The sequence below is a fragment of the Berkeleyomyces rouxiae genome (assembly GCF_048999995.1).
Source record: "Berkeleyomyces rouxiae strain 22BRR77 chromosome Unknown BrBRR77_ptg000001l, whole genome shotgun sequence".
Classification (NCBI taxonomy): domain Eukaryota; kingdom Fungi; phylum Ascomycota; class Sordariomycetes; order Microascales; family Ceratocystidaceae; genus Berkeleyomyces; species Berkeleyomyces rouxiae.
This window is the reverse complement of record NW_027396491.1, coordinates 4915194-5185992: the sequence shown is the minus strand read 5'-3', so window position 1 is coordinate 5185992 and position 270799 is coordinate 4915194. Positions and strand designations below refer to the sequence as shown.

At 52.2% G+C, this 270799-nt stretch overlaps 81 protein-coding genes across 81 annotated transcripts in view; 35 read left to right on the top strand and 46 right to left on the bottom strand.

Annotated features, from left to right (window-relative positions):
• BROUX77_001456 (uncharacterized protein) overlaps positions 1 to 572 on the top strand; it is a gene marked incomplete at both ends in the record, with an annotated part of 738 nt that extends 166 nt beyond the window's left edge. The window contains 3 exons of the mRNA XM_073745887.1: positions 1 to 249; positions 323 to 397; positions 472 to 572. The exon at positions 1 to 249 is cut by the window's left edge and continues 166 nt beyond it. Of these exons, the coding sequence (XP_073609691.1) occupies positions 1 to 249; positions 323 to 397; positions 472 to 572 (425 nt within the window). The remainder of the gene's footprint in view (positions 250 to 322; positions 398 to 471) is intronic.
• Positions 573 to 702: 130 nt separating this feature from the next.
• BROUX77_001455 (uncharacterized protein) lies at positions 703 to 2007 on the bottom strand (the record flags this gene model as incomplete). The annotated part of the gene is made up of 2 exons (XM_073745886.1): positions 703 to 1381; positions 1508 to 2007. The coding sequence occupies 2 exons, from the start codon at positions 2005 to 2007 to the stop codon at positions 703 to 705; spliced, it is 1179 nt and encodes a 392-aa protein (XP_073609690.1).
• Positions 2008 to 2453: 446 nt separating this feature from the next.
• On the bottom strand, positions 2454 to 3406 carry BROUX77_001454 (uncharacterized protein; the record flags this gene model as incomplete). The annotated part of the gene is made up of 3 exons (XM_073745885.1): positions 2454 to 2603; positions 2686 to 2915; positions 3028 to 3406. 3 exons carry the CDS (start codon positions 3404 to 3406, stop codon positions 2454 to 2456), a joined length of 759 nt encoding a protein of 252 aa, XP_073609689.1.
• A 501-nt stretch (positions 3407 to 3907) lies between these two features.
• On the top strand, positions 3908 to 5434 carry BROUX77_001453 (uncharacterized protein; the record flags this gene model as incomplete). The annotated part of the gene is made up of 1 exon (XM_073745884.1): positions 3908 to 5434. One exon carries the CDS (start codon positions 3908 to 3910, stop codon positions 5432 to 5434), a length of 1527 nt encoding a protein of 508 aa, XP_073609688.1.
• Positions 5435 to 6824: 1390 nt separating this feature from the next.
• BROUX77_001452 (uncharacterized protein) lies at positions 6825 to 7925 on the bottom strand (the record flags this gene model as incomplete). Its single annotated transcript, XM_073745883.1, has 1 exon — positions 6825 to 7925. One exon carries the CDS (start codon positions 7923 to 7925, stop codon positions 6825 to 6827), a length of 1101 nt encoding a protein of 366 aa, XP_073609687.1.
• A 1660-nt stretch (positions 7926 to 9585) lies between these two features.
• On the top strand, positions 9586 to 11445 carry BROUX77_001451 (uncharacterized protein; the record flags this gene model as incomplete). The annotated part of the gene is made up of 1 exon (XM_073745882.1): positions 9586 to 11445. The coding sequence occupies one exon, from the start codon at positions 9586 to 9588 to the stop codon at positions 11443 to 11445; it is 1860 nt and encodes a 619-aa protein (XP_073609686.1).
• Positions 11446 to 11752: 307 nt separating this feature from the next.
• On the bottom strand, positions 11753 to 13778 carry BROUX77_001450 (uncharacterized protein; the record flags this gene model as incomplete). Its single annotated transcript, XM_073745881.1, has 2 exons — positions 11753 to 13292; positions 13390 to 13778. 2 exons carry the CDS (start codon positions 13776 to 13778, stop codon positions 11753 to 11755), a joined length of 1929 nt encoding a protein of 642 aa, XP_073609685.1.
• Positions 13779 to 14156: 378 nt separating this feature from the next.
• On the top strand, positions 14157 to 15176 carry BROUX77_001449 (uncharacterized protein; the record flags this gene model as incomplete). Its single annotated transcript, XM_073745880.1, has 1 exon — positions 14157 to 15176. The coding sequence occupies one exon, from the start codon at positions 14157 to 14159 to the stop codon at positions 15174 to 15176; it is 1020 nt and encodes a 339-aa protein (XP_073609684.1).
• A 138-nt stretch (positions 15177 to 15314) lies between these two features.
• BROUX77_001448 (uncharacterized protein) lies at positions 15315 to 16303 on the bottom strand (the record flags this gene model as incomplete). Its single annotated transcript, XM_073745878.1, has 2 exons — positions 15315 to 15972; positions 16062 to 16303. 2 exons carry the CDS (start codon positions 16301 to 16303, stop codon positions 15315 to 15317), a joined length of 900 nt encoding a protein of 299 aa, XP_073609683.1.
• A 606-nt stretch (positions 16304 to 16909) lies between these two features.
• BROUX77_001447 (uncharacterized protein) lies at positions 16910 to 19834 on the bottom strand (the record flags this gene model as incomplete). Its single annotated transcript, XM_073745877.1, has 1 exon — positions 16910 to 19834. The coding sequence occupies one exon, from the start codon at positions 19832 to 19834 to the stop codon at positions 16910 to 16912; it is 2925 nt and encodes a 974-aa protein (XP_073609682.1).
• A 3897-nt stretch (positions 19835 to 23731) lies between these two features.
• On the top strand, positions 23732 to 25126 carry BROUX77_001446 (uncharacterized protein; the record flags this gene model as incomplete). The annotated part of the gene is made up of 1 exon (XM_073745876.1): positions 23732 to 25126. The coding sequence occupies one exon, from the start codon at positions 23732 to 23734 to the stop codon at positions 25124 to 25126; it is 1395 nt and encodes a 464-aa protein (XP_073609681.1).
• A 396-nt stretch (positions 25127 to 25522) lies between these two features.
• Positions 25523 to 26116, top strand: BROUX77_001445 (uncharacterized protein; the record flags this gene model as incomplete). The annotated part of the gene is made up of 4 exons (XM_073745875.1): positions 25523 to 25565; positions 25631 to 25644; positions 25735 to 25938; positions 26000 to 26116. 4 exons carry the CDS (start codon positions 25523 to 25525, stop codon positions 26114 to 26116), a joined length of 378 nt encoding a protein of 125 aa, XP_073609680.1.
• A 168-nt stretch (positions 26117 to 26284) lies between these two features.
• On the bottom strand, positions 26285 to 27616 carry BROUX77_001444 (uncharacterized protein; the record flags this gene model as incomplete). Its single annotated transcript, XM_073745874.1, has 1 exon — positions 26285 to 27616. The coding sequence occupies one exon, from the start codon at positions 27614 to 27616 to the stop codon at positions 26285 to 26287; it is 1332 nt and encodes a 443-aa protein (XP_073609679.1).
• Positions 27617 to 28083: 467 nt separating this feature from the next.
• Positions 28084 to 29325, bottom strand: BROUX77_001443 (uncharacterized protein; the record flags this gene model as incomplete). Its single annotated transcript, XM_073745873.1, has 3 exons — positions 28084 to 28124; positions 28209 to 29033; positions 29103 to 29325. 3 exons carry the CDS (start codon positions 29323 to 29325, stop codon positions 28084 to 28086), a joined length of 1089 nt encoding a protein of 362 aa, XP_073609678.1.
• Positions 29326 to 29916: 591 nt separating this feature from the next.
• Positions 29917 to 30713, top strand: BROUX77_001442 (uncharacterized protein; the record flags this gene model as incomplete). The annotated part of the gene is made up of 3 exons (XM_073745872.1): positions 29917 to 29987; positions 30091 to 30307; positions 30381 to 30713. 3 exons carry the CDS (start codon positions 29917 to 29919, stop codon positions 30711 to 30713), a joined length of 621 nt encoding a protein of 206 aa, XP_073609677.1.
• Positions 30714 to 30876: 163 nt separating this feature from the next.
• BROUX77_001441 (uncharacterized protein) lies at positions 30877 to 32092 on the bottom strand (the record flags this gene model as incomplete). The annotated part of the gene is made up of 3 exons (XM_073745871.1): positions 30877 to 31053; positions 31390 to 31629; positions 31724 to 32092. The coding sequence occupies 3 exons, from the start codon at positions 32090 to 32092 to the stop codon at positions 30877 to 30879; spliced, it is 786 nt and encodes a 261-aa protein (XP_073609676.1).
• Positions 32093 to 32807: 715 nt separating this feature from the next.
• On the top strand, positions 32808 to 34584 carry BROUX77_001440 (uncharacterized protein; the record flags this gene model as incomplete). Its single annotated transcript, XM_073745870.1, has 2 exons — positions 32808 to 33008; positions 33076 to 34584. The coding sequence occupies 2 exons, from the start codon at positions 32808 to 32810 to the stop codon at positions 34582 to 34584; spliced, it is 1710 nt and encodes a 569-aa protein (XP_073609675.1).
• A 2208-nt stretch (positions 34585 to 36792) lies between these two features.
• BROUX77_001439 (uncharacterized protein) lies at positions 36793 to 37753 on the top strand (the record flags this gene model as incomplete). Its single annotated transcript, XM_073745869.1, has 4 exons — positions 36793 to 36825; positions 36927 to 37042; positions 37127 to 37153; positions 37243 to 37753. The coding sequence occupies 4 exons, from the start codon at positions 36793 to 36795 to the stop codon at positions 37751 to 37753; spliced, it is 687 nt and encodes a 228-aa protein (XP_073609674.1).
• A 6574-nt stretch (positions 37754 to 44327) lies between these two features.
• BROUX77_001438 (uncharacterized protein) lies at positions 44328 to 46077 on the top strand (the record flags this gene model as incomplete). The annotated part of the gene is made up of 2 exons (XM_073745867.1): positions 44328 to 45537; positions 45614 to 46077. The coding sequence occupies 2 exons, from the start codon at positions 44328 to 44330 to the stop codon at positions 46075 to 46077; spliced, it is 1674 nt and encodes a 557-aa protein (XP_073609673.1).
• A 664-nt stretch (positions 46078 to 46741) lies between these two features.
• On the top strand, positions 46742 to 47993 carry BROUX77_001437 (uncharacterized protein; the record flags this gene model as incomplete). The annotated part of the gene is made up of 3 exons (XM_073745866.1): positions 46742 to 46758; positions 46963 to 47361; positions 47456 to 47993. The coding sequence occupies 3 exons, from the start codon at positions 46742 to 46744 to the stop codon at positions 47991 to 47993; spliced, it is 954 nt and encodes a 317-aa protein (XP_073609672.1).
• An 884-nt stretch (positions 47994 to 48877) lies between these two features.
• On the top strand, positions 48878 to 51005 carry BROUX77_001436 (uncharacterized protein; the record flags this gene model as incomplete). Its single annotated transcript, XM_073745865.1, has 2 exons — positions 48878 to 49048; positions 49203 to 51005. The coding sequence occupies 2 exons, from the start codon at positions 48878 to 48880 to the stop codon at positions 51003 to 51005; spliced, it is 1974 nt and encodes a 657-aa protein (XP_073609671.1).
• A 399-nt stretch (positions 51006 to 51404) lies between these two features.
• Positions 51405 to 53504, bottom strand: BROUX77_001435 (uncharacterized protein; the record flags this gene model as incomplete). The annotated part of the gene is made up of 1 exon (XM_073745864.1): positions 51405 to 53504. The coding sequence occupies one exon, from the start codon at positions 53502 to 53504 to the stop codon at positions 51405 to 51407; it is 2100 nt and encodes a 699-aa protein (XP_073609670.1).
• A 622-nt stretch (positions 53505 to 54126) lies between these two features.
• Positions 54127 to 56308, top strand: BROUX77_001434 (uncharacterized protein; the record flags this gene model as incomplete). The annotated part of the gene is made up of 3 exons (XM_073745863.1): positions 54127 to 54308; positions 54383 to 54469; positions 54526 to 56308. 3 exons carry the CDS (start codon positions 54127 to 54129, stop codon positions 56306 to 56308), a joined length of 2052 nt encoding a protein of 683 aa, XP_073609669.1.
• A 210-nt stretch (positions 56309 to 56518) lies between these two features.
• BROUX77_001433 (uncharacterized protein) lies at positions 56519 to 58292 on the bottom strand (the record flags this gene model as incomplete). The annotated part of the gene is made up of 3 exons (XM_073745862.1): positions 56519 to 57435; positions 57503 to 57692; positions 57762 to 58292. 3 exons carry the CDS (start codon positions 58290 to 58292, stop codon positions 56519 to 56521), a joined length of 1638 nt encoding a protein of 545 aa, XP_073609668.1.
• Positions 58293 to 59063: 771 nt separating this feature from the next.
• BROUX77_001432 (uncharacterized protein) lies at positions 59064 to 59795 on the bottom strand (the record flags this gene model as incomplete). The annotated part of the gene is made up of 1 exon (XM_073745861.1): positions 59064 to 59795. The coding sequence occupies one exon, from the start codon at positions 59793 to 59795 to the stop codon at positions 59064 to 59066; it is 732 nt and encodes a 243-aa protein (XP_073609667.1).
• A 1890-nt stretch (positions 59796 to 61685) lies between these two features.
• On the bottom strand, positions 61686 to 64145 carry BROUX77_001431 (uncharacterized protein; the record flags this gene model as incomplete). Its single annotated transcript, XM_073745860.1, has 6 exons — positions 61686 to 62709; positions 62776 to 63381; positions 63446 to 63658; positions 63747 to 63847; positions 63968 to 63987; positions 64046 to 64145. 6 exons carry the CDS (start codon positions 64143 to 64145, stop codon positions 61686 to 61688), a joined length of 2064 nt encoding a protein of 687 aa, XP_073609666.1.
• A 2671-nt stretch (positions 64146 to 66816) lies between these two features.
• On the top strand, positions 66817 to 70468 carry BROUX77_001430 (uncharacterized protein; the record flags this gene model as incomplete). Its single annotated transcript, XM_073745859.1, has 3 exons — positions 66817 to 67293; positions 67385 to 67895; positions 67977 to 70468. 3 exons carry the CDS (start codon positions 66817 to 66819, stop codon positions 70466 to 70468), a joined length of 3480 nt encoding a protein of 1159 aa, XP_073609665.1.
• A 3399-nt stretch (positions 70469 to 73867) lies between these two features.
• Positions 73868 to 75761, top strand: BROUX77_001429 (uncharacterized protein; the record flags this gene model as incomplete). The annotated part of the gene is made up of 2 exons (XM_073745858.1): positions 73868 to 73946; positions 74017 to 75761. The coding sequence occupies 2 exons, from the start codon at positions 73868 to 73870 to the stop codon at positions 75759 to 75761; spliced, it is 1824 nt and encodes a 607-aa protein (XP_073609664.1).
• Positions 75762 to 76280: 519 nt separating this feature from the next.
• Positions 76281 to 78907, bottom strand: BROUX77_001428 (uncharacterized protein; the record flags this gene model as incomplete). The annotated part of the gene is made up of 3 exons (XM_073745856.1): positions 76281 to 77018; positions 77110 to 77360; positions 77440 to 78907. The coding sequence occupies 3 exons, from the start codon at positions 78905 to 78907 to the stop codon at positions 76281 to 76283; spliced, it is 2457 nt and encodes an 818-aa protein (XP_073609663.1).
• An 883-nt stretch (positions 78908 to 79790) lies between these two features.
• BROUX77_001427 (uncharacterized protein) lies at positions 79791 to 84318 on the bottom strand (the record flags this gene model as incomplete). The annotated part of the gene is made up of 2 exons (XM_073745855.1): positions 79791 to 83182; positions 83256 to 84318. 2 exons carry the CDS (start codon positions 84316 to 84318, stop codon positions 79791 to 79793), a joined length of 4455 nt encoding a protein of 1484 aa, XP_073609662.1.
• A 2098-nt stretch (positions 84319 to 86416) lies between these two features.
• On the bottom strand, positions 86417 to 88107 carry BROUX77_001426 (uncharacterized protein; the record flags this gene model as incomplete). The annotated part of the gene is made up of 2 exons (XM_073745854.1): positions 86417 to 87906; positions 87966 to 88107. 2 exons carry the CDS (start codon positions 88105 to 88107, stop codon positions 86417 to 86419), a joined length of 1632 nt encoding a protein of 543 aa, XP_073609661.1.
• A 2550-nt stretch (positions 88108 to 90657) lies between these two features.
• Positions 90658 to 93064, bottom strand: BROUX77_001425 (uncharacterized protein; the record flags this gene model as incomplete). The annotated part of the gene is made up of 6 exons (XM_073745853.1): positions 90658 to 90742; positions 90830 to 91800; positions 91866 to 92362; positions 92422 to 92808; positions 92868 to 92880; positions 92975 to 93064. 6 exons carry the CDS (start codon positions 93062 to 93064, stop codon positions 90658 to 90660), a joined length of 2043 nt encoding a protein of 680 aa, XP_073609660.1.
• Positions 93065 to 93668: 604 nt separating this feature from the next.
• On the bottom strand, positions 93669 to 94725 carry BROUX77_001424 (uncharacterized protein; the record flags this gene model as incomplete). The annotated part of the gene is made up of 2 exons (XM_073745852.1): positions 93669 to 93776; positions 94219 to 94725. The coding sequence occupies 2 exons, from the start codon at positions 94723 to 94725 to the stop codon at positions 93669 to 93671; spliced, it is 615 nt and encodes a 204-aa protein (XP_073609659.1).
• Positions 94726 to 94911: 186 nt separating this feature from the next.
• On the bottom strand, positions 94912 to 95457 carry BROUX77_001423 (uncharacterized protein; the record flags this gene model as incomplete). The annotated part of the gene is made up of 1 exon (XM_073745851.1): positions 94912 to 95457. One exon carries the CDS (start codon positions 95455 to 95457, stop codon positions 94912 to 94914), a length of 546 nt encoding a protein of 181 aa, XP_073609658.1.
• Positions 95458 to 96088: 631 nt separating this feature from the next.
• Positions 96089 to 98041, bottom strand: BROUX77_001422 (uncharacterized protein; the record flags this gene model as incomplete). Its single annotated transcript, XM_073745850.1, has 1 exon — positions 96089 to 98041. The coding sequence occupies one exon, from the start codon at positions 98039 to 98041 to the stop codon at positions 96089 to 96091; it is 1953 nt and encodes a 650-aa protein (XP_073609657.1).
• Positions 98042 to 98618: 577 nt separating this feature from the next.
• On the bottom strand, positions 98619 to 102119 carry BROUX77_001421 (uncharacterized protein; the record flags this gene model as incomplete). The annotated part of the gene is made up of 1 exon (XM_073745849.1): positions 98619 to 102119. The coding sequence occupies one exon, from the start codon at positions 102117 to 102119 to the stop codon at positions 98619 to 98621; it is 3501 nt and encodes a 1166-aa protein (XP_073609656.1).
• Positions 102120 to 102530: 411 nt separating this feature from the next.
• Positions 102531 to 104399, bottom strand: BROUX77_001420 (uncharacterized protein; the record flags this gene model as incomplete). Its single annotated transcript, XM_073745848.1, has 1 exon — positions 102531 to 104399. The coding sequence occupies one exon, from the start codon at positions 104397 to 104399 to the stop codon at positions 102531 to 102533; it is 1869 nt and encodes a 622-aa protein (XP_073609655.1).
• Positions 104400 to 108492: 4093 nt separating this feature from the next.
• BROUX77_001419 (uncharacterized protein) lies at positions 108493 to 110213 on the top strand (the record flags this gene model as incomplete). Its single annotated transcript, XM_073745847.1, has 2 exons — positions 108493 to 110034; positions 110118 to 110213. The coding sequence occupies 2 exons, from the start codon at positions 108493 to 108495 to the stop codon at positions 110211 to 110213; spliced, it is 1638 nt and encodes a 545-aa protein (XP_073609654.1).
• Positions 110214 to 114664: 4451 nt separating this feature from the next.
• On the top strand, positions 114665 to 116405 carry BROUX77_001418 (uncharacterized protein; the record flags this gene model as incomplete). Its single annotated transcript, XM_073745845.1, has 2 exons — positions 114665 to 115159; positions 115227 to 116405. The coding sequence occupies 2 exons, from the start codon at positions 114665 to 114667 to the stop codon at positions 116403 to 116405; spliced, it is 1674 nt and encodes a 557-aa protein (XP_073609653.1).
• Positions 116406 to 117231: 826 nt separating this feature from the next.
• BROUX77_001417 (uncharacterized protein) lies at positions 117232 to 118815 on the bottom strand (the record flags this gene model as incomplete). The annotated part of the gene is made up of 2 exons (XM_073745844.1): positions 117232 to 117907; positions 117977 to 118815. The coding sequence occupies 2 exons, from the start codon at positions 118813 to 118815 to the stop codon at positions 117232 to 117234; spliced, it is 1515 nt and encodes a 504-aa protein (XP_073609652.1).
• Positions 118816 to 119338: 523 nt separating this feature from the next.
• BROUX77_001416 (uncharacterized protein) lies at positions 119339 to 120187 on the top strand (the record flags this gene model as incomplete). The annotated part of the gene is made up of 1 exon (XM_073745843.1): positions 119339 to 120187. The coding sequence occupies one exon, from the start codon at positions 119339 to 119341 to the stop codon at positions 120185 to 120187; it is 849 nt and encodes a 282-aa protein (XP_073609651.1).
• A 546-nt stretch (positions 120188 to 120733) lies between these two features.
• On the bottom strand, positions 120734 to 121529 carry BROUX77_001415 (uncharacterized protein; the record flags this gene model as incomplete). Its single annotated transcript, XM_073745842.1, has 2 exons — positions 120734 to 121294; positions 121428 to 121529. The coding sequence occupies 2 exons, from the start codon at positions 121527 to 121529 to the stop codon at positions 120734 to 120736; spliced, it is 663 nt and encodes a 220-aa protein (XP_073609650.1).
• Positions 121530 to 122591: 1062 nt separating this feature from the next.
• Positions 122592 to 124160, top strand: BROUX77_001414 (uncharacterized protein; the record flags this gene model as incomplete). Its single annotated transcript, XM_073745841.1, has 4 exons — positions 122592 to 122666; positions 122730 to 122801; positions 122868 to 123353; positions 123609 to 124160. 4 exons carry the CDS (start codon positions 122592 to 122594, stop codon positions 124158 to 124160), a joined length of 1185 nt encoding a protein of 394 aa, XP_073609649.1.
• Positions 124161 to 124505: 345 nt separating this feature from the next.
• On the bottom strand, positions 124506 to 126570 carry BROUX77_001413 (uncharacterized protein; the record flags this gene model as incomplete). The annotated part of the gene is made up of 2 exons (XM_073745840.1): positions 124506 to 126489; positions 126554 to 126570. The coding sequence occupies 2 exons, from the start codon at positions 126568 to 126570 to the stop codon at positions 124506 to 124508; spliced, it is 2001 nt and encodes a 666-aa protein (XP_073609648.1).
• Positions 126571 to 128635: 2065 nt separating this feature from the next.
• Positions 128636 to 133139, bottom strand: BROUX77_001412 (uncharacterized protein; the record flags this gene model as incomplete). Its single annotated transcript, XM_073745839.1, has 3 exons — positions 128636 to 129411; positions 129494 to 132709; positions 132797 to 133139. 3 exons carry the CDS (start codon positions 133137 to 133139, stop codon positions 128636 to 128638), a joined length of 4335 nt encoding a protein of 1444 aa, XP_073609647.1.
• A 1220-nt stretch (positions 133140 to 134359) lies between these two features.
• On the bottom strand, positions 134360 to 134935 carry BROUX77_001411 (uncharacterized protein; the record flags this gene model as incomplete). Its single annotated transcript, XM_073745838.1, has 1 exon — positions 134360 to 134935. The coding sequence occupies one exon, from the start codon at positions 134933 to 134935 to the stop codon at positions 134360 to 134362; it is 576 nt and encodes a 191-aa protein (XP_073609646.1).
• A 1564-nt stretch (positions 134936 to 136499) lies between these two features.
• Positions 136500 to 137840, top strand: BROUX77_001410 (uncharacterized protein; the record flags this gene model as incomplete). The annotated part of the gene is made up of 1 exon (XM_073745837.1): positions 136500 to 137840. The coding sequence occupies one exon, from the start codon at positions 136500 to 136502 to the stop codon at positions 137838 to 137840; it is 1341 nt and encodes a 446-aa protein (XP_073609645.1).
• Positions 137841 to 138095: 255 nt separating this feature from the next.
• On the bottom strand, positions 138096 to 138763 carry BROUX77_001409 (uncharacterized protein; the record flags this gene model as incomplete). Its single annotated transcript, XM_073745836.1, has 2 exons — positions 138096 to 138672; positions 138750 to 138763. 2 exons carry the CDS (start codon positions 138761 to 138763, stop codon positions 138096 to 138098), a joined length of 591 nt encoding a protein of 196 aa, XP_073609644.1.
• A 395-nt stretch (positions 138764 to 139158) lies between these two features.
• BROUX77_001408 (uncharacterized protein) lies at positions 139159 to 139489 on the bottom strand (the record flags this gene model as incomplete). The annotated part of the gene is made up of 2 exons (XM_073745834.1): positions 139159 to 139296; positions 139364 to 139489. The coding sequence occupies 2 exons, from the start codon at positions 139487 to 139489 to the stop codon at positions 139159 to 139161; spliced, it is 264 nt and encodes an 87-aa protein (XP_073609643.1).
• Positions 139490 to 139963: 474 nt separating this feature from the next.
• On the bottom strand, positions 139964 to 141442 carry BROUX77_001407 (uncharacterized protein; the record flags this gene model as incomplete). Its single annotated transcript, XM_073745833.1, has 1 exon — positions 139964 to 141442. The coding sequence occupies one exon, from the start codon at positions 141440 to 141442 to the stop codon at positions 139964 to 139966; it is 1479 nt and encodes a 492-aa protein (XP_073609642.1).
• Positions 141443 to 146453: 5011 nt separating this feature from the next.
• Positions 146454 to 147284, top strand: BROUX77_001406 (uncharacterized protein; the record flags this gene model as incomplete). Its single annotated transcript, XM_073745832.1, has 1 exon — positions 146454 to 147284. One exon carries the CDS (start codon positions 146454 to 146456, stop codon positions 147282 to 147284), a length of 831 nt encoding a protein of 276 aa, XP_073609641.1.
• Positions 147285 to 148864: 1580 nt separating this feature from the next.
• Positions 148865 to 152917, bottom strand: BROUX77_001405 (uncharacterized protein; the record flags this gene model as incomplete). The annotated part of the gene is made up of 3 exons (XM_073745831.1): positions 148865 to 151165; positions 151232 to 151548; positions 151654 to 152917. The coding sequence occupies 3 exons, from the start codon at positions 152915 to 152917 to the stop codon at positions 148865 to 148867; spliced, it is 3882 nt and encodes a 1293-aa protein (XP_073609640.1).
• A 4534-nt stretch (positions 152918 to 157451) lies between these two features.
• Positions 157452 to 158610, top strand: BROUX77_001404 (uncharacterized protein; the record flags this gene model as incomplete). Its single annotated transcript, XM_073745830.1, has 4 exons — positions 157452 to 157483; positions 157653 to 157731; positions 157979 to 158170; positions 158320 to 158610. The coding sequence occupies 4 exons, from the start codon at positions 157452 to 157454 to the stop codon at positions 158608 to 158610; spliced, it is 594 nt and encodes a 197-aa protein (XP_073609639.1).
• A 740-nt stretch (positions 158611 to 159350) lies between these two features.
• BROUX77_001403 (uncharacterized protein) lies at positions 159351 to 159884 on the bottom strand (the record flags this gene model as incomplete). The annotated part of the gene is made up of 1 exon (XM_073745829.1): positions 159351 to 159884. One exon carries the CDS (start codon positions 159882 to 159884, stop codon positions 159351 to 159353), a length of 534 nt encoding a protein of 177 aa, XP_073609638.1.
• Positions 159885 to 161065: 1181 nt separating this feature from the next.
• On the top strand, positions 161066 to 163907 carry BROUX77_001402 (uncharacterized protein; the record flags this gene model as incomplete). The annotated part of the gene is made up of 2 exons (XM_073745828.1): positions 161066 to 163585; positions 163704 to 163907. The coding sequence occupies 2 exons, from the start codon at positions 161066 to 161068 to the stop codon at positions 163905 to 163907; spliced, it is 2724 nt and encodes a 907-aa protein (XP_073609637.1).
• A 474-nt stretch (positions 163908 to 164381) lies between these two features.
• BROUX77_001401 (uncharacterized protein) lies at positions 164382 to 167321 on the bottom strand (the record flags this gene model as incomplete). Its single annotated transcript, XM_073745827.1, has 3 exons — positions 164382 to 164693; positions 164754 to 167109; positions 167185 to 167321. 3 exons carry the CDS (start codon positions 167319 to 167321, stop codon positions 164382 to 164384), a joined length of 2805 nt encoding a protein of 934 aa, XP_073609636.1.
• Positions 167322 to 172137: 4816 nt separating this feature from the next.
• On the top strand, positions 172138 to 175144 carry BROUX77_001400 (uncharacterized protein; the record flags this gene model as incomplete). Its single annotated transcript, XM_073745826.1, has 2 exons — positions 172138 to 173076; positions 173156 to 175144. 2 exons carry the CDS (start codon positions 172138 to 172140, stop codon positions 175142 to 175144), a joined length of 2928 nt encoding a protein of 975 aa, XP_073609635.1.
• A 19-nt stretch (positions 175145 to 175163) lies between these two features.
• Positions 175164 to 175966, top strand: BROUX77_001399 (uncharacterized protein; the record flags this gene model as incomplete). Its single annotated transcript, XM_073745825.1, has 3 exons — positions 175164 to 175211; positions 175394 to 175609; positions 175670 to 175966. 3 exons carry the CDS (start codon positions 175164 to 175166, stop codon positions 175964 to 175966), a joined length of 561 nt encoding a protein of 186 aa, XP_073609634.1.
• Positions 175967 to 176343: 377 nt separating this feature from the next.
• On the bottom strand, positions 176344 to 177588 carry BROUX77_001398 (uncharacterized protein; the record flags this gene model as incomplete). Its single annotated transcript, XM_073745822.1, has 3 exons — positions 176344 to 176416; positions 176487 to 177496; positions 177586 to 177588. The coding sequence occupies 3 exons, from the start codon at positions 177586 to 177588 to the stop codon at positions 176344 to 176346; spliced, it is 1086 nt and encodes a 361-aa protein (XP_073609633.1).
• Positions 177589 to 178357: 769 nt separating this feature from the next.
• Positions 178358 to 180623, bottom strand: BROUX77_001397 (uncharacterized protein; the record flags this gene model as incomplete). The annotated part of the gene is made up of 4 exons (XM_073745821.1): positions 178358 to 180108; positions 180168 to 180235; positions 180312 to 180410; positions 180487 to 180623. The coding sequence occupies 4 exons, from the start codon at positions 180621 to 180623 to the stop codon at positions 178358 to 178360; spliced, it is 2055 nt and encodes a 684-aa protein (XP_073609632.1).
• A 3276-nt stretch (positions 180624 to 183899) lies between these two features.
• BROUX77_001396 (uncharacterized protein) lies at positions 183900 to 185333 on the top strand (the record flags this gene model as incomplete). The annotated part of the gene is made up of 3 exons (XM_073745820.1): positions 183900 to 184091; positions 184147 to 184265; positions 184325 to 185333. 3 exons carry the CDS (start codon positions 183900 to 183902, stop codon positions 185331 to 185333), a joined length of 1320 nt encoding a protein of 439 aa, XP_073609631.1.
• Positions 185334 to 188119: 2786 nt separating this feature from the next.
• Positions 188120 to 189974, top strand: BROUX77_001395 (uncharacterized protein; the record flags this gene model as incomplete). Its single annotated transcript, XM_073745819.1, has 2 exons — positions 188120 to 188390; positions 188506 to 189974. The coding sequence occupies 2 exons, from the start codon at positions 188120 to 188122 to the stop codon at positions 189972 to 189974; spliced, it is 1740 nt and encodes a 579-aa protein (XP_073609630.1).
• Positions 189975 to 200508: 10534 nt separating this feature from the next.
• BROUX77_001394 (uncharacterized protein) lies at positions 200509 to 202701 on the top strand (the record flags this gene model as incomplete). Its single annotated transcript, XM_073745818.1, has 2 exons — positions 200509 to 200701; positions 200816 to 202701. 2 exons carry the CDS (start codon positions 200509 to 200511, stop codon positions 202699 to 202701), a joined length of 2079 nt encoding a protein of 692 aa, XP_073609629.1.
• A 526-nt stretch (positions 202702 to 203227) lies between these two features.
• BROUX77_001393 (uncharacterized protein) lies at positions 203228 to 204880 on the bottom strand (the record flags this gene model as incomplete). The annotated part of the gene is made up of 1 exon (XM_073745817.1): positions 203228 to 204880. The coding sequence occupies one exon, from the start codon at positions 204878 to 204880 to the stop codon at positions 203228 to 203230; it is 1653 nt and encodes a 550-aa protein (XP_073609628.1).
• A 1515-nt stretch (positions 204881 to 206395) lies between these two features.
• On the bottom strand, positions 206396 to 208094 carry BROUX77_001392 (uncharacterized protein; the record flags this gene model as incomplete). The annotated part of the gene is made up of 2 exons (XM_073745816.1): positions 206396 to 207472; positions 207537 to 208094. 2 exons carry the CDS (start codon positions 208092 to 208094, stop codon positions 206396 to 206398), a joined length of 1635 nt encoding a protein of 544 aa, XP_073609627.1.
• A 446-nt stretch (positions 208095 to 208540) lies between these two features.
• Positions 208541 to 209261, bottom strand: BROUX77_001391 (uncharacterized protein; the record flags this gene model as incomplete). The annotated part of the gene is made up of 2 exons (XM_073745815.1): positions 208541 to 209087; positions 209194 to 209261. 2 exons carry the CDS (start codon positions 209259 to 209261, stop codon positions 208541 to 208543), a joined length of 615 nt encoding a protein of 204 aa, XP_073609626.1.
• A 1702-nt stretch (positions 209262 to 210963) lies between these two features.
• Positions 210964 to 211342, bottom strand: BROUX77_001390 (uncharacterized protein; the record flags this gene model as incomplete). Its single annotated transcript, XM_073745814.1, has 2 exons — positions 210964 to 211139; positions 211216 to 211342. 2 exons carry the CDS (start codon positions 211340 to 211342, stop codon positions 210964 to 210966), a joined length of 303 nt encoding a protein of 100 aa, XP_073609625.1.
• Positions 211343 to 214686: 3344 nt separating this feature from the next.
• Positions 214687 to 216630, bottom strand: BROUX77_001389 (uncharacterized protein; the record flags this gene model as incomplete). Its single annotated transcript, XM_073745813.1, has 1 exon — positions 214687 to 216630. One exon carries the CDS (start codon positions 216628 to 216630, stop codon positions 214687 to 214689), a length of 1944 nt encoding a protein of 647 aa, XP_073609624.1.
• Positions 216631 to 222732: 6102 nt separating this feature from the next.
• BROUX77_001388 (uncharacterized protein) lies at positions 222733 to 224094 on the top strand (the record flags this gene model as incomplete). The annotated part of the gene is made up of 2 exons (XM_073745811.1): positions 222733 to 223223; positions 223353 to 224094. The coding sequence occupies 2 exons, from the start codon at positions 222733 to 222735 to the stop codon at positions 224092 to 224094; spliced, it is 1233 nt and encodes a 410-aa protein (XP_073609623.1).
• A 2555-nt stretch (positions 224095 to 226649) lies between these two features.
• On the top strand, positions 226650 to 227558 carry BROUX77_001387 (uncharacterized protein; the record flags this gene model as incomplete). The annotated part of the gene is made up of 1 exon (XM_073745810.1): positions 226650 to 227558. One exon carries the CDS (start codon positions 226650 to 226652, stop codon positions 227556 to 227558), a length of 909 nt encoding a protein of 302 aa, XP_073609622.1.
• Positions 227559 to 230730: 3172 nt separating this feature from the next.
• BROUX77_001386 (uncharacterized protein) lies at positions 230731 to 231867 on the top strand (the record flags this gene model as incomplete). Its single annotated transcript, XM_073745809.1, has 1 exon — positions 230731 to 231867. The coding sequence occupies one exon, from the start codon at positions 230731 to 230733 to the stop codon at positions 231865 to 231867; it is 1137 nt and encodes a 378-aa protein (XP_073609621.1).
• Positions 231868 to 232011: 144 nt separating this feature from the next.
• On the bottom strand, positions 232012 to 233175 carry BROUX77_001385 (uncharacterized protein; the record flags this gene model as incomplete). The annotated part of the gene is made up of 1 exon (XM_073745808.1): positions 232012 to 233175. One exon carries the CDS (start codon positions 233173 to 233175, stop codon positions 232012 to 232014), a length of 1164 nt encoding a protein of 387 aa, XP_073609620.1.
• A 1591-nt stretch (positions 233176 to 234766) lies between these two features.
• Positions 234767 to 237887, top strand: BROUX77_001384 (uncharacterized protein; the record flags this gene model as incomplete). Its single annotated transcript, XM_073745807.1, has 3 exons — positions 234767 to 235067; positions 235268 to 236635; positions 236707 to 237887. 3 exons carry the CDS (start codon positions 234767 to 234769, stop codon positions 237885 to 237887), a joined length of 2850 nt encoding a protein of 949 aa, XP_073609619.1.
• Positions 237888 to 239148: 1261 nt separating this feature from the next.
• On the bottom strand, positions 239149 to 242114 carry BROUX77_001383 (uncharacterized protein; the record flags this gene model as incomplete). The annotated part of the gene is made up of 2 exons (XM_073745806.1): positions 239149 to 239786; positions 239852 to 242114. 2 exons carry the CDS (start codon positions 242112 to 242114, stop codon positions 239149 to 239151), a joined length of 2901 nt encoding a protein of 966 aa, XP_073609618.1.
• A 2446-nt stretch (positions 242115 to 244560) lies between these two features.
• Positions 244561 to 246059, bottom strand: BROUX77_001382 (uncharacterized protein; the record flags this gene model as incomplete). Its single annotated transcript, XM_073745805.1, has 7 exons — positions 244561 to 244601; positions 244695 to 244931; positions 245038 to 245101; positions 245180 to 245264; positions 245358 to 245642; positions 245710 to 245889; positions 245980 to 246059. The coding sequence occupies 7 exons, from the start codon at positions 246057 to 246059 to the stop codon at positions 244561 to 244563; spliced, it is 972 nt and encodes a 323-aa protein (XP_073609617.1).
• Positions 246060 to 247673: 1614 nt separating this feature from the next.
• On the top strand, positions 247674 to 248646 carry BROUX77_001381 (uncharacterized protein; the record flags this gene model as incomplete). Its single annotated transcript, XM_073745804.1, has 3 exons — positions 247674 to 248419; positions 248477 to 248529; positions 248588 to 248646. The coding sequence occupies 3 exons, from the start codon at positions 247674 to 247676 to the stop codon at positions 248644 to 248646; spliced, it is 858 nt and encodes a 285-aa protein (XP_073609616.1).
• A 2883-nt stretch (positions 248647 to 251529) lies between these two features.
• On the bottom strand, positions 251530 to 256515 carry BROUX77_001380 (uncharacterized protein; the record flags this gene model as incomplete). Its single annotated transcript, XM_073745803.1, has 2 exons — positions 251530 to 256371; positions 256444 to 256515. 2 exons carry the CDS (start codon positions 256513 to 256515, stop codon positions 251530 to 251532), a joined length of 4914 nt encoding a protein of 1637 aa, XP_073609615.1.
• Positions 256516 to 259450: 2935 nt separating this feature from the next.
• Positions 259451 to 261668, top strand: BROUX77_001379 (uncharacterized protein; the record flags this gene model as incomplete). Its single annotated transcript, XM_073745801.1, has 4 exons — positions 259451 to 259502; positions 259576 to 259643; positions 259711 to 259878; positions 259941 to 261668. 4 exons carry the CDS (start codon positions 259451 to 259453, stop codon positions 261666 to 261668), a joined length of 2016 nt encoding a protein of 671 aa, XP_073609614.1.
• A 328-nt stretch (positions 261669 to 261996) lies between these two features.
• On the bottom strand, positions 261997 to 263634 carry BROUX77_001378 (uncharacterized protein; the record flags this gene model as incomplete). The annotated part of the gene is made up of 7 exons (XM_073745800.1): positions 261997 to 262181; positions 262285 to 262752; positions 262849 to 262949; positions 263028 to 263035; positions 263100 to 263159; positions 263235 to 263477; positions 263533 to 263634. The coding sequence occupies 7 exons, from the start codon at positions 263632 to 263634 to the stop codon at positions 261997 to 261999; spliced, it is 1167 nt and encodes a 388-aa protein (XP_073609613.1).
• A 641-nt stretch (positions 263635 to 264275) lies between these two features.
• Positions 264276 to 265132, bottom strand: BROUX77_001377 (uncharacterized protein; the record flags this gene model as incomplete). The annotated part of the gene is made up of 2 exons (XM_073745799.1): positions 264276 to 264675; positions 264756 to 265132. 2 exons carry the CDS (start codon positions 265130 to 265132, stop codon positions 264276 to 264278), a joined length of 777 nt encoding a protein of 258 aa, XP_073609612.1.
• A 1236-nt stretch (positions 265133 to 266368) lies between these two features.
• BROUX77_001376 (uncharacterized protein) lies at positions 266369 to 270534 on the top strand (the record flags this gene model as incomplete). The annotated part of the gene is made up of 2 exons (XM_073745798.1): positions 266369 to 268115; positions 268181 to 270534. 2 exons carry the CDS (start codon positions 266369 to 266371, stop codon positions 270532 to 270534), a joined length of 4101 nt encoding a protein of 1366 aa, XP_073609611.1.
• Positions 270535 to 270799: the final 265 nt, after the last annotated feature.

The window sequence follows — 270799 nt, the reverse complement described above, 5'->3', positions numbered from 1 at the left end:
AAAACGCACGACTAGTATCTGCAATGAGCGGCGGTGCAGCCCCAAATACAACACGGTACTCGAATCCTAATGCCTCGAGTTCAGGCAATATCGCGGTTGTTGTTTCTGGAGGCCAGTTTGGAAACGTGCTCGATACTGTGCAGCCAAGCCAGCTAGTAGTTCGCGATAAGAATGGCGAAGTACACATTTCAGACACATCGGTGGATGATGAGGCTGATTTAGCCCTGCAAGAGAGAGCCGATAAAGAGAGTAGGTAAAAGTGGTGTCGGACGTAAAACCGTGATCTCCAAAACTGACTATAATCTGCGCTTGTGTTTTTTAGAAGATAGACTGAGGCTTCGAGAAGCAGTGAAGCATCACCAAATGACAAGGTCGATAGGAACAGCCCAACCAGATGGTGAGTGGCGCCCGCATGTCTTCTTTCCCATTGGTATGATCTCCGTCTGCTGCTAACACAAATCATTGCCCAAGATGAGCTTTTGTCAGAAGTCAAGGCTAGTTTACGGAACCGAGTAGCTGCATTGGAAGATGACGAGTGGATGTTTGCCTCTAGCGACAATATCCATAAATGAGATAGGCGAGAAATACATGTATAGCCATCAAAGAAGAGATCTTGATCAGATACCAAGTTGCCTTCTTCAAACACTTGCTTCAAATTCGTATCGTTATTACTTCTACTATTTATTCCATGTGTTATAGTGCCTAATCTAAGCCCTCGGGGACTGGGGCTTCGATTCTTTTGCTCAATGGGATGCCTGTCTTCTTCTTAGCAGCGGCAGGGGGAGCGCCACCAAACAGGCTGCCCATCATGTCCATGAGCGGGTTATTTTGTCTTGGTTTCTGGATCTTAAAGTACATCTCGGCAATGCCATGCAGAGATTCTTCCCAGATATCAGCCGAATCTCCAATCAAACTTTCGTAGTTTGCCATGAGTCCCTTGTACATTTCTCCGTTTCCAGTCTGGACCACCGCCAAAAGCAGGCCAAGGAAGTTTAGCAGTGGTAGCGATGGGAAAATGGGTACGGAGAAACCGCCCTCCCCACTGCTTCCTTTGGCCTCCGCATGCTCTACTGCCAGTGCCGGGTTATCCGCCGAAAGTGCAGTGGTGAAAACGCGTAGCGCGGTATGGGCACCGCGAATATTGGCCACCAGAAGATATGGGAGCACAGCGCGACTTGCGTAGATGGCAGCATCATGGGGGCTTCCGCATTCCTTGTACCATGTGTATTCTAGACGACCAAATATCTCGGGTGATTCCTTGGTGCCAAGTACAAGATGCCGTTCCGCTTCGTAGGCAACGTGCTCATCGGCATATAGAGAGCCGACAACGTGGTGGAGTTCAGGGTCGCCCGCGGGGAATTCACCAAACTTTGCAGACCATCTAAGAGAGAACAAACCGAATGTGTCAGCATGAGAAAATTATAGTAGCACGGAATAGAATATGAAATCAATGCCTAAGCAGGAGCTGTTTGTTTCGTACAGCAGGAAATAATTCCCCCCAACTTACCCTATCATCTCACCAATAAACTTCTTGCGCGTGGGTTCCTCGCTATCGAATAAGCGCAGGCATGCCAGAAGCTTGGCTCGAGAGTCGGCATCAGGCGCCAGCTTTGCCTGCACGAACACATCTACCATCAGCAGGCATAGATCGCCGCCACTGCCGCCCTGGCCTGCCTTTAGCAGCGCCTGTGATACCCGGAATAATAGGTCTATCGCACCCTCCCAGTTTTGCGCTTTAATGTGGCGCGCGGCGACTACACGTGCTTGCTGCTGGGCTTCATAGAACTGGCCTTCCGCAATGCGTGCTTCGAGGCGGCTGATGATCTTGTCGATGCGGCCACTCATGATTCGTATAGAGGGATGTTCGTGCGCTAGGAGAAAGTATTTACGGCGGGTGTCAGCAAGGTGTGCAGTAAGGTTTGAATCTTTATCGGGAAGAAATTTTGCACAAAGTTTTGGGTCGAGAATAATGCTGTAGTTCGGGTTTTGGGCGCACATGTGTGACATTGTCGTCGTAAGAGCCACAGCTCCGCCAAAGCTTTAGTTACATCGTGGGGCGGATTAACTCGGGCTAATTAAGCTTGTCCAATAATCAACCCTGTTTGCTAACCCTATTCATAACTACTGACAAAATAGGCCCGTCAGTCGCAGCGTTGAGATGTGAGTAGCACAAGATTTTGTTGATATTACAAATGTCAATAGTTATCATATATGTATATATAATGGTACAGGTAATGCTGTTCTTTCCGCAAAGATATCTATCGGCGTAGAGCACAATGCCAAAAAAGAAAATGTAGCTACATAAAAAAAGCCACGGAGTGAAAACTGATATTGGTACATGAGGGATGGGAAGAATGGATGAGGGGGATACAAGGAAATTGGTGCGTAGTGGAAACATGAACAGACCGGACTCATGGGCAAGAGTTCCCAAAGACTGATCATTGCGTGTTTCCCTATGAAGAACTTTTGATACGTGCAATGAGACGCTCACGAATCAGAGTGCTAGCCACCTCAGAGCCGTGCTGCAATAATATGGCGCCGAAGATGGCTTGGATTGCACTGTTTAGGACTACATGCTGACCAGAGGCACTCAGGTCGTCAGGCTGAACAAAGAGAGGGGTGGTTAGCAAACCATACATTCTTTTAATACATTCCCTCATCACACGTGGAAAGATCGACACATACCATACGCGGCTTCCATCTCAGAACTTTGAGCAGACCAACGTCCAAAGCGACACGTTCAATGTTCTCTATCGAGACAATGTCCTTGGGCTGCTGAAGACTGAGGTTGTCCAAGCTGGCCAGAAGAGCATCGTCGAAGGGCTTGCGGCCATACTCATCAGGCTCAGACACAGTCTCCTTCGGTGCCGAAGTCGCAATCATCTTGGCGCACTCATGCATGATTGCCATGCGACCTGTTGATAAAAGAGTTCAAGGTTAGCGGTCATACATTCAGGTGTATCTCGACGATAAGGGTCTCTCTGTTCGAAACTCTTCAAAGCACTCTTTACTTCAGCCTGTACATACCAATATATGCCAGCCGGTCGTTCATGCCTCGTCTTGCCTGATCAAAACTCTTATGCGTCACCGCCAGCCACTTAAGCTCATCTGTGAGTAGCCGGGAGCCGTCACGTCCCAGCAAGCGAGTGTACATGCCATCCAAAAGGTCGGGATCTTCATTAACCACCCAGTGCGAGCGGTTGGGGTTTTTGGTGACATGCGGCGAGAAGGGCGCCTTCATGCCCTCTGGGGTGTACGACCAGCGAGGCCGAGGGCTGGCCTCTTCGTTCCGGCAAGCAGGTGTGGTCGAGAGTGCCCGGCATGCTGAAGTTCCAATTGCATTGCGCTGAGCTCCAGCACACATGCGGCGTCGTGCAGCGAAGCTGGAGATCATTCGCGATGCCATGTCGTCAACGAGGAAGCGAGAGAAAAGTGATGTGAATCGAAGGTGGGGTATGATCGGGTCAGATGGCCGTATTTGGCGGTGCTAACTATTGGCCAGATTAGCTTTGGCGAGTTGAAGATAGTATTTCACTATCTCTCGGGAGGCGGGTCGAGTTCGGGGGCCGAAAACTCGGAACAAGGGCTTGGTCGCTATGGTGCCGTTTTCCAAGGTAGGCCGAAAAGATCGCGATGCAACTTTTCGGTCGTCTATTTTAGTCACGTGAAAGATATCGGTGGGGCATTTTGTACCACTCTAGGGTTATTGCTGAGCTCTGGGTTCATTGCAAATCCACCTTTACGTTGTCTTTTATCCTTTTCAGGGAGAGCTTCAAATTACAAGCTTGGGATCTTCGGACTGGGCAAAGAGCTATTGTTGCTCATCTTCCACCAGCTGTCTCATTTGAAATCGCATTCAAATCTATCCCCATTAGTTCACCAGTCTACAGCTATCGACAATCATACAATGGACGCGTCTTCAAAATCTGCCGAATGCAAAGTTTCACCTCTCCTTGTTGACAAACTCGCCTCCGTGCTACCCAAAGACTTCAAATTTGGAGTATATCATGTCTCGACACCACCTACACAGAGAGATCCCTTGTACTCCCCACCGCCAAACCAGACGCCAGATAAGACATACTGTGAATCTCACTTTCTTGCTATATCAATAGATATCACAGATGCAGAAGGCTCAGTGAAGCCCGTGTTAGTTTTGGCACTCGAGGTCTTCATCTATACGACTAAGTGTACGACTACGCTCTTTGTTTCTAAAGCAGACTCGACCGGCTATCTCCATCTACTGAGCCTCCCAGAGGGAACACCGTCACCTATTCGCACCATAAGTACGGCATTTATCGAGTTTCTGATTGAAGCAAGGCGTCGCAAGAATGTGCAGTTCGTTATCAGCTTGTTTATACGCGCCCAGGCCCAGTATCTGTTCCCTGGCAGTGTAGAAAACAAAAAAAAACACGTTCTCGACGATAAGGGGTTGATTAAATGGTGGTGCCGAGTCATCAATCCCATTATTGAGGCGCCGCTTCTTGTGTCCAAAGGGGAGAATTGGAAAGATATCAAGGCATACCTTGTAGTTCCCGGGCTTGACTCGTACGAAACCCGTGCTTTGGTACCGCGCACATCGACAACTGGCAAAACTTGGTCATTTACCCATCCATTAAACATACTCAGCCAGATAAGAACCAAGCCGGGTCAAGAAGTACCGCCTCGCTGTCTCATTCCAATGTATCCTGATGATCCCAAATCGCGCTTTCGCGACGAGCTAGATGAGGAGGCAGAAAAGAGCGCACAGTACAAAAAGAAAGGCTTGTGGAAGAGTGTCCACACCATTGACCAATTTTGGGAAATGATGGCTTTCAGGCAGGAATGTTCTAGCGGTCGCATGACAGGCTTCCTTTGGGCTGTGTTTGATACCGCGGAGAATCGCGCCAATGAAGCTAGTCTCGAGGAAGCACCCCCGGCATCGGGATCGCTATTAGTTAAAGGCTTGAAGCTCAATGCAGACAAGAAGAAGAAAAAGAGAAGGACAAGGTTGACGGGCATTATCCCGCCACGCGAGCCGCACATAAAAACCCACCGCAAGAAAAATCTCCTCAAGAAACACGCTTTGACGGCATACTATACCTGGCCCCCTAGCAGTCGCGGCGAAGTTATTGTCGACGACGCCGACTACAAGCAAATCTACGAGCTTCTCCTGCGTCTTGACTTTGCCAATCCGGAAATAGCCGTGAGCAGCTCGCAGCGATGGATTCGCGAGGTCGGCGGTGGGAATCCATGGGGTGCTATTGTAGAAGGTACTTCAGAGACGTCGGCGACAATGGCCCGGGCTGGAGAAGAGGACTTGGTCGTTAATAAGCTGACAGTCAATAACCTTTCAGGGCTGGTGAAGCGCAAGAGACAGGTTTCGGGGAGCGAGGGGGCGCCTCCAGTGGTCAATGTGCTGAGTGCAGGATTGGTGCGAAAGAAACAGAAGAACTAGAGCCAAGAGCAGCTTAACACTTCTAGACGTAACATCATACACAGCGAGTTGCATGTATGTACATATGTACATACATACATATCTCATGTCAGATGGTAGAGTGACCAGCCGCACAGGAGTCGGCTAGCCCGAGGACGGATATATTTTCCTTAATGCTGGATGATATTAACTAGCTAGTTATACATAGTTATATGCTTTAAATTTGTCTCTCCACGGTGGACCTTTTCAACAGCTCTACCCAAGGTACAATTCTGTATTCCGCATTCTCTTCCCGAGCCGCAAGCTACACGAGTGAGGTAGCAGTAGCCGCCCCCACGCTATCCAGAGCCACTTAGATGTCCAAGTCATAAGCTCTCGCCGAGCACACGCGGCACGGAAAGTCACAAGACGCATTTGGCGCTGTCATGCAAGAAAATCGCCGGTAGACTATACACCAGAATAAGAAATTGGCTTGACTGTAGGTTCGTGGAAGCATAACATGCCGAGCAAGAATACGAGCTGTGCCCAAGCAATGAAGTGGAATAAAGGCAAGGCAGGATGCCAACCGTCAAATGAGCGCCAGGGAAGCACGGAGCGCAGGCGACCAAGTGCCTCCTACATCTCTTCCCATCTAGCCCCCACGTTTATCTGATCGGATCTAATCAAATCAAGGCTAGTCCCCATTTATCTGATTAAGCTCAAGGCGCTGGCTGTGAATAGCTTTTATTTTAATCCATTGTTTCCTCATTTGTCTTCCCTCTCCATGTATCCTCGACTCCACTTCAATCTCACAAGCTCGGCTCGGCCAGGACGTGACACATGATACAGTGGGGACGGAGGCAAAGAAGATGAAAAAAGCCGGGGCCTTGACTTTGTGAATGGAGAAGCAGGGGTAGCCAGAAGATCTTATCAATCAGTTCTGGGATGGTCTGGATCAGCTGTTTTTTTATGTATGTACAGATACATATGCAGCCCTGAACTAAGTCCCACTTTTACGGGCCTAGGACCCACTATTTGTGCTAAAACATGAGTTAGAGCTAGAATCTGATAAGTCATGCCTAAAAAGGGAAACAAGGGAAGCTTGTAAGTGATATGAACGTGATGTATGTATATGTACGAATAGTAAGCTGCACGGGCTCAAAACGAAGGTGTGAAGAGTTTTCATTCGTTGTCGAGTATGGCACGGCGTGTCGGTTACTACAAGGACGTAGAGTCAGGCAAGTGAGGGTATAGTCGCAGAATCTAGACTTTTTGCGACAATGTCAACTTGAATGTGGAAGCAATAAAAATGATATTTAGGGTCTAAGAGTAGTGGTATAATAGTAAATTAGAGGGGTAAGAGGTATTACAAGGTATTGTGAGAGTGTGGTGAGATGATGTCTTAGTAGATGGCTAAAATGCCGTTGTTTCTTTATGCCGTGGTCTGAAGCGCGCCAGCGTGCTTAGCCGCCTGTGATAGCGCAGCGTCACCACTAATAAGACTTTCGTCTTGCTTTTTGGCCGCCCAGGTACGCAGACCGGGGATCTTTCCAAGGAAGCCCAGAGTCTGCTTCTTGAGAGGCAGAGATCCAGTGCGCTCCTCATACATCAGCATGGCGATGGCAACGATGAGGGCGGCCCAATAGAGATTGTAAGAAATAACACTGCCATAGGTGGCGCTGTTTTGCCAGCCGAGCAGGGCGTTGAAGATGTCCCAACCGTGCTCCATGTTGGGGTTGCAGCAGTTGACGTGCCACACAGAGCTTTTGATGTTGTAGGAACCAGGGCCAGAGCCTGTCTCGGCAACGTCACCACCAACACGGCGAGCGAATTCGTACATCTCGAAACTCCACACGGCACGAGAGAACATACCAGCACCAATGAGGTAGAGAACGCAGGTAGAAGCAATGAGGAAAATCTGGATAGACATGGCGTTGCCTCCTCTGTACATCAAGTAGCCAACCAACATACCGGAGATGCAGCCGGTAATGACAGGCAGGGGGAAGGATTTGGCGGGTAGCGATAGTGACACGCCACCAACAAAGACGACACCCTCCAGACCCTCACGAAGAACGGTGATGAGAGGAAGCAGAAGCATGGAGTTGCGGCGGCCCCATTCACCAAGCCACTTGAACCATCCCTGGCTGGTAGTAGCAGGCGACATGCTCTCAGCGATCTTGAGCTTCCACTTCTCCTGCATCTTGTTGATGCGCAGCAGGGCCAGGCCCATGATGGACACGATGATAGAGGCGATGAGCAGAAACACGCCCTCCCAAAGATCCTCAGACTTGGCCCAAAGATCCTTGCCTACTCCGTAGAAGACACCGATGAAAATGGCACCAATAGCTAGAGCGATACCAAGACCAATGGCAGCTCCTAGCCAAACCTGTTTCACGAGACGCTTGTACAACACAATGTCTTGACCAGGCTGGCCCAGACATTGCTTGAGGAAAGAAAGAAGCACCGACATCACGATGGCAGCCTCAAGGGCTTCTCGGAAGACGATGAAGAAGATTTGCACGGCGAAAATCATGGCCGGCGATTTTGGAGGAGGTATTGGGTAGAAAAATAAGAATTGAAAAGAACAAAGGAGATGGGTGAAGGTCAAGGCAAGATTAGATCAGATCAAATCAGATCAGATGAGATCAAATCAGATCAGAACAATTGATAAAGAGCGACTTGAAGAAGAAAGCGCAGATGGGAGGGAAAAGAAGAAAAAGAAGCTGATGAAAAAAAGGACGGGAGATGCGATCTGATAAGAGAGACCGGTCAAAGGCGGACTGAAGCTACTTTCAGGCGTCAGGATCCCAAGACAGCAGACTTGAGGCAGCAAAAGTGAAAATAGACAGAAAAAAAAGCGAGGGAACACGAACGAAGGGGCGATGAGCATACATGGAATTAGACGAGAAATCCAAGAACAATCCAAGGACGCCGAAAAAAAGCAAAACCACGCGATGAGGTCTGAGATTAGTCCCAGCTTCGCTGCCATGTGCGCGGGCCCAGAACGAGCCCCTACTCCATCGTGGAGTACGAGCCATCACCACCCACGACGGATTCTGGCACCTGCACCTAGCACGGCTCCGCCGACTTGGCTATTCGCCATAAAAATGTTGCTAGCATTTAGACGCGGCGGTATTTTTTTTACGTTATGTATTTTGGTGGTGTCTGAGGAAGCACAGCAGCAAGCGGGAGAACAGGTGCATTTACATTTTTATTTTATTTTTCCACAGCGACAGAGATTCCCGCACAGTAAACTTTGCGATCCTGGAAATTCGATCTGCCAATTTCCGCTGTGTCACACAGTCGTCTGACAGTGGATCTCGCACGTTTAACACATCTGGCAATTACTTGCATTTGCCTTCCTGGAACAACATTTAGAGCTTCCCGTTCTTTCTTGACTTGCTCCTCGGGCTCGATTCTTCTCATGTCATCAGCACTGAGATTTGACCCAAAAAAAGCAACTACCTTGCAGAAACCCATTGTACACAACTATACATAGTTACATGCCTGCCATTATAACTACCCACTCTCTGCATCGGACGAGAAGACAACAGGGAGAAAACAGTGCGCCAAGAAAACGGTGACCAAGAATGAGGCAGACTGAATCAACGACCTTTCAGTTGATTGATAGCGAAACTGATCAGATCCGATCGGATCAATCAGTAATCAATCAATCGATCAATATGTCGCTCCGATCGGACAGGGTGGTGCGGCAAGAACCTGGCTGGGAAAGATAAAATAGCACGAAACATCTAAAACGGTGCTTGCGGGAAGAGGGCTAAGATTGTTGCAAAGCACTGACATATAAGGAAGGTTCGCTGCCTTTTTTTTCCTGCTTGTTGAAAGAGCATGCGTTAGCACCTTCTCTCTCTGTGTCTGCCTTCTCTGTATAGTCCTGAGTCGTTTGTCTTCTTTCTTTTTGGCAGGTAACTACCATTTGTGCATTTTCTACGCTTTTATACTTCGCCGACTCCGCTTCTTCTTCTCATCAATCGATTTCCTTTGCTCCTCTTTTCTTCTTCTTTTGTATTCTTTCTTCCTCCACTTTTATCCTCCATTTCCATTCTTTTCTTCAATAATTCCTTTCTCATCCTGTTACCTGCAGTTTTCTATTCTTCAACATCCAACTGAATTGTTGTAAATCGGAAATCATCCCTCGCCCCTAACCCTGAGGAACATAGCCAAACCCTAGGATGGTCGGCCTCTCTGCTATCAAGAGGTCGCTCTTGCTTCCTTTGCTCTTCAGCACTGAGACAGTCTTAGCGAAGACAGTCGAGTACAACTTCACTGTCAGTTGGGTGGATGCTAATCCCGATGGCATGTTTACTCGCCAGGTCGTTGGTATCAACGGCCAATGGCCACTGCCCATCATTGAGGTGGACATGGGCGACCAGCTAGTTGTGCACTTAAACAACGCCCTTGACCGTGGAACATCCATCCATTTCCACGGCATGTTCCAGAACGGCACCAGTCACATGGATGGGCCTTCCATGATCACTCAGTGTCCTGTCCCTCCAGGCTCCTCATTCACCTACAACTTCACTGTTGATCAGCCTGGTACTTACTGGTACCATTGCCACACTGACTTCTGCTACCCCGATGGATACCGTCAGGCCCTGCTGGTGCATGATCCCAACGCTTTCTACGCCGACGAGGTCGAGGCCGAAATCCCCATCACGCTGACTGATTGGTACCATGAGCTGCAGGATAAGTTGAGCGAAGAATTCATGAGCCTCTACAACCCCACTGGTGCTGAACCGGTACCAAACTCGTTTCTCTTCAACGATACCCAGAACGTTAAGATCCCCGTTCTTCCTGGCAAGACTTATCTTCTGCGCATCATCAACATTGGCGCATTCGTTAGTCAGTACTTTTGGATTGAGGACCACGATCTAGAAATCGTAGAAATCGATGGTGTTTACACGGAGCCCAAAAATGCTAGCATGCTGGTTCTGAGTGCCGCCCAGCGTTATTCAGTTTTGCTGCGTACTAAGAACACCACCGATGCCAACTTTGGTATTGTCACTGTTGCTGACTCGGACCTGCTTGATCTTCTTCCCTCCGACTTGAAACTCAACCAGACCAACTGGCTGCTGTATAACGAGTCTGCCCCCACCCTTGAAGTCCCCATGACTGTAGAGCAGAGCAACGAGCTGGTGCCATTCGATGACATTGAGCTGGTGCCTTATGACAAGGTGGAGCTGTTCCCTGAACCTGATGTCAACGTGGAACTGACCGTTTCCATGAACAACTTGATGACGGGCGAGAACTATGCCTTTTTCAACAACATCAGCTTTACTATGCCCAAGGTGCCTTCACTTTACACTGCTCTTGAGTCCGGTGACCTGACTACCAACCCTCTCATCTACGGCTCATCGACTCAACCCGTAGTTCTCAAGCGCAACCAGGTTGTTCAAATTACATTGAACAATGCCGACAGTGGTTCTCATCCTTTCCATCTTCACGGCCACAACTTCCAGGTCATCGACAGAGCTCCCCCCTACGGCCCCGAGTATAACTCCTTCAGAGATGGCGACCCTGTGCCCTTCGACCCCTCCAACCACACTGAATTCCCCCAGTACCCCCCGCGTCGTGATGTCGTCACTGTGCCGCCCCAGGGCTACGTCGTGCTGCGTTTCGTTGCCGATAACCCGGGTGTTTGGATTTTCCACTGCCACATTGACTGGCATTTGAGCTCAGGTCTGGCCATGATCTTCATTGAGGCCCCTGAGGATCTGCAGCGCAACTTGGTTATTCCCCAGGATCACATTGATGCTTGCAAGGCTGCCAACGTCCCCTACGCTGGTAATGCTGCTGCCAATACCGAAGACTACTTGGATCTGACGGGCGAGAACACCCAGCCTGGCTGGCTTCCTGCCGGCTTCACCACGCGTGGAATTATCGCACTCGTGTTCTCTTGTGTCTCTGCCTTCCTGGGTCTTGCTAGTCTGGCCATTTATGGCATGTCGGGAGTGCAAAGTCAGAACACTCCCAAGCCTGTGCAGGTTGTCGTCCGTCAGGAGGACAAGACCATGGAAGAGCATTCAAACTAAGACGGCACCAATGAAAAGGGTCATGTAATTTCTTGATATATACCACATGAATTCAGAGGAAGACTATATACCTCTAAAAACTTAATATAATACGGAGAGAATGTGGGATCTTTACAAATACCAATAGGTACAATCAAGTACACACATGTCTATGGATTTAGTCACCAAATACTATTTGAATCGAGATGTCGATTGGAAAACCTTCGTTTAATTTTTATGTTCCATTTACGTCCGACCTTTTACCGCATGAATGGTGATGCAACTAACAATAACGCAATATTTCTTCTCCCAAGATTACCCTGTCGCTTTATTTGGTTGCCTTACCCGTGGGGATCGAGAACATGACTACGCGCTTACCCTTCTCGCCCTCCTCGCCATCCTTCCAATCACTCAGGCCCTTGTCAACGCGGAAGTAGCCACGGCGTTCCAGCTGGATGATGTCATCAGCCTTTAGCAGACCAACGCCCTCATCACACAGCACATCTTCGGACCACGCGGTCTTGGGGTTCAGACAATCCTCGAGCACATCGTCCTCCTCGAGCTTGTCCTTGGTGATTAGATAGTCAAACTCCCACAGCTCGGCGGGTACAAGTGTGGTACCAGCGCTAGACAGCCAGGTAATCTTCTTTTCGGTGGATTTGAAGTCACCCTTCAGGTTGAGCTCGAACTCCATGTTGCTGACGGCGTCGCTGCCGGCAGCAGCCTTGTCGGCCTTGCGTACAATGGCGTTACCCCATGCCATCAGTGTAATCTCCTCGTTGTCTTTGAACGAGATAGCATCAGTCTGGTCAATCACCAGCTCAGAAGAAAAGGCCATCTTCTTGGTGCCCACAGAGGGGTTCTTGGGGTGCTTAGGCTTGTCCTCAACAAAAGCGGCAGCAGGAGCCTCGGCACCAGTCAGCTTGACCTTGACCACGTCCTTGACTGAGACAGCAGTGTGGCGGGCAACGATGGGGTCAATGACCTTCTTGTTACCGGCCCAGATGGTGGTCCAATCCATCAGCGAAATGTTACGCGAGGGGCCCTGCTTGAGAATGAAGTCGCGCAGAGCCTCAATGGTCATTCCACGGCGGCGGATACCACGGACCGTGGGCATGCGGGGATCATCCCAGCCCCAGACCTTGCCGGCATCAACCAGCTTGGCAAGCTTGCGCTTGGACAGGAAAGTCCGGGTGAAGTTGAGGCGCGAGAAGTCCCACATGTAGACCTTGCGCAGGTTGAGGGTCTTTTGGAACCACTGGTACTGGGGGTTGCGGTCGGTGTACTCGGTTGAGCGCAGAGCGTGAGTGATTCCCTCGTAGGAGTCAACAACGGGGCAGGCAAAGTCGTACATGGGGTACATCTTCCACTTAGTTCCGGTACGGTGGTGGGCGTCGGTGACATTGCAGCGGTAGATGACGGGGTCGCGAAGCGCTTTGTTGGGGTTGTCAAAAGACAGCTTGGCACGAATGCAGTTTTTGACACCCTCCTCGGTACCATTCTTCATTTCCTCCTCGAAGATGCGCAGAGACTCTTCGACAGGGCGATCACGGCACTTGGAGGCAATGCCGTTGAAACGCTCGTCCTGCATGGTCTTGCCATCTGTGTCGTCGGCATAGGCAAATCCCTCAGTAATCATGCGCTTGCACATGTCGTACAGGTAGTCAAAGTAATCCGAAGTGTAGGACAGGCTGTCGGCCTTAATTCCCATCAGAGCCAAATCCTCAACAATGGCATCCTGGAACTCCTGCTTCTCCTTGGAGGGGTTGGTGTCATCAAGACGCAGCTTCAGCTTGCCATCATACTGCTGATGGGCGAAGTAGTCGCAGAGAAGAGCGGCCTTGGCGTGACCAATGTGCAAGTAGCCACTGAAGAGAGTTAGTGGGACAAGAGCAAGAAGATTGAGGTGTAACAGGGTAAGTCTTGTCTGCTGCAGGGGGAGGACAAGGACGAGGGTAGACATACGAAGGCTCAGGCAGGAAACGCGTGACAACGCCCTTTTCGGTTTCTTGAAGAGCAATGTTGTAGTTACCACCAGCCTTGCTCTGGGCCAGCTTCTTCTCGCGAGCTGCATTCTCGGACGCCTTGATGGCATCCTGCAGCTCGGGGTGCAGAGCCTCGACAAAGTTGAACCAACGCGCAAGGTTGGCAAGAGGGCCTTTGCGGATGAAGGCAATGGCGGCGCGGTTAGTCCGTAGCGTGGTCCAGATCTGAGTGTCAATGGGGCTCAGCGCATAGCCAGAGAGGTACGAGCGCACCGTGAGGTGCTTATCGAGATCGCGAAGGTGGGCATCGATGCTTCTGAAGTCGCCGGCCAGCTTGGGCGCGACAGCAGTAAGCTCGTCGGGAGTCATTTTGAGGGAAGAGAATTGCGTATGGTTTGTTCCTTGAAAATACAGAGCGTCAAAGAACCCAGAAGACACACTCTCGAAAATACACAGACGCCGGTTCGTGGTCTGCAATGGCGTTGACTCAGAAGTAAGCGGGGTGTTTTTTTTTGGTGGTGCCGGGCAAGCTTGGAGGGGTTATGCATTTATCAGATCAATCCTTCCGATAGGGGTTTAGGCCCCTGGACCGTAATCTTTATCCAGCATAAGTGCTGTATCGAGGTTATCGGCTAAACACAGCTATCTGGTTGGTTGGTTTACAGGTGTCAGGAGCTCTAGCTTGAACGGCCAGTAACACCAACAAAACCACCTCTCACATCCGAACTCATCACACATTCGCATCCAATGTCCAATTCAGACTTCACATTAAGTGGCTGCCCAGCCCCGCCATCTGCGTCTCTCTCCGCCCAAGATTCTTTAAAGGGCAGCATTGTCATCCCATCCCTGTATTCCTCAGAAGCCAACAATAGCAATGATCATGACGACGATGACGACGGCGCCGCTCTACCCTTTCCCGAGGCACTGCCTCGTTCAGACTTTCTAGTGGACGACTTTGACCCAGCCACATTTCTCTCCGCTCTGCGTGAGCGCCACCAAACCCTAGAGGACCTACGCGCCGATCTGCGCGAGCGCAGCACCGCCATCAACACAGAGCTGTTGGAGCTGGTGAATTCAAATTACACGGCCTTTTTGTCGCTGGGGAATGACTTGCGTGGTGGCGATGATAAGGTTTCCGATGTGCAAATGTCCCTGCTGGGTTTCCGCAGAGCCCTGGAAGACATGAAGGGAAATGTGCGTGGCAGGGCTGCCAAGGTTGAGAAGCTCAACAACGAGCTCAAGACAGTTCGCGATGATATGGAAATCGGACGCAAGATGGTTGAGGTGGACGACCTTTTGAGTGATCTCGAAGCGCGTCTCTGTGTAGACAGCCTACCACAATCGAGCCTCAAAACTCCAACTCTGGCCAAGGCAGTACAACCATCAACTCCAGTGCCTGCCATTGACGCCGGCTGGTTTTCGGACTCGGAATCAGATGACGCAGAAGATTTCACGAATATTGGGGGAAATAACGGGATACTAGGCGTTGGTATCGGGACAAGCCCGGCCAAGCTTGCCGCTCTCGTTACTAGCCTGCAACAGGTCGAAAAGCTGTTTACAGAGCTTGGGCGAGACACCCCGTTTGTGGTCAAAGTGGATGAGAGACGACTGCGATGCCGAAACACCATCATGCTTGACCTCAGCAATGCTATGAAGGAGGCAAAACAAGCGGGACCCCGAGCCCAGGGCCGGTTACTAAGTTACATGGGCCTATACCGAACTCTTGGGGCATCGGCAGAAGCTGTGAAAATCTTGAAAGCGAAATAGAATGAGAATGTACACAATGTAATGATAATGAGCCGTGGCTTGACTCTAAAGTCGAGCCCAGTCTGCATAAAAAAGAACCAAAAAAAAACTCCTAATAGTACAATTTTCTTTTCCGTCACGTACTGTTTGTTAATAATCTTACATGATACCAACCAACTGTTGTTCCACCACGGCAGGATCAGTGCACTTGAACTTGCCATTCAAGCTCAGCCCCGGGCCATGTGATGAGCTCAAAACTACCTCACGCACCTCCTTGTACGTCAGGTCCTCGAGCGCCGCACACTCCTTCTTAATCTGATCAACCAGCGCCTTGACGTTGTCAGCCACCATCTTGGGCGTAAAGCCAAGCTGGCCGACCGCCACTCTAATCACACCCATGCGCTCACGGTACTCATCCGAGCCAGCCTGCATCGAGCGCTTAATGTTCTTTGTAACAGTTCCCAGCTTTCGCGAGGGCATCAGACCCTTGGGACCCAGGATGCGGCCCAGGCCAGCTGCATTGAGCGCCTTCTCTGAGTCCTCGTGGCAAATAAGCCGGTCAAACGGCATATCGCCAGCGCGGATGCGCTCAAACAGCGACTCCTGACCGACAACCACGGCACCAGCCAAGAGCGCCTCCTGGCCGATGGTGCTGTTCTCGGGGCAGACTACACCAAAGCGCGCGCTGGTACGCACTGGGTGCGGGAGTTTGATGGTGTTGCGCACGACAGGACCGTTACGAGCTGTGCGCAAACGTACGGCGATTTCGTATTTGGTGCTGCTACCGTGGTAGCCAACCTCAGCAGCGCGAATGTATCTATCAGGAAGATATGGTTAGAGACATGCGCTTTATACCAGGGTTCTTTTTTTTTTCTTCTTTTTTGCAAACGGGATCACCAAACTTACCTGATGGCGTCACATAGAGAAAACTGCGGAAACTTTGTCGGGTCGTACACCTTAAAGTCCTTGGGGAGCTTCTTCTTTTTCTTCTCGGCCGCTTCCTTGGATCCCTTGGACTTCATACTGGCGTTACGAGCCTGCATCACAGTAGCCGGGACAGCTGACGCTGCCGTGGGTCTCGCTGCCGACCGCAGGGCCAGCAACCCAAATCTGGCCATAGGCGACAATGACTGCAAGCTGGAGGCCATTGTATGTGTGTGTATGTGGCAGGGCCGGAACAGATCGGTGTGTCGATTAAGAGAGACCGGATGGTTTTAGCTGGGACCGCAAGCCCGGGAACAATCTAAGCCGGAGTGATAGTGTAGAAACAATTGTCGCCGATTCGTGCAAGGGCTGTATAAAGCAAACAAAGCGGAGGCAGTGGCTCGAGAATGTGGCAACGCTCAAAGCAAGCAAGGTGTTTTCCCAGTCCACACGACCTTGGTTAGTGGTGATAAATTTGTGTCTGCCTGAGCCTCAAGGAGTCCACTTTTTTCCTTTGCTTCGAACGCTTAACCATGGGTTCCCTTATCTTATCAAAACCCTAGGGAGCTACTTTCACTGAAACCCTGAGATCTGGGGTTTCACAAAACTTAGTCAACGATGACTTCATATCATGTCCAGACACATTTCGAGCTGGGTAGATACCACCTCAATTAACGGCAACTTGTCTCTAATGATTAATTCAAAGCACCAGGATCTAACTATGAAAAACAAGTAAAAATCAAAGCTCGTAGGAAAAAAACCCTTGATAAAACCCTTGATCAAAAAAGCATCGACATTCGCTCTATCTTGCAGTTGGTGTCCGATCCCGTCTAAGCATGCCGGTAAGCCCATATTTCCTTATATAAAGGCTCCAAATCCTGCGTTTGCAGTGCCGTGATCAGTGAGGACTTCATCTGTGATGAATATAGTTCACAGCTTGCGACTGCTCTACACCGTTTATCCGCCCTCAGCATCTTACCAACTTCGCTGTGCCTGAATGGCTTAATATGCATGTGATAGCACTCGGCACAGACTATCAAATCATCGAGTCTCTCAAGAGCATACCAGTACTCATTGTACTGTGGCATGGCTGGGCTTGTACATTCGGCAAAACTAGTGTAATTGGCCAACTGGCCAAGTTCCTCAACGAGTCTATGGCCATCGGGGGCGCAGTTGTAAATGATACCGCGATCACTACAAGTCTCTAGGCAGTCGAATATCTTTGTGAACCGAGGACCAGTGGCGTCAGGGCCATGTCGAAGAGCACATTTTTGGCCTTCTACTGGCTTGACCTGAAGACACAACTTGGTCTGGAAAATGCTTGGCAGAAGAGCGAACACGCACTCCATACAACTGGGGCAAATGGCGAAGTCGGGTAAGATATTAGTCTCGTTGATCCACTGGTTGCGCAATGTGTACATGTATAGAAGGTCGCCTCTAGTGGAACAGCTAGGAATATCTCCTTCTTCCAAACGACACTTCACAATTTTGCTGTAGATGTCGCTGATTCTTGGTTCTCGGCGCTTGAGAGCCATGATCCATCCCAGCTGAAACCATGGAACTGCCCCAAAATCACAGCATACTCTATGGCCTGCATGTACAGGTTTCACACACTCGACAAACTGATGTCTATAAGGCCCCGAGGCAAATACTGCTTTGTAGCACGGCAGGCAGATATCAAAGTCGTCCAAGTCGTGAAGTCTCATGAATGTGACACTTTGTGTATCACGTGAGCCTGGACCATAGTGGCAGACGGGCAGGGGAGGGAGTCCATATCTCGTGGGATCCTCAAGATAGCGACGCCAAGAACCTGCAGAGTGGTTTAGAGGAATGGCCTCAGTCATGCGTGAATGACTACTTCTGACAGAGCTCACAGTGTCATGTGAGGTCCCGGCATCTGCTCGTCGCAAAGATGAATTTGAGCTTGGTGATGGCCGTAGAACACGGGGACCAGCTGGTCCAGTAGTTCCAGAAGCAGAGTATAAAGATGGGTTTGGTGATGAATATCTGGTACGAGTAGTACGATACTGGGGGTGTGCGCCGTCGGTAAGATTCATGTTGCCCACACGAGCCATAACATCAGGTAGTTCTTGATCTTCAGGATACGGTGCATTGGAACCATGATTACGAAAGAAACTGGTGGCTGGCGGCATGGGAGACTGGTTCTCTCGAGGAAAGGAAGCCGGCATCGGCGAAGAGGCCAAGCCAGGACCATTACGAGATCCACCACGCATGTGAGGCTCGTTGCTGCGCGGACCGGAAACACGCGGCATCTCATCATGGATAACAACTGAAGACCGGCGTCTGTCTGAGGATGACTTCGGTCTCGCAGGGATAGACATGGGTATTGTTGGAGGTATAAATTCGCTATGGCTGTCTCCGTAACCGCCTCTAACTGGAGAGTCCTTGGAACTGCCATGATTGTACCGATATGCATTTGTATTGGCACTAGCCAAATTTGGATGGAGCTCAGAAAAATGGTCCGACTTATTTCTAGGAGTTTCGTGGTTTCTTTCGTTTGGTTTCACAGGCTCGGGTTTGGGCCCAAATAGTCTGGATGTTGGTGTCGTAGTGAATTCGTTGCTGGGGTTTGCTGACGATGGTCTGTATTCTTCACGGTTGTCTTGACGGGTACTTCTACATGTGCTTATAGAAGGTAATCTCTGCTCTTCAAACTTGTGATAGGTATGATGAGTATTCTTGGGCGATATCATAGTGGGGGCACCAGAGAAGTTTGAAGTTACGAAAGGAGTATATGATGAGTTAGAGTTAGAGCCAGTGGCAGCAGAAGACGAGGTACCTTTTGAGGTCTCATTTTGAGAGTTTTTCACGTGGGCTCTAAGATCAAGTCTGCTGTGCTTGCTATTAAGATACGACGACGGCGAGTAATGACGACGGTCGCGCTCCGTCTCATCGTTGCGGATCTCGTAGTCATTGTCAATGGTCCCGCCATTATAGTCTCCTCGTCGATCGTCATGCTCAATGATGACAGGGTATTCCTGTGGCAGTTGGTGAGGTAGTTGTTGATCCTTGTTGGATGTCTTGGAATGATTTTGTCGATGGGCCGCCTTGATCTTTTCGTGTTGTTCCGATTGTGGTGGTGATGTTCCATTGGCAACTGATACAAGCACAAAGGCTTTGGTTGACCCAGAAAGCTTAGGGTTATATTGGTGACCCGCTCCTTCATTTAACGAGGTTGACTCGTGATGTGGTACAATGACGTCAGGGACAAAGTCCTCGTTCTCAACCATCAGGGCCTCTTGCTGAAGCTCGCCCCGGCAAACGCCATAAATTTCGGTATCGACATCCTCTGAGAGCTTTGAGCCGTGTTCTCGAGCTAGCGATACAGCTTCGGATTCACATGATGGCGGTGGCGGAGGAGGAACAGCAGATTTTCGGGTGGTGTTGTACGAGACGGGGAACGTCTTTGGTTGGGAAGTTCGAGGGGGCGGTGGCGGTGGAGTTGGTGACGAGCTTCGCGCTTGATAACGGGAGTCAATGACTTCTCTGTGGTCTTTGGCGTATGTGTATGAATACGTGGAATCGCGTTGGTTCAACGTTTGGTCGCGCTCCCAGTCTTGGCCCCGGTTGTGTGGGGTTCGGGAGGGAGAGTGTGCCGAGAGTTTGGGGGATTTAGGGTATGAATACGAGTATGACGAGTTGTAGGAAGAGCTGTAGTAGCTACTGGGGGCGTCGAGATGGGGAGACGGCGATGCCGGGTCGTGACGATGTTTTGACGGAGATGGGGAATGCATTAGCGTAGGGGTTGAGTTTGAAGCATGTGACGGTGTGAGTTGTGTGATATATGAGAAGCTGCGGCTAGCGGTGTCAGCGGGTAAGATGATAACTAGAAGGCAAAGAAAAGCAGAACAGGGAGAAGATAGAACAACAAGAGGGGAGGGGGGTAACATATAATAGGGACACTAACTATAATAGATGCTAGGCTCTATTATCATGCGTGGACTAGGCGCATTTAGATAAGAGAAAAGTAGTTGCTCGGATATCAAGAAGCAAGTATGGAAAGGCAAAAGCTCATGCACGAGTCAGGATCAAGCAAAGAAACGAGTAACCAAAAGAGGTCGCGCAGCCAGCCAAAAGAGTAAATAGTCCCCTGTCGAATAAAAATGGAAGATCGGCGTCACTATTGACAGATCAGCAGCCGAATGGACGACACAATGCAAGGCTGACGATGGGCGAGACAAGGCTGAATGGAGGATGCAGCAGGTGGCAGATGGAGGAGAGGGTGATTGCAGAATGACAGGCGGAGAAGGGGAAAGTGTAGAATATGTATGGATGTGTTTTTGTATACCATGGGAGTGCACGCATGAGGCAGTTGCCCAACAGCAGAAAAGCCAATGGCGGAAGTGGCAACCAATGCAGGCTGAGCTGAAACCCCAGGCAACTACCGAAAGTATTCAAGTAAACAAATCTAACTAGTTTACTACTACAATAGTTATAAACAGAGGAAACGTCGCTTAGATAACTAGAAGCTTCAATGAAGATGAAAGTTAATGATGGAACTAGTTCGTTGCAGTCACTAATAACGAGGTGTTCTGTCTGTTTCACTTTTGTTTGCAAGAATGAGGAGTAGCAAGAAGAAGGCTGAGTTGGGGTGGACAAAACAAAAACAGGGCACGGGCATGGGCTCGATATAAAAACATCGAACTTCTCTTTTGCCAGCCGACCTTTTCAGCTGGTCAGTTGGTTATACTCACACCTGTCAAGAAAAGCACTTTTTATATGTCTTCACGACACATAACTAGCTCCTCTATTGCTGCTCTTTTCTCTCTGGCACAAGCTCTTCTCGTGGACCTTCATTTTCACAGTACACAAAATCAGCCCACTCACACTCAGCTTTACTGGAGGGCGGGGTTGGGGCTGCGTGTTGCTATGTTGCTGCTATGCTAAATCAATCATAGCAAATAACCAACTAGCTACCACATATTGCGCGGACTAAAAGTCTGTTCTTCCAACCCTCCGAGACAGGGCGGACAGGTGACATGGGTGCGGGCAGGGATCAGCGCGCGGGCAAGGGACAAACAGGCAGGGCTCAGCATGCATGGAAAGCCAGAGAGGGAGGGCATGGAAGTGGACAGAAGCTTTCGGAAGAGAGAGGAATGCCGAGGCAGAAGCGATCCAGGCCGGTGCAGCAAGAAAATCTAGGATCATGGAGTCTTTTCTTTCCAGTAACCCGTTAGTTGACTACTCGTACAGCGCGAATGACCATATGCTTGTGCCTGGAGTGATACATATAGGCGGAACACGCTGATGATAATGATAGGGCCAGGACCCATCCATGATACATTCACTCTGGGCATTATCCCTTCGGCGAGTAACCAGTCACATTTCATATTCACACATGCACGATACATGCATAGTTAGTTAACTATAAACGAATGCCCATGCATGTCCCCTTTGACACCTTGCTTGTCTGGACCTCATCTTCCTGTCTGTGTGAAGATGATAAATGAAAGAATATATTAACTTAATTAAGTGGAAAATCAAAACTCGCTGAATCTCCAAAACTCCTCCTCCATCCAAGAAGATCATAGGTAGCATCACTTTTATACCTCTGATGGAGTTCGGAGAATCTAATATCATTGTGGGAGAGAATCAGGGCAGGGATCATGCCCTGATGATTGTTGAGAAATGGAATTGTGAATGATGACTCATCCTGACAGCCTCAGCGGTTGAGTAACCCTAAGCGCCTCGCAACAGTCTGTGACGCTCTCAGTCAACGGCCATCCCGTTTCTTTTGGAGACTGAGACAGGCCATACGTAGAGAAGTTTCCATGAAGACACTCAGGGCGACTGAAAAACCGATCTTGGAAAGACCCTATCGCCTACATCTGAAACATGGACATGGTCATTTAAGCTAGCTATACATTAGGGTTATACACAGGGTCTACATCCACAACCTCAGTATCACAGCATGTGTGTCCAAGCACAAGGACATATCAGGGATGTTTTCATCACATCTCCATGTGTGATTACTGCATGTATTGAAAACTTTTCATGATAGTATGCAGCGAAGAGCTCAGCTTTATCTAGAATACTTGCTTACAAATACGTGCACATTTATAACGAGATGTCAAGTAATTATAACTAGCTATAACTAGACCTTAGCGACGAAGAAATGCTGAGCTGCAGCTGTGTCCATCTTGATATTAAGTAGAGCTTAGACAGATTACAGACAAAGCAGCCCGTCATTGCTAAGCTTCGGAGCTCAATCTTGGTGTAGACTATCATCTCCTTCTTCTACTCAAACTTAAAGTGTATCCCCTAGTTACCAAAACTTAAACTCCTGCCCTCTCTGTTTCCCTTCCTTTTCCATTGTCTCATTTCAAGGCACTCCTTGAAGCTAGTTATGTATAAGTTCAGGGTTTTTTTTAGCTAACTAGAGCTTCGACAGGGCAGCCACACAATTCTAGTGCTCGCACCCATGCAACATTGGTTCTGAGAACAAAGAAAAGTGACAGAAGAATGCAAAACCTATCGGTCAGACATTGGAATGTCAAAGAGCTTTTCTAATCGGACGACGTTCTCACATTTATGGTGCTTCTTTACAAGACATATTCTTCCATTGTCATTGCTTCTTTCTGTATATAACCGGATAGTCTGCGTCTTCGGCCTTAAGTCTTTCCTATCCGCCGTCGCCAGCTTCATTACTCACTTATATTTTTTGGCCTTTCTTTCACTATTCATTTAGTTACCCAAAATATTCAATCGTTCTCGCATATAAGCCTGGGCCACTTTCTACTTTAATTCAAAGAGCTTCAACTTCCAACGCCATACATGGCGAGGTCAACCCCCTCTAGTTTGGGAGACTCTCAAGTCGACTCTATCGAGCTTCCCTTTTTCACTCCAGACAAAGCAGTGGGTCATAATCAGTCTCACTCCGTTCATCATGGCGATAATGGCACCGCCGTACGCAGCGGGTCCATCTCTCCTGTAGAAGCTACAAAGTACCTTTTTCCTTCAAGCCGTGTCCCTGAAATCGTCAAGCGTGAAAGTGCTACCAACGCACCTAGAGCCGTGCCTAATATCACGACAAACGTTTATTCTGCCGCCCCCCTAGGCGGTCGCATGCAGTCTGGGTCAAACAAGAAGTTTTGGTGGCGCTGGACGCCACGAAAGAAGGCTGCCCCAGAATCTCATAGGCAGCTAGGTCTTGGTTCTCAAAGATACCCAACCACTAGGCTCAGACGCCGTTCTGTTTTCATATTAGTCTTGGTCGTTTTGCTTCTTTTAACTGCCATGTTCACCGGAGTTATAGTTAGTTTGAACGAATCCCGGAACACAAACTCAAACAACCATGCGAAGTTGAGCAATGTGACGGTAGGCCTTCCAGTATAGAATAGTAGTACATAGTCCCTAGTTATACTCTTGAGAGGTAGGGAGTCGAGGTTCTTCAAGGTTCACATACTGTCTCTTTCATAGATGAGAGCATGTTGTTGGATGAGGTGGGTTAGGTGGGGTTGTCTTGTTAACCCTAATGCTCCAACATCACGCCCACCTTTGTCTATAAAGACCCACACTTTACTACACTTCATCTCTCAATGACAAATATTTTTATCCTTTGCGCTTTTCGTTGCACACACTGAATACATACTTTCATACATCTTCTAACTCTTTGTTCTAACCGAAATACAATGGTTTCTATACCAACAGCCTCGCCAGTGCCTGGTTCGGCTACCAGTCTTTCCCAACTTGACCATTTGCTGGACAACCCCGTGTTTGCGGGCGGTGCTGGACTCGCAGGTATTGGTGCATTGGCAGCTTTTGGCCGGCGCGGAGTAGTCACTTGTGCACATGCCATGCGCAAAAGACTTCTTGTCAACGTTGAGATTTCACGTCAGGACCCAGCATATCCATGGGTGCTGGCATGGCTTGGCCAGCCGCGTGCCGAGGCCTCGGGATTCATAGCTTCACGCATCACTCGCATACACAATCTTTCAGTATCTACTTTAATGGAGCGCACGCCAACAGGAGGCGCTGGTACGGCTCACTTTTATCTACAACCTGGATATGGGCGACACATCATCCGCACCCATGGAGCATACATTGCAGTGAGCCGTGAGAGGCACAGCACTGCGAACATGAACACAGGCGAGCCCCATGAGACAGTTCTGATGACAACACTGTGGTCGTCACGCGGAGTCTTTGAATCAGTGTTTGCAGAGGCTCATGCACTAGCTATTCAGGCATCCGAGGGCAGAACGAGAGTTTTTGCGGCGCGGGGCGTCGATTGGGTGCCTTTGGGTGAGCCCCGCAGAAAACGCCCACTCAAGTCAGTTATTCTGGACAAGGATGTCGCAGAAAGAATTTCTGGCGATGTCAAGGACTTTCTTGCTCGGCAGCAGTGGTACACTGATCGTGGAATTCCCTATCGCCGTGGATACTTACTCTACGGGCCTCCAGGAAGCGGGAAGAGCAGCTTTATTCAGGCACTAGCTGGAGAGCTAGATTATGACATTGCCATGATTAATCTTAGTGAAATCGGCATGACCAACGACAAACTAGCGTACCTAATGACGAAGATGCCGCCACGGACGCTTTTGCTCCTGGAAGACGCAGATGTGGCATTCGCAAATCGGATGGTCACAGATAACGAGGGATACTCTGGCGCCACAGTTACATTTTCCGGACTGCTCAACGCACTGGACGGTCTAGCTGCTAAAGACGAGCGAATTGCGTTTTTGACTACAAACTTTATTGAAAACTTGGATGACGCGTTGATACGTCCCGGCCGAGTCGACCAGATGGTGTACGTCGGGAATGCAACCAGATACCAGGCCATGACGATCTGGGAGCGGTTTTACGGAGATGTAGACGTCGATAGTGCAGGAAAGGAGAGCTTTCTAGCAAAGCTGGAAGGCCTGGGGTTGTTCTCAGACGACACGGCAAAGCAGACCAGCATGGCGGCGATCCAGGGTCTATTCTTGTTGCACAAGGACAATTTTGAGGGTGCTATTGAGGCTGCGGAAGGCCTGGTGCCAAAGAAATTTGGTTCGGCCACAACACGGTCATCTGTGGGCTCCATATGAGAAGATGAGGACCAGATGTGACGTGTTACTGGTCTGCATTCAATACCATGTATAGTTATAGTTAACTATAACTAACTAGTTAGTCACTTGTAGTTTGTCATTATGTAGGGTGGTTAACTAGTTATTGATGGACGTAGCTTGTACTACTGCCACCAGCTGCTGTCAGCTGACAGCTCTCCGAGGCCCCACCAAAGCTTCTGCCCCGCGCGCTCTGGAGCGGAGCTTCGAATGTGAAGGTCTGACTCTTTGTTTCTGGCTCTTCTTTCTGCCCAATTCGCACTGTTATAAATGTCCCTGTTTTCCCGCCGTACAGCTTCTATTTCTTGCCGTCTTTCTCGCTCGTCTCGCCGGTTCCCCTCGATTTCTACCAGTTTAGCTGCTCGCTACTCGTCCAAGATGTCTGACTTCTCCATCGTTCTCACCAAGGATGCTCCTGCTCGTACGTCTTGATCTTAGGTCGATTGCTCTCTGTTCAATTGCTAACTATTCACTTCTTTTGTACAGCTGTCGGCCCCTACGTATGTTGAGAGCGCTCTGAAAACGACTCCGGTCGTGGCTCCGTCCCGCAATGCCCGGCCTCTGCTAACCTTATGACATCACCCATATAGTCCCAGGCCATCAAGACTCCCTCTGCCATTTACTGCTCTGGCCAGATTCCTCTGACTCCTGAGGGCACTCTCCTTGAGGGCACCATTGGCGAGCTGACTGAGCAGTGCTGCAAGAACCTGTCCGCTGTGCTGAAGGAGGCCGGCTCTTCTATCCAGAAGGTCGTCAAGGTCAACATCTTCCTGGCCGACATGGGTGACTTCGCTGTGAGTATACTTGACATCAAATGGTTAGAGCTTTTGTCGCTGACTAACATCTTGTTATAAGGCTATGAACGTCGAGTACGAGAAGTGGTTCACCCACAAGCCCGCTCGCAGCTGCGTTGCCGTCAAGACTCTGCCTAAGAACGTTACCGTTGAGATTGAGGCCATTGCCCTGCCTTAAAAAGCTAAGCATTTAGTGGCCTGTGTATTAATAAACGAGTAAAATTGGCACATTATGTATCTATGTGTATGTGTATGTAATGCCAGTGTATGTAAGGTAAACACGTAGAAATGAAACTCTATCCATATTACTAGAGATAACCAAATTTGCAGCCAGGGCTCTCTCTTCTCAGGCCAAAAGTGCCTCGATGGCTCCTCGGGCATGGCGATCATCAATGTAAACACAAATATTGGCTGCCGCAGCGGCCACTCCCAGGACAACACCCCATTCCATCTTTCGCAATGCGGCTTCGTAGCTACGAATATCACCACCACCTAGGCGCGTTGCTGCCTGGGCTTCTAACTCTAATCTTCCGCGCCAAATGTCTTGCTCAGCCAACACTATGCGATTGCTCCATTCAAGTAGGGCTGCCATGTTATCGACAGCCATCCGCTCGGCCTGGGGCTCATCAAGGCGTCCGCGCGCCGCTTGGTTCCATGTCATCGTGCACATAGCTGATACATTAGTAGCAAGGTTGTATGACACAAGACCTGGCTGAGTCTCAGAACTAGTCCGCCGATGGGAAGATGGCGTCTCACCAAATGCACGCGAACGAGCACCCGCGTTGAGCCCCGCATTGGCCGGTTCTGCCGAATCACGCTGACGGTAGCGGTTATGGATAGTTTCCCGGAGATGGGAAGACTCGGGAAACGAACCGGGCGAAAGTGAGCGGCGGTGCTGGTTGTGAGAGTACGGCGTTCGAGTCCCCGGGTGGCGTATATAAGCTGATACCACTCGGCCAACCAGATAACGCCGTGTAGCATGTACGCAGATGTCATGAATCTGAGTAACGAGGTCCATGGCACTGGCTGCTGACGAACCAGGAGAGACAGCAAGCTGGCGAGGGATACGCAAAGGCAGGTGGGTGTAGACGCGAGAATGGACGCGCATGTTTACTCGCCCTCGACTGCTCTGGTCCCGCCCCCGTTCAAAAATGGGGTCATTTCGGGTCCGACCGCGGGTTGAACTATCCACACGAGGCTGACTGAGTGGCACTTTCGAGGCCAAATTCACGGCTTGCTGATCCCCAGGGAGCTCAGATGAGTGTGCAGCGATAGAAGATGGTCCAGATTCATGATCCTCATTCTGGTAGTGAAGCACTGGGACACCGCCATGATCCTGTGTTACGTATGCAGCAGACATGCGACGTACAGCTTCCGGGCTTGAGAGCAGCCATCGGATTGAGTTGATCCGTACTACATGTGGTCTGCTTACCGACTGTGGGTTTGGAGCTGTGGTGTTCCTGTCGTCCTGGGAAATAGCAACATCGATATTGGTGCCGGTGGATCTCAAGACGTTGGCCTGGGTGTTGTGATTCAATGTGGTCAGCGGGGAAAGAGGTTCGCTTTGGTAGAGAGGTTCATGAGTTGAGGCGACAGGCGCAGCTGGAGTATTAGATTGCTCCCAAGCCGGGGCTTGAAAAAAGGGCTGTGCATCGTCGTTTCTGTTGTTTATGGGCATTATGACAAGGAGGTTGCAAGATGCCCATACGGGTGATTCCAGGGGAGTAAAAGAGAAGAAAGGGTCTAAGGGAACATGAGCTACGAGAAAGGCACAGTTACGAGAACGGACATGAACTATGCTGGTTTATATACACAATATTCAGCCTGATGCCTACTTGATCATCATGCGCAGGCTTCCAGAACAACCATGGGCCTTAGAAGACTGCATAATGGGCGAGAGACAACACGCTTCACACAAGAAACAGGACACAAAACAAAGCAGACAACAAAGGGGTACAGGACAAAAGCAGCTTGTATTTCAGGGCCTCATGGAACAACAAGGAATCACAAAAAGGACAGCCGGATGTGACGTGTAGCTTTCCAGCCTTATTCGTCTCTAGCTGAGATACTCTTGTTGTCACATTTTCGGATATGCCATGTGAGAGCAGACGATGAATAGGTTCCGTTGACAATGACAAGGTTGTCTTAGACGTTCCAGATAACCAACCGCCCATCCACACCACTCGCTGTACAGGGGGTGAGTTTTGTTAGTCAGGGCCATTTACTATGACACGGGAAAGGGGGAAGTGAAGATGCAATGAAAAACTTACAAGAAATCTTGCTCACGCGGCCACCAGCAGTTTCGTAGACGCGTAGCGTAGAAACTGTGTTCTGATGAACTGTCTTCAGCTGCGTGTCATCCTTGACCTTGCCCTTCAGATCCATCTGTCTGAACATGTTCAGCGCGCTCTCCTCCTTGTCATCCTGCACTCCGCGGCCCTTGGCCTCCAGCGAGCCCACCAGCTGCCAGCCGGACTCGGCACCTTGGAAACGGAAGATTTCGCAGTCGTAACCAGCCGCAACAATCTCATCTTCGCCACTCCACAGCAGGCTCTGGAAGGGCAGCAACTGCGTAGGGATGGTAACTACAGCGCGAGGAGGCTGGTCAGGTGCCGACGGATACACGACGGTGATGGAGCTGTCGTGGGCTGCAAAGGCCAGGGCATCGCCGCTAGGCGAGAAAGACACAGCATGAACCCAGCCAGCGCTGTTGTTGAGGAACTCGCCGCAGACCGTGTTAAACGGAATACGCTCACCCCACACGGACGGCGCGGGGCGCTGGTCAATGCCCTTGATAAACGATGAAAAGACACGAGCATGGGCATCGGTGGAGCCGGCAGCCAGCAGGACACTGTTGGGGTGCCAGGCCACAGTGGTGATGGTGCTACGGATGGGCTTCTTCAGATGCTTCGACACCCACCAGTCGTTCTCCTCCTCAAAGTAGCAGACAGCAATAACGCGGTCGCCCGAACCAACAGCGAACTTGGTCTCGGACGGCGACCAACGCACAAAGGTAGCGGCGCGGGCAATGCGAAGCAGAACGAGGGTAGGTTTGTATCCGTTAGGCGAGGGTTCCCAAACGAGGGCGTTACGGTCTATATGACAAGTAGAGAGTCAGAAGGTGAAACTACAGAAGTGACCGGTAACATATACAGGTGACGTACCCTGAGAGCATGTTACAATGCGGCCGGAGCCAGGCGCAATGTCCACGCTGGTGACCGTCTTGTCGTGGCCCTTGAGCTCATCCACCTGGCGGAATGAATTGGCAGCCTTGCCGTACAGCGCAATAGATGAGTCGCGTGCAACAGCGACAAGGCGCCGGTCAACCGAGAACGAGTGGTCGGCAATAGGATTGTGGAAGAGGTGGTGGACTTCGGGCGCGGACATCTCGGCAACGGATTCAGATGACAAGAGGTAAAGAGGAGGTGTTGAAACAGAGCAACGGAGAAGCAAAAAAGGATCGGCAAGCAATAGGAGGAGCTCTCTACTATCGCTGTATCGTGTGTTCAGATCGTAGAGGAGGAAGAGGAGGAATAGGCTCCAGAGCAAAGTGGCTGAAGCTCAAGCTTCTAGTCTCCCAATTGAATGAATGACGTTGCCTCCCTTGGAGGTCCGGTTTGGACAGCTGTCAGAAAGGCTCCATCCCTGTGTGCTGACTCATCTGCCAGCTGCCAGACCAAAAATCCTCCTTCTCATCATCATCGAGGATCACAGCTTACTTGAATCAAGATGCATATAAATGTCCACGAGAATAATCTGTAGACGGCCTAGACTCCTCCTTACTAGTCAATTGACAGGCTTTGGCTATTCTTTTATCTTTTCTCTACCAGCGCTTCCCCGTCTTGGTCTCCTTGCTTGCTAGAATCCTCCCATCCGGCCGTTGACGATCTTCTTCAGCCTTCACCTCACGAGGCTACATTACATACATACGTACGGAAATCGACCGCGCAACAAGGAGAAAAGGACAATCTTGTAAAGATGGTGTCTGCTACACCTGCTAAGCCTGCGGGAACTATAAACATCCCCATAAAGGTGGTGCCCAACCAAACGTAAGACTGCTTGATTCTATTTGTGTCTTGTCTACGCCTCTTCTACTTGGCTCCCTTCTCCTAGTCTTGAGAAACCACCTACTAACCCGTTCTCTCAATCCAGGCTTTACGTAACCAACATCCCTTCTGCGAAAATCGCCAAGCCCGACTTGCGTACGGCACTGTACCTATTGTTCTCAACCTATGGCGCCGTCCTCGATGTCGTTGCCCTCAAAACCCAGAAGATGCGCGGCCAAGCGCACATTGTCTACCGCGATATTCAAACTGCAACACAAGCCATGCGCGCTCTGCAAGGCTTTGACTTCCTCGGGCTAGAGCTGGTAGGGATTCTCATGCGTATTTTTACTTTACTTGGTCTGCCAAATGCTAACCTTATCGTCTTTGTTCTGCCAGAAAATACAGTACGCCAAGTCAAAATCTAACTTGATCTCCAAGCTCGACGGCACCTTCAAAATGCCCGGGTCGACCCAGGGCGCTGCTGAGGTTGTAGTAACTGAACTCCAAGCCAGCATTTTCAATGCGCCTGCACCTGGCTCCAAACAGGCGATTACTGAATCCAAGCCCGCCCCTAGCAGTACGCTCACTGCTACTGTGCCCAGCCAAGATACGGACATGCGCGAGGATACACCGACAGATGCCCGGGGCCAGAAGAGAGCGCGTGACGAAGCATCTGAAGCCAGTGATGACAGCGATGTGGCGATGGAGGAAGACAGCGACGATGACTAAGTTTCAATGGCCCTAGGAGACCGCCATGGCAGTAATCCGTGTCTCGCTTAGTCTCTTCTGCTTCGCTGTTCTTTAAAGGGATTTTTCTTCTGTGGTAATATTCTAGGCGCAGCATTGTCTTTATTTCCTTCGTCCCGGTCAGGTCGAATACCATATCTGTCATCTACAACTCTGCCTGAGCCATTTCTTTAGGCACCCATAGGCCGACACAACCACCTACCAGTCCCATCCAGAGCATTATGTAATTTGCTTTGGTACACTGATCTGAGAATGCGCTCATGGCATCACCCAGTAAACATGGGTGAACAAAAAAACACGGGACGCCGGTCAGAGGATGGTGCTACAGCAAGAGATAGATTAGCATTTGCACAAAGGGCCAAGCGACGCAGTTGGGTGAGGAAGGTATATTTGGAAAGAAGGGGAGTCGTCTGTGTCTTGATTCTGTTAATTGGCCTACAAGCTTATGCTGGAGGCAATTGTCTATGGGAGTTGGAGTTATTTGTGTGGCATTGCTTCAGTTATTTTTCTTCTTCCGTCATCTCATACGTCTTTGATCTTCTTGTGGGATTCGGTTCTGTTTTTTTTTGGTGTACATGGTCGAAAAATAGAAAAAGCCAGCGGCCTGGCTCTCTTTTCACGAAACCAACAAACTTCACAATGTCATAGATGTACTTACATCCATCGAAATACCGCCCATGTGTCCCAAGGCTCTTAGGCCGCTCTTGAACTGATCCGGTACGAGTCGTCGGAAGACAGTCTCGATATCAAACGCCGGCTCGTCAACCGGTAGGTCTTCTAGCGAAAACCACAGGCACGGTACGCGGTAAGTTGGGTGTAAGTGAATCTCGTATGTAACCCGCCCAACATCGCGTAACGAATCGCCATCGCCGACGACGTTGGGGATTCTCAATGCAGCCTAACACAAGACCAGTCAGAACACGCACAGAATCGCACAAAGTTGCAGCCTCGTATTCCATGGACCTCACTATGCCTGGCAGGATTCTCCGCACCTCGTCTTGAAGCTCATCTGTCTCCATGCGGCTGCCCAACAGCCCCTCCTCAGCACAGGTTTTATCAGTACTACTATGGCTACTACGCCCCCATGATTCCAAGCCCATACCCAGCCTATCAATCTCAGCGGCCAGGCCGTCCGAGTCGAGGGCAATCTCAAGCGGCCGGACAATCTGCAGATACGTGACGTAGCCGCCAGATGACCCAGCGCCGATGCCAGCGCCGCACAGATCAAGCGCCGAGACGGCAGAGAGCTTCCAGCGCGGGCGCAGCGGCCCAAGGGTTGCGCGGCAATAGCGCGCCTCGAGGTGGTGGCAGCACTCGGTGAACTCGTCGGCAGAGAGCCACGGGTACGCTTTGAAGTCCATCGGGAGGGGGTCGGCGTTGCAGATCGGGATGCTGGTTGGCTAGTGACCGACGGCACAGCAACGAGATGATGTTCTGGTCTTCACGGCTGGTAGTCACACTTGGTGGGGCCGTCAAGCGTGGGATGACTTGGGATGGCTCTTATCGATAAGAAGAAAAATATTGGATGTACCTTTGCACAATTGCCTGCAGCAACATGTAAACCACAACCGGCGCATCCAACGGCGTCGGCGTGTGCGATTTTCTAGTGCTGTAACTGCGGAAACAAGACTTCCTCTATGCAGAAATACACGCTGGGAAAAAGTGCCGGTATCTAATGCCGAGTTCAATCATGGGTCCTTTTTGCCTTGCTTTTTTTTCTTGCGGTGGACGAAGCAACAAGGCCTGTCTGATCTGATAATGATGAGCTCTATAAGCGACGAGCACAAATTAAAAGAAGATTTAAGCAAAACAAACGGCTATTAATCAGTACGTAACTGAATGCAATCAAATTTTGATATCTTTGAAACTTTCTTCTTCTCCGTATTACTGTTGTTGTGGCTCGTCGTCTCTCTTGCTTGGATGCCCCGTCGTCTATTTGCCGCTGTCAAGCTGTCAAATGCCCCTTCCTGCAACATCTTCCTACTACCTCTTCCTCGCCTTGAAACGGTCGCTCAACGCTCTCCTGTTTTCTCCTCTTCCCTCGTTGCTGCCCTTGTCCCTGATACTCGTCCCATAATGTCGTCTCCGCCAACAGCAAAATCACCACCCTCGCATGAGGTGACTCCAGTCCCAGCACCATCCTCGACCGCCCCTGTGCCGCCCAAGCTGGATGACTGCAAAAGCCTTTCCGATGAGTTCCCCGAGCCTGAGCTGCCATTCAACAGGAGCCGCTGTATTGCGCTTGTTGTCACGCTAGCTGGCGCAAGTTTTATGAATGTGAGCGCCGTCATCGGTCAAACCCTAACCCTTATTCAACACATGCTAACCACTGCCACCACCACAGACTTTCAGCGCCCAAGCATGCGTCATAATCTTGCCGGCAATCGGCAATGCTGTCGGTATCCCACATAGTCGCCAACAATGGATTGTCTCCGCGTACACTCTTACCTTTGGTTGCTTCTTGATTCTCATGGGTCGCATCGCTGACATCTACGGCAAGCGCCTCATATTTGTCTTGGGCACTGGGTGGATTGCCATCATGCTTGCTATCAACCCTTTCATATCCAATGAAGTCGCCTTTGATTTGGTCCGGGGTCTCCAGGGCCTTGGTGCGGCTGCCAATGTCCCGACTGCCATCGGAATCTTGGGTACTGTGTTCAAGCCAGGCAAGGCCAAAAACTATGCCTTCAGCACGTATGCTGCTGGAGCTCCCATTGGCAGTGTCTTTGGTAACCTGATTGCTGGTCTGATCTCCCAGTACGCCAGCTGGAAATGGGTATTTGCAGCCATGGCTATCGTATGCGCTAGTCTGACCTGCGCCGCCTTCTTTGTCATCCCACCAACACCGACTCAAAAGCACCCTGAGCATCACCGCGGAGGCCTGGCCCTGGTTGATTGGCTTGGCGGTGCATTAATCACCGCTTCGCTTGTCTGTCTGCTTTTTGCCCTCACTGAAGGCAATGTCGTGGGCTGGCAGACAGCATGGATATGGGTGCTGATTGTTTCGTCGTTACTCCTGGTGAGTGTGTTTACCTGGTGGCAGACACACCTAGAAAAGAAGTTAGTCGAGTCCAAGGGCACTTCACGCCCACCGTTGATGAAGATGTCGGTTTTCAAAAACACAAAGTTCTCTGCCGGCATCGTAATCATGGGTCTGTTCTTCTCCAGCTTCAACAACTTCTTAATCGTTGCCACCATGTACTTCCAAGATTTGCAGTCTCTATCTCCCATGCAAACGACGCTGCGTTTTCTGCCCACTGGTGTCATGGGCTTGCTCGTTGCCCTTGCGGTCTCTCAGTTGCTATCCCGCATACCTACCTTTTACATGCTACTCTTTGGCAACATTTGTAACTGCATAGCCTCCCTCCTCTTCGCCGTGCCCATTTCGCCACACACCTCATACTTCGCCTACGGCTTTTTAGCCATGATTCTATCTGTCTTTGGCGCTGATACTACATGGCCATCACTAACTCTGTTCACTTCCAAGTCTCTTCCGCCTCAGGACCAAGCCCTCGGCGGTGCACTCGTCAACTCGTCGGGCCAAATTGGCCGTTCCATCGGCCTGGCTCTTGCCACAGCAGCGCAAACAGCAGTAATGGCGCGCGAGCGCGGGGTGTCTGTCACCAACGCTGGCCCAACGGCGGCGTGGGACGACGCGACACTCAAAGGCCTACATGCTGCAGCGTGGCTCAACTTTGCCCTGGGAATGCTTTCTTTGGCAGCCGTAGTGACCTTCTTCCGCGGAAATGAAATTGTTGGTAAGGCAGATCGACCTACCACACCCGCCGCGGCGGCCAGTGATGATAAACGGGTTGAGACCATGACAATAGCCGCAGTCTGCGAAAAGGTTTGAAGCAAAGCAAAGTGTCCACCACACTGCAAGGCATGGCCCTGTAGCCATACGTTTACTTGTAATGCGCCTTCTGTAAAAAAAAAGTGTAGAGGAAGATTACAGCTTAAATTCTTGTAAATGGCGTTTGTAACAGTTGCAACTTAAAGTATTAGATACCCAGATAAGCATGACTTGGTGTTGGAAAATAGAATGGAAATTTAGCCGCTTTGAAAAGAAGTCTGAGATAATCGTGATGCGTGCTTCTCTTACCAAGGTTTATTTGAGCTGACCCATCTGTGTATCCATCTATATACATGTATTTTAGTAAGTTGGTAGAGGGAGTCACTTCAGATACTGGAGGTTAGACTAGTCTTGTTGTGGGGAATTTCCTGTCTGGGATTGATCCCGATGGTCCTAAGAAACACAAACCAAAGTCAAACCAAAGTGAAATTCGAAGATTGACTCGAACTTCTTGTCGGTCCATGTCCGATTGGTGACTTGTCGCCCGCTTAGGCCTCTCTACTCCGTTTTGTCAACTTTATTGGCCAACGTCATTTCCCTTTGTGCTGTTTTCAAGAAACGTACTGCGCAAAATAAAGGGTTGTTTGCTTATTTATGTTATTCGGCGTCTACTTACTGTATTCTCGCAATAACACAACGGCATTTCCCGAACTCAAGCAGTCGGGTGATGCAATTTTCCAAAAGAACTTCGGGCGGTCAGCCGTTGCGGGTGCGTGTCAACCTAAAATATCTCCTCTGACTTTTGAGGGTCCGAAATAGGAGTCAAGAGAACTCTTCGTCCAAGGCAGCCCTAAGGAGTGCCTACAGAATCCCAAAGTGAGTCAGTTATCTAGTCTTTCTGGTTTGTGACGAGTCAGGTGAAAGCTAATATAAAAGGCCACCGGGTCTGGACACGCGGTGTTGCTCTTGTAGACATGGGCTGTTGTAAAGGTTACACAAGGCAAAATTCTTGACTTGACTTGACTTGACGATACGCAACGTCTACACAAACCATCAAGATAAAACAACGCCCGATTGGTTGTCGGACATATATACAATTTCCCCCACTCGAAATTCCGCATAGTTTCTGTATGTTCAGGATGACGCACCATCTTCTGACATGTGGTAATATGCGCATAGTATATATTGAGGGTCAAGTTCTACATAGCGTTGCTCTGATCTCCAATTTCCCTATCGCATGTGGAGCCTTGCGCCACATGGGAGTATAGTTGTTCCGTCATCGCCCCACATAGTGGGGCGGCTACCCTTTCGGGCAGAATATACTATGACATCTTCAAGCCCCGATGAGCCAGTGATCCACACTCTGCGGGTCTGTCCTTCCGCGGCATGACTTTGTCTTACAAAGTCATGAATAAGCGGGTTTCTTCCAACAACAAGAAGCACATCCTCTGTGGCGCAATTGGCTAGCGCGTCTGACTGTTACGCAAGTAGTTTACCGCCTCGCAGCAATCAGGAGGTTGACAGTTCAAGCCTGTCCGGAGGAGAATCTTTTCTTTTTGCATTTTTCTCTAGCTTTCTGGTGAAATCGGTGCTCCCCTGCCATATTTTCGTAGTGCAAGACTTTTTTTAGCAAAAAGTACTGCTAGTGTAGCTTGTATTTTTGAGAAACAAGCGAGAGAAAGCGACCGAAACGAGCTTTCTTTTCGCATGTTTTTGTACCCCAGATTTTCACATGTTATTAGGGTCGGCTATGAAGCCATGAATCGCCGTCACATGTTTCATCACGTGACGGTATTTTTGGGCAGAATGGCCAGACCCCTCTGAAACCTGCAGACTACTTCTATATTTTACCACAGCCGAGGCAACCTCAAAGCCTATACACACGAATAAAGCATCCTACATTCCTCCCATCTACTCGTCATTATCGGCCAATCCAAACCTTCAGACACCTGCGGAAGCTATTTAACACTCTCTTCAACATCGCGCCGGCTTACTTGCATCATACGCGCTGAGAGCGAGCCGTAATCTCCATTATCTATTTCTTGTATTCTTTTTGTGCACCATCGCGAAGCGAAGCCTGCCATCCACTGATTGGCGCCAATAAAGTCGGCTTAATTTGGCTAATCTTGATCGCAACTTACATTGTCATACTCGCGCCTCTTTCCCGCCTCTTGGCCACGTTCTGGTTTTTACTCTCATAGGTGTATATTCTTTCTCTCATCGTTTTATTGCGCACTCACTTCTTTACGCATTTGCCGTCTCCTCAAAATGGCTGTCGTAGCGCAAATTGACATGCTCAAGGTATGGAACGCGTGACATCATTGCACTTTTCTTGTCCCACCTCACGACACTACTGCAAGTGTTCAACCCCCAGACTCGCTTTTGGACTGACACTCTTCTAGGCTATGCTAGAGAAGCTGGTACTAGATCCCAAATTCCACGATGTGTTGAGCGTGGTGAAGGCTGCCAGAAATGGAGCAGTGTATGGATCCAAGGTGCGGTTTCCGCATGCGCTGGTGTAAGTCGGCTTCTGTCTCCTGTTCGCCATGACTCAATATCATCACACAAACACCTGCTCACCAAGCTGACTATATGACCTCAGAATGATATTCCTTTTCCGCAGCGGCACGTAAGTAACAATCTTGCCTTTGCCGATACTGGGCGCCTATCCTCGCGATCCCCTCATCTCTAACATTGTCGTCTTTCTGAGGGACTTAGCTTCCGAGAAAAGGCTAAACTTGTCTTTCGAGCGACAAAGACACACGCCCGTAATCTCGCAACATTTGCCTCCATCTACCAGACATGCATGGTCTTTCTACGACACTTCGGGCCTACCCCCGGAAAGGAGGGCCCTTACGACGCCTTCCTTGCCGGCCTTGTCGGCGGCTATGTCGTCTTTGGTCGTCGGTCCCCACGCACCGGCCGGATCTCGTCTGTATCACAACAGATTGTCATATATGTGTGTGCACGCGTCGTCCTCGCTCTAGCCAAGATGAGTGTTAAGCCCAACGTTGGCCTACCGGTCTTGAACTCAATCCCCGAACGCGCGCGCACTATCGAGTACTATGCCTGGCCAGTCTTTGCATCAACATCATGGGCTATGGTCATGTACCTCTTCCGCTGGCATCCAGAGGAGCTCCAGGGGAGCTTGAGGAGCAGCATGGTGTACATCTATCGCCAGGCGAATAACTGGGACTCACTACGAAATTTCTTGTGGCATAACGCCTGAGAGTGGCTTTCGGTATGTAGAGATGTTTCTTTTTCTAGTTGGGTTACTTTTTTTAATTCTTGGGTTGGTTTAACTTGGTGGTGGCGTCCGAGTATTCAGTCTTCGGTTGGGATGTTCTTCACATACGGCAACTTTTACTCCCAGGTGTTGAGGTGTTAAGGATTTTCTCATTTACCTTGTCATGTGCAGAGTTGCTTATAGATTTTGCCTACATCACATGATTCTCTTTTTGTCTCTTCTCTGGTCTACACGGAGCACATTTTCGATGACCAATTCATAACATTTGTGATGGGACTCGTGTTTGGCAAGGACAGCCATGTCTTGGGGTCATGTCTCAGCTAAGCACAATCTCTGGCACATGTAGTGCCTGCAACATCCGGCTTTCACGCATCTTTTCTTTTCTTTTGGCTCTCAGCCCTCGTGGAATATCAGGTGTCTGAAGGAGCATGTGTAACAGTAGCACGAAGTAGAAAGGGCACACCGAAGTGCAACGACGATAGTGATACATGCACAGAATCTGACGCATTTTAGTCACTCACCATTGCCGCACGTTTCAATTCCCGCACAAGAGCATTCAAAACATGCGTATACTACTACTCAAGACGCAGATTCCATCACCATTATGACAATTCAGATGTCTCTGCTGTGACATGGATCTATATCTAAGCGCAGTCTAGTCACAGAGCGGCAAGCCAAACATGAACCTGAGGCAGATAGCCTACCGGCACAGCGCACAAATCCCTCGTGGGGTGCTTAAATATACGGGCGCGGGCTATGTAGATGGATACGCGCAGATGTTTGCCAGCGAACATGTATGAGAGTTCTTTCGGAGGTTGACATGCCGTAGGCGTCGTATCTGTGAACTCGGGTCACCATTGGCTGGGCCTACTAGCAGTACTCTAGCCAGGTTCTACAAGAGCCATGCGATGTAGACGTGGCACAGAATATAAACAAGACTCAAGCTCATGTGCCTGTGAGTACACGCACATGCGTGTGCTTGAATAGGACAACTCAAAGGCTTAAATGGATACACGAACACACTTGCCGACGTTACACAGATACCGCCAAACGGCAGTTTCTCAGAGCGCGCTGTGAGTGGTTGCCTTTACGAGTAGCCCGCGCGCATTCATTTCTGGTGTTGCGGCATATGAGGACATAAAACCCTAAATATACATCATGCACTCCTCTGTGACCGTGATATCAAATTCACTTATCACATAGCCAAGGCCTAGATTGGAGACACGAGAAAAGGACAGACGTGGTCCAACATGAGCAGTGAAATTAATTAGGGTGTGGGTCGTTATGACGTGCGAATCATCAGTTTTATTCCGGGTTCCAAGCACGAGGACATTGGACAAGCATGGCTTTGCTACTCTGTGGTGGGTGTGGTTGCGGCATAAGGCGCAATATCAGGGCAAATAACACACGCACATTGCGCCCTACACACAAAGCCTAGCACAAGCAGCGATACAGACGCGCCGTTTGATTGGGTTGCCCAGGGCTTCTGGAGCTGAGATCCGGCTGTGGTCTGTGACAGGTGTTGTTCCTGTATCCCCGCGGTGGTTCCCACATACCAACGTGAGAGTGGATGCTTTTTCTGTACCGCTAGCGTTACTGTTACCGTTGCTAGACATGTGCTCTCGGGGGCCCTTGCTCAATGAGGCATGCTGGGCCTCGTTGGCAAGCGAAGGAGAAGTCAAAGTTTCCGTTGCTGGTACGAGCATTTCTCGTGTCGGCCAACGTGTCCGTCGCCGCACTCTTTCTTTTTTCTTTTTTTTTTATTGTTCAAGGGGACAAAAGATACAGCATTCCAGTGCATATCCGTATGTCTCAGTCATGGCGAGTGAACTATGACGCCCCTCTATAGTAGCCCCCCTCCTCTTCCCTCCCTGCCGTGGGATCGCTCCTGTCTCCACCCGTCTCAGCGAAACGTTGCGTTCGTCAGAAGTCTTGAAGCGTTAGGCAGGTTTTCTTCTTTACTTTTTTTTTCGCCCTTCCGTAATAGCGATAAGTCTAGAACACCCCAAGTCCAAGTCTGACAACAGGAAGAAGAGAAATGTAAGAGTTTTGCTCATGTTCCGGGAACATTCTCGTCCTATCATGCACATATAACCCTTATATCGTAGTTTTAGGGTGCGCGTCTTTGATACAGGTACTTTTGTGCCTTGCGCTTCTTCATGGTCCGTTTCTCCCACGTGGGAGCCACATGATTTAGGTGATCTTGGAGAAGTGGCATGGCACCCAGAGCTTGAGGCGAAGTTATAGTCATATTGGACTATTTTTCTTAGCGGCATTCGACACGTAGTTACGACTTATACTGTACGTACACATGTATGTACTTGGGACATTCATTATACACAGCAGAATCTTCACGGCTCGGGAGACAAATATTGTTCTGCAGATTTCTTGTTTCTTCACCTTGGCCTTTGGGCTGGGTGGAGCTGCAGCAACAGTCTCAGGGCATGTCTCTATCTCTGGCGTGGGTTTGGAAACCCAGCAGTTTGGTGTGGTATTAATTGATCCTTTTTTCTGTGCCTTTTCCTCCACGTGCAAGTTAGAGAAGCCTAAGCTGTCAAAGCCAAAGTTCACCTCGTGGTTCGCCGCAGACAAAGGCTCGGCGCGTGGCAAAGGCAGAGAAAGGCATGTATGGGTTTCTGGCTTTATTTTTTTTTCATTTGGAATTTTGGAATTTTGCCGTTGTTAGCGACCCGTCTCAGTAATGCGCAGATGCTCTGTTAGCACCCTGAAGCTGCACCTCGGCTCGATATCTAGGCGGTCTTATCGACCCGCAAAGAAATGATGATCTGCACAGCATGACCATGTGTGCATGTACATACATTTATTCTATTCTGTTGTCGGCTGACTGGGTTAGCGCTCATATGGGACTAGGGTTCTAGCTGGAAACTTGTTATTTGAGTTTTCTCCCTTGCCCGGGAGAATTTCCACTTTGGTGAGCCCTGCTCGAGAACTAACAATGATGGTCAAGACGGATGTGTTCCTTTGGGGCACGATGATTCCGGGAGTCGTTTAGGGTTTTGCGTCTGTATAACCCCGATGCAACGAAGCTAGCCCAACCTTTTTCTTTTCGCTTCTGTCTTCCCCTTTGGTCGCGCTAAGGCCACGCACTCAGCCCAGGCGCTATATTCAATTAACCATAAAATCCAAGACACACACCGCTAAGCCGGCCGACCGGGCCCTAGTCTCGGAGGGGACACATGTGAAGCACGCTATTGCCCGTGGCTCCCGCCGGCGCTAAGCAAGTACAGGTACCGGTTACGTCCAAGTACATGAGTGGGAATTTTTGTCCCTGGACCTGACTTGTCAAGCCAAGTGTGGTTATCTGTTTGGGATCTTGGGATCTGGGTTTCTTTTCTTGGTGGTTCGTCCCGCAGCTCCGCATTCCGGGTCGCCTGGCTTGATTCATATGTATTTGCATAACTAACTAGTCAACTATACTAACTAACTAGTTTAGGGATGCCGCTGGGGATAAGGTGACAAGTGTGAAGGGGAGAGAGGGTCTCGGCTTGCTCGTTTAGGTGCTCCTCTTTGCTCCTCCTGTTTGGTGTTTCGCCCAATTTTGCGGCTGGATGGCCCCCAATGAGTTCAGAACAGCCGAACAGACATGAGGGCAAGAGAGCGAACCGGTAAATGGTAGATGAGTGATCAAGTGCACAGAATTATACACAGGAGCACATCCATCCATCCAATCATCCATGACAGGTTTTATCATGTGCAATATGTGCATGGGAAAGTGAATCATCATCGTATTGCACACCCAGAATGTACGTATGGATGTATGTATGTAACGTGCAGAATACTAGCACTAACTAGTAATATGTGTGGTTGTATAGTTATACGCCCACATGTGCATGCATGTATGGATGTATGCATGCACATATGCACTTGGGTGTGGCTACCCATCCCCGGTCCAGGTCGACAGCCCTTCCAGGTGGAGGTAGGGTAAGGCAAGGTCCAGGTATCTTGTCTTGTCTTGGCTTGTCTTGTCTTGTTCTTGTGCTTGTAACCAGTTCTCGACATGTAGCCTTTCCTACCACATGCCTGCAGTCAAGAGTCAAGTCTGGCTTATCATTTTGATACAAGACAACATCTCACCCACCCGTGGCATGACACTGAGTAGGTTTGGAATGGGCAAGCCGGCATCAGAGACGAGACAAGAGCCGCTTTGCAGCCAGAAAACGAAGCGATCGTCCTTTTTTCCATCCCAGTCCAGCCCCACGAACGTGCCAGTCAGCTTGACGGGCTCCCTTTGGCAGTGCGTGCGTGCGTGCGTGTGTTTGCTTTTTCTTTCTTTTCCCTTGTTCCCCTGTCTTCCTTGGTGATTCCTCCACAGACTCTGAGGAGACAGGGCTAGAGAGGGCTGAAGAGACAGGATAATAACACTGTGGCTTCAACCGTTGTGGTTTCTCTTCAGAGGGGGCTTTGCGTGCGTGTGTTGTGTTGTTTCAGTCGGCTTGGAGGGCAGATCATGGGCGCGATTAGTCGTTTTGTTGGCGATGAGTAAAGGCGAGAGAGAAAAGTGTCAAGTTCGGCCTCTCGATCTCTTGCTGTGACCTGGCTGTGCTAGCTAGCGTAGCCGGTTACTGACTAGCGGCAGACCATAGGGCGTCGTGCATTAGTAGCACAGGGTATTAACCACTAAAGAGGTAAAGCCACAGGGGTCAGCCTGCCGCCAGCACCATGTTGGGTTGGCTAGGCATACAAGAAGTGCGCTATAAAGTCAGGCAACGAACAGCATGAAGGCCGGGTTCCGGGTGCTGGGTGCTAGTTCCTCTTGCGCGCCCACCCACTAACCAACTATGAGCACAAAGTCAAGCGCTGCGTCAATCTTGCTTGGCCTTGTCCATCCCTTTTGTTCAGCGGGCATAGGCGTGTATTTAATCCCATTTCTTGGCTGATAATGAGCCGACGTTGTATTGTAAGCCACCAGCAACCACACTCTGGCGGAACTGGACCGGGGCCTCATGCAGTGAGTGTGTTGTGCAAATATCTTCACACAATTCTTTTTTCTCACGAGTAGTACCTAGGGCCTGGACTGAGACGTCACACACAGATTTATTCTTTGACGAAGGCACGCGGGAGCACGTGTAGATGTGTAAATTGATACAATATGCATTTACATATGTCTTCCTGTACGTGTATCTGTGGGCGTTGATTACAGGCGTCGCTCCACAGCAGCTGTAAAGGTTTTGCTGCAGGGCCTGCCTGCCTGACACCACTCCCCCGTCCGTATCAGGGCCCCTGTAAGCCCATCAGCAATTAGCAGCGTGCTAGATGTAGCGCAGCGTAGCGTAGCGTAGCGATAATGCTGGGGTCGCTACAGAAAAACGAAACTGCAGAAAATAGGCAAAAGAGACAGCCAGCTCAATTAGGACTTTTTGCTGCTGAAGTGGCAAACCACAGGCCTGCTGAACGGGTGTTTAGTTGGGTGAGTCAACTAGTTAGTTGATGCATTCGTTGAACACGTCCACGTCCACGTCCACGTCCGGCTAGGCTTAGGCTTGTCAGACAAAACGGCGAGACAGCGACAAGATGGCGGGCTATCTATCATTCATTCATGGAACCTGAGATGCACTTGGTGCTTGTGCTTGTATGTATGTATGTATGTATGTACATACATACATACATACATACATACACACATACATGCGTGTACTAATAAAATAAATAATCAGCGGCATGGCAACCACCACTGTTGCACGCCATGTGGAAAGATTGATTGATCTTTTATCTACATTTTTTCCTCTTCTTTTTTTTTTTTTTTTTTTTTTTCTCTGGCCTCTTCTTTTCCTACTCCTCCTCTTCATTTCTTCAGCCATCTCGTGCGTTTCTTCCTCTTTTCTCTTCCTTTCTGTCTTCGTCTTCGTCTTCACTTTGTGCGGCTGCCACCAGCGTTCGCATACCAGCTAAGTGAGCCAACCCAGACCCTACGTTCTCTTTTTTTTTTTTTTTTTTTTCTTTGTTATCCTTCGCTGCTCTCTTTGACGAGCCTTGTCTTTTCTTAATTCCTCCTTCTTTGACATCGAGAGCTCGACTTTGAAACAAAAAAAAAAAACTTCGCCTGTCTGTGTCCTTGGCCTCGACCCGATTGTACACGGCCGCCCGAGTTTGTCACATATCAATCACATCAACTACGCTACGTCCCCAGCCCGTCTCAGCACTACTCGGGTTCATACGGGGGCCGTTGAATTTTCTGCATTGCCAGCTTGCCTGCTCTCAAAGGACTTCTGTGCTTTCTACTATCGCGCCTCTAGTCTTCCTTCTACCTGCCCTCCTCCCGCCTGTTCTTGGGGGCACATCTTTGCTTGTGCACTGTATCTAGCACCAGTTCCAGCAGCAACAGCCACAAACCCGCCCAGAAATCCATGTTCATGACGGCTGTTGTCACGCCCACATCCTGCAATTGACAGACAGACACACTGTGCTGTTCTGTTCTGCTCTGCTCCGAGCTGCCCATTTTCATACTCAGCCTGATATCAACAGCTCGGCGCCCAAGTCCTCTCGCCCGCAAGCCTACCTCGCCTCATCCCGATCCTCCTAGACACCGCCCATCGTCATGCCCTCGTCTCAGACTGCCGCCGAATCCCAACCATGTGGCAACGCTCCGCTCGGTCTTCGTGATATGCTAAACAGCAATGTCCCCGAGCGCCATGACTCGGCCTACTATGGCACTCCCAGTGAAGCCTCCAGCAAACGTATGGATATTGAATCTCCCCAGTCTTCCCCGAGTCCAAACGCAACGGGTGGGCTGACAGTCATGGCCTCTCCAGATAACTCGGCTACCTCGTTCGCCGTACCGTCTTCTCATTCCTACGCCCCTCGCCCAGCTCACGAAAACACCACACCGTCGCCAACCTCTGCACACCGAGCTTCTCGCACGTCGGCCCCGATAGCCACCACTACCAACATGAGCGTTGCATCTATAGTCTCGCCCGCCGCCAACCCTGCCCTAGTGCCCACTTCCGCCTCGTCTGACATCCACCAGCGTTTCTACAGCCGGCCAGCTGAACCCCACAGTGCTTCCTCTGCCATGGACACCGACCCCGATCGCCGCGAAAGTGTCGATAGCAGAATGAACCAAAACTTTACCGACATGCGCCTAAACAACGGATCCTACATGCAAACCTCTTCTTCGCCCTATGCACCGCACATTCAGAACAGTGCTGCAGCACAGCGCATTCCGAAACCAAAGTTCGAGTCCTTTGTCTCCAATCGAATGTCCAACGGCTACCAGCCCAGTGCCGAAAGAACACCCCTAGACGTCCGGCTCGACCACCGAACATCGCGGACAGCGCCAACCATCACCGGCCCCACGCAGGGAATCATTGCTCGTGCTGCAGAGCCCACCAAAGGTCAAGCCTGGGCCTTTCCCGAGGACGAGCGGTCTGGCAGCTACACAGAATCCCGGCGTAGCAGCTTGGCAGAATCTATCAACAGCAGCCAGTTCACCTCGGAGTCGCGCCTCCCAGCAGGTCAGATGCGCCTAGATGTCCAGAGCATGGACGGACACCGTTTGTCAAGCACATCAAACGAATACCTTCCCATGCACCACCATTCCATCCAACACAAGAAGATTAGTGATTTGCAAGAGGAGAATCGCATGTCCGGTGGCCAGCCGTATAGCAGGACACCCGAGCTGCGCCAGAGTCACAAGCTGGCAGAACGCAAGCGCCGCACAGAAATGAAGGAACTATTTGAACAGCTGCGTGAAATGATGCCTCAAGAACGCGGCGCGAAAGCCTCAAAATGGGAGATTTTAACAAAGGGTACGTACACTTGCTTGTCTTCACAGATCTATTTCTTTATGAATCATCACCTGCTAACTGCCGAACCCCACACTAGCCATCAATGAAATAAGGCGCCTGAATGAGACTATACGTAACATGTCAGTACACTACAATGGCGCTGTCAACGAGATCGAGAACCACCGTCGCGAAATCCACGGCCTCCGCATGGAAAATGCCGAGTTGCGTGCCAAGATCAACTCTCACGGAATAGGCCATTCCTCGTCTCATTCCGGCTCTCACCCGCCTGCTCCACCACCTCTTCACACACCTTCACACCCTGCCTCTCAACCTCCCCCGGCTCCCCACAACACATCGATCCCTCCGCCTCCACCGCAGTCGCAATCCTGCGCCCCTCAAATTCCGGCCCAGCACTACGGCGCCGGATTCGACTACCACACATCCTCTCGGCCAGAGTTGCCGTCTCTGCGATCCATCAGTGGCCAGCTGCCGCCGCCACCACCACCCGGTCCAGACTCCATGACTGGGATACAGTACGACTCCCATCGGCCGGCTTACTAGGAACGGGGCTGATCTTATTCGTGCCAACACCGTCGCTTATTTTTCTCACTTGCTCTATTTCCTTTATTACTGCTCGATTCCCTATGTTTCTCGCTGCTGCTCATCTTTTCAGTCTATGGTGTTTCGTGTCTTTAAAAGTTCACTCATAGTCGGCTTACCAATGACATATATATCCATTCCGTTTTCCTTTGTGGCTCGCTTCCGTTCTCTTCTCCAGTCCTTTCCGTCAACAGGCTTTGTTTCTATGTATCACACTCCCGGCTGTACCTTGTTATTGACTTTTTTTTATTCCTCTACTCTTCTGCTCTCGGTCTCTCAAGATATCCATTTTTTCAGTGCGATTTCTGTGCCTCACCTTGTCTCTTTTCTATGTATGTATGTCGCTGGTTATTCATGGATGACTCTATAATACAAAGGCGTAAATATCAGGTGCATTGAAAAAAAGGTACCTTTTCCTAGTTATAATCATTGTAATTTCTATTGTTCTGTTGTTCCTATCCTATGTCTTTTTTTATTGTTCGGTAGGTATTGAAGACAGTGCAAATAGTTCTCTGTAGTAACAATTCAGATGTATTCGCACAAAGCAAAAAAAATAGTCACGCACGAGGCAGATGCTTCACACGCCTGGGTACCCGATTAGGGTTATTGCTGACCAATTTTTCGTATGCTGGGTAATCTTGGGTTAATTCGCAAGTTTACTTGAACTATGCTCAAGTGAGAAAACCAAATTTTCACAGAACTATATTTCCCAACGCAACAAGCTGCACGCTACGAAAACCAAAATCGCCTTTTCAATTAGAAAAGCAACTATGTGAGTATTAAGCCTCCCTGCTGGCGCTCGTCTTGCGCTCTAATCAAGGTATCCTGTTAACACTTTCCCTTTAGGTTCTCTCTCCGCAGCATTGCCCAGCGGGCTCGCCCCGCCGTCTCATCGTGGGCTGCGCCCAAGGCTCTCCCTGTCCTGGCTGCGCAGCGAATGTTCTCCGTATCGGCCCGCCTTGCTGACGAGGAGTTCGGCCAGCAGAACCGCAGATACAACGGCGGCGGCCGTGATAAGTACAGCAGAAATGAGAACAACGGCGATCTTGGCGAGCGCAGACAGCACCGCCCCGCCGATGCCATGAACAACTTTGTTTCCAAGACTGCCACCACCATTGAAGAATCTCGCCGCGAGAAGAGAGTTGTCCAGATCAGCAATGTGCCTTTCCAGGCCCGCTGGGAAGATATCTTCCGTGTGTTTGGTTACTACGGTGAGGTTGAGCGCATCAAGTTCCCCAAGCAGGGGTGAGTTTTTTTCTTTTTTCTTTCTCTTTTTCTATCATTGCCTAGCTGTATCTGTTGTGCTAACATGATTGCTCCCTTTTTCTCATATTTGTAGTTTCTGCTATGTTCACTACGTCGATGTCTCGTCTGTGAGCAAGGCTGTTCAGGCCCTGAACAACACTTACTTCCACTCGCGCCGTATTTTCGTCTCAGAGCCTGAGCACGAGTACGTCGCCAAGACCACCTTCTTCCGCCAGCATGAGCCTTGCGAGACTGTTTACCTGGGCAACCTGCCTTACGACCTCAAGAGAGACGAGCTCGATGCGCTCATTGAGCCTCTTGGCACCGCCGAGGATGTCCGCGTGCCCTCCCACCCCAACACTGGTCTGCTGCGTGGTTTTGCCCACATCCAGTTCAGCACCGCTGAGCAGGCCAAGGAGGCTCTGGAGAAGCTCCAAGGCACTGAGCTGCGCGGCAGAAAACTGATTCTCAACTACGCCAGTGGCAAGAGAACCAGCCCCGGCGAGTCTAAATCTCTGGGCGGCTTCCTGGCCCAGGAGTCTGCTCAGGACGCCGCAACTGAGCAGCAGGCTCCCGAGGAGCCCGTCAACGCTGAGGAGCAGACCGAGTCCAACGTCAACCAGCCTCTGTAAACACATCCAGGATATTCTTTTTCTAAGCGTGAACAACGCTACTGCCATGTATGATTGGATACAACCAAGGCTGTCTATTTGGACATGCTCATGTTTCTTTTGTCTACTTCACTTGCGTGCCTCAGCAGGCCAATGAAGATTGACAAATATCTTAGGGAAAAGAGAGGAGAAGGAAAAGACCACAAAAGAAAGAAATGTTTCATGAATGTTGGATTTGGTCATCACTTGCCTTGATACAGACGGCGATACTGCGACGATGGCGTTTTCGTTGAGGCTGAATAAGAGTTGTGAGCAGCCTGTGTACATTATATTTTTTTTCATATTCTTAAGTCAGCAGCTTGTGGTGAACCCCGCGATTGTGTTTTTTTGTGAGACAGTGTTGTGTGAATGTGATGGAGTGTTCTGAAGACCCATTTGCTTTGCTGTGGATAGACCTGGTCATTTTTTGTATAACCGTGAAGTTCTCGGTTGGAGATCCTGGGTACCTCGGCATCCGGCAGGGTTGACATATGCCAGCTGCAGCCAGCTGCCAGATCAGCAGCCACCCAAATGGCACATGTTTCTTCTCTTGGGCCTTGGAGCTGCGATTCGACTTTTGATCTCACAACCTTGTGTTGATTCTTCTCTATTTATAATACAGATTTGCACCCGTGTTATTTCTTCTACTTGATTGTCATCACCCGATCTATTGGGGGACTCTTTCTTCTTCAACGGTTCTTGTTCCGATATTGGCGTCCCTTTCCATTCCTTGAAGCCACCTGTTTCACCATCCCGCCAGTTATACATAATTTTAGTCAGGGCGAACCCTCCACGAACGAGCCGAACCGATCCCTTTGTAGCGATAATTGTATCTTCCGTATTGATACCGCTTTGCGACTCCAACCATGTCCTTTGGTGGCGCTGAGTGTTCTTCTTCGGCGAACCCGCTGAGCCAACTGCAGAAGCACGTCCAGGGCGACACTTCGCTTCAGAATGACAGACTTGCTGGTCGTGGACCTAATGCTGCTGCCCAAGGGTTCCGTAATGCGGGTGCTGCTGGTCCTCAGCAGGACGAGGTAGGTGTTGGGTCTACGGACAGCCAAGCGGCGTAGCCAGGCTAGATCAAGAAGAACCAGCCGCTACTCTTGCCCAAACAACCACATCACATGCCAGAAACCAGCCTTTCTAACCTTGACGATGCTTACTGACAACTGATGTATAATTTGGTAGATGGTCAACGGCTTCCTGACCCAACAGCCTGGTATGGGCCCCCAACTTGCCATGCCCAACGGAATGGTGCAACTTAACCCTATGCAAATGCGCCCGATGGGTGTTCCCGCGCCCACCGCCATGGCCATGAACCCACAGATGACGCAGAACCCGGCCCAGTTTCAACAACTAACGGCTGCTCCTGGTTTTAGCGTTTCCGAGTTTACTGCTTTTAACCAGTCCCAGTCCGCGTCACAGGCGCCACAAATGCCAGCCATGGCTGTATCCAACCCCGTGATGCAGTCGCAACCATTTATGATGACGTCGCCTATGTCCATGGGTGGAATGGGAATGGGCATGTCATCCATGATGATGAACCCAGGGTTTTCACAGATGCAGCAGCCAGCACAACAAGCCGCCGACGTCAAAGGCAAAGGCAAAGCCATGGACGATGCGCAATGGGAGGACATGTTCAAGCAGATTGACCTGCAGGAGCAGAGCAGCAAGGATGCAACTGCGACTGAGCAAGATGAGGCTTTGGCCGCAGAGAGAGAGCTAGAGGAGCTAGACAGAGGTATGACCCAAGACTCCGAAACAAACTATGGCGACTTTGAAGCCATTTGGCGTGGCATTCAAGCTGAGAAAGAGGCAGCTGCCGAGCAACTCAAGGCAAACACCGCGAACACGACAACCGCCGAAGACTGGAACGACTTGGACGGCAACTTTGCCAACTTTGGCGGTGACTGGAGCCACTACGCTGTTGGCGATCCTATGGTAGAGCAATACATGTTTGAGGAGGACAACATGTTTTCTGGCCAGAGCAATGCCTTTGAAGAAGGCGTCAAGATTATGAAAGAAGGAGGCAACTTATCGTTGGCTGCCCTTGCATTTGAAGCTGCTGTTCAGCAGAACCCTCAACATGTCGAGGCTTGGGTGTTTCTCGGCAGTGCCCAGGCGCAAAACGAAAAGGAATCTCCTGCCATTCGCGCACACGAACAAGCTCTCAAGCTCGATCCCAACAACCTGACAGCCCTCATGGGATTGTCTGTATCCTACATTAATGAGGGCTACGAGTCGACGGCGTACCGAACTCTAGAGCGCTGGTTATCGGTCAAGTACCCTAATATTGTGTCTCCCGACAACTTACATGAGCCCGCCCAGCTAGGTTTTACCGAGCGCGACTTGATGCACAAGAACATCACCAGCCTATTCATGAAGGCGGCCCGACTGTCTCCCAATGGAGAGCACATGGACCCTGATGTACAAGTTGGTCTTGGCGTGTTGTTCTACGGCTCAGACGACTTTGAAAAGGCAATAGACTGCTTCAACGCAGCTTTGCAGAGTGTCGAGATAGGATCTTCGTCTCTGAAGGAGGAGCAGGTCCATCTGCTGTGGAACAGACTGGGTGCTACGTTGGCCAACAGCGGTCGTTCAGAGGACGCTATTGCTGCCTACCAAACGGCACTGTCACTCCAGCCAAACTTTGTGCGTGCGCGCTATAACCTTGGTGTCAGTTGCATCAACATGGGCTGTCTGGAGGAGGCTGCACAGCATTTCCTGTTGGCGCTCGACATGCACAAGACAATTGAAAAGGACGGTCGCAACAAGGCCTACGAGATCCTCGGGGACAACGGCAATAACAAGGGCTCATCGATTGATGAGCAGCTTAACCGCATCTCGGCCCAGAACCAAAGCACCACGCTGTATGACACACTGCGCCGCGTGTTCACGCAAATGGGACGTCGCGACCTGGCAGAGCGAGTGGTTAATGGCATTGACCCAGAGCGATTCTTGCCGGATATCAACTACAAGGCACAGAATTAGACGCAAGGAAAAGGATGATATACAACGAGAGATGATTGACGCCGAACCTAGGTCAGACTGTATCTAAGATTATTTAATCCGCGGTCTTGATTGCCATGTGACTCCAACCTGCTATTTAATGTTGCAAGATCAGGTAACCCTTTCGGTGGCTAGTTATTATGGTTCTCCAGGAAACATAGAATAGTTGCTTCTCTTCTTTCGTGGTGCTTTCTGTTGATAGCTTTACAATTGGTTGTCTTAAAAACATCTTGAATACATGCTATTCTGTGTACATCAGTACGATATTCTTTGTCTGGGAAAACTCCCCGAGCCTGAATTATTTGTTTTTTCTTGAAGGGTTATGTACTTGCACGGGAAAAGAATACCTAGTTATCTGTCTTCTAGTCTCTTGTTCTCGTTCTATTTGATCGTGACAAATCCCATACCTGCTCTTGCGATCTTGACCTCTCTGCGCATAGCTTGTTCCTCGGTGTCTGTCCATTTTACACTTAGTTGATCCCACTTAGAGCCTGGGGTGTTGTATTCCTTCTTCCACTGCGTATGCATCGCCTGCAGCTTCGCCAGGGCACGCGGGTCGCCGCTGCCGCTGTACACCATGAGTGCCGTACACGGCGGCAGAGCCGCATGGATACGCTGTAGCCGTGATACCAGCGCCGCCAGCTGCGCCTGAAGCGGGGAGTCGAACGGCGAGGACTCGGGCAACGGGCCAAACTCAGGGATCAGTCCGGCTGCCGCATCGCGCGTGTTGTTCCACCACCCGCGGAACGCCTCGAGCTCGCGCATGCGTGCCCAGACAAAATCGACGCCGCCACCGGGGATCGTCGCGCCATCTGCATCGCCGGCCACGGCGCGCAGGATCCCTGCTACAACCTCGTCGTCTGACTGGCACCCAATGCGGTGTGTCGCGCGGCTGCCGGCGCCCTTGGCCGGGTTGCCCCAGTCAATCATGGCGCTGGTCTTGCCAGTGGCGATACCGCCGAGCGCGGCAGCGCCGCCTTGGGCCTTGTAAGTGGTACCAGCGCTCGAGAGGCGGGTGAAGAGACTTTCGCCGCCGCCTTCAGGCATGCCCCAGGTCTTGCCCTTTTCGCACTTTTGTCGTGCGAGGTCTAGACAGGCGCGTGCGTCTTCAATAGAGTTATGACCGGCAGCACCGCCCTTTTGGATTTCACGGTTGAGATATTTTTGAGTGACGTAGCGTAGGGACTGTTTGAGCGGCGGGCCACGTGGGTGTGGGAATATGAGTGCAGTATCGACAATGAAGGGGTGGCAGAACTGTAGAACTTTCATGTCACTGTCGAGAGAATGGCCAACGAGAATGGTGCGCGGTGTTAGGAGAGATAGGAGCTTGGTCTGTATGTCTGCGAGGGTAGTGGTGACGGGGTCAAGTTTGGCAGCCGTCATGCCCGAGTACTGGGTGACATAGTCGGTGATGGGTTTTGTCGGCTTGACGAGCTCGTCTAGCACGACTTCACCACTCCAGTCGACAATGCTGATACGCGCTAGGGCCATTTCTGTCGGACCGGTCATGACCATTTCGCAATCAATGGCGAGAACGTTGCGGCCAGCTGTTATGCTGCCACTCTCGATTTCTCCCTCTGGGACGTTGGCCTCGTCGAGGGAGCTGATAGATGTCATGGCCCAGCCTTCTTCCAGCTTGAAGGCAGAGGCTTCTGCGGGGTCGGAGAGAAGCACAGGGTGCACGAGATAGCCGTTTTCAGTCAGCTCCTCCTCAGTAGCTAGAAACTCGGCAATGCGTACGCGCTCGTTCTTCCAGGGTTCCTTTTTGCCGGTGCCGTTCTTGTCGTCTTTGGCCTTGGGCTTGGGCGCCGAGAGGAAGGTTCCCATGGGCGAGTGCAGCTTGCTATATCTGTCGTCACCCGGCGCGCGGACTGGCCACAACAGATCAAACATCTCGGCTAGTGGCGCCACAACTGACGGCAAAGTTTCCTTGTTCATGGGCTTCGGCGTGTAGTCGTCGGGGCTGGCGATCTTGGCGCCGGAAGCCAGAGCCTCACGCTCGCCAGCAATTGCTTCATCAAATACGCGATAGTCCACGTTGGAGCGGAACATGGCTTCTTCCAGGCCCGGGACCATGACAGTAACAAACTTGCGGATCTGGCTGCGGTTTGCGACAGAAATCCACTGGGGCGAGACGCCGTCGGCAAAGACGTACAGGACTAGGTCGCGCCAGGCGTCGAGATTAACTTTGCTCTGGAGACGCGAGTTTTTCAGCAGCTGGAGAGTCGGATAGTTGGAGGACTTGGTCGAGGGGACCTTGAGCTTCTTGCGCTTGTTGGAAACAATGGCCCATTCGCCGTTGCTGGAGCTGGCGGGCAGATCTTTGGTCTCGGCATCATCGTCGTGATCGTCGTGGGGGGCAGAGCGCTTAAGACTGCTGCGATCGCTTCCGGCGGGGGAGACAGATGGGGCGGGCAAAGACGAGTCGGAAGCTATGGCGTCCCCTTCACCGATGGTGGCTTGCTGAAGTGCTAAAGACATGCTGGCATTGGCCTGCTTTTTATGCTTTTTACCCATGGCAACGAGGTGGTAGCAAGCTGGAGGACTGTGTGTCTGTGGGAAGAAGAAGATTCTTTTGCTGGTGTTTTGCAAGTTGGTCGCCAGTGCCATTGGTGTGGGTCTCATAAACAGAAAAAAGCCCAGCCCAGCAACAGGTTCGTTGAAAAGCCCCGCGGATGTGATGCTGTTGCTGTGAGCGGCGCCAATGATGCGCGCGGTTCTGGATCTCTGAATTTCCGAATTCTCTGCGACTGAAGGTTAAACTTTAAAGTGGGGCTAGTTGAAAGATAGCCATATTCGGGTGGCAGTTCAGCCATGATTAGTCATTTTCAATTTACACGTTAGGGTGCTCTAACACAAGGTTCGAAGCGCGTTGTCGCCAAATCCATCGCCACAGGTGTTTTTTTTTTTCAGACTAGTAAACGTCATGGATCGACGTGCATCACCAGTGCCGATGCCCCGACTTTGACTACATCTTTGGCTCTTTACTTTACCATTGGTCGCCCGCCACGCCCAACATCTTGGTTCTCGTGCGAATCCGAACTGACGGGACCAAATCACCCCGAGCGAGTGCGCCGCGTGACTAACTGCCGCTTCATGACTGATGGCAACCAAGACGCTCACAGCCTCCTGCAAAGGCTGCAAGTTTGTGATTGGCGTGTTTTCCAACTCGTGGACGCAGGTTGGCAAAAGCTACTACACGCCATGTGAGGCGCCGCAGAACATTCAGGTCCAGGACAAGGGCATGGCGCGCAGAGGCGAGCCGGAGACGCTGGTAGAGGGATGGTAAGTAAAATATGGAGTTTGAGGCTGAAAGAGAGCTATGTGGCTATACTAACAGAGCGCAATTTGCAATATAGCGAGCTGCAGGATGTCTGCTGTCCCGCATGCCGCATCATTTTTGGCCTGCGATGCGTTTCTACGCCACCAGGGCATGTTTTAGTCAAGTCAGTTTTTTTTCTATGAAAGTCCATTGCTGTAGTCTATGCTAATACTACAAAAGAGAACAACTCCTTTTGCATGAGCCGAGCCTCGGTTTCAAGTCTGGCCGTCGGGGTGTGTCTTCCAAACTGGTTGTCCAAGAAGTCTGGAGCCTGCGTAATCGCAGACCCTTGGTAGGCGAAAAGGACACCCAGATTTCTTCGCAGGCCAAGCCGCAAAGTCCTCCTACCTCACGCGGTAGCCCCAAGAAGAAGACCCCAGCGCCACAGTCTAGGTCCGCTCCAACTCAGCCAAGCAAGGCATCAAGAACGGCCAGTGCTGATAATGGAAGTGCTCCTGCTACGCCAGCCCGAAACAAGAAAAACAAGTCTCCTTTCAAGCAAGCTTATGGAGATGTCGAGGCTGAGTATTCCAAACCAAACTCAAAACCGGCCTCCTTTTTTACTGAGCCATTCACAGTGAGCGCAGCAGATTTGGCACAAATGAAGACTGATATCAACCGTATTGACACGGCTGGATATCAAGTTATCTCTGCGTTTGATCATGCTGTGAGCCGCATGGATGGAGACATCAAGAAAGCTCATGATTCTGCAGCGCAGGCTGGAATTGATCTCGGCAACGTTCGAAACGATGTGACGATTCTCAAAACTGACATCGCCGAGGTTAAAACTAGCTTGTCGAGTGCTGTGTCAATGCCGATTTTGGAAGAGAAACTCGATGGCGTGGTATCCAAATTTGAAACAAGTGTTGCACCTGTCAAGAAAGACGTGACAGATATCAAGGCCTTGATCAAGAAGAAAGCCGTGGAAACCGACGTAGTCAAGAAGGATGTCGCGGCGCTTAAAGCAGACGCCAAAGACAGCAAAGCTGGCCTTCAAAACTTACTCGCCCAGATGGATCCTCTGGAACGAGAACTTGGAGTACTGAAAAAGGCACACAAGGAGAGCCTCCAGATGATTAGGGACCAGAGCAAGGAGATTATGGCATTGCAAAACGAGGTCAAGGAGCTGCGCTACGAAATTGAGGCCGACAACCAGGCCAGACAACTCGCTGATGCATCTCAAGCCCAATCCCAACCCCAGCAAGCAACTGGAATCGCTTCTCAAGACCTCGACATCCTCACGATGAATCTATCCAACATTGGCGCCAAAGCTGCCATGGTTGAAACCTTGCAAATGGAGTTTCAACTATTCAGATCCCGGTTCCAGCGACTGGAACAGTTGGTGTCTGGGCCTCAACAACAACAGCAGCAGACGCCAATGCCTCCTAGTCGAGTTTTAGGTGACAGACACCAAGGCCTAGCTACAGCCGAACAAATTCGCGTCGAGACTCCCAGCGACCAGTTGAATCATGCACACCAGTTTGGCTTGGCCTACAGCGGTGTGACCCAGCCGCCGCAGTTTTCCGTACGCATGCCAAGCCTTCCAGAGACACACGCGCAATCACCAACTAAGCCACTGGTGCAACCCCAGCCCAAGACTCTGCATCAGCCGCGAATGAATCCTTCAACTCAACACAGGAAACGCCCGCTTCCTGTGTCCCCCAAAGAACTTGGGGATGAAAACGACGACGACGATGACGACGACTGCCTTTTACGAAGATCTCCGCCGAGCAAAAGACTTCACTTGGCGTCAGCTTCAAGAAAACATGTCTCGGGGTCCGCTGGTCAGTTGCATGTGGCAGATGCCGATGAAACTGATGATCTCTACAGATGGTCACCCTCGCCACCTGGGCTACGCAAGACCAGTGCTTCACAGCAAATATCACCACCGTTACCAAAAGTCGCGATGCGAACCCGTTCAACAAGATCGCCCAAGAAGTCGTATGCCGCCCGGAAGGGGTGAGATCAATGCAGGCATGTATGCGGTAATGATGGATAAAATACTCGAGACTGATCAATACCGAACGTCCAAAATAGGTATGTCGTTCGGATGATCTCAATATCCTTGACGCCTCTGGTATGGATTTTCACGCCTGTTCTACACCTATTTCCCCGTCTGTCGCTACGTACTCTCGTCATTAGTCATTCATAGAATCAGTCTACACTCTACTCTCTATCCAATATATTCGTCAAACTCTTGCACAACCAAGCGTGCTCCTAGTTCCGCTAGTGCTTCGACTATATCAACCACAGAAGTCTTCCAAGACTTAAACCACGAAATGTCACGCTCTGTGCTCTGTTCCCAGGCTTTGGCCTTGGTGATGGGATCAGAGGGGCCGAACTCAGTCGTCGCACGAATAGGCGCTATCATTTCTTGAGCTGATGCTATAACAGTATTAGCAGCATGCGACTGGTCCTTGTAGCTTTGAATCATGGATAAGATCATGAAGAACATGGCTAAAGCATTGGCACCTTGAATCGTATGCTTCAATGACTCGTCTAGCTTGACATGTGCGCATATATCATCCAGCTGTGTTGCAAAGGTCTGCTCGTCGCCGAGAGTCTTGGGAATCATGTTGGCGACAACGAGAGAGCTCTTGAGGCGATATGTCGACCACGGCAGCGGATGCGAAATGGGCGCTACACGCGCCGCGCTCAGGCAAGTGACTGCCAGTGCGGCCATAGGGTCTTGTGAGTGCTCTTCGCTCGGGTAGCACCAGTACCCTAGGCAGTCGTTGAGGAACCATGGAATCGGTGCTGCGGCCCACATGCCCGCCTGTATAAGTGGCTTGACTAGGGCGAACTCGCGCTTGAGTTGCTCCTTTGTCATACCGACGGTGGGGAAGCCAAGGCTGCTGTACTGTGCTTGTATGGGCGCCTGGATGCTCTTGAGAGCTCGTTGCATGACGGGATCAATGGTGGGCGATTTCATGGCCGATACAGATGCCAAGCTAAAGGCGTTGGTATCGAGACATGGGTATTTCATGCATACAGTATACTGGTCGATGTCTTCGGTGCAACGGGTGCAAGTGCAGGTGAAATGGTACTGGCGAAGGTCTTCACGGCGACGCAAGAGGCAGCTGGCGGGATCTATGAAGAGGGCAAATGTTTGTTAGCCGTAGTATAATAGAGAAGAGTGGTTAACCATTATACTAACCAATATACGAAATGAAAATCTCATCGCCAGCGGTGATCGGCCGCTCGGCTATCAGCACGGCTTCGCGGCCTTCGATTTGCACAACGGCATTTGGCACGCAGGAATGGTTGGCCATGGCCAAGGTCGGCTCCAGAAAAACGGACGAGTCGCCCATATCGGGGTCGTAAGCGTTGAAGGTGTTGGTAAGAATCTGGCGATGCAGAACACGTCAAGCGTTAGTAACAGTCGCAAGGGTAAAGGAAGCTGTTGCAGAACTCACCTTGCACATCACGTCGGCGTAAAGCTCGGTCTTCTCCGGACCAGCGACCTTGCTATACGCCAGTGCAGCATAGGCCTGGAGCCGAATGTCCTCCCATGCCTTGGGGTTCTTCTTGAATCCGTCTACATTTCCCACCAGCTTCTTGACCCTATCCTCACTCGCCTTGCCACCCAGCATAACAGTCAATAAAGCCCGCGTAGGTGTCGGCAGCGGCTGTCCGCCACTCCGCGCCAACGCCAACTTCAGCACCGGACACTCCTTCTTGTGGCCGGCGCCGCCAGCCGACGCCGGCTTCCAGGCGGCGCGTTGGCAATCGACGCTGCAGTATGACAGCGCGCGGCAGCCGGTGCACAGGCGAATCGGCCGGTCGGCGCGCAGGCAGTAGGAGCACTGTGTGCCAAGAACAGGTGAGCTGGGAATCGCGAGCAGCGGGTCGCGGAAGACAGCGATGTGGGCACCGGGCTCAAAGGATGCGGTCGCCCTAAGGCAGCGGCCGCGGCCATCGGCGGAGGAGACAGTGTAGCCGGCCATGGCAGTGGGGCTTAGAGGCTTGGTGATTTTGGTGGGATGGGGCTGAAGGCGCAAGCTGACAGCAAGACAGAAGAGTGAAACCCTGATACGAGGCAGATTTGTCTCTATCATACATCTACGAGGCTATAATTTTTTGGACTGGTGATCGGCCGGGAACTGTGGAGCTCGGTGGGGCTTATGGTGTAATCTTTTTAGCCTTGTGCCACCCGGAGCCGAGTGCCGGGGCTCATAGTGTATGTAACTGCGTTCTTTTACAAATACAAGAAAGCTCGGGGTTATTACATTTTTACATTTTATCATGCGTTGAAATCACATGGCTGAACAAAGGGTAGGGTCCGAACCAAGCAACTGCAGATCAAGCAGGCACAGCGAAGCACAGATACCTACCCTACATCAATCAGGAAAATGCAATTACCGCTGCTGATGCATGGATTTGATGGATGCCCTGAGGCCAAAGACCCCTTGCGCAGAGACCCATTTCCGCCAGTCTTACAGGGGGAAAAGTGGGGATTTAAGCTTACACAGCAGGCCCTGTAGAGCGGTCAAGGCGCCCCTGCAAAAACAAAGCACACACAATTAGTCAGAGGGGCCTCTCATGCGGGAAAAGTATGAAGATGAAACAACAGATTGTGAGCTATGTATGAACGTGAAACTATGTACCGGTACGTGGACACAGGAGGTCTAACAAAAAAGGCTAGTGAACAGAAAAAGAAAAAGGCAATCCCAAAACGACAGAACTTTGTCTCCGGCACTACAACTCCCCTGGTAAACCTAGAACAGAGCAACAACACCGACCAGGGCAGCGAGCGCGCCCACAGCCATGCCGCCGTTGCGAGGCGCAGCGCCAGTGACAGTCGACGACGAGGTGCTGGTGGAGGAAGAGGAAGAAGCGCCGCTGCCAGATCTGGACGCCGCGCCGCTGGAAGTGGCTGTGCTGCTTCCAGAAGCAGTGGGCATGCCGAGGGCGGTGGAGCAGGGAACGAGGCGGTTGACGTTGAGGTCGCCGATGGTAGGGCAGGTGTCGGCGTAGGAAGCAACCAGGGACGAGGCAGAGCTGTACCAGCTGACGGCGCTGCTCTCGTAGGCGCTGTAGGATGAGGTCAGACTAGCGGGGACGTTGGTCAGGCAGTTGTTGCCCGCCCTGTCCTGGGCATCTTCCAGCAGGTCCTCGAGGTCGCCCGAAGGACGAGGGGGGTTAGAGTCAACGAGAGCAGAGGCCAGGGACACGCAGGTGCTGGACTGCTCAACGTTGTTCCAGATGGAGCTGCCCCAGCTGGACAGGTCGTCGCCAATGTCGTCAACACCGTCGGCGACATCGTTGGCAGCATCCTCGGCGCTGTCAGCGACGTCGTTGGCAGCATCCTCAATGGTGTTACCAAGGTCGTCAAAGATGTCGCGACGCAGGGCTCTAGGCGCAGGAGTGATCATGGGGTGGGGGGCGGCCATGGCCGAGACGGTGGCCACGGAGGCGGCCAGAGCAGCGAGAGACTTGAGGTAATGCATTGTGAAAGAAAGTAAAGATTGAAAAGAGATAAAAGACAAGAAAGCGATGAAGCAGAAAAGACGAGGCCTGGTGTATGTGTGTGAAAAGGAGATCTCGAAGCTGAGTGGTTCTTCAAACTCCCATATCTCAGATCAACAAGCAGTCCCTCCCCTTCTTATACATTTTCCATCTATCAATCCCCAGAGCCATAGCTCCCCTCCCCTTCCCCTTCCCCCAGCATCGCTCCCTCTGCCGACCCGGCAGGAATCAGCCCACGCCCAATGCTCTAATGCCCCAAAGTCCCAATGCTACTCTCCCTTGTCGTGCGTGTGCCCATAGCTTGGTCATACGCACGCTTAGCAGGTGTTAGTCCCCGAGTCAAGATCTGCTGCACTGCCCCTGTCTCCACGTTAGTTTGCCCCTCCAGGGCAACAGGACAGAGTATGACTAACCAACTAGCTAGCAGTTAACTATAGTTAGCATAGTTAGCTACCCTGCCCTGGCCTGCCCTGGTTTGCAGTCGGGTTTACTGTGGGTTGGTTGACTGGACAAGTGTGATATGATGCTAAGATTGTCCTTGGTGGGCGGGCGTGCCATGCCAAGAGTCAAAAATAAAGGTGAAGCTCAAGCCTTCTATTTTGATCAACTCATTTCGCAGCAAGAAAAGCAGCGAGACGACTTGGCTCCCCGACTAGTGATTATGGCGGGATGCCCTAGCTCTCGAGTTGAGAACACCCAGTGCTTCCCTCGCTGCTCTCTCGCCCACCACGCATCGCCATCGTCACCGACCTCTTCAGTCTCGTGCTTCCAGAGTGTGCCTTGTGAGCCCACCCATCTACGCATCTCTACTGCTCCTCGCATCCTCCAGCATGCCAGCACTGCCAAGACTGATGCCTAAGCCCACTCTTTGCTGCAGGCAGACGCATTTTCCCGCCTGGTGTGTTGTCTCTGTTTTAGCTAACTACACCACTAAATCACTCCCTAATCTGGCATGTGTTTGTTAATTCCATCCGTCCATCCATCGGGCATAACGGATTTTGGCCGCTGACTCCAAGTGACAAGCCGTAAACAAGATATGCTTACTTGCCAATTCTTGGATCTTCGGGCTTAAAGTGCACCAGGCAGCCAGCCAGCCCTCAAGGGATGGTGATTATGAATTCCACCATGTGGCACATTTGAATGTACTCTCGAGCACCGAGTCTTCCGCGCTGGGTTCTCTTTCTGATAAATTGGTCGCCTCAAGTCAGGAGATGGCAATGCTCTCAGTATTATAGGGTTGGTGATCGATATGCATGAATTAGGGTTTGCGTGGCTCGGTCACTTCTGCTTCCGACCCGAGTTTTATTTTTAGGCTCGTTTAGTTCGCTGTCTTCCTGATTAGGCTTTTAAGCTTGAAGAGCCTGGAGAGCCCAAAATATCGAGAGTTCTGTACCTGTTCGCCAGCTTTTTAATCTCAGGAAAAAGCCGCTTGCGCCGCAAATTGCAAGCCAAGCTCTCCTGACACTATGTGCCATCAACGTTATTTTCGAGGTTGGGTTGTGCTGGAGCTCAAACACGCGATTAGCGCGTCTATTTTGGCGGGCTCTGGCGATCTCCGAGCGGCCCTGGTTTCAACTTGAGGATTGCCAAGCACACATACATCCATACATGACTAACTAACTACAAATAAAATAGTGCACTAGTTTGATCTTCTTCGCATGGCCCTGTGGTCCGCTGTAAGGGAGGGTGAAGTCCGTCAAGACTGATCCCACGCATCAAGGGGATTATGAAAACAACTCTTCTTGGGCTTGTACAACCATGCCAGGACAATAACCAAGTATAATGGGTCTGACTTGTAGATATCAACTACAAAGTATGCATTTGCTTCTGGAACTATGTACCCTTTCCAATATTCACCATGTCCATGTCTACTACTCCCTCTTGATATACACCGCCGACTGTGGTCCACCGTGCATCATTTGTGCTACATTAACCCCAACCCATCGGGGTGGTGATCCTTGTCCTTGCCCTTGACCTTGTCCGGGCGGCCCGTTGTTCGGCCCCGGGTTCATAACCTGGCCTTGTTGCTGCTGCTGCTGCTGTTGCTGCTGCATCCTTTCTGAATCCCGCATACGTTGCTTCATCTGTAACCGCTCAACCACCTCGCTTGAGATCATCTGGAAGTTATTCTTCAGGGAAAGCGTGTCTGACCAGCGCCTGCCGAATAGCTCCAGCGTCTCAACCACTAATTGCAGCACGCGCAAGCTACGGTCCAGATTCTCCTCGTCTCGTCCACGGAGATAGACGCGCGACGGAAGCGGCAATGGCGGCGGACAGCCCGGGTTGACCACGGGGATTTGCACCGGTGCGCCCATGAGGAGCATGTCCTCGGCATCGCGCAACACTGCGAGGAATTGGCTGGCCATAAAGTACACTTTGAGCGCATCGTGGTATGTGTAGAATGCTGCACTCTCGGGTGCCTTGGCTACGCGGTGAATTGTCTCAAGATAGGCTGTTGTGTGTTCAAAGATGAGCACACGGCTATAATCAGTGATTTGCGGTGCCCGCGCTGACGGTGCAATGCAGTACACATAGCTGTACCGCAGCTCTAAATCAAAATATTCGCCGATAAAGGCCGGGTTGGTCGACGGGAGATTGCTGTTCCAACCCTTCATGTCGGCGCACATTTTCCAGATAAATGACGGCGTATCTGTCACATCTTGCGCGTCAGACTGGAAAAGTGTCTGGTACCATAGCGACTGCGTCCGTCGGAGTTGGAACAAGTGCTGTGCCGGGAGAACCGATGGTGTCGGAGCAGGCCTTGCCGTTGGCGGCGCGCCGTTGTTGATGACTGGTGCTTGGTCGGCTGGCTTGGGAATAGTGGCCTTGGGAATTCCGACATTGATCGCATCATCAGTAAATGAAAAGGCCCGAGCGTGGACCATGCTGATCGCTCTGTGCGGATAGATTTTGTGTTAGTTGTGCTTGGGTTAACAACAGCATCTTTCTCGGCTATCTCACCTATCCAAAGCATATACGCAGTAGAAGATGCGTCTCCGTTGATTTAGCTGTTCTCTTTCACCGGGAATCTCACGATCTGGGTCCTGGTGGTAGCCGAGATCAATTGAAGCTCTGCTGGCAAAGCCAATCAGGTGCCAGGCATCAAAGTGGGCTGGGTCCAGCATGGCATATTGCGTGAGGAGCACTAGGGACTGAATCTGGCCCACATAGCCTGACATCATGGCCTTGTCGGCATAGGGTAAAGCACGAGCAACATAGTCTACGCCCATGCTGTAAAATTGGTCGCCGTTGTCGCGGCTCTGTGCTGTAGCACCAATGGCGAGAGCCACCCAGAACAGGAAACAATCGCTATCCTTGATGATGCGCCCGTCGTTCTCAAGGAGGTCCTCCATTGTATTCCATAGCATCTTCTCGGCAAAACAGGGGAACAGGCAAAAGATGTTGGCTAGGTAGAACTCCAGGCACGTCACCATGGCCTGCTTGGGCGGCATATCAGTGTCTGTGGGTGGATTGATGAACTCATTTGTAGCCGCAGCAAGGACCAATCTTGCAAATGTCATGTTGGTGGCATTGAACTCAAAGTCATGGGCTGTAGCATTGACAGAACTGTCCGAGGGTGAGATTAGATGGGGTCGCAGGACTGCCAGATGATAAAGATAGCTATACTCACAGGTAACCAAAATCAGATACGAGAGAGTTTACATCCGAGTTTTCTCGTCTGCGCTCTGCCTTGCGATGCATTGCTTGCTGGATAACGGCGAGGGATCCTTTGCGATCACTGTCGTTATCAGCCGCAGCCGAGTTGGAGGAGGCCTTTTGTGAGCGAGCAAAGGCCAGACGGCGCTCGAGCTTCTCAATACGGAGCTCTAGAGCGGCAACGTAGCTAATAGTGAAGAAGGGCGAGGAGGAGACGAGTTAGACTGGGCGACCAGGCAACAGGAAAGCAAAGATACGGGTCATATCCGGCTCACCTCCGTTCTTTGCCGCGGGCAAATTGGTCGTTTGCACTGGAGCACTCGGCTTCACGGCCGGCTTTTTCGCAGGCCGTACAGGCAGGCAGTTTACCATCACACTGTTTCATGGCATGTTAGCAAAGCTATAGAGAGTTATAACACAAGCTGAGGCATCTCAAAACGAGAACCAACCAGGCGCAAGAATGACAGCTTCCTCTGCTGGCATAACTCTTACTGACCTTGACCTTTGCAGCGCGGCCTGGTGGCGGAATTAGCAGTTGTTTATAGCAGAACATCAAAGGAGAACAGGATCATACATCGTGAGCAGGCGCTCACGGGCCGTGAGACACGCAGAAGTGGATTGTGCGAGAAGCTCGACCGCGGCATTTTTCGCACCGGGTATTGTTGCTGTAACATTTTGTTCCTTGTTGAAACGCCAGGCCGGCGTAGGACGGGATAGAGAGATGATGAGATCCGTGTATGTGGGTGAGAGAGAGATAGAGAGAGAGAGAAGAGAGAACAATACAGGACCTGGAATGGCCTATTATTCCCAAGAATCAAAAATGACAGATGAAGGTCGGTCACAAGGCTGACAGAGGGCTGAAAACCAATGTACAAATGTGGCAATTACCAAGTCGAAAGGAGAAGCTGTCTACGTTCTCAGAGGACCGTTTCTATTTCTGGGGAAATCGGACTCGAGGTTTGAAGCAGGAAGCAAGAAGTAAAGGGAACCCGGCAGCAGGTAGCTCATAAGGCTGTTGCTGTTGTGTAGCTGGACGAAAAAAATCGGTAGTTGCTCCGGTTAAACTTGGCTGGCTGGTTCTCCAAGTCGCAGAAAATACATAGAACATGGAAGGAGGGGCGGTCCTACCTTCCAACCACATGTGCGGCCCCGCATAATATTCCGCTTCTGTTCCACCTGATCCAGCTGCTACAGCGATCCTGGGCTGTGCGTCCAGCTCCCTGCCACTTTTGCTAATTAACCCTAGCCAGACTCCAGACCCTAGCTTAGCAATATGGAAATCCAACAAAGAGAGGAGTTAGATGCCTGACCACACAAAAGTATTGTATTTCTGGCAATTTGCAAATTGTAGGGGAGATAAGAGTGGGCGGGTGGATTTCTCGTGTCATTTTTATTGGACTGAGCTTCAGTTTCAGCGTTAAGCTAGTCGGTTGATTTGGTGGCACAAGTGAGTGCATGGACGCATAAATATCAGTGTGATGCTTTGGTAAATGCATGGGGCATGAACGCATGTTTTGGCTTTGGTGCGAAATGTATGTAGCTCTATAGTTGGTTGTTTGCTTTAGATGCATATGTTGGTGACCTCATTCTTTACATAACTGTGGATATTACAGAGTCTTTGACACTGCAACGCTCTTGTAGTTGCATAAGTCATGACGGCATCCGATCACCAAAATGTAACAGAAACAAGACGCTGGACTGGGTGGGTAGGGATATTGGAGGCTAGAACGATTGGGACAAGAAGCAAGAAGTGCCGGTGAAAGCTGGGAAAAGTAGCGGGGGATGTGACAGGGCATTAGAACTGGTAACTGGTGGACGGGACGGGAGGACAGGATGGGGTGAGTAGTTGAGTGGTGACTGTTTTTTTTTAAATTTTTTTTTTTAAATTAGCAAACATTGTGACTGGCTCAGGTTCCATCCAGGTCTATGTGAGCAAATCTTTCGGCGCTTTGGCAATAACTAGTTTTACAAAGTCTAGTCGAGCGTCCCTCAGCGTCAATGTTGGGTCATGGGACTGCAGACAGAGGCGCGTGGATTGATTGCTCTGATAAGGGAGAGGGCGGGCCTCCATGCACATACGGTATACATAACTACACAACTATATCAGCACTACATATCATAGCCTCTTGATGGGGATATAAGGTTGGAAAGAAATAGGGCTGTATGCATGTTTGCAGAGACATAGCGATAGGGGAGAAGATGCAGGGTTTTTTTTCCCGCGAGGTTCCTGACGGGGTTCCATGCTCACGAGGAGGACAACCAGAGAGGTATAACGTGGTTCTTCGCTTGAAAATGCATGTGTGTGTACATACATACATAGCTGTAGTTAGTTATCTGCATCACGGACTAAAAATAGGACGTACCGTGGGCATTGGAAACGCAGTCTCGTGTGGCCCTGCGAGCCGTAAGGGCGTTCAAGGCGTCCAAGAGGTTGAATTTCATGGATTGGCTGTTGCCCCTCTGGTTGCATGTGCCTGCCCCTTCGTGTTAAAGCACCTGCCTCCTGCTCAATAGTTGTGGACCGCGCGCCGCTTTCCATTGCTTCCTTTTCCTTCTGGAATCCTAACCGGACGAATCCTCCGAGGCTTTGGGGCAGTTGCACGAGGGACTGACTAGTAGTTACTCACTAGTTAGTTACATAGTTAGTTACTGGGTTGGCTAACTAACTAATAGTGAGTAGTTGCCCATCTGGGTTTTCATGTGCCAGCCTTACCGACTCACAATTTTGCCGCCTTACTTTCTTGCCCTATTTCCTTTTCCCCATCTGCCTCTTTTCCCCATCGTCACATTTTTGCTGCCCTATCTTGACTCACGCCGGAAAGCTGCAGCCCCGCGCCTTGCTCTGCTAATTAATTCCTGCTGCTCTCTATTTTTTCTCGCCCCTGCCGCCCCCTCCCTTCTTCTGCCTACAAGGCTGCCCCGTCCTGCTTGCTGCTGCTACTGCTACTGCTACGCTAGGACGTCTTGCTGCTAGTCTGGCTCTGGTCTAGTCGAGATCCGCCCCATGATACAGTAGGTAGCTTTTGCTGCTGATGCTTTCTTCCCCGCAAGAAGTCCGCAGCTACATCAAACGTCGACCCGAACACAACAGCGCCTGCGCCTGCGTCTTGAACCTCGGCCATTGCCTATTGCCTCGACTCCGACCGCCTCTTTCTGATATCACTGCCGCCGGGCTTTTTTCTCCCGCGAACCCCCCCGCTCTCGACGCTTTCGCCTACTGCCAACTCGCCCGCCCTCGCGATTGTCCTTTCGCCACATCGGCAGCGCGCCGCCCAAGTCGCCTCTTGTTCTGTTCTGCCGCCCTCCGCCAAAGTCTCCAGAGAAGCAACCCCGCTCCCCTCTTAAATGGACGCCGCCGACGTCTTCCGGCAGGGCCTGGGCGCCATGCCGCCTCGCCAGCAGCAGCCGTTCCAGTACCAGCAATACCCATTCCAGGTGCCGTATTCACTACCGCCGCAGCCGGGCATCCCGGTCCCCGTCTCGGCCCCTCCGCATTTCCATCTGGCTCCGCAGCCCCATCCCATGGCCCACCACCCCGGACTGGGACCCCCGGGACCCCCGGGAATGGGCCCAGGCGGTCCGCCGCCCCCGTCCGGCATGCACATGCAACCACACCCTATGATACACGGGATGCCCATGCAGCATGCCATGCCCCCGGTGCCTATGCCAATGCCTATGCCGCCACACATGAGGCTCCAGCAGCCGCAGCAGCCCCAACGCATGCCGCCGAGATTACAGCCGGCAAACCCCAATGAGCCAGTCGACGAGACTGCTGCTGGACGGATAGCGCACACTCTGACCGCCTGCTGCCGGTGTCGCCAGGTAAGAGACAGTCTCAATGGATGAAAAGAGCCTGCTGCCATGGCTCCCCTCCCTACGCATTCGCGTCCTTTCTAACCGCCTCTTTCTCTAGCGCAAAACCCGCTGTGACCCTACGCTACCCAGATGTCTTCCCTGCGAACGCTCAAACTCAGTATGCGAGTACTTTGATGCCAGCAAGGGCCGCAAAATCAACCGATACTACGTCATCCGTCTCCAGGACAAGGTGCGCGCCCTTGAGGCCGAGCTCAACCAATTTACCGACGAGGACGCCGAATATCCACGTGACAGCGAGGACGTCATCCGCCGTGGCGGCCTGGTGCGGCTCAACGAGGGCGACGACACGCCGCGATACCTCGGACCCAGCAGCGGGATTGCCATGAGCCGGCTGGTCATGGAGCGGGCCAAAGCATATGCCGACAAGCAGCGGATTTCTGATCTTATTCCCGAAGTGCGCGCGCGGCGTCAGGCCCGCATGCAGTCTGTCGTAATGACCAATGTGCCCATTCGCAAGAAGAGCTATCCCATGATCAGCGCCCATCCCGCACAGGCGCTGCCAAACCGGCCAGTGGCCGACAAACTGGTCGACATGTTCCGACAAAAAGGTGGGTGCTCAGCCAGAGCCCAACAAAGAAAGATCCGGACGACAAAGAGCTCCTAACTAACTTTATTCCCCTCCAATACAGGTCAACTTTTCTGGCCCACGCTCCACGAGTCCATATTCCAAGAGGATCTCGAGGCCGTCTATGCTGGCGACAACATGGACGCCCACCGCAACTTCATGGTACGTATGGTTTTTGCCATTAGTCTACAGATGATGGACATGCAGTTTGCGGGCTTGGCCGACAGTTACTACCTTGCAGCCATGCAAGAATTCGAGGAGGTGGTCCGCGCCAAAGATCTGCGCACGCTCCAGTGCTTGTTGCTGCTGGCCCAGTACTCTTTGTTAACGCCGACACGTACGGCCGTATACTTCACCATTGGTCTGGCTGTACGCATCTGCCAACAGGAAGGGCTCCTTGATGAAAAGACCCTGACCTCCGGATTCTCTGGCAGCAATGAAATGGACGCTCGCACGCTTGACCTGCGGCGCAGACTTGGCTGGGCTGTAGCAGCCATGGAGTTTGGACTGGCTCACACCATGGGCCGGCCACACGGAATCGCCAAAGCTGGTGATCTAATCAATGCCAAGTTCTTTGACGTGGCCCGCGACGAAAACATTACCGCCGACAGAGTTGAAGTAGGCCTACCCGACGAAAAAAAGTTGCTGGCCATTCATTTCTACAAGATGCGGGTGCTGCAGGCTGAGATTAGTCGCATGTTGTACGAAAAGCGCCGTGACGACATCCTCGACCATAACCACCCGTGGGTTGAGGACATGAACTCCCGCATGCACGAGTGGCTTGAAAATTCGCCTTCTGAGCCGGCTTGGAGCAAGCCGTGGTTCTCGGGATCTATGCATCAGATGCGCATCTTTCTCTATCGCCCCTCACCGCAGATCCCGTCACCATCCATCAAGGCCGTTGAACTGTGTCACGAATCAGCAAACTATGTCATCACACTATCACGTCAGCAAATGGAAAAGGCCGCCGTCGATGTCACGTGGGTTTTTATGCTATCGTTATACACAGCCATCAACACGCTTCTATGGACCGTGACTTATGCCGAGATCCGCCAGAGCCGCCAACGCGAGGATGTCGACGAAACGGTCAATGTAGCGCTAGATATCCTGGACCGGTGTGCTGAGCGCTGGCCTGGCACGCAGTCAGCTTCACAGATGTGCTCTGTGCTGAGCAAAGCCATCCTTTCTAGCTATGATTCCAAGGATAATATCAACGCTAGCGTGTTCACCCCACCGTCTCTCACTGACGTGGGGTCTCCTCCGTCCACGGTAGCTGAAGGTCCGCAACAAGAACAGCAACAGCAGCAACAACAACAACAACAACAACAACACCAACAGCCCCCTCAACTTCCGCCTCACTCACAGCAGCAACAGCCACCTCCTCAGCCACCACAAAACCTACCGCCTAGTGGTGGCCCCAACTCTTCTCAGTCTACTCCGTTCAACGCCATGAATTCAGGACCACAGTTCTCGTATGTGTTTGGTGGCGTACCCGAGCCGATGTCTACTGGGTTTGCCTTTGATGAAAACTTCCCGCCACATCCTACCTTCCGCTCTAATTCCATTTTCCACAATCCGTCATCTGAAAATGGCCGACGAAACTCATTCTGCCCCCCCGATGCTGCCGAGGAAATGCCGCCTTGCACCGTGCCGGGTCAGATGTCCTCAGGGCCCATGGCGCTGGACATGAGTATGCCGCAACTCAATAACAACAATGGTGGCAGTGACCCCAACAATAACAACGTGTCCATGCTTATGGCCAGTTCCGTCGGATCTACTCCCGTCATCAAAAATGAGCCACTCCCCAATGGCCACCTAACACCCGCAATCAAGAACGAACCGCTACCCAATGCCCGCCTAACACCTATTCAAACGCCGGCGCAGCTGACTGTTACAATGCCTACGCCTCCTCAGGCCATGTCGCAGGCACGCAACCAAGCCCCCCAGTTGGGCCAAGCACCGGGTAGAGGGGGACCCCACCTTCAGCAGCAACAGCAGCGGTATCCGGGAGATATGATTATGAGCCCCCAGGACCCGTCTCCTTCCAGCGTCGCTCAACACCCTCTGCCCCAAGCACCTGGGCATAATGGCCCTCTCAATGGTGCCGGTAATCAAAACTGGTTTAATCCTCCACCCATGTTCTCATCTGAATTCGGCAACAACACTCTCTCTAACAATGCCGCCAACAACGATAATCAACACCCTGGTCCTAGTGGTGGCTTCTTCCCACCGCACTCGGGCATCACATCGGCGCCCATGCTGCTCAACGGGTTCCCACCTTCGGCGCCATTTGCTGGCGGACCCAATGGGATTGATCTCAACTTCCCCATGAACCTGAATCACATGGGAGTTGACCTCACAGGCGGCCCATCACAGGTTGCCTTCTCAGTCGAACGCCAGGGCAGCTTAAACCAGGAGGAGCAGATGGAGCTGATGGATGTGCTGGAAAACGAGGGTGTCGACCAGATTAACGCCTTTTTGAACATGAGCCACACGGGCGTTGGGCCAGGTGGTGCCGGCATCCACGGCGGCATGCGTTGGGAAACGTCAATGTAGAACATTGGTTAGTTATACTGCGAGTGGCTGTATTGGATGCTTTGTTCTGTAGATACATAGTTTGACAGGGTCGATAACTAATGAAAAAGATGTCATGATAACGGGTGTGACTGTTCATACTGTGACCCTAGATGGCAAACATTTGAAGTTGGTAACTTGACAAATCGTGCAGGGCCGTATGTGGTAGTTATCATACAACCCCATCGAAAGATAGTATGCATTCCTACTACATAGACCGAGTCCAAAAACTGGCTAGAGAATGCAGAAAGATGCAAATTTTTATCACTACTACCACCACCACTACTACAGATCTTGGTCTTCCACTTACGGCGACCACGTGCATAATCTCTCGGGAGAAGGCCTCTTGCCCGCAGCGACCCCAGTTATAATCCGGGGAGGGTTTTGTTGGTCTTGGTCCAGACTCCTTTTTTTACGTACAAGCATAAGTTCTACGTGTGGTTAGTTATGTATGTATGTACATACTTAGCGAGCCCACGTTTTCTAGATCAGTGCCAAGATGCACATCCAAGACAAAAGCTTAGCTCGTTTCGATCTGAGATAAGACAAGCAGGCCAAGACAAAAAGAGAAAAGAAAACAGAGTTAACTAGTTATAGGCTGTGCCCCAAGCTTCCACGTCAAGACGTGTAATGGAGACACGCTGCCCATAGGAGCCCTGTGATTGGCTGGTGTCCGCGAGGAGGAAGAGCCTAGCGCGCTTCTTGGCCGGAATGTTTTACCCAAATTGGGGGGAGGGCATGGTTTCTTGATTTTTCCATTGTTGCGTGTTGGCGGCAAGGGTTGGGTTGGTGTATCGTGAGGTTCTGTGTGAGCCGCATGCATGTATACAAGTAGTTGTGTATGTACATAACTACAGACCGGAAAGCTGTAACTATGGGTGCATGTCCCTAAAAGCATACAAGCTCACTGCCACTTGCAGCCAAGTCAACAAGCTTTGTGTGCCAAGTCAGAACAAGCATTATGGAAGAAAAAGTCTCGTCAAGTTAGCATAAGCAAGGTGTTGGAGACGTAGATCAGACTTGCTTGCTGTGCGCATACATACATACATGCCAAACAGAAGTAAAAAACGTCTTGCTACATGCCAAGGCAGTGGTGTCAAACATGCCTGCCGTTTCCTTCTCTCTTATTCGTTGTTTCTCGCCCCTAGCTAAAAGCCGTCGCCTCTTATGCGGTGTGGTGTGGCACAAGAAAAAGCACCAGTCGCCGCCGGAGACCGAGTTATGTATGTACAAGAAGAAGAAGACGGCCCTGAGACGGCGGGGCTTCAAGCAAGGAGGGGGCCTGGGTAGTATTGCGCCTGCTGGAGCTGCTTGCTCCTTGAGATCCCGCCGCATCCAAGGCAAAGACTTTTGACCAAAACGGCACAGCAGCAGCGTCATCCTAGGGCTCTTAGAGCGTTAGCTGTCGTCGAAGTCGTGGTGGAAGGACTTGTTTGTCTCTCTAGCATTTCGATCCTCTTTGCTCGCAATGGTGCTTGCCAAGAGGCTTGGCATCTCTGGGCCGACACCTTCGACCAGCCATCCAGGCAGACAGTGAGAGACACAAAAAAACCTAGTTTAGTGAGAGGGGGGGGGCGAATCTGCCCCATAGCCCATCATTGCGAGAGAGAGAGAGACGTGCGCCAGCTTGTTCGTCCGATCCGATGATTGACAATAAGAGGGAAAAAAAGCATTGACTCTTGGAGACTTGGTGCCCTGGGCCCGTGAAGCGTGCTATTGATGAGGATGTGCACAAGCACGTACATTTGCTGTAAGCTTGTGCTTGTATATCCAGGGTGCAGCCAGCAGCAGCACGGCGTTAAGACGCAACTCGGATCTTGCTGTGCAAAAAAGAGTGACATAACGCCAGCCAGCTCAAGACGGCGCAGCGCAGAGCATCACATATGTTTGCCATGGCTCAGCCAAGCCCATAATATTGCACACATGGATGTATGATAGCGTTGCATGCAAAGCATTTTGTGTGCAGGTTTTGTTGCAGTCTATGCAACATTTGTGTATATGCGCAGATGGAGGTGGGAGGTGGGAGTCGAGGTTGGGGTTGAGGAGAGCTGAAGGAAGGAGGGGCGATGGTGTGCGAAGGCAGTTGCCAAATAGTGCAGCTGCGGCTGCAGAAAAAAAAGGAGGATTTTGAGAAACTAGTTGATTGTTAGAAGCAAAAAGAGAAGGTTCCAATCGCAGTTAATAGCAACACTCCCAGTAACTGCGAGCCTTGTATTACCAGACTCGAGGACTCGAGGACTGACTCGAAGACTCGACATCTCGAGGCAAAGTAAACAAAGCGTAATTACTGACATCAACTAACACGCCCAAAATAGCCCTGTCTCCCTCACTTCAAAGTTGCTGTCTTCACAATCACACACGTGCTGTCCAAACCAACCTTTTTTTATTCTACCTTGGTTTCACTAACACGTTCTAATAGTCTTGACACTTCTATTCTCCGGCGAACAAGCTTTGGCAGTCATCCGGCTTTCACCACAAAAGAGCCAGCTACAGTCTCGACGAGGTAGCACGTGCTCCCTGGTCGGTCGTGGACGTGGAGGCGTGTCTTCTGCTGCACAGACTGGGAGGGAGGAGGGGCGTGTTGCTAGTGCGTACCACAGGTTGATATCCTAATCCTTTCGCCCATTAAGCATTGTCGTTAGAGGACGCTTCTTTCTGCAACGTGCAGTGTGCGAAGTGAACAATGAAGATGCAGGTCAGTGTATGTCGGGTCTATAGCAGCAAGCAAGAAATAGAGGATTGGCAGAGTGGCCCATGAGCGCTGGAAGGGGCAAACATAATCGTGACCAAGAGAATGGCGATGTGTCTGTCTGCATGTAGTTGTCTACATACACCCCATACTTAAAACCTGCGTCTGAGCTAATTGTACGCCTAGATTGCCGTTCTTCAGGGCCTTTTTAGCTTGTTCGGAAAGCCAAGACTTTGGGAATCCCGTCTTAGGTCGTGCTCCGGGATAGGTAAACACCTTTCTGACCGACTGGGTAAGAAGAGACAGGGAAGTGTAACAAGCCAGGCCAAAGATTGAACGTGTGTGAACGGACCAGTAAGAAGATAGATCCTAGCCTCGTGGGGTGTCTGTGGACTGTCCTCGTCTTGCGAGGAGTGGTGATGGGACCTTCAACTATGGTTGTTATACACGGGTACTGATAATCACTTGCTGCTTCGAGTAAGAGAAAGGAAGGCGAATGCTGTATATAAAAGCTTGTCCCCGATGGCTTGCAGGAAAGAGAAGAACCCAAGAGACAAGAAGATCATCTGGAACACACCAGACCAACAGCAGCTTTGGTTACCCTATCAAGAAGAGCTCTTGTCCACTACTGCCCTTTCTTTGTTCTTCACTCTTGCATTTTCTCCTTCATTACCTTCATCTTTACATCCACAATGGTTCTTCACGAATACACTTACGTATTCGCCATTGGCACATGCTTTGCCCTGCTTGAGGCTTACAACAATGGTGCTAGTAAGTTATAACCGCCAAGTCGCTTACTCGGATATCTTGATCACATAACCCTAACCTGCTTGTCACTTAGACGATGTTGCCAATGCCTGGGCTACCTCGGTATCGTCCCGCTCCGTCACCTACCGCCAAGCCATGATTCTCTGCATCATCTTCGAGATGACTGGCGCCCTGGCCGTGGGAGCCCGTACTGCCTCCACCATCAAGAACGGTATCATCCCCATCACCGCTTTCAACGATAACGCCGGCGTTCAGTTGCTGGCCTTTGCCTGTGCTTCTGCCGGTGCCTCGACCTGGGTCATGTGGTGCACACGTCACAATGCCCATGTATCTTCAACTTACTCTCTGATCTCTTCCCTGGCTGGTGTCGGTATTGCCACTGTTGGCGCCGGCGGTGTTCAGTGGGGCTGGAACGGCGGTCAAGGTCTCGGTGCCATCTTCGCTGGTCTGGGTATGGCGCCTGCCATCTCCGCCTGCTTCGCTGCCGCTATCTTCATGCTCGTCAAGGTCTTTGTGCACATGCGCCAGAACAGCTTGCAATGGGCTGTCTGGACCTCGCCTTTCTTCTTCCTTATTGCCGGCACTGTGTGCACCCTGTCCATTGTCTACAAGGGTTCTCCTCGCCTGGGCCTGAGTGACAAGCCTCCCGGCTGGATTGCTGGTGTCACTCTGGGTACTGGCTTTGGTCTGGCCCTTCTAGCTGCTCTGTTCTTCCTGCCCTTTGTCCACTCCCGCGTCATCAAGAAGGATTACACCCTCAAGTGGCACCACGTGTTCTACGGTCCCCTTCTGTTCAAGCGCCCTGCTCCCGCTGATGCCATCCACGCCAAGGTCCCCGACTACGCCGTTGTCCAGCACGAGTCTGGTGACCTGCAGATTGCCTCCTCTAGCGCATCGACGGACCGCAACTCGGACAAGATGCTGGAGTCGCCCGCCATTGACCCCATGAACGGCGCCCCCGCCACCACCGAAAAGGCCCTGGTCCGCACCGAGGCCACCCAGGAGTCATACCAGAAGATGCTGCGCGATGCCGAGGAGAAGCACCACGCTAACCTGCGCAAGGGCAAGGGCCCGCTGGGTTGGGCTATGCGCACGCTGCACGAGAACCCGATGGGGGCTGGCTCCCTGCACGAGACTCACAACCTGGTTGCCCTGGTCAAGCGGATTCCTGCCATGATCGTGGTTGCTTGCTTGTACGGTACCGCCTATGATATCCACACTGCCCAGGTCGGCATTGAGGGCACGCCCGAGGGTCGCCGCATGGAGCGCGTCTACGCCCACGCCACCAAGTACCCCAACGAAGTTGAGTACCTTTACAGCTTTGTCCAGGTCATCACTGCTTGCACTGCTTCATTCGCCCATGGTGCCAACGATGTCGGTAACGCTGTCAGTGTTTGGGCTGTCATGTACTCTGCCTGGAACACTGGCACGGCCGTCGGAGCCAAGGCCCCTGTGCCCCTGTGGCAGATTGCTGTTATCGGTCTGACCATCTGCATTGGTTTCATCACCTACGGCTACAACATCATGAAGGTCATGGGCAACAAGATCACCTACCACTCGCCTAGCCGTGGCTCGTCCATGGAAATGGGTGCTTCCATTACTGTCCTGGTCTTCTCGCAGTACAAGCTGCCTGTGTCCACTTCCATGTGCATTACCGGCGCCACCGTTGGTGTTGGTCTGTGCAACGGCTCCTTCAAGGCTGTCAACTGGAAGCGAGTCTCCCTACTGGTCTTCTCGTGGTTCATGACTATCCCCATTGCCGGTCTCATTGGTGGTTGCCTGATGGGCCTGGCCCTGAACACGCCCCACTTCAACTAAGTATGATGGATGGAAAAGAAATGATAAGATTTGGATGAACTCTGAGTTAGAGTCAGAGTTGGTTAAGATTCACAGCACAAATTCGCCGCGTACATATTCTGCTTGCTTGTTTTTTTGGTTCCTTTTTTGAAAGCTTTGCATAGTCCCTTATGGACCTGAGGCCCATCAGTATTTGCATTCTCTTTGGTTTGATCAGCATCAATACTCTACATCAAAATATATACCCTTTCTATGCAATAATCGACTTGACTGGTTGTGACGTTTGGAAGTTGTGTACTACCAGAAGAGACCCACATTAGCTTGTGTAACCGGAACTTTCCAAATGCCCACTTCTTCTTACAACAGCTTTCTCTCTCACTACTACTAACTAATGCCAGGTTACTAAAAGTCTGGATTTCTAGGAATTTCCCTTCAAGATGTCAAGGCCAAGCATGCATCCACCGCCAGCCCAACCCTAGAAAACAGCATCGCGTTAGCTCGCATGAAGCGAATTGTCAAAACAGCTGGAGATAGGAGCACTTACCGGCCTTGCTTCTGGTACACCACGTCACTGATAATGTCGCGGTCTAAGTCAGGGAACATTCCCACCAACGTTTCTACCACATCTGCATGCTCCGCACGATGCAATCTCTGCGCCTGCTCTGCTTCAGCGCTGGCCTGTCGCGCTGCAGCCTCCTCGGCCGAGTACAAGTGTGTACGAGGGGACTCAACGAAGGGTGACTTAAGGGATGGGGCATCACCTGCCCGGTCTGTAGCTAACGACCCTAGTGTGCTGGTGCGCGGGGGCCGTGGCGGCGGTGGTAATGAGCTGCTGTCATCACCAAATATGCGCCCAATGGTAGAACTGAGGGGCTTCTGAATAGTTTGGAATAACGTTGCCAGAGGTGCTGGCTGGTCGGGCGAAGCGGGGCTTGGATAGTCTGCAGGCGCTTGTGTTAGAGGGGAAATTGGCGATATGAAGCCGGGTCCTTGTGGGTGAGGTGGTGCTGCGGACGAGCTATCTCCAGCCCCTCTAGTTGCAGATGACGAAGATGTCCCACTATTGAGCGACAGTGCCGATGTACCCGCCACAGCGAGCGTCACTTTTTCAGAAAGTGAAGCTGTAGCTCGCGGGGGGAGAGGAGGTAATGGGGGCGACTCAAGGCGATGTTTTTCAGCAATCGCAGATACAGCCTCTTCAACACTTTTTTCAAACTCTTGGTCTGTGATAGTAAGTGTTGTCCGATCCATGCTTTCAATAAACTGAATGACGCCCATCTAGAAGCAACAAATCCCGTGTTAACAAGAGGCGTTTTCATTGGGCTCGGGAGATTGGGGCTTGATATTGGAATTTTGTAGTTCAACTCACCAAAGATGACAGGTAGTACCCCGCTTCACCACTTAGCTTATCTTGATTGCGGAAGCGTAGAATGTACTGCACATTAGACACCAGATGGTCTGGGTTGCTATGCAGCACAACGTAGATTAGCAAAGGCATAAAGGAGTCCGCTGACGAATCTGATCTGGTGTGCTTCAGAAGACCAAAAATGACCTTGCAGCAGTTCAGTACACAAATTATTTTATCGCGCGGTGCTCGGTAAGTTCGTATCTTGAGAAGTTCTAGTGAGGAATAGAGTTAGATAGAGCATACGAAATGGTGAAAATGTATAGGGTACTAAATAGAAGGTCAGAGACATACCATCTTGGGCGAGCTTTAAAAACCGCTGCCCGCTCTCTGCAACAGGTGGGATGTCCAGATGCTCTAGTTTTACCCAACCGTAAATATTGATTTTTTGAGTGACAATCTCGTCCCTCTCCACGTCTTCTTGGTGTTGGCCCCGCCTTCCAGCCCCGGCCGGCCTGTCTCCTCGCTTTCCACGGCCCTTGGCGTTGGCTGACAGAGGTGGCGGAATGGCAGGACTAAAGGTTTGCGAGTAGAGACGGTTCATGACCAGTTTCTCCATGCCTTCGCGTGCATTATCAAACTCGGCATCTGAAACGTCGCACCAAACCTCGCACATGGCCATCTTGTTGCCAATAAATGCGAGAAAGTCGCTAATGATTTTAACCTGCTCGTGCACCATCCACTGTTTTTTGCTAAACTCGCTGAGGAATGACTTGAGATAGCGCGCAATGGGGTCTGCTTTGCGGTGGCGGAGCTGCTCAAGGAAGCGCTGGAAATCAAACGGCAAGTCTGGCTCTGGATCGGCTTCGGGCGGCGGAGGTCTGTGGTGTGTGGGCGTTGATACAATAGCGGCTGTTGAGGTAGAAGCAGCCGTGGAGATGGGTGGTGGCTGGTTAGGGGTTTGTTTTGGCTGATCACCCGAAGGAGATTGCTGTTCAAGTGAAGCAGAGGATGGCCCAGCTTCGTCGCCGTCTTTCGGGGGAACAGGTGGTCCTACATCATCAGAGGCTGAAGAGACTTCCCGTGATCGATTCGATGCCTTGGAGGCGGATTCCTCCCCAGTGTAGTTGGGCGTCGAGAAAGTTGTCGGGGTTGCTTCCGAGGATGCAGACGCGGACGAAATTGGTTGCTGCAGCCCGAGGCCGTGGACTTGGCCCGATGAGTGTGGCTCCGGGCTAGACTTGCGCGTCAGGTGCATGGGGCTAGTGCCTACACCAGCATCAATACCGACAGATAGAGTAGTGGCCACTGCAGCCATATTGCTACCGGTTGCCCCAGCGCCAGTCCCAGCGCCAAATCCAGCGCCGGTCGGCGATACACCCAGCAGCGGCGACGCAATCTCCAGACGTGGACTCATGACCTCTTCGGCGGTGGGCTTGGGACCATCGTCACTAAACTGGAGCATGATGCTCTGGATCTCTCCGCCGTCGTCGGCGTCGGCACTGGCATCTCCGTCTCCTGGGCCATCGCTGATGGCGCCGTAGTCGGAGCGGCTGGGCGAAGAGCTGCCATCGTAGTCCCGGCGGGCCTTGGACGCAGCGCGGGAAGAGGCGGGTGTTGAGGCGATTGGGGTCGGCGGGGTGGGATCGACATAGGGGACAGGCTCGAGGAGTGTCATGGGCGGGGAGACTGGGGCGGCTGACGGCGTGCTCGGCCGCAGAGTAGCGATGGACGCAGCGAGGCTGGAGTCAGTGTCGGCGTTGTTATCGTCATGGTGATTGTCGGGTTCGTGGTGTATCGTGGGGGGCGTTGATGTGGACATGCTGGACAAGCAGCTTATTGCATGGCCTGGTGGAGGGCGCCGGTAGGTGGAGATAAGAATATGAGTATAAATAAACAAGAAAAGGCAGAAGAGCGATGGCGCGAGGCAGTGATCCAGGCCCGATTCTAGCGATAATGTAGAGACAGGCTCTAGACGAGGAATGACGGAGGGCAGGGCAGAGAGCCTGAAGTTATGGAGACTCTTGGTTGTAACTAGTTATCTTGTACCAGTACTTGTTTTGTGGTAGTTACCTGGGAACACATAGGGGAAGAGAGGGCCTGGCTGGGGTAATTTGGAGGTGGCTCAGGGGCGTAAAAAGAGCAGCAAAAATGCAGCAAAAAATATCGCGATACCTCTCACCAGAACATGTGTGAGGAAGCAAGACAACAGACTCAATCCCAAACACAAACGTAAACTATAGTAAGGCCTCACCGCGGAATAAGGCACATACATCATCGTCGCCCGTTCCTCGACTACACCTCTTTCTGCCAGATACCCCGCCTTGGTAAAGCGTGGTTTACACTCGCATAGTGCGCGGCACACTGTCTCATGCACTAAAGGCCCCCTAAGCACCGTTCATCGCCCTCCAACTGCAGCCTAAGGACACAGTGCGCAGACGCACAGGCGCCACAATGAGCATAGCACCAGAGTATCATGAGACAGAACAATACAAATATAGCAGAGTCTGGGGAACATCAAGCCGCTAATTAAACTTGGCTGCGGGCGCTGAAACAAGGCGCATTGCGAATGGGTGTATTGAGCAGAAAGATTTATGGCATCAAAAGCAGCAAACATCAACGCTGATAACAAGACAGGAAAACACAAGAAAAACAACAGCCGCCTCCCAACTTCACAGACCCAGAGTCAAATAACCCTGTCGCATCTATGCCAGTCGCGCTGCTGCCTGGGACGCTTCGTCCTCTTCCTCTTCTAAGATATCCTCTAGTTCTCTGTCCTCCTCCCCCTCCTCCTCCTCTGCCCACGGATCTCGCGCCATCTTCTTGAGCATCTTGCGGATCACTGTGTCCTGCTCCATCTCCTGCCACACCTCGAGCCGCCACTCAGCCTCCGGCGTGCCCCGTCCATGCTCATCCTCTTCCTCCTCGCGCCGCCGCCTTGCGCGCTCCTTTTCGCTAAAGCTTTTCCACGGTGGCGTCGCCGTCCATGCTGCTACGCGCGGAATACCGAGCAGCTTGCGCTTAGCAATCTTGAGCGAGAATTCAAAGATGCCGAGCATGCCGAGCGTCGCAAACAGCGTTGCCCACCACGATACGTCGGAACCATAGCGATCCCACAGTCCGTCGCGCACGTTGTAGATTGCCGCGCTGCGTGAGTACGCCATCGACAAAATGGCCAACCAGCCCCACCACCCAATCGTGGTAATGAGAAAGGCCGCCATGACAAACCACGGCTTATAGTGCGTCTCAAAGATGAATAGCTTCCAGTTGACCCACAGCACACCAACACTAAAGGACATGCTGCCCATCGCATACAAGTTGTTGTCGCCTTCGACAATCCACCGGCCGTAGCCAGCCCACACGCCATAGAACGCAATAGCGCCCTCGCAGGCTCCCAGAAGCATCCACCGCAGGAATTTGACTTGGTTCAGACCCTTGTTCCGTTGTCCGTACGAGTACAGCTCCGGCATCGCCAAAAGCGTGTCTTCGCTCAAGTCCTGGTCCCAGATACCCATGCAGATGCAGCACAGCGAGGTGAACAGGGTGTTGAAGACAGTCAAAGATGCATACTCGTAAAGCGATGTGCCGGTATATCCGTTGTAGCGCTGGTAAAGCGCTGTTGGCAGATAAAAGAACATCTCCTTCCAGAAGGTGCTGACTGTGAATTTGGACGCGCGTGAGTAGTTCCATCGGCCATGTAACAAAAGCAGACGCTGCAAGAACCGGAATTGCGCAATGGCAAAATCAGCCACACGCGCAGCCTGTAGGCCTTCCTTTCCAGAGATACCGACACCCACATGACTGGCAGAAATCATGGCCAGGTCGTTGGCACCGTCACCAATCGCCAGGGTTAGGCCGTGGTGCTTGAGGTTACCCTTGAGCTGCTTCAGCTGAGAACGCACCGTCGTCACCAACAAAGCCTTCTGCGCCGGCGAGGCACGGCAGCAAATCACAGAGTCTACCAGGGGCATGACAGCATAGAACTGGGCTGAGAGCTCCGGAGACTGCTCCACAACCGACAATGTTTGTCCGTCAATGACAACGACACTATGGGCAGACTCGGTCTGAACGTCTTCAGCAATGTTGTGTAGCTGATCACCTAGAGAGCCCTTCGAAACATCCAAGATAAACAGGTCCGAGCCAGGTTTAATCACACGAGCCGAATGTGCGATATTGATTGCTGTCTCTCTCTTATCGCCAGTCAACATCCAAATCTTGATGTGAGCTCTACGAAGCTTCTCAATTGTCTCAGGCACACCCTTCTGCAACTTATCTTCAATGGCAGACGCTCCGACAAGATCCAGATTCTGTTCAATCAACTCGCCGGCAGCCTCGATCATGGCCTGGCGGTTAGTGAGACTCGTCGTAGCGTCATGGTATACCTTCTTCCAGGTCTTGTAGTCGGCTTCGGTGATGAAGCGTTGAGCATACAGCAGAGTACGAAGACCTTCAGTGGCAAAATCATCTAGATGTTTAAAGCAGCGTGTAAACGTAGCCATCTCATCGTAAACCGAAGCATCTTCAAGGAAAGCAAACTTCTCTGGAAGTTGCACCGGTCCAAACAGTGGTGAGCGTGGGTGGTCAGGTACATCCATAGAACTGGCTCTGACAGCCAGTGAGAGTCTCGGCTTGGGTTCTCCTCGGTTATGTAGTCCGATTCTATTCGCCTCAAATGAACGGCTTCTAGCCCCAGTGGCATCTTGGCGACTCGACTCGGCAATCTCGGCTACGCGGGTGCGCTTCAATGTCAGACTCTTACGAAGGTTTGCAGATGGCTCGTGAAGACTGCGGCGAAACATCTCATGTTCAAGATCAGCGCTCTTGCGGACTTCATTTGCAGCATGCATGGCAACATTTGCCATTTTCAGGCGGGGGAGAATGGTAGAGTCGGCTCCCTTGCAAATCACCGCAATGCGTCCGTCAGGGAACCGCACCACGATAGACATGCGCTTGCGAACACTACTAAACTCAATAACATCGAGAATTTCATACGTTTGCAGCTCCTCCTGGTCGTCATTCGTGACACGAAGAGTGACGGATTGCGACGTGCGACTGACAACAGTGTACCCCATTTCGCTAGCAGCAGTGACCAAAGCAAGCTCATCGGGGGAAGCGGCCTGGTACGACAGTTCGCCTTGACGTATCTCCGGAAGACACGTGTGACACAAGGCCATGGCCAAGATGTACTGCTTAGCCTTACGGGCAAACAGGGAGTGCGGCTTCAAACGAATATATTCAAGAAGGTCGTCAGATGTGACTTCGGGTTGAACATGATCAGGGCGGCCAGTTGATGTCCAGTGCGACGAAGAGCGCCGGCCGGAAATTGATGGACGGTTACCCGACATTGACGGTCGGTTACCTGACACTGATGGACGATTGGCAGAGAATGAAACACGATTCGCAGTCATGGAAGGACGGTTAACTGACAGCGAAGTCCGAGACATCGCTGTGGCAGTAGCCTTGGGAGCACTTATAACTGATGGCACCACGTCCGTAGGGTCTTCAAGAGAAACCTCCAGTGTCGGCATGTTGAGATTGGTCGTGTTGGGGTTCTCGCCCATAGATGTGCGTGCCATCTGGAACGATTGCCGGGCATTGAGCTTGTTTTCTTCGTCAATCGGCAGATCTGTTTCATGTAGCCACGAGGTGCCGGCGATGCTGAGCTTCCGGAACTTCATTACATTTTCGGTGAGCGTTCCAGTCTTGTCGGTGAAAATGTAGCCCACCTGGCCCAAGTTCTCCAGGATTGTGTTTGTGTTGCACTTGGCGGGAGTGTTACTTTCAGAGTCGTACATGCCGACATCAGAGTTCATCAGCAACATCTGGCCGACTTTAACAATTTCCAAACTGACGTAGAGAGACAGCGGGATGACATTGTTGAACTGGATGATGTAGGCGATAATGATCTCGTAGAACTTGACACGAGCATCTTTCAAGTACCAAGAGTTGCGTTCGGTATCTCGCTGCCACATAACATAACCCATGGAGACACCGACAGAAAGAATGATGACGTAAAACGCCAGCATGACGACGATCTTGTTGGCAACGCTTTCCATTGCGGGTTTCTTCGCCTTGGGGTGCTGGTTGGCGTTACGACCTGAACTCGGTGAGTAATACGTCAGTATCAATCGACAGAGGCGATGAGTGATGACTAGGTGTTTTAGACTTACGGATCTTGCACTCCTCGCCAGTGTTTATCACTAGGCCAATAGCATAGGATGTGTTACGAAGCACACTCCCACGATACACAACATTTGAAATGGTCAACGGCATGGTCTCGCCATTCGACATTACCTTGGCCTCGAAGTTGTACAAGTCTGGGTTCGGATCCTCTGAGATGACCTCGATTTCAGAAGCCAAAATACCCTTGATACTGTCACAGTGCTTTATGACAGCAGACACTTCTTTACTCTTAAGGTTGGTCTCTCCATCAAGGGCCATGGTCTCGATATAAGCCAGGTTTTCCTCATTTTCAGAATGCAGCAGAATCATATCAGCGGGTACAGGCTCGTCTCTTTCTAACCGGATAATGTCACCCACTGCGATATCAGCCCATTGCGTTGGAGTCCAGCCGTGGCCATCGTACTCTTCATCAATAACCCTTCGATGGCGGGTGTCTTGTTCCTTTTTCTTCTTGAAGGGGAGCTGGAACTGGGGCTTTTTCCGACTGGTTGGGTTTCCGTCAGATTTCTTCAAAACCATGGCAATATCAGTATTTTCAATTTGGTCCAGGCGGTGCCTTCGATAGTCGTCATAGCCTTCTTTACCCATCGTCACAAACACAAAAAAAAGAAGCGGCAGAATAGTGGTGTAGTTTCCGGTGGTACTGAGGCCCGGGATCATTTGTGGAATACCCACGCATAGGAAGTAAAAGTTTCCTACTCTGCTAAACTGGAAGAAGAGCTGCTTGGGTACAAAGTTGAGAGCAGTGTATCGCGAGGTCCGAATCGAGTTGTTGATAAAGGGCAGGCTGGTGCGATCGTCGATCAAAGGACTTTCCGCTGTGATATTGGGCACTACATGGCGGCCGTCTTTCGAGGGCGAGAGGACTCGTTCTCGCAAAATCTTTTCGTGCAAGAACTTGCGACTCGCAGAGGATATGCGAGCCATTAATGACGGCGGCTTTTGAAGTGTTGAAGGTTCCAGGATGTCCATTTCGTTCTTTCGTTTCGTGATGGAGGCTTCATCCTCCTGCGAAGACGAGAGCTTCTGTGGATTCGGTGGTGACAACATGGCGTTTCGTGTGTTGGTTCGCATGCAACAGCAGCCACAGTCATGAAAAGCCGCCCCCAGGCGAGACACCAGTCAATGGGACTGGAATGCAATGCAACACCGGAGCAACCGGGTGAGGTCCGAGAAGCAGGTAGGGCTCACGATGACGGAGAGGATGTTTACGTTCGAAGCTGTGGTGGATTGGGAGTTCACTGAAGGGCTCGGGGCGAAGGGGGAGTGCGGCTTCGCGATGCGCTGTTCATGGAGCGGTGATACAATATACAAGAGACCGAGTTTGTTGTCGGCGTCGCAAAAGACGGTTTGCTATAAAGCAAAGCGGGCGCTATAAAACGACAGAAGGTAAAGGGGGCTGCTGTTAAACGAACGAGTGAGGGCTTCGGCGCTCAGAGTTGTCGGAAAGGGTCGCGAGAGTTTGTCCAAGAAATAGAGGCGAGTGGAAACGAAGGATATCGAGATGTGGTGATGTTCTATACAAAGCACAAAAAAGAAATTAAAATGGAAATTAATGCAGAGGGAAAGCTGCAGGCAGCTGTCAAGAAAAGGCAGTCAGAGAGAAAGCACAACCGGGACAAGACATATAAACGAATTTAAAAAAGAGAGACGGTGGACAAAAGTCGCAGCGCGCCGTCGTGATGGGCTCCTCGGACGTTGGAGTTGGAATGGAAAACGAGAGAACGGAAGAACAAGCAAGAGTCGCGATCACGAAAAGTCGTACGCAAACGAGACCCTTTTCGAAAAGGGAAAAACCCGACCATCAGTCCCCATTTTTTTGGCCGACTTTCAGGTGCTCCAGGGAGCTGGGCCCTGTAATCCTGCAATTTAGCTGCCAAGAATCGTGCAGGTGCCGCTCGTCGCAGGCTCTCCTCTGCTGACGAGGCGCTGTATTTTCCAAGTAGTCTCCCTGTATTCGGGACTCCTCCCCTGTAAACCAGCCCTATATTCCTGTCTTTCCGAATGCGGTGTCACCCCCCCCCCGCGTCTCCCGTGCAAAAATAGGGAAACCCTAAATGGGTGATCGACGTCGTATATGCAGGGCTTCACAGGCAGCCCACCAAGACACTGCAAACAGGTTGGCTGTGTTTCCCGTTGAACAGCCACCGCGGGCAAATCCGAAGAGCACTAGCTTCGAACACACCGTACTCGCTAACAAACTACCCACATAGTTGCGTAGAAGTGTCATACAGTAGTTCTGGGCTTGCTGACTAGCTCCTCTGAATCCGCCTCTGTTGCTCCACGGGCCCACCCTCCGAACGTCCGAGCTCAAGCCCAAATGCAAAGCTAATGTTTAATTTGTCGACCTCTTCATTTCTTTGCCTCTCACATGTTCCCTGTCAGCAACAGCCGGCACGGCGCGTCTTGGTTTCCCAATGCATTGCCATTTGTCGCCTTCATCTGCGCCGCGTCTTGAGAACACGCTTCGGCCTCGCAGCTGTTCAGCCTGGAGAATACAGTCAAGACTCTAGGTTCTCTTTGTGTCTAAACTTGGCAGCACTTGCATGATACATATAATGCGCGTAGCGTATGCTGGCCTCTGCGTGGCAACTTTCTGTTCCCCATCAACGCGCATTTATTTGACCAGTAGGGTTATATTAGGGTCCACAACCAGTCAACTCTTTGCCATCGCGCCTCCTCCGGGTGGATCTTGAATATTCCTTCCTCAATGACGTCGGTTGTTCCTTGGTTTCGAATGAGATAGCCCGACTCTGCGCTGGAAAATTGTCTCACAAATCTGGTAGTTCACCATATTCATTCGATTTAACTGTGAGTACCGCCGTTTATTAATGCTTTTGATGTTCTGATGTACCTCCGAGAACTAGCCAATGAATGATAAACCCCCAATAGATGATGAGCATTACTAAAATGAAGACAAAAAAGAGAAAATACTAGACTCCTAAAACTCCTTTACCTGTTCTGTTTTTTCGACCAGAGAGTGCTCGCCTTTCCTGCTTCTAGAAGAGCGGGACAATGTTCTGTTTGACCGGGTTTAGTCCCTGACTAAATAAGCATCATGCAAGTTGCTTCAGTCTGCTTCAGTCTTGGACGAACCAGAGTATCCAACATTGAGATGTCTATGAGGTGCTTGCTCGCTGAGCGTAGATTAGGCTATCCAAAACCAAGCCTTCTCCATCCAGTTCTTGGGCACAGGTGGCTGGTCCATCTCGGCCAGCTCATCCATCTCTTTCTTGCCAGTGAGACAGTCAATCTCCTCAATGGGGATGGCCCACCGCTTAGAGCGAACATAAATCTTGTGACCCAGGAAGAGCAAGAGGAAGAAGGGCAGCGTGATGTAGGCTGCCAGGAAATCTTGCACGCTCCAGTTGCGCGGAATGAAAATGTGGAAGCCGTTGGTTAGCGTCAACAGCGAGATCATGACTAGAACAAAGTATGAGCCGTATGGCTGGAGGCAGGTAGTGTAGGGCAGCGCGCTCAACATGTTGTTGAACTCCATGGCCTTACGGAAGCGCAGATAAGTGACCAGAACAACAATCCAAGCCACAAAACCCGAGATGGTAGAGATGTTTGTGAACCACCTGAAGACCTGGGCTCCACCGTTCGACACGTTTAGGAAAGCCAGGAGACTAGGGGCCCAGGTGGCAAGAATAGCCATGTACGGGACACCCTTGGTAGTAGTGGCGGAGAAAATGGTGGGCGCATGGCCTGTCTTGCTCATGGAGTAGAGCACACGAGAACCACTGTAAAGGAACGAGTTTCCGGCAGACCAGGCCGAAGTGAGGACAGCAGCGTTAATGACGTGGTCGAAGCCCTTGATACCGACGTTCTGAATTCCAATGACAAAGGGAGAAGCACTGGCGTCATGGCCACCAAGCAGACGACCGTCGTTGTACGGAACCATGATACCAATGACTAGCGAGGCGCAGCCGTAGAAGATGGCCAGGCGGAAGATGAAGCGTCTGGCAGCCTTGGGGATGTTGCGACGGGGAGCCACGCACTCACCGGCGGCAATACCAATCAGCTCGGGCGAGGTGACAAAGGAGAAACCAGCGCCAATAAAGGCGTGCCAAAAAGCAAGGAAATGACCGGTGCTACCACTGGCTTCATACTCGGTGAAGGCACCGGGCTTCTTCCAGTAACGAAAACCACGAATACCATCTTGGTTAGGACCGCCACCAAAAAATATAACGACGCCGAGAATGACGAGGCAGATGATGGTAATAAGCTTGATGCTAGCGAACCAGAACTCGGCCTCACCAAACACCGACACGGCAATGATGTTGAGCAAAAGAATGATGCCAAGCACAATAGCAATCCATACACCAATGTTGACGGGTGGGCTCCAGTAGTCGATGATGATTCCGGCCGCAGTAGCTTCGGCGGCTGTCAGCATGGAGTAGGCATACCAGTAGTTCCAACCGGCAGCAAAGGCCAGAGAGTCGTCGACAAAGCGCTTGGTGAAATATGGCATGGTGATGCCCTTCATGGGCAGGTACACGACCATCTCGGCGATGGCATTCATGATGAAGAAGACCAGCGACATCATGCACATGTAGGATAGAAACAACGGGGCGGGGCCGGAGTCGTGGAGGATGGAGCCGGAGCCAATGAAAAGACCAGTTCCAATAGCACCGCCTGCGAAAGTGTTAGCGAAGGATGATGCACAGGAGGCCAGCATCAGTATTAGCACATACCTAGAGCGAGGAACTGAATGTGTCGACTCTTGAGACCACGCTGTAGCTGTGTATCGACAGTCATGTCTCCTTCGGGGTCGAAAACCAGGGCTTCGCCAACGTCAGAGGAGGCGGCGCCGCCCAACTCCTTGGATTCGGACATGGTAGCTAGCAGAGAGTGTGCGTGAATATGGGGGAAGGAATGTGAAGAAAAGAAAAAGAAGGAGAGTGTAGCCAGGCGTGTTCGTGTATCCCCGTTCCTCTTTGTACCACGATTCAGGTGCGTGTGTACCAGTATGCCAGGAAATGTATGCAACCAGCAGGGCGTGGGTGTTATATAAGAGCGTTTGTTCCTCAAGACCACACTAACCGAAAAACTAGATCTCACGCGCGAGGTACTAAGAGACTGTTGAAGCTACTGAATAGAGGCTAGCGGTAACTTCGTTTCGGGTGTGGGATGGGTGTTTTTATACTCGTCCGAGGACCGGAATTCAGATGAAGCAGCCGGCTAGCATGCTCGCATATCAAGAATCCTTTGTTGTTTTGTTTGGCTACGACCTTCATTTCCTTTGGGAGGAAGATGAGTATGTCACCAAGGCTTGGTTTGTGTGTCAACGCATAGACCCGCGGGGTGTTGGTGTTTTCTGTTGTTTTATTCTCTTGATTATTTATCTTTTTTTACTACTTGCTTGGTAGAAGCATCGCTCTTTTCCCTTCTCTCTTTTCCCTTCATGCGATCCCTCTGGTTTAGTTTCAGTTTTTTCGGCCTGGTTCTCAATTCTACTAGCCGTACTTCTCTGTCTGGTGTGGGCATGCTTGTGGAATAGACATGGCGAGTTATGGTTATTCACAAGCCGCTGTGGTGGTTCACAAGAGCCGGTGTTAGTGTCTCACTAACGCCCCATGGCAACGTTTCGTTTCCTTATCGGCTAGTCTGTCTATCTTCGGCCCATCCCACCAACAAATTCACTTGAAAGGCCCTAGTCATTTGCATCGGTTTTTGTGCGTGCTGCCTGGCCCATTGCTCCCTGTCATGCCAAGGGCGTTACATGTGTAGTTGTGCGATTACAACCAGCTACTACGAGTTACTACTACACAAGTTGTATGCGTTATCAGCGCTGATAACCGGACCGCCTAGTCCAGTATGCTTTCACATAATGGCTGAGGCTTCTTTATTACCTGACGCAAGCACATCCTGCACGGCTTCGGCAGCCCATGACGGCGGAGGTAATGCCCTTTGTTATGATAGGTCCCCGCACATCTCATCCACGCTAGGCGCCCTCCCTGCTTCGACCCACTGTGCCCTCGTCGCAGCGAAGCTTTGTTTACTCGCGTTGCCCGCGTTGCCATAACTATAGATTGCAGATGTTTGGTTCCATCCGCCGTAGCCAAGCTCTCCGTTTTCTCCTCCTCTCCGCTTACACTCTCGTTGTCCTTTTAAATTGTCAGTGTCGTGCTCCAAGAATCGCAGACTCAAATATACATGCATGCGTAGGGGTACAGTGCAGGTCTATACGCATGTATAAAAAGTTTGCACGTATATTCTCGCACGCAATCTTTGATCCGACGACGCACGGTACTTGTGGTAACGAAAGGAGAGATCGCGTAGGGCAGCAGACAAGAGAGACTGTCCGGTGGACTGCCAAGTTGGAAGCAAGATCGGACACATTGATCACTCTTTCGTCCTTGGCGATTTCTAGAGTGCACGAGCCAGGGACTCTTGCTTTTTTCTCTCATTTGCCCTGGTTGGTTGGAGAAGCAGATTAACAGAACTACGGGTAGCGAAGGGTGTGAGTCCCGATTTGATTTGTGTTGGTATGGCATCAGTGATGATGTGTATATCATGGGCAGCCAGGTCCGGTCGCCCTCATTATCGAATTCCTTGGCCTTTGGCAGCGCCAGACTTGCGAGTTGATGCCATCGTCTGGCAGCCCAAGTGCCAAACCTGTGTCTGGATGCGTTAACTACTCGCGGTGTATGCGTGAACAAGTAAGCACGTACATACAGGCTTACTTGTGCTGGTACCTCTATGTAACTATGTAGTTATGGCCTTTGTAACACTCATCCTGCAGAGTAGTTGTGAGCATGTCTTCGGTCCGATTCTGGCCTTTGCACAAGCTCTCTCCAATTCCTGGCATGTTTTTGGTTGCTTATGTTGTTCTGTCACATTTCTTATAGCCTCCTGTTTTATGGTCATTTTACTTCTGCGAACTGCTGTCCGCCAAGTCTGTTTCTATTATGTTCGCATCTCCCCGGATTTTAGAGGAGGTTCTTACCCTAGTTCGTATCCGGAGACCTCCCCCGAAGCCTTCTAGAAATGTGTCAAGCCGAAAATTTCAACTCGCTAGGAACCCGTGCCAATACTAAATGACAACCAGAGCCCCTAAAATACATACGGCCTCAGCCCTCAACTCTCAACTCCAGAACCCTTTTGTTAGACAAACGCCTATTTCTCCAAAACGCCGGAGCCCAGAAGCAACGTGCTTCTTCTTCCCCAAATCGCCACGAACCCACGTTGGATGAACAGTCTCGCAAATCTTTAAGCCTCCAATTGCCGCCTGGCTAACTGAATCCACGCATCGCTTCTTCGCTGGCCGAATTCCACTGCAACCGTAGCAGCAGCGCGCCGCACGATTTTAGTGCCGACCCTAGCCGGTGACTTTTTGCATTGCACAGCTGTGCTACACTGTCTTCATAATGACCTCGTTTTTCTTTAGTGGAGTTCTTCAAAGATAAGCTTGTGAAGGTCCGATAGATTAGGCAGACCTGGCGTCATTGTCGCGGAGCTGTTCAAGTACCTAATCAAGAAACAAATCGTTAGTTACATTAGCAAAACAATGCTTATCAGCAGGGAGAGACCCTGGATTAGTTAGGGTTGGACGTACAACGCTGGTGGCGACTCCATGCTTAGAAATAACTGTTCGAGAGGCGACTCCTTGCGCACGAGTCCATTACTGGCATCTATTATGCCGTATTGCCTGAGCTGCACACGCGCCTTGCCCAGTGCTGATTTGACGCCCTGGGCCTGCTCCATGCTCTGAAGGATCTCAAGGCATGTGTACGCCTTCTGGCTTACATCCAGTCCGCTGTCGTTTCTTTCGTTGGCGCTCACTACTAGCGTGAAGACGTGCATGTTCTCTACAAGACACGCCGTGTCGAGTGACACTAGACTGGATAAAAGATCATTGCGTTGCATGTGCTGCATGATTTCGAGCGACTGGGTTGCTGCATCGATGCAAAGCATGGCCAAGTCATGATACGCCTTGCGCTTAACTTCGAGGCCAGCTTCACCGGACTTCAGCGCCGCATGTTGCAAAAACGGTCGCGTGGCTAGGACCATGGTACTATAGTACCGCAGGTGCAGTATAGCAATACTTCGGCCGTGACTATGGGCACCGTCTTTGCAATTGCGTAGTGGCAACGGCAGGTCGTCCATCCAGATGTGTAGCGCCGTGACACAACCCATGACGTCAGTCAGCGAATGGGTGCGTCGTGTTGTGTCGGGTGTGGCGTAGAGCAGTGTACTTATGCGCCGTGCGAGCCGTGAGAGCTGGCTGGCCATGACTTGGTAGCCGGGCGCGATGTTGCTACTGGGACAAAGTATCTGCTCGGTTGTCAAGTGCAGGTCACTGACAGCATCCGTCTCACTGAGTGCAGGGGGGTAGCCATGTGTTAAGGAGATGTCCATGTCAAGGAGGTAGATGGTACAGAAAATACGGAGCTCCACCTGCCGCTGGAACATGGACCACGCATGGGTTTCCTTTTTGATATGTAGACCGAGAGAGTAAGCTATCCGTGCTGCCGAACCAACATAGAGATATGCTTGGTCAGGAAACGTGCTTTGATGTACTATGGCCTAATGGGAAAACTGTTAGCTGTCAGGACTAAAAAAGATGGATGGCCCAGTCGAGAGTGACATACCAAAAGACAAAGTGCTCTTATACTGTTGATGTCTGCCTTGTCGTAAAGTTCCGGAACAAGCTCCTTGGCCAAGGCTAAATATCGCGACGAAGGACTAGTCGAGACATTGCTGCTGCCGTACATCTTGCCCTCACTTTCACAAGTCAAGGCCAGAATCGAGTACAATGAGCACAGCATTGATGGTGTGGCTGACATTACGTCCCCAGAGTAAAGGCTATCCAGTGATGAATAAAAGCATTCCGTTGTGAATAACCAGTAAACTGCGTGAATATCTTTGAAGAACCGAGCTACGCTCTTATTGCATAAATCTCGTCGTGGAAGATATATGCGATGTGACGTGGGGGTACTGGTAGCCAAAGCGGCATCCATGAGCTGCTGGTTGTCGGCCTCAGCAGCTGAAAAGAGGAGATCAGGGTCAGTAGATGTTGAGGACTGGCGTGATCTAGTAGACTGTATGACTGAATCGAAAGCATATGAGCTTTGCCCTCCAACATATCCTTATTCAGAGTTAGCCAACAAGTGTAATAACGACGATTTGCGATATTACACAACTTACGATGGTTTCCCGCGTTATCAACTCGTAGCCAACTAGAACGTCCTTGCATATTGTCAATCTCATCCAAACAGTGTGCCATTGTGGACATTAGACTTGGCTCTGACATTGAAAGAAGCGTACGTCCTGAGCTAACACTCGTAGCAGGAGATTCAATCTTCGAGTTTGCTAGCTCTTGCCTGTCCAGTTGGCTTTGATCATTAATATTTGATACAAACTCGCGCAGGTTGGGTAGATCTAATGCCATATCAGGGAGGAAATGTTTGAGAGCCTTGGCCATGTAGCGGAACTGCTCTTCCGAGACTTGATAGTACGGCCGTTGGCGCCGGCGAGACATGTCGACATGGCATGACGCGCCGGTACTTGCGCAAAGCTGACAAGGCCCAGGAACTGCGTGGTCACTGTAAGTTAGATAAGGAAGCAAACGTATGGAAGTTCAGGCAACATACGAGGATTGACACACTATGGGGCAGTTTGGTTAGCATACTGTAAATATTGGCGATAACAATGAACCGAATAGAACAGAAACAGATGTCATAGTGGAAAATCGTCATACCTTTGTCTTGCGACTTTTGCACCGGTCACAACTCATCGGGGCGCGTTTTGGAATTGACTTCTCCTTTGTTTTATCACTAGAAGTCGACATGATGTGCTAGAGAATAGCTACCAAGAGAAAGCAACAAGGGCAACAAAAGTAACGCGCAAAATGACTGAAGGCAAACTCAGGATATCGTGGTTCCAAACTGGGAGGAGAAAATGCGTGAACACGAGCTTGATCCAACAAGTGTAGCCGGTTACCTATGTCTTATCTCTACCTCTTTCACTCTTTGGCTTTAACCTCGGGCCGCCTGTACGTCACGTCACGTTAAGCCTCAGTCTATAACTATTGGTAACTAGTAGCGACTTGCAACTATCTGCGGGCTAGGTTTGGGTCTGTCACTCGCGTCTGCCACGTTGTGTCTCGGAGCCACGGCCTTGTATTGTTCAAGTGTAGTTAGCATGCCTAGATACATGTATACGCACATGTATAACTAGTTAGTTAGTTACTTGCAACTAACTTATTGGTATCTTGCCTCTTCTCTCCCCCAGACATCCCAAAACACAGAATCCGGGGAATGCGGGGGTTAGCGTGAATTAGAGCCCTTGTCGACAGGCATGAAGAACCAGAGAGACCTATCTTAGCGCGTTGACTTTGTGTCTTTGTGTAAGCCTTCAAGCCAATGGAGACGGGTGCAATAAGTCAGGTTTGGTCAGTGGCTAACAATGAGTCCTGCAGCCATGATTTCTCGGAGCATTCGGGCGTGGCTGAGCGTTCGGCCCATGTGCCTGTTTGGGAATCTTCCGGGCTGAGGACGAATCTAAGTGAGTATGAGTGCATATGCCATGCGCATCGATGCATGAAGAGGCGGGGATAATATGATGGAGGGAGATTTTCTAGCCCCAAAAGAGAAGAAGAGAAGGGAGGGAGAAAGTACAATTGTAATGGAGAAGGCCACGACCTGTGATAACGAGGTGATAGATGGCCTTGATTGCTTGCGAGGGATGCTGAACATCCGACAGGGGTACGCCTCTGTGTCATTTTATATACAAGCACCAACAAGTATCCCGCATCCCGAAATTCATATAATGGCGGAGGGTCTCCCACCCGCTCAGCGCCGAGGCTGTCCTTCTTCTAGAAGCCATCAAACAAGGCCTAGGGTTCTGATTCGCCGCCTTTTAGCCCCAAAAAAAAAAAACATATAGATAATGATGATGAAAGTCTTTATTTACCTGTCTACTCGCGAGGGATTCTCGACATACGACAGGGGTCGGACCAGACGGTAGAGGGTCGGGCGGAGGGCGAACTGGGGAGTCCCCTTCCTGCGGGTCCGTTCCCGTTACCGCACGGCGGTGTGCCAGAAGCACCGGAGGACTCTTGGCCGCTTTAGATGCCAGCCAGATGGCTCCACTCTTGGTGGCTATGAGCTTCTGGAAGAAGCCCTTAGCCATCCGTTGAGGGTTGCGGGGGCAGGTCCAGATGTGCTCCGGGGTGGTCTCAGCGTCGCAGAGGGGGCAGGTTAGCACCGCGTTCAAGTGATTGAAACGGCGGTGGTAGTCTGCGTAGTCTTCGTGACCAGAAAGTGCTGTCAGGACAGCGCGGGCGAGCTTGCGCTCAGTGTCGTCAAGAAGGCTTTTCCAGGCCTTCTTAGGAGCCTCGAGAGGTCGGCTCAGGTGCGGTCTGTTGGCACAACCTTCATTCGACCACCAGGTGCGAAACTCGGTGGTGACGCGGGCGCGGAAATGGCTGCGGGCCCAGGAAAGGGACATTCCTACGGGCGTGTAGGCCCTCTCGGCGCCCATCTTGGCTTGTCGGTCCGCGAGCTCGTTGCCCCAGACGTCGGAGTGCCCCGGGACCCAAATCACTTCCACAGCGGGGGCACCATCTGGCCACGGTCTAGGACCTGGGTGGTCAGGGCTTTGGCCAATCCAGTCGGCGCAAGTCGTTTGGGCCCTCTAGAGAAGCTCTTCGGAGGTTCCGGGCTTCGCGCCCCATGTCGTGAGGCGGTACACCGCGGCGAGGTTGTCGGAGCAGACCCAGACCTTGCGGCACTGTGGTTTCACCCACGAGTCTACTTTTTCTAGGGCTCTGGCAATGGCCATCACCTCGGCATCATGAACCTCGGCGTGGAAAGGAATCGGGCAGTTGCCCGTGTCCAGGACTGTCCCGTCCCGAATGATCGCCCACCCAGCGCCGACCCGGCCCTCTCCCAGCTTGGATCCGTCTGTGTATATCCAGAGGTCCGAGGGGGAAGAGGAGCGTACCAAGGCTAGGTGCGCCGCAGCTGCAGCCTTCTTGTCACCCTGTAAATGGGGGCGAGATGATGCAGGCGCGCCCGTGAAGGGGGCCGGGTAGTTTGTGGCCAGGCTGTGCGGGAGCAGCATCTTGAGCCTCCCTATTCTACCCCAGTTTGTGGCTGTCGTTCCGAGCGGGTGGTTTGGCTGCGCGAGAGTGGCCCTAAGTCCGGCCGAACCAAGGCGGCTGTCCAGGACAAAACTCATTGGCGGGAAACCGGACGCTAGGTTGTATATAGCACATGGGGTTGTGCAATATAGCGGGAGTGCCGCACGAAGACCTCGGCGGACTGTGCGATCCAGGAGTGCCACGGCCTGCTTCAGCCCACGGAGTTAGCTAGTTGTCCCGGCTCCGTGGTTCCACCAGACGGCGGCGGCGTAGTCGAGCTTGTTCACCACACAAGAGCGGACTGCCGTGAGGGCGCCTTTCACCGGGGCCCCCTTCCAGCAACCAGACAGAATCTGAATGCCGCGTATGGTGATGATGATGAAAGTTGATTGATTGATTGATTCTTTATTTACCTGTCTACTCGCGAGGTATTCTCGGCATACGACAGGGGACTACAAGTAGTACCAGAAATTACATACAGAAACAGAAACCTAAAATCCAAACCATGCATACAGAAACCCCCCGCACAAAGTGTAATGACTAAAGTGTGTCCACCCGCCCAGCCCAGAGGCTGTCCTTTGCTTGTGTGGCCCCAAACCTGGCCCAGAATCCTGGCCTCGCCGCTGATGCAGACCAAACATAAAAACAAAAACAAAGGAAACAACAAAGGGAAGTACAAACAAAGAGAGAAACAAGTAGGAAAAAGGAGGTGATGGCAGCGCAAACGCGCTAAGGGGGAGACCCCAAGGGTACGCCGTCTCTAGGTGGCAGAGGGGGCGCGGGAGGGGCCGCGTCTTGCGCCTGCGTGTCCGGCCTCATGCGGCGGTGAGCCAGCAGGGCCGTGGGGGCTTTGGCTGCTTTGGCGGCCAGCCAGCAGGCTCCGCGCTTGGTACCGATCAACTTCTGAAAGAAGCTGCTGGACACCCGCTGTGGGTTGTGGTGGCAAACCCAGATGTGCTCCGGGCTCGTGTCGGCTCCGCAGAGGGGACAGGAGAGCACGGCGTCCTCGTGCTCGAAACGGCGGTGATAGGCCGCAAAGTCGCCGTGTCCTGACAAAGCTGTCAGCACCGCGCGGGCGAGGTTGCGATCGGTCTCGTCAAGGAGACTTGTCCAAGCCTTCTTCGGGGCCTGCACCGGGCGGCGCAGGTGAGGTCTGGAGTTGCGACCCTCTGCCTCCCACCAGGCGCGAAATGCGGTAGTGACCCGGGCGCGGAATTCACTGCGTGCCCAGGAGAGTGACATGCCAGTCCTTGTGGTGATTATGTCTGCACCCCACCTGGCTTGTCTGTCGGCGAGCTCGTTGCCCACGACATCGGAGTGGCCTGGAACCCAGATCGCTTCCACCTTAATGGCTCCATCTGGCCACGGTCTTGGCCGCGGATGGTTGGCGTCGGGACGTAACCAGTCCGCGCAAATTGTTTGGGCTCTCCGAAGGTGTTCCTCGGAGGTTCCGGGCTTGACGTCCCGGGACGTGAGTCTACTCACCGCTGCCATGTTGTCTGAACAGATCCAGACTTTGCGGCACCGCGGTTTGTCCCGCAGGTCGACGGCGGTTATGGCCTCGGCAATGGCCAGCACTTCGGCGTCGTGCACCTCGGCGCGGAAAGGGACCGGGCGGTTTCCCGAGAGCAGGACCTGTCCCCCCTGGATAATTACCCAGCCGGCGCCAACCCTGTTCGGACTCAGCTTCGAGCCGTCTGTGTATAGCCACAGGTCTGAGGGGGGGGAGGAGCGGACCAGAGCGAGGTGTGCTGCAGCGGCAGCCTCTTTGTCACCCCGGATCGGGGCCCGGGTCGAAGGTAGCTTGCCCTTGCATGGCGGCGGGAAGCTCGTGGACAGCTCGTATGGGAGCATACTCCTGAGCTCGCCCAGTATGCCCCACATTGGCCTTATGGAGCCGAGGGGGTGGTTTGGCGGGGCCAGCGCGACTCTGAGAGCAGCCGACCCAAGGAGGTTGTCCAGCGCATAGCGCATGGGAGGGAAGCCCGATGCGAGGTTGTATATTGCACAGGGTGTGGTGCAATATAGCGGCAGGGCGGCGCGGAGGCCTCTGCGGACGGTGCGGTCGAGGAGGCTTGAGGCCCCCAGTAACCCGCGGCTCAGCGGGGCGTCGGGCGGGGTTGGGCGCCACCATGTGGCCGCAGCGTAAGACAGCTTGGCAACCACGCATGCGCGGACCGCCGTGAGGGCACCCTTGATCGGGGCGCCTTTCCAGCACCCGGACAGAATCTGGATGCCGCGAATGGCCGGTGCCGTCCTCTGTGCCACGTCTCGGATGTGTGGCACGAAGGAGAGGTTACGTGACCAGCGCACGCCGAGCCAGCGCAGGGTCTCGCGAGGGCTGACCGCCTCCAGCGTAGAGCCGTCGGGGAGTCGCAGGCTTGGGTTTTGTCCATGACGCTTGCGCGTCACGTGCAGAAGTTCGGACTTCGTCAGGTCGAGCGCCATGCCGTTGTCCGTGCACCAGCTGTCAACGAGCTCCAGAGAGCGGGAGAGAACCGAGCAGTTGCCTTCGAGGGACGAGTCTGAGTTGACTAGGCAACCATCGTCAGCGTACCCACGGAGAGTGCAGGGGAGTGGCATCTTGAACAGCGGCGACATGAACAGCATGAACAAGATTGGGGAGATGGGCGAGCCCTGTGGGAGGCTGCCACCTGTTGGCTGGAGAGCGTCAAAAAGCATCGCGGATGTGCGGCACGAACATATAGATACACACACATATACAGATGTTTGGTGTTGAGCAGCAAACACCAAAAAAAAAAAAAATCTCTCAGATGAAAAAGAAAATTACCGCTTGAGGTCCGAAGTTCCAGATGATCTGGAGCACTGGGAATTGAGCCCAATGCGGGGGTCGAACCCGCAACCTTGAGATTAAGAGTCTCACGCTCTACCGATTGATTGATTGATTGATTCTTTATTTACCTGTCTACTCGCGAGGTATTCTCGACATACGACAGGGGACTAAAACTAGTACCAAGAAATACATACAGAAGCTAAAGAACCAAAAACCCAGAATCATGCATACAGAAAATCCCCACAGCACGAAGTATAATGACGGAGGGTCCCCCGACCGCCCAGCGCAATGGCTGTCCTTCGCTTGTAAGGCCCCAAACAAGACCCCAAGCCTCGGCCTTTACCCTGTAGAAGACCAAACCCAAAAGAAAGATAGAACATGACAAAAGAAAAGTAACAAAGGAAAGACAAGAAGTAGAGAGAGAAAGGGAGAACGAGCAAACAGACGAGAGTGGCAGCGCGCGCGCTAAGCCGAGAGGCCCGGGGGAGCCCCCGCACTGGGAGGTGGAGGGGCGGGCGGTGGTAGGCTCGACGGGGAGCGAGCGGGAGGGTCGGCGGCCTGTGGGTGCACCTCAGTCCTCGCACGGCGGTGGGCGAGCAGCACAGTGGGTGCTTTAGCTGCCTTGGCGGCCAGCCAGGTGGCCCCGCGCTTGGTGCCTATCAACTTCTGGAAGAAGCTGCGGGACACCCGCTGTGGGTTCCGGGGGCAGACCCAAACATGCTCTGGGGCGGTCTCCGATCCGCAAAGGGGGCAGGAGAGCACGGCGTCCACATGTTCGAAGCGGCGATGGTAGGCCGCAAAGTCGCCATGGCCGGACAGAGCAGTCAGCACTGCGCAGGCGAGCTTGCGATCTGTCTCGTCAAGGAGACTTGACCAAGCCTTCTTGGGGGGTTCAACTGGGCGGTGCAGATGGGGTCTGATGGCGCGTCCCTCCTCTGCCCACCAGGCGCGGAAAGCAGAGTCGAGACAGGAGCGGAAATAGTGGCGGGCCCAGGAGAGCGACATGCCGTCCAGCCAGATGTTTGTCCTGGCCCCTAGCTTTGCTTGCCCATCTGCGAGCTCATTGCCCGCGATGTCGGAGTGGCCCGGGACCCAAATAGCCTCTACCTCGGGTGGGCCGTCGGGCCAGGGCCTTGGTCGTGGCCGCTCTGGGTGCGGTCTGATCCAGCTTGCGCAGATCATCTGGGCGCGCCTCAGATACTGCTCGGAGGTGCCCGGCTTGGCGTAGCGAGACGTGAGCCGGTTCACTGCGGCGAGATTGTCGGAGCAGATCCAGACCTTGCGGCACTGTGGCTTCTCCCATGAGTCGACCTCTGCCAGGGCCTTGGCGATGGCCAGCACCTCGGCGTCATGGACTTCGGCGCGGAACGGGGCAGGGCAGTTGCCCGTGGACAGGGTCCTGCCGTCCTGAATGACCACCCAGCCGGCGCCGACCTTGTCATCCCTCAGCTTGGATCCATCCGTATAGATCCAGAGATCTGAGGGGTCCGAGGAGCGGACTAGTAGCTGGTGGGCCGCGGCTGCGGCCTCCTTGTCGCCTTGCAGCGGGGGGCGGGTTGTCGGGAGCACTCCCTTGCACCTAGCAGGGAGGCTCGTGGCGATCCTGTGCGGGAGTAGCCTCTTGAGCGTACCCAGCTTGCCACCATCGGTGTCTCCGAACCCTAAGGGGTGGTTTGCCGGGGCTAGAGATGCCCTGATGCCGGCCGAGGCCAGGAGGTGGTCGAGGACGCAGCTCATGGGGGGGAACCCCGATGCCAGGTTGAAGATCGCACATGGCGTCGTGCAATATAAGGGCAGCGCAGCACGTAGTCCCCTCCTGACCGTGCGGTCCAGGATGTGGGCAGCCCCGAGAAGGCCCCGGGAAGGCTTGGTTGGCGAGGGGCCAGGGCGCCACCACGTGGCCGCCGCGTATGTCAGTTTCGTGACCACGCAGGCGCGGACGGCCGTGAGAGCCCCCCTAATCGGCGCGCCCTTCCAACAACCGGACAAGATCTGGATGCCTCGGATCACGGGCGCCGTCCTCTGGGCTACGTCGCGGATGTGCGGCAGGAACGACAGGTTGCGGGACCACAACACGCCCAGCCAGCGCAGAGTCCCGCGAGGGTCCACCGGTTGGAGTGTGGAACCGTCCGGGAGACGCGCGCTCGGGTTTAGGCCGTGGCGCTTGCGCGTCACGTGCAGGAGGTCAGACTTGGCGAGGTCTAGCGCCATGCCGTTCTCTGTGCACCAACTGTTCACCAGTTCCAACGAGCGAGAAAGGGCGGTGCAATTCTCCTCCAAGGACAAGCTAGAGTGGACCAAGCAGCCATCGTCGGCGTATCCGCGGAGAGAGCTGGGGAGATTCATCCTGAACAGCGGAGCCATATACAGCATGAACAGGATGGGGGATATGGGCGAGCCCTGGGGCAGGCTGCCGCCTGTAGGCTGGAGAGGGTCGGCCACGCCGTCGAGAGATAGCGACGCCGTGCGCCCGGACAAGAAGGATGCCACCCAGCGGCAAGTCTCGGCGGGACAACCAAGCTCCACCAATCTCTTCACCATCCGGTTGGGCTGAACCGCATCGAACGCCCCCTTTATGTCAAAGGTGAGCACTGAGGATTCTGACTTGCCGTCGGCGTAGAACTCTAGAGAGTGTGCCAGACGCAGGCACATGTCTTCCGCGCTGCGTCCGGGGACCGCGCCAGCGTAGTTCTCCCCGATGTGACCAGCTTCCAGCGCCCAGTGAGAGAGCCGGCGGGCGATGATCCTCTCTAGGCACTTGGCCAGAGTCGGGAGGAGGGAGATCAGTCGGTAGGCCCGCGGCGAAGAACGGTCCTTCTTATTCGGTTTGGCGAGGGCGATCACCTTGGCTTCTTTGAAAGAGGCGGCGTGGTGGCCCCAGGAAAGGCTCGCGTTGAACAGATGCATGATCTGCCTCTGTAAAACAGGCCACGCGAGTTTCAAGACGTTGTTGGTCAAGCCGTCTGGGCCCGGTGCGGTGTTGCGCGGGCTTCGGAGCGCAGCCTCCAACTCCCCGTTGGTGATGCGGGTCCGTCTTTGCTCATCTAGAGCGATGTGTGGCGGGTCGACGTCGCCTGGGCGGTCGGAAGGCATGTGCACCCTGCGAAGGAGGGCGATCTTCTCCGTGGTGTCCTGCACTGTGGCTTCCGCGCCATCGGACGGGGCCAGGGCAGGGGAGTGCCGGTTCGGCGCTTTCGTCCTCCATTTGACCATCCGGAAGATGTCTCGGGACCGCGCGACGTTGGCGAGGAGGTCGTCGTAGAAGGCCCGGGCTGCACTCCTGAGAGCAGACCTCAGGCGTTTTTTGGCTTCGCGGCGGACGGCCCTAGCCTCCTGTTCCTCCGTGGGCGAGCCGGCGTGCTTCACGCGGGCCCGAGCTGCCCTCTGGTCGGCGCTGGCTTCCCGACATTCGTCGTTCCACCAGGGAAAGCTTTTGGCTTTTCCTTCGGACCTTGGGGTCGAGGCAATTAGCGCGTCCAGAATGACGTTTTGCAGGAGTCGCGCAAACTCGTCTATGTGCCTGTCCTGAGGGACTTGGCTTCCTGCCCTGCGGTACTCCGCGACAAGGGAGTCTAGGCGGGTCGCGCCGGCCTTGCACGCGGCATCGAACCTCTCCTTGTCTAGCTTGTCTATAAGGAACCTGCCGGGTGGAGCCGGGGCCGGCGCGTGGCCGTGCAGAGGAAGGGTCACCAGGAGCGGGAAATGGTCGCTGCCGCAGGTGAGTTCCTCTCGGAGGTCGACGCTCGCGCCCGTGACAAAAAGTGCCGAAGACAGCAATGCGAGGTCGATGACGCTTCCGGACTCGTGGGTTTGCTCACCCTCCGCGTTGCCAAGGAGGAGGGCTCGCTCTTCCATCCAGGCTAGCAGAAGCTCTGCGTCGTTGTCGTCGGTGTCGCTCCGGGGGTCCCAGGCGCTGTGGTGGAGGTTGAAGTCGCCCACTACCACCGACCGCGGCCCTGGCTGCATGCTGGTCAGGAGACGTAGCGCCTCCCCTGTCCTAGCCGAACCTGTCCCGGCATTGTAAAGGTTTACGATGCTGAATGTGCGCCCCCCGATTAGGACCTCCACAATGATGACATCCTGGTGTTCCTCTCTCATGTAGGCCTTTTGGAAGCGAAGCCCGTGTCTTTTTGTCGAAATGTATGTGGCTACTCGGGGTTTCGAGCGCCAGTTACCCTCCGGGACTATTACCTGATAGGAGGGGTGCCTAGGGAACGTTCTGTTCCCCGGGTCTGCGCTTGACGGGGCCTCTTGGAGGCAGACCACATCCACCTGGTCTTCATGCGCCTTATGTAGCAACGACTGTGCACAGGTCCAGGACCTTTGCACATTCGCAGAAATCATTTGCAATACTGTGTCGTTAGGGTGTCCTAACATTTACAGAAGTTCCTCGTCATTGTCGTCTACCTGCATTGAATCCCGTGTTTCAGGGGACTCGCTGGAGGTGGGCAGGGGGTAGGGTTGCAGCTGGGCGGCCTGTGATGGGGCGGTCGGTGGCTGGCTGGGCGCCGAGGAGGCAGGGGAGGGGGAAGCCTGGGAGCTTGAAGGGCTCTTCGTCTGTGACGACGGCCGGGCCGGGGGGGCCGAGGTGACGGCCGTGGAAGGCGCCTGGGAGGGCACTGGGGACGGGGCCTTGTCTCCCTGGGCGGCGGCTGCCGGGGTAGACGACTGCGTCTCGGTATCGGCCGGGCATTTGCGGTCAAAGTGGCGGACCCGGCAGCGTGTGCAGAACGGGAAACGCTCCAGGGTGTTGTCAGGGGAGACCATGTGCAGCTCTCCGAGTGTCGCTACGCGACGGGGAACCGCAGACGGGGCCACAAGGCCTTCGTGGAAGGCGATGTGGGCGCGGAAGGTGGGCACGCCCGCCTTGCCAACGTACTTCGACAGCGTGGCGCTGGCGGAGACGACTCCAAAGGCCTGTTCGATATCCTGACGGACATCGTCTAGGGTGACCCGGTGGAGCATCACGGCGCCAGGGGTCTTGGGGTCCTCGACCGTGATCGAGGTTGGCAGTCCGTGTACGATGTACTTGGACCAAGCGTCCCTCTTGTGGACCTTCTCCGCAGTCAGGTTGGCGCGGATGCGCTCAGCGTGGCTGAGGAATTTGCCGACGTCACGGACGGCTGTCAGGGCAAAGCCCGTCTTGGTGGCGGTGGCGGTGCCTGCGCCCTCGCCGCGGGGGATGCCCGCGTTGGCCTTCGTTACGATGTAAGCCGGCGAGAGCTTCCGGAGGGGGGAATCGGTGGGCACAACCACGAAGAGGCGGTTGTCGGCGGGGGTGGCCTTTTCAGGGACCACGCTGGCTTTGCCCTGTCTGGGCTTGGGGGCTCCGGCCGAGGGAGCCGCGGGCTGGGCAGCCTTGGACGCTTTTTTGCCCTTGCGGGCGACGGTGCTCCAGGATTCCTTATCCAAGGACTCGGTGGGCGCTGCGGGAGCGGCAGCAGGGGGGTCGCGGGCTGATGGTGCCTCTGACGGGGTCGATGGGCGGGCGGGGCGCTCGCGTTGCGGCGCCGGGGAGGGGGTCGTGTCGCGAGGGGCACGGTTGGGGGGAGGCTGGGGCGCGCCTGTCATGGCGTGCTGGAGGGTGTCTAGAAGACCCTGTTGCAGGAAGTCTAGAAGTTTGCGCGTCGACTCGTGCGCGCTGGCCTGCGGGGCCATTGCGGCCAGGCAGTTGTCGGCCATGGCCGAGAAAGTGTTCAGCATCCTATCACGGGTTGCTGCTTCCGCGTCTTTCTGGTTGCGGAGGGCGTCGGCTAGAGCCTTTACGGGGCCGACGGGGAGCGAGATGGGAGCGTAGTGAGCCTCTTGGGGGAGGGGCGCGTCTTCGCTCCTGACGCGTTTTGCGCCTGTCGCGACGCGCGCGACGGAAGAGGGGAGCCTCTGAGGGGCCTGGCCGGCGAGGTTCGGCGAGAACGACGCGGAGGAGGGGACAGTGGTGGGCACGGGGGAGGGGTCGCTGGCGGGCGAGGTGGCCTGCGCATACGTCAATGACGGAGGCGCGGACGCGGGCGCGGCGGGCGCGGGCGCGTGGACGGACGCGATCATCTTAGGGATGACAGGACCTGCCGGGGGCGAAAATAAAGTAAAGTAGTTTGCAATAATGGTAGCTGTTAGCTTGGTCGAAATGTCGAAGGTGCCCTCTGAAAATGGAGGAAAATGTTGGTGGCGGAGGAGGTTGATTTGATTTGATTTGGCTCTACCGATTGAGCTAACCGGGCGCCGTGCGGGATTGTTGAAGGTGCGCATTGAAAAATCGGAATTTCTGCGGTTTTTTTTTTTTTTTGGCAGTGAATACAACCTTCCCTCCGACGGATCCCAAGTCATACCCACGCCGAATGGGGACGCCCTACGATGGCTGGGGGTACACTTCGACAAGAAACTCACGTTCAAAGGGCACACGGAAGTGATGATGAGGAAAGCTCGCAAGGCCGCTGATGCGATGCGGATTTTGGCAGGGTGCTACAAGGGAGCAGAAGTCCAGGCGATGGTGAACGCGACAAGAGCATGCGTGATCTCAAACCTGACTTACGCGGCAGCCACTTGGTGGCCAGCCCCTCGAGGAAACATGTCAGATGACAAGCGCATGAAGACCATCACCGGGAAAATGGGCGTGGTAGCCAGGGCCGCATACCGAGCAGCCGCGCCCGCCTACAGGACAACGCCAGTGGACCTGGTACACCACGCCGTCGGGGCCCCGCCGATCACGGTGATCTTTGACGACATTATCAGAGCTGAGGCTATCAGGAGAGCCAAGTACAAGCACGAAGTGCATATCCCTGACGCCTTCGACGGATGGACGGATTGGATACTGGGCACACTACCGAATAGATACACGAAGCTCAACTGCTGGGCCAGATATGGCGGTGCTCCCGCCCCTGAGGAAAGAAGGACGGCCTACGGCTCGAAGCTGGAGGAAGCAGAAAGACACACCCAGGAGATCACAGACGAAAGCTCACCAATTCTGTGGGCGTACTCAGATGGGTCCAAGGACTCCAAAGGTTACGCCGGCTCAGGATGGGCTTTGATCAAGCAAGGGCAAGAACTGGCCACAGGCAAACTGCATCTGGGGATCGGGGCAGAGGTTGCGGATGCGGAGGCGATCGCGGCGAGACACGCTGCAGCCGAAGCAGTCAATGCCACTGCAAACACAGCGAACATCAAAATCGTCATCTGCCTAGATAACCGCAGCGTGGTGGATAGGCTGAACGCCAGGCTCCCAGTTTGGGGCACCTCGCAGGAAGCTATAGACGAAACAAGAGACCTTATGCGCAAGTGGAAAGACGGACACCCAGGCCGAAGCTGGGAAGTTAGGTGGGTTCCGGGCCACAGAAGCATCCCGGGAAACGAGCGAGCGGACCAGCTGGCGAAAGAGGCCACTACAGAGGAAACAGCCCAGCCCAACCCATTGTGGACTTTGGCTGCACTGAAACGATGGCGCAAGCGGGAGTTCCAAGCAGCGACAGATCGATGGTGGAAAAGCACCGGGCGAAATCTGGAAGCACCGGTGGCATGGAAGGCTACGGCCGGAAAACACAACCGAGTCAGCGTCGGCAGAGTCCTCGCGGCTAGGTCGGGGCACGGAGACTTAGACAAGTACCACGTCCGCTTCGAGCACGACACGCCGTTGGGGTGCGAGAGATGCGGGGCCGAGAAAGACGGCCCACACGTTTGGACATGCAAAGGCCTACAGAAAAGATACAGCAGGTCATGGGTAGAGCGTCTATTGAAGACGGCACGAGGGGCAAAGACGTTGGCCGAGAGAGTCGACAAACTGGCACAGAGGGGCCCCGGGCGGCAACGCCTCATCAACCAAGCATAGGCCGGCAGAAAGACCGAGCAATTTTCTACTTTTTTTCCTTTGTCTAGTTCTTTGTATTTCGTTATTTGTTTTACTGGGACCTTTGGGGTGACGTTAGGGTCACTCTGGAGGCTGCGAGCCTCCGTGTTCCAGCTGTTTGTTCTCTTCGTTCAGGTGCAGACCTGCTCTTTTCATAGTTATACTCTTTTCACAGGTGGACTAGCCGCCTGTGACGCCCATTCGACAAGTGAACCCTGACACACGGCGTAAAAATAAACAACAACAACAACAACAACAAAAAAAAGTTTTTGGCAGTGAAGATGCACCCCCGAGTCGGCGTCTACAGTTTCTTCGGAGCTGGGAGACTACGGTCACCAAGGCAGTCCGAATCGGAGGATCCCGGCAGCCGATTATGCCGCTGCCAGGTTGCCAGGACCTGCCTGGTCATCTTATGAGTGTTTGACGAACACTCCGAATGATGTAAAATAGATGAAATGAAATGAAATGAAAAGCAGTGAAGATGCAGAACGATACCGAGGCCATGAACCCAAAGATTTGCGGACGAGCTTCTGGAAAACACAAAAGCAACAAGCCACGCTGCTAGCGTATTACGCTGCAATTTCAAGTTCCTCTAGAACAGACAATAGCCCGAGCGCCCTGAGGCTATCCAGCCACCACCCACTCTCAGCAATGACACGTGAGAGTGGTATCTTTGAGGAGGGGGAAGAGGGAATACGTGGAGAGGAGACAAAGCAATCAGATCGAAAGGTGGTGTCATTCCATGAGGAGGTTTTGGGGGACCTTTTCCCGTCCACAAACTACCGAGGAGGGGAAAGAAAGAACGAAAAAGGAATACGGCAACGGACATGCCTACAAACGGACAAACGGACAAAATCACTGTATTATTCCGGACCAACCCCTCTTGCCGAGAGCCGGTGTCCTTTTAGACTAGCCTTCGCGCGGTTTCCGCAACCCAAAAAGACCAGGTGAGCAACCCTGGAACCTCACTTGCAATCACCGGCCGTTTGCGAGTTGTTCGAAAAATAACATCGTCCGAATGCTTCCATCCGGAGCATGCCGTCGTATGGCTACGATATAACAGTAGGTAGAAGTTGAATGATACAGCCATTTTCATTTTACTCTTGGCGAAGTATGAACCACTGAGTTTCACGGCTTAGAAATGGTGCTCCATCTCGAACACACAGAAACTATGTAGCGTGCTTAGAAGTCATAAAATATCTCGCCGGTAATCTATCCGGCGTCATTTGATGTTGGGAATTTGTGTTTAAACGTCATCAAATCGAATCAAGTCAAGTTTTTTTACTTTTTTATTTATGTCATGCCACTATGAGCATGCGGCATTAAAATAGACAACAACACTTACTTCCATCCTATCTATCCGATGGCCATGAACCGGCACGTTAACTTTCAGACTATCACCACTACGGTGCCTTTATCCCACAGTTCTACGGCAACGATAATTCCATCAGGATTTTTCGCTCAGCCTAACTGCCTCACTGAATGAACGAATTTCCCTACTCACCAATCATACCTACCTTCTTGTTGCTTCCTCGATAAACTAAAAAAAACTAGCAAATAAAGACGTTCAGGTTGTGATAGATCGTTCCATTGAGCCTGATAAAAACGCCAGCTCCGATGAACAGTTATAGTAATTTCGTCAACCTCCCGCTTTATTCTTCCGCTGAATGATGTTCCTAGGTCAAAGGCGCCTCAAGATAGAACGAAGTGATGGATTCTAGTTTTCAACTTCTGATGCGAAGTTACATAGGTTACACAGCCCAGCTACACGGTGTTATACTGTTACACCAGGTCCCTTGACCTGTATGGTTGAATCGAGCCGTCTAGTCCTCGTGGGAGTGAATAGACTTCTTGTTGGTTACTTGGAGCTAGCAAAACTATCAAGAAACCAGTCGAAGACCTTGCCCCGTCAATCCCATGGATATTCTCGTAACGTCCCCTCACGTCATTGGACCAATCTTCATGTATTAGGGTTAGACATAACCCTCTATTTTCAGCCACATTCATTCACGATGTGGCGGCGCAAAGTGGAGCGCGAATCCAACCAGAGCTTTGCCAACGCGAACCCAATGAAGAAAAAACATCAGCATTAACGCGCAAACACCACAGACTTAAGCTTTATCGTTGGTAATTTAGCCAGACTACGACGCCATCAAATTGACGGGGACTTTCTAAATCGCCCAGAAGGAAACTAACAAACGCTACGCACTCTCCAGACGTGGCTGAAACGGGCATCAGGCTTGTTGTTTGACACGAATTTTCCTGATTATTCTATCAGCCCCCCGCGGATTTTTTTCTGCGTGTTTGCTACTCTTGCGACAACGTCAGCGGGTGATTCCATTTGCCGGCCTTCACACCCCCAAATAGCCCGCCAATATTGCGCACTAGGACACGGCGGTCTTCCGTTTCTTTCTTTGCCTGTGCCTCCGCTTCCATAGACCTCCGATCCCGACTGGCTCTAGACGACCTTGAACCCTTGACCAAGAATAGTCGCGCCTCACGATGAGCGAACAGCTCCAACCACAGGCCTTCGTGTCTTCGTACGCGCCGCGTCTGCGAACCTACAACAATTCGCTGCTCACTCCTCACTTGCCCTCAGCTACAACCACTACTGGATCCTCACGCACAACCAAGCGCGGCACGACGATAATCAACTACGCCGAGGATGGCTACGACGATCTCGATGACGAGTCCGATAATCCGCGCCGGCGAGGTAACGGCCTGCGCTCCACGCGCGCACAGCAGCAGATGATGGACGACGGGACGGGTGGAAAGCCAGACTGGTCTGATGTCGTCGGCAAAGAAACCGAGACTCCCGTCGAAGTACAGCCCATCTGGCGCGACTGGACGCGCCACCGCTCGGTCAGGACAGACCAGCAGAATTCGTCGCAGGCTGCTCTGCCTCTCACACTCATCCCCATCCGCATTGATATCGACATTCCCTCGTACACCCCCGACCGGCCGTATCCTGTCATGCCTAACATGCATGCCAGCCTTGACATGACCCTGCCACAGTTCCGGCCACAGGAACCTACGCCGCCATACAAACTGCGCGACTTCTTCCTCTGGAACTTGCACGAAACCCTCATCACTACAGACCAGTTCGCTCAAACCTTGGCTATGGATCTCGATTTGCCCAACAGGCAACACATGATTGCCGAAATCAGTCGCCAAATCCGGACACAGCTGGAAGAGTATGCTGGGGTTGCTTTGCATCCGCTATACCGCTCACAGCAAATCGCCCCTGCTCCCGCACAACCCTCTGCAACGGAGCGGGGATCACGGGGCCAGAGCCAAGCCACAAACACGACACCACAGGTTACAGTCGATGCTACCATGATTACGCCCGATCATGACGAGTTCAATCCTGACGACACCTATCGCTGCATTATCTCCATCTCGCTGATATTATCAACAGTTCTGTACACAGATCGCTTCGAATGGTCACTCTCGCACCCACCTGGTACCGCTGAGGCTTTTGCCAAACAGACGTGCGCTGACCTTGGCCTCACGGGTGAATGGGTTCCTGCTTTGACACATGCTATCTACGAGGCTGTACTCAAACTCAAAAAGGAAGCCTGTGAGTCAAATGGATGGGGCGCCCAGCAACATAACAATGACGCAGCCCCTGACACAGTAGCCGGCTGGCGCTATGACCCAGAGCACCTCGCTGATACCTGGGAGCCCAAGATTGAGTATTTGACCAAAGAAGAGATTGAAAAGCGCGAAGGCGATCGCGAACGCCAACTACGTCGTCTACGCCGCGAGACAGCTCGATTTAGTAACAACACCGGCTCTGCCGTGGCAGTTCCCTTTTCAGGCTTCGGCGCCGTGGTTGAGGCAGAGGAAGAACGCATGGGTCGCGGTGAGCGCACCAAGAAGAAGCGCCGCTTCCGCAGCTTGTCGCCAAGCGGGCGCGGCACGCCAGACGGCGGATATGCACTGGCGATGACGGATACAGAACGCGCTACGTGGCGGTGTTCGCACTGTCGTGTGTGGGGGTCGAGTGTGTGGGCGGTCCGGGATGGGCCAGCCGGAGCAAAGGTGCGTAGTAATATTTTCGGAGTCTTTTTTTTATTTTTTCCGCATGTTGAGTTGGGAGTGGCTGCTAACAAGTTTATCTCTAGACACTGTGCAATAACTGCGGACTTTGCTACGAGCGTGATCACGACTTGCCACGCCAAATGAAGAATTTGCACCTAACAGATTCGCGCATGGTGTAAGCTTGGGACACAATAAAAGCTTTGGGGGGAGAGGAGGGGGGAGCGCGGGTTTCTGATGTGGCGACACGCGACATCGCGTTCTGATTCTGCTCATAATTGCGCAATAGCCCTGATGAACTGTCTGATCTGTCTATAGCTAGATTTGCGTCGCGTCTCATGCACTCGTCTTCGTTTGGTGGTATCTTTGAGCGTATTCCAGGCGTTGGTTGTTTTTTGTTTCCTTCTTTGCTTACTCGTGCTGGTGACAGGCCCGGTTTGTTGTCAATGCCATGTGCTTTCGTGTGAAAAAGTATCTATGGAATGTTTATCGGAGCCGTGAAAGTATGAGGTTGATGTCCCCAAACAGGCTTGAGGTTGAGTGGTAGGGCTACCCAAGTGATGTTTACCCCGGAGTTCCACAAACCATTGAACCCTGAATGTTGCCACCGTACATCATCTTCGGGATGGAACACAGTCTAGCCATTGGTGCATGTTGAATGTACTAATGACAGGCTATGCAGGCTCATGAGTGAAAGTTCAAGCACACGGGCTTATTTCTGCTGCTGAGCTACGGTGTGTTGCTGTCTGGCTAATAATTCAGTGTGATGACACTCCAGGTACAAGCAAGCTTCTATGGGACTGAAAAGTTCATGACTGATCATGGCTCAGGTGTGCTAATCATTTCCTGGTTCTTTTTTCCGGCCGCAGACTAACACATGCATATTCCATTACTGTTTTCTCCTTCATCTGAAGTATCACATATATGCAGCCATGGTCAGGGTTCTATCATGGAGTTTTGATAATAGGATCCAATTACGGATTGATATCTTTCCCCACGACTCCGAGAACCCCCTCCTGAAGCCTCCCTGAGTGTTGGCATCCTACGGGAGCCTACGGGTACCTATTTGGTCTCCATGTGCATATAGTTGGCACAGTCGGTTTACATCGGGAGGTTAGTTATGTACAAGGGGATAAGCAAACCGGCAACTTGCTTAGCAATACAGTTTTGTTATAGAGATGTACTGCTTCTACATAGATGAGCATGGAGCTCCCTAACCTGATGACTTCCCTGTGTAAGACGTGTGATGCGTTATAGTTTTTTTAGAGGAGCTGGTTGTCACGCAGATCCAGAACCAGCAACATTTGTCGGCGGTCACAGTTCTCATGTCCTTCGCTAGAGTATAGTTGCAAGTCTGAGCAGTCTACAAGCTAGGCCTCACTCATAGACGTAAAAGAGCGGAGAAATGCTTCCGTGAAGTACACAACTCGTTCGATTCCTTGAAACGCTGAATGGAAATAGGACACGCTTCGCGGGTCTTTGGATTCCGGAAGTAATAGACTTGTTGCGTCCGCGACGCCGCAAAATGAGCGCATTTTCATAAGCGGAAAATACTTGCTGGGGCGAGTAACAACAGCGCATAATATAGATTTTTTTTTTTGGGATTTGACGATAATGAAACGCGATGCAATGTGGCGTGTAGCTCTCTGTCGGGGCAGTATTACACTGTTTCACCACCAGGACTCATGGGATTTTCATGCTTGGGCTCTCAGTTTAGATAATCAACTATAGTCAAGGCTTCGGGGTTGTAATCTCCACGGCGGCGGAGATTCTGCGCAAGTCAGACGCCGACTACGCCTCGTCCAGTCGTGCCTTAGTGCACTTTTGTGTACTATATCCATACATACACACAGAATTACAGGTAGCTGACTACCAGATAGCAGCAGAAAGCGAGACCACTAAGGGATGCTGGAGTAAACATGCTCACCATCAAAGTGAAAGTACTGCAGGGACAGGTTCTCAAAGAGCGCATGTTTTACGCTTTGATCTTGCATGGGAATACATACGTGTATAGAGAATACCACGATATATTAGTATGCATGGGTTCAGTCTCATATCATGTACAAAAAAGAGGGTGATTTGGGAGAGAAAGAAGCCGATGGGAGAATTAGAGTTGGGAAGGACTAATGTAGCTCTGCGACTATATGAATATTTTCAAGGGGTCGGTGTTGTAGTAGTAGCCAACCACGTCTCCTGGGGCCGTAAAAGCCGGCCTTGTTCGAATACATGAGATGGCATTGCCATGGCGGCTTGGTAATGATGATGGTGATGCTATACAAGAGGTTGTAGTTCCTTGGCTTGGGTTTTTCGCCCCCCCCCCCCCCCCCCCCCCCCAATGTTCTACACTTGCCTGTAGTAGTATACAGCTGTGATTGATCAAGCTGGTCATCTCGGCCCTCTGCCGAACGGTATTTCTTGGCAAACATAAGCAGAAGTAGCGAGCGAGCACACACATTCTTAGCATGCGGAAAGGAGGCGAGGCCCCATGGAACGAGTTGAGAGAAGGGGTCGGTTGAAACAATAGGTATGCATCTAAGCATGATATGTGTTCCCGAATATGCATATATGCCAACCACAGGGGCCACATTGCCGGCTTACATGGATAACTAGCCATAGTGAAAGATCCGGGGGTAGAGAGAGTGGTCTGTGCGTTAGCAGCCGACCCGGGTAAACAACAAGTCTAAGCCGAGACCCCGTCTTTGCGTTGCTTCAACTCCGCAAGGGAGGGCAGCCAAGAGATCTAGACATTGCTGAATGTCATGCCAAGAGCTTCCAACGAACATGTGCAGCTATGTACCGGTAACTATACATGCGCTAACTACGCGATAGGAACGAAACAAACTGGAGCTGGGGTGGGTGGGGGGGGGGGGGGGGGGGGGGGAACAACAGAAAGCTTGATTACCAGCACAACGCTCCATGAAGCTGTCTGCTTGTGATGGACGAACAAGTACAGATCAGTTCAGGGCATGATAGGGAGGATGTTGAGCAGGAGGAGGCTAAACGACGGACCCCAGATGGGCGGGCGGACTGTTCAAAGTCTGCTGAGAGGAACAGCGACAAAGGCGGCGGGCCAGCGCCCCAGTATGCAAATCAGCTGATTTGCTTCCATTTTCATTTCCTTACACTGCGGGTTTCAGTTGGGTCCCTGTTTCATCTGTTCGTCTGGTATAGTTCCTGACTCAAATAAGCAAGCCAAGGATAAATAAAGGAACAAGCTCATGATGTCTTCATGATGGTCCCCTGGCAGGCCAATAGCAGGCTGCTCTGCACCATTGGAGATCCAGGATGAGCGAGTAAGAGAAAAAAAAGATCTCCTCGCGAGTCTGGAGGATCGAATCCGCCGACCAGCACGTAGCAGGCGTGTTTTGCTGCCGAGCTCAGAGTGGCGGTTGTCGCTGCGACCATGAGCAGACCAACGTGTGAGCACAAGTGCAGTCCACGCATGGTAACGATGGCCAACTAAATACAAGGACACCATGCCCAAGTACACGGAGCCACACGAGATTTTGGCTCCGTGAAGTCCGGACGGACGTCGGCGAGAGCCAAGCCGCCAGACTTTGCGTTGCCTTGGGCTCAAGGGCCAAGACTGTCAAAAGCGGGGTGGAAAGCTTGTCGCCTTGGCTTTCGGGCAGCCAGAAACAAAATGGCAACTGCAAAATGGGAAACTGGAGAGAGAGCCTGAGCAAAGGCGGCGACCAGGGCGGCGAATGAGAGCGCTCGGTTGGAGGGGCTCCTTCCCAATCGGGTAGTTGGAGAGAACAGCGATCACGACTCGAGTTTGGCTTTGACTTCTTGAGACGAACCCTAACACCATAGCACCACCAAAATCACCAACGACAAAGAACTGCTGGACAAACACGGCCAAGCTTGCATCCAGACGGCAGTTCTTCCGTGTTACCAAGAGGAAAGAATCAGGTGAAGCATCGGACGAAAAAACCAGCCAGTCCGCTGCTTCGCCAGCACACACCCCCTCCGCCATCGCCTCTCCGGGAAAGGTCTGGATGAGAAGACGCACCCTTGGGCTGTCCCAAAGGACTCCAAGATGCTAGCTGGGCAGAGTGGAAGACTGGCTTTCCATGCTCTGCCTTCTCTGCCTGGGTACAGTTATGACATGCTTTTCCAAGGCGTCACAGTTGCACTCCCACGCCAATCGCCGCTCCATGCGTTTCGAGTTGTCTCGTCTCATCTCCGAATAGCTGGTGAGGGCGTGGGAACCTGACTGGCCGATGAGCTGTCCATTACTGCCACCCCTGGTGCTGGCTTGCTTCTCCACCCCCGCCGAGCCTCATGGCCAGGAACTTCACCTTGCCCTCTCACACGTACTGTGCGTCCGCCTGTTGTTCGTCTCATGGGTATCTATAAAATCTGCTGTCTGCCACCCTCATGTCCCTTCCTCTTCTTTCCTCTTCATCCTCACCATCACACCTTCATTGCTCATCACTCCTTTCACAAGTTGCAAGCAACTTTCCCTTCTTTCGGACCTGATTGATTCAGACGACCACACTCTCTTTTCACTGATTGACTCAGTTTCTGTTCCAACCTTATTCGTTCTTTCTACTTTCCTTTTACCGTCTTAATCTTTTCTTATCCTACCAATTTTTCTCAATCGTCCTATACCTTTTCTCTAGCAAAAATGTACGGCCAAAAGATCTCTGTCCTTGCTACCTTGGTGGCTGCCGCCCGCGCTCAGCAGGTTTGCTCTCTCACTACCGAGACTCACCCTGCCATGAACTGGCAGCAGTGCACTGGTGGTAGCTGCGAGACCGTCAAGGGCTCCATCACCGTCGATGCCAACTGGCGCTGGACTCATGAGGTTTCGGGCAGCACTAACTGCTACACTGGCAACACCTGGTCCGACACCTGCACCAACGGCACCACCTGCGCTGAGAAGTGCTGCGTTGACGGTGCTGACTACAGTGGCACTTACGGTGCTGTTACCACTGACGACTCTTTGTCGCTCAACTTCGTCACCAAGGGCGCTTACAGCACCAACGTTGGTTCCCGCATGTACATGATGGCCGACGACAACAAGTACCAAATGTTCAACCTGCTAGGCAAGGAGTTTACCTTCGATGTCGATGTCTCCAATCTAGGCTGTGGTCTGAACGGTGCTCTGTACTTTGTTTCCGTAAGTAATTGCCATGCTGATGCTCTTTGACAAGCCAGTAAATATACTAACAAGTTTGCAACAACAGATGGACGAGGATGGTGGCATGTCCAAGTACCCCGGAAACAAAGCCGGCGCCAAGTACGGTACCGGCTACTGCGACTCCCAGTGCCCCCGTGACATCAAGTTCATTGGCGGCGTTGCCAACTCCGAGGACTGGGTTCCCTCTTCCACCGACTCCAACGCTGGTATTGGTGGCCTTGGTTCATGCTGCTCCGAGATGGACATCTGGGAGGCCAACAAGATGGCTACTGCCTACACTCCCCATCCCTGCAAGACCATTGGTCAGGAGACCTGCAAGGGCGACGCCTGCGGTGGAACCTACTCTAAGGAGCGCTACGGCGACAACTGCGACCCCGATGGCTGCGACTTCAACTCCTACCGTATGGGTGACACCGAGTTCTTTGGTGCCGGCAAGAAGATTGACAGCACCAAGAAGGTCACTGTTGTGACCCAGTTCATCAAGGGCGCTGACGGCAAGCTGGCCGACATCAAGCGTTTCTACGTCCAGGATGGCCAGACCTTTGAGAACTCCGAGTCCAAGCTCACTGGCGTTTCCGGCAACTCGATCACCGAGGAGTTCTGCTCGGCCCAGAAGACTACCTTTGGTGACAAGGACTCCTTCGGCGACAAGGGCGGTCTGGCTCAGATGGGCGCTGCTCTTGAACAGGGCATGGTCCTGGTTATGTCTCTGTGGGACGACAACTACGCCAGCATGCTCTGGCTGGATTCTACCTACCCCGTTGACTCCACTGCCGCTGGCTCTGCCCGCGGTGAGTGTTCCACCACCTCCGGCAAGCCCTCTGATGTTCGCGCCTCTGCTCCCAACAGCAAGGTGATCTTCTCCAACATCAAGTTCGGTGATATTGGCTCCACCTTCACTGCTCCCTCTGGCTCTAACTCCCCTAACACCGGCTCCGACTCTTCCTCCGCCGCTTCTTCCGCTACCCCTGCCGCCGCTACTAGCTCTTCTTCCTCTTCCAAGGTTGTTGCTGCCGCTGTCACCCCCGAGGCCGTCGATACCCCCAAGGCTTCTGGTTCTTCTACCACCCCCGCTGGCAGCACCTCGACCCCCAACACTGCCTCAACCTCGGACTCAATCCCCCGCTACGGCCAGTGCGGTGGTTCCAACTACAAGGCCAGCGGCGGCTGTGTTGAGGGTACGACTTGCAAGGTCATGAACGACTACTACTCGCAGTGCGTCTAAGGGAATTTCCAACTCCAAGAATGCATTGAAAACAAGCAACCAAGGAGGACATGTTGCTTCTCTCTGAGGATGAGCAATCAAGTGTTGCAGAAAGGCTAGTCCTTTTCTCTTATGCTTTTTCTATACTTGATGGGTGTGATGCAGTGTTGATCGATTCATTTTTTCCTTTTTTCTTCTTACCTTTTATCCGCTTATCCCTCTGGCTGTGTGTGAAAATGTGAATATTTACATAGTGGTTGGGTGTTTCTTTTCTCTTCACGTACATACATAAACTTTTCTTCTTGGCCAAGTTATGCCTCTCTCTCACACCTCATCTTGTGCTTCTATAATCTACATGTGACTTTCCAAATTTTCATTTACAATATGACGACACAAAAGGTCGAGCCCCCATCCCATTGCATGACATCCCCCAAAAAAGGGAGAAATAACAAGTCTCACGCCCTTAGGTGAGACCCGGGGGATGCGCAAAAGCTAAAAGTACAAGGTTTCTCTTTCTTTCGCCATGGCCGATGCTGATGCGTGAGATGACTGCTAACAGCTCGCAGGCGTACAAGAAATGATCAACATCAAAAGGGCGGAAAGGGAAATATGGTGAACAAAGCAGCAGTCAGTGCAACAAAACAAGCAAAAATGACAGGAAAAAAAAAAGAAACAAAAAGCAAATGTTGTACAAAGAGTATACACGAGTGTCGACGCCAGTAGTCAGCCACTCCGCAAATCATCCCACCTCCTCTATCCCAGTCCACTCTTGGTAGCCCAAGCCCTTTTGTGACGTGCGCCTTCACGCCCTCTTCCATCTCTCGCTCCAGAGCAGCGCCGCTTGGTCTTAGTACCAGTCACGGCCGCTCTTCTGCATCTCAATGATTCTCCAGCCTCGAGTCTCGGGGTTATTCACGTCCTCGGGTGTGCGCGTAATACCAATGGCATATGTGACCAGCTGCACCTTGTCTTCCATACCAGCAGCAAGCTCGTTCGTCTTCGCATTGCGGTACACGTGGACTTCCTGGGTGCGGCAAGTGATGATGAAGACAGGCACTTCACCGGGGTCAAGCATGCGGGCCTTGAGCACATCGACATTTCGGATGTCGAGGATGCGGCCGTCCGATTTCATGCCCATGGTCAGGTACTGCTTAGTTAGGGCCTCGTAGACAGAGAACTGGGCGGCCGAAAGCCACTCCTTGAGCGTGACGACGTCACCCTTAACATAGGCGTCTAGTACCTCGGGCAGGATGTAGTCCCGTAGCTCATTGAGGAACGGCTCAATGCGGAAATTGGGGTCCATCTGCTTGAACTTCTTGACAACAAGTGCCTGCTCGTTTTCAGCAAAGAAACCACCAATGGTATCAGTGATGCTGCGCGCAGTGCTGATCAGCGGGTTTTCGGACTCCTGGTAGACCTTGTTCATGTTGAACCAGCTCTGCATAACGGAGCTAGAGTCACGGAACTCGCGCCACGATTCTTTCCAAGCCGAGTCTTTGTGGAGGGTGACATTGGTGCCAGCACTAAAGAAGGAAAGTCAGTATGACTGGTACGGCTGTTGGGGTTGTTTCACCCAGAACTCAAAAACTCACTCAGGGTTCTCTTGCAGCACCTCGCCAGCTGCTGGGTCCTTGGCCAGCTGCGCAGCTCTCCGCTTACGACGTTCTTCCTTTTCCACCCAGCCACCATATCTCGCACTGCTGCCGTCATCAATAGCCTCCTTGACGTTCTTGTAGGCCTCGGTGTCACGGATGGGCTTGGTAGCCTTGTCCAGGGCCTCACCGGTGACATTGGCAGCAACACGAGCGCCCTTCATGACAGGGGTTTCCCAAGTCCATTGAGCACCCTTGCCAATCGCAGTAGCAGTGGTACGAACGGCTGAAGAAGCAGCAGAACTGACGGCGCCGGTAGACTTTTCATAGGCCTCGCGGGCTTTGCGCACCGACTCGCTTTCGGTAAACTCATGAGCAGAGGAGGCCAAGGCCTTGGTGGACTCATTCCACTCTTGCGACTTCTGGAATTCAGACTGCATAGTCTCGCGGAAGACCTCCCAGGGTGTCTTGTCGCCGTGAGGTGGCGGTGGGGGCATCTCTTCCTTTTTCTCGTCCTTTTTGTCGTCCTTCTGCTTGTCTTTGTCTTCGGTCTTGGCGTCGTCTCTGTTCTCGTTCTTGTTCTCATCCTTATTGCTCTCGTCCTTCTTATCCTCCTGCATGCGGCGGCTCGTCACGTGCATTTGTCTTGACTGGCGACCGAGAAACTGAGGCATAAAGGGCGATGTGATGGATGACGAGAAGGACTGGGTGGCAGTCGAAGTGGGAGAGAGTTGCGATAATCTGGCCGAGGTCGAGATCCTGGGAGAGACCGAGGCGGAGACGGTCGAGGCAGCGGCTCTGCAAAGAGACGTCTGCCGGGAGCTTGCTATTCTATGCATGATGGCTGGCGAAGTAGCGAATATGGAGAGAGGAGAGTCAGACGTGGAGGGGTGGTGGCTTGTGCTGGAATGAAGGAGCTCTAGGCCACAAGATCAAGGCCCAGAAAACAGGGGACCAAGAAGACAAATCGGGACAAAAGAGAGAGTCGGGAGCCAGGTCCAATGATGCGATAATAAGAAGTGAGCGAATCGCCGGGTCGAGGGGCCGTGGAGTGTTGCTTGCTTGGCACGAGCCTCAAAAAAAAGGTCGGAAGAAAAAAAAGTCCAGCTGCAGCCGGAGCGGAACGTTCTAGTATGTGTGTTTAGCCGGTGTTTACCCGTACGCCGAAAATTCAGCCTACCTTGGTGGTTCGGCCAACATCGCTCAGACAATTTTCACGATCCGCCGTAGCGCAAGCTCTAAAGTGCCGGTCGCAGCTCAAGCAACCAATCTCTCGGTTTTCGACTGCCCATTGACCGACTTGCAGCTCCGGGTTTCTTCTCTGCGACGCCCCCGCCCCACCCAATTACACCGTCGCACCTCATGAGCGCTCTCTTCTGCAGCCGGATCCTGGCCCGGCCAGCGGCCCTGCAGCGGATGGTCCAGACCCCGCTGGCCTTCAATCCGGCCATGGCCTCGCCTGTGGTGCTTGCGCTCCGTCCATTCTCAGGCTCTTCTCTCCGCCGCGCTGACGAATCCCAACAGCCCCCGAAATCGCCGCTCACCGCCCCCGCTGAACTCTCCACAACCTCTTCTGAACCCTCCGCCCCCGTCGACACATCAGCTAGCACATCTGCCGAGACGCCCAAGCCCTCTTCAACCTCGGCTTCGTCAGCTCTATCTTCCCCGCTGGCTCACCTATACCCCTCCGCGCAAGACAAGGAGGCTAGCAAGCCCAAGACACCAGAACTGCGACAGTTGAGCAACTCGCTGTTCGCCGCCACTGGGAAGGCCAACAGCACCAATGTTCAGGAAGCAGACGCCCCGCTAACTGACGCCAAGGCTAATGAAGACGACTCCGTGGAGCCGTACCACTTCCATGTCTACTCACACAAACACAATACGCACATCACCGTCACGCGGCCCAATCGCAACCCCATTATCTCCATGAGCTGTGGCAACATTGGTATCCGCAAATCACGCCGCAAGAACTACGATGCTGCCTACCAGCTGACCGCCTACGTGCTTGAGCGTCTGTATCACGAGGGCTGGCAGGAGAAGATCAACAACCTCGAGGTTGTGCTCAAGGGCTTTGGTGCGGGTAGAGAAGCCGCGACCAAGGTCCTGCTTGGCCAGGAAGGAAAGCTGCTGTCGGACAAGATCATACGAGTGGCCGATGCTACCACTATCAAGTTTGGTGGTACGCGCAGCAAGAACCCTCGTCGTATCTAAGGAGGAGGAACCCGATCAGATTAGTTATACTCTTTACGGATGCCGTCTGTAGAACTAAGATTTCTGCGGCCTCGTGTGTTCAAATGGCCTCAATAGCATCCATGGCCAGCTGCCAGGACTATAGTAGGCTTTGATATGTACCACTATTGTACTTTTTATAGGCAGTCTGTTCTAGCGAGAGACTCCAATCGAAAAACCAGGAAATTTTGATTCACAACTTACTCAATGCCCGGCTGACTTCTGCCGTGTTTGAAATACCATAACTAACGTGATTCAGAAGTTGTTTTTTGAACTAACTATAGCCTCAACTCTGCAAACAAACTGTAAGAGGCAAAAAGACGAGCCAGGCCGAGATGGAACCAGTATGCTATGTACATGTCTCAAGGCCGGCCGGCGAGTGCCTGTCAAGCCGGAAAATGAATGACGAAAAAGACGCTAATACCCAATATCCCGCCCGAACTCCCGCAAAACCCCACAAAACATACTAATCAGATCAACACCAGCTACCCACAACAACATTTTGATCTTCAAGCCTACTGCCGTACGTCAATTTCGGGATGACTGCAAAAGCATGCGAGAACTCTCATCTGCATAATCATCGTCTCCCATAACTGACTCAGCTGTAGCAATATCATGGGCACCATCATCCTCTTCTTCTTCCTCTTCGTGATCTAGACAGACAGCTTCTTCTGAGTCTAAGTCTGGATTATCCAGCCAATCTCGGGGAACCAGACATGGTAATGCCAGGCCCACGCTTGCGGCGCGGTTCAGCCAGGCAGGCCCCGGGCTACCTGTCAGTTTCTCTACGAGATATGAGGTGAAGTGGTTACAGTTTTTGGTCAAGATGTTGTAGCTCGGGCCCAGAAACCTATGCGAGGCGTCTTTCAGCACAGCGTCAATCTCTGCGGATGTAGCCAGGGTAAATCCATGCAGAATTTCGCAGCGGAAGGTTCCGCCGGGCGGGAGAGTCTTTGGATGGGTCCAGTAGACGCCGGTCATACCGCGCTTCTGGTGGCCTCCGTAGGCGTATTCCCGACCGTTGATAACGACCCCAGAATGGAGCATAGAGGTTCCAAAGGTCCACATAATCGAGGACAGGCGTCCGGGCTGAAATGGACGACAGAGGTTAGCAAGTGTGGGCGACGTCATGGGTTCTCATTCGAGTTTAATGGCGTTTCTTGGCTAGCGACGCAATCTTGGCGCCAGAGCGGCACTTAGACGGGGAGATAGCGCAACTCACAGGCATCAAATCGTAGACGTGAATAGTGATTTCGGTCTTCTGCAGCGAAATCGTCGAGCGGTGCGACATCATTGAGCGCCGCGGGCCCTGTTGTGAAGCCATGATGATGGGTGTGTGGACAAGGGGGAAAGAGAGAAAGGGAGAGAAACGGTGTGGATGAGGGTTTAAGAAGAGCAGAGAGGCAAGCGTTTCAGCAACAAAAGGGCAAGTTCAAGATGGCAATGAGCACAGAGAAGAGTGAGAAGTTGATGAGAAGATGCGCTAGAAAATAAACAGGATAAATATTCATGTGTGTACCTATGTATGTGAATAAGGAAAAAAAAAAAAGAAAACCCGCAGCGAGTGTCGAGCGCAGGCTCTTGTCTTTCTAATCAGCGACGTCACACGGAAGATGGCTGGCGAGTAAAGACAGAGGCCGCGTATTAGGGTTTGGTTGCTTATACCTTAGGGTTGGACGCCATGTTTTTAGGGGATTTGTTTGTTTAGCTTGGCGGTGCTTCTTCTCTGATTCCGTCTACTTCACTTGCTTCTTTTTGAAATCTCTGTTTTGCATGATCGCCACATCGCCCGTCCGCGGCTCAAACCTCAAACGTCATCGGAAGCGCACCAAAAGGCCCCATGTCTTGCTTCACGTGCTCACGCACGTGACGGCCCGGCGGGGGCTTTCAGAGCACAGAGCCCCACTTTGCAGCGCCAAGCAAATGGAGCTTCAAAAATTCTTCTCGCCTCTTCTCTTTATTCCCCCGCCTCAATCGTTTGCCTATTTCATCTCCAAACTCTTTTTGTCTTTCTTCTTTTTCTTCTTCTTCTTCTTTTTCTCGCCCCTTCGGCAGGACTTTGTTGTTTTTTGTCGAACGCGCAAGTGGTTGATCTCGCAGTCACCGCTTTCCTCACTGGTTCTATTGAAATATAAACTAGTTGTCTGATCTTGGACTCTTTTCCATCTCTATCTTCCTCTCTTTTGCTTCTTTGGAGTCTGGCTCGGTCTGAAAACTCGACCTAGCTTCGCCCCAAACAGCCTCCAAAATCACGCCCTCGGCTGTCTCCGCCGCGTGCTTCGCATCCCCTTTTGTTTGGAGATCTGCAGTTCGTTCTGCTTCCTTTTCCGCCTGCTCCTTTATCGTCTGCTCAGTTCGCTCCTACGCCAAGCGCGGTAGTAAGAAGATGGCCCCCAAGAAGCCCATCGTCGAGGAGAAGATCCTGCTGGGTCGTCCCGGAAACAACCTGAAGTCCGGTATTGTGCGTCTAACTACATCTTTTTGTGCTGCCAAGACTGTTTGCTAACTTTTCTCCGCACTTCAGGTTGGTCTTGCCAACGTCGGAAAGTCTACTCTTTTCCAGGCTATCACCAAGTCTACTCTTGGTAACCCCGCTGTACGGTTCCCTACTTGCCCCTTCACCATTCAACAGGGAGCGACGGGCTAACATACCGCTGCGCAGAACTTCCCCTATGCCACCATTGAGCCTGAAGAGGCCCGTGTCATCGTTCCCGATGATCGCTACGAATGGTTGTGCGAAAAGTACAAGCCCAAGTCGCGGGTGCCCGCTAACCTGACCCTCTACGATATCGCCGGTCTAACCCGCGGCGCCTCTACTGGTGCTGGTCTGGGTAACTCTTTCCTGTCTCACATCCGTGCTGTTGATGCCATCTTCCAGGTGGTTAGATGTTTCGATGATGCCGAGATTATTCACGTTGAGGGTGATGTCAACCCCACCCGTGATCTTGAGATTATCTCCGATGAACTCCGTTTGAAAGATATCGAGTTCGTCGAGAAGGCCCTTGAGAACCAGAAGAAGAAGACTCGTGTCGGTGGCCAGTCTCTTGAGCAGAAGAAGGCCAAGCAGGAGCAGGAGACCATTGAGAAGATTCTCAAGCACCTGGTCGATGGTAACGAGATCCGCAAGGGCACCTGGGGCCCCAAGGAGGTAAGAATTTTCTTCGTTGATTTTCCTAAGCATACACTTTCAACATTCACACCCCCCTCCCTTCCGAACACTTTCCCTTTGGCGTTGATGAGGAAAGGCCAAAAGGCCCTATATAAACCCAGCTCTTCGAATGCAATTGCAATCATGAGACGAATCTATGCTCTGAGCCCCTTCAAATCTCCATAATTTTGAGATCCCTTTGCTCTTGAACAATTTCTTTGACTTTCAAAAAGCTGTTCACTAACAAAAAAACAGATTGAGGTCATCAACCCCCTCATGCTTCTGACTGCTAAGCCGGTCGTCTACCTGGTCAACCTTTCTGAGCGTGACTACATCCGCAAGAAGAACAAGCACTTGCCCAAGATTGCTGAGTGGCTCAAGGTCAACGCTCCCGGTGACCCCATCATTCCCATTTCCGTTTCGTACGAGGAGCGCCTCACTCGCTACGAGACCGAGGAGGAGTCTTTGGCCGAGCAGAAGGCTGTTGGTGCCGAGTCTGCTCTTCCTAAGCTAATTGTGCTGATGCGCAAGGCCCTGAACCTGGGCTCCTTCTTCACCGTCGGTCCTGACGAGGTCCGCCAGTGGACTGTCCGCAACGGCATCAAGGCCCCCCAGGCTGCCGGTGTCATTCACACTGATTTCGAGAAGACCTTCATTCAGGCCATCGTCTACAACTTCACCATCCTGAAGGAGCTGGGTGACGAAGCCGAGGTCCGCGCCAAGGGCAAGGTTATGACAAAGGGTAAGGATTACGTCGTCGAGGACGGTGACATTGTCCTGTTCAAGGCTGGTGCTGCCAAGGGTTAAATAACCATACCCTGACTAAATAAAAGAAATGATACCAATAACTTTTGCGCCTGTCCTTGGTGATTGAAGGCCTTGTATCTATAGCTGTGTTGATTTAAAAAAGTTCTATGAAATGAAAGTGTTATGAGAGAAACGAGTGAAAATTAAATTACAAATATGAAAGTCTAACTAGTATGTTACAATGCTGCTGCCACGAAATTTCTGATAAGAAAAGTCGTTTTGGACAAGCGTCTCGAGGCTAACTCCGGAAGCCTGGAAAAAGTGGGACCTAGCAAATAGGCTCCACAACACAGTTTTCACAACCTGTCCTACCCTCCCAAAATCCAACTTCACAGGTATCCACTTTCAACAGCCTCCGTACTTGACGCCACGCTTACCGAGCTCCTTGCGACCAACAGGATCCTCGGGCAAAACCCACCCGCGTGCACGCTTTGCCTCACGCTTCTCAGCTAGCTGCGGCGGCGGCATCCAAGCATCGCGCGCCAGCGCTTTGCGCCGTGTGCCCTCGGCCGGAGCACCAATCTCGCTCTTCCAGTGGGCATGGCCGGGCATCGGCTCGTCGCCAGCCATCATGCACAAGACCCAGAGCGCAAGGCAGGCTGAGAGATTATCGGGCTTCGGGCTGGCGCCGGCCGCTGCGGCAGTGGCGCTTGCGGCTTCGACGCTGACACCGGCGCTGGCGCCGTCTGACTGAGCCTGCTGTTGCATGCTGCTGTTGGTTGATGATGCGTTGAGTGGAACGCTGGCGATTTCGAGGAAGCCAAAGTTGGGGGTGGCCTCGGGTCCATTGCGCACGACCACAAGCTCGATCTCGGTGATGATGAAGCCGTAGCGCGTGCCGTGCTCGCGCATAGCGTGTTGCAGGGCGGCCAGACTACGCAGATACTCGACGCGCTTGATGTTGCCGTCGATGCGCTGGGCAGTGTTGAAGCGGTCGTAGGCGCGCACGAGCCCGACGACGCGAGCGGTCGGCTTGCCGCCGAACAAAAGGGCGGCCGAGGCCGAGGCGCTGGCATCGTTGGCAGTGTAGAGCAGTTCGTTGGGCGAGATGTTGGCGATGGGGCGTGCGGGCACGCTGAACTTGAGCGGGCGCGGCGAGGAGAGTGCCAGCGCCGCATTGAGCTTGGGAAGATATGTGCTGGCGTAGATGGCGTGCAGTGACGACTCGGATTCGGGGTGGCGCGTGGTGGGGGAGGGCGTGGGCAGAAGGGACTGCGCAACGGGGTAGTCGAGGAGAGTTTCTGCGCCAGGGAAGCTGCGGATGGCTGCGGCAGAGAAGTCGGTCCACGGGCGGATCTGGCGGGCGTCCCACCAAAAGTGCTTGGTGTGCGGGTCGCGTAGGGGAAAGGCAAGGGTGCGCACAAGCGAGGCAGCGGGGTTGGGGGCAGTAAGATAGGACAGAAGGGTTGTGGTGGGTGTTGGGGCAGCAGAGACAGAGTAAGACGCGGAGCGACTATGGGACGAAGGCTTCGGACTAATGTTTGCGCTTGTGCCCGTGCCTAGAGAATAAGCTTGTGCTGAAGGGAACTGGTAGTCGGGTAGTGCTGAGTAGGCCAGAGACCGGCTCTGGATGTTCAGCGGGTCGATGCCAAGGTCAAAGTTGAGATGATCCTCTGTAGTCAGCACAGACATACCAGCAGACACTTGGGCGGGGGCATTAGCAGAAGAAGTGGTAGGGGCAGCGGTGGCCAGCACCGAGATCTCGGCAGGGTCGAGGGTGAGATCAATAGTAGTTGGGCCCGCCACACTATCCAATACGTTGTTGATGCAGCTCAGCTGACTGGATGACAGGGCTCGCGGCGGCGCCGAAGACTTGCGCACATACTTGCGCTTCTGCACACCGCTATATGGCAGCGAGCTAGCGCGTTTGGCCGAACGGCCTGACATGCCTCTAACAGCGCCCATGTCGAAGCCCAGGTCAATATCCAGGCCCAAGCCCAGGTTTAGGTTGGCGCCCAAATCGAGCGGCTGATCCTGGTCCTGGCTGCGAATCTTGGGCAGCAGTAGCGGGCCGTGCTGCTGGTGCACAGCAGGTGACTCGTAGCGCACAGGCTGCCGGTGCTTGGTTTCGGGGCTGTGGTTGTCGAAGGGTGTGACAGCGCGGGAGCCCTCGACTGAGGCAGCGATGGCGTAGCTGGAGCCGGCAGATTCGGTGGAGTACAACGAGCAGTGGGAGCTAGAGCGGGCGTGGCGGCTGGGGAAGTCGAAGAGAGGCGCCTCGAGACATGGCTTGGGGTCCATGGGAAGAGCCAGCGTGACAGGAGGAGAGGCAGAGACATCATACGCGGCATCTTGGGAAACCAGATCGTAGAACGACAGGTCGAAGAAACTGAGATGGGAGTTAGTGCGTGTGCTGTAACAAGCAGATCGTCATATGGAACGGGGAGGCTCACGGAGATAAAGTCGACATTGCGGAAAGATTAAGACGGGAGACCAGCTCCGAGTATATGCAAGACAAGGACAGAGCAGAAGCTTGTGAAAGCAGCAGGAATATAGTAGGACAAGAGCAATGAAGGCACCAGTAACAAGAAAGGATATTAAGAGTATGCAGACATGGAAGAAGAAGATGTGGCGAACGCAAAGAACAAGAAAGAAAGAAAGCACAACAAGGAACGAGGAGCAAAAGCGAGACACAGAGCAGAGAATCCCCAAAAACAGAGGAGCAGAGGATGGCCATACGTCGTCTTCTTATTCTTTTTTTTTTTTCTTCTCGTCTTGCTGCACTCATGCGGTCTACTCTCGTGGCCGCCCCATTCAAGACTTTGCCAAGGGGGAAAATCCGCCTAGAATAAAAAAAAAAGAAAAAGAGATGTAAACTCGAGTGACGTTGGTCACCCACTTACACTCCTTTAGGGGCGTGTGTTTAGAGCAATGGCTGAAAGCACAGGGCCTGGGGCGCTGTAGTTTCAATTCACAGCGCTGTAAGCTAGCTAAGACAGAGCCTGTGGCGACTATGAGCCGCCTGCACAGCGCTATAAATACAGCGTGTCACCTGCTATGCCCAGCCCAACCTAACCTATCACGCAAGCCGCGCTCCTGAGCCCCCCAAGTTTCTCTCTTCCTGACTGGCTGCTTCACCGCTACCAGCTAACTATTATTGAACCTGAAATCCAAGTCCAGCAGCGCCCCCTTTCGCCCACGACAAGCGGCCATCTCGCATCTCGCACAGGCGGCTATCACATCGCCAGCGCGGCTGTTGTCTGGGCTCTGATTGGCCTGCGGCCACCACTGCCAATTTGTTAGCCCGAGGCAAACCTTGTGTACGTTGATCTCGGTAGAGGCCAAGCGATGGCCGTTCTGGGCGGGCTGGAGTGCCTATTTTGAGAACACGCGGAGAGACAGCGAGAAGGCAGAGGAAATAGTGGCAGGTGGCATGCCCTACAGACATGGGCGCCTCTGGTGTCCAAAAATAGAACTACACCAGAGAAAAGCCGGAGAGAATACCACCACTAACTGATCACCGTCATGGACTTGAGCCCATCATACCACCAGCCCGCCAAACCAAACATGCTCTCTGGCACTTAAGCGCCTGGAATGCAACTCCGCCTCCTCCCTCGCCGCTAAAACAGCACCAGCCGCTGAACCAAGCCAGAAGCAAAACAAAAAAAACCCTATAGACCATGTAGACCCTATGGCGCTTAATCCTTTCAAGTACCAATACCAAACCCTTATGTGTCATTAACCCTAGCATGCATCCTCGCCGGCCTCAAACACCATCGAGGATCGAGGTAATCCCCCCACCCCAGTGCATGCATGAAGTCGACATGAAACAAAGACAGCAAAAAACAAAATGGCAGGTCAACATGAAACAACGCCAGCCAGAGAAACAAACAACTACGGTGAGAAACAAAAAAAAAAAGAGGCGGTCGGGAGATTCTGCAGGCTATCAGCAACGGGGGCATGTACCCTCTCCGTTAGTCTATTATGATGGGGTACATGGATGTATGTCCTGTCCTCCGAGTCCTAGCTTCCTGCAGCCAGCACACGACGATCCCGTCCCATGTCAATGGAATAGGCCTGAAGGAAAAAAAGCATTGTGTGCAGAAGCTGAAACAACAAAAGCCATGGACCGCCCATCGGCGTCCAGACACGTGGAAAGGATTTTGTTTCAAGTCTGGGATCTCGGCCAGGAAGCCTAGAAGTCCATCTTCCCCCGCCCTGGTGCCGGTGCGCGCCGGGGGTTCTTCACATATGCACACGCCCTTTTTCCGTGACTCACGACTGCATGTGGATGTGAATGTGCATTTGCATAGTGAAGCTTAGTATCGCTGGCTTTAGAAACGTCGTCGTTTTCCGGCTGTGAACGTCCTTCTTTTGCTGCCTGACGATCGGAGCGTCGACGTGCATCAAGGCTTGCGGTTTCAGGAGAATCCACTGGGCGAACAGCAAAGCTGACTTGTCTCTGGCACTTCTGTTCGTGCCCATCCACCTGCCAGTTCAACTGTCATAATGAGACGTTGAGACTTGCTTACCTTTTAGCCTAACCAGAGCGATGAAGGGCCTGGCCCAGTCCCGGGTTCCGGCCCAAATAGGCCGTCTTCGTCATCGCTGCTGCCTTGGGACACTGCCTCTCCTTCACGCTTATCACCACCCGCATGCCCCCCCCATCTGGCCTTTTTGCCTCCCATGATATCACTTCGCATATGCTGCTCATCGCCGCCGGCCGCATCCGCTGCGCCGACTGCTATATCCACTATAGCTTCCCGCGGCGCCATCCGGATCTTTCTGATGGACCGCACCAGCGCGTTCATGCGCTCGCGTTCTTGAAGTACGATTGCACCGGCATAGTCCCGAATTGCCTTCTTGACTATGCGCGCATGTAGCTCCTGCCACCCCGCCAGTTCGCCCGCTACAACCTGCTGGCAATCGCGCAGCTCACGCCCTAGATTCAATAGCTCATCGCGCGACTTGTGCGCCTTGGCCTCGCGCTCGTCGTTTTCTCGATGCCACGCCTCGTCTAGAATGCCAAGAGGCCAACGTGTCGCTTTGCCAATGGAGTTGTAGTTGCGCTCCATTGCCCGCTGTGCCGACCGTATACGACTGACCAGTGCTGGTGGCCGGTCAAGCGCGCGTAAAAGCGCATCAATTGTGTTTTGGAGCGCTATGAATGTCGAGTGCAGAGTGAGGTTTGCGTTTCCTTCTAGCGGGGACATGGCTTTGACGTAGAGCTCGAAAGCCGCCTGATGTGAATCGGGAAGCCAGGGCACAGTTTTGAGTGTGCGCTGGAATAGAATAGTAGAGTCAGACAGATCTATATCCATAATGATTAGTTCGAGTATTCAACGACAAGACAAGAGGTTGCCCTTTTTTTTTCATAGCGAGTAAGCACTAACCTGCCGCTGCTACCACTACACCGTTAATCCTCCGTGTGGTGCTCCGTGTGCGGTGACTTATACCTCGAATGGATTCCCGCGCAAAGTCTACAAACGACTCTACTTCACGAACATCTTCAATTGGCTCCATTTCTTCCTTGATGCGTTCCGCCATCGTTGCTGCTTTGAGCTCCGACCTCACGGTCATCTGGTCAAGCTTGAGCTCTGGTACTAAGAAGAATTCCCACAGCATTTCATGCGTGGAAAAAGTGGGATGATGAAGCATCACCTGCAGAAACCAGTTTGCGCGTGTTTGGATGTCATGGAGAACTGCCCGAGACGGCTTAGAGTGCATCTGAAATGGAGACCGCAGTGCATTTACTGATGGAATCCACGACGAAGGATTCTCAAGAGCCAGGAGCTTTTCCAGAGTCTCAAACTCAGACAGCGACCGCCTGCATGTCGTAACTGTGTATGTCTTGCCTTCTGGCCCCGTAGCTGCTACATCTTGCGCTGGCGCTGCCGACTTGACCACGAGTCTGATGGTACCATCTTCAACAAAGAACCCTCGCACCACACCCGTTAGTCGCATATCCGGCCCAGGCTGCATTGAAAAGAGCGCGAGATCGTCTAATCGATTGCGCACCTCATCGTCTTTGGCCAACTCTACTGCCGTCATACCACGGAGCTCACGTGCAGCTACATCAACACGAGGCTCGGCGTACAGAACACGGATAGTTTCATACCGCCCGTATTTGCTTGCAACCATGAGCGGAGTGAATGCGCGGTCGTTTATAGCGTTCACATCAACATCGCACTGTGCCAGTATCCGACTAGTCATTTGTGCATCGTTGACAATGTGCAGCAGGGTGTTCCCACGGTTGTCCACATGATCCTCGATGTGCAGTGGCATACAATCACCTTGGTACTCCTGAGCCGCATTAAGCGCAGCAGCTACCATGGCACGATAGCTAGACTGGTCATATGATCTACAGATAGCGAACAACGGCGTTTGTCCGTTTGAATCCTTCTGATGCCATGAAAGCAGTGATGCCATGCGGGTAATGTGCAGCGGTGCGTGTATCAAGTAATGGCCAAAGCTGCGACCGCGGATATCCTGGAGAGCACAATACTGGAGTAATGTGGCATTATCAAAGCTTACCAGAATGTAATCCAACAGGACATCAATAGTCTCCGTATGACCGAGTTGTATTGTCGCGCTGAGTAAAGTCGTGTTTTCTATGTTCATATCCTGCAGGACAATATGAGGTGGGAAGTACTCGGACAATGAGAGAAGGTACCGGAGAATCTCGGGATGGGAGTTTTGAACCGCCATCATCAATATCGATTGGCCTAGGGAATCATGAGTCTGTGATATCCGCTCCACGGAAATATCTCCTTCCAAGGCACTAAGGATCGAAGTGTTCCCATCAATGGTCGCCATAGAATGATACGAAAACTCAGACTCGCTTGATAGGCTGCAAATGTCCATGACAACCTTCTTGGGCCGTTTTCGTATCTCTGGCTGGTCTTGATGAAGGGTTGGCCCAATATCATCGTCTTCCTCGCTTTCCACTTCCTCGTCCTCATCTTTGTTACTGGAGTTGTAATCATTATCCTCCAAGGATATAGACTCAGTAGAAAAAGGAAACACGTGGCCAAGATTAGAGCCACCGGAAAGGTTGTCATGGGACAACTGGCTTGTTACTGAAAAGTCGCCGACAGAAGATCCATGTCCGGACATTCCAGGAGCCATTGAGCCGGAAGCTAATGACTGTCTTCGACTGGCAACAAGATCATGATAGATGCTGTTGGTGCCGCTTGTCGAGGAATGTGGATGGGACGATGGTTCCATGAAAGCCCGGACAGCATCGCCATCCCCAGAGGAGACGGCGTCCCATAGCGCTTTGTTCCGTTGACTGGCCCTTCTTAATCCCGATGAGTCGATGGATAAATAGGCTAAAACTGCTTCGAAAGTACTAAGGGCGTATCCCATCTCACCTGTATCAATATCTTCCAGGTATATAAAGTTTCGTATGTACACGAGGCGGGCTTGTAGATTCTTGACCTGTGCACGAATAACTACGAACAGGAGCAAAGAAACTAAAGTGTCGGCATTGATAGTGATGATTGGTTTCTCTCCTTGGCTCTGGCTGCCGCCAACCTTGCTTGACTGAGTTAACGCAGTAGTCAGCTTCATGGTAGAGAGCAATAATCCAAGCATCTCTTGAGGTGACATTGCCGATGATATTTTGCGAAATTCTTCAACTGCGCGACCGAGTTGCTTAACAAGCTCATGCTTGGCCATTGCATCACCGCAAATGGAAATGCCCAACTGTGATACGTCAATGTGAGCCATTTGTCGGATCTTGGCTTCCAAAACTTTGTCATATGGGCGCTTCATTTTGCAAAGCCGTGGGAATATAACGTGGTGTAAATTCTCAGTAATATAGCGCTCAATGAGCTTGTCTACGTCGTTGAGCACAAGGGTTGTCGTGTTTTGAACCATTACTAGGCTCTGCTTGTCGACTGTTTGAAATATCTCAATGGCCGTTGAAATAGCAGTCTCGAGTGAAGCTCGCATCAAGTCTTCATCATCCTCGGCATAGTAGTCCTCCGTGACTGGTAGCATAACATCTGTCGAGGTACGAACATGGCCGTTGGCCTTCGGTGGCAAAGTTGCATTTTGTTTATCCGGTTTTGAGGTACGTCCGTTACTTTTTGTAGACGCATTGCTACTTGAGCGAGCGTGATTGACGGCCTGGACGAATTGGCTTTCTAGCTGAGGGTCGGGGATAGAATCAGAAGATGGTGGTGGAGGAAGCGGCTTCTCAAATACATTTCGGAATTCATTGGACAGTTGCTCCAAGCCGGGCTGCATGTGCTTAGCAATAGCTGGGAAATGGTTCAACAGCTCATGAAATAGCTTGATCTCCTTTTTGCGGGCAAAGTTGACGGCAGACGGGGTCAAAGAGGATACAGACTTGGCATCGGGATCGACCTCGTTCTCAGACGCCGCCATGGATGCCGTGAGCGCGCGAGCCGCTGCGCTCCGTTGCCGCGGGTTCAACTTGCGACCCATGCCCTCACGGAAAACGGCAGGGATTATGGGGATCTCCTGCCAGATTCCAAGTAGCGGCTGTGAGATGTAGTAAATGAGCCATTGTCGAGACTCGAAGGTGTCAGCGTACCAAAGGGTGTCATGGAGGATCTGAGCTTGGCTGGCTGTCTTGAAACCTAGAGTGTGTAGAGAAGGGGGTTAAGACAGAGGTCAGCTATGTTGGCGATCGCAAGCAATGAGGGGACCCTATGAAGCAGTCGCACCTTTATTTGTGTAGACAAAGCCTTCTCGGATGATGACGCTGCGATTGTTTAGAGTGGGGTATGATCGTGGCTTCCCTCGGGCCTCTCGTATGTTCTGTTGTAGTGAATCTTTGGGGTCTTTATCGCCGAGATTCACGCCTCCGGTCTGGATGCGCAGTACATGGCTAGCAAGAAAGTCCTCGGATGTGATGAAGTCTGCGATTGACGAGTTGGTGGTGACTTCGCGATACGTAAGGAGGTAGTCGGTCGTCGGGACCAATAGTATGTATGTGTTCGGATCGGAGCACTGCGAGGGGAGACTACTCTTGAAGAAAGCAGCAACAAACGGATTCAGCGGCTGCATGATGCCAGCGGGAAGTTGGCGACCTGGCAGTGCTACTAGCGACCTGGCCTTGGGAGTGCTGAGGGTTGTTTTGATGTTGAACGTGGATTTGGCTTTGCAGGAAGAAGCTGAAGAGACTCGGTGTGCTGAGAAATAAGCTTGGCGCAAAACTGGGGCTGTAGCCGCGGCGGGTTCGGGTCGATATTGAGGCACTTGTAATGCGGGATTCGAATCAGGACTAGGGCGTTGGTGATCGCAGAGACGAGACAGGGTAGTGATCGCAGACGGAGGATCATTAGACAGGCACAGGAGACTTGAGGCTCATCGGGGAGAGAGGGGGTTGACAAGACGCGACGAAGGCGGTTCTGGAGTAGAGTTAGAGTCGCAAGCGGCAGTTGAGGTGGTTCAGGGTGGGCTGTGTGTGTGATATGGGAGGGAGCCGTGGCGTGTTGTGCAGGCGTAAAGATGGTGCGTCAAAGAACGGAGACTGAAACGCACATGCATGAGAACAAAAACCAAAGTGAGCTAGGCAGAGCAACTTACTCACCTCGCGACGTTGAGCGGCAAAGCAAGCTGGAAATAGCAGAGGCTTCGGCGCAGAGCTTGGCGGTCTCGGGGACAGAGGAAACGCTCAATTTGGCGAACAGAACAGATAGCAAGCTACTGTTGTTATGGGTTGCGCATTCACCAGGCGGACGTCATAGAAGCATCGTCTAATGTTGACAGCCGGCAGGCAGTTTTCGATCCAAGCGGCGCAGAGCCGTAGCAACGCTTGATATAGGCGATGAGATCGTTTACGAGGGAGGGCTACGTGGTTTACAAGAAAAGAAAGGTTGACGTTGTCCGGATTTTCAGGTAGATTAGATTAGATATGATTGAGGCAAGACCCGATTTGAAAGAGAGGCAGTTACTATGTGATGATAGCTCCTGATTCCAAGTTGCTTGCTGGCGGAATTTGCCTGGCTTGTTGACTACCTTGGGTTTCTTATCGCCTTATCGCGGCTGTTTCATTGGTGGGGGCTTCACAGCATCCCACTTGTTCTAGGGCATATTAGGGTTTCAACGCTACCAATTGCAATGTATTTCGATGTATTGACAACCTCACAACTTCATTCTGATGGCACATGTGTACTCTATAAACAGGCTCCTCGGTTCTATCTGCGCTTGTATGACCATCACAGAGGACGCGCACGGTTCTCTCTTGCAGTTCTAGTATGCATAGCCCAATATCTACTGTGATTTCAAGCGATCTTTGCTGGGACGGGCGGGGGTGAGGCATCGCTTGCAGACACAACACTTCTGGGGCCCAACTCGACTTCGCCTGCGTGGCTGCTGGCGACAGTGCTGGGATCATGTTCGCTATATTCGGGAGGCGGCGAATTGGTATCGGCTTGGGAATCTTTGCGGCTGCAGGTGTTGCCAAGCCCCAAGCTTGCAGCGGCACCTGTAATTAGGGTGCCGATACGATGACAGAATTGTCGAACTGCGATGGGAAGAGGCCCGGCAGAAGAAGAAGAAGAAGCCGTGGGCTCTTTGGACTGGCCAATGTCTTTGGCAGCATGGGATGAATTTGCGCGGCGTTTCCGGCGGCGGATGAAGAGACACAATCCGATGGCAAATAGGGCCAGGACTAGAACCACAATGACGATGCCGGCAACTGCGGCGGGGCTGATCCCGGAGTCGGAGTCGTGGGCATTATCCCAAGGAAAATCGTCAAAGTCGTCACCAAAGTCGCTGTCATTATCGTCGAAATCATCGTCATCGTCATCGTCATCACGGCGGCGTAGGATGTGGTAGAAAAGGCCAAGTGACGGCATGGTCCTGGATGGGCGGGGTGGATGTGATTGTTGTTGTAGCAAAAGGCAAACAGCAATCTTGGAGATGCAAGGACAATGCGACCACGAGAAGAAACTGGGCATCTCCCGCAATAAAAGAAGGGCCGTACAGGCGCACAGCAGTCGGCCTGAGGGCGCAAGAGGGAGAAGTCGTGTCTCACATGGCTCAGCTACAGTGGCTTGCTTCTCTGAGCCTATGCAAGCACGCCGTGAAGCACCGGATCCCTAGACAGTACCACCATGTATGAAAACCGTGTGGATGTGCAGAAGAGCCAGGCCAGCTCCCAATATAGGCCGCATGTATAGGCTTGTACTATGTGCATATTGCTTAGAGAATTGCATTGCTCCCTTCAGCGCAGTGTATCTGTATGCAGTACAACGCTGCCACGCCATGGGACAGCCAGGCAGACAGAGAAAGCCAAGAGGTAGCTCGCTGGTCTGCAAGTCTACGAATGTATGTAGTTACATATAGACACACATATGTGAGACCTCTCTTGCGGCTTGGATGTCGCAGTCTGCACACAAGCCCGCTTCAACGTTGACATGATCTGTGGTGGGATGGCTAACCCTAATCCAGACGCCGCTCGGCCACGATGCCAGCAGCCAGGAGAGATCGACCCGGACCAGAACGACGACAAGTGTCTAGATGTAACTAACTAACCATGTAGAGTAGGTAGAAGTACCACATTTGCATGTATGTATGTGCATCTGTGTGTATTAATAGCTTCAACATATGTATGTATATATGCTTGAGTTGGTAATAGGGCCCTGGCGTTCCAGAAGGTCCAGAAGGTCCAGAAGACCCAGAAGACCCAGAAAACCCAGAAGTCACAGACTGCTCTGACTCATCAGCGCCAATGCAGGTCTAAGCCTTTGTACTCGCTTTTAAAGGCTTGAAGGAACATAGACCAGCCTGAGCCTGCATTGACACCAAGCGTGCAGAAAGCAAGGGCCAATGACGTCGGCTCCGGAGTGCAGCGAGCGAGGGCCACAGCAAAGCGCTACAGAGAGCGTTGTCGGCTGGTTTGCTGACTGATGGTGCCCCGGCTTTAAGTGCTGCTCAGTTGTTCAGCGATAGCCAGCAGACTGGCTACAGAGACCTGTCACAATTCCGGGTCCATAAGCCCAGCCCAGCCCAGCCAGCCAATACAGCTCCTTGATACCCAGACGCCCGCGTCACCTAACTCTTAGGCTCCTACTGACTGCAACATAACGCTCAGTCACTGAGCTGGGCGCTCTCTCTCTCCCCACCTACGCCGCCAACCCGGCCCAGAGCTCAGAGCCCAGAGCACGAGGTGCCCTTTCGTTTGGGACGACCAGCGCTTCCAACGCCCGGGAGTTACTACCTGTACATAGCTACCTGTATCAAAAGACTCGCCCAAGCGCGAGAGCGTGGTGCAGCCACCCGTGCGTTGCTTGCTTCTATTTCTCCGCCTTCCGCTCTTTGCTTCCGTTTATATTCTTTCGGGTGCCGCTCTGCACCTCCGTCTGAGCCTCTACAAGCCACTCATCCATCCGTCAATCCAAAAACCCACCGGTGCAAATCATGGGCGGAAGAGCCTTTCCTGATCTGTGGACTCCCCGCATGCCCGCGGCCGTGTATCACCACGTCCGCGCCCAACTCCACTCGCAGCTCGGAGCCGTTTTTGCAGATCTGGGCACGCCCGTTGAAGGGCCAGGCAAAACCGACTTTGGCGATGTCGACATTCTGGTGGCTAGTCCGCGAGACCCTACGCCCTCCATGATAGCGCTATTCAAGGTAATCGAGAAGACGCTTCAACCCATTGCGACCAATGTGGCTCTTGCCGACTCCTCCATCAACCTCGCTATTCCGTGGCCAACCGAGTTTCCGGCTCCTGAACAGCCTCCAGCTGCTGCCCCCATTGCTGAGACCTTGCGAGAGTCGGCCCTGGCCTCTGTGTCCTCTCCGGAACGCGAGCAGTGCTCAGTCTTTATTCAGGTTGACATTCACATCTACAACTCCACTGAAAGCTGGAAGTGGGCTCTCTTTCGCCACTCACATGGCGACTTTTGGGCCATGCTTGGAACCATTGTACGCCCGTTTGGCTTGTCTGCCGGCGATACAGCCCTCTATCTACGCATCACCGAGATTGAAAAGTTTGACCGCAAGCGCGGTAGAATCTTTATCACCGACGAGCCAGACGCTGTGCTCAAGTTTCTTGGACTGGAAAGCAAAGGCTCGTTCTGGGAGGGTCCGGCAGACTCGGATGAAGCCCTGTTCGAGTATGTAGCCACCAGCCCGCTGTTCTATGTCAGCCCAAACAACGATTCAGCCAAGGACCAGGAAGCCCTTTCTAGCAAGCATCAAAAGCGCGCAAAAAGCCGGCCCTGTTATAACAAGTGGCTCACCGAGTTCTTTCCTCGTTGCCGCGAGCAGGGGCGGTTCACGACGCCGCGTGTGACCAAGGAGCAGATCCAAAAGACTCTCTATGACACATTAGGAGACGACCTCCGGAGAGAATATGAGACTACCCGAGACAACTTCCTGGACGAACAAGCCGCCAACAAGTGGGCCAGAACGATACGTTCCTTTTTCAAATCACAGAACCTGCCAAGCGCATTCATCTACGGGTCACTAGTCAAGGCCTTCAAGCAGATTCTTCTGCATCGTGATCCGACCTACGAGTCCGTCGGCGCTGTGTTTCCAGATACACTCAAAGGCCCCAAGTGGGAGTGGGACGAGTCAGTGGTTGTCAACTTTATCCAAGCCACGCAAGATGGAGTGTTGCAAGAAATCCAGCGAGTCGCTGCCCTGAAACGTGCGGTGGCTTTGGCCAAGGCCGAGGCTCGGAAAAAGGCGGAAGCGGAAACGACAGAGAGGCTTGACGGAGAAGAGGAAGAGGCTGAAGCCAGCAGTCCGGACTAGAAAACAAGGAGCGCATATAAAGTAGACGTTGTAATAAAATGAGCTGGGGGTTTGATGCCAACAGTTGCAGCATGCATCGGTGTGGCCTGGTTAATTAAGTTGGTTCTTCAGCATGGCTTAATCTTGTGACACCCAGATCCTCTTCAGATGTTGTGACTCCCCAACAAATCTGTGCCTGTATTAGCCCATGCATCGGCCAGCTACCCTTTGCTAAGCCCCAAACTCCAAGTATTTCTCCCAATCAGGTAGAGGTTTCTAGTTGATCGCCATGTTCCACAGTCCGTCACCCAAGAAGTGCGACTCTTCGACCACCGGTCCTTTGCCCTTCTCCTTGACCTCCTCCGTACCAGCCACCAGGATTCCGACCGCGCACGCCGTCTCCTTGCCTTCGGCCATGATTACCACAGGCTCGCCCTTTTCCAACTCACGCGTCCAGCTACCATCCTCGGCTCTCTCAGGTCCGTCGAGGGGACTCGGCAGTCTACCGCCAACACTAGTCAAGCCGGGTGCCATCAGCGTCGCACCCGACAGCACAAACCGGATCGCGCCGCGGTCTATGCGAAGAGACGGGAAGGCGTTAGGAAAGCGGTGCACCAAGCGCAGATGCGGCAGCAGAATTGCTGGGCCGGGCAAGTCGGGCTGGAAGAAGAGCGGCTCGCCGTCCAACACGTACAGCATGGCGCGGTCGGGCAGCTTGATGCTCTCCAGCGCGCCCTTCTTGGGCATGATGGCGTCGCCGTAGGGCGCCAACAGGGGATATGTGGACAGAAGCGACTGGCGGAGGCCGCGTTGCACAGAAGACTTGAGCTTCTGCCTTGGCGCCGGGGAGATGCTAAAGGGAAGAACAGGTGGTCTATTAGCAAGTATTCCCGAGAACAGGCAGCGAGGGCTCAGGGGCGGTTGCTATACTCTTTCTTGAACATTATGACGGCAAATTGGGTGAGACTTTGGAGCTGATCCAGGGGGAATATATTCAAAGACTGGGAAAAGTTCGACCGAGGACGCTGTGAAAAGAGGCGCGTGCTGCTACGGCGTGAACAAGGCTGAGGAGAGGAAGGAAGTGACGTCGGCAGAAAAATTAGCCCCGCGTTCTCGATTGGGAAGGCGGGGTTTTTTTTCTAGAACCAAGCTCCTTCCTTTACCAAAGCTTCAGACAAAGCTACACCACCAACTACATAGAAATAAATACATACAGGAGCATAGTGAAGAAGGTCAACGAGTGAATAAGTAGCGATTTAGTTGCTTGTATTAATTCATTATAGACACCACGGATACTGCGAAGCGCACATTGTCCTTTCCAACCAGCTCGCTGCTTGGCTTAGCCGTAGTACACATTGCGCACGGTGCCGTCGCCGTCCAGCATGACATTCAGGCGGCCCGGGTTCAGATCGCGCGTCATGTTCTGCCCCTGCTGGATGATGCGGTGCTGCTCGGGCAGGTCTGCAACGGCAAAAGTCTAGGAGGAGGCGTTAGTGCAAAGGCTTCGATGCAAATAAATGACAGTGTAGCGACGGCAAACTCACGAGTTCATCTGACTTCCCGTCCGTGTTGAGGGTCTTGCCCATCAGGCGTGACTGCCACGCATCCTGAGAGTTTTCGCCGCTCTGAGCAGTGGCATTATTCTCAAGTCCGGGAACGAGGAGAGGCATTTTGGGCGCTGGATTTGATGTGGGTGGTGGGTGTATCCGTGAAAGTGAAAAAGTGTTGATGTCAAGGCCTGGAGGGTGAGATGCGATGAAATAGGCAACGCTCTTTGGAAATGTGAGGGCTTTTTAGAACAAGTAGTTGAAGAAGAAAAAAAGAAAAGGTCCAGCTTCGTCTCATGACTGGCCTTTTGTCTCTCGCATCAACGGCTGTTTTTGGAAATGTCATAAGCACCGTTTACATCGAGACATCATTGGGGTTAGGGTTAATAGGCAAAAACAGTCCAATCACGTACAATCTAAGAATCCTGCACTCCGAGAAACGCCAAAAACTATCCTGCAAACAGCCAAAAAAAAAAAAAAAAAAGCCCAGCACAAATTCAAATGTAGAACCCATAAACACCCAAAAGCAGAAAAGCCCCGAAAAGAATGAAAGAAGAACACCGGATCCAAGCCTGTATCAAATGCAACCCACCCAAATCAGCCAACAATGCGCCGAGTCCACTGCGTATATCGCCCATCTGCTAACAAGACCGCCATGGATGGTGCCGGAATCGTGATGACAATCTCATACAGATTCGACTCCTTTCGCGCCGGCAATATGAGCGATCCCACCAAGTTCCAGTCCGGCTGCGGCCGCCGGAGCGCATCGGCCTTGGTAACGTGGCCGTTGCCTAGCAGATCCCATTCGCAATCGGCGCCAAAGTCGCGCCACGTGTTGAAGGCGAGATCCTCGCGGACACGCGCGTCAAACGACAGCATGATGTTGCGCGGATCGTCGACGTGGTCAGCCAGCTGCAGCCGCGCCCGCACAAAGGCCTCGTCCAGACTGATGGCCGCGTTGATGCCGGCTGCCACATTGGCCAGAACGGCCATGTCGTCGGTCGCTTCGACCAGCTGAGGCACGGGAATTGTGGTGCGTGCCAGCATTACGGCATTGCCGGTATACCCGTGGTTCGCATCCCGAAAAGTGCGGTAGGCCCAGTTGACAGGGTTTATGAGTGCTCCAGAGCGCATTTCGTCGCTGCCACTGCCAGAAACCGGCGGCTCAATGTGTGCTTCGCCTGCACGCCGCGCGTTGGCAGTGTGTACCCAGGTCAGCGCAGCAAGGGCAACGTATGCTGAGGGGAAGGCATCGCCAGCGGCGGCGGCAGCGGCTGATTCAGGGCTGTCGCTGGGGTCAAGGTGGCAGCGGATGGCGGTGCGCAGCTGGTCAACGCTGGCCTTGTCAAAAACAAATGTGCGACCGGTCTTGGGGTAGTTGTCGGGTGATATCCCGCCCGAGCCAACAATGGAGTTGTTTGGGCCAAGGAGTTTAGGCTCATAAATGTACTCAGGACATGTCTGGAAGAGCTGGTCGGAGGATTGCGGAGAGTTGCAAGCATCGCGGAAACCGGTGAACGAGAGATCGCGGTCCTGGATAGTGGTGGAGATTGGCGAAGCGCAACATGATTGCTTCGCAAAATCTACTACAAATCTCCCCATGGCATCACCGTCGCCAAAGGTGTGATGGAAGAAGAGGGAGAGGATGAGTCCGCCGTTGACGAAAAACGCACGGACTACTATGACCGGGACACCGTCTCCTTCGCCGAAATAGTCGCGGATAGTGCCGTCGATGCAGTAGCGCGGATGTACAGTGGCATGGGCCGGGAAGCCTTGCTGGCAGAACTGCCTATAAGTCATGCCGAAACTCTTGCTTTCGTCGTGCACTTCAAGCGGAATGTCGTACTCGGCGGCCTCGTGCATATAGGCCCAGCCCTGCTTCGGCCCCAGAAACAAGCGGCTGGCATAAAAGGACTTTGCGCAGGACAACAGAGCAAGCGTCGACCTTAGCTGGGACACAATGGCGTCACGGGAGGTTTCGGGACTAAGAGCGAAGCAAATGGCGAGCCGCACATGGACACGGCTTGCGGCCTGGTCCCATGCTGATAGGCAGTAGGGTTTATTTGAAGACGGCATGGCCAACGGGAGGAAGGAAAGGAGAGGGAGGAGGCGGAAGGGGTCAGGGGAGAAGGAGGGGAAGAGAGGGCTTGATAATAGCGTATTGCACTACTTGTAGACAAGCCAGGAAGTGAATCGAAAGAGTGTGTTAGTTGGCTAGTTGGTAGAAACAGGACAAGAGATGGGACGGGGTGACAGGGAGAAAAGACCAGCTCAGGAAGTTTATATCCAAGTCGGAGAAACAAAGACAGAGAGAGGCCCCGTATAAAAGACAAAAGTAGGAAATCGAGGACATGGAAACAAAGCCACAGAGACACCGCGGATGCTACCAAATGTTGCTCAATGCCGGCCGATATATGATTTCCTTTTTTTTTGGCCGTCTTTATAGGAGCCTCAGCTTGATCTCCCTTGGAGGTGAAAGGAGGAGTCTGCTCTGCATGTCTCCCCCCCGGGGGGGGGAATTAAATATTTTTTTTTGCAGGGCCTGTCACTGTAAGCGACTAGGTTCAGATCCAGGCTCTCAAGCTCGGGCTTGGGCTCAGGTGTCCTGTCCTGTCCGGATGTCCAGGCCCTGTTCCACGTCGGTGTGAGCTGTCATATGGTAGCCAGGCCAAGGCTATCAGGGACTGGGACCGAGAGAAGCCGTGAGCAAAGAAGATGAACAGACCAACCCAACAGTACGAGTACCAGGAAGCAAGTGATGGTGGAGGACTCGGTGCTTGTGCACATATAACTAGACAGCCATGTGTGTACACTTGTTTTATATTGCTTGTCATTCATTCCAGGGTGCCCTCTCTCTGCATGTCTTAGCCTACATCTCTTAGACGTCAACCTTGCCCACCAAAACCACACCACATCTACATGTTAGTATAGTCTTCTTGGCTGTTCTCCTGCTTCTTCTGACTTGGTAGTTAGTCCCTTGCATAAATGAATGCATGAAATATATCCTCTCCTGTTTATCCAGTCCTTCCAACACCACTCCACTCTGCACTCGCTACTAACAAGGGCAGGCTGATGAATGAGCGGCCGGGACGGGGGGAGGAGGAGGGGCCACTATGGATGGAGAAAAGAACAACTGGAAAATATAAAAAGAATATACAGAAAAAAATATAGGAAAAAAAATCTGTGACCCTGTCCGTGTAGTCAAGGTGAGGTGGCATTGAGATCCAAGTCGGAAATAAACAACGAGAAAAAAACTGATGAGTCCTACCTGACCCCCTCTCTCTCTTGGAGCGGAAGCTGGGTTCCGGGGCCTACGAGTAGATCCTGTTGGCTGTTCATCTTGGCGCCTCTTCCACGACAATCAGCTCGAAAGGAGAACACAGAAGGAGTCGAGCGAGAGGAGGAGAAAGAGAAAAGAACAAGAGATGCGATGCTGGAGATCACTCTCATGGTCGGTGTCGTGAACTATATGCATGTACAAAAGGTATAGAGGCCTGTGGTTCTTCTAGCCTCCCCCCCCCCGCCTCTCCCCTCCTTAGTCTGTTCCATGCAGTAGAACCGGCTTGAGGCATGATATTCACTCATTCCGCCTCTTCCCTTGTCTTCTATGTGTCGCTTGTCATCCTGCTCTCTTGGCTGGCTCGCCCCGTGGCGAGACTTGTTTCCAGACACGGAGTGTGTCGAGGGGAGGGGCAGAATGGGTATAGGTACAGCAGCATCTTGTATCTTGTATCTTGTATCTTGTAGGCATGTATATATGTACATATATGAGCAGTTGATTGCTGGTCTGGACCAAGTGCTTCTCTTGGCCTCTCCGACTTTTCATAGGCGGCATTATCCAGCAGTCAGTCTCTCTTGTTCTTCCTGGATCTCGTATGGTGGCTGGTGTGACTGGTCTACTTGGATATCAGGCAGTCGGCGCTTCTATGCTGGGCTCTGGACCTGGTCTAATACGGGCGGGTATATTTGTAGGTTTGCACAGACTTGCATTGTCTTCATTGTTCTCGGTCAACAAACGTTTGCACAACAAATATGCCGATCATGAATCCCATTTATTCAGCTCAGTCACCTCGGTCAAACGTGTTGAGCGAGAAGAGGCTACAAGGATAGGGGCAAGGGCCAGGGCCGAGAGACTAGAACATGGTTGACTTTAAGAAGCCTGATTTTGCGACCCATGAAGCCTGTGAGACGGAAGACTTGAGCCATCTTTCCGTCGAATTAGCAGTTAGCGAGCAGAGACATTCTAGTGATTTGTTTGAAAGGAAAAGGACAGGGTACACCCGGTCGTCGCCAGGGTTAACGCTTATTTAAAATCTTGCAGGTCAAGGCCAGGCAAGGCAAGGCAAGGCTAAGGCCAAGAACACCGAGCTCCTTGTACCAGCACTCATGGGGCAAAGGTCTGGAGATGAAGCAGCACTAGCCGGCTTGAGATATCAGATCTCGACGACTGGCCGAGAGATGTCGATTCGCACCAGCAAGTACGTGCTAACTACCCGCAACTACGAGTAACTATGGCCAAGTTGTCTCAGGCCGTGCTCAAAGTTCAGCCAAAGCACGCCCAGACCTGGACCAGAAAACACTCACAGGCGGCTGGGCGGAAGGAAGGAAAAGAAAGACTTGCATATGAGAGAGCACTCACGTGTACAGAGCCCAACTCTGGAAAAGAGACACATGCAGGCCATCACAAAGCCGTGGCGGGCGATCGGCAGGCAGCACAGGGCAGTCAAAGGACAGTAAGGAGGCAGTAGGAGGTAGTAATTAGCTGAGCAGTCGGTGGACTACAGCTTGAATACATGTGTAGTTTCAGTTAACTAGTTGTATGTAGTTATGTATGTACATATGATAGTTGTACAGACAATATATGCACTTGCGTGACTATGCAGATATCAACACGCCCGAGGCCAAGTTAGGAAGAGTCTGTCCATGCTGGTGCTGCTGGTGGCCTCAATATCAATGTTGGATTGCTTTTTCTGGGCTTCTAGACCCAGAGTCCCAGAGTCAACCTTGAGACAGACTGGAGAATAGCGGGAACCGCCGTACCTTATTGACGGCCGGTGTGGCAACAGTCCTAGGGCGGCGAGATGAAGGTCGGGTATGTATGTACACTTGTACCCATTTGGCCGAGTGAGGGTAGAGCCTGTATTTGTATTCTCTGTATTGCATGCAATGTAACACTTGAATCTCCACTCGCAGGTTTCATGAGATGTCGTGTGGTGGCTGAACCAGGTTAACAAATGTGACGATCAGCAGTGTACAAGTACATATATAGAGACATACAGACAGACATTGTACATGTGTGCAGGCATGTAGTACTCAGGCTTGGGCTGCGAAGATCAGATTACATCACGGTACATATCTGGCTGGTCGGACGGACGAGTCGAGTGTGGTCAATCAAGAACACGGGCAGGGCAGACAAGCCCCCCCATGCGTCAAGATCCAAAGACGCCAGCTGGTGAGGCACGTAGGGTCAAGTCCTGATAACGCAGCCAAACCGGATGGAGGAGTCCGGAGACAGAGGGAGAGCGTGATGTTGCAGCGGGACAGCTACAAGTACATACATACAGACAGACATACATATGTGTGTGTATGTATGTACATGCTAGTATTTATGCACTGGTGCTGGTGTGTCCCGAGTATGGATAGAGAGTGTGTTGCCGGCTGGAGTGTAGCAGTAGTATTCTGCAAGTGCAAGTAAACAAGCATAGACACACTACATAACCATCTGGCTTGTCTCCAAGATACACAAATGCCGTTCTCTCTCACTCCCGCCACAGTTACGTCACACGTTGCCCGGCTGGCTTGACATTGGCCAAACCACGCACGCGGCCTTGACGGCGCAGCATGGAATGTGGTGGTACAGGTTGGATTGGCTATTGGCAGCAGCGGCTTTATACTGTGCAGAGTCCCAGCCGCAGCCGCAGCCACAGACGCAGACGCAGACGCAGACGCAGGCCCTGCTATCGGCGTACAAGGGCTCTCCTTGTTGCGCCACCACTCGCTCTTGCTGGCCAAGCAAGTCAGCCTCGGGGCGCTGTGGCCCTGTTGCTGTCTGTCTGCCTGTCTCTAGGGTTATGCATCGTCAGTCGCCCGCATAAATGCCCGCATAGCCGCACCTCGAAACGTCACGCAGCCGGCGTGTTTTCTGTGCCGCTGCGGAGGCGCTCGGTGCCCGGGAGACAGCGCAGTATATGCCTTGCACACCATTCCCCTCAGCCAGAGACACAAGGAGAACCTGATCAGTGTCTGGGAAGCCAGTCGCGCAGAATCCAATACCAAGCATTGGTCTCGGCGTGCATCATGCCATAAACGTCTACATACTTGGGCCAGTATGGGCGTGCGTGCGGGCAGCATGGATTCCCGCCAAAGCTCCTCGAGCTCGATGGCTGCTGGCCTGTGCTTTACGCTTGGTAGAACTACACACGTTCACACACTCACACACACGCGGTAGAAGAGGTAGAGCGCAGTGTGGAGGACTGACGGGGCTACAGGTGTCCATGTAACTATGTAACTAACTAGTCAACTGTGCATGTACAGATTGTACACGCGTACCTGTGGCTCCCCCTCCTCCTCCTCCCCCCATCCTCTCCACCAGCTGAGCCACAGCCATCAATTACTGGCAGTGAGGCGGTGCTTTGTGCATTGCGGCCTGCTCCTAGTCCAAGTTATAGTGGCAGCCCCCTAGACCCTACCGCTAACAGTGCACCCGCCGCTATCGTTCCAGGCCGTCAGGGGCTAGCTGGCTGCCTGTGCCATGAGCTTGCTTCTAGAAGACATACACCACCAGAACCCAGAACCGCCTGCCCCAATTCCCGCACTCCTGTAAAATCTACTACATGCCTAACAGCTCTCCCTTTTGGTACACACACGTACGCCACGCACACACAAACACTTGGCCAAACCCTCGTTTTTTTTCCTCTCTTCGTCTTCTTTATCATCTCCATCTTTCTCCTCGACTTTGCTGCATCTAGCCAGCTCACCTCGTCCGGCCCCCAAAATTCAAGCTTTTCCGCTATCTATCGCCCCCAAAAAAAGGCACGCCTTGACTTTGCCCTCGACCATTCCGCTCCTGTCTCTGCCCCCTTCCGCCATGGCTCGCCCATCTCTCCTCCTGCTGGCGGCTCTCCTCTCGCCCATTCCCGCCGCTGCCGCCGCCAGCGTGGCCCGCATAGACTGCTCCGATGCCGCGGCCGCCGTAGACGCGCGCTCATCCATCATCACATGTGCCGACAGCTCCGTCGACGCCTGTCTGGGCCGTCTCGATACTATTGGCTCAGATGAGGTCATACAAGAGTGTTTCAGCAGCTCTGACTGCACGTCGGTGGTCGACGAGTCAGCAATCGACGCCTCGCTGACGTGCTATCTGTACAAAATGACCGAGGACGCTGCCGATGCCGCTACCCCTGAGCTGCGGATGCGTCGCCGTCGCCCCGCCCCCGTGGCCAAGACCACCGAGAGCAGCGCCTCGTCCACCGCAGCCCCTGAGTCGACCGCCATGGCCGACATGGGCTACCTGCTGCTGGCCCGCGACACGCTCACGTACGACGCCAACTGCAGCTCGGCCACGTCGTTCCGGAGCAAAGTGTGCGAGACGACGTCGGGCACGTCGTCGTGCTCGACCGCCACCATCACCACGGCCAAGTGCATGGACGGCTACCTGTGCAAGACGGGCGGCTGCATGGAGCTCGACGACTCCATGGACACGGCCGGCATCATTGTCGCCATCTGCTTCGCCTCGTTCATCGCCATCTCCGCCGGCCTCATCTGCTTCTACTGCTGCCGCGAGCGCTCGCACGAAAAGAAGATTGCCGCCCGCGCCGAGGCCGAGGCCATTGCCAAGGCCGCTGCCATGGACCGCAAAAAGGCCGACCGCCAGCCGCTGATGAGCGACCAGTCGAACCCGTTCCAAGACCAGCAATAAGCCCGTGCTGCCCCTGAGAGGAGGCCGGCTCAAGGCTGATCTCCCTCTTTCTCCTCCTCACGGCCACCCGCTGCGAGGACAGGCAGGCAAGCGATATGTGTGTGGCTGACGCATGGGTAGCAGCAGTGCTGCGGGGCTTCGCTTTTACTCCTCACCGACAACTGTGTTGGCACGTGTTGCTTGGTGTTGACGTAAACGAAGCAATGGTTTCTTTTTTTTCACTTCTACAGGTTGCTTCGGGTCCTTAAGATTTAGCAAGCTTTTTCACATTCTTTCTTACTTCTTTTCATCTTACTTGATCTATCGTGGATTTCTTGGGTAAATATCCTGCGTTTCTTTTTTTTACTTGGTGCCATCACCAATGTTACTTGTCCTGGAGTTGGGTTTGTCTTTTTTTTTTACTTTTACCTCTTCGTTCAACCCCCTCGATACATACACACACAATATTCATTCTCCTCCCTCTCCCCCTCTCCCGTACTCCATTCAATACAGCCCACCCCGCCCGTGCCCTCTGCCGGCCGGCCGGGCCTGGGTTTTCGTGCCCAATGCTTCTCTCCCCCTCTCTTCTTTTTCCGCGTGCCATGTCAAATTCCCCTGCCTATATCGGCAAGCCTATAGTGACTTTTACCTGCGTAGCATGTACCTTGAAATCCCCCCCCTCTCTCCCCCCTTCTTGGTCTACTTGACTCCCCCTCATTTTAAGGGCTCGCTGCATATGTGCGTGCATGTATGTATGTACGTCAAGGTAGACACATCATCATCCTCAGACGTAGACTTGTACGCCACGCCACCGCCGTCTCCTTGGGTGTGGCGCATGTGGCTGGATGGCTAGCTGATGCATGCTGTTATAGTATATCCTGCCCAAAAGGGTATGAGCCCCATTATGTGGGGCTATTTCGGAATAACTATATCCCATATGGGTCACCAGACCCACAGCGGATATACAAGCAGCGTGTAGAATAGTATCAACTAGATAGAACTTAACCCTGAATACACACTATGCGCATATTACTACATGACACATGCATGCATTGCATTACATTCATGCAACGGCGGCGGCCACCCGGATCGGATCGACCACGCTCTGAATCATAATTCCTCTTGCCCTGTAACTGTAGCTGCGACATTTCACTCCCTAAACACCAAGCAGTAGTTAATAGTCGTAGTGGGAAGGGCGTCTTTCCTTGTTCCTCATTCACAACCTGCAAGACAGGCGAAAAGAAAGACATGGCTGGTCAAGCACACACTCAGTCTCGGATAGCCCTACTCCCGCCCTGTACATACTTGAGCATCCCTCTCAAGAGCATCCATCATCCAGTGTTTCACTGCTCCGAAAACTCGCACATCAAGTCACGGAATAGTTACCGTGAGCCCTGCAAGTTGACGCCCGGTAGTTAGAGATAATGAAAATGTGTCCTGTTAAAAGAGACATTCAACCCAGAATGTCTGACCAGCTGCATGCAACGCAGCAAAGAAAAAAAGAAGCGGAGAGTATAATAATATAATAACCACGAAGAACTCTCATGTTCAAAGGTCCGTCCTCAACCTCCACCGCCCATGCACATCAAATCACCTAACCCTCACACCCGTCCAATCCCATGCCCAATGACATGATCCATCGAGTCGCGCGCCACAGCCGGCTTCTGGAACTGGTTTAAAAACATGTCCACTGACGGATCCCACCGGATAACACGCATGCCACCGCCCAGCTCGCGGCACTCAAAAATGCCGCCGCCGTTGTGCGAGTTGCCCAGCGTTTCGGTCACGTCCATCAGGTCGCGGTCGTCGATTTCCGTATTCAGCTGCATCTCAATGTGTCGCTTGATCTTGGCATAGTCGGCATAGCCCTCGGGGTGCACCGTCTGCCCGGCCTCGCGAAACCTCTGGCATGTTTGTGCTAGATAGCGCCGAAGCGTTGGTGGCGCCACGGCCTTGTGCCGTGGGAGAGCCGACGAGGGTCCTGCGAACGGCATGGCAGAGTTGGGCGTCACTGGGCTGTTCCAGATGCCTGCTGGTGGGGCAAAGCCATTTCCAGGGGCTGCTGTTGGGCCCCATTGTGAGTATCCGCCAAGCGAAAAGGCATTGCTAGAATCCATAAACGGCGATGCTGAGAAAGCAGGGTGCATCGGACCAGGAGCACCAGAGATGACGCGCTGGCGGGGGCCTGGCGAGGGAGTAATTATGTCGTCCTGGGCGTCGTCGAGGAGAGCACGGCTGCCCAAGTGCTCGTTCACGTCTTCATGGGGCATACTATTACTTCGGTTGCCATGGACCACAGATCCTGGACGGCCAATAGGTGCTGGCCTGGGCATGTTTCCGTTATTGTGGCTGTTGGAAATACCTAAAGCAGCGAGATCAAATGAGCCAGATGCCTGTCGGCCATGGCTATTGAACGGGGATTGAGTCGGGTCGTTGGAAAGACCAAAGTTGCTGTTTCCAATAGGTAGGCCGCCAAAAGTGTCAAAGGGCATGCTGTTGATCCCTGCGGGAGGGTTGGAGAAAGTTTTGATCGGAGGCATGGCCAAGCCCGGAGGTGCTGAAATCCCGTCAACCGAGCCAAACCGGCCGTACAGGCCATCGGGCATGGTCCGACCGCTATACAGACCAGGTGGCAAAGATGGCGCTAACAGGCCTGGCGGCGGCGCGCTGACGGTCGACGGACGCGACATGAACTGCTCGGCAGACACAGGCAACATACCCTTGAGGCCGCCAGGGTTTGTGGGGGAAAGGGGCTGGCTGTTGTAAAACTGGCCGTTCGTAGGCGGAGGCAGACCGGCATGTGGAGCCATCGAGGACAAAGGGCTTGGGCTCGTGTGAATAGAAGATCCGAGAACAGGAGAGGCATTCTGACTAGGAGCGCCACTGGCCTGCGAGCCCGATGGTGCACTCGAGGACGAATTATCCGCCATGTGCTGAGATGGCGCACGAGACCGAATCAGCGTCGGGGCCTTGGCGGCCATGATTGGCATAGCAGCAGGGATTTTAGGTGAAACGTATGCCACGGCGGGATTTGCGTTATGCATTGGCAACATGTTGTGAAGCCCAGAAGTGACGGAGGGCTTTCTAGTGCAGGTGAAGCCTGGTGTGGTCGTGGCAAAGGGCGTTTTGGATGTTCCAGACATGGGCGTCTTGATGGGCGTAACGCTAGATAGAGTTGCCTTGGACTTCAAGGGTGTCGCTGGAAGATCTGTAGCAGATATGGCAGCAGGTGTAGTAGAAGGGGCTGTCGCGGGGGCCGCAGCTTGAGTGGGAGGCGTGGGTGTCTGCTTGCGTTGATCAGCAGCAGCTTTTCTTTCGCAAGCAAGAACCTCTTGTTTCTCCTTCTCCTCGCGCGCTTTCTGATCCTTTTGTTCCCGTTCTTTGGCTTCGCGAATATCCTTGTCCTTTTGCTTCTGTTCTTCCCGGAGCTTATTTTGCCGTTCTTTGGCCTCCTTGTTCTTGCGTTCCTGCTCGTGCAGGCGATGCAATCTCTCAGCCTCTTTGCGTTGGCGCTCCTCTTCTTCGGCACGGCGCTGGGCTTCCTTTGCCTTTTTCTTTTCCTCTGCCTTGACTCGCGCCTTTGCTGCTTGGGCTTCCTTTTCAATCCTTTTAGCAGCCTCTTCTGCTGCTCGCTCAGCTTCTCTCTGGGCTCTAGCTTCAGCAGCAGCCTGTTTCTTTGCGCGCTCCTTTTCACGTTTGCGTTGTTGTTTAGCGGACTTAGCGGCTTCTCTCTCTTGGCGTTCGCGTTCTTCCGCATCCAGTTCTTCCATGAGTCGGGCGGAACGCTCCGCAGAGAGCTTCTTCTTGTAGGCAGTCAGGACGCGTTGTTCGAACATTCGCGCTGCGAATATTTGGAACATTTTGCGACCCTCGGCCATTCGTTGTTCTTCATTTTGGGGGTCCTAAATTTATGGTATTAGTTGTTGTCGTTGTAACAGTCATATGAGAGTTGTTTGCCGGTGACTCACGTCTAGCTCTTCCTCATCCTCTTCATCGGCTTCGGGATCATCGTCATCATAGTTTTCGCCGTCGTCGCCTTCGTCGCCTTCGTCATCGTAGGGCTCGGTGCCATCTTCATAGACATGGTCATGTTCGCTTAGTGGCAAGGCGGCATTTGGATTTCCGCCGGGAAGACTAGGGGCATGGCGGGGGTCTCCTGAAACATGACCTATTGAATAATTGCCGTCCTCGCGGGCCATTCGCCGCTCAGCAAGTTTTTCCATCATCTCAATGAACCGTTTCCCGTCATTACGCAGCAGGTCATCCGCTACTGTTAGAATTCCCTCTGTCAATTACAGAATCAGCGGGAGCACAAGTTGATGTTAGCATTATTAGATCAAGCATTTCCAGTCGCTGGTGAGGAACATCTGCTGGATTGGGGTGTGTTTACCCTTGACTTGTAGACTATTTCCAAATGCCATCAGGTCGTCCTGCTGTCGCGGCGGCGGAACTCGCGGGTCAAGAGAAACGTCGTCGTCGTCATACTCTTCCTCGTAGTCTTCGTCGCTGTAGGCTTCATCGTCTTCGGCTTCATCGTCAAGATCGTCGTCGTCATCGAATTCTTCTGGACTGACAGAAACGTGCTCAATTATTCGACTTTGAGAACCGGGGGTTCGCGGGAATGCGCCGGGCATTGGGGGTCGTCGTATGGGGAAGTCGTGGGAGGTTGCGGTAGTTAGGAATGGAGTGGCGTTGCCTTCCTGGGCGTATTGCTCGAGTTCGCGGTAGTAGGAGTCATACAGACCCTCGAGTTCTCGTTCAATGGCAGACCGCTTGCGACCACACACATTGCAGGTGCATGTATTCTTTTGCTGGTCCTTCATCTTCTTGAGAACAGTCTCTTTTTCAAGACGAACAAGGCTTTTTCGCTCCTCCTCCTCCAAGCTCAGCCAGAACTCCTTTATACGCTCGCGGTCTTCATGCGGTTTAGTATCCCACACACGGTCAGTGCGTGCCAGCGAGTGGTGATGGTGGTGGTGGTGGGCGCCGTGTTGATGTGAATGCGGGTTGGTCATGGAGTTATCTCGGGTCGGGTAGAGGTAGGAGTCGACTGAATTGTTGACGGCAGACGAGTCCTTTTTAGCCTTCTTTTTGCGTTTCTTGTTCTTTTTGGATTGTGTTGTGGCTGCTGCTGCGCGATCGGAGGCAGTTGTCGATGGAGAGGCGGCTGAGTGGTCTTGATGGTGATGATTGAGTTGGCCAGAAGCCAGTGTGATTCCCTCGGGTAAAGAGCCTCCCGGGCCAGTGGTGATTGAAAAGCCAGCCTCAACAGTAGACACCATGGCACTGGTGCTGACCGAAACCTCCATGGCAGGCGAGACGTTGTCGGCGGCAGCGGCGGCCTTGGCTGCTGCTTGCCGCTGGCGCTTCTTGGCTTTCTTAGCACTGGCGTTGGACATGGCGGGATCGGCTGAAGGCGACGATACTAGAGGTGTGGTATGGGGAGCCGATGATGCAGAGGCGGACACAGATGTGGCGGAGCTCTGGTTCGGAAGTGTAGCGGCGGCGGCAGCAGGAGATTGGCCGGCAGGAACAAAGGCGGATGGAGATCTGGGGACGGTAATAACTTTAGTGCCGTCCTTGTTGGAGTATCGAGCAGCGTTGCGCAGTGATGAGGGATTCTGTGCTGGCGGACAAGTATTCGGAGCGGGCATAGTATGTTGGGGGAGAGAGATGTGGAGAGAGCCGAGAAGGCGTGGTTATGGTCGCTGTTTAAAGCTGCAGTCGAGAGGGGCGGAAAAATAATGGAAAAAAAAAGAAAGGGTCGAGTTGTTAAACCGGATTTATCGAACGTGGAGCGAGTGGAGGGGAGCGTCGGCCTTCTCACAGCAGAACAAGCACAGGCATCACAGAGGCGACAAAAAGCCAGAAACAAAGGTTAGCGGGCAGCGGATGCCGAAAGCGATGGTGATATGATCAATAGTGGTGGCGAGCACGAGATCCAGGCCCAGACAAGGCTCGTCAAGCAGTTTTGGTTTGGGAGACGGTTTTTTTCTTCGCTTCGCAGATTGCTCGCTCGCTGCAGGCAACCTAAAACGGATGGCGATTGAACAACACAAGACTGCGCAGGCAAAGGATGCCGATACCGATACTCTGATTCTGAGGGCTCAAGAACAGGAGCCACGGCCGGTTTGCAGCGAAGACGATGCTTGGGCTTGAAGAGTAGGAAATAATCGGGGCACGGCCAGCGAAAGCGCTGAGGTCATAGGGAATAGCACTGGCAGAATGGGCAACAGATTGTAGGCGGTTCGGACGATGGGTCGCTAGCTAAGGGAAATGCAACCAGCAAGCTGAGAGATTAGATGGATGATGAACCGGCGGATTTGTTTTTTCTGTGGTGAGGAGAATATATGATACAGAGCGCATTAGCGGATTTGTGGGGGGCAGAAGGCCTGTCAGGCGCTAAAAGGAAAGCAAAGGAGCCCTGTCACAGGGCCCTGAAAACCGTTCTGTAACAGCGCTGGAGGGAAGGCGCAGAAAAGAGCAAGAGCCAGCCCGCGTGGGTGCACAAAACACAAGGCTGAGGACGGGCTGGAAACAGAGAGAAAAAGGCAGAAGGCACGCCAGGCTGGGGAAAGAACAAACAGATACATCTACAAGTGGTAGTTAGCTACCAATACAAGTACAGGTATATAGATACACAAGTAGCTGAATATTCATTCACGCAGGCCACACACAATATCTGCCTCGCTTTGATGAATGAGGGCCAGTCTTTTCGCTGTAGGCAATTTTGTGACATGTGTTGCATGTAAGTGATGCCTTCAGAACCTCAATCTCTGCTACCTGCACCTAGTTCTTGGCCTAGCCTGAGCCCAGTCCTGAATCTGAGCAGGTGCATATACATACTCTCTGGTATCCCCGTACAACTCCAGGCCAACCCCAAAACCTGTCTTTCATACTCTCTGTTTGCGCACAATTCCAGTCTACAGAACCGCCTCCCACTTAGCCTAGGACATCATCCGGCCACTGAGCTAACCATAGTTGAGCGCCTTGGGGCGCGCGGTTTTGCCATGGCCCAGTCGCCGAATTGTAATTTTGGCTGTGTTCTTTTACTGACTGTGGTGGGGGGGGATAGGGGCTAAGAAGTGGGACAGCCAACCGCACAATCAATTTATATACAAATATGTACAGCACAGCACGCAGATACTAGGATGTGCGTCCATGCCTGTAGACCCACGGTAAATATGAGCCAGAATGACTTCTCACATAGCCTTGTTGCCCTTGTCTTGTTTCCAAACAAAAACATCTCGGACGACCAATATTCCGACTGACATGAGTGTAAGTGTATACAGACTTTGTAGTTGCCCAACAGGGTAATGGAAACCCATCCACGTGACCCCACATGTCTTGCCGTGCGTGTATCCGAAATTTTGGCGGCGCTTGTGGCCCACTTTTATATTGTCATGCTCCAGCATGGCCAGAAACCGGTGCTTTACTCTGTTGGGCGTTGGTTGGTCGTCAAGTGTCGCTTTTCGTGTTCAGCATGAGTATCGGACGGTGGAATATGGTCTTGGTCTATTGAGTGGCGAGTCAAGGTCAACTTCAACCAAGTACGTCTCGCCTGTAGCTAAAACTCGAATGTAGTCTAGCTGCGCAACCCTAATGATTGACACCACACCTCAACGTCACACACCACATAAACTAGGGTTTTCCTGAACTAACTAGTTAGCTGTCACAAGACTAAACAAGGATCACCCAGCTTTTGCTTCCGGGATGGATTTGACGAAGGGCTGCAATGCAGTCTTGTTTCTGCAGGGTCTGTGGTGTGGGTTAGGCACACAAGGACAAATCGCAAGGCATACTTACTTGGGTAGGTATATAAAGTAGCCATGAAAAAGACGAGGGCTACCAACATGAAACACAAAAACGAACATTGCCCTGGACACTGGACAGAGGCTTAAATGAAAGAAGAGAACTTTTGGTTCAGAGGGAGACCAAGTATTCGCTTCAAAAGAAGAGGCATCAAGGAAAACGAGAAGAAGCAGTACAAGCTAACAGTTGTTAGTCACGGACTACTACTGACCAGACGTTACAGGAAGCAAAAAGAGAAAAGAACCGGGGGCAATACGACCGACTGCCTACCCAGTCCTCGAATCACAAGTCGTAGACACCGATTTATCAAGGTATGTACTACGTACACATGCACATACATATGTACGTGTTATACATCTAGCTAGCCAGGGACTTACGCTATGGTCCGCTGCCGGGGTCGGGCGGCTGTGATGTCACCACAACTGTCATTGAGCCGGGCGGCTGGCATTAAACTGACCCTAGACGACCGACCTGAGGGAGGGAGTAGGCAAAGTAGGGACCAAGAGGTTGAGATTTGCCAAATATAGAACAGCGGAGTAAGCAACGGGAAGATTGGAAAGGGAGCCGCACCGGTAAACATGAGACGAAGATGACAATATTGCATTAGCTGACTACCTGCAACTAGTTGGTTGTACCTATGTGTGTACTTGCATGCACGTGTATGTACTTGGGTTGTTCAGCGGCTCTACTTGTAGCTAGTAACTACATAAGCGGGTGAGCTTGGATGGTCATGGAATGGACCGTAGACTAGGCTTCCTATCTTTGTTCCGGCCCCAAGTCTTTTCTCCGGCTATATGCCCAAGGTGGGAAATCGAAAACCAAGTCAGAACATGAAAGCAATATCAGGTTGATCAGGCACAGCTGCAAACAAGGCCAGACCAACGAGATTTACCGTTTGATCCAACACAGAGAGAGGAGGGAAAGGGGGAAGGCGAGGAAGAACAGAAAGAACAGAAGGAGAATGGTGTTGAAGTCAGAGAGCGGAGCGGGCGGGAGAAATGAGTGCCGATCATAGACAGACAGCGGTGATCACGAAGGCTGGGGAACACCAACATTCACATATTTCATGCACCAGAGCATGAGCGTGAGCGTTATACGGGAGGACAGCACAAACAGACCCTCGTTTATGATGCTATGTTTTGTTTTGAGTTTTCATGCTTGCACAAGTAAATCCGTCCATCTGCCAAACAAAAAAATAAGCATGAGAAAGCAGGCAGATGGGCGGCGGGTTCCTGGAAGGCCTCTTGAAGCTGGGATGACAAGTCAACGAGACAGCAACATCGTGCATTGGTTGTGGGCTCTCTCTGTTGAATACGAGAAAAAAAATGGTGGTGTTGACTTTGAAGTCAGCCAGGGGCGGGCGGGGTGAAGTGACGTGAGGACAGTGTTTTGGGAATAGTTGGTCGAGCTGTTAGTAGATAGTAGTTGGACTCTAGCGATATCTTCCCTGCACTGAGAGAACAGAGTGGTAGTTTAACAAATACAGAGTGCAAAGTACCAAATATCTGCTACAACGCATAAACTCCCACCCGCAAAATAGCACCTCCATCGCCTGCCAACTAGTGGGTGGCTTAGAGCTCCAAGCTTGCTCCTTCCTCCACCCCCAGCCAGCCCCAGCCAGCCCAGCCAGTTCGTGTTGGCGGTCTTTTTTTAGCACTCAGAGGCCTGCTACACCCTGAAAAGGATCCGTTTTACAGGGCACTCAGGCCCCTGGAGATCTCCTGTTTGCATTGCATTCTTTCCTGGAGCCGCACAGCTGTAAAGGCCCATCCTTGTACTTTATCTGCGCCTGGATAATGAATGCAACGAATGGCCTGCCGCGCAATTGATTGATTTGATGGGGGGATGGCGGCGCTACTTGAGCCTTCTGCGCCCATTAAAACCGCCCTTTTTTTTTCTGTCGATAAAAGCTTCGATTCTTCACTCGTTTTTCCAGTCAGCTTTTGCTTGGGTGCTCATCTTGCTGCTCTCTGCCTTATTTCTACTGCGGCGCCGTGCAACTGTGATTGGCTGACTTCCCCTCCAAGGCTGAGTCGTGCTTGTTCTACAGAGGACGCTCTCTCTTTCCTGTGCGCTCTGGTCTCTGTCCGACTATATTAATCACTTGGCTCCCCGTCCTCATCGCCCATCTTCTGCTCCTGCTTCTGCATCTGCATCTTTTCATTGAGCGCAGAGCATCTGCCTCCTTTTACCGAACTGCTCTCGAGAGCCGCCTGCCACAAAACCGCCGCACAAATCCGCCCCGGAAGCCGTGCCTCACCCAGCTCCGTTCCTCATCTTTACCATCACGGCCCCATCACAAGCCGCGGCGCCCAAACGAACTATCCTTAGATCTGCATCTCTCCAAGGATCCGCCCAGCTTTAATAACGGACATCATGTCGGGCTCGGCGACAAACGCGATTCGGAGGTGTGTTTCCAGAAACTGCCTGTACAGTACAGTACATACAGACATAGATATATATACATATACGCGTGCTGTCATACACAGGGCCGCCCACCATGGCTTTGTATTGGCCTACTAGGGCACAGCGAAAAATGGCCTGCAAGCAAGAATCCCCTACTAACAGAACCTCCAGAAAACTAGTCATCATTGGCGATGGTGCCTGTGGTAAGACGTCACTATTGAGCGTCTTCACGTTGGGTTATTTTCCTACCGTAAGTGTGGCCAAGGCCAGTTCGATTCCGAGACAGCGCGCTCTTACTAAACGTCATCTCTAGCGATATGTGAGTTGAGATCCTACCAACAATAGCCAGAGACAGCACGCCAGTCACGCGAGGCTCCTCCCACATTTACACACCGACGGCATCTCCATTCTCGCCAACCCCAAAGTCCCGCTGCCTCTGTGCCCCCCGTGTTTCGCTTCTAGTCTAACCCGCCCGCTTCCTTTCGCCATGTTTGCAGATCCCGACCGTCTTTGAAAACTACGTGACCGACTGCCGTGTCGACGGCAAATCAGTACAGCTTGCGCTCTGGGATACTGCCGGCCAAGAAGATTACGAGCGTCTGCGGCCTCTGGCCTATGCCAAGGCGCATGTGATCCTGGTCGGCTTTGCAGTCGACACACCCGACTCGCTAGACAATGTGAAGCATAAGGTGCGAAAACCCGGTTCCCCATAACTCGCATCCAGATTCAGTCCCAAGCCGGACCTTGGACCGATCTACACCCTGGTTCCGTGATCTTGGCCCCTCATTCATACCTAGCCACTGTCTGCTAACACAAGAGTCTTGTTTTACGGGTTTAGTGGGTAGAAGAGGCTACTCGCTTGTGTCCTGGCGTGCCCATCATCCTAGTCGGCCTGAAGAAAGACCTGCGAGAAGATCCCGTGGCTATAGAAGAGCAGCGCAAAAAGTCACTGCTCTTTGTGACGGCCAACGATGGCGAGGCTGTGGCTAAGGATATCGGCGCGCGGCGTTATCTGGAATGTTCCAGCTTGACGGGCGAGGGCGTCGATGACGTCTTTGAGGCCGCCACCCGCGCGGCCCTCCTGACTTTCGAAAAGGGCGAGGGCGGAAACTGCTGTGTTGTGCTGTAGACCTTTCACGTCATGGTCTTATCTCGAAGCCAAGCAGCATGTGCATGCCCATGGCTTTGGACCCGGCACTGGAGCCTTGCCCCCAACTTCCTTACCTTGTATCTCTCTCTCTCTCTCTCCTTTATCTTCTCTCTACAACAGCCCTGCCCTAATTCTGTCTTTGTCACCCCCTTCCACTCATCTAGCAGGCTGCAAAAGTTGATCTTGTGTTCTTGCAGCTCCTCCGGTTCGTTTTTATTGTCTGTTTCTTTCTTGATCTCCAGCGCTTCACCATTGAACATTGTCTTGATTTACCTTCTGTTTCTGCTGTTTTCTGTAACGCCGTTCATGTGGGCGGCCTGAAGACTGGTATTTTCCGTCGCCTGCTTCATTCTCCATAGGGCCTATCTTCATTTTTACTCTTAATGGGTGTTATGTTATGACTTGCTCACGTCTTCTTATCCATGGCATGTGCTTCTTCAATGAATTCACCTCACCAACTAATAGGAGGTTTGGCATAGTGGCACGTAATAAAATATTCATTTATCAGTCAAGCGGAACCACAACATGTCCTACCTCTAGAATACACAATGTAGTCGTACAAGGCATAGGTAAAGATCTTCTGTTTCCATACCCATCCCATCGCTTGTCCGGGGACTTGTGACTGCTCGCCAGATTCAAGTTCCAGATCCAAGCCCAGGCCCAGCTGATATCTCTAGCTCGGTCTCCTTCTCCCTTGGGTTTCCCTTGCGTCCGCTTGTTCACCGCTTCCAATTGTGGTCCCAGGCGACCTTGGCAGGAGTCTCAGTCTGAAAGCGAGCATACTCAATCGGCACGGAGCCATTGTTGTATACATTGGCCTTCTCCATGGCCACGCGGTACAGGTATCCCTCACCCTTGCCGGCCGGGCCAACCGTCTTGCGGAGCTCCTCGCAGGCATTGCTCATGCCCTGCTGCATGCGCATCAGCTCGCGGCTGTTTGCCTTTTCGCGGGCACGTGTGTGCAGCATCCACGCGCGGTGGATGGTCCAATGGCGCAGCCAACGGTTACGCGCCATGCGAAGCGTTGGCGGAGCGCGCGCAAACAGCCCCGTCTTCAATTGCCGGACCTTGGCCAGGTTCTCGGCCGTGGCTTTGTCCATGCTTCCCTTCTTTTTCTTCTTGAGCAGCGCCGTCGTGTTGCTGAAGGACTGCGCAGCGTTGGCTGGGTTGTTGAGCGTAGGCGTGGTGACTGAGGGGAGGAAGGGCGAGAGGAGGCGGCGGGTGAAACCCCGCATGGATGGTAGTAGCGACATGGCGGTGGTTTGGGTGGTCGTGTCGTGTGATTGTAAAAGGAAGAAGCTTGTTGGCTGAGGGGTCGCTTTCGGCGAGGCTCGTTCGGATAGCTGGTGCAATTGGTTAACCGGGAGGCCAGGAATGGGTTGAGGCAGCAGGAGAAGAGCACCTGGCTAGGAGTTGGTAGAGATCAAAAAGCTGCCAGCGAACAACCCGCGATGTGAGGAACGAAAATGAAGTTAACGTTCAGAGACATCGACACAGCCCACCCACCATTGCAAGAATCGTGAGAGCAGGGAAAATCCGATTTGGCGGTCACGTGTGAAAGGGCCGTAGCAACCCTACACTAACCCTGTATATCGTCCCCGTCGTCAAGGGGCTGGTACCTGGAACATGAATGGAGCGTGCGCTTGAAACCAAGCGGTTGCGAGCTGTTGACGTGACTAGGAGCTATTGTTGTAATGAGCCGTGGTTGCGAGAGCAAAAGTGCAAGGCAAGACAAAGAGTTCAGAGTGAAAATGGAAGACGAATAGAAAAAGTATGCGGGTACAAAGCTGTCTGTATTCAGAAGTACATGTGTACATAGATATATGTAACTAGCTATACTCGTCCCACGTATTACTTGTAACTATGTACTCACATACGTATGTACATATGTATGACATGTAGCTCACTTCAAGCCAAGCCCGCCCTGGCCCATCCATCCATCCACTTCTAACCCAGCAGTTGCCTGTCGTGTCTTGCAGACGAGACGGCCTTGGTAACTACTTAATACTGTTGCGAGGCAGTTACTGTTTTGGCAGAGGGGCCACCATGAAGATAACGTCGTGCCTTCCGTGACAATTCTATTCCTTTATTTAATTTTCGCTTACTATTTGTTATCCTTTTCTGCGTCTTCGAGCTTCCCAGCCTTTGACGTCTGTTTTATTCGTTCTTGTCGACGTGGTTTTGTTGGCTGTCGAGCCACGCCGCCCGCCCGCGCGCTCTCCCTTCCTGGCCTCGCTTTGGCGGTCTTGTTGCAGCTTTCATCGACGCCCCGAACGAGCCCCTCCGACTTACGCCGCTATCGCCGGCTAGAAAGCAGCTTTACCTCCCGAGATTCCCGACCTTTGAGAACGACATCCTTCCGGCCCCCATTTTGACCACGCAGCTCCGGCTCCTGCGCCCGGCTCTCCATTGAACGCAGACTCTCGCCCTCACCATGGCCGATCGAGGCCGGTACGATGCCGTACCCCCCATTCCCTCGTATGACGAGGCCGTTGCTTCGGGCACCCTCTGGAGCAGCGATGACCATCCCACCCACTCCGAGGCTCATGGGCTCCTTAGCCCTAGCCCAATACCAACTCCCGCGAATGCCGGCCGCCAACACCGCGGCGGCTACCGACCGCCGACAGTGGAAACCGACGACGAGGGCAGCGAATGGACTAGCGGCGAGGAGGACGAAACGGCCGAAGTGCGGCGCGAGATTGAGCAAATGGAGGTCGACGAGTCAGACACGGCTGCCGCACGCAGGCGTTCGCTGATGCGTCTGTGGCGTCGCCGCCTAGATAACCTGCCCCTCACATTCAAGCTACCACAGTGGGCGACACCGTGGCGCAATTGGAACGTGTCCATGCCGACCGTCACACTACCACGCATCCCCGGCTTTTCGCACGATCAACCGGGCTTCTACGGCGACACCATGCCATCGTCTCGGCCAGAGCGCCCGCGATGGCTGCAGTGGCTTCCGCGCATGGAGAGCTCGACAGTTCTGCTGGTCATGGTGCGCTCGTTTGTGGCTGCCATTATCGTCGGCATCATCTATCTTATTTTCTCGACTGACTTGTTGACATCGATTGCGCGCAAAATGGGCAGCGGTGTGCACGTGAGCCCGGAGCATTTGCGCATGTACCTGCAATCGCATCTCAGCCAGTCTGAGATGCGCGACACCGTACAGCACTTCACTAGCTACGCCCATATTGCCGGCACCGAGGGCGACTATGAGCTCTCTCGCGATTTACACCGCAAGATGCTGGAGGCTGGCTTAGATGACGTGTCGCTGGAAGAGTTTTATGTCTATCTCAATTACCCCCGCGAGGGCGGCCGGTCTGTCGAGATTCTTGGCACCGACGCCAAGGTCGAATGGTCGGCCAAGCTGGAGGAGGACGTGCATGGCTCTGTTGCCGCAGGCCACCAGACCTTTGTTTTCCACGGACATTCGAAATCGGGCATTGCTACAGGTCCGTTGGTATACGCAAACTACGGCAGACGCGAAGACTTTAACTACTTGACCGAGAAAAACATTGCCAAGGACGCCATTGCATTAGTTCGCAGCGGCGGTCCGTCGGTCTCACCTGCGCTGCAGGTCCGCGCAGCTGAGCTGGCGGGGTGCAAGGGTGTCTTGATCTACAGCGATCCAGGCGACAACGGCTTTGTGCCTGGCAACTCGCAGAATGGCCCACACATGCCAGCAGACGCCGTGAAGCGCGCTTCTGTCAGCAATGGCAACCTGATTATCGGCGACGTGCTGACGCCTGGGTGGGCAAGCGAAAAGGGAGCTATGCGCGTTGACCCCAAGGAGACCGAGGCCTTGCCTACGATTCCCAGCTTGCCGCTGGCGTGGCGGGACGCCAAAGTGCTTCTGCAGCATCTCAGAGGCCATGGTCTTGAGACGGCCAAGGAGTGGCAGGGTGCTGTGCCTGGCGTCGAGGCCTGGTGGACGGGCAACAGCTCGAGCCCGACTGTACGGTTACGCAACGAGCAGGATGAGGAGCGCAAACAACCCATCTGGAATGTCTACGGAAAGATCGAGGGCTCCGAGCAGAGCGATAAGTCAGTTATCATCGGCAACCACCGCGATGCGTGGGCCTATGGCGCTAGTGGCCCTCATAGCGGGACGGCCGTTATGCTGGAGCTCGTGCGCATTTTCGGGGCTCTGCGCCTCGAGGGCTGGTCGCCGCTGCGCACCATCGAGTTCATGTCATGGGATGCCTCGGAGTACAACATGATTGGCTCGACCGAGTTTGTCGAGCGTCACGAGACCTATGTGCGCCAGAATGCCATGGCCTACATCAACCTCGACTCGGCCGTCGAGGGCACCGAGCTACACGCCGCCGGCTCCCCGATTTTCACCAAGGCTCTAATGCGCGTGCTCGAACACGTGCAGGACCCGGCCAACAACGTCTCGTTGCACGAGCTGTGGCAGACGCGCTCCGGCTCCATCGAGCCGTTGGGCATGGACGGCGACTGGGTGCCATTCCGTGATATTGGCGGCACCTCGGTAATCGACCTCAAGTTCTCGGGCCACAAGTACCCTGCCGACTCGGCCTACAACACCTTTGACTGGGTCGACAAGGTTGGCGACCCGGGCTTCACCTACCACCACCTCATGTGCCAGGTCGTCGGGCTTCTCGCCCTCGAGCTATCCGACCGCTGGGTCCTCCCGCTCGACGCCGCAATCTTTGGCGCCTCGCTCCTCCGCTGGACACAGGACCTGGCTGCGTGGATCGCGCAGCAAGGCGCCGCCGTGGCCGCCGGGCTGGACGCCAAGCCGCTTGTCCGCGCCGCCGAGCAGTACCGCGACAGCGCAAAGACGCTCGGCGACTGGGAGCAGACATGGGAGGCGATTGTGCTGGCCAGCGGCAACTGGGAGTCGAATGCTGTTGGTGGCCAGCGGCTGGACTACAACGGTCGCGTGAGCCGCATGGAGACACTGCTTCTGGACATGCAGAAGGGCACGGGGGTAAGTCTTTTTTTTTGTTTTCTTTTTCTTCTTCCAAAAGTCCATCCGGTGTGAACCGTATAATACATGTGACTAGACCACCTGCTAACCGCCACATCTCCCTCTCCCCTTTCTACAGCTCGCCGCACGCACACAGTTCAAGCACGCCGTATACGGACCGCGCCTATGGCCGGACTCAACGTCCGACCCGACAGCTCAAAACACCGATCTGTTCCCAGGGATCCGCGACGCCGTCGTGGACGGCAACATGGACGAGGCGCGCCGGCTCCTCGAACGCACGACGGTTGTAGTCAAAGATGCTACGCTGGATTTGCAGCCATGATACGGCAGAAGACTCACGGCGTGATTTGGTTGTAGCTGCTATTCGTTTGCTTTTCTAGTTTTGTTGGGGGTTCTCGGGAGGGGGTTGCTATATTTGCGTATTTCATTTTCATTTCATTTCCTTCTCTTTTGTGACCGGCTGTTCCTTTTTTTTTCTTTTTATCTACATCTGTTGCTTCTGGTCATCTTCTTCATCTTCACCCTTCATTTCGGCAGTGTCAGCCCGCTTCCTCGCGGCGTTCATGTGCGCCTTGGCCCAAAAGATGGGCTCTTTTTCTTCGACTTTTTCTTTTTTCCATGGCGGTAAACATCATGCAATCACGAGTATATATCTATACCAGCATACAATCCAATACAACACATACATGCACATGTTCAGTTGTATAGACAAGAGAAAAGAAAAACCGCCCTGTTTGGATATATACCCCCATCGCTAACCTCACTTTCCTCACTGCTCAACACCCAGAAAAGAAAACTACTGCGGGTTCAGCACAATGCCGTCGTACTGGCGACCACGGATGTTCTCCAGTGCTAGGTTAAAGTGCTTGCGCGAGCTCTCAATCTGCGCGCTATCGTGTGCGTTCTGGGCTAGGTTGGAGTGGATCAGCTCAATCAGGCCGTTGAGGTACTTTGTCGTGACCGACTCATTCTGCTGGTCATAATAGTACACGTAGCGGTCCAGAATCTCGACAAACAGCTCGATCGATGTGGCGCTCTCCATGCACGAGTCGGCAACACGCAGCGCGCGCTGGAGACACTCGAGCACACGCTTGCCGTCACGGTAAAGCTGAACGTGGGTTAGCATTGTGTTGGCGGGGCTTGGCTGAGGATCGAGCATGGGACTTACTTGGTCAACAGAGTCTTCGCTCTCGCCCTTCACGGCATTTGGAGTAGCCCACCACAGGTGACTGGCCAGATACACAGCCCGGCACTGGTCGGGCTTGCGCAGTAGCTTGGACCCGTGCTGCGCGCACTTGGTAATCAACGTGTCGTAGTTCTCCCGGCCAAAGTTGCGTGTCGTGTGCAGCGCTGATGCAATTACGGCCACGGCCTGGAACTGCGCCTTGCTGTCTGTGATAGCTTCCTCGTAAACGGTAAAGGCCTGCGCAAAGAACTCGTACGCTACCTCTTGGAACTTATTGCCATCTGCCGTCTGCCCAGCCACGCAGAAGAGGCGCAGTGCCAGCTCGGCAGCGCCAACGCCGTTGACGCGCGTATAAAGTGTGCTGATGGCGCTGTGCATGAACTTGTACAAAGCGTTGCTCTGTGTCTCCCAGTTGTCGGCCAGGTGCTCCTTGGCCTTGAAGCGACGGGACAACTTCATGCAGGCCGTGATTAGTGGAGGTGTGGTTGTGCGTATACGCTCATTGCCCTCACTGTATGCGCGGCGCGTCATCTGCAAGAGGCGGAACTGCGTATCGTTGTCATCGTTGTGTAGCAGGTGCACCATGCGCGCAAGGCAGCCCTGCTCTTCAATAGTCTCGTCGGTTTCCGTGGCTCGTCGTGGCGCAACACCGGCGTAGCCAGCAGTGGCGGCCGAGCCTTCCTTGATTATGACCTTGAGAATCTCCAAGACATTTTCTAGGTCCGACGGTTGGCTAATCCGAGTTTGATTGCGCAGCAGGCTGCGCACAATCTCGCCCGCCAGGGCACGGCGCGTAGCATATCCTTGTGCCTGGCAAAGAGGCACAAATGTGGGCAGTGATAGAGCAGTGAAAACTGAGACATAGCGGTTCAGGGGAGCCTGTAGAAGAGCCAGGAGGCTATGCTGGGCGGCTGCAGAGTGCAGGTCGGCGTGGCTGGCATATTCTTTAACTTTTTGTAGAGCATACTCGAGTATCTGGTCAATGTAGTCCAGACGATCCGAGTAAATGTTGAGGGCCAGGTTGCTCAACGAGACTAATAGCGCAATTGTGTCTTGCACCACGAGATGGTGGACATCAACAAGATTCTTGACCTGTGTGAAGAAGATTTCATACAGATTGACATGGGGTGGAATGCCGCGCTGAAGTTCCTCTTCAGCCGGCGGGGTCTTTGATCTTGTTTCGTCCTTATCCTTGGCCTCAGTTCCCTCTGAAGTGGTGACTGTCTCTCCTTCAGCCGGAGATTCAGTCTCTGCTTGATCATTAGAAGGCGTAGATTCCTCGCCGTTTTCTCCAGACGTCTTTGTAGAAGCCTGTGCAGCTTCCGCTTCATCCTCGGGCTCCTCTTTATATGTGGCCTCATCTTGCGCCGCTTTAGGTGAGGCGGGCTCTTCTGTCGCAAAGAGAGAAGCAACATTGGGCGACGCGGTAATGTTGGTAGGGATGGGAGATACAGGGGCGCTACCTGGCTTTTGAAGGCTAACTGATTCCAGGAGCTTAGCCAACGCTTCTGACTCTTGCTGGGCTCTGTCCACGACTTCTTTGCCAGTCTGCCCCTCTCTCTCTGCATAGTCAGACAACCGGTCCATGATGCCAATGACAATGGCCTTGACATTTACGTGGGGGTTGAGCCGCGATACAGCAGCTAGGAACTGATCAAGAGTGTGCAGGTGGTATTCGTCAGGGAAGACCTGAGTGATGACCTCGAGTAGATACTCCTGGGCAAGGACATCGCGGCACTGCACAACCTGCTCCAGAAGCGGGCTAAGAATGGTGTTTGTGTATGTAGGAAGATCAACCAACTGGCTTAGGCGCACAATGTTGCTGCCTACTAGCAGCTGTAGCTCTTTGCGCTCACGAGAACGCTGTTCGCGTTCCCGCGAGTGACCCTGATGCTGCAAGCGCACCCACAGTTTGTTCATTTCGACAAAGTTTGTGAGCACAAAGTTGATGCTGTCCTGTAAATTGCCCTCGGGGCCGTCGCCATTGCCCGAAGGCAGGCAATCGCGGGCTTGGCCGGACAGATAGTAGCGCAAAAAGAGGCCGCGGATAGGGTGTTGGACGCCCCGCGTCATGTCCATCATGTCCTTCATTAGCTCCTTTACAGGCGCATCCGGCACAGACATGTACGCAGTTCCAACCGTGATCATGAGATACATGCGGGGTACGATATTTCCGGCATACTGCACCAGTTCGTAGAGGTCGGCGAGGTGGTTGACGGGATGGTTTTCGCGGAGGTGTACGGAGAGATATCTGAGAGCATCAAAGACGGCCATGTAAAGTTCGTAATATTGCTTAGGGCCTAGGCTAGACGTCCGCAACTCTGATACAAGGGTGGAGCTGAAGACAGCACACAAGCTAGTTAGCACTATCGCGGCAGAACCAGAGCCAAGGGCCGTAGAGGCATTATCTCACCAGCACTTGAGGGCATCCATCAGCTTGCCGGTCTGGTCAAGACACTTGCGCATGAGATTGGTCTGCTGGCGCACTGCCGTCAGGGCATCGTCCAGAAGCCGAGCCTGGTCCTCTGGCACGGGGGGCGCTGTCGTCATTGCGATTGCGTGGGGCCGATTGAAGCGGGCCGCGTGTTCCTGGGTTCAGAGTCGTCGCTTCCTACGGGTGGCCGATAGGTTGGTGTTGTGATGTGGTGGCTGTGCCGGATTCGAAGCAAAGGCCAAGATGTAGAGTAGAGATGTAGGCGATGGCTAAGTTGTTGAAGGCGGGGAGGGGAGGGGAGGGGAAGCGAGGGCGGTCAATTGATTCAGAGCCTCTAAGAAAAGAAACAGCAGCGAGCGCTGGCTGACTGATTACAAGGAACAAAACAACGCAGCAAGATTGGCCTGGACGCCCAAAGCTAGAGTAGCAGAAACAAAAAATAAGCCTCACGGATTTGGAGGCGGTGATGTCAATGCAAGAAAGCAAATGATGTAAGCAAGGCTGGGCGGCGATGGCCTGATGCAGAGCGAAGGTGGCAGAAAGGCTGGGAAGAAAGCTGGCAAGAGGCATAGCAGCTTGGGAAGCTACCGAGTTGGGGGAGCTTCAGCGAGAGAAAGGGCAGACTCCATGTTGGTGGGATACAGGCAGGAGGGCTGCGCATAACCCTTGAGGTTAGGGTTGATATATGGCACAAAGGGTTTTTGGCCATGGCAGGATTCGAAGCGGCAATTGAACCTGAGATCTGGTACATACATATATAACTACATATGTACATACATGCATCCTCAATGGCACCATTAGTTAGTCACCATGAAGTATTCCCCAGAGTCCCTACTTTCTTAGACTGGAGCACAAAACAGGTTAGCACGACGAAGTTAACCTTTGGTGTAGATTTTAAATATAGCCAGGTCTAGTCAAAGCGCCCCTTGGGCTTCCCACAAGGACCCAACAGGTTGGTCCATTGAAGAGTGTCTTACTTAGGGACCCCCAAGGGGAAACCACAAGGAGGGGGCAGACGCCGTCTATAACCAAGTCGTTTTACTATGAAAAAAATGGAGAACGGTGTCTATGATATCTGTAACCGAGCCTTGTTAAGCCATAGTAGCCAGCGTGCTATAGCCACATAGGCTTCGTGTCTAACGCAAAGAAGACGGCTAGACTCCGTTGGATCTTGAAGATTGTGACTAGGGACCAATTCAAAGCACGCTTGGCTCGTTGTATCACTTATACTTGCACTTGGCTCCATGGTACACATCGACCATTGGAGGATCCTCTCGGCCGTGATTCTCCGAGTAATACAAATGAAAATCTACGTTATTTGGCAGATGGATGTCATCGCTACCCACCCAGATGGGATTATCTAGGGGAACCGAAGTTTATAACTGCTTTGAGTGACACGCCGATCAGCTTAAACCTAGTAGGGATGGACCTCGCAACAGTTGTGAGGAATGGTGCGGCGCCCACGCCGAGAAGCGATTAAAAGCACGGGTCCCTTTTGGGGGATATGATGCTCCGGTCTATCACGCACGAGTTAGTGGGCTAGTCCACGCACACTTGGACAATCATGTTATTTTTGGTACTCAAAGTTGTACCATATAAGTATTAGTTAAAGGCAATTCGTGATCGTATATTAACTGTACTTGGAAGTATGTACATGCATGTGTAGAGCAGCAGGAGTAAGTGGCTAGTTATGGTTAAAATGGCCAGCTATGATAAAATGGGCGCGGTCCGATCCAGAGTTCCGGTAACTAACAAGTAAAACGCTAATCTTCAGGGTGTTGTTAGCCCCCAATCCAGCCAGACTTTTGTCTTCCGCATGTCACACTTTCTAGAAAGGCAAGAAAATCCCTGGTAAGATTGTGACCAGGAGGGTGCCGCTCCATGCAACTATCAATAACTATAGGCTTGACAAGTAACTGTGTAGTTACATACAGAATGTTTCATGTCGTGAGACACGATTTGACGGCTAAGCCATGGCCCTGATATCGGGCTGGACAAATTATCTAGTAAATAACCGGCCAGAATATGATTGGCTGGTACGCTCATGGGATGGCTGGACCCGTCGGACTCGTTGTTTGGTTGATACATTGCTAGTATGGGTAGTTGCCGTGTTGGTGTTAGCAGAGTGCCCAGTTTTTGTGCTACCTCAAGGCCACCATCCATGGCAACTGTTGTATTTGGAAAGGAGTTACTCAAGCGAATGTGGTAACTGCCGCGGTTCAAAAGTTTTGGATTGGAGATGGGCTTGATAATGAGGACGTCGCTTTGATAGTTTTTCTGACGGGGAACACTCTGGGTGTATCCTTGAAGCATAAACCATGTGTGTAACTATGGAGTTCGGTAACTAACTAACTAGTTCATGCTTGCAAACATTGAAAAAGTGGCAGGAAAAGGGGAGCTGCACATACATATGTTCATACACACATATAGCATCAGCATTGTGGAAACTTGCCGTCCACCAAAGATGGAGCTTGGTTCTCCATCACTGGCTCGCTGGTGATGTCGCATGGGTTGGTCGCTATGTATGTACATACGTGATGTCTATAGCTCGAGGTTGGTTGAAGAAGAGTCTCTAAAATGCGGATAACTATGGCAAGTTGGTTAGTTACCGGATGCTTTATGCCCTCCTAGGTGAAGGATTCTCTTCATCTGCGAATACGTGGGCGTCAGTGCGCCGAGGGCTGAGGAGCGCCAAAGCTGAGCCCTCATTCCTGTAAAAAAAAATGAGAGACGACAGTTGACTAGACGGCATTTCCGATCTGCAGCGTTGTGTTTCATGGCAACGGCAGGGTAGGTGAAATAGAGACAACAGCCTTGTTATTTGCCAGTTAGTGCTGTCTTCATTTAAATACGACCGGCAAGTTACGCGTGCCCTGGAGTAGGCATGTCCTGTGTGTGTAGTGTAATATAGTGTACGTATACTTTATATAGGATGCAAATTAAACCCAGAAACAATACTTGAGGATCCAATTCGATCGAGTCAGTTGCATCTGATGACAACGGAGAACAGGGAACAGGCCCGGTGTGGTCCCGCTTTCTTTGTCCCTAGACCAACAAACAAAGACCAGCACAGGGAACCATCCAGTATACACCCAGTTTCTTGCCTGAAGCAAGACTCCAGCAGAAAAGGCCGAGGGCATCCCAGTTGTGCTGAGGCAAGGTCGGCACTGGGCAAGACGGGAGATCACAAATCACAAAGTAGGCTCCTGAAATGAGCCAGAGGGATAGAGTGTGATCAATCGGGAACTGATAATTAAGCGAATTAAACAAAGAAAAGGCGGGTGTCATGCAGGGGTAAGTAAGCCTTTGGCTTAGTTTTCCCAGCTGGCTGGATCTTGTTAGTAGCCCCGTTTTTCAGTAACCATCCTATTTTGCGGGTTGAGGTTGGTGGCAAGCGATCTAGCGACGCAACGATCCAGCATTCTGCTTCAATATTTTCCTGGTCCTCTACATCTGTAAAGTAGAGTCTGGGGGGACCCAGCCGGATGTTGGGAATTCCGGCGCCCAACCCTGGCCATGGGGGGCCATTGGTGTGGTTGTGTGTGGGGGGGTAAGCATGAGTTGGTGTGCCCTTGTGGTTACTTACATAGTAATGTACGTATGTTGTTAGTTATGATTGACTATGTCTGGAAATATTTGTGCTTGTACCTAGAACTAACCACTCTTGTTATCAAAATCCTTTCTATATCAAGAACGGGTAGCTGCAGTAAGTCAGGGGAGACCGAGCCGAGACAATTGCATTTCAATTGCCACTCAAACAAAGGGATGGAGTCGAGCGGGTGGGTTGGCTACCTTGTTTCTTTTTGGCTTCCTTGAGTCGTCGTCTAGAGTAAGGGAGACATCCATCGTAGTGTAATGGAAGTGTTGATTATATGAACACTGACCTTGCACATACCAAGTTGAGACAGTTCTAGCGTGGCCTAGGGCGTACAAGTTTGCACGAGTCTGTAACTAGTGCTTTGCTATAACCACATAGTTACCCGCTTGAGTAATTACACATCGCGCACGTATCCTTCCGTTTCTGTCTCGGCTTCAATGTTCACGAGTGGAGCCATTTCCGCGGCTCTTCTGGCGTTTGCTGCCCGGACTTGGTTTTTAGACGTGGTGATTGCTCGCAGAGGCCGGCCAGGACCCTTCATATCACAGCCAGGACCCTTCCTATCATAGCCAGGTTTTCCAGTTCCTGCTCCTGCTCCTGCTCCTGCTCCTGTTCCTGTTCCTTCCTCCTGCCCGCTGTCTCTTAACTTACAATTCCCTTCCCGGGAATATACTTCCTGCCCGTTCTGCCCTCTGTCCTCCTTCCTGTCCTGGGCTGTTCCTTCCTCTGGGCCTACCCTCTTCTTTTTTATCCCCTGCCGCCCTCCACACCTTCTTCGGCCTGGTGTGGCTTCTTACGTGATCTTTGTGTATCTTTCCCCCTTCAGCCAACTTCTTTCCTTGGCCTCTTAGTGTTGGAGACAGCCAGTCATTTTGCTGCCCCTCACCCAAGCCTTGCCTTCGTTTCTCGTTGCCCTTCTCTTCATTTGCATGGAGCTTCTTCTCGACTACATACCACTCTTGTCCCTCCATAACTGCCGTGTCTTGCCCCAGTTTTCATATGATTTCTTTGACGGCCGTGCTGCCTTTGCCGCTCTGGTCCCATTGTCACATTTTTCCTTGGACTGTCCTCACCCGAGCAGTCCTCAGGTAAAGTCTTCTTGTTGGTCTTGTCTGGACTTCTCTGGTCCCTCGTTTATAAAGCTGCTCCTCTCGGCTCTCCTGGCCGTCTTCACACTCTCTTGTGGCTCTCCTCTTTCATCGTCGTGTCTAGCAATCTGCACTGCTGATCACACAATCTACGCTGCCATCCAGCTGGCCGACCCTTGACGCCAGTTTCAGCCCGGCTCGAGATCTGACATCCGCCACCGCTTGCTATCTTCTCGCCTCCATCCAATGGAGTTCTCCGGTCCGCTTCGCCGGGTCGAGAGCTCCCGGAATGATGCTTCCGGCCAGCTGCCCGTGTTTTCATTCTCGGCCGATGAGACGTTCGTCACTCTTCGATACGTCTATCCATGCCTGGTTTACGCCTACTTTATGCTAAGCATGATTGTCTCCATCTTATTTCTACATAACCTCAGGGCGTCCGTGCTCAAGAAACCTGATTCATTCCGTACACCATGGCTGCTCCGATTCATGCACCTTTCCTCTTGTAGCTATCTTGTCCAACTGCTAGCTATCTTCACTCGTTCGTTTTATGAACGCGAGTGGCTTGGCAGAGAGGATGAGGTTGTCAATGCTGCAGCCTGCATGTTGCTCTATTCTATTCAAAGCATGTGCATCTCGGACAACAGCTTTCCTGTCTGGTATCCCTACTATGGCAGTTGGATCATTGGCGTAGTCTGTGAGCCATGCCTAGTTTTATTGTGGGCTTTCACTACTCGTCCCTTTGACCTAAATTCGTTTTACGATATCCTTGCTCTGGCTCTCTACGGACTGCGTTCACTGTTCTACTTAGCTGCCCTCATTGCCTATGCTGTCAACAAACGTCGCAGTTCCCCAAAAGCTATGCTGGATGAAGAACAACGGCCTCTGCTAGCTAATAGTGAGGCCTGCATCGGTATCGAACAACAACAACCTCTTTTACCCAGGTCCAACCCCAGCAATGTTAGACCAGATGCTGTCTCCTCCCAAGCTTCATCATCTTATGGTTCAACTGCCCAGTCCAATAGTTCCACCGGCTCTCCTGCCGAGTCTCAAAGGAATGGCGACAACGACTCGGACGACGAGTCCGGCTCTGATGACTATGATACCCTGATGAAAAAGAAAGAGCATGAGCTTCAAAAAAAACTGATTGATGAGGGCAATTGGTTTGTTTACTTGAAGCGTTATAGAGTGAGTTCCCCCTTGATGCACGTCTAATCCTTGTGTAAATCGCATCGAGCTAATCCAACCTCTTCTTTTGTCTCACTAGGTTCTTTTACCCTACGTCTGGCCTGCGCGAAACTATAAACTCCAACTTTTTATTGCCCTGATAGGTCTCTGTGTTCTGGCAGACAACGCACTGAATCTTCTTCTTCCCCGCCAGCTCGGACTCATCATGGATTCTTTGACCGGCGTTGTGGACGCTACTGTCTGGTCCCAGTTGGCTGTATTTGCACTCCTACGGGCTCTAGGGTCCGAGTGCGGCATCAGTTTTGTACAGGAATGGCTGCTTTTCCCTATTACCAATTACTCAAAGGAAAACCTGAACCGCGCTGCATTTGATCATGTGTTGGGACTTTCTGCAGACTTCCATGACTCCAAGAGTACTTCAGATACATTCATGGCCATTCGTGGTGGTGAAAAGTTCTCGTCCCTTGTCGAAACAGTCTTGTTTAGCGGTGTTAGCAAGATATTCGACCTATTCATTGCCATAATCTATCTTACTTCAACATTTGGTCCCTATGAAGGTTTGATTACCATCACCACTGGCACCTTGTATTTGTTTCTTTCGGCCAGTCTACTTGTTAAAACTCGCCAGGCTAAACGTCTGTATGTTGATGCTCTCTGCGATGAAACAAAGAACATTTGTGATAGCGTGGAAGGCTGGCCAACTGTTGTTTCATTCAACCAAACCCGCTATGAAAGCAAGCGATACTCGGCTTCTCTTCTGAATCTATTTGAACAGATGAAGGGATACAATTTCCACTGGTTTGGCACTCGAGCCCTCCAGTCTCTCTCTCTTTTAACAGGTCTCTTGGCTGGCTGTTGTTTGGCTGTTGTTCGTATTCAAAACGGTCAGGCCACTCCTGGCCAATTTGCCATGCTGCTAATGTACTGGAATCAGCTTTCTACTCCCTTGATGAATCTGACATACATTGGCAAGCAGATCAGTGGTGTTATGATTGATGCTGAACGTGTCCTAGACCTCCTCAACACCAAGCCTACTGTGGTAAGTCAGCCTGGCGCATGTCCCTTGCGTCTCACACGAGGAGATGTTGAGTTCAACGGCATTCAATTTGGCTACACGGAAAAGAAGGACGCGATTGATGGGCTTTCATTCTTTGTCCACGGCGGCCAAACAGTTGCGTTTGTAGGCGCTTCAGGCGCTGGAAAGTCCACCATTCTGAAGCTGATGTCCCGCCTTTATGATCCCAGGACTGGATCCATATTAATTGACAACCAGAATATCAGAGATGTGGACATCTACAGCCTTCGTGACCGCATTGGCCATGTTCCACAGACCCCTGTCCTCTTCAACGACACCATCTTGAACAACATCAGGTATGCCCGCATGTCGGCTTCGGACGATGAAGTTCATGAAGCCTGCAAGGCTGCCTGTATTCATGAACAAATTCTCGGGTTTGCCCATGGATATGAAACTAAAGTTGGCGAGCGAGGTGTTAAGCTTTCCGGTGGTGAACTTCAGCGCATAGCCATTGCCAGAGCCATTCTAAAGCGCCCTGATATTGTTCTGCTTGACGAGGCCACAAGCGCTGTTGACACAGACACTGAACAGAAGATCCAAATGTCGTTGAAGAATCTTACTGAGAATCGGACAACGTTCATTGTAGCGCATCGTCTATCTACCATTATGAACGCTGATCGGATCATTGTCATTGGTGATGGCAAAATTCTGGAGATGGGCGACCATGAAAGTCTTCTCAAGGTTCGTGGCAAATATCACAACCTCTGGTCCAAACAAGTCTTTTTTAAAACGAAGAAAAAAGAAAACACTGAAGAAAGTGAAGACAGCCATATCTTGGTCGATGATGCTTCCGTGCAACGCACCAACTTGGAGCATTCCCAACCTGCCAGCTCAATGGCCACGCCGGCAATCAACCCCGAGGACGACACTCTCCACAGTACAGATGAAGGAAAGGGTGTTATTTCGACAGCCACAAGCATTTCCACCAGCACCGGTATTATGAATATAAAAGCCAGCATGGCTACCCCAGTGCAGCGGTTGTCCTCGCCTTAGGAGTCGAATCTCAATCCGCATGCACCATCTTTTCTCCCTCGAAGTCTACCACCAAGCCCCGTCGCTGGTAATAAAACCCCCGGACTATCACCATTGCCCACACATTTCCCCGTCGCTCTGATTTCTGTACAATCTCTCTATGATGGCCAATTTGTAGGCATCAATTCCAGTCCAAAATTTCGGTTTCCAAGTCCGAATAGTCAGTCGTTGACACCAAGGCTTTCAAAACAAGAAAACCAAGGGGCCTAGGGTGCCCGGTATCAAGGCCGCGAGTTTTCTACGCAAAACAGCCAGGAGGAAGGCATAAGAAGTGGCAGCAGCAGCGAGCTGCTGATATCGAACAAGCCCACGTTTTACCGGCCTCGTTATGTTCCGTTTGTCAACTCCAAGAGCGACCCAATCCGAAGAGCCAGTACTCTGAGCTCAATTCCGGAGTCGCAAGAGGAAACTGACGATTATGACGAGGTAAGCTTTCATTCATGAGTCCCATCTAGAAGAAATGCTTGAGCTAACTATGGTGTATAGGCAACGAGCGAGAATGAGAGCCAAGATCCAGAAATTGTCGGCAACATGCCGAAAAACAGATACATCAACCAGGAACAGGACGATGGCAGTAATGACAAAGGCGAGAGTTCCAGAAACACTCGCCACCCTCTTTTCGATACCCAGCTCAGGACAACCAAATGGCAGGAGGATTATTTCAAGGCTAACAGCCAAAAAATACACCTCCCCGAGCATGAACGGGGGCTGTCGTACTGGGGTCGTCTCTTCCGCCAAAATGCCGACCAAGCAAGGCGGAGAAATGAAACCCGGCTGCAGTAAGGGCATTCTCTTTTCTTTACATTCATACCTGTGTTGAAAGGCAAGCTGGTCCTCCTTGTTGTTCTCTGGGTGTAGACAATCCCATCATTTAATGAGATGGAAACATACTCATGTTTCCGGTCGAGAAAGGCAGGTCAGGTTGGGGCTAGTCGTGAAGTTGATAATGGGGTCCAATGGTTTTTCTCTTGGGAGGATTCTCTTGTTTCTTTAGGTCATGTGTTGTTTCATTCTTTTTAGTATTTCACTGAAAAACAACAGAATTATTTACACTCGTACAAAAAAAAATGCCGCTGAAGGTGCGGGAGAGATAAAAAAGCGTGACATAAACGAAATGTTGAGATCATTAGAAACATGAGAGAGTATTTATTTTCTTTTTTTTAAGCCGAGCCGCCAGGACGGTTACCAGCGCCAGCGCCAGCGCCGCCGCCACCACCCATCAGATTCTTAGCCCTATTCACTAGTGTTAGCTCTCACAACAGACAAAAGATAGATGATGGAAAAACAAAAAAGAATCACTTACATCTCAGCGAGGCTAGGATCTGACATCAGTGCACTCACGTCAGGCATGCCGCCTCCGTTGCTCATGTTGTCGGCCATGGCGCGCAAGCGCGGGTTGCTCATCAGATTTCCCATCAGCTCGGGGTTGCCCATCAGGTTCTGGGCCATGCTCTGGAACATGGGGTTGCTCATGATGCTGCCAAAGTCGGGCATGCCACCAGCACCACCGCCAAACATGCTAGCCATATCGGGCATGCCACCAGCAGCAGCAGCGGGCGACGCGTCAGCGCCGGGGGCCGCACGCGTGGCGACGTCAGCGCCGCTGGCAGCGCCCTCGCCCTCCTGTTCTTCAACGCGGCGCTTGGCCGTCTCGAAGCCCTTCTTCATGGCGTCGCTACCGCCGGAGCCCTCGTGCTCAATGCCCTTAGCGTAGGCGTCCATGGCGCCGCGTGCGTCGCCGAGCGCAAAGCGCGCAAGGCCCAGGCGCGACCAGCCCTTGGTGTACTTGGGGTCCAGGGCCACGGCGGCCTCGGCGTCGGTCTTGGCGGCATTGTGGTCCTTGGCGGCGCTGTGGGCGGCCGCACGGTTCGACAGGTAGATGGCGTTGGACGGGTGCAGGTCCAGGGCTTGCGAGTACAGGTTGATGGCAGAGGCGTAGTCCTTGGCAGCCATGGCGGCGTTGCCCTTGCTCTTCAGGCTCTCGGCGGCAGCCTTGTCTTCGGCGCTCAGCGGGGTGGAGGAGGCGGCGGAAGCAGCGGCGGCGGCAGCAGCAATGTTACCGGTGGGCGAGCCGGTCTTCTCCTTGGCTTGGCGCAGGGATTCGTAGACCGTGAAGATCTGCAGGAGGGTCTGCGGACCGGTGGCAGCGCGCACGCCGGCGGCGTCGGTGGGGTCGACCTTGAAGGACTCGGCGATGCAGTTGACGGCGACCTCGATGTTGTCAGCCTCGTCGGCGGCCAGGGTGCCGTCAGTGGTGGCGGTGGTCAGGTAGTCGCAGATGGCCAGGGCCAGGCGTTGCTTGGAAGTGAGAGACTTTGAAGCCGGCGATGCACATGGACTCGGCAGTTAGCGAGGGGTAAACCAAGGGTGGGAGCCAGAGGCGAGGGGCCGGTGTGTCTTACCATGGCAAGCAAATCAGTGATGTACCAGAAAGATTGTGTGTAGTTTGGCGACAGAGGGCGACGATGGGAAACAAGAAGAGAGACAGGAAATTAATTAGGCAGTGCTGTCCTAGATTTAATGTGCTGTTCAGATCAAGGTTGAAGTCATAGAAGCTTCCAGTGCCTGAAGTCAAGGGCAGGCCCCGCTTAACGGGCTTGGGTCTAGGGATTGGGTAGATGCATGAGACGCTTAAGTGCATAGGACCAACTAACAAACTATGAGGAAGACGGCTTACTCAGCAGCAGATCTCCCGACTTCTAGAGTCGACGATATTCCTTTGACAGCAACAATACAAGCAATTATCACACCAAGATTCTTAAAAAAAAAATTGTATAGACTCGCAAAAAGATTCGCATTCCCTTTTTTTCTCTCGTATTTTTGGGTTTTACCCCTTTCCTGAAATTCCCAATGTTTTTGTTAATCCCAAGTATGACACAAATAACCACGTAAAACCAAAATCAATTACAACCAAGCAACCCCAGCAAGCAGCTGTCAAGTACTAACAAGGAAAAAAAGAAACGCAGACGCAGGCAGTGAACAGGAAAACAAAACACTCAAAAGGCCCAAGACGAAAGGTGAATGCAAAGAAAAAGAAAACAAGAGGGCAGAATATAAGCCCGTGTGTGTTTCTTTTTCCTCGTCTCTCATTCCATCCCTTGTCTTCTTCTTTTCTTTCTTTTTTTTTTGTTCTTCTATTTTCTTTCATTTTTCATTCTTCTTATCTCTTCTCCTCTAGCTGTGCTTACCCTTGGTCCGCTCATGCATAAGAGCTCTGCGGATGCGGTCCTTCTCGCCGTCCCAGGTGAGGAACTCGTGCAGGGCGCAGCCGGCCGGCACCATGGGCAGCACGGGCACCTTCTTGTCCGTCATGACCTCCAGTAGAGCCGGGCCGTCGGTGTTGATGAGCCACTGAAGGGCGTCCTTGACCTCGGCGGGGTTGGACAGGCGGCGGTGCTGGATGCCCATGGCTTCAGCCAGCTTCATAAAGTCGGGGTTCATCTGGTGGGTGTGGGCGTAGCGGTCCTCGTAGAAGAGGTTCTGCCACTGGGTCACCATGCCCTGCTCCTCGTTGTTGATCACAATGACCTTGACGCCAATCTTGAACTGGGCCGCAGTTGTCAGCTCAGTCAGAGTCATGTTGAACGAGGCGTCACCGTCAATGTCAATGACGAGGGCGTCAGGTTGGGCAACCTTGGCACCAATGGCCGCAGGCAGACCGAAGCCCATGGTACCCAGGCCACCTGAGGTGATCATGGAGCGGGGGTGGCGCCAGCGGAAGTGCTGGGCAGTCCACATCTGGTGCTGGCCGACTCCGGTGGAAATGTATGTGTTATCCTTGCGGTCAGCAACCATGTTGCTCAGCTCCTCAATCAGAGCCTGGGGCTTGATGGTGTTGGGACGCTCGGTGCGCTCAAAGTCGGACAGGGGCCACTTGGCCTTCCAGGCATCAATCTCGCCGAACCACTCCTTGCGGTCCTCGACAGTCTTGGCATCAAGCAGAGGCAGAAGCTGCTTCAGGTTCTCGGCAACATCACCCTCGACAGCTTCGGTGGCCTGCACAACCTTATTAATGTTCTTAGGTAGAACCTCAAAGTGGACAATACCACCGCGGCCCTCGGCGGCAGCCTGGCGAGCAGCAGGGGCGAACTTGGACACATTCAGGGTGACACGGTCGTCGAAGCGAGCACCCAGAGCAATGATCAGATCGGCGTTCTGAATGGCCATGTTGGCGTAGGCTGAGCCGTGCATGCCCAGCATATGCAGCGACTTGTGGTCCAGCTCGTCAAAGGCACCCAGGCCGTGAAGGGTGGTAGTGACGGGCAGGTAGGACTTCTCAGCAATAGCCTTGAGGATCTCAGGACCACCGGGCGACAGCACAACACCCTGGCCGGCGTAGATGACGGGCTTCTTGGCCTTGTTTATCAGCTTAGCAACGCGGGACACGGACGCAGCCAGCTGCTTCTTGGTCAGGTCCATGGCAGCACGGGAGGCGGCGCTGGGCAGGCTGGGCAGAGCAGGTCCGGAGGGAATAGCACGGCGCAGGACTCCGGCAGTCACGTCCTTGGGCAAATCAACCAGGACAGGGCCGGGGCGGCCGCTAGTCGCAATCTCAAAGGCCTCGTTGATGCGGCGGGGCAGCTCGGCCACGGAGCGGACCATGACGTTCCACTTGGTGCAAGAGCGCGAGATACCGACAACATCGGCCTCCTGGAAACCATCAGAGCCAATAGCAGAGGTGGGCACCTGTCCACAGAAGACAACCAGCGGGGTACCGTCAGACATGGCGTCCTGCAGGGGGGTGATGACGTTGGTGGCGCCGGGGCCGGAGGTCACAAGGACGACACCGGGCTTGCCCGAGGCACGGGCGTAGCCCTCGGCCATGTGGCCGGCACCCTGTTCGTGGCGGGGAAGAATGAAGTCGAAGTGCTTGGAGTTGTAGATGGCGTCGAAGACGGGCAGAATAGCGCCACCAGGGTAGCCGACTTTTGGAGGCACATTGTTAGCGCGGCAAGAGAGAATGCGGGCGGGTGGCAGAACTTACAGACGTGCTTGACGCCGTGTCTCAGCATCATCTCGTGGAAGATTTCACCACCGGTCTTGCCAATGAAGCTGTGCGAAAGTGGTGTGTGAGTTTTCTTGGTCGGGCCAAAAGGGTTATTTCGCTACGTGAATCATGGGTACGTACGACTCGTCCATCACCTCTCCCTTGGCCTTGAGGGGCTGCACATGGCTGTTGTCGTTGATGACATTGAAATTTGAGCTGGGCACCTCGCGGGTCTCGGGACTATTCCACAGAAAGAGAGACATGTCAGCAAGTGATGGATGTTTCCAGGTGCGACGACCAATTGATCACGACTCACGCGGCAGCAGGCGTCGATTGCTTGCGGGTGCTGGACGTCAAGTTCCGGGCGGCAAAGGAGGCCGTCGCGAGGGCGGGCGATTGGCGCGAGAGGGCGGTTGGCCGGGCCAGCGAGCGAATGGCGCGAGATCTGTACATTTTGGGGGGGTTTTATGACTGTTTGGCGGGCGAGGAGAGGGGACCAGTAAAAAGGAAGAAAAAAAAAAGAAGAAAATCTCCCACAATCTCACGATAATGGAGATGGAAAAGCGAGATCGAGAATCGTCCCTCAAGAGTCCAGAAAACAAAGACAGACAGATTCACGGCCAACAATAGAAAACTTGAAAGTTTGTCTTGTGGTCTGCGGAGCGTGAAGAAAAAGCCGTGGTCGTTAGTTTGGGCCTGAAAAAAAGAAAAGAATATTGTTGAAGGAGCCGACAAAGCGGGACTATTAGGATGGAATTAGGACGGGTTATAACAGGTCCAAGAAACCCAGGACACGGAGCCCAGAACCACCACCAACTCACCCAAATGCGCTGCACGCAAAGATTATTTGCTCTGACGCTCCAATCGTGCGATACGCAGTGAGAATGAAGCTGCGTTGAAGCTCAGAATCGCATGATGCCGAACCAGACAAAAGACCAAACGAGGCCGGCAATCTGGCGATGCTGGACACCAAGCCCACAACAGGCCGGCCGACTTGGAGAACTGGTCGCAGTGGGTGCCAGGCTGCTGACACACAACTGAAGCCCACGCTTGTACTCTTCCTCGCGATACAGCAGCCCTGGCACAAGCTCCGGCCTGGCGTAAGCTGGAGGGGCAGCATAGAGGCCTGCGAAACGCCCTGGGCCGCCTGTCTCTCGGTGCCCTCAGCGCCCCTAAGCTTCTGTAATCTCTGCATGCTGACAGCTGTGCAGGGCGGGGGGCACGGCGCACTGTCTGTTTTGCTGCTGCTGCTACTGACTCGCGCCGTGTCAATAACTCTGCTGCGCACTGTCCTTACCCCAGCCTTAAGCTAGTGGCGATATCGGCTATGCGCGAGAACGCTAATAACACCGGCTCCCATTGGCCGACATGTTCATGATTCATTTTTTTTTTCTCTTCTCACCATCTAGCAAACACGACTCAGCTCTAATGACTGTGCCCAGAGTGCCAGAAAATCAGCCGTCTATCAGCCATGCGGTGGCCTGTTGTACAGATACAGGCACAAGTCAACTCAGGACCATGTTAGTCATAACTAACCCTACTAAAACACTAACTTTGACTCAACCTGACTTTTTCATCTGACGTGCCCAAGCTCCATAAAAAATATGGTAACCCTACCCCAAAAAAAGGAGTCAACCAAATTTGGTAGGACGCACAACCCTGCAAAAATCTGCCAATGTCCACTACGCCCTTTACAGAACAGCTTTTATAAGTCCTCCGGTCTTCACCGAAGAACTCAAAGTCATGACAGAAAAGATGCAAAAATGACGACTTCGCAGAACTGCTGAGTTGTAATGGATGTTGACCACGATGGGATTCGAACCCACAATCTTTTGATTCGTAGTCAAACGCCTTGCCATTGGGCCACGCGGCCATTTCCTGTGTTGTTGATGGAAAATAAGAAGTTTGTGCCTATATCTCGCGATTTTTGAAAATTTTCTTATGTAGCTCATTACATCATAGATCTGTCAAGGGAAGGGTGATCGTTGATTGATAGTGGGTACTGTTTTTTTTTAACCCACGGACCCTACAAGGTTGGCTGCAGGGATAGGGTTGGCTCACTATTTGATTTATACACATACCCTAACCCTATACATCAGGTAGTACTAACGATTGCAACACAAATAAACACACAACTCGTCATAACCACCTCATTGCTAACGCTTATTCATACTGCCTTCCACTCTCTCAATGCTGCTTCAGTTCAACCAGCTGAAAGTCAGAATATGGCTGGAAGCGAGTTATCAAGAAGCATATCCCAAGTCTCATCACATATCACCACTGTTTCCAGCATCGTAGCTAATATTGATAGGCATCATCTGCAAGAAGCCAAACGAAACGGTACAGAAGGACATAGAAAGACATGTACTGGAATGGACATACTGCCCGCACATGGCTAGACAATTTTTTGAGAGACAAAAAAAGAGCTGAGGCTCACTGGATGGAGTCTATTCTGCTGTTTATGCGGTGCTTTCCCTAGCGAAGGAGGCTCTTGGAATGTTTGGACGCTGATAATCTGGCACCTTGTTGCAGCTGGAAACAGACAAACAAGAGAGAGAGAGCAAAGATGAAGGGCATTCCAGTCTTTGTCGGGCTTAGCTTAACTAAAGTTCCTTTTTCTTCCAATGTAACAGACAAGATGAGTGTTGCACAGGTGAAGACAAGGCACTTTGTGCATCATTCTGTATGGTTCATCTATCAGAAAGAAAACGTCATAAAAATCAAAGGTCGCACGACAAAACGAACGGCCAACTGAGACCCCATCTGCCCAAGGACAGCTGCCCGAGACAGAACAAGGGCAAATGGAAACAGTCAAAAGGGAGGACACACTGTATATAAACAATTTAGGACTGAACCGCATTCCACTGACTGTGTGCTCTGATCCAAAGGTCTAGGTCCCAAGACTTGGCAAAGTTGGTGTGTCTTTGCCTTAAAGCAGAGTATCTTTGCTTGCCGGGGTCTCTTGTCTCTAACCTTGGCGTTCCTGAAACCAAAAATAGCTTCTGTAAGCTTTACGGCCTGTTGAGTGCACATGACATAGGCCTTCTTTCCTTCCAAGTTGCTCCCTTTTCTCACTCTACTGTCCGTTTCTGGTGCTCAGCCAGTCTGTCACTTGCCATTTCGGTATTTCTCATTCAGCCAGGTAGGATCAAGACAAGTCTTGACAGGATCCTTTCTTCGGTTCATTGTGCACAAAACCGGTCTACCGAAATACCGTCTTGGACCTGAATGTCCCCCCCCCCCCGCCCCGTATGTACGCAAGTAGACTAGACCACTACTCACTATGTCGCTGTTAGTCGGTCACCATGATTATTTTCTCTGCGCTCATCAAGGCTGGGCCAAGAATGCTACCAAAACCTTGGCTGGCCTTATGTCAAAGTCGTCTATGGCGGCATCTCGTCTAACCGGACCCTCTCGCACGCATTGGGTCTTGGTTACTCACACGGCTAAAGGAAATAGAGGGCTAGCATCATAGATAGTGGCCCTTTGTGCTTCGAGAGAGTAACCGCAACCGGAGGCTAGAACACACTTATAAGAGATGCAGAGCGCCGACTACTACTCACTGGTTCATGATGCCCTTTTTCATCTCACTCTCATCCGCCTCACCTAGTCTTCCCTTGTCTTCTATCTTGGCTTTGTTTGTTTGCTGCTTTGTATTGCCATCTCTTCTATATTCCTTTCTTCACTGACCATAGTTACACCATATACTTCCATTTCCTCTCATTAATCATGCATTTTTATTCGAGCTCCAGCCTGGCCGCTGCTGCGCTGACGGCTCTTTCCGTCCTTCCGACCAGCGTTAGTGCTGGCTACCAGTCTTCCACCATAGACAACATCGCCGTGTACTGGGGACAGAACTCTGCTGGAGGCTCAGGATCACAGGGCCGTCTTTCTGAGTATTGTGCCGACTCTCCAGTGAACGTGAGTTATCCAAACAAATCAGTACAGAGTACATGCGCTAACAGCCTGTGTTTAGATTATCCCCCTGGCCTTCCTCAATGGCATCAAGAATCCTATTTCTGTCAACTTTGGTAGTGCTAGTGATATTTGCACCAAGATGTCTGGCACCAATCTGCTGAGGTGCCCCGAGATTGAGTAAGTCCCCAGTTGTCTTGTTCTTGTATAAGCTTATCCCACACTAACACATGATACAGAGAAGATATTCAGGAGTGCCAGGCTATGGGCAAGACAATTCTGCTTTCCGTTGGTGGTGCCACATACAACGAGGGTGGCTTTTCCAGCGAGTCGGAAGCTCAGAAGTATGCGGACAAAATTTGGGCCATGTTCGGCCCCCCTACCGATGACAACGATGTGCAGCGTCCCTTTGGCAAGGCCGTGATCGATGGGTTTGACTTTGACTTTGAGGCCAAGTCTTCTAACTTGGTACCCTTTGGCAAGCGTCTGCGCCAGAACATGAACGCCTCGCCCGGCACGTACTACTTGGCTGTGGCCCCGCAGTGCCCCTTCCCGGATGTGGCCAACAATGAAATGCTGGCGGGGAAGCTCGAGTTTGACTTTGTCATGGTGCAGTTCTACAACAACTACTGCGGCGTCCAGTCCTTCAAATCTGGCTCGACCAAGCAAAACACCTTCAACTTTGAGACATGGGACAACTGGGCCAAGTCTGAGAGTGCCAACAAGAATGTCAAGGTTATGCTCGGAATCCCGGCTACTACCACCGCTGGCAACGGCTACGTTGATGCCGACACTTTGTCAGAGATCATTGACTACTGTGGCAAGTTTAGCAGCTTCGCCGGAGTCATGATGTGGGATATGTCTCAGCTCTATACCAATGACGGCTATCTCAACAAGGTCGCTGATGCTCTGAGCGGCGCATACAAACCCAAGCAATCTGCCTCTACTGTCACCAAGACCGCTGCTATTTCTGCTACTGCTTCGTCTACGTATGACCAGACGTCCTTTATCACCAGCACGACCTACGCTACCACCACCATCAGCATGACACGCACCTCCGGGACTGCCGTTGCTACCGCGTCTACTACTGAAAGCCATACCGAGGCAGGACTTTATGTCGCAGACCAATCGGGCGAGGGCGTTTCCCAGTGGAACCAGTGTGGTGGTTCCGGCTTCACGGGATCGACCACATGCAAGGCCCCCTTTAGTTGTGTGTGCAGTGATGAATGGTACTGCCAGTGTCAGTAAAAGCACGCCAGCGGGGGGGCGGGGGGGGGGGGGGGGGGTATTCAAAACGGAGGAGAAAAGATAACTTGTTTGTATAATGTTTAAAGGGATTCTGATATCTGTCATCATGCAGAAAGGGGTTGGAACTGGTTGTTTTATGCTTTGTTTCTCTGCAACGACTTGCTGGAAAAGCGTTGACGGAGTGTTTGTTTCAATAATTAATCTATGCAGAGTGTGTTACACGATACTCGAAGTTGGCTTGTCAGTTAGAATATAGCCGACTGTCTAATTCTTATTTCCGTTTTACACAAATGTACACGATGATGTCATTCCTAGAAAACGAGTGTGCTATCTTCCACAGCTGCAAAATCTGATGTTGGGCTGCCGGGGCCTAGGACTCGGGCCGGGAGATAATTATCCCGATGGGGGTAGGGCTACGCTCTTACCTTGTGTGGTCTCGGGATCTTGTCCGTGGAATTGCAAGAGGGTTTCATTTTCATCGCATTAGTTATGTGTGTACATGTTGCCAAAACAGAGCAGTAACCCGTTTGAGACTTTGAGACCCGAGATTGGCAGCTGCCAGTCTTGGCATAGCCGATGTAGGCTGCTTTCCGAGGTCACTGCAATTTCGCCGACACGTGAGATAAGGTAAAGCAAGACAATGCAAAGAAAGCAATTGCAACTACCCTGGGCAAATACCTTTTACGCAACAACATGAACTGCTGTCGCAGTTGCATTCGCTGTCCGGAATCTTGCCTGCACAACTGCTACATAATCATAACATCACACCAATCAAGATAGCCGGTTGGTGAGTAGCTTCGGGAGTGGATGCGTTGTTTTCAAACTGTATAATTGTATATATGTACTAGTATTTGTAGAGTTGTATAGAACTGCACATTATATGTACCTACTTGGCTTGTGATATCCATGGTAGAGTAGTAACAGGGCAAATTACTGGCCCAGACCTTCTATCCAAACCAATAAACAACCCAACTTTGCCATAGCTACATAGTTGGCTATAAATGTATGGTTGAGGGAAATGTATGTATCACGCTTGGGCGATGTTCTGAACCGGACAGCAGGGGTTCGATGTGCAAATGATGCGACGGGAAGGGACATTGTTGTGCATGCAAGTTTTAGATGGACAGAAGGAAAGAGGTGACTAGTTACCAGTTGACAGAAGGAAAACTAGGGAAAAAAAAGGCCGCGAGCCGTGGTTAGTTACTTCCTTTTTGAACAAATTGGCTCCGCCCCATTGGCTAGCCATATGGGCAGACTCGATGACTCGACTGGCGTTTGCCTTTACCCTTGCCTTTCTTTGTCTACCACTCTTTCCGCAAGCGGGCCATCAGCCGTAGAGAGAAAGAGAGAGTGTGTGCCTGCCTCCAGCCTGGCTCATTGTCGGGCTTTCTCCCAGCCCTAACCTGCACGATAAGATCATCTCCACCAGTGCAATTTTCTCACGGTCTTTCTGGTTCGCCTCATCTCCCTCCTCGCTGCTTCTGGACTCCATATTCCATCAATCCATGGACAAATATCACGCCTCTTGATATCCAATCCATCGCCATCTCAGATATCCCCATCCTCCCCGGCTTACTCACGAAATTGAGCCCCATTATTGTACATGCATTCCTGCACTATTCCACTTTGACTCTTTGGCTCTTCAAGCCCTGTCGCTGTTGTTCCACTTCCCCTTTCGCCCTTGTTCTGTTTCAGGATTCTATATTGTACATAGTTACATAACCAGTCAATTGCTGGCTGGTGGTTGTCCGCTTTGATTCTTCATGAGCGAGAGCCTTGGCTATTCAACCCCGATTTCGATTTCCCACAAGACTATGGTGTGTTGACTAACCATAGCCTCACATTGAAACACTGCTAACTACGCCCAGCCCGACCCAGCCCAGTTCGTCTTCAATCTGCCGTTTTCTATTACACATCTAGCGCATTAGCCCAGTTTGCCTTCGGTGTCCGTCTGTGGCTTGGCTTTTCTGCGGCTCTTTGTTGGCAGCCAGTCCGATCATTGACAACGCCCCAAGCCAAGCAGCCAGCCACTCTTGATCACTTGTTTTCTCTCTCCATCTGTCTTTGTTTCGGCTCTTCTTCTCTTTTCTGTTCGTCGCAATCTATGTCGCCTGTATTCCTACCTACATTCAGCCACAAAACGAGAGTATTTTCTTCACATCGAAACTTTTCTATTGTGCCCTCTCGCTGATGAGGACTTGGTTTCTTTTAACTTGCTTTCATTCTGCCAATACATAGTTGATATCTTGCCTGGGGGTTCTTATCAGGGCTAACTTAGCCTTCACTAACTTTGCTTGTTCGCCACATTATTTTCACTCATTCACAGCTCGTTGGCTCTTCCTGAAATTCACGTCCTTCGTTTTCTCCTTGGAATCCGCCTGTCTTCTCTTTCTTTGTCTTTCCTCCTGCATTTTCTCGTCGTCGGAAGTTTGCCCATCGAATTTTTTTTCTACTTCTCTTGTTGATCTCTCCTTCCAACGTCCTGCTCTTGAGCTGGATTGTTTGGCATTTGATCACTTCACCTTTATCGCAGGTTTCTGTCGGAGGAGGCCATCCGCTCTGCTAACGTCTTTTCAATCCCCTCATATTATCCGCAAATAGCGAACGACTCCCACCATCATCAAACCCCTTTGAAAGGCTTATCTATTCGATTTATACTTGCTGGCATCACAAAATCACTACTATATACAAAATTACTCGATACAAAATCATTGTCTTGTGGTTCCAGCTCCCTCTCGTCTAATTTATTCACCAACAAGTGGCCGTAGCTGCCCATAATATCGATCATGGATCCAATCACCTCAGATCACCAAATGCCCCAGGCTCAGAACTACAGCATACCACCCTATCAAACTCAAACCCAGCTTCAATCGCCCTTTCAGCCTCAATCCCAAACCCGCCATCAGTCTGTCTCCAGTGTTGCTAGCGAGCCTGTGACCTCGGCGCCATTGGAACATCAATTAGAGCTCGACCGCCAAATGGTCCGCCATTTGCTAAGCAAATATTCTAAAGAAGAGTTAGCCCGCATCTTTCAGGAAGAAACTCGCAAGCCCATCAGTACGTTACCTGCTTTCCCTATCAGCCTTTTTGCCTGTCTTTGTATACATGTCTGCTGCATGTTTCGTTAGTTTCAAAGCGTCCTATCCCTAACATATTGTTCGCTTTCAAATAGAACCCGATCAATCCGACCGTTCTTCTCTCTTATCTAGTCGTACTGCCTCGACAACAATTTCTGATCAATCTAGCGTTTTTGATAGCTCGTCCAGCATCCGGTCATTCTCTGATGCTAGCTCTATTTCCGGCGCCAGTATCTTCTCAAGTGTATCATCGAGAATTCTCGGTCGCAAGTCATCTCATGCCTTGTCTTCCAAATCTCAATCTCAAATCTCTCTGGCTGATGCTACCACCAGTTCCTCGTCTAAACAAAAGACCACTTTTGTGTGTGGCTTCTGTAGCGAAGAGGATATTGTCAAGACATGTACACGCAAAAATGACTTGAAACGCCACATGGAGGACTTCCACAACATGAATGCCCAGTGGCATTGCAGACATCGTGGCTGTCAAATGGTTTTTGACTGGCAAACGGCTTACAAGGCCCATCTTAAACAATGCCACGGTGGATCCCGCATGTCCCTTGACGAGGCAAAAGTCAATCTGTGCCCTCAGGTTGTCTTCGCCTGCGGCTTCAGTAGATGCACACAGGTTTTTGAAGCCTCGGGTGATATGGACGCTTCCAATCTGTTTAAAGAGTATGTATCCCACGTCGTCAAGCACTTTGATGATGGGATTCAAAGCAGCGGTCAATGGTCCTATGACACACGTATGCGGAATCTACTTCGCCAGCACCAAGTTGCTCAATATTGGGAGAATTATGTCTCGTCTGATCAGAACCATGAGGACGCGCAGCTTCATTGGTCACCGACCACATCTTTGGTTCTTCGCAAGCGTCTAGAATGCCGCCATATTGGTGATGTTGCGATGACGGTTCATTATGCACTTCAACTAGGCACTAATCACGAGACGCCTCTCAAAACACATCAAGATTTCATCATGCCTCTCAAGGACAGCTGTACCATGGCTATCCCTGGACACATCAACAACGCAACCTCCGCGGCAAGTTTGCAGGATATTCCACCGTCATTCAATTTTCGCATCCCACGTGGCCCGAATCCGACTTTAGCATCTTATATCGCTTCTCAGCGGCGTGCTACCCCAATGCAGTCGTCTCGAAGATCCCAACGAGCTCAACATTATAGCTCACGGTCTGCCGGTGTTAATCCCAGCCTAGCATCGTCATCACCATCGGCAGGATTTTCCAATAGCCAGTATTATTCTACACACGACATCTCGGTATCCAGGGAGCCGTCGTTATACGATAATCGGGCGGAATCTGTGTATGCCTGTGGACGTGATCATTTAATGCCTCAGGTGGGCGGTATCATCTCTGATGATATCCAGAATCTATGCACACTCACTAACAGCTCCCCCGATTCGGGAGATATTTCAATGACTGATGCCGAGATGCTTGCACAAGAATTTCACCACAACTACGGTGGGATTCCGCCAAACGATATGGGGCCTTCAGCTGCCCTTAGCCACCATGGCCAGTTCTTCAACGATCCGACACAAACCCAATACTAAGGGGCAAATACGATTTACATATGCCGACGGTCTTTTCTATAGTTATATGGCTTTTTTTTCCTTTTTTTCTTTGTTGGTTTCTATATACCCTCGGCGTGCTGTCATGCTGCCGATACGCGATTTCTTTGTTTTTTTTATATTGCATGCTGCAGTGCGCACAAGGTCTGCGTTGACAACACAGCGGCCGGTTCATTTGGGGTTTCGAAAATATCATCCATACTATTGGTGTCTTTAGGAGCTTGAGAGGTATTCTTTGGTTTTGTCATTCTGGGAGAATGTGTCTATTTTTGTTTCTGCGGTCTAGACACGATGCATATAGGGAGGCTCGAATGTATATACGTGCTTGTGTGTATAGTGTATAGTACGCATGAATCACTTGCAGTGACACTCTCACGAGTGTTGATATTACATGTGTATACTTGTAGGCAGGGTAAGTCATGCATGAAGGCAGGGAGAATATAAGATCTACCTGTGTACAGCATCTGTTTTATAAACCATGGCATGGCATGGCACCATATAGGGATCTATCTGGGTTCGACTAACTAATGAGAGGTGTTGGATGAGTGGCAGGTAAGCAGACAAAGATCTGACCGAGTAAAGTGTTGGACAAAACGTGGCCGGGGGATGATAATAGCGGGCTGAAGTTGTACTCGGGTCGATAGATGCAAAGACGGATGGAGAAGACAGAGGTGTATCTGCATGTGCATAAGCTGTACGACATGCGACTTCACCTGAACGGTACAACTACAGCCATGGACAGGTGCCACTTGCTGCGTGCTACGTCCAAATAAGCATAGTTGATTACAAGTACTTGTGCCTTGATTCAGCAACCGTGTACTTGCGCTTGCGTACGTGTAGGGCTGTTGGACCAGACGACTGGTTAGGTGCGGTGTGGCGCTGCCGGTGTTTATAGCGCAGGACAGTACAAGTACATAACTACGACAGAAACGCGCGGATGTAACGACACGCTCTCCCACGCGGATGAAGTGACGTAGCATGGTATATAGGCTGTCCCCTCCCCTGTTCCCCCTCCCAAGGGCAGGGCAGCCAGCTGCTGCATGTCCTGTCTCTCTGGCCTTGGGCTACGCTCTTCGGATGCCGCATGCCGCATGCCGCATGCCGGGCCTTGACGAGCTGTGCTCGCTCGCTCATTCGCTCGCCATACAGCTAAACAGGCAGAGATCTTGTGTCAGGCGAAGCGAAGCGCCCGCGTGCTGGAGGGGAAAAGGACAAGCCCATGTCGTCTTGTGTGGTTTTTTTTCGGGCTGATGTAGCCATGCATGGTTGGTATGCAAGTAGTTTTGTATAGTTAGTTAACTAGTGTGTATGTATGTATATGTGTGTGTGTGTGTGTGTCGATGGGAACAGACAATAGCACATTGTGGTTATCTTTCCGCAGCCACTAGCGTCCTCGGCTTCAGCTCTATCACACCTTCACACACCGGGCCTTGGCGGGAGGGGAGGAGGGACACGGCGGACGTCGTCGTAGCCAGATCACATGTTTTGGTCACATCCTAGGGTGTATTTTTTGCAATTATGGGCTTTTCCTGTCACAGGCTCTTTTGGCCCCTGTCCAGCCGGTAAGGCTCGAGAAGTATTGGCGAACCCAGCGAGATGCGTATGTGTGTGAATGTACACACAAAACTACACAAGCGGTTGACTATGTAACTAGTTATATAAAAAGGTTCCCTTTGTTGGCTAGAGGCAGAGGGTAGAGGCCTGAGGGTGAAGACAAGGGCTTGAGAATAATGTGAAAATAAAAGAACAATGGGCTGGGCACTTTACCCGTGGTGTGATGACGAGGGTTATTCCGCTGTCCAAACAAGATCTATGCCCTAGTATGGTTGTACATATGTATGTAGTTATGTAGTTATGGTGAGGACACATGGATGTATCTCTGTCTTGGCTACTCACTGTTGACTGGGCTGCAGCCTACAAATATACAAACACCATGACCATACCATGTATGAATGTAGAACCTGCATGCATGGATCCTTTGCATGAAGCCGGTCGGGTTCGGCATGGCGAGGACAGGCGGCACTACGGGACTAAGGCAGAGTCAAGGCCAAGTGTGGGTTACTTTGATCGTAGCTACGAGCCTCCACTCCTGACAGGTCACCATCGCCGTAGTTGAAGTGAGTATCGCCATGTCTAGATACAACCTGCATACAACAGCCTGTACCTGTACGTTGTGGTGATCTCTTCTGCTCTGCTCGTCTGCTGGCCCTTCCCCACGCCACTGCTCCTTGCAGCCTCTATAGAGGCCTGCTTGGAACAATACTTTCTTTTTGCGGCCCCAGTAAATCTGGCGCTTGTCAGACAAGGTTGTTGGCCATGCATTCCCGTTTCCCCGTTTAACAGCCAGTGGCTACTTGTAGTATTTGTTACTGGTGAGTATCCCGATGTCACTGGTGCATCTCTAGCCTTTGCTCTTAGTCATAACTATCTTCACTGTCTCTCGTTTCTCAATTCAACCAACGTTCGCTTCCTAGATATCAAACAACATGTGTGTATATATATACATATGCACATATTAATCGCGTAATTATTGCATCTTGTATATGGATGAACATATGTAACTATACAGACCTGAAGCCTTTGGAGCCCTTGAATTGCCTCGCTGCAGGATGGGCTACGCCGGCTTTGGCTTAGCTTTAGGCCCCTGTAAGAAACAGACGTGACAGCACGAATAATACACAGTTATAATGTGCTCACCTCACTATTTAGTAACGCCATCAGCCAGCCACAGGCTGTTGATGAGGTGGCATGGGGCATGGGACATGGGGCTTTTCCCCTTTGGTTGGTTGGGCAGTCAGTTCCCACCAGCACAGCAATATATGCCCATGTATAACGAAGGCCTCTGTCTCATATGAAATAGCACACTTGACTAACTGCTTGCTTGCTCAGAGTCCAGGCACAATATGTCAGTCACCTTTACACGTAACGCTTGCAACTATCTCGTACGTGTAAGTCAAGCCCAAGTCGGTCTTTTTGGGAACCTCGGGTCTCTTTCTCTCCCTGTCCGCTTGTGCCTAAGTCTAAAAGCCCTGCAACCCCTGTCCCTGTAGCTTAAATCAATTCCACAGCTTCAAGTGGCAGAGACAACAGAGACAACACCTCAAGACGAGACAGTATACAGGCCCGGTGGCGTCTATGATATATCCTGTAAAAGCACCACTACAGCTTTCTTTTTTTTGTTCGTTTGCCCCTTCTGGACGGGCTGTCACAGACTTGTGATGTGATGGATCCTGTATCTACGGCGGCCTTTATCTATTCCCAAATTATGGTCTCCGTCTGTAATTCATCCTGTTGAATGCATCAGACTAAGCCTTCCGCGGCCGTATATCATGACTTAACAGTGGCTCCCCCCTCCCCCTGCTCCCAAAGCCAGTGCTCTTCCTTGCACCACGAGGATTCCGCAGTCCGGCATTCTTATCGACCTCACCAAACATGTCGACAGGCAGTAGAAAATTTGTCCTATCCAGGAAAATATCTCCGACCTCACAAGGGAGTCCAAGCACACCTGCCCAAACCCCGTACCCTATATGCATATCGGATTAACCCTACTAAACCGTCGCAGTTGGCCTGTGTTTCTTGGACTCGGACTTGATGGTGGTCGTAGCTCCCCGAGGTTCCGTAACAAGTCATTGCCGCATGATTTCATGCCACTCTCCAAGCCCCTGCCGGAAGTGGGTGTTGTTGCAAACACTCCGGATAACTCTGGCATGGCCAAAGTGGCACCTTGGACCAAACTTTTGTACGAACGGTTGCCGTTGGAGATGTTGTGTGGCGCAGAAGTAGCGGCTGACACAGTACCTGCCTTTGTCATTGTTGCAGGTATGTACATATGTACATGTTATTCACAAGTAGTTAGTTACCTATGTACACATGTATCCATTTGTACATATACACGACACGCACCAGTGCTTCGTACAATTCAACACCTGAAGCATAAGAGGCAACATCTCCAGTGAATACTTGAGCGCCAGCGGACCAAGCCCATTTGTATAACCAAGCCATACCAACAATTATATCTGCTCGGTAACAGAACTCCAATATCGTGCCATGCGTAGTAACCAAGCCACCAGCAACATTGCAAAGAACGCAGCTTTTAAAGCCCCCAAACCATGTACGACTCCGCCGGTAAGTGCCGTTGACAGTCCTGCCCTTTTAAAACGAGCAGTTGCCCATCCACATACATACATACATAGTTGTAGAAGTATGGCAACTGTACCGTACCCTAGGGCTTGCCATCTTGCTTGCTAGGGCATCACAAGACGCACAAAAAAAGAGAGAGAGAAAATTGCGAGGATTGTGATAACTATCCCGCAGCCCTATTATACCTATACCGCCTGTTATTGAGCTTCAGCGATTTGCCACATCGCGCATGAAATAACCCCACTGCTCTATGCATCCAGCATGTGCCCCCACAGCTTCAGATCGTGATCCCACTGCCATCTGTCAACGGCCACCATACTGCTCTTCCTTTCCCCGAGAGGCTCCTTTGCGTGTTTCATCGCGGAACCCTGACAATCACGACAAATCACTTTCCTTCACACACATGCACACGCACATGCGCATTCTTGCATATGTACGCACACACGTAGTATGGTAGACTGGTACGCACGGGTTCAAGCGATGGCGATACGGATTACGATGACATGGTGGGTCAATTTATTGACTGGCCTGGTCCATAGCGGCGTTTAGCTCCTGGATAAAAGCTACATTCATGTGCAACAGAAACAAGAACACCGCCTCGTCAAACATCAGACGCTGTGCCTTTCTATCGATTTCCCCTTGATTTGCCTCTCTTCGGCAACTTGTTGTTTGTCGCTGTCAGTTTTTTTATGCTTCTGCCCGACAGCATCGATACGATACACCTGCCTGCAGCTGGAATCTCCGTAGTGCATGGTGCCTGTAAGGCAATCCGATACCACCCAAGACTGCTGTCTCCCAATTCTAACCATTACCAGGATCAAGGGTTCAACAAGTATTGAAAGGCCATGACTATCCTTGTCAGTGTTTTGTGGCTTTGCAGGGCTTCATCGATTGGCATCAGCATTACAGCATCTGTCTTGTCTTTGGAGCCAAGCAGGCAAAAGTGGAAATCACCAACAGTCATGTATCGCTAGCTACAGATGTTTCCCCAGGGTTGAGAGTCTTGAACGCCAAGCGCACATACGACCTGTCAACTTGCTGTTGGACACTATGCGACCATGGTCGCATAGTGTCCCATTGTTGTCAAGCCCCTTCATAAAGCTCGGAGCTGTTTAGGATTTGCAAAGGCTGCAAGACCAGACAGACAGATAGACAATAATGGTCTCCAGTCTATCTTGGACACAACCATTGTACTGTTGCAGCCAAAATGCGCCTGTAATACTAACAGTACATCATGCACCACCTAATACGACATCGGCTCCTCAATTGCAAGATCACCGCTGTGTCCTTTCCGCTGTTGTAACAGTGTCAGTTCCGGGAGCTACTTGTAACATCAGTTTTGCCTCTCTTCTTCGGGAAGAGGCCGCTACAACAAACGGCTCGGCGTTTAACCATTCATCGCCCGGACGTACCGTATGTCGCTGTATGGTGGGGTGGGTACTTGTACAGGTTACTGGATGGCGACACAGAAGTACTTGGCATCGCACAACATTGTACATGGGGTTTTTCCAATCAAAGGCAAGTCACTGTTGCTTCGTTGACTCTGTACCCTGTCTTGCTTGTCACTCATCTCACGTTTTTCTTTGCTGAAGAAGATAGCCGAAATTATGTGTGGATCTGGTCCGCTTTTACATCACACTGAAATTTCCAGCTCCTTGCACATTATGCGTCCCTTTCATTTGAATTGAATGACTTGACTATTGTGTTGATCGTCGCCTTGATTGCTTGCTTGCGCCTCATTTGTGACTGGAATGGTCTTTTCTATCCAGCCTTCGAAATGAAGGAAAACATGGTCCTCTGTTGGTTCTTGGGATGACGACAAGTAATACAAGGACTCATGCTCAGATTCAGGCTCAGACACGGACTCAGTCGACTTAGTCACAAAACCTACACGAGAAACTAGATAAGGCGTTCAAAATGTGCTTTTACTTGTACAAGCTCGATTTTACCCAGGTTGTGTTGACTCTGATTGGCAAGTTGCACTGACCTTGCTTTTCTTGGGTATGCCAAGCCAGACAAACAGGCTTACTAGCTAGACCTGTCACTCAACACGGGTGTTGGATTTTGTCCGATACAATCAAGAGCACGGTTTTCTGAGTCGACTTTGCTTGCAAGGGCCATGGCTTCAAGTGAGGGGCAAAATGAGAGAACAAAATGAGCTCCAAGAGTAAAGCTTGAACACGCCAGTGATACTTACAACAAGATACAAGAGCAAGTATACTTGAATACTTGACCACTTGGGCGTTATACAAGTAAGATTGCCAAAAGAGAACGCGGATCAATGCTAACGGGAGATTTAATTTGCAGGTCCAGCTGCGGCAGCCATTGTCAAGGAGGGGGCAATTTGACGGTCTATTTCACATCAAGTTCAAGAGTTGAGAGTGAAGCAAGGCTAACCCTGACCGTGAATATAATAATTTTCGTGCCACCTTCTGGAACATTTTCACCTGACTAGGAGATTGAGGAATACTAGGGTGTCCCTTGGAAGTCAAGCTCTATTGATACGGACACGCGCTTCGCGAGACCTGCGAGAAAGATAAGAGTGAAAACAGCAGACTGAGAAAGAAGAATAAAGGTTATCCTACTAACTCGTTACTTGTACCCGTAGATTGGTCCAAAGTAAGTTGAACAACAGTCCTATTGCGGTGAATAACTGACGTTGAATTTGAGTGCATTGATTCCAAAGGACACGCCATAATTGAGCCAAAGATTTCAAGGTGGCTTTCTTGAAGCTCGTACCATTTTCTCCACAGCATTGACTGACAAGTATGCAAGTACATATGTACTTTTACTTGGATATATATCCCATGACCAGGCCTCTCCACCCGAGAGGTTGAGTGACGCGGCAAATCAGGAAATATAATCCACAAGCAATCGATTATCTCTGTACACCTGTGCGATATCACACATACGCAATGAACCACGGGTCACCAGCTACAAGCCAGCAAACAAAGTCAAGCTAGGACCAACAGCGGACCCAGTAGAAACATCACTTGAGGTCGGCACGAACCACACATACTTCAAGAGTATTCTGGAGTTGGAGCAGAATACCAACCACAGAAATTTGAGTCGGGATATGCACGACCCAAGTCTAGAACCGGTTCGGGACAGAAGTGGGTGTATAGTGCCAGATTATGGGTTGAGAATCTGTAACCGAACTAAGAAGCACAAGGCTTTAGAAGCAAGAGAAAAAAAAATAAGCCGAAGAAGCGGCCACTAGCGAAACAAGTGCTTATAGGAGGGGAGCGAACGAAGTCGTGAGTTGAGCTTTCCTTAACACGGCATGAAGGAATCTTGCAGGTTGACGCACCCAAAGTCCAAGCCAAGGTGAGGCAAAGATGTGTTGGCTGACAGAGTGCAGGGGACTTTCTCTGCAAGAGCAAGACGTGAGTTACCGCCTCATTACTGAAGAGGTTGAAGAATGCAATTTCGAGCAAATCCCAAGGAGATGGCCGACGACCATCAGCAGCAGATAACAAGTTTGACGAGCAAGGATTCTTTCTACACGGGGTTGGTTTCAAAGACGCAAAGGTTGGCTTTTTGATTCAGGTTTTGTGGGAAGGGGAATGTTTCTTTTCCGACAATTGTTCTATTTCTCTTCTATGGCTTCTCGAAGGCTGTCTTGTCCCTTGTTTCCCGGGGTGAAAGCGAGGGCAGCCCAGCCAGACAGGACGGGCCGGAGAGGAGGACAAACAAGGATGGGGAAGAGAGGGGACCGAGCGAAGGAGAAAGGCGAGGGCGAGGGTAGGAAGAGTATGACTAAGAGCGGGAATGAGAGCGTGGTGGGAGGAGATATGTGAGGAAGAGACAGGACCTTGAGAATGCTATGTGCTAACAAGGAATGCAGGTTAATATTCACCCGCTAGTTACATGTATGCTAGCTACTAACTAGCTCGTTCGGAGGTAATGGGTAACAAGCCTTTTTTTTTTCTCTTTTTTTTTTTTTTTTTTTTTTTATCTGGATTGTTAAGGCCGTTCAGAAGGGTTATAAAACATTACGTGGGTTGAAGACAGCTGCGGGATCCTCCACCCAGTCAAATTTCGTTTTAGAGACAGCTGATTCGAACAGGTCCAGAGTACCAGGCACAGTCACGGATCGAAACCAACAAAGCGAAGCATGCTCGCGAGAGCAAAAAAAAAAAAAAAAAAAGCGAGAGAGAAAGAGAACGATGGGGAAACCAAGTCCAGTCTTCGTTCGGCGGGCGCGGCCGCAGTCTTGCGTCGGCGCTAGGACAAACTAGGGAAGATAGAACGGCCCCCTGTTTTTTCTTTCTTTTTTGTTTCATGGTGTGAGAATCCCTTGATTTCTCTTTTCTCTCTTCGACGTCTTTGTAAGCTTGTTTCTTGGCTGCAATTGGACGAAGTTCGAACCTGGGGCAACATTCAAGTGAGCAAGCTCCGGAGGTGACGAGCCGATTGAGGTTGAGAAAAGCGAGTGATGAGGTGAGTGTAGGTCAAGGTAAGTTATGGAGAGGACGCCTAAGTTGGGGATGGGTGACATAGGGCGAACAAAGAAAAATCAAGAAAAAAGAGAGAATGGGGGAGAGACATGGGGCAGTGTGGGTGGTTGTGACTGTCGATATGAGAGAGTGGGATTTTTGTGGCTTTATGGCTAACGCTGGCATTTTTTCTACAGAACATAATGAGGCATAACGCGGCTGTGTCTCTTATGCATGCACATGTGTGTCTTTGTGTTGAGATGGACGGACTGCAACAGCCAGAAGCAGTGCTAAAAGAGAGCAAAGCGAGCGAGCGCAGAGTGTGAAGTAACGGACCGGAAGCACACAGCAACAAGCCAAGCGAGGAAACACAACGGCATCCGCCAACCCATGAACAGAGGGAAAAAGAAAAACAGACAAGGGCAGACGAAGCAAGATGGATGACATGCTCTCTTGAACGGAGGAGAGGGAGGGGGACGCAAAAAAGAGAGAGAGAGAGACGCCCGGGGGTGGTGGCAGGGCCAAGAAACAGCGACAAAGCCGGTCGCAGAGAGAGAGAGGAGTAAGGCGGCGACAAAATGGACGACTTGAGCAAGTCGGAATGTCTTTCCAGGCCTTTTTCTTCAGTGAGTTATCAAGCGCGACGAGGTCGGTGTTCTTGTTCGTTCTCTTTGTCGTCTTGGCTGTGTTCCGCTCTCAGTCTCTTCCCAAGGCCAGGCCAGAGCCGATACTGGGCCCTGCCATTCGTCTATTGCACTCGGGTTTTATTTTCGCTTTCGTTTTCCCTATGCCTGTGCTTCTGGAGTCTTTAAAAGCAAAAGTAGCCGGCGTGGAAAAAAAAAAGAAAAAGAAAAAAGAAAACAAAAAGAACCCTGTACACGCAAAGGTAAATTGGCTTTTATTTTCTTTTTTCCTACAAGGGCTATTTGATTGCCTTTTATCATTTCTTTTTTTCCCTATGCTTCTTCATCTCCCATTTTCTCACTCCCCTCCGCTCGATCTTGACTAAGATCGAGAAATCAAATCATACTTAACTTCCATTCTAGCCTTGACAACCCACTCATACTCACATTCACTTTGCCTTTTGATGCATCGCAGCACCTCTGTTCCCCCCATACTACAGCATCCATATGTTGTAGCACGGCTCTGACGTGGTTCTTATCCTCTGCAGCTCGTCCTGTTTTGCTCTCCGTCCGTCTTGCGATCCCGCCGTCAACCCGCCAGGCCTTTTCTTTTTTTTTTTTTCTTTTCTTTTTTTCTTTCTTTTGATAGTTACTTCCCCAAGTTGTTTTACGGAAACAAGACACTGTCTTTTCGTCTACGGTCTTCCATTCTTCTTCTTTTACTCATTTCTTTTTGTGCTTCTCGGCAATCCGCATTGTTTGTACTTCGCTCTTCAAGCTCTTTTGCACACGCCGTGTACCAACACCCGATATCTCGCTCCTGTTCTTCGCCAGCCGACTCGCACCCTTTCTACACAGCACGAGCTTGAATCGCCCTTCTGCAATCCCGTCCGACTGCTTCCATTCGCTCGCTCCATTCCATCTTCGACTCGACCTCCCATGCTTTTAACCTCTTTTTTTTTTTTTTTTTTTAATCCTGTTTGCCGCCCGCCGTTCAACTCCACTGCCAGCAGTCACTCGTTTCCACGTCCAGCTTTCGCTTCAGTTTCAGCTGTATCTTTTTTTTTCTTTGTGCCCAACCGGAACAACAAGGCCACATAGACTCAGCCGCCAGACCTGCTGTCCTACACAAGCTACATTCTATTCTGCAAGCCACGTTATCTTTCTGTCACCTGCCTACAGCTAGACTCTAAAGCTCCACGTGCTGCCACTCCGACTCTGATTGCTGCAACACCAAACACCATAAATCCTGCCACTCTGGTTCTCTTCCGCTTCCCTTTGTACGCCATATCCAGATCCGCACCCCCGCCAGCCATGTTCACGGTCCCCGGAGGTTGGGCCGAGGGAACCGGCACTGGGTCTAGCTCCGGGCCCGGTGAGACGTCCCTGCCTCAGATGGACCCCGAAGACTCGCAGGTCTTCATGCGCCTGATTCAGAAATACGGCCCGTTCAACCTCATGTTTTCGTTGCGGCAGATGGGCGAGCATGAACAAGGCCGTCTTGCTGGTAAGTCATGCTGTTCTTCTCTTTCATCTTCATCCACAATCATCCCTTCCCTCTCTCCTCCGTCCTGCGCCTCTTGACCCTAATTCTCACACCCCTACTCTCTCTCTTCCACAGCCCGGATGTCTACCGCCACCATGTCCAGCAATCCTCCATCCGTCTTTAGTAGCGCCCAGTCTATAGCCTCAGACGCCGCCTCCATATACACCGTCGCCACACAATCAACCTGGGACTCCACGGCTGAAACCTCGTTCACCAACGAGAGTTTTCATGACAGCATTCCATGGACCCCGCCAACCTCACATCCCGGCTCAGATTCACCCGACTCAGCAAACCCCGCTTCCTCACTGCTCTCTGGAGTCGGCACCGCCGGCGCACGCAAAAACATTGAATGCACATTGTGCTTCATGGACGGCGTCAGTGTTGGCTTCACCCGCAAGAGCGACTTCAAAAAGCACTTGCAACACTTTCATTGCACCAACGCCGTCTGGACATGTCCCTACACTGGCTGCGACGCTTCGTTTGATTTTGAAAAGGCCTTTGTTAACCACGCTAAAAGCGCCCACAGTGACATGCATCTGGCGTCTAACAAAGCCCGCCAAGACACGTGCCCGCAACTAGTTTTTGCCTGTGGCTTCAAGAGCTGTAAGGATCGTGTGTTTGAGGCTGCCAATGAGGAGGCTGCCACGCTGCTGAAAGAAAAGTACTTTGACCATGTGGCGAAGCACTTTGATGCCGGCGTAGTGGTGACCGAGTGGCAGTACTCTGTCGTCATGCACAACTTGTTACGTCAAAATGCCCTCAAGTCCAAATGGAAGTCATGTGTGTGGAACAAGTCTCATCGTAACCAGTTAAGATGGCGGCCCGAAACCTCGGCCCATCTCAAGCGGCTCCTCGAATGCCGCCACCTCTACGACAACACAGGGAACAAGGCCAGCACCTTTACTCTGCTACACTTTTTGTTCAACCTCGGCGAGCGTTATGTTGGCGGATACACCACCTCCATGTCATTGTTGCCCGCAAACTTTCAACAGCCGTTGCGTGCTATATGCCCAATGTTTGCCTCGGGTCACGCCAATCTTCCCGCGCCTACCGAGCCAGAGCCTGCCTTTGATTATCCGACGACACCCCGCCCGAATGTCGGCATACCCGCTCACTCACACTCCCACTCCCAGTCTCAACCCCACCAACAGCAACACGGTCTCCAGTCACCTCAACACATACAGCCACCAGCACAACAACAACAACAACAACAGCAGCAGCAACAGCAGCCTCCAATGCTACTTACATCTAGACCTCCCTCGTCTCATCCTATGCAGTCAGTGCAGACTCCCATCCACGTCAAAACCGAGCCTCCTGCCGATCTTTGGCCCCATCCTGGCACCCCGATGGTTATTCCCGAGACCCATGAATGGAATGACCAAAGCATGGCCATGTTTGGCCCGTCGACCGGCGACGAAATCATGTACACCAACCCAACATCGTCGCCTTCGCCCATCATGGATGTCATTATGAGTGGCGCCATGCCCAACGAAGCTATTGCTCCGTGGGTAGGTATCGAGAACGTCCGTCAAATGGACTTCCACATGCAGCCAGCGCGCCCATCGGTATCTGGTGCCGCATCGACAACGGGGTCCGTAGCCAGCTCTGTCAGCGCCGCGGGCAGTACCAGCAGCAGCGCCAGCCGACCAAAGACGCCCAAGCGGTCCATTTCGCGCAGTTTCGACAACATGCGTCTCAAGCGCCGCGGCACCGGCTCGACGACCAACAGCTTCGACGGCATCAGCATCCCCCGAATGATGCACTGGACGCCCCACCACCAACAGCGCCAGCAGAATATGGCGCTCCCTATGCGCGCCACAAGCAACAGCCAGAACCAACAGGCACAGGCTCATGCCCTGGGACACGGGCTGCCTGCCGGCCATGCTCAAGGCCACGGAGGTATGCCGCCGCCGCCAACGAGCCAACCCTCGTTTTTCCAAGGCACCAATTCACCTATATAGCAGGAAGAGAGAGACCCGAGCTTTCGTCGCCTTGTCATTCATACTCCCCTCTTCGCACTCTTTTGCATTGTCTTTTTCTTCCATCTGCTCCGCGTTTTCGTTCTCATGCATGCGCCTCTTTCCTACACTTGCCTTTTCTTTGTCTCTTTCTTGTGTTCATCTTCTACTGATACCCCCTGATTTCATGGAAACAGGACCAGACTTGATGTTTTTTTTTCTTTTCTTTCTGTTTCTTTCCTCTCCTATCTTTGCTTCTGGCATGCACATTCTGTTTTCCTTGGTCATCTTCTCCCGTATATGCACCATTTCCCATGTCTTCGGTCACGTCTTGTATGTACCACCGCTCTCGGTTGTTTCAACATCATTGCATCTGAGTTTGCCACGCTGCTCGTTGGCTTACGTCTCTTACTATATATAATACATTCACATGCCATTTATCATGGACTATTTCATAAGCTATTTATCTGCCTCCCGTCGTGATTCCATCAATATGCATGTACATATGTAGTACTTGGCGACTAACCCTTCACTTCAGCTTGGACAGGTCACCTGTTTCAACTTCATAAATCGCACTGCCGCTACCTGGTTTGGTTATGATAACAGCCGATTCCCGCTGAGCGTCCGTCAAGTCCAAATTGGAAAAGTACTCCTTCTCCAGGGCTGCTTTGACGCCGTCTACCTCGTCTGACGGCACCAGGTGCACCGAACACCCGCCCCATCCGGCGCCCGTCAACCTGCTTCCATACGCCCCATGGCGACGGGCAATCTCGCAGATGCGGTCCAACGCCGGGTGTGAACACTCATACAGCTCCCTGCAACTCGTCTGCGACTCGTTCATCAGTGCTCCCAAGCGCAACCCCAGCGTGTCCTGCGCGCCCGCCGCGCCGTCATCCCCGTCCGTCTCTTCCAGCAGCGCAATAAACTCAAGCACCCGCCGCGCCTCGCAAAACACATGCAGCGCACGCTGCCGCAGCATGAACCGGTCGCCCTCGACGGGGAACGTGGCAAGGAACTGCTTCTCGACATCCGCCTGCGTCACGCGCAACAGCCGCGCGACGTCCGCGAGCGTGTAGCCCTCGCGCTGCGCCAGCGCCGTCTCCACCACGCCGGCCAGCACGCCGAGCTGTGCGCGCTCGTCCAGGGCGTCAAAGCCTGGCGCGTGCGCGCGCGCATACGCACGGTGGAAGCCATGCAGCGACGAGCCCAGCGGGCTGGCGTCGCGCTCGAGCGCGAAGCCAGCGGCGGCGGCATCGGCCTGGTGCACGACGGCGTGCAGCACGGCCGCGGCCAGCGAGCACTCGACCACGCGCAGGTTGTACTCGCGCGGCGCGGTCAGGCGCTTGTTGGCGGCGACGCACGAGTTGACGATCAGCAGGCTGGTTGGCGGGCGGGTCGGGGGCATGCGCACGGGGCGGGCGCGCAGCGCCGGTGCGAAGCGCACGTGCAGGACGCTGGCGGCCTGGGCAAACACCGACGCCGACTGGTCCATGCCGCCCGAGTTGACGCCGACGGCGCGCTCGCTGACGATGGCGAGCTCGGTAAGGGCGGTCTTGTCGATGTTTGTGGTGGAGGCATGGTCGGTCGAGGGGGGGCTTGTGTGCCGTTGGTGCGCGTACAGCACTGCCAGCGCAGAGGCCGTTACGAAGGCGGCAGACGACGACAGTCCGCCGCCGACAGGCACGCGGCCGTCGACCAGAATCTTTAGATCTAAAGGGCTTTGCACTCCGGCGGCTTTGAGGTGTGCTAGAGCGCCGCGTAGACCAGCCTTGAAGTAGTTGCTCCAGTCGGGCGTGTCGGCGTCAATATCCACGACGCCGTTGCGAAAGACAAAGTCGCGCGGTGCAAACGCCGAAGCAGTGTTGCGAAGCGCAACGCGGAAGGTCCCGGTATCGGCGGCGGTGGCGGAAGAATTGTCGACAGGCACGGCGCGCAAGGCCACGAGAGTGTCAGAGGTGATGGCGGCAGGCAACACAGAGTATAGCGAGTAATCAATGTGCTCTCCGATAATGTTGACGCGGCCGGGCGCCCGCGAAATGAAGACGGGCGGCGTGGCGAACTCTGCGGCAAAGCGGTCCGCGAGCGCGGCCCAGCGCGGAGCCTGTTCGGGCAGTGCCGAGGCCGGATAGATTGCGGCGAGTGACGGGGCGATTGGCACGGCGGTGGAGGTTACGGCAGCCATTGCAATTTGGTTGTTGTAGCTAGTCGAGCAGCTAGTCAAAAGAGAACAAAACCGGCGGAGATGACGAGAAAAGCCTACGCTGGCTAGACTCTGTCCACTGAGCCATCATGCGCCCTTTTCGCTCCTCGGCTCCCTGCTAGCTTCTGAGTGGTGCGCATAACTCTCGGAGCTGTCCCCAGAGCTACCTAACCCCGCCATAGGGTTAATGTTACACAGGGGTTAGAGTCTAAGCCGGCGTCTGGCCCAAACGGAGGGAGGGGGCGCTGCGTTTCTTTGCGCTCGCACAGAAACTCGGCCGGCCGGTGGCTTACATGGAGATAGAGAGAGAGAAGAAAAGACAAGGTCTGTCTGGCTAAGCACAACTTCAACCCTGACAACCCGAGCAGGCTGGCTGACGTGCGGAAGATGCTACGATGCGTGCATAAAAAAGAACGCCAGCACATGACTAAGGCGGGATGGAAGCGGGGAGTGTGGAGGGGGGGAGGAGGGGGGACAGGCCTTTAGCTACGAGTATAAGAAGGGGCAGAGGGGACGCGTGTTGGTGTCTCTTGGTCTCCTGGACCTTCACCTTCATCTTCTTTCTTCCTGTTACATCGCTTGATTGGACCAAACCACCTGCTGCGCCTGTCTCTGTCCGTCTGTCTCTTCCTCGAACCTCTCCGACATCCTCAAAATGTCTTCTCACGTCAACATGTGCGAACAAGGTGGCTGCACGTGCGGCGACGGCTGCGGTTGCAATGGGTGCCCGGTACGTACTTGTACTTGTGTGTATTCTTCTACACATAGCATAGCCGGCAACCGTCTGAGCTTTCGGCGTCTCTTGTGCCGGGAGAGCATTGTCTTTGACGACTGATTGTCTTATTGTTTTGCTCTATTGTTCCTGTGCTGACCAGTGACAGGACCACCCCAAATAAAAGACCTGGTGCGGGCTCGACAAGGAGCCTGGGAGTCTGGGTCTGGCTGCCGGCAAAGTGTGTGATGAGATAGAGCCTAGCTGTGCGAGACTTTGTAACGACTTGCCGGCGTGTTATAGGCCGCTGGAGTTTGAAAACGGCGAGATCCCTGTGGAAAAGGAGTCTTGGCTGAGGGTGCGTTTGGATGACTTACAGGAACCATGTTAACTTGCTCATATGTGCGCAATTCCGATATATGCATAAACGCAGAACGAGCGAGCCTGATAGTCGCATATGCATGGGAGCGAGAAAACGTGCTATGGACCGTATAGTTATACATAATAGGCCTTGAAGGAAATGTGCATGTTACGTGGTTATGTAGAGGAGCAAAAGGTACAGAGTGCAACATTGCGTCAGGCATTGTAGATGCAAACATGTGAATACAAGAAAAAGGATCGCCTGTGGTGAAGAGACTGCACAGAAAGAAACTATGCTAAAAAGAAGCGAAGCAAATGAAAAAAGAAAAAGAACATACTGCTGAAGAGGAAATGGAAGAAGAAAGAAAAAAAGAAACAGGGTATCTCCACCCACACCGTCCCCTCCTCGCACCTCTGCCTTGCCACTACTCCCGAATCAACGCCGACTCGACCGGAGCCCTCCTCACGTTGCGCACGCGCCGATGCCCCTGCAGCAGACTCTTGCGATACTTGACATACAGCTTGAACGCATCGCGTAGCACGATATATAGACACCCGCCTACCAGGCTGCGGCCCCACTGAGTCTGCAAAAAGCTCGTCTGCTCATATCGCGGGCCCGTCCACGACGGTACGCGAGCCATCATTGTGAACCGGCGCGGCAGCAGGAACCGCAGGATCTCGCCGGCCGTGAATGAGATTCCAGGCATCAGCAGCGCCGTCACAACGTTGAGGCAAATATCGCTGAGCGATGCGCGGATGCCTCGCTGCGGCATTCCGGCATCTGCTACGGGCGCAGGGGCAACTTCCGGCGCGGCTTCCGGCGCTACTGGCTCAATGGGTGCTGCTGGCGGTAATGCTACTGCAGGTACTGGAGCAGCGACTGGAGCTTCGTTGTGCACAACAGCCGGAGCAGGGGGGGCAATAGGCTCTGGACGTTCGAAGCCGGCCCAGGGGTCCTCGATTTCCGGCGCTGGAGGCAAATCGTTGCCGGCGGCCGGTAGAGCAGCGGGTCTGTCGTTGCCTCCGAATCTGGGAATCTGCAAGCCCATACCCACACCATTTACGTTGATTTCTGCGTCAACTAGAGGAGGGTTTTCTTCTATAATCCCCTCCTCAACAACAACCTCGAGATCGTAGTTGGCGTTGAACACCTCCATTGCCTCTCGAATAAAAGCAAAGACTCCGCCTCCGTTTTCGTTTTCGCCTTGACCCTGGTCCTGGTCCCGCTCTGGATCTCGGTCCATGTTTTGTGGCTGTTCACCTTGTACGTGATGTTCTTCTGCCTGCATCTCTTCAGGAGCTGCGGCAGGCGGAGGATCATCGATCAGAGCTTCGGGGAGTCCCATGATTTTCTTGTCAAGCTCTTTCTCCCAATCTCGAAATAGTTCACGGTAGAGCGCGCGGTATGTGGCCTGCAGATACGGGAAAAATACCATGGCTGCTTGGGGAGAGGGTGGCCAGTTGAAGGCGCCGGGGTCGTTGCCCAGGAGATAGGAACCGTACTAAGAGGTGACAAGTTAGCAATAGCACCATACACAAAACAGTCTACAGACATCTTGTACGCACCACGCCAAACATCGGCAAGCTTATTGGCACTGACACTGGCCCGAACGAATAACCCATCAACAGCGCCGGACCAATTAGCGGCAGCACAGCCAGTCGCGCTAGACTCAAATAAGCCAGTCCGTCATCAGCCACCACATGCACGAAGCGGAACGGCGCCCCGCGGCCGGCAAACACGGTCAGTGCCACGGTGCCGTAGATGCCCATGCTCGCAACGGTGCCGCTGCCAATCATGCCGGCTAGCACGCTAGGCGCCAGCGCGCGGGCGCGCGATGCGAGAGCCGCCGTAGCCGCCAACACGGGATCCCACGGCTGGTCGACGCTGATGGCCTCCTTGCACACGGGACACTGCAGCGTGCGGCCCTCGCGCTCGCAGTCCTGCACCCACGCCATGATGCAGTCCTGGTGTGCTGCCAGTGAGCACGGCGACGGATACACCCACGCCGAGGCGGAGTCGGGAGCGCGCGGCACGTCGTCATCGTCATCCATGAGACAAATGAAGCATCGCGGGGATGACTCGCCGTCGGTGCCGGCAAGCCCGGACGACGGCTGAGTGGTCATTGTAGGGGAGACGGGATGTCGAGGCGAGTCGAGGGAAGCAGTCACAGATCGAGATGTCGTATCGTAACCAAGAAGAAGAGAAAAGGCGCGGCGCCGGGAGACGCAGCAACACGGTCAACAGTCTGTGCAGCACAGGCACAAAATTATACTGGGCACAGCAATACTGGAAAGTCGGTCTTGTGTCAGTCAAAGAGACCGTTCGTCGGATAAAAACAAAGTCGATGTCCAAAAAGTCAAGCAACCCCCATTTGCCCTGCCCCAAGCTGCTGTTCCCACGCCCTGATTGGTCACGATAAGATAACTGCCCGTTTGCTGACTAAGCCGTCGCATGATGTCACAAAGACTAGACAATAGCCTGCGTTGTCTACACTCTATCCTTGGTTCATGGTGGTTTGTGTAGAATTTCATGTATTATCACATGGCGCTAGCTTGGGCTACTGGTAGCCTCATTTTTTCTCCATCTTGTCAAACTCCTTCTGGCTCACCAGCTTTCCAATAACAAGGTACTTGGACCGGAAGCTCTCCTCCCATCCATTCAGCGTCTCAATCTGCTCGTCGGTCAAGTCATCAAGCGGATCTAGCGGACCGTCCAGGTCCTCGGTTAGCATCTCGCTATCGAAGCTACTGCAGGCGAGCCCGCGCGACGCGTCACGGCCAGCAAAGTTGGCGTATGAGCTTCCGGGCCCGTAGAGCTCGGGGCGCGCGCTGACATCGAACACGCGGCCACGTATGGCGAGGTAGATGGGCGTTCCCGGGACGACGGGCGCCGGAGGAGGCTTGAGCCTGCCTCCGGAGCTAGCCTCGGGCGCAGCATCCAGCGCACCGCCATTGCACTCGAGCAGCGTGCGCGGCGTGAAGGTTTCAAACACCCGGGCGGGCTTGGGTCGGTTGGGCTTCGGGAAGTCTGGAGCAAAGATCCACCCGCTGATGGAGAACAGGATACACGTCAAGAGAATCGTGTTGACGGGCGTCAGGATACCGAAAATGAGCCACCTGTAGAGACTGGGTTAGTTATCATTGCTCGTCGGTTAGGGTCTGGTGCATCCGGCGAGGGATGGAATGGGCGAGTAAGCAGGAGGGCAAAGGGCGCAATGCATACTGTTCCTGGTCGGGCAAGGCCGCAGCCTTTGAAGCCTCGTTGATGACGGTCTGCACGACGTGGTCCATTGTAGAAGTGAGGTGTGTATGCGAGTGCAAGAAGAGACAGGAAAGCTGTAAATGGAAGGGTTCCAGCCTGTCAAAGCTTGACAGCCTAGCATGATAAGGACAGAATCCAAGCTGCGTGTTTGAGGCTGCCTGTCAGCTGCCAGCCTGTCTGATGCATCTGACAGCTGTCACCGGCTGTCACGGGCAAGACCGCTGCACAGACCTACAGCGCTAGTCCGATGTACCTAAAAGCGGGTGCTAACAAGGTCGCGATGTCGTTAGGGCTCAGCATCGCTTGAGATATTTTTTGCTCGGCTATGTGAAGCGAGCTATCGCAAGTGTCTCAGCAGCTTCTAACAAGGCAGTCTCAGCGTATCAGACTGCGAGGACAGCGTGCTATTAAATTAGCATCCCGAAGAGCCTCACAGCAAGGTGAAATTGATGGATGCATCCAAGCATTGAGCGGATTGAACAACTGCCAGGGGATGCTACGGAAGGGGGAGAGTTCGTCGTGGCACGTTGCATTTCTTGGTCTTGATGTGTAAGGCTTCCTCCTGAGTATTTGACACGGCACTGATGTGACGTAGACAGCACAGATTGACATGGGCGATCGTCATATGCTCCCGATCTTGAGATACAGCAATATATGCACACAAAGTACTTGAATCACATGATGGAATGGCAAGGCTTTTCATAATCAATACTTATTTTTATCTATTTGGGGTGTGTCGCTTTCAAGCATACAGATAGTCCTCCGACCTGCTAAAAACAGCAGGGTTATAGAAAATAAAATAAAAGCGCAAATTTCAGTAGAAAAACAAGAGCATTGGCATACAGTCGTTCAAGAGCAGTGTATGAAACAAGACAGATTTGGCTCGGCCAAATCCTGAATGCAGAAACAAGCAACAAGACCAGCAGAAAGGTCTCGACACAAAAGGGTGGCTGGTACTGGTACTGGATCTGGGGTATGGTGCGGTACAGTTGCTCCGAGATGTGAAGAGTGCATCGAGACACAAAGAGGAAGAAGAAGAAAAGAGGAGGCTAAAAAAAGAAAGAGACGAATAATATGAAGAGCGCCGAGTTTCTCGCGGACGATGGTTGCGACACATGTCAACAACAGGCGGCCAAGCAGCAATGACGTCGTTCTCGGAACAAAATCGTGAAAGCCGAGGTGAAGGGTGGGAATGGAAGGTGCACACAAAATGTGGGGCTGTGCATAGATCCCCAGATTCCCACAGGCAAAGGAATTTACCAGAAAGGGGAGAGGAAGGAAGGTGGGTTATCGTTCTTCCTTCCCCTGTCCGTGACCACGATAGCTTCCTTCCGTTTCTGTAAGAGAGTACGATGATTGGCTATCCGGCTATAAGAAATGAGCCGAGGAAAAGACTGAGACACGAGAAAGACGGCAAGCTAAACAATAACAAAGCGGACATTGTAAGCAACAGGCCAGCTCGGGCTTCCTGTGCGTCTAGGCTTGCCGTCCAGGAAGTCTAGCAAGGAAGGAGAAGAAAAATTGGAGAAACTGAGGACAAGTCTAGCCGCTTGTCTTATAGCCAGACAAGCGAGAGATGGGAAGGCCAAAGAGAAAAGAGGGCTTAGCAGAAATGCTGATCTGGCTGCAAGGTGGCAAGCCAGACGCTTACGGCGTGCGTGGTGCGGTTGCGGTGGCTGGCTCATCTTCCAGCGATGAAAGCCGCAGGCGCAGAGAAGCCGCGAGCTGGTCTTACTTGTGCTCACGCTGGGTGTAGGCCTTCATGGCGTTTTCGAGCGACGCCAAGTCAGAGCGGTCGCCGTAGGCATCAAGCCACTGGGCATTGCGAGCACGCATCTCGGCGTCCTGTCGGTCCAGACGGGCCTGGCGTTCAGCGGCATTGTCAGTGTACTGTTTCGCAGCGACGCCTGGGAGGAGAGTTAGCACAGGATCCATGGGAGAGAGCAAAGCCAAAGGAGAGGGCATCATGAGGATGAGGCTTACCAACAGCAAGCGCAATGACGACAGGCGTCAACACCTTGCGCGACAATTTGGGAGCAGTGTTTAGCATGGGGAGAAACGAAGGATAGACACGCGAGGTGGTAGAAAAGTTGCGCGGAGAGGGAGCCATTGTGAAAAGATTCCACGCGAGGAAGAAATAGGAAAGAAAATGGGGGGGGAAATGAGGAGAAGAAAAGGTTAAAAAATAAGGCCCGAAGCAAGCAACGGACACTCAGGTGGTGTGATGTGTGGTTTGGAGAGCAGGTACAGTCGGAGTCGCAGATGGAGACAGGCGACGCAGTAGCAAGGCAGAGTAGCTTTTTTTCTTGGCGCCGGGATGTGTGGTAGAGAGGGTGAACGAGAGAGAGCCGTAGGGTGGTACTTGTGCTACTGATAATGTGTGTAGTGTAGACTTGAGGTTGAAGAGAGGCGGCAGTATAGGAATGGTGATGGTGGTGTTTTGTTGTTGGTAGCGAGATTCAGCAACCAAGGCTGCGTATGAGAGAAAATGACCAGCAAGATCAGAACAAGATTGAATGAGTAGAGTGGATATGCAAGACAGCCTCCTTTCTTCTCGACCACAAGCGCCCGTGGCGCTTTTATAACAAAGCCCAAGCCCACGCAACGGCGGCCGCCGCGTCCCTGGCACCAGTTACATCATCGCCAAACATGCCATATGCTAGTCCGTAGTCAAGCGGACCAAAAGGCCGCTTGTTCGCTTTGGGCGCCACAGCAAGACACACGCACGAAGGATCATGTTCCCTTTGCTGTGATTTATTGTTTTTATAACTAGCCAGGAATTAACTAGTCAGGATCTTTGCGCAAAGTCGTGAGCTGGGAACAAGCCCATGATGAAAAATCCAGGTTAAACAAAAGTGGGGGCCATGCATGTAGTGTGCGGGTGGATCCCCTCCCCAAGTCTTCCTTCCTTCTGCTTGGGGAAGCGACGGTGTTTTTTGGTGTAAAATGGAAGGTGCAAAAGAGAGAAAGGGCCCACAATCGTCCCATGCGCGGCCTGCCTGCTCTTGCCGTTTACGACGTTGCTGGCGTGCTTGCTTCACTTGATCTTTTGGAACAGGAGCAAAAAGTATCCTCACACAACAAGCCGAAAAGCGGGACTGCAACTGTGCATAACGACGTGCATTTGTGTAGGCAACCAGGTAGCTCCATACATTTGCAGGCATAGAGAACTTGGGAGTGCATATCCCGGGAATCGGCATCTAGGACAAGGGGCCAAGATGGGGCAATAGGGCCTTTTCTCGGCTTTCCTGTCGATATCTCGACAGATGTCCTCCCCGTCCCGCGTGTTTCATCGACATACGCAGCAGGGTCAAGTCCAAGTCCAAACCAGTGTGTAAGAAAAGACCAGCTAAACTAGATCCAAACCAAGCGATGCGGCTGTAGCTACCATACTTAGAAAGCCATAAACAACGTGATTTCCCTTGTTTCCTGGAGTCTAGTTTGCTGACATCTGGTTATGGTACAGCTGGCGGCCGTCAGTCCCCAACCCGTGGCCTCAAAGTGGCCTGTTTTGCCCCCATTGCGGGGGTTTTGTGGTGTGATGCAGGTGCCATTCTGCGCGGTTTGCTACCTGGTCAGCCCTCCAACTAAGCTTTTCCGGCTCTCTCACAACAACCTCTTTGCTCATGTTTTGACGTTGTTTTGACTGAGCCTAATTTGCTTCTCACGCAAGTCAAGTCCTCTCTCTGGCTGGTGTTGCTGCAAGAGCAACTGCAAATGCAAGTCCAGCCACAGTCACAGCCACAGCCACACCCTCGCCAGGGAAAGTGGGGTGGACACTTGCTGCTTCTTACTCCTTGCTCCTTGCTCCTTGCTCTGAAGTGGGGCTTCAGAAGCCTATCACCGTAGCTGGAAATAAGCCTCCTGGGCTCTTGCCTGTCTTGTGCCAAGACTGCCATTGAAAATCCAACGACGTCATCGGAGATATCCTATCAAGAAATGCAGCAGGCGCCCAATGCATCCAATAGCTCCTCTTCCATTTTTATGTACTACAGGGAGACTCCACTCAAACTAATGTTGAATCTTGCCCTGATGTAATGGCGGCCGTGCGCCAGCCGATCGATAGATATGAACACATCTACACACAAGTATGGACTCGGAGTCTTAATACATGTCGTAGGCCTCAAGATGCAATTATATACAGTTAATTGGTAGAGAGACATACCACCACTTCCGCTTTGTACCCTGGCACCGACGTCTGTTTCCATGTATGCTTTTCCTTAGTTCAACTAACCTGAAATCTTTGTAGCCAGAAACGCGCCGTTGTCAAGAGTTTCACTAGTCGGTCTAGTCAAGGCTATTGTAGGCCCAAGTATGGACATATGTATGCATATATAAAGCCAACCTCTCCGGCGACTGCCAATCTCTAACAACCCTGCTAGCCGGCCAACCCTTTGTTTCGGATCTACCGTTGTGCTTTGCGCAAAGACGAGGCAACAACTTGACGTCCCTCTCCTTCGCTTCCTTCCTGCTCTTAGTTCAAACGATCGGTTCCAACTTGAACTTGTGGGCTAAAAAGGAAGGAGGCTGCGTGGAGGATCCACAGCTACATCACGTTGAGATAAGGAGCCTTTCTGCTTCTTATCGGCCGTCCAGATACATACACACGTATGTACATACGCACACGGAAGGCCCCACAATTCCTCCGGGGCTCCTCCGTTGTCGGTTCTTCTACGGCGAGACCCACAATTCGCCCTTTTCCCTTTATTATAGCAACCCGAAACCACGGCGTCAAAACTGAGCAGACAGTCGGGAAAGGGCAGAAGAGAATGAACTTGGAAATCACCAACGGTAGGACAGACTTTGTGGCACTAGTAACTAAGAATTTTTGTTTGATACTGAAAACTAACTATAAAATCATATGCTTGTCAAGAATCGATACAAGGAACGCTGCTGTATAAAAACGCAGAAAAAAAAAAGAAAAGGTCCGTGGGCAGGCAGTTCAAGACCCCGGCAACAAAAAAAAACATCCTACATACATCAAGATAAACCAACCGTTTGTAATCTGTGAGGTCCAAAGTCTACTCCAAACCCAAGCTCAAGACACGTCCGAAAAAGAAACGTAAAGAATAAGTGACAAAAAAGGCAAAAGAAAACCGAAAAAAAAGGCAGAAGTATGCAAGGCTTTATGCAGAAACTGAGGGGGGATATAGACAAGCAAAACAAAAAGACAGATAACTAGGGCTAAGAAGACCGAGTTCGAATTGTTTTTTTTTGGGTTGTCGTCGTCAGGTGAATTAGACGGGGAGTGTTGCTTATATAAGCAGCAAGAGCCCCACATAAATAGGCGCAGGCGCAGGCGCCCGCGGCAGGTAGGCGCAGTCAAACAAAGCCACGCCATGGATTTGGACTAGAAGAGCTTCAAGGAGCTTCATTTCTTCTTCTTCTTCTCTTTCCCCTTCGTTCTCCCCTTTTAAGGTGTCGTTGTTCGTTCAGTTATCATGCTGGCATTCATCACCAGGCCTCGATCTCCTTGGAGGGCTTTATCCCTTTCAGTGATGGGACCGGCCAGCAGCGCTCAATCATGGGCCGCTCCAGGGTCAGGATATTGGTGGTCCAGAGCTCGGCCGCGTGGGCAGTCATCTCCAAGACGAGGCTGCTCTTGAGCGCCACACCATTGGACAGGTCCGTTCCGCAGTCATACTTGGACTTGTCCTCGTCGGTGTCGTCGACAATATCGCCGGTGTGACCCACGAGCGTTGCTAGACGAGCATTTTCGGCTTTGCCACCCCTGCCGCCCTTGCGGCTTTTGGTCTTTCTAAGCCGGTTCTTCCTACTGCCCTTGTACGGAACCATGGCTTTGACCGGTATAGACTCATCACTGCCCTTGATCTGCTTGGGCTTCGCTTCCTCGGCAGGCGTCAGCACTTCGAAGCTGTTGACGACCTGCGGTGTGATCTTGATGCCGGTTGACAGATTGATGAGGCCGTACATTAAGTTGGCGCTCAGTTCAATGGCCAGCTCGAGGCTGGGGCTGATGTTTGCATTGAGGCGCTCAGAGATGCTGGAAGAAGAGTGGTAATCGGGCTTGGACCAGCCGGAGGCGCTGGTCTGGCTCATGTCAAGGAAGTCGAGGTGAATCTTGCCGTTGGGCACGGAAAACCCCAGCGCAGTCGAGATATTGACGGCGGCGCCAGCCTTGACCTCGGTGCCAATGGAGAAACGCACACCAGGGCCAATCTCCAGGATACCGGGAATGCTCACCATGGAGAAAAAAAGCTCTGCTGGCGAGTACTCCATCATGTGAGTGAACTCGCGTCGTAGATCGGCCGTCAGGTTCAGCTTGGCATCAAAGGACACGTCAATGTCCATGTACAGCTCATCGAGAGATAGCGTCATGAAGTTGTACGCTAGCTTACCCGAAAAGCTAATGCTGGTAGCAAAGTGGGCTTCATTGGCAATGATACTAATGTAGTTTTCATCCGAGTACAGCATGTTTTCCAGATCCAGAGCCTTAGCCACCGCAAGCGATGCCAGATGCTTGGCACCTTCGGGGTCTTTATTGTTCCAACCAACAAACCGCCGCCGGACCTCGCCGGCAGGTACAGTGTCAAAGTCCATTTCAAAGGCTCGCACAACCTGGGATATCTGGGCCTTGGTGACTGCGATCTTGATTGTCAGAAGCTTGGGGTTGCCGGTGACGTATTCGGGTTTCTTTTGATCTGAAGAATCGGTGGGTTTGAAATCGTTCCCATCGTCGCTCTCATCGTCGTCATCGTCGCTGAGGGTTGCGGTAGTGTAAAAGCCACGCTGGTTATCCGTGTCGCATTCACCACCGTGGTTGGTGATGAGGACAAAGTTTGGAATTTTTTTCCAGCTCTTCAAAACTTTCTTGTACATTTCGTAATCCCGAAAGGTTGCATAAACATTTCCGTCGTCACAGCTGACACGACCAAGGCCCTCGATGGCTTCAAGGACGATAGTAGGCATGCCCATCTCAAGGTGCATGGCAATAGTGCCCTTGGAGTCTTCATTGGGGTTGTCAAGAGCTGCATACATAAGCTTGACTCTGAGCTCAGGGACTATGGCTTCCGGCGACTTTTCCATATCTCTGGGTGGGTAGGTGTTGATGACGCTCTCGGCTGCGTCGGTGGGCTCGATGATGACCTGCTCAACAGATGATGACGACATGAGGAGAGTGCTAGTGGAATAGACGTGCGAATGTTCTGGGCTAGGGGGTTCGGTGATCTCTGGAAACATGGTTGTGCTAGTGCTGCTTCCTACATCGGCGTCTGGAGGCGAAGCAACATTGGCCGGGTCAGTGTCGAGATCGGGGACAGTTCCATCTACACCGGCCAGGTCATTACTGGGAGTGTCGTCGCCCAGGATAGGCACTGCGCCCACTAAAGCCAGCGGTAAGACTAGGGCAGCTGCAACAAGCCTACGTAGGGTAGGCATAGCTGTGAATGAGACTCCAAAGTGGTCGAAGAATAAGAAAGCCGAACCCGACAGACAAGAAGCCCGGAGATAAGCAGAGCCTACAAGGTGGAAAACGAGCAAATGACTGGACGGAGTTGAGGTTCGGAGATAACAAAGGGAGCGACTAGAACCGATGGCAGCTGTCAAGATTCTTGGTACAGCGCTCGGAGTTCTCAATGGAAGGAAACAAGAGGCACAGAATGCAAAGACGGGGACAAGAGAAAGGACAAGTCAAGACGGTGACAATGGGGAAAGAAGAAGGGCTGGCGTTGGCCTTATCAGGCCCTGGACACAAGCACAGAGTCAGGAAACAAGAAGAAAAAGGAAAAGAAAAAGAACAAGAACAAGAAGCATGTTCAGAAAATGCCACCGTCAGGGATCGTCTCCTATTATTCAACGCCTCCCGCCTCAGTGAGTCTGTCCTCTTTCTATTATTTTGGTCACCCACACCACCCTGTTGCCCTATTGCCTCGTCTCTCTCTCTGACCTCTGTCTTATTCTACAGTGTCTCTCCCTACTTCAGTGCTGGAAGATGAAAAAGCCGTCAACGTCTAACCGCACCCAAGATCGCCAGTGGGCTTGATCGGTGCTCGATAAGAAAAGCATATGTTGTAGTTATATATATACAGTTAGTTAAAAGAAAATCCATTGATCAATTGCCAAAAATAGTTGTTGCCGTCTTTGCCGAACCCGTTGTGGAGTCACGCTTGGTTGATGGGTCTTGGCATTAGACCTAAAAAGGAATCCCATAGCGCTTAACCCTAAGCATGCGAGTGGCACGTGCGCATGCTGGCCGGGCTAACCCCCACATTCCCTGCTTCCGCGCTGTTGTTTGTATAAATAGCCCGGACATGATATAAACAATCTTAGTCTTGGCTGGCCAATACTGCAGGGGATGCAGCCAAGGCCTGTCAGAGACGATAGGCCTTGGCTGCGTGCGGATGTAACATGAAAACAGCAGACATGAGAAACTGACTACATACGGAAATGCATGTATGTACATGCGCCGCAAGAAGCAGAAGCACGCTGGTGCTGAGTGGCTGGCTCCGTGTGTTTGCGTGTGCTTGTCCACATCTGCAGGCTGAAGGATAGCCGTGCTTCCACGGTCACACTCATGTCTACTTGAAAACACGCGGTGCATGTGTATGTACCTGCTGCACATGTGATTCATCACCCAAGCATGGGCGCTGCTATGCGGATAGTCGGCATTCGTTTCCTTGATTTTCTCCTCTCTTGTCTCTGCGAAATTCGGCTCCGTGATATCCTTGCTAGCTTGAGATCAAGATCGAGATGGATGTCCGGAGCCCTTTTTTTTCTTCTTTTTTCATGCCAAGTGTATATCAATTTCGGAGACAAATAAAACGGAACGTTATGATTCACCAATCCAACGGCAAATTGTGTACCACCAAAAGACCCGCATGTTTGCAGCCGGTTTGCCGCCTCCCATGTATACTCGTGCCGGTGACCTCAATATATTTGTAGGTGTAGTTGCGGCAGATAGCATAGCCTACTTTGTTTCCCCATCGCTGTATGCTCAGGCGGCCTTTGTCCTGTTTTGCTTGTCTTGACTGGCGAGACATGTCAATGGGCTCAATAGACTTCTTGACCTGCGAGAACAAAAGGCCTTTGAAGAAAACTCGGGTACGGGTAAGCTCGGTCCGGCTATCGCAGTGCCAATCAGAAACGACCTGGGCTGTTGGTTGCGGTCGACAGCCAAGGCAAAGGGGCTGGGAGGAGGAGAAAAGAAGAGTAGGAAAAGAAGAGAGGACGCTGGATTCATGGGTGGCCAGTGCGAAAGTCCAAAGAGGAGAGTCTAGAACCCCCACAAACTGAGAATCATGTCTGCCTGTGCAATCATGTTCACGTGGATGGCTACTTACTGGTGCTCGAAAAGACTTGGATTACTTCAACATTGAATCATCCATATCCATCATACTTGCAACTAACCACTTCACACCCAACTCCTTCACGGCCAAGATAGAAACAAAAGAAATCGCCTAGCAGGGACCAGGTCGAGGCAAAATAGCCCACGCACAAGGCCACTTGAGGGTTCGAGAACCCAGCCTGATCGTTGACGGGTAAGTGAATCCAAAATGACTTTTTAGCTCATCGTTTTGCTTTCTTCCATTCACTCTTCCTTCTTTCTCAGTCACGCACGGGCTCCTTCCGGGCCCGGGCCTGCGCTGCCGTTGCGTTACCAAAGTTCTTTTTTTGTTTTTCGATCGCCGCTATATCCCTCCCTCCTCTACGAAACGGGCTTGCATGGCACGAGCCCCAGGTAATATAACATACACTGGGTACCCGTAATGGTATATATAAGTACTTGAGCGCCTATATTAAGAATCCTCTCCCTCCTTTCCCGCTTGGCCACCACTGCATCCATCGTACGTGCGTTCTTTTAGTGTTGTGGCACAGTAGCCTGCTAGAACAAAACGTGACATGACAGACTCTGACAAAAGAAACACAAAACATGAGTTTGCCGTCACGTAGAGGCGAGAAACATGACGGCCACGTCGCCACAAGATTGTTTGTTTGTTTACTTATTGTTCTATGGCCAACTACCGCGCTCCGATCGAACATTCCATGTCAAATGAGCTGCCAGTCAAACTTCATAATCCTGTCTGGCGATGCGGATCCAAAGTCCGATTAGCATGTCAATCCCGGAGCTCCGATTGTTTAATATCAGCATCTCCACCACGATTGCTGGCCTTGACGAGCCCCGACACCAGAAATAAGAAAAAGCCCTCATTTAAAGTCTCTCGACACAGATACACGGGAGGAAAAAATGAAGAAAAAAAGACCCGTGTCCGCCTGGTTTGATTTGATTTGATTTTATTCTTTTACGTCTACCTACTGTTATTTCCCGTGTCCGCCCCCAAAAGTCAATCTGGTATAGGTTTGTGCTGCGGCACCTCCACCATCAGTCACCAAGCTCTTCGCTCGCTTAGCTCAGTTGGTTAGAGCGTCGTACTAATATTCAAACTTGAATATCAAGTAATGCGAAGGTCGCCAGTTCGACCCTGGTAGTGAGCAGTGCTATCATTCTAGCACAAAGTGCTGTCAAAATTTCTTTTTGAATCCTCACCTCGTTTATGAGGTGGTTTTGAGGCTCAAAGACGGTTGTCCGCGACCGCAAATCATGAATTCCATTTTTGGGCAAAAAAGCCAGAAAAAAAAAAGGGTTGTGCGACGTGAATTTGGACCCACAAAAAACAAGAATCGAAATTACAAAAGGAGGACCATGGTCAGATCTAGGTTCTACCAAAAACCCTTTACGACTTTTGTACATCAAGTACCTTGATTGAAGGTATATGCTGTCCCTATCGTTCGAATCATCATAGTAAAGGTCCATCCATGATCAGTTTGATGCGTAATCTGGGAATCGAACCCAGGGCTAATCGAAATCATTACCGTGATGGCAACGATTAATGTTACCACTACACCAATTACGCGGATAACTTGTTGTTAGAAGAGTAAGCCTTGTTACAGTATAAGTGGATTTTGTACCCTAACCCTAGTGAACTTGGGTGTGTCTCGTCGAGGAAGCAATCAATTCTGCGTCGTTTGCAATGGACTCGTGATTTTTGTAAACGTTAAACGTAGTTAAAATCAAGTGAACCTCGGAGAGTCATGACTTGTACAGCTTTCGGGTGTTGACTTTACCGTTAGTACACTCCCCGTGCCGATAGCTCTCGGCCTCTTGAACCTTGACCACACGCCACTCGCCACTCGCCGCGAGCCAAAAACGTGAGGCAGCCAATTCTTGAGCCCAGAAATCGATACACGGGTGACACGAGGTGGTTTTTTTCTCGCGGCTCAGCCTTGGAACCTGACAGGTCATAGAGTTTCTGACGCCTTTTTGTGCTTGTGCTCGCCCACTGCCGAGAGGGATGGTAAAATGTTTCTGAAATACGCCGTTGAATTGCTGTGAAGTGGCAATAGGTAGAATTTAAAAGTAACCAAGTCAAAGCACAAATTTTCCATTCCCTGAAACGGTCTTTGGGAGTGTGATATTCGCCATTAACTTGGATACTCGCGAGGACTTCTCGGTATAAGACATGAGAGTATCTCTGGTACCAGAAAGTACATATAGCTACCAAAAGTAGCACCCGAATCTGCCTATTGAGATTATACTGGCGAAGGATAACGGTATGGTACGGCTATCGCCCACCGGGCGCCGGAGACTGTCCCTTGTACATACAACTGCCAAACATAACCCGGAATCCTGGTTGGTTGGTTGGTTGATTGCTTCTTTATTTACCTGTCCACTCGCGAGGGATTCTCGACATACGACAGGGGACTATTTCTAGTACCAGGAAAAATACATAGTTAACAGAAGCGAAAACCAAAATCTAAAAACCATGCATACAGAAATCCCACAATCCAAAGTGTAATGACAGGAGGTCTCCCACCTGCCCAGCGCAGAGGCTGTTCTTCGTCCGCGCGGCCCCAAACAAGACCCAGAGTCCTGGCCTCACCGCCGATGTAGTGATACAAAGTTTTGTGCAAAAGAGAAGAGGGGGTTGGCGGCGTGTTCACGCCAGAGGGTTAGCAGCGCGGTGGCGCAAAAGAATAGGGCCCCAGTGGCTAAGCTGCCCCGGGTAGGGTTGGAAATGAAATGAAAGTCTTTATTTAACCTGTCTACTCGCGAGAGATTCTCGGCATACGACAGGGGACCATTGCTGGTACCAGAAATACATACAGCTGTTTAAAAAGCAGCACCCGAATCCGCCTATAGATAGTTGCACTGGCGAAGTGTAATGACGTGCAGTTTCCCACCGCCCAGCTGCTAGGACTGTCCCTCTCTCGTGCAACCTCCAAACAAAACCCGGAATCCTGGCTAATTGCTGTAGTACCGCGCAAAAAGCGCAACAACCCCAAACCATCCCCCAAAGAAAAAGTGGAACCAAAACCAGCGCAGCCCTGCTGTGGAGCTACCATCCCCACCAACATTCGCTCGTCGGCTAAAGGGTGGGAAAACGAGAAAAATTCTCGCAGATGAACTAATCAGCGGACGTGGCCTGGGGGCTCTCGAAAGAGCGAAAAACCACGGCCAGATGAGCCTCCAGAAGTCTGGTGATCGTGGGACCTGAAGAAAGAAAAGTTGGCGTAACCGTAGCGTGCGCAATGGATGAGGCACAGCGATACGGTTCCCGCGCCACGGGGCGGACTACCTGAACCTTCCAGAAAGGCGGTCCATCGAGAGTGAGTGTGTCTCCCTGAGGTGCAGTGCAGAGTGCTCGAGGGGCCGACGGTCGTAGCGGTGGTGAGAAAAGGGGCGAACGTCGACGAGATCAACCCACGAGAGGGGAAAAAGACGGGCTCAAGGCCTCACAACTCGAAAAAAGAATAGACGCAGCATTGGGGATATGTGCGCGCTCGTTCAAGCCCACAATGAGGGGGGAATGTTCGTTTTTTGGCGAGGGGGCGACATCTTGAACTCAAAGGCGCCACCCCGAGGGTTGTAGGAGGGAAGGTTGCCGGGTAGGGTTGGACCAGGTGGTGGATTTGATTTGATTGTCTTTATTTTACCTGTCTACTCGCGAGGCTCAACCCGTTGAGGCATACAAAACAAAGACAAAAAAAATGACAATAATGATGAAAGCCTTAAATCAAGAGTCTCATTATCAAAAACAGGGTCTTGCCGTGGATCGAACACGGGACCTCTCGCAGACAAGGCCGTAGGGTTAACCCTAAGCGAGAATCATACCACTAGACCACAAGACCAAGGGTTACTGAGATATTCTCATATCTCAGAGAGCTGGGGTAAACCGGGATTGAACCGGTGACCTTTAGATGACAGAACCACTGAAGTTGCGCTTCAGTCTAACGCGCTCCCAACTGCGCCATTGCCCCGTGATTGTTGACGTTTGGGGTGGTAAGAGTGCCTTGGTGGGAAACGAAACACGTTTGTGTAACTCAAAAAAAAACTTCCCTCTTACAACTACAGGAATAGGGGTCAACCCTAACCAACCCTTATTATTCACTACATCATCAACACGACTTTTCTCTCTCAACAACCTCAAAAAACGATTTCAGACGCCTCTTTCCGTTAAGAAAGACCGAAGAAGTACTACTAGAATGACGGAGCCGAGCAGAACTGCAAGCGCGCAGGCGCAGCCATCACGCCCGGAGGCGCCGCCCAAGAACAACATGGCGGACACCCTGGCCAACTGGCACGCGAAAAAGATCCAGGAAGCTACCGCGTTGGCCGAAATCGCGGGTGAAATCGCGGCCAAAATGGACGAAGGGGCTACTAAAGCCTTCAAAGACGCCTCGATCAAGAATGGGGCCGAGAAGAGAAAGAAGTTGGAGAAGGCGCTGGCAGACACCCTGAAGTGGTGGTGCGAGTCAGGCGGAGGAGTGGACACCGCGACTGCGGGTCCAGCCCCTCTACATTCGACGACCAACAACGCCCGCGGCAACAGCACAGCGCCAGCCGCAAAGGAGACACCGAGCAAGTCGGGAAAAGACACGCCCGCCAATAACGGGACTACGAAGGCGTCCCCCAGCGAGGGACGGGACAAGGCCACGGGACCGACCAGCGGTCTGAAGACGAACAACTCGACATGGTCGCAAGTTGCCAAGAAGGGGGCAAAAGAACCGGCGCCTCAGCCATAGCCCAAGACCAAGAAGCGCACGAGCGCGGAGAAGAAGGTATTCGTGGAGCTCCCGGAAGGATCCCAGTTTAGGGAACTTAGCCCGAGCGCCATCACTAGACGCCTCAACGAGGGAGTCCCCAAAGGGAAGGGAGTGCTGGAGGCGGGCTTCAGCAAGAAGGGACTGATACTTGTCGCCGAAGGAAAGGCGAAAGACCTGATGGATCGCGCAGAGCACATCAAGAAGGCTCTAGGCGCAGTTACAGTCGAAGAACCCTGCACGTGGCAATTCGTGCGCGTATACCGGGTTGAGCGAACCATCCGGGAGCTCGGAAGCGACGGGAAAATTGCCGCCCGCGCCGTGACTGAAGAGGACATCCGAACGGCGGCCATGGAAGCCTTTGGATGTGCACCCCTGGCCCTATCGTGGTGGATCCAGGAGGGCATGCACGAGGGAACAGTGTCGATTGCGCTGGATCCCAAAAAGATGAAGGGAAGACTCAACCACGTGGCGTTCATGGGAACGACACGACCGGTCTCGTACCCGTCCAGACGTCCCCGGGCCCGCGGTCACTCCCAGGAAACCACCGCGGAGGAGCCAACCGGGCGCAACACCGGCGATGAAGCCTCAAGAAAGAGAAGAAGGGTCGTCTCCCCCCACGGTATACGAGACAATGGTGACCATGAAATGGACGTCACAGAGCCCCCCGCCAATAACGACGACGCGACGAAGATTGCTTCCGCAAAAGACGCAGAGAAGCCCGGGCCCCCCCAAGCCAAGAACAAGGATGATGTCGCCACTTCCCCGGCCGACGCGATGGAGACCCGGGAAGAAGAACTATGATGGAGGGCCCTACAGAGCCAACAAGGAAGCAGAGTGTCAGAATAGCGCAGGTTAACGTGCAGAAGGCAGCGCCATCACACGCAACCGCATTGCAACAGGCACATACTCTGGGAGCAGATATCATTGCCATCCAGGAACCCTGGGTGGGCAAAGATAAAAAAGCTAATAAAACACAGACGCACCATCAATACGACCTGGTGGCACCAATGACGACATGGGACCCAAGACCAAGGGCCTTATTGTACGTGAGGAAGGGACTACGATTTGAGTGCAGGTCACTTGGAGAGGAGCACCCTGACATCACGACAGTGACGATTCGATCTGGAAATACGACAATCCAGATAATAAACATATACAACGCAGGCAGAGGGTCTGTGAGAACGAACGAGGCGGTCCTACGACTTTTAGAGACTCGCATATCCAGCCCTAGTCTGATAGTTGGAGACTTCAACCTCCACCATCGGGCATGGGACGAGAAATGCGAGAGGACGTCTCCCGAAGCGGAAAAACTTTTGGAGTGGGTAGAGGAGCGTGAGGCAGTCGTACTCAACGCCCGGTTAGGCCCGACCCACGACAGGGGACACACCATTGATTTGGCCATTGCGACCAGAGGACTCTTAGCGCAACGGACGGTGAGGACGGAAATCATTCCAGACTTATCACCTAGCGACCATGAAGGCCTCATGACGACCATAGAGGGAGCACCAGGAGACAGCGACGCCACGGAAAAGCGACGAGACCTGAAAAAGTTGGACGAGGAGCGATTCGCCAAGGAATGCAAGCGACTCAAAGACGATCTGGAGGGACTGACAGCCGACGACCCCGAGACGATTGAAGGGGGCCCGCAGGGCTATGCTGACAAGCTTGCTGAAGCCCTCACTGTGGGACTACAACGAGCGGTGGAGGTCTGTGCCCCGGAGGTACGGCCGAACAAACGAGGAGTGCCCTGGTGGGATGACAGGTGCAAGGAAGCCGCGAAAGTACACCGGAGAGCCAGACGAAGGTGGAAACAAGCCATGAGAAGCGGCGGAGCTAGGCCCGAGATCGCAGAGCAGAGGAACCTGGCAAAGAAGAAGTTGTGCAAAGAGGTTCGCAGAGCGAAGAAAAACTACTACGCGAAGGAGATCAGGGAGATCAACGACACGAGGAAGATTTTCGAAGCAGCCAACTGGGCCCATAAACAGGCCAAGCAACGCACCCCTCCTCTCAAGAAGCCCAACGGGGAGATGCTGTCAGACACCAGGGACAAGTGCGAACTCCTTTTGGACGTGCATGCACCGACAAGACGAGAAGACGACGAAGCACTGGGTCCACTAGACGAAGACGGGAGAAGGGTCTGGGACCCCCCAACCGAGGCAGAAGTGCTGCGGGCCATCAAAAAGCCAGCAAACACAGCCCCGGGAATGGACGGACTCCGAAACGATCTGTGGAAAAAGGCCTGGCCGCACCTGAAAGAAGCCATTGTCCGCCTCTACCAAGTGGCCCTGACCCACGGAGTACACCCTGACATTTTCAAGAGGACTCGTATGTGTCCGGTCCCCAAGCCAGGGAGAGACCGTCGAGAGCCAAGGGCATACAGACTCATCTCGCTACTACCGACCCTAGGTAAAGGCCTGGAGCGACTGGTGGCAAGGCGGCTGGCCTACGAAGCCGTGGAAAGAGACGTCATTCCCAAGAGGTACGCTTGTGCGATTCCAAAGCGCGCGTGCTCAGACCTGTTGCTCAGTCTGGTAGATGAGATCGAACGGGGCTGGGAAATGAAGAACGCAGTGTCGATAGCTACATTCGATGTCAAAGGAGCTTTCGATACTGTCACGCCGAACCGCATGGTCAACCGACTCCAGGAGGAAGGGTGGCCAATAGCACTGTGCAAATGGACAAGGTCGTTCCTACAAGGACGAAGCGCAGCGCTAGCGATGGACAGTCATGTCACGGACACGAGACAGCTGGGAGGCTCATTACCCCAAGGGTCACCGGTCTCCCCGATTCTCTACATGCTGTTCATGGCCCCTCTATACAGCTCTCTACCGGGAACTAGGGGTTACGCAGACGACGGATGTGTCTTGTGGGCTTCGCCAGATTTGAGGACCAATGCACAGGGGTTGGCTCTCCTTTTGGAACGGGCTGATAACTGGTACAGAGGAAATGGCCTACAGTTGGACCAGGGAAAGACGGGGATCCTGCACCTCACCAAGAAAAAGCAGGCAGGGAACCCTCCCGTGAAGTTACCGGACGGGAACGTTATTGAGGCCACGCCACAGGGCAGCACTCTCCGCTGGCTCGGACTAGAGCTGGACAGGAAGCTAGCGTTCACTCAGCACCGCGACAAGACGATCAGGAAGATTGAGACCACAGCCAGCGGGCTGAGACTCCTCGCAGGATGCCACAAGGGAGCTCCCCCGGGCCTTTTACTACATGTAGTGAGAGCCTGTGCAGTCTCCAAACTGACGTACGCTGCGGCCGCCTGGTGGCCGATGCACAAGGAACGGAAGATCGCCACGACAGCCAAGCTATTTGATATAGCCCCCAGGAAAGCGATCCGAGCAGCCTTGCCAATGTACAGAACGACGCCAATCGGACTGTTACACCGCGCAGCGATGATTTTGCCGGCAGAGATCCTCCTTGATAGCAACGTTAGAAGAGAGGCAACCCGGCTGCACGACCTCGACGACGCTCACCTGTGTAAGGACTGGGACATTGGCAACAGAATTCAGACTCTCTCTAGGCTCCTGCCCAAGACGATACCTAGCCCTGGCGGGGTGAGACCTGCAAAGGAGAGACCAGACGACCCCATCAAGATAAAGGGCGACAAAGATGAGGAGGTAGCCAGACATCTGGAGGACCTGCGCATGGCGTGGCCTGATACGGTGTGGGCCTACTCAGACGGGGCGAAAGTCAAAGACGGCGGCGCAGGGGCCGGGTGGACCCTGGTGGTAGACAATACGACCTGCGCCGAAGGTAGCAAACCATTGGGCACCTGGCAAGAAGTGGCTGACGCTGAGGCAATCGCAGCCCTACACGCCGTGCAAGCGGCCCACGAGCTACCGCAAGAGACGACCGGCGACCTTTACCTGTGTCTTGACAACAGGGGCATTGTGAACCGTCTGAATGCAGAAGAGGGCGACCTGGGGACATCCCAAACAGTCATCGACGAGACGAGACGACTCCTGGCAAGCTGGAAGCTGAGACAGGGCGGGCCCTTTGCGCCAAAGGCAAGAGTCAGATGGGTACCGGGCCACAAGAACATCCCCGGCAATGAAAGAGCCGACCGGTTAGCCAGAGGGGTTGCTGGGACTGAAGTTGGCGGGCTCGAGATGTCGCTCTCCAGGGCAAAACGTTGGTGCCGGGAGCAAGCCGCCACAGAGTTCAAGACGTGGTGGGGGGCACAGAACGGGCCTTCCCATATAGACAAGCCAGAGCCCGTCGAACCCTGGAAGTTCAAGGACTACAGGGAACACGACTGACTCGATATTGGCACATTGATGGCAGCAATTTCTGGACACGGCGACTTTGCCACGTACCACCAGAGGTTTGAGCACACCGGGGCCACTCACGATTGTCCGAGATGTGGACAGGAGAAGACCCCGTGGCACCCGTGGACGTGTGACTCGATCCCACAGAGGCTACGGCTGACGGAGAGACTCGTTAAAAAGCTTCTCCCTACAGTCAAAGGAAGCAAGCAGCTCCTCAAGAAGTTGAAGAGGGTGAGAGAGGAATGACCAGCTGCGATGGCGTTTGGCGTGGTGTGTTTTTTGTACTACTGTTTTGTCTTTGGGTGCTTTCTTTCGTGTATTACTTGTTTTTTTCTTGTTTTCTTGTTTCCCTGTTATGTTTGTCTGCTCTTTTTTTTCATTTTTTTTTTTTTTTTTTTTTTTTTCATTATCACAGTCTTCATGTATCCCCCCTGATGTATCCTGCGCCAGGAGGTGCTTATCACCACAGGGAGATCCCGAGTCAGCGTCTACAGTTTCTTCGGAGCTGGGAGACTACGGCCACCAAGGCAGTCTGATTCGGAGGATCCCGGCAGCCGGTTATGCCGCTGCCAGGTTGCCAGGACCTGCCTGGTCATCTTATGAGTGTTTGACGAACACTCCGATTGATGTAAAATAGATGAAATGAAATGAAATGAAATGAAAAAAAGTTTGTGTAACTATTGGCACCACAACCTTTTCAACGTCGACTCAGGAGAGCCAAGTACAAGCACGGAGTGCATATCCCTGACGCCTTCGACGGATGGACGGATTGGATACTGGGCACACTACCGAATAGGTACACGAAGCTCAACTGCTGGGCCAGATATGGCGGTGCTCCCGCCCCTGAGGAAAGAAGGACGGCCTACGGCTCGAAGCTGGAGGAAGCAGAAAGACACACCCAGGAGATCACAGACGAAAGCTCACCAATTCTGTGGGCGTACTCAGATGGGTCCAAGGACTCCAAAGGTTACGCCGGCTCAGGATGGGCTTTGATCAAGCAAGGGCAAGAACTGGCCACAGGCAAACTGCATCTGGGGATCGGGGCAGAGGTTGCGGATGCGGAGGCGATCGCGGCGAGACGCGCTGCAGCCGAAGCAGTCAATGCCACTGCAAACACAGCGAACATCAAAATCGTCATCTGCCTAGATAACCGCAGCGTGGTGGATAGGCTGAACGCCAGGCTCCCAGTTTGGGGCACCTCGCAGGAAGCTATAGACGAAACAAGAGACCTTATGCGCAAGTGGAAAGACGGACACCCAAGCCGAAGCTGGGAAGTTAGGTGGGTTCCGGGCCACAGAAGCATCCCGGGAAACGAGCGAGCGGACCAGCTGGCGAAAGAGGCCACTACAGAGGAAACAGCCCAGCCCAACCCATTGTGGACTTTGGCTGCACTGAAACGATGGCGCAAGCGGGAGTTCCAAGCAGCGACAGATCGATGGTGGAAAAGCACCGGGCGAAATCTGGAAGCACCGGTGGCATGGAAGGCTACGACCGGAAAGCACAACCGAGTCAGCGTCGGCAGAGTCCTCGCGGCTAGGTCGGGGCACGGAGACTTAGACAAGTACCACGTCCGCTTCGAGCACGACACGCCGTTGGGGTGCGAGAGATGCGGGGCCGAGAAAGACGGCCCACACGTTTGGACATGCAAAGGCCTACAGAAAAGATACAGCAGGTCATGGGTAGAGCGTCTATTGAAGACGGCACGAGGGGCAAAGACGTTGGCCGAGAGAGTCGACAAACTGGCACAGAGGGGCCCCGGGCGGCACGGCTCATCAACCAAGCATAGGCCGGCAGAAAGACCGAGCAATTTTTTACTTTTTTTCCTTTGTCTAGTTCTTTGTATTTCGTTATTTGTTTTACTGGGACCTTTGGGGTGACGTTAGGGTCACTCTGGAGGCTGCGAGCCTCCGTGTTCCAGCTGTTTGTTCTCTTCGTTCAGGTGCAGACCTGCTCTTTTCATAGTTATACTCTTTTCACAGGTGGACTAGCTGCCTGTGACGCCCATTCGACCAGTGAACCCTGGCACACGGCGTAAAAATAAACAACAACAACAACAACAAGGTGTAGTCGATACCCGTGCAACCAAAAAAAGAAACCATACCCTTCATGACTACGACAAAAGAGTAAGGGGTGTTGATACATCCCATGTAAAAACCCTGGAACTTCGATCCCGTTAGGGCTCTAACCTGTGACTACAGAGTAGTTGTCTCGAATACGTTTGACGATGGAGATGTCAAGCGAACATCAAGTGGATATCACACCTAGTGCATATTCAGATGCATTTCACATGTTCACTTACGAAACTTGCTCAGCTCATGGCGTAATGGCTACTGTGTGAACCTACATTTCCCGATGGACAGTGGATTTGATTTCGTGTATAAATATATGGCCTTTCCTCGCCTTAATGTGTAGATCTAGACTTAGAAATTATCGATCATCGTTCTTCTCTTCTCCGATACCTTAAATCTTCCATTCTTCTATCACTTCGAACTTGTGACTTTCCGGAATCTACTTTCGACAAAGGACAACAGTAAGTCCTCATATTAAATACCGATAGGGGGTCGTCGAACAATACAAATGAGAATCATGAAATAGCCTCTCATTATGAATCAGTAGAGGTGATGTTTTCAAGAGCTACCTCTAGTAGTTGTCGCACTTGTGGAAGTGTTTCCGAAGTCAACAATATGATGATGATGCCAATACTGTCATTCTCATCCTCTCACTACGACACTGAATGGTCAGGCGGCTTTTTTTTTTACTTTTCACTCTCTGGATTCAAAACCTCCGTCTTCTCGTCACCTCTGACCACTCTAGTTTTGTCCAGCTTGACACTCAGGATTGTCTTTTCTGAAGATTTAGATAGCCCACAAACTTTCCTGTCATGTTTCTGCTGTTTTCGCGTAGGACTTGCAGGGAAAAAGTATAGTGTGGTGTGATCTCAGTGGGTGTGTTAGATATTAAATCTGGTTAATGTAAATCAAGTGTGTGGTCGGCTAAAAAGAAAAAAAGGCACTGAGCTAGTACCTTAGCGTTGTGTAACAACAAGTTGGCTAAGAAACTCATGATTTCCCCTCTGCAAGGGTTAGTTGTAGACTGATTTTTCTCCTAACCCTCGTATATTTCAACTTTGAACTATTCTCCTATTCTGCGCAACAACTTCACAATGACAGCATTTGAGTGTGAGCCATTTGTTTCTCGGTTGACGGTTATAATCACAACATCTCCTACTCCTTCAGCTCCAGCCACAGATCTTATTGACGCGATTCTCAAGTCTTTTCGGCAGCATTGTCCTATCCTTCTGGAATGCAAGGTTATTGTGGTTCTCGACACCTTTGAGCGGGTATCTCCCGTGCTTCGCTTGAAGAAAGGCCATGCTACACCAGAGTTAGCACAGGCATATCAGACTTATAAAACTAGAGTCAAAGACCTTTTCCTAACTCAATGGAAGGGTTCTGATGCAGCCCTACCCCAGTGTCAGGCCGACGTCGCTGAGTACGGATCACCGGGACAGGCACATACTAGCACTACATTAGCTATCACGACGTACCCGACTATTACCTTTATTGAGCCACATGAGCGTCTCGGATTTGGACTTGGAGTGCGATCGGCGGTGCGCCGCGTGGCCACGCCGTATGTTTGGGTACAGCAGCATGACTGGGCATTAGACACTATTGTGCCGGTCCAAGCAATCGTGGCTGCCATGTGTGCACACCATATCAGCGAGAATGCACCAGTGCGCTACGTCTGCTTGCCATCAGTGCGTATGCTGGGTTATGCGGGCTCGATGTTGGCAGCGAAACATCCAACGCTGCGGCGACTGACAGAGGAACTGAAGGGTTTCTTTTCCGGGACTATGGAAGCTGGTGCGACAGAGGCGGCGACCATGGGTGAAAGTGTGCCATTAACGCCGATGTTCTTCTGGCATGACAAGACTCACATTGCGAATACTGAGCACTACAAAAAGAGGGTGTTTCCATCGCGACTGGCGATGTCGAGAGGGGCGTTCATCGAGGACACTATCGGGCATCGAGCCCGTGACCAGATGAAGGAGGGCGAGTTTACAAAGTGGGCTACGTGGATGTATTACCCCGAGGATGGACAGAAGCTATGTTTACGGCATCTCGATGGACGCATGTGGAAGGGAACGGAGACCGAGGCAGTGCTACGAAAAGAATGGATGGAGACGAAGGAGGCTACGGCACAGAAAAAAGCACAACTCAAGGAGAGGCAGAAGGAAAACATTGCACAGAGCCAAGAAGATGTATCAGCAGGGTTACTGTGGATGGATCATGAATATTAAAGACAACAAGTTGGATGAGAAAGAAATATGAAGATGTATACAAATGGAAATAGATGGCAGCTGAGCGCTGTTCTGTGATACCAGCGACGTCTGTTACAGCCATCAACTACACTACGATATGGTTTGCGGTTTCGTACTGCTCAATTATGTCGCCTGCGGCTGATCGTTCTTGAGGCCAAAGTTTTGTAAGCCAAGAGCCTCGAGAATAGCCTGGGCCTCCTTTGATTTTCCCACTTGAGTGAGGAAACGAACAGTATCCATGGCCATTAGAAAGACACGTGCAGAGTTGGGATCCCTGGCACTCTCCTCAAGCTCGTCTGGTGAACGATTGTGGTCATGGCCATAGTTTGTCAAGAACGAAACGGCCTTTTCGTAATCAGGGTGAGTAGGATGATGGATGCCGAGGTGGGCTTCGTCAATGGGAGATGGGGCAGCAAACTTGTGAAGCACGCTGAGATAGCTGTCGAACATTGTTTCCGACGGCTGCGGTCGTTCCCAAGCATTGACTGTGGCACTCCATGAAAGGCTCTTCCAAGGGTGGCGGAGGACTCGTTCGTGGTAGATGTGATCGTGGAACAGGTCATCTGCCTGCAATATGCTGGCAAAGGCCTCATCCAGGCTGGAACCTGCAGTAGTTCCGAGAAGAACCTTTGATTTGACCATGCACGACAGCAGGGCTCTTGATTTAAGGGTTGCAGCAGGGATTTCGTCATGTGCCATGAGTTTTGATATCCAGGACCAGATGATGGCGTCGTTCCTTTCTGCAACGATGAAGCGAACAAGCAACGGCGTAAACCAGGCGTTCAGAGCAAAGTTGAAGTCCTTTTCGGCGCCAATCGACTGCATCCAGGGGAGGATACGCCGGCTCACATCGGCCGAGGCCAGAGCACTAGACATGCACGGCTCGCTGGACTGCGATACCTCGAGATATGTGGCACGGAGACAGCCGGAAGCGGCTTTAAAGGTCATCATGTTTTTGGCGACAGCACGCTCAAAGACCTCCATGGGTCCTGGTTTCTTGGGTGACGAAGCACTGCTGGAAACGGCATTAGGCTGTTTGAAGACGGGGTTCGAGAGAATGGCGCGGACGTGGTCGTCCGTGGGGCGGCGTAGCTGGGTGACGGCGGCATCATCGGCGGCGAAATTGCTGCTGTTGGGCTGGTCGGGCAAATAGCCATGCTCGCGGTCTAGATTGGCGCGAAAGGAAGCCTTTAGAGCATCGAGCAGTCGGTGCGACTGGTGGACGGTGAGCGGGAGCGGCTGATGTATAGAGGGGAAAACCTTGCACAGGGGCGCTGAAGGTCTCATAGTGGAGAGGGTTGACTGAGTATGGCAAGGATCTTGTAGTTGGTTGTATGTCGAAGAGGTCAGGGCGAAAATCGGCTGTCGAGGAAGCTGTCTGGGAGGTTGCAAGCAGCAAATCGAGCCATGCGGCTGCATGACGATCACCACTGCCGAAGAATGCGCCCGTTCCGTCGTCATTGGCCGTCACGTGAGCGGCAGAGATCACGTGTGAAGTTTCGGGAGGGTGGGGAGGGGCGACAAGGCACCCAATGGGAGCACTCCGGGTAAACATCGGTTGGAGACGCTGAATGTGGAGCGGCGTGGCGTGGTGTGGTGTGGCGCGGTGTAGTGCAGTGTCGCGTAGCGTAGCAGCTTTTAGGACAATTGTACTTGTACTTGTGTAGTAGTGCTTCCAAGTACAGGTACATGGCAGCCAGTGAAGAGGCCTGTTTAGTGGCCAAGTGAGTGCTCTGTAGCAGGTGGGGCAGTCAGCTGGGCAGTTGTTCACGAAACCGGTGTGGCGGCGGGATATTGGGCCATGATGCTGTGCCAGCTGGAAGGGCGAGGAGCCCAAAGCCAGAGGCCAAAGACCAAGGTACAAAGCTCAACGGCCAATGGGAGCGGTGGCCAGGTTCTGTGCGAGACGCGACAAGGAGCGGGCGGTAGGTGTTGCGGAGTGAGTTATTCGCGTGCGGCGAGTGCAAGGCTGGCAAGGCTTGAGCGGCCCGCCCAGCACAGCACACTACAGAAGCTCGATAGCTCCAACTACAGGGCTCTTAGGCCCCCCAAGCTGCCCGCTCGACGGCCTTCAGGCGGCCCCAGCCAAGGTACCGGGTACTTGGAGGGCGTCTGCAGGCGAAAAACGGGGCGGCCAACAAGTCACTGGTACCTAGACCCACGCGGCAGCTGGCACGTCCGGCGCTGTACCCAGTACGGGTGGGGCAGGGGCTCCCTTTTTCCTTTTTTACTGGGCCCCGTCAGCCTCCCTCTTCTGAGTCTTCTGAAATGTGTGTGCATCTCAATCCTAATCCCAGACAAACCTCCCACAATCCAACCTGCATCAATCAGCCTGTCCCGACCGACCTTGCTCTGCACTTTTTGCACTCTGCATTCTGCATTCTGGAGCACGAATATCAGCCTTCCGTCCGCTTTCCATCAGACTTCAGATTCTCGACCGACGACCACCGGTTCTCGCCGCACCTGCATCGACGCTCTTCTTTGCACTGTGCCCCGTGTCCCGTGTCCCGATTGAGACGTGCCCTTTGCTCTGTGCTCTCCTCGTTCTCGCTCTTGTTCCCAGCGCAATCCAGCTCTTGTCTCCCCCACAGCCTGAGTGATCGATCACCAAGCTCTGCTCCTCGCACCTGTGCAGCCATTTCCATCTCCATCATCTCGACCCCGTGCCGCGTGCATCTAGATCTCGACCCCTCCCGACCGACGCTCTCATCCGTTCGTCGGCGTCTCGGTCTTGTCACCGATTCTTCTCTCTCGACTTTTAGTCTGCGGGCCCTTAATACGCAGTGCGAGCCCACGCGACTATCTGTCTGACTAGTTTTCCCATCCACATTTCAATCCACACACACACACATACTCTCACATATTCTCCTCCATCACAATGCCCGAGGTAGCTTCGCGGTCTAGCGCTTCGCGCGGCAGAGGCGGCGGCAGAGGCGGCCGGGGTGGCCACGCTGGCAGAGGCGGCCGGTCTTCTGCCACCAGCACCAGAGCGAATGCCGACGACAAGGAAGCGTCGTTTGACCAAGAAGGCGGCGATATTGCCGAGCTGCGGCACAAGTACGGCTCTCTGGTTTCTCCCATCCAGGACATGTTTGAGGGCTGGTCAGAGGTCGACATTCTGTATGCTTTGAAGGAGACTGACGGCGATGCCGACCAGGCTGTGGCCAGAATTCTTGAAGGTATGAGCTCCCATTTTTTTTTCGTTCCCTCCCCTCCTTCTTCTCCAATTCAATTAGTGTGATGTGACGATGCTAGGAAAACCCCTTGGCTCTCGTGCTCAACAACCAATTGCTGTCCCGCCCCCCAACCAGCGCCCGCTCTTGAGAAAATCTGCCATTGCTGCTTCCAGTCAACTAACATCTGTCCTTCTTCCTCACAGGCTCTGTATCCCAGTGGGATGAAGTCCCCAAGAAGTCGTCACGCTCAAAAGCAAAGGATGTTGCCCCCGCTCCTGTCGAGACTGTGAAGCCCACTCGCCCCTCCCGGAATGAGGCTACCAGAGGCCGTGGCAAGCTGTCCGCCGACAGAGGCTCTCGCCCTTCGCGTGGACGTATTGTGTCTGGTGCCAATGGTTCTCGCTCGAACAAGGACTACTCTGTGCCTACCGATGAGTCTTTCGCTTGGGGAGGCGTCACTGAAAACTCCAACTCTACTTCTGCTTGGGGCTCCAATGATACCCCTGCATGGGGCACAACCGACACTTCTGCTTGGGGATCCAACGACAATGATACTCCTGCTTGGGGCTCTACTGATAACTCAGCCTCTGTCTGGGCTGCTGTCGACCAGCAGCCCGAGGAAACGCCGGTGGTCCCCGAGCCTGCCAAGCCCGCTCCGTCGACTACCTCTACCGCAAAGTCTTGGGCGAGTTTGTTGAGAAAGCCTCCTGCTCCCAAGCCTGTTGCGAAGCCCAAGGAGGCCCCCGCCCCTCAACCCGAAGTCGAAGAAACCCCCGAGGATATTCCTACCGCCGAAATCAAGACCGCCGCCGAGTCTGACGCTGAACCTGAATCCACACCTGATGCCGAAACCGCTGAATCCAACGAGCCCATTGATGATACTACGCCTGTTGCCGATGACGAGCCCATCGAGGCTCCTGAAACTGTTGAATCGCAATCTTCTGCAGTCGAGGTCGTCGAGCCTCACCATATTCCTGCTCAAGTTCCCGTTGCCACTCCTCTACCTGTACACAAGCCGGCTCCAATTCCTGCTGCTCTTCCTGTAGCTGTTCCCGCCGCAATTCCCGCTGTGGTCCCCGCTGCGACTCCCGCCGCCGCGCCTGCCGCCATCCCTACTGCTGTTCCCGCCGCTGTCTCTACACCTGCCGCCACCCCTGCTGCTATCGCCGTAAATGGCCCTGCCGTTACACCTTCCAAGACCGCGGCGCGCCACGCTGGTGCCCAGCGCCGTCTTCTTGATCAAGAGGAAGCCGTACGGATGCCTAGTAACCGCGAGGTTGACCGTGCTGCTGTTCAATTTGGCCTGTTCAACCTTGGTGCTGGTGACGAGGAGCCCCAGGAAGAACGCGAAGAGCCTCAGCCTGCTAATCAGACTGCTCCCGTTGTCTCCGTACCCGAGTCTTTCTCCCAGAAGCTCACCCCCACCGCTGCTACAGTTCCTAACCCTGTTGCTGCTCCCACTCCCGCTCCTTCTCATATTCCTGCTCCTGTTCCCGCTCCCGCCCCCGCTTCTTCAGTTACTCCCGCCGCCGCTGTTCCCCCGAACAATGCCCCTACTTCTATCCCTGCTGGTAAGTCATTGGCCGTTACCCTCTGACCATTTAGTTTAAACGTGATTGCTGACACGGTTTTTTCACTGCAGTTTCTCAAGGAAATCTCGCTGGCTCAGCCCCCAGCTTTAGCCGTGACCTCCACTACAACCAGAAGCAATACGAGTCCTTCTCCCAACAGCTTCCCCAGCAGCCCCCTGCTACCGATGGCTTCCCCGCCCAACAGCCTTCTCACCCCGCCAACCCCTTCTCTACCGCCCCTAGTGATTACACTGCGGCCTACGCCGATCAGCAGCGTGGCACTTACGGAAACTATTACAACCACAGCTACGGCCAGACTCCTCAGGATGGTCTCCCCCCTGCTGCCGGCCAGCGCCCCTTCATGAACTACGGCAACCCTTCGCAGTCTGAAGCCGCTGTTGGCCAGTACCCCCAGAATTCTCGCTTCGGTGGTGTTGGTGCTGATGCCCAGAACAGTGGCCATAACACACCCACTCCTGCTACCCAAACCCAACCTCAGCCACCCTCGACTGGTCCCGCTGCCAACAACCCACAGAGCCAGTACCAGCAGCAGCAGCAACAGCAGCAGCAACAGCAGCAGCAGCCTTACTCGCAGCAGCAGCCCTACTACCAGAACCACTTCTACCCCAACTACTACCCCTATGGTCAGGGTGCTTTCTCTGGTCCCGGTGGCTATGGCAAGAACTCCATGTACGGCGGATACCCTGGATCCTTTGAGCAGCACAACAACTCATCCACTGGAGGCTTTGGCCAGAACGCCCATCGCGATAACGGCATTGCTTCTGGATCTGACTACAACCGTCAACAGGGCGCTCCTGGTCTGGGTGGCTTTGGTGGCGTCCACGAGCCTTTCTCTCGTGGCCCGTCTGGCTACCAGTCTCAGGCCAACCAGGGCTACAACAACCCGAACCAGAACGCTGTGCCTGGTGCCGCTGACGACCTCAAGGCTCCCTTTGGCGAGACCAAGGTCGGCGGTGCTGGCGGCCCCTCGCCTGCTCTGAGCGGTGCTCGTCCCGGCTCTGCTGCTAACAATGGTAGCCAGACCCAGGGTGGTCTTCCCCCGCAGTCCATTGGCGGCGGCTACAGCGGCTACCCGCACGCTCTGCACAACACTTACGGCGCCGCGGGCCAGCACAGCAGCTATTCGTCGTACCAGAACAACGGCGGCTTCGGCTACTACAACGGTCAGCAGCAGCAGCAGCAGCAACACCGCGGTGGTGCTGGTGGTGGCTGGGGCGGTAACTACCACTAAGCCTAAGCTGGTGGTGGCTCGTGAATGGTGATAGTAGTCTGTCTGAATCATCCTGTCCCTCTTTGTTTTCTCCTCCAGTTAGTAGCATGCAAAACAATGTGAGGCTCCGATGAACCAGCGCAATACGGCCTATTTCGAATGTCCATGGTAAGGTCTTAGTGCCTTTTTTCTGTCTCCCTTTCCCGTCTCTCTATTATCCGAGAGTGTATGCTCACTCTTGAACCAAAAAAAAGACGCTTTTCATTCTTCTGTGTTTTTTTTCTACACCATTTTTTTCGCCCCCCTCCCTCCCTCTCCCATTTTTGTCATCTCTGCGTGTGTATCTTGGGCTCATTATTCCACCAATATTCTCTACGTGTTCCTCTCTCTCGCCCATTCGTCCTTTTTCTATCTTTTGCTGCTGTTTTTTTTTAAACTCTACTGTTGTATCGTTTACGCACAACTTAACGTCATGAATCTCCCGGGGTTTTTTGTTTCTCTTTTCTTTTTCTTTTTTTTTTCTTAGGAGGGATGAAGGGAAACCAAAGGCGTTTTTCTCTTTTTTTCTTTTGCTTTTGTTTTCGAGGGACTTACATACGTTTTTATCTTTTTTTTTCCGAACTTTCTCTCTCTCTCTCTTTCGTTTCCTTTGCGAATCTACTACATGCGCGACCCTTTGCTTGGGCTACGCCCCTCCAGATTCCCCCTCTCATTCACGCCGTTTGCCCATCGGGCCTATTTTGCATATTCATGTTCATGTCTGATGTCCTCTGTTTCTCATCACAACCCCCCCTTCCTCCCGCTTCTGCCTCTCCTCTCCATGTATGTCGTTTGTATTCTGTGACTGATGATTTACGCTGCTGCGTCGCTCTCAACTTATCCCAACATGTGTACCTTTTATTCTGTTTCATTGTGTGTTTTTTTACCTTTGGTTCTAGGGTCTTCATTTTTCTTGATAGGCAAAAGAATGAAAAAAAAAAAAAAACATTGCATTTTCGTGGTCATCTCCTAATCTGCATCTCGTAAATCACTCATGACTTGAATGAATAGATTGTTTTTCGAGGAAATGGCTTACCATGTAACTATGCGTATCGTCATATCGTGTCATTTACCGTCTCTATTTCCGTTATGATTGCTCATATCCCAAACGCCACGTTTGTAAACAACCAACCCAATAAAAAAAAGTCCCCAACTCTTGTTTCTCTCTCTATTTTTAGGAGATCATCTTTCCTAGCCTTTCTTCCTTTTTCTTTCTTTCTCCGTATACTTTTAGCAAAGGAGCTCAGAAAAAGCCATCTTCGGGACGAGGCCGGCGAGGGATATTGACAGACCCGCGCCGCGGTCGCATCACAGGCGTTTCAGGGTGTGGTGGAGGAATTGGGCGCCTGCCCCCTCGGGTTATCGGCGGTCGACGGGCCCCTACTGCCACGGGCTCGTGTCCACGAGGGGCCCAGTCCCGTTCAGGTTCAGGATCCCGGCCTCTTTCTCCATCTCGATCTCCGTTGCGGTCGTGAGCCGGCACACTGCGGTCACGGCCCACCACACTGCGGTCGCGGGGCGCTACACTGCGGTCACGGGGCACAGTACTACGATCGCGGGTGCGATTCTGAGCTCCATGACTCCAGCGACCTCTTTCTGCAGAGCCAGGGCCGAGGTCATAGCTCTGTCTATGATCAGCATGTCGCACAGCACGGCCACGATTGTGCTCGTGAACATAGTCGTCATTGTCGTCAACAAAAACATCGTCGTTGTCGTCATCGCTGTGTCGGAATCGGGTTGATACGTCGTCATGGGGCCTGTACATGGGATTGTTTCGTTCTTCTGCACATCCACGACGATGCTTGCAATGAAGTATGCCACTAACAGCATCGTTTGTCCATATCGCTTTACAGAGGTAGCACCACTGGGTTCCACATGAGCCTGCCACGATGTTAGCTGATAATCACGTAAGGGAAAAATTTGTCGAGGGTGGGAAATATACGTACACGTTATGTGGTTACACCCCGATCGCAGCTCCACGGGGCTGTCACACACTGGACAGTTCCTAGCCACTCTTTGGATAGTTGCTACAGACGCCCTTTCTTCACGACCTCTTCTTGAGCCAATTCGATTATCATACTCCGAACATGACATATCCTCATGCCAGACTGTAGCATGCAAGATGCATTGTCTCAACTTACACTCATCGCACTCCATTTGTGGACATTGGCTGAGATGAATCTGGCCAGAGAGACAGCCAGGTCGGATGCACCAATAAAAGTTGGGAATGTTGCGAAGAGCAGAAGTTGTGAGTAGCATATCAAAACGCTCCCAAAGAGAAGGTCTTGCCCATTTTCGCACATGGGACGGTGTAGGTGTTGCCTTGCATGTTGGACACACAATGGCGGTCGGAATTTGGGCACCTATTTCAGTTGCTAACCATTTGTTTGCGCATGTGGTGCACATGGTGACGGCATGATTGCACTCTGCCGTCAGAGGGACAAACTCATGCTGATGGCGGTTCTCAAAACAAACTTCACATGTCATTGTTCCACCGAGAATCCATTCTTCTTGAGCAAGGAAATCCATGCGGAGGTTTGTGGGTATCTCAATGTCAATGAGAGATCCCCAAGACATCCATTCACTATCCGGGTTCGATGTGTTGTAGACATATAAATCGTGCGGCTCTGCAAAAATCTGACTCTGTTGAGTGATATGAGTTCCAGTGATGACCTGCTTGATAAAGCGGGCTTTAAGGACTGTTGGGGAGACAAGTTGTTCCTGCTCGTCGTCTTCGTCATACTCGTCGTCGTCTTCAAGTGAACTGTGAAAAAGATAGCGGCGTGTGGTTCCAAACAAACGGATAGATATCATGCGGCCAGGTCGAATGACGAAAATGCGGAACTTGGAGCACAGCCAAAAGTTTGCAATGTCGATGAGTCGCCAATCTTCTCCTTCAATCGCACCAACACGCATTCCATTACAAGCCTCGACCAGTACTCGGTCTGAATCATCAAGACCCAGAAGTTTAGCCACTATGACTCGGAACTCTCCAACAGAGATACCTTCTTGGACTTGTTCCTCCAGCATCCTCGTTTTTTCATTCAATCGTGGTAAAATTGATGGGCTTGCTGATCCTGCGAAAGTAATCCTTGGAGGGCCATCGTTTGAGACGTCGTTGCTTCTACCGGGACCAACAAGACGATAGTAATAGGTGCCATCCTCATAAACGCGGTGTTGCATGCGTAGAGCTTCATCACCTTGAAAAATGTTGACCATGAAATCACTCAAGGAAAGGCCCAATTGCATCATAAGAGCCTCGCCCACGCGAGCCAGTGGTGTGTTTGGCCGGAGTTTAATCTTGACAGTATCGGCGTGCCAATCAAGGTCAGTAAGCTTGAGGATGATGAGTTCTCCAGCCGAACTATTCGTGGCAGCAGCCGAGGAGGGTCGAGGGATCATGAAGTGGGAGCGATCAGGATGTGCTTGTTCCTGAGGAGTCAGGAGCATGTCATTTTTGGAGTGTTGTTGATTTTGTTGATACTGGGGCTGGGCGTGTAAGTTGTACTGTTGTTGCAAGAAGCTTTGTCTTCGAGTCTTTTCGATAACTGGCGGAAAGTCGCTTTGCATAAGGCCGCTACGTCGATTTCGCTCAGGAGCAGATGGGGTTTCGGCTTGGTACATGCTTGATCGGCGTGGTCTCTCAAGGGGAACTTCGTTTTGCAGCAAGCTTCCACGTCTAGGCCGTTCTGCGGGTCGGTCTCCTTGTTGAAGCATGCTCATACGTCTGGGTCGTATAGGTATAGTAGAGCCTTGGGTAGCATCCCAGGAATGGCGAACTGGTTCTCGATCTCGGTCCCTGTCCATTTGTGCGAAGGCAGCTGAGGAGGAAGATGGCGGCGGGATGGCAGATCGCGGACTCTGAACAAAACGAGGTTCATCTCTATCATGGTCATGTTCGTAGTCACGATCCCCTCCATAGGTGGAATATGCCGGAGTTCCCCGAGATTCGGTAGTCGAAGGAGGGGGCCTAGGTGTTGTCGAGACTGTAGATCGGCGGGAATAAACGGACGATGGCGGGGGATTGTAAGAGTCGCGGCGGGGTCGGATATAGTGATCTCGAGGGGTAGCAATGGAGCGTTCAGTGAAGGCATGAGGGCTTTGTCTTCCATTGCGGTCTGGGGCAACACTACCGGCGGCAGCAGAGGTGGAGATCGAGAGAGGGATGCCCGCAGTGCGGCCGCGAAGGGTCCGGCGCTCGCCGTCCATATTTCAGACGGTGGGATTTCGTTCGGGAATGCCAAGGACCGTGTGTAGCGGTTTGATGTCGGAACTGTTTCAATATTGTCTAGCCTGGTCGGGTTGGGTTGGGTTGGGCTTTGCTTGGTTTGGTCTAGTGTGATGGCTACCAGATCAGACTGTAATGCGTTAGGATGATCCACACGAATTACTAGGGAGGTTTGAGCGGTGAATGGGGCTTCAGACAGTCAGCACCGGTATTTAACTGTCGAACTTTCAACTAGTGTAATAGTCTAAGTAGACATCACTTGCTGGCGAGGATAGGCTTGTGTGTGTATCCGGGGTTCGGTATCGAGACAGTTACAGGCACAGTCACAAGCAAGCACAGACACAACATGAACGCAAGACAAGACTTGCGCGCACAAAAGACTATCGGGCGATAGGGCGGTGGTGGGCAATATTTGGGCGAAATATCATAAGAGGCAAGGCGGCGTCAGAATGGTCAGTGCGACAGGAAAGTGTGAAGAAATAGAAAGGCCGAGAAGGGCAGAAGAGCGATGATCGAATATTAAAGAGGAGATCAATAGTTGGAGAGGGAAAAAGAGCATTGGGCGCGGGGAAATTTTTGTAGACGTCGGCGCTGGCCGCTGTGAGCTTTATCTGCCTGGCAGTTCCGTTGCTGGCTGGCAGGCTGGGTCCCGTGGGATTGATTTTGTGTAATGAAGCTGTGCAACAAGGGAAGCTGATAATGTGTTTTGCGTCCAACTATATGTCTCCAAATGTCTCTGTTTATTTGTGAGTTTTGGGTCTATCTGGGCTTGCGTGAAGAAAGAAGGGTGTGATAAAATGGCGGCGGGCAAAGTCGGCGTGTCGATTGGTCGATGCTGAGCACCGCGTTTTTGGCAGAAGATATTCAGTAAAGATGACAGCGTAGAATTCCAACGCCCCAGAGGTTTGATGACGAAATCGAAAGGCAAAAAAGAAAGAGATTGAATTAAATGACGGATTTCAACAAGCGACATGCAAGGCATGCAGATTTGAGACGACAGGCAAAGAACAAGGCAAGAGACAAGGATTGAGAAATGGGGGGGCCGCCGTATCGATATCGATGGGGGAAGAAGAAGAAGAGGAAATGATGATGATGATAACAATATTAATTGCAAACGATGGCGTTGATGATGAGGACGATGATCGTTATGGAGATGAAGGAAAGAAAAAGATTTCACAGGCTGAGGCAGCAAGAACTTTTCATTTATGACTGCGTCTATCTCGGCCTGACTGGACTGATAACAGGGCAACCAGCGGCAGCTACCTAAACAAAATTCAGTCAAATGGCCTGCCAGCCAACCAAACCATTGAATGAGCAGGCCGAGAACAGCAACAGCCGACAACAAGCCAGGCAGTTGCTACCCTTTACTCCAGCCTGATTATGTCAGCTGCAACACCAGCCCTGCGTTTCGTCACGTCGGCCAGTTATCCAAGTACCCAAGACTTGCATACAATGCAAGCTATAAAGCTATGCAAGCACACTACGCACCTGTCTCGCCTCTTCCTCGCTGCCTCTTGTACCCTCACTGCCCATCCGCCCTCCACACGGTACATCGACTCTGCTACACGCACAAGTATTTGTCCTCTCCATCTGCAGGCCTCACGGGACAGAAGTGCCACACACCAATGCCAGCGCCATGCCACCGGTGATCTGCTTGGGTCTGCCAGCAAGCAAAACACAAGTCCCAAGAAAGCTAGCTGGTTGTTAAGCGAGCACAGAGAACCACAATCTCAGGCTACACACAAGCAGAAGGACCGATCGCTGTTCTGGAATCTGTCCATGTCTCACAGCTTTGCAAGGTAGCACGCGGGACAATGACGACAACAACATCGGCTAGCTGCAGTCATATTATACACGTCTTCTCAGTCTTACTTGGTGCGGGGCCGAGAACAGCGAACAAGTGATGCATAACATTTCTAGAATCTTGGGATTTCTTCAGCCAAGCCTTACTTCCCTTCATTCCTTTTTTTAATAGACATGCGGCAGCATCGGCGGCCCAACAGACGCCAAATTAGAAACAGATAAACAAAACAAACATGATAGCCAGAGTGTGACGACACCGGGAATATAAAAAGTCGGGGTAGTGGGTGGAGAGGAAGGGGGAATAACAGCAAAGAAGAGCAGTCTAACAGGACCCGAGTATCAAAGAGCCCCAGAAAACGACCGAGATTCCCAAACTGAGGAGAAGCAATATTGTCAAGCCTGGGTTTTGATATCAGGGTGAGCGTGAGTGTAGAGGTAAACCTGCATAAGGATGCGGGTACGATAGTCTAGATCGAGGTTTTTTTTGGCAGCCCCTATTATTGTGACGGGGGTCTGGTTCGATGTATTTTATTGAGCCCAGCCGTCTGCGGAGGTCCAGGTCGAGCGGCAGTACGTGCTGTAGCCGTCTGTACATCGGTTCGAATATTCGGCCCAACGCCGTATTTACACGGGGACATTGCGGAACAGGTACGAAACGGACTCGCCTATAGTAAAAGAAGAGAGGTTCGTTAGAAACATGCGTCCTATACAAATCGGCTAGGCTCTACCAGAGAGAATTGGTCGGGGAGTCCACTTACCATTGTGGGTACGGCGAATAGCCTCGGCAATGGTCGGACTAATATCAATGACACGCAGCTTTGAGCAGCGGTTGAGTTTATCGCCCAGCGGCACAGTGTTGGTCACCACCAGCACGGACAGCTGACTCGCGTTGATGGTATCAATGGCGTTGCCGGAAAGAACACCGTGTGTAACAAGCGCAACAACGGACTTGGCTTCGTGCTCCTTGAGGACAGACGCGGCCTTGGCCAGGGTTCCTACGCGGTATTCGTGTTAATATATTGTGAGCGGGGGAAGGGTTGATTTCCTCCTTCGTGAGAGAAGTAACACCACATCCACTCATTTGGGCCTCCTTTCACTTACCACAAGTATCGGCAATGTCGTCAACCAAGATGGCATGCTTGTCCTTGACGTCACCGACCAGGGTCTAATGCCAGTCCCGTCAGTAAATGTGTCTTTGCGCCAAGCACGTTTGTTTGTTTTAGATGCACAGTGAAATACATACCATACGGCCAACAACGTTGGGGCGGGGGCGCTCCTTGTGGATAATGGCAAAAGCAGTGTTCAGATGGTCGGCAATGGAGGTGGCACTGGAGAAATGTTAGTGGCGAAACCAGTGGCTCCGAGACCCGGCCAGTCTATGTATAGTAGTAGGCTCAGTGGCCGGATGGCTTGTAACTCACCGCTTGGCACCGCCAGCATCCGGAGAAACAATAACGCAGTCGGAAACGTTGATGTTCTCACGGATCCAGCGCAGCACGGACGGCTCGGCGTACAGGTTGTCGACGGGCACTGAGAAGAAGCCTTGGATCTGGTTGGCGTGCAGGTCCATGGTGATGATGTGGTTGGCGCCGGCAGTTTGTAGCATGTCGGCCACGAGGCGCGCGCTGATGGGGGCACGCGACTTGTCTTTCTTGTCCTGGCGAGCGTAGGGGTAGTTGGGAATGACGGCGGTGATGCGACGGGCACTAAGGCGGACGGGTTAGAGTGAGACAGGACCTCGGATGAGCCGAGCCTGGGATATACGGAGCTTACCTAGCTGTGCGGCAGGCATGAATCATGATCAACAGCTCCATGAGTCCGTCGTTGATGTCGCCGGGAGCGGTCGACTGGATAATGAAGACATCCTCATCACGGATGGACTCGCCCATGGTAAACGAGGTCTCCTGGTTGGAATACTGCAGCGACATGGTTTTCGACACCTCGATGCCCAGGCTATACACAATCACGAGTCAGTCAAGGCCGAATGAGCGTCATGGGTGGCCGGCGGGGGACCGGGGGTTCGGGCAGAGAACCGGAGCGTACCGTTTCGCAATGCGACCGCTGAGGTCGACATGGCTGCTGCCGCTTATCAGCTTGATTTCGTTGGACATGGGAGTAGGCATTTTGGCTGGTGGTGAGGAGAATTTGCGATCGGGTGATGGTGATGACGAGCAAGCGCGAGGAAGGAAAAGAAAAAAAAAAAGAGGGAAAAAAACAATGAAAGCTTTGACTCGGAACAAAACTTTAACGAGCGCCAGTCACTAGTTAGCAGAACGAAAAAGGTTATAGAGCAAAAAAAAAAAAAGAAAGCAAAAAAGAGCCGGAAGGGTGCAGGTTCACTGGTGACGTTGGCGCCGAGGTTAGAGAAGCCGGAATAAGGCTGTATTTGGCCAATATGACGAAGCAAAAAAGAAAAGACACCGAAGTTCAAATCCGTGTTCGACACTAGTTTCCCGCCGCGAATGAAAGCTTGATGTCAAGATCCAAAGACAAAAATCACTCTTGCAGGCATCTTCACTCAATGCGGAACCAGGCGCACCAAGGCCGAGACCATTCCCGGCTCTGAGAGAGGCTTGGGATGAGACCCAGTTGTTCTTTTTCGAGGGATCGGGGACGTGCTTATCTGAGCGTTCTGTGATTGGTGCGATAAAACATAAGCACAAGGATCAAGCAGCCCCCGCTGCACGATTCCCAAAACCACTTCCAGGCACACGTGGAGCTGGATACAGTAGGGTCTACGTGAAGGGTCTGTCCTGCAGATGACTAGGGTCTGGGAACCATGTAGCAGGGCTACACGCCATGAAACCCCCATTTGCAATGGCACGATCCGCCAACCCCACGTGTAAGTCGTTCTAAAAAAAGAACAGCCCAACTACAGATCAGGGGGAACAAGGGCACAAGGTTCTCGGCAGATGGTCTCGCCATAGCACCCGAAGTCCGACTTGCTCTTTGGTCCGTAACAGCAGATCAAACCACCAAGTCTGGCTGTGCTTGAACGCCCTCCCCTGGTGCCAAGAATAGAAAACATTCTGGGGAGGCATGAGAACCCGAACATCACTAGACCAACCTGTCCGAAGAAGACACACGCGCAAGTAACAGATTCATTCGGATCTGCCCCCCCTTTCCTGCCTCCTGAAACAGTGTGGTAGCATGTTGGGGTGTCGTGATCCCAATACAGTCTAGGAAGGCTTTCATGCGCTGATATCTACTACATACAGTATATGCCGTCATCCGGGATCTGATGGATCTTCAGGGGATTTGGTGGGCGGAGTGGAACTGAGTTTATTCTTGTGCATAATGTGGCCGTGTTAACGTGGTATGATGGGACGGACGACCGGGGAAATGTAGTCGCATCAAGAGGCACAAAGGTGTGAGAGGCAAGAGGGCATTGTTTCTGGTCATGGTGATCAGAGCAAAACTAATATGAACTTCGGGCTCAGATAACTACTATCATCCGCAAACAGCCATTTGTATAAAGACCAGTTCCATCATCTCTCTCTTGAATAGGATCTCGATCTTAGTATCCTCACTCTCACCATTCATTCTTGCACATACACCCACCGCTTAGCTTAGTCTAAGTCGCCTCTTTCGTTACCTTGCTATTTAGCTGGCTGGCTTGCTTTCCCTCGCTCTTCACTACCACATCATTACTGCTTATCCAGCTGAGCCTGGCGTTCCTATCGTTCATACTTTCTATCATTTTTGAAACCCTTTTTTGTACATTTTACGCGTTTATCATGGTTCGGTCTACTAACATCCTGCTGGCTGCTATCGCCGGCCTCAGCGCCGACGTGTTTGCTGCCCCTCAGGGAAACACTGGCACAAGTACAATGGTCACTGCCACCAGCACCGGCACTGGCGAGTTGGTAGCCCGCACCACGCCCGACCCCAACATGCTGATTCCCTCAACTGCGCTGACGACCGAGTCGCTGTTGGAGCAGTACTTCAACTGGTTCTATCCTTGGGGCACGGACCACAACGGCTCGGCACGCATGGCCCGGTCGCAGATTACCTTGTCCGAGGAGACTGAGACTCTCACGCTCAACGCCAGCCGTGTCGATGGCCAGGGCCCCGCGTCGTCGGGTGGCAAAGAGATTGCTATCCGCTACCTGTCTGGTGCTGTGCACGCCAAGCAACACTTCACCGTCAACCCCGGCGGTGGTATTACCTACAGCGGCGAGTTCAAGGCCCCCGTTGCCAAGGGCACTTGGCCCGCTTTTTGGCTGACTGCCTCCTCTGGCTGGCCCCCGGAGATTGACATGGCTGAGTGGAAGGGCTCTGGCAAGATCAGCTTCAACACCTTCAACACAAGCAGTGAGGTCCAGGCTCTCGACGTGGACTACCCCAATCCCGGCGAGTGGCACAAGATCCGCTGCGAGACCATCGATGCCAACGGCAAGGATGTCCAGGTCAAGTTCTTTATGGACGAAAAGTTGATTACGACCCAGGTCGGCAAGGGCTTTGTCGGCAAAGCCATGAGACTGTGAGTGCCTTATAAAAACAACCAAGAAATCCTGGAGACCGACTAACATGTCTTTAGTATCATCAACCTGCAGATGGAAGGGTCTTCGAACTCTCCGGGTCCCGAGGCTGGTAAGTCATTTCTTTACTGAGAATACACATTCCAGGACAAAGCTAACAATGCTGCCAGACACTCTCTACGAGATTCGCCGTGTTTCTGCCTACAAAACTACCAAGGAGACAAGCTAAAGAGAACCAACTATAACTTGACCCGGCCACGATCCGTTGTCAGTGGAGACAGGATTTCCGTGACACAAACGCTTTTTTTCACCGTACATACATACTTATACTGGCACAAGAGATATATCTTTTGCTAGTTTCATTTCCTTCATACATAACTTTTTCCTTTACATTTACACATCAAGACAACAACTTTCACCAAAAGAAAACTTGCAAAAAAAGAAAATCATGCGTGAACCCGAAATGTTCGAGTGTCCGTCAAAAAGCGAGCTCAGAACCGGAGTCGAACCGATGACTTTAAGAACTGCAGTCTCACACGCTACCACTGCGTCATCTGAGCCCTGGTAAGCTGAAACCGGTAAGACCTTATAATGGAAACGCGTTTTTGGAGCGGGAGGACCGGGGGAGGACCGGAGCTTGCTCCGAGTCGATCCTCGGTTGTAGTTGTCTATTTTTAGCATCATGTGTCATATTAGTTGAGTGGGAATCGACCGATGCCGATATGTAGATGTCAAATAACACAAACAAAGAGAAAAATAAGGCATAGGAGACACATCAAACCTGCGCACTTCTGTAATTTCATACTGTACTGATATAGGCAAAGAAAGGCCTTGTTTCGCACGATCATGATCTTTGTTGTTGTATGGCCCTCCATCCAGCCACCTCAGCCACACGTCACACGTGGCTGGGCGCGGCTCTGCACACAAAATAAAAGAAACTAACCCCCACCTTTAATAAATATGAGCCTTCTTTTTTCTACACCGAATCGAAAACCTAACGTCACATAAGGAAGAGATTCAGAGAAGCCCATTTGAAGCTAGCAAGCCTACTCCTGGACGAGTTGAGAGCCTACTCCGCTGTTCGCCTTGCGGATGCTGACGTCCATCACCCATGCTCCCGGCACATGGCCGACAAAAATCCTCGCAACGGGTCATCCGACCTCCGGGCTAAGCTCGCCCTCCACCCCCGATCCCGTGACGAGTTCCTCTCCTAGACTCCCACGCCCTCGCCCCCGCGCCTTACGAGAAGTGGGATGTCCAAGGACGCATTTGACAAACTGGCCACCGCCATTCTGCCATACGAAAGAGAGGATGGCTCCCGCCACATGCCGCGAATTAAAGATACCCTGGCCCCGAGGGCCCCCCAAAGAACTCCAACTCCCAAGACGCCACCTCGGCTTCTTGGTTCAATGCAGAACCGACCACGGGGACTTCTTGTCCTACCACGAATGATTTTAGTACACTGAGACGTCGCTGTATTGCGCCTGTGGCCGACCAAAGGCCTCCACACACTTGGCTGCGTGTCCAACCGTGAGGGAACGGCTCGCAACCCTTGGACGCCCCTGAAGCCTCGGGTCCCTAGACTTCGTGCTTGGGGCCCCTACGGGAGCGGCTCGCCTCTGCACCCTACTACACAAGACACAGTTCCTCCATGATCTGTGTCCTCTATTTCACATCATCGGTGGGATACCCGCTGAACAGGACCCACCAACCCCTACTCAGGCTCTCCCGCGAGACTTTAAAAACAATAAATAAATAAATAAGGAAGATGAATCTCTTCTTTTCCTTTGTATTTGGAGTCTCAGGCGGGGAGCACGCCGTGGACCAGACCGATTCGGTCTCCCACAGAGAATCGAAAGTGCAAACAGCGCATATCGACAATTATACTACATTCCAAAGGAAAACGGCATCCGGGACTACTGCCAACGCTTGGAAAACTACCGCAAGCTCTTGCACGACATGAAAGTCATAAGCGTCGATGTTGTGGTGTAACCCTATCCCTAACCTCAACACCAGCTCCACCCCTCATCCCCCTCATAAATACCAGTAGATAGCACAACTTACCTCAGTATTTATGAATAAAACCCTCAGTTCGATTCACAGTCGAATACATACCCACAAACAGGGTGTCCACGGGCAGCCTTACTAGGCAATCGTCACGCACGAAGAACCAAGGCTTCCTTGCTCTAATGGGCGTGGTGCCGCCCGCTAAACAGCCAATATGGACCGTTCGCTCACGGCACGGTATCCAATCCCACAAACACATCGACATACCATGATCCGCTTCACACCGGGACAACGCAGGACGCGACACCAACTACACCGCACCCGGGGGGGACGCGGTGTATGTTTTGGTATAGCCCTGCAGTCAGACGGGGGGAACGCAGGACGCGACACCGAGCACACCGCACCCGGGGGGGCGACGGTATGTTTTGGTATAGTCCTGAAGTCATACGTGGCTAAGCGCGGGTCCGGCTCCTATACATATATAGAAGAGACAGGTATTTCAGAGGGACAAATCCTCACATTTAATAAAAACGAGTATTCACTCACAGAATCTTGGTCAATATCACGTAATAAACTCTAAGCATGATGGCAGGATGAAGGACAACTATCTGGCAGTATCTCATCTGGATGAGTTGTAGAGTATAACTGCCAGCTACGGCAATGAGAATGGAAACATGGATGAAAACACTTATTCAGGATAGCGGTGATTTGGTCTCCCATCACCCATCGTCCCGTTACGGCATGAATTCAACTCAACATGTGAACAATTTGTAAGAAGCAAAGAAACTAGAGGATAACTTTTGACATTGGCTATTGAAGAAACGAGAATACATTATATACGCTATGAAGAGTCCGGGGAAAAAAAAGTGCGCCACCATTAACTACGCCTGTGACTTGGAATCACATGAAGATGAGGAAGTGAACCCTGGCCGAGTTGATGCATAAGAAGAACAAAGAAGACGGAAAAGAAGAAAATAGTAGTTATAAACACATAGGAAAGAGAAGAAGGGGATGGGAGAAAAAAAAAGGCCTCCCAAAACAGGAAAAGAAAAGAAGGGAAAAGAAATGAAAAGAAAGAAGAAGAAAATGATTAGGACAAGTCTTGTTACAAGCATGTCCATTCGGCAAAGACACACCATCTCGCGGTGCGGTCGGCAAGAACTAAACCGCGCCAAGTACCCGTCTCCGAGCACTTAATAATAGTCTCCCAAGTACCGCCATCACTAGCGTCTTCATCACCAACACGCGAGCTACTGGAGATACCCTTGCGCTCTTCCTTGCGCATGAGACGTAGGATCTTACCGCCAGGGGTTTGAATGGCCAGCTTGGCCGGCTTCTTACCGGCAACCGAGCCCGATGCTGAGCTGGGGTTCGAAGAGGCCGCGCTGATGCTCATGGCCGAGCCTGGACGGTTGTAGAGCTGCGCACTGCCGTCAGGGTTGGAAGCAGGTGTCAATGCTGACTGCGGGCCCGAAGTGTAACTAGCGCTCGGGTGTTGGCGGATAGCAAAGACAAAAGTGTTGTTGAGCGCGAGGCGCTGACATTGTGGCTGGACGACATAAATGTCATGGCGCTGGGCATGAGGAGTGGGATGGCGCGTGACAAAGTCGTACGGGGGGTTCTCGCCGGAATGAACGATGGGAATAGCAAAGGCAAGGGGGTGTGGAATATCGCGGATAGTGTGCATCAAGCCACGCTTGCCTGCATACACCTTGAGAACACCAAAGCCTTCATCGCCAGGAAGAAGGGCTTTGATGGTGTATCTCTTGACACCACCATACCATTCGGCTTGAGTAAGAGCTCTCTTGTGAACAACCTCCCCATTTTCAAACGTGTCGCCATCGTTGTCACGGCTGTAACCGCTTACTTCAACCTCAGCGGCGAGTTCAACATCAGCAGGGACATTGACTTTGAGTTGAACCATCTCCATATCTTGAATACGGCCAACAGACGAATTGTAATCAACCATCTCAATGCCACTGCGGAAGAAGGGCGGGCAAACAGTTGGCAGGTTAAACAAAATATCGTGGGCAACTGGCTGGCAGAAGTGCTGGTGTCCGTGATGTTCAGGGATATGCGTCCAGCAAATCTCGCTAGGAGCGGTCAAAAACCAGAAAAAGTCTGCGGAAGAGCTCCCGATGCTAGAGTACTTTGCTCGATGGGGATTCGAAGGACTAGCAAGACAAGTATCCATCATACGCCACTCCCCATCAACAATGACGGCGTTCCACCAGTGGTTGGATCGTGGTAAGTTGCCCGCATCAAGCCCCTCGCCGGGGGTTTTGAGATACCCGCGAACCAATTCACAGACGATACCAGCAGCTTGGCACATTTCAGTAACCAAGGTAGCATATTCCTCAGAACAGCCCCGTTTGGACTCGAGTGTGCGGCGGGTATCAACTACACCCTCGAAGGTCTCCTCCCAGCAAATCTTTTCAGAAACCCATGTGAAAATGGCGCGAAGTTTCTGGAGATCGCTGCGGTACGGCCGGCATACGTAACCAGTGGCAACTTGAGCAGAGTCAGCCGAGGGCGGGATGTTGGCCAAGAAACGCGAGTTCTTGTCAACAAGGTTCAAGTTCATGGTAGGGACATGCATTGGATTCTGCACAGGATTTCCATTGGCATCCTCATCTCCATGCATACTGGAGTACAGTTCGTCAACGGCATTGATAGCAGGGTAATCCAACATGCGAGCACGATCCATACGCTCGTTGCGCTCGATGCGGCTGAGAGAGTTAGAACGGTTGACATCACGACGAACCTGAACCCAATCCACAGTCTTATTTGCCCCCATGTCGCGCGCTGCATCGCGACCAAATGGACTGTTGCGGTTGCCAAACCCGATTGATGCATTTCCAGAGATTGCGTTAGTATTACCGGCGGAAGTGTGCAACCCACGGGAGGCGGGCGCATTGCGAAGAGGAGAATTTCGCGTAGGGGTTCCTTTATCACCACCAGTAAAGGCAATACTGCTACGACCACTAGCAACACCAGTCTTTGCGGAGTCAAGGAGCTTCTTGAAGATACTCCTCTTGGGTGTTCTGGGTTGGACCAGGCCACCCAAGCCTGGTGCCTCATCCTGCCAGGCCAATTGGGACTGGGATCGTGTGGGAGAGGCGTTCGACGCATGACTACTATGATAAGTGACACCAGTAAATGGAGAATCGGGTCTATCAGCGTCAGTCTCGTGAACTCCCAGAGCACTTTGAGCTCTACCACGATGCCTCTCAAAGCTTCCAGCACTAGTCGCACTGAGTGCTCCGGCAGATGCCCCACTCATTAAACTCCGGTCGCTGGTGGAAGTAGTTGCTGTACTCTGAGTGGTAGAAGAGGTATTCGTCACGTTCGTCTTGGTGGTAAAGGTTCGGTTGAGGATGTCATAGGCAGACTTCCGAGCACGGATTCTCCTAGAAGGTGTTGACGGGGTAGATGTGGTGCTTTCCTTCGAAGGGCTAGTAGGTAGATTAACACTATCAAAAGTGTGCGTCTTCTTAATCGAGGCCGGTGGATTGTCAGGGTGAGCATTTTGTTGATGCATTTGTTCAAGGCTCTTCTCCATTCTTTCAACGTAGCTGCTAAGCTCTGGAAGAGGGTTCTTTTCTACCGGCTGCTTGTCATTTTGAGAAGCTGCTTGTGATGAGCCAGCGCTCCAAGTCTCGTACCCAGAGTCTTGCGCCGACAGTCCCATAGCTGTCTGAGGTCTCGCATTTGACTCTTTTCTGCTCTGACGAGATACCATCTCCAATGAATCAGGTGACCAATGGGCTTCAGGATCGGCCCCATCCATGACGCGTGAAAGGCGCAGTGTTTCCAGCTGTTCCATCACACCATCCATAGCTTCTCGGAGGGGGGACGGGGTCAAATTAGGTGGTGGCATGGGTGACGTAGATCGTGGAGTCTGTGGCCGAAATCGATTATTGGATTGCGTAGCTGATGCAGATGCGACCGAGTAGCCTCTAAAGCGACCGTTAGTCAAAGGAGGGCCGTTTGACCGGGATGACTGTTGTTCCATATAGGAAGTTTGTGAGCCATTGCGAGAGATTTGATTGACTGAGGGATCATAAGAGACCTGAGAACCCTGTCTAGACAAATCGGCTCCTACACGAGAAGTATTGGATACCTGTCGAGATATGTCGCTGCCTCCCATGTAAGATGTCGCGGAACCTTGCCGAGCTACATGACGATGCGGAGGAGGAGGCGGAGGTGTGCTGGCCATGTCGCTAGAGGGCTGAGGTTGATCATATGTAGGGGGTTGCGGCGAGTAAGGGCGAAATTGTTGATCATTGGGATAGGAAACCTCATGTGAAGGCGGTTGTCCTGGGGATGGAGATCGTCTGTTGTAGGTGTTTTGGTGGCTGGGCGGAGGTGGAGCTGGAGAAAGAGCACGTTGATCGTAAGAGTTCTGCCGGAGCGGAGCAGGGGACGCAGCTCGGTGATATTGATCATGCGATTGTTGGTAGTTATTCAAGGGAGCAGGGGAAGCAGCACGAGAATAACTGTTATATCCGTTCGGACCAGGTGAAACGCCCCGACTCTCAGGCCTATAGTGAGAATCAGAATGACCCATACTGTAGTTATTGCTGAATGGAGCAGGAGAACGAGAACGCTGCATACCAGCATTGTCATAGTACTGTTGTGGTGGGGGGGCCGGCGATACTGAACGTCGCATATTGTTGTGGTAGTGCTGATGAGACGGAGCTGGAGAAGCGGACCGCTGCATACCATTTCCGTAATAGTGTTGCAAAGGCGCAGGGGACGCCTCCCTTTGCGCATCGCGCCCATGATAGTAATCCTGGGGTGGTCCGGGGGATACAGAGCCTTGCATACTATTGTTCCGATACTGGTGATGAGGTGGCGCCGGAGATGCAGATCGTTGCATGTTACCACCATAGTAACTCTGTTGGGGGGCAGGCGAAACGGATCTCCGCGTCATTCTCGCATTATTATTATAAGATTGGGGAGGAGGGGCCGGAGACACAGATCGGTGTCCATGATCTTGATTCTGCGAAAACGGTGCAGGTGAATGAGATCGAGACATGTAGTTTTGTTGAGAAGGTGCAGGAGAAACAGATCGGCGGTGGTTGTAATTCACCATCTGTTGTTGTGGTATCGGGGGTGTAGGTGAAGCTCCGGGGGGATAATAAGACTGTTGATTTTGTATCCCAGATCCGGGAGAATGAGAGTCTTGTCTGAACTGGTTCGAGCCTTGGGGGGCACCCTGAGGCATGTATTGGCTTTGACCCCGACCATGATGCCCTTGCACAGCGGGAGAGACCTCTCTTGAGTTATAACTATGTGGACTAGGTGCCATCTCGTGTCCAGAATATCCCCTCGACGGAGGAGCAACTGCATTGGGCGTATATCCTTGATGATTGAGAGCAGGAGAAACTGATCGGGGAACATAGGGGGCCTGTTGGGGTGGTGGTACAGGAGACACTGCACGGTTGTTGCCATATTGCAGGTTCATGTTTTGCGAGCCATTGATGCGCCCAGTGCCGTTTCCATAGGTAGTGTTCATACGGTTGACCGAGGGAGCGGGTGAAGTGCTTGCGGGAGGTCCGCGGTTCTTGCGTGCGAGGGAAACGGTCTTGGGTGCCGGTGGTTCTACTCTGGGTGCTGGAGGTTCTTTTCCACCACCAACGTATGTCACGGGTTGCTTAGCCGTGGTGTAATGAGGCGCCTTGGAATAAGCCTCAAATGGCTTCCGGAAGCTTTTGCTTTTAGTCGCTCCTGTGCCGCCTGGTGCCGGAGCATTATTCACGGGCAGCGGGCTCACAGATCGTGTCATCGGGCGAAAGCTTTCAGGCAACACTTCAACAAAGTTGGAAGGGAAGGATCCTACGGTGCGACGGTCGCGATAGAGGCGGCCTGTCCACCATGAACCATCTCCAGCGTTCAGACATTCGATCAGGTCGCCTTCCATGAAGCCGAGATCTCGTTTACCCTGCGTGCACCGGCTTTGTCAATATTATTTCTTCTTGCCCTCACACTCAACATCAAGACTCTAAATTCTTACCTCGCCGCCCCAAGAATACACAGCCCTACACCAGCATGGAAAGCTAGTTGGCAATGGAGGAGGAGCTGCCATGGCGGGAGCTTTTGCGTGTCGCACAAGAGCTGTGAGGTCGAGATTGTATGTATCTGGCGGTGAACACGAGCAAATCCTCGTTCCGTGACGGTTCCAAGCTGCAGAGATGATGCGGAGATATCAGATCAAAAGTACTGCCGTGCGGTCTATGCAGTTGTAGTGGGTGTTGGTTGGTCGACTGGCGGATGTTCGGTTTGGTGATCTAGTCCCTGGTGTTGATATTAGGTTGATGGTGATCGTAAGCGTCTGTGACGGTCTGCGTATACTTGCATAGGGATGTGCTCCGCAGTGTAAACGAAACCAATCAAGCAAGCTGAGCAACTGAACAGGAAAAGGCAAACAAAAAGGACAGAAGAAGCCAAGACAAGAAGTCACATCCGCAGATGGGCAGCAAGAGTGAAAAGGAAGGGAAAGCGGAAGACAAATGTTGATGTTCTGAACATCAAGACTTATGGCTCCAAAAAGATGCACCCGCACAAGCTGTTCCTGAACTAGCCACCCACCCACCCATGCCATGGTAACGGCAAGCAACAAAATAGACCCGAGCTCCCAGTCAAGTTTGTTTGCCCTTGTTTCAACACGTAAAAAACCCCCCAGTCAGGCCCGGTAAGGGCCTTGGACAGGGAGCATCAGACCGCGTAGCAAACAGAGGGGCTTGAGTTGCCATGGAAACAGGCCAGGCTGGCAGCGTCTTAGCCTTTTCCCTGAGCTTCACCGGAGGAGAACAGGCGCACACTGAACCCTGGCCCAGTCCCCAAGACGGAGAAGGCAACGCGGAAGGAAAAGAAGCTGTCTGATGGAGCCTACGGTGAGGGTGGATGGGCCATGAGAGCGGCGCTGTGGTGCGCTACGCTGGTTGGCCTGGGCCGACCAAATCCGCCAGGGAAGCAGATGGATGGCATCGTGCATGGTTTTTTTCAGTGGTGCCCGTGTTGTTCTCGTTTGACGCTTAACACTTGTCTTTTTCTCGTGTTGATGGTTGGCCAATCCCAACACCAGAAGCAAAAGGCCTATCTCGGGTTGTCTCGTCTCCGGTGGGCATAGGAGAATATTGTGCTATAGAAGGAGGAAGTGGACAGATAACGGTAGAGGTTGAGGCTACATCAAAATTTTCACTTGTTTCCATGGCAGTCTCGAGGCGCCTTCCTAATTCAACACTGGATAACTAACCCTCTGTCCACGGGAAGCTGAGCGCTTGGCTGAGAGCATCGCCAATGTGAGGTGAGCACAAGCGGCAGCCGTGTTGCACATGGCCAGCAATAGATGACAATGTGCAAAGACAAAGCCATGCAATGTCACAAATATCGACGTGCATATGCATGCATGCATCTCGGTGCGCTTGGTCCAGGGGGGCCTGTTCTGTTGCCAGCACTTCCTAGCGCGTTGCTAAGGTGCGACGGCTTGTTAATGCAGCTCTGGAGGTGCAGACAGCCGCTCATACTCAAAGGTAATTCGCATCAGCTCGTCAGTGACTATGGATCTTCTTTACGTGCATGACAGCTAGACTGGGGATCATGAACATCGTATCGGTGTCGGAGCGTGGTGTGTGGACAGTCGAGTGACAGGCTGCAACCCTAAGTCGTGCGCGTGATCCATTATTAGTCCAGCGCTGGCCAAAACAAAGCCGATCGAGAATGCACCCCGTCTGCTCTGATGCATTCCAGTCAACGCATGTATGTGTATGTCGTGATCTGTGCAACGCAACTATGTTCAACGAGCGACTGGCTGCAAAGGAAGTCCGGGACGGCTCTTGAGACATGGCACAATCACCCTGCCGAGGACATTCATGGCGCCGCGCCCAGCAGCGCTAACCCTAGGAAGAATTGGAATTGAAAGCTAATACTAACTTGGTTTGGAGTAAACAAATTCGTATGGCAGAAAGTTTCAATGGCTGGGAAGGAGCCTGAACACTGTTTCGTCTGGCATACAGCTGCTCACCGCCTTTAATCATCACAACAGCACCCGAATTTTTTTTCTAGTCTGCTGGTTGCTGGGCTGACTATTTTCGTAAGGGTGCTTTTGATGGGCTGTGCTCAAGCTTGACCTTTTTTTACATCTTAGATCTATTATTACCGGATCCACTGACCTGGACGTCCCAATTATCACCATACATATTACTGTCTGTCATATGGCAGAAGCGGAGCACAAGCTTCCCCTGGATCTCTAAGCTGGTCTTAACTCGTTCTTGGTCTCACCCTCCTCGACCAATTCAACTCGTGGACTGGTGCTTGTTGCACAAGTCCGAAGCTCGACTTGTCGTCATTCCGCCATTCGCATCGTGTCGCTCACGTCATCTCCGTTTTCTCCATCTTCAGGCCTTGGTGGCAAGGCTTGGGCTGCAGCAGGCGAGCAGAGCAGCCTTTACGTGCAGAGTCAACGCAGTGATTGCGGGTGTATTTGAGCTTGACTTTAACTGCCTGCATAGCATGCCCATACCCCCGCTGTTTGTCCATCTGTCCTGACTGGTTCCTGGATCCGACCAACACTTCGCCCAAGCTGATCTGGCCCCTGGCTGGTCCCTCTCCCTTTCGTTGCTATCGTCTTCCAACAACCTGTTGGCATCCCTAGGAGTCTTTTTGCAAGCCGTGCTGGTCACCTGCTGGGCTTAACCATCGTCATCGGTCCCCAACACCAGAGTTGACGGCCTAAAATAGCCTGCCGTTATCGACACTTATACCACATGTACATACATGCCTCGTGGCTAGTGCTCAACTAGTTCTGCTGCCATCTCCACCCCTCACTGTTAGGTAGATTCCAACTGGCTGAGAGCTGATTGTCGCCGAGTTTCTCCTTATACACTTGCCTATCCCGCGCATCCACACGCTTCTGTATCGAGTCAGCCCTGACTGTGTTTTTTCACACATCAAGGGCTATTAAGGCGTGCACTGCCAAATATACTCTCTTGTCACGAATCGCACAGATAATATCGTATACAATGTCCGGCGAAGATGTTGCAAAACACTATGAAATGCTGGAGGAGTTGGGCAGTGAGTTTGCTTATGATCCTACAATCCTGTTTAAGACTCTCACAGACCGCTGACTTTTGATTCTTGTACACAGGGGGAAGTTTTGGCGTAGTGTACAAAGCAATCGAGAAGGCTACTGGCGAAACAGTGGCCATCAAGCATGTACGAACGAAGCCTATTATAGATCACGATATATTCGAAGCCCGACTGACCTGACACCCAAACATAGATCGACCTTGAGTCCAGCGAAGATGATATCCAAGAGATCCAGGGCGAGATTGCAGTGCTGAGCACATGCGCTAGTCCATTTGTCACCCAATACAAAGGCTGCTTCCTACGAGGCCACAAGTTGTGGATTGTGATGGAATATCTTGGTGGTGGTTCATGCCTTGATCTGGTGAGTTTGATGATAGGCGGAGGTCTAGGAATGAGCCCAAATTCATCTAACGCATGAACTAGCTGAAAGCCGGAGTGTTCCCTGAATCATATATCGCTATTGTCTGCCGAGAGCTCCTCCGAGGTCTCGACTATCTCCACTCAGAAGGCAAGATCCACCGTGACATCAAGGCTGCCAATGTCTTGCTTTCCGATAAGGGCAAGGTTAAGTTGGCAGACTTTGGTGTTGCTGCCCAGCTAACCAACATCAAATCCCAGCGCAACACCTTTGTTGGGACGCCGTTTTGGATGGCGCCCGAGGTCATCCAGCAAGATGGTTACAGCTACAAGGCAGATATATGGTCGCTAGGAATTACAGCCATCGAGATGGCCAAAGGAGAGCCTCCGCTGGCCCATATTCACCCCATGAAGGTTCTCTTCCACATTCCCAAGAATCCTCCTCCCAGGATAGATGGCGAATTTTCTCGGGAGTTCAAGGACTTCATTGCCCAGTGCCTGAACAAACAGGGAGATCGACGCCCATCGGCAAAGGAGCTACTACGCCATCGCTTCATTCGCAATGCTGGCAAAGTCGATGGCCTTCAGGATTTGATCGAACGCCGCAAAATGTACACCAACTCGAGAGAAAGTCGCAAGTCTCATCCGGCTTTTTACCAGGAAACCCTTCAAGTCCTGTCACCTAGAGATATTCAAGACGAATGGGTGTTTGACACTGTTAAATCAACTGCACTGCCTGGCACCATGCTCAATTCTCCTACAGATACGGGGACCGTGGCTTGCGCACCAGCATCAAACAGCATACTTTCTGCCCAGGATGCCTTCAGACGGCTGGATATCAACGACACGCCTCTGCACCCATCTCCGGTAACTGGCACTGTTCGTCGTCCGACTATGAGAAGAACGCCATCCGCTGCCATAGGCTCAGTCAGACGAATCCGTAACATCACGGGTCCTATCGAGAATGAGTTTGACTCTGTCAGGCGGATTCCCGCGAAGCCTCTACAACCAGACCTGTCGTTTGGAAATTCTGGATCGACTATGCGTCTATTCCGCCGTGTTCCGTCCGATGGATCTTTTGCAAGCCAACAAAACGAGTCTCCAGACCCATCAGTACAGCCGAACACAGATGAGAATAGAAGACCAAGCTACTCAGCACCCCCGGATTCAACAAGCAAAGAGGCAGTATTGGGACGTCGTCTTTTTGACAAAGCGCTTGATCCCTCTCTCGTTGAGCTCCATGCTCAAACATCAACGTTGGCAAAACGTCAGGCTCTAGCTAAACTGTCTGATGCATTGTCATGTTTGGATGCCATAGACCCCGAAGGCGCCTACCACTTCATGACTAACGTGGTGTCCTCCATGTCACAAGATACCAAGTTAAGCGCTGCTTTCCTTGAGCCTGCGGGCATTTCAAATTTTGCCTCTGCGTCCGCGAAGCGTCCGTCTGCCGACATTCCACAGGGTACCGTGATCATCCGCAACTCAACACCCTCATCAGTCTATAACACATTTGACATGACACAGTCGCAGAAACACACGGGCGCAAAGGCGCCGTCCACTTCTACCAGTAACAGCGCGCAGATGCGTAACCTCTTGCGTCGACAGGTGTCACGCTCGCAGACGAGCGACGGCGGTGGTAGCATCGTGTGGCGTGACAAGGAAAAGGACCCGCTGGAAGCAAAGTATCCTGGACGCCATGTGGTGCCGGGAATGGAGCATTGCAATCAGCTGTCTGAGGTGCTGTATGGTCGGTGGGCAGATGGGCTGCGTATGCGATGGCCGGATGTATGAGCACATATGGTCTTGGTGCTTTCTTGACCATTTCCTTCTTTCTTTCAACATAACTCACTACACATTACAGCTTGATTTGGTATGCTCCGTTATGCAGTAGTTAACTACTAGACTTTACTCCGACATGCTCACGCATGGGTCTCTTTTTGCTTCGCCATTTTCTAGGGTACTGGCCGAGACTTATCTCTTTCTTTTTGTTTGTTCTTCAACTGTCTCTCTTGTTATCACTGTTCCGTACATTTTCTTGTGTGGCTTGTATAATGAGTCTGTAAATATTGGTTACGTTTCATTGCCCATAGGCACAAATGGGAATTGTTTGTCCTTGTAATTACGCCTCCTGGGGCAACGGGCCATCAGTTTGATTGACGAGCAGCTTAATCCGCCAATTGACAAACTCCTCTGTAAGAATGTCGCCGTAGCCCTGGGCTTCGATGCGCGAGACGGTGATTTCCTGCTGGCCGGGAGCGCGGGCAATCCGCCAAACACCCTCATCGGTGACAGTTTCCTTGAGCCCTATAGCCGGAGACGAGGGCAAAAAGCATGTGTCAGTCAGTCAAAGCCGCCAAACAAGGATACACAAAGCATCGAGAACAAAAAAAGAAAAAAAGCAACTCACAGTCCAGAAAGGCAGCAGCAAAGTTGACGCATATATTGGCGTTCCAGCGCGCGCGGTCGCCCTGCACCATTTGCGGGATGCGTCCGGTTTCTATTTCCTCGATTTTCTCAAGGATCCCATCGGGTGAACGAAAGCCGACGACGATGCGCGGCACGCCAAGCAAGAAACTCTGAATCCAAAACTTCATCAGCTTCTCGTTAAACACCTCGTGGTCACGCTCAGAGCGCAGTGTCTTGCTGGTCTTCAGCTCGACCCAGTTGATGGGCGCGCCAGGCGTCGTGGGCTTGGAGTCCCAGATGGCGTCGACTTCGCCGCCAAGACAGAGTGACGAAGCGCCAATTCCGGTGCGCACGACCGAGCAGTACTGCGCTTTGTTGTTGACGCGCTCGTGTGGTCGGTTTTCGATGATGGGGCGCGGCGTGGAACCCCATGGGCCGGGGATCGTGGAGAGAGTCTCAAATTTGTAGCCTGGAGCAGAGCAAGAGCAAAATCAGTGGCCAGAGTAAGAATTTGTATTGATAGAGAAGAGAAGAGAAGGGATGGAAAGCGGAAGTATGTACATACCCCAATATGTCATCACTTCAGGCGGGATGCGGCCGCGCCGTTGCTGATGCTGCGACTGGGCTTGCGAGGCAGTTTTATACGCCATATTTTCTTCGATGAAGCTGTTTCAAGAACAATCGTGGTGTTAGTGAATGGTGAATAATCCATGTTGACCATTGATACCATGCAAGGTGACGTACATGCAGCCCTAAATGAAGCAGTCAGTAAGACCCGTCCTCGTCAAATCATCCATCACGCATCAAAATACTCACGTCATGTAGTGTGGCGTTCATTTCAAAGCCGTCTCTCCACTCAAAAGGTGCAGCCATAATCTACCATGAGTAATTATTAGCTTCAATACTCGGTGAATGACAGCTCGGCCAGAGCTTTAGAAACGCTTGGCTTACCTTTGTCATCATACCGCGCCATGTGACAAACTCGGCGTCAATTTTCTGGCCCGTCTGTTCCTCATGGCCCTTGATAGCTTTCAGCAGCGATATCAAGTGCTCATCCTCCGATCCATCGTGCTTGATAAAAGACTTGAAGCCAGCCGAAAGATCAGCGCCTACTTCGGCAGGATAGTACCACCTTATTCCAGAATCATCATGATGGAACTCGTGGTTGTCGTCATAGCTGAAACAGGTGAACTCCTGTATGGGCGAGGTTAGGTCATCTGAGGCTCAGTACATGGAGTGATAAACTTACTCTTGGGCGGCGAACAGACTTGCTGGCCCCGGCAAAACGTGTCACAGGATGAACAGCAAAGGACAAGGCGTTTTGTTCAGTTTCAAAAGATGTTGAGGCCATGGCCGAGGTAGCAGATGAATGATGGCGACGTCTAGGGTTAGGGTATTTGACAGCGGAGGCGGTGATGGGACGTGATTGGCTGTTTGAACGTGCGAAAGACAGAAATAAAGGCGAGGCCAGCGACAGCGCTGGAGAAAAAGCGATAAGGCGGATTGACAAGGCTAAACGTGTAGTCGCAAAGCTGGCGTGCTCAAAAGATGAAAGCACAGCGACCATTCCAAGGAGGCGAAGCCGGAAGATACCAGACTTTTCTTTCTTTTTTTGAGGTGGCAGAACGGCACCGCGGGAGAGCTGGTTCCTGTAACAGAAATAAAGGAGAAAATAAAAGGCTTGGGCCTGTGTTGGCTGGAACTTTTAGGGTTTAGTTACAGTGGAGAAAGCCTGCCCAGCAAACTCTAGGCTCGACAGCGTCTTTTGGTTCACATCACACGTTGAAGGAGACGCAGCCTGATATCAAGTTCGAAAGTTCGGAGCACATATAAATACAGGAAAATACCACCATGCAGGTTCTTGATCTTCGATACGCAGAAGATACTATCATGCGAAAGATGCTGAGGGGAAACCTGCCTCTATTTAACAAGTAGAAATCAAGTCACGGACGAAGCCCCAGTACCAGGGCTGCGTGTCTATCTGCCCAAACCCTACGTCAGCTTTTCGACTGTCGTTACGGGCTGCATGGCAAAGTCACCCTGTGCCTCGCCGTCTCCGTAGAAACAGTACTGGACGCCCAGGAAGGCGTCGCAGCATGATTGGAAGATACCGCACATCTTGAATGACATGGGAATGGTCGACGTGGCAGTAAAAAACCAGAACAGCTTCATTGCGTCACCAGCTAGCCAGTTGGCTAGAACAGAGAGCCGGAAGCCCTTGCAAGACCGCACCTCGGCATTGGCCATGATCTGCGGCAGAGGGAGAATTGCCTCAATTCCCAGCCCAATGAAACCAATGAGGTCGGAGTATGATTGGTACATGGGTGTCGAGGAGAGTAGCACATGAAGGACAACAAGGGCGCCGGTGAAGTATACGAGGAAAGACCAGTAGCTATAGAAACAGTTGGTTAGCTGTTTGGATATGAGTAAAAGCCGGATTGGCACTTGAAGAGCGTCTCGTTTTGTACATACGGCTTCGAGCTGGGCCACTGCCAAAACTCATAGGGTCTCGGGCCGGAAAGGAACCTCTTCTCCTGGGCACCGGCGAAGGGTATGGCAGCCTCGGCTTTGGGACTGGGCCGGTTATCCAGGGCAATCTTGAGCAGCACCACTTGCATGAAAATCATGAGAATGGCCTGTAGTAGCAGGCTAATGTCGAAATGGCACCCCAGCCAATAGAAGCACTTGAGAATCGAGGCAATTAGCATAATAAGCGGAATGTCGAGCGAAAAGCCAGCACTTGACTTGTTGCGGTGCATCGCAAGGGCCTGGTCGCTGTACGAGAGAATGGGCGACATGACAATGAAGATTGGCGTCAGCCATGCTGACAGGGTGGTGACGAGACTCATGGCGACGGCTGAGGCAGGGCGAGGAGCAAGAGGGGAGCGATATCAGGAGCTACGTGGAGGGTGGTATCGTCGTTAGTTGAGCGTCTCTTTATATTTCCATGGCCCGCGCGATCCGGTGGTGAAGAAAAAAAGCGAAGACTTGGAACAAGTCGTACGTGCAGAGAACAATGCTATCGGGGAGCGAGCGGTAAGCTCTAGCCGTAGGAGAACGTGTCACAGGGCGGCCGCGCGATGCTCGGTGGCTTTTTTGTGTATGCGTAGGCCTCTTACGAATAGGGGCCCTCGAGCGGGTGCTGTTGTGAAGGAATGATGTGTGCGAGAAAGAAAAGAAAACAGGCGGTGGAAATAAATAATAAAGAAACAAATAATTAAATGAGTGACAGGGAGAAGACACAAAGGACCATCGGGACTGCAGCGTCGAGGAGGTTCGCGATCCGGATACGCGGAGGAAAAGGGGGAGCAAAAAAGGATGACGACGTGGAGACTGCGCCGGAGGTAAAGAAGCTTTGTCCCGGGCGCAGTTGCGGCCGAATTAAAAAAAAAAGACAGGGGTACGTGCATATATAGATTAGGGTTTGAGGAAGGGTTACACAATGTCACGTGTCGTGGCGGGGTACAGGCTTATCGTTATCGGAGCGTCATCGTCATGGCAATTCTTGTCGCTGCTGCAAGAACTGACTTTGATATGCGCGTGTGGCAGCAGAGACACAGCAAAGTCCGACTAAGCCTGCAAGCCAATTGTACGCACATTCGGGCGCATCGGGACTTTGGACGGCGCATGATCTCACGCAAATAAAATATGAAGAGATAAGCAGAAAAAAAAGCAAAATTAATCCACTCCGCCGCCAAGTTCCTGAGTAGCAGTTGCCGTTGACGCCATCGCTCCTGGTTGGAGTCACTAAGTACCGTCGTACCGTCAGAAATTTCGGCGGCAGAGGAACGTTCTTTAATATTTTCTCGCCCTTCCTTTGCGGCACCGCTCCTCTTTTTCCCTTTTTATTTTGTGTGTGTGCTTGTTTGCCATCATCGTCATCGTCAGCTCAACCTTCGTTTTCCCCGTCGTTCTCTGGTGTGTTGTCTCTCTGAGATTCCTCCAGCGTGCACGAGAAAATAAGAGAAGCCCCGGCTGATAGTCAGCAAAGCCCCGAGCAGCCCTGAGACCGCGCCCGCTGCTTTGTCTGAAGCCCTTTACACGTCCACCCTCTCCGCCCCCCTCATTCTCCCCCCTTGCTCGCAATGGACTTCCTGACCCTAGTCGGAGGGTCCGCCCTTACTGCCTCCCAGGCGGATGAGATCAAGACCCGGATCAACAAGACTGCCGGCCTGCCCGCCAAGGTGGCCAAGGTTGACGGCGCCTGGATGTACTATGTTCATCTTAAGGCCTCCTCCAGCGCCTCTGTTTCTGATGTTCAGTCCAAGTTGGTGAAGTGGCTTGAGCTGCCGTCCCAGGACGCCGTCCCTGAATTCCCCCAGACCGCTTCAGCCAAGACTTTCTTCATCACTCCCCGCAACATCTCACCGTGGAGCTCCAAGGGCACCAGCATTTCGCATGTCTGTGGCTTGACAGACCGGCTACGTCGCATCGAGCGCGGTCGCGCCATCACCATCACCTACGAGTCCGATGCCACTTCCGCCGAGGTCGTTTTTAAGGATATCCTGCACGATCGTATGACCGAGACCTTTGACGCGACTACCCCCGACCTGGAGGAAATGTTTGTTGAAGGCAAGCAATTTCCTCTGGAGATTGTCAACATCTTCGGCAAGGAGACCAGCCCTCTGGATACCCTGCGCACCTATAACAAGGAGTGTGGCCTCGCCCTGGATGAGTCTGAGATGGCTTATCTGGTCGAGGTCTTCACCAAGCTTGGCCGCTCCCCCCATGACGTTGAGCTTTTCATGTTTGCCCAGGTCAACTCTGAGCACTGCCGTCATAAGCAGTTCAATGCCAGCTGGACCATTGATGGTATCAATATGCCCAACACTCTGTTTGGTATGATCCGCAACACCCACAAAAAGACACCTCAGTACACTGTGTCTGCCTACAGTGACAACGCCGCCGTCCTGGAAGGCGAGACTGCTTCATTTTGGGCCCCTGATTATTCCACTGGCAGCTGGAAGCTTACTAAGGAGGTTGTCCACATTCTGGCCAAGGTTGAGACTCACAACCACCCTACGGCCATTTCTCCTTTCCCTGGTGCCGCAACTGGCTCTGGTGGTGAGATCCGTGACGAGGGCGCCGTCGGTCGTGGTTCCAAGCCCAAGGCCGGCCTTGCCGGTTTCTGGGTGTCTGATTTGCTCATTCCCGATGAGTCCGCGCCCTGGGAGGTTGACCTTGGCCGTCCCTCTCACTTTGCTAGCAGCTACGACATCATGATGGAGGCTCCCATCGGTAGCGCTCGCTTCAACAACGAGTTTGGCCGCCCCTGCCTGGCTGGTTGCTTCCGCACTTTACTGACCAATGTCGGTGGTGACGAGTCCCCTGAATGGCGTGGCTACCACAAGCCTATCATGATTGCTGGCGGTGTTGGTACTGTTCGTCCCCAGCACGCTCTCAAGAAGGAGGGCGATGTCACCGAGGGCGCCCACGCTATTGTTCTAGGTGGCCCTGCTATGTTGATTGGTCTTGGTGGCGGTGCCGCTTCGTCTTCGGCGTCTGCCGAAGAGACAGCTGAGCTGGACTTTGCCAGTGTGCAGCGTGGCAATCCTGAGATGGAGCGTCGCGCTCAGATGGTCATTGATGCCTGCGTCTCTCTTGGCAATGACAACCCTATTTCTATGATCCACGATGTTGGTGCTGGTGGCCTTTCCAACGCTCTTCCTGAGTTGGTCAAGGATGCCGGATTTGGTGGCAGCTTTGAGCTGCGCCAGGTTCATAGCGCTGATGGTAGCCTGAGCCCTCTTCAGATTTGGTGTAACGAAGCCCAGGAGCGTTATGTCTTGCTGGTGAACAAGGAGGGACTCAACCGCTTCACTAGCATCTGCCGTAAGTCCAGACCCAAAATTGCGGCATATTGTATCACATGCAGCTAACCATATTTTACATTTTAGGCCGCGAACGCTGCCCCTACTCCGACGTTGGTGTTGTGCTCCCTAAAGATGCCAACGGCGACTCCAAGCTGATCCTGAGTGACCGTGACTCCAAGGATCAGCCTCTTCCTATTGATCTGCCAATGTCTGCTCTTTTCCCTGCCGGGCGCCGCCTGGAGCGTGTTGTCGAAAGCCGCAAGCCTACATTGCCTGCCTTTGATGCTGTGACCAGCATTCAAAAGATTATCGGCGAAAAGGCAACCCTTGCCGAATACATTACTGTCGCCACTGAACGTGTCCTGCGCATGCCCTCTGTGGGTTCCAAGTCTTTTCTCATCACCATTGGTGATCGGACGGTTGGTGGTCTGTCTGTGCGTGACCAGATGGTTGGTCCCTGGCAGACTCCTGTCGCCGACTGTGCCGTGACCGCTGTGTCATACCAGATCGGTGCGACTACCCGTAATGGTGAGGCCATGGCCATGGGTGAGCGTCCTCCTCTGGCGCTGGTTTCCCCTGCTGCTTCGGCGCGCATGGCTGTTGCCGAGTCGTTGACTAACCTGGCTGCTGCCGACCTAATCAACGGCTTGGAGCGTGTCAAGCTGTCTGCCAACTGGATGGCCGCTGTCAACCACCCTGGTGAGGGTGCTGGTCTATACGAGGCAGTGAATGCTATTGGCATGGAGCTCTGCCCCAAGCTGGGTCTTTCGATTCCTGTTGGTAAGGACTCTACTTCTATGAAATCTTCGTGGAAGGACAAGAAGACTGGCGAGGCCAAGAGTGTAACTGCTCCCATGTCTGTTATTATTACTGCCGTCAGCGTTGTCGATGATGTCCGCCAGACCTGGACTCCCCAGCTTCGTCGTGTCGAGGAGGTTGGTGAGACTATTCTACTTTACGTTGATCTTGCTGAGGGCTACAGGGCTCTTGGTGGCTCAGCCCTGGCCCAGGCCTTTGGCCAGGTTGGCAATGATGTCCCCGATGTCCGGAGCGCAGATCTCCTGGTGGACTTCTTCGATGCCATTCAGCAGCTGCATAAGAGCGGGATTGTCCTCGCTTACCACGATCGTTCAGATGGTGGTCTGTTGGCTACCGTGGCAGAGATGATGTTTGCGGGCCGTTGCGGTATTGATATTATGCTACAGCAAATTGCCAAGTCGCCCAGCCCCAAGGACATTCTGGATGCTCTTTTCAACGAGGAGCTTGGTGCTGTCTTCCAGGTGCGCAAGAAGGACGAGATCAACTTCAAGCGCTGCTTCGCCACGTGTGGCCCTCCTGCTGGCTTGATCAAGGTATTTGGTGTTGTCAAGCCTAAGGCGCAGCAGTCGCTCACCATCCGTTATGCTGATGCACCCATTGTTGAGCTGGAGCGTAGCCAGATGCAGCAGTGGTGGGCGCGCACGTCGTACGCCATGCAGCGGGAGCGTGACAACCCGGTTTGCGCCGAGGCCGAGTACGCTTCGATCCTGGACGCTACAGACCCTGGTCTGTCATTCAACCTTACCTACAAGCCGGCCGAGAACATCATGCCCCTGGCTGCTTCTTTGAGCAGTATGGTCATGAAGGCGCCCCGTGTAGCTATTTTGCGTGAGGTTGGTGTCAACAGTCACGCTGAGATGGCTTTTGCTTTTAAGGCTGCCGGCTTTGACCCTGTTGACGTGCACATGAGTGACATTCTGGGCGGACGCACGCTGACTGACTTTGTTGGTCTTGCTGCCGGTGGTGGTTTCTCATATGGTGACGTTTTTGGTGCTGGTGTCGGCTGGGCGCAGTCAATTCTGGAGCACAAGAATGCGCGGGCCGAGTTTGAGGCCTTCTTTAAGCGCGCCGACACGTTTGCTCTTGGTGTTTGCAACGGCTGTCAGATGATTACACGACTGCAGGAGCTGATTCCTGGCTCGCAGGGTTGGCCGACGTTCACGGACAATGCGTCGCGGCAGTTTGAGGGCCGTGTGGCTATGGTCAAGATTGATGATGCTGCGGCTGTGCGCGCGGGCCACGCGCCGTCTGTCTTCTTCCACGGCATGAGCGGCTCGGCGCTGCCCATTGTAGTGTCACACGGCGAGGGCCGGGCAACCTTCAAGAAGGACGCGGACCTCAACGTCTTGGACACGGAAGGTCTGGCTCCTCTGCGCTATGTCGATGGCCGCCTGCAACAGGCTAGTCCCGAAAAGTACCCGGCCAACCCTAATGGCAGCCCCGGTGGTATTGCGGGTGTGCGCAGCAGAGACGGAAAGGTTCTGGCGCTGATGCCGCACCCCGAGCGCACGATCATGGCCGACGTCGGATCGTACATTCCGCGCGAGCAGGTGGAGGAGTGGGGCGAGTTCGGGCCGTGGGTCAGAATGTTTAAGAGCGCACGCAGGTGGGTTAGCTAGAGAGCGTGATACATTAGGATAGGATGTATGATTTTGGAGTTTTTTTTTTTTTTTTTTTTTTTTGTTTTTCACTTTTTTAAGAAAAAAGGCGGATGGATGTAGTGGCGGTGATGTTTGAAATGCACTGTACACTTATGTTTTGGGATATTGTGCAACTATAGTTAGTTAGAGCTTGTTTGGTGTTGGTTTGTGTGTTTGTGTGTTTTTGGGATTTTTCTTCTTTTTTAACTGTAGCCACGATTTTGTTGATGTGTTGGTGTCAGCC